The sequence below is a fragment of the Desmodus rotundus genome, chromosome 9 (assembly GCF_022682495.2).
Source record: "Desmodus rotundus isolate HL8 chromosome 9, HLdesRot8A.1, whole genome shotgun sequence".
NCBI lineage: Eukaryota > Metazoa > Chordata > Mammalia > Chiroptera > Phyllostomidae > Desmodus > Desmodus rotundus.
In genome coordinates, this window is record NC_071395.1 from 20,124,325 (window position 1) to 20,408,978 (window position 284,654).

The following is a 284,654-nucleotide window of genomic DNA, read 5'->3' on the forward strand; positions in this document are numbered from 1 at the left end:
CCATGCCCGTCTCCACGGGCAGCATCCCAGGCCGGGAGGCTTTGGTAAGGGTGGCCAACACTAGATTGTTCTGCTTGTTTGTGGGAGCAGAGGGCTTCATTAGAGGACTTCTTGGGGTTTCTTCTGGCCGAGTGCCTAGAAGCCCTTTCCTTCTCAGCAGTGAACAGAAGCTGATATAGACAACAGGCACCCTCGGTTTTGAGCAGAGCTGAAAAGCTTGATGGGAGAATTGAGTCTGGGAGAGGCCTGTTGCCGTTCCAGTGTGGCTGCTCCTATGTCAGGCTGTCCTGCTGTGTGGCCTCCCTGCTTCCACCCAAACCTGTCTTCATTCTCCACATTCAGATCGGCCAGGGCAGCGGAAACACCCGCTCGGGCCCCACCACACATGCACACATGGACACGTCCCCCGTCTCTGGGCGTCTTCTTTCTCCTCCTGTCTCCCCACTTCCCAGCCAACCCCGATTCAAGTTACCATCGCCAACATGTATGTGGCCCTTAGTCTGTACTAGGCACTGGGGGACCCTGGATGAAAGGTACACGGGGCCTGGGAAGCAGGAAACAGACCTGAGTCTAAGTAAGCACGCAACATAGAAGTACCAAAAGAATGTGGAGAATACCCGTTGGGTAAGCCATGTGCTACGTAACTTCTCAGGAAGGCAATTAATTCTGATTTGTGTGGGGGTAGGGCGGGGGGTGGGTGAGGTTTTACAATCAGAACTGGCAGCACTGACCAGTGGGCAATGAGCACATTCCTGAAGGGCCCTGATATGACTCCTTGGTACCTGGGCCATGGGAAAGTCCAGGGACCTCGCAATGAGAGGCCCAGGCAGCTGGGGACACGGCAAGGCTGGGGACAGCCGCTATTTACCACAGAGAACCAAAGTCTTGTGGTATTTTAATAACTGGTTCAGCCCTGCTACGGTGCACCAGCTGGCTCTCAGCCCTTGAGTGGTGTGAGGGATGGGCACATGGACGACACCTGGTCGCCTTTCCCTCTGGAAACACGTTTCCTTCCATTTCCAGAACAGCCTCTCACAGGTAGGCCTGCCTCTTCTCCCTCTGTGTTGCAACAGAACCACCTGCCTCCCGTGAAAGAAGGTATTGTTTCCCACCTGGGCCGCCCACAGCTGGGTGGGTAGAAGAGTGGGTGCCCGGTCCAGAGCACTGTCCCGGTCGGGGCCCTGTCATGCCTCCCGCTCACAGCAGTGAGGTGTGGGCCTTGCGTGTGGGGGATGGGGACAGGGGAGGGGGTTCCTGGACCCCAGTCCTCTTCGCTGCAGTTACACAGTGGGTGTGGCTACATAAACTCACCAACTCCCTGGGCCTTGCAACCTCAGACTCAGGGCCTCAGTTTTCTTGAAGGTGTAATTATAGTTGGGAAAGCTATTCTCCTTAGAGCTCCCCAACCCTCAGGGGATGAAATGTTTACAAAAGGGAAAAAGGTAAAGAGATTTTGTTTGGTTTGGTTTCTCCTTGAATACGTTAGCTACCCCCCATCACAGCCACGTAAAAGAAAATCCTCATCACTGTAGCCCACTCGAAAAGAGCAAAGGTGGGAGTCCTGAGGTGGCAGGGTCAGGCCCAGGCCTGTGCGGGCAGATTGGGGGGCACCAAGCCCCGCCTGCTGACACGCCAGCTGCACCTCGTTGCCTGGGGGTGTGGCCTTGTCTGCAAAAGGCCTGTTGGGAGATAAAGAGGCGTTGTGAAGGGACCTGGGCGCAGGGGGCACCCTCAGGTGGCTGCGCTGGCCCGTCACCCCCCTTGCTGTCTCAGCCCTGCCACAGAACACGTGTTCTGTCACCTCAACTTTGCCGCTCTGACGGCAGCCCACGGGCAGCGAGTCCTATGCTTCAGGTTGTTTTCCTGTGGAAATCCTAGAAAAGCAAACGAGTGTCTTCCCAGCCCACGACTGTCCTGTCCTCACAGTAGGTGTCTGCCACCCCCCACCACCACACCCCCCACTCCACCCCCACGGCGCCTCCTTGGGGCCCAGGGCCACTCCTGTGCTCACGGACGCTGGAATGGCACCTCCAGCGCTGGCAGGTGGCCCAGGCTGCTCTTGTCCCTTCCTTCTCTCACAGTCTCTACCCCCTTTCTCCTTCCTTGTCATTTTTAACCCTCTCGCTCTCCTCTCTACCTTCTCATGGTGTTGTTCTCAAGAAAGAAGCAAACTGCTGGCCAATGTGCGTAGCCGGCTACTCGCAGGGCAGTCTGAGTTCTGAGCACGGTGGGAATAGGTATTACCTCGAAGCCCCTTGAAGAGCAGCCCTGGGCAGAGCAGGAAGAGGCCTGGGAGGGGCAGGGAGCCGGGAAGCTGCCTGAACATCCCAAGTCAGGTCCCAGGGAATTCTCCACCCCACACTGTCCCCTTGGACACCTGCCCTGCAGCCGCCACTGGCCAGTGTTCTCCTGGCCCGCCAGGCCTCAGTAGTTAGGAGCCACCTCATCTACACCAGGGTCATCCCACCTCGTCGGCTGCCCTGACTCAGAGCATTTCATGACGGACTTTCTGCAAGCAACCATGTCGTCCTCAGAGGGCCATCGGAGGGACAGGAGGCCGCACAGCCAGGCCTGCGACGCTGTGTGCTGACCTGGTCACTCCCCCACCAACTCACCAGCCCAGGCGTTCTCAGCTGCTCAGAGTCCTCCACTCAGTTCCACTTTCCAACTCACTCATCGAGGTTTGTGTCATTCTTTTTATTGTTGTTAAATTGTGCGCCCTGGGAAACTAGACGGGGAGGAGGCATGCACCCGTCACGTACCTGTCAAGTGGAAACCTTCCCTTCGATGTCCGAGGGCACGAGAGTGGCAGACTGGGAGTCGCGTACATCTTGTTTCACGGGTGTGTGCACGTGTAAGGGACCCTCAGTGCGTGGAGAGCCGGCGGAGAAAGGAGCGCGCAGAGACTGCTCTGTGGCCGCATCTTCCTGTCTAGGACAGACCTCTGTACCCGCCCTGCCGATCTGCCCAGCCAGTGAAGAATTTCTGTGGCTTCAGAGAGCCCATGGTGTGCATGACACTGCGTCCCAGAGGGTGTGGGCTTGTATTAGGGTCCTTCGTCTCAAGAAGCGTGCGGTGTTTGGGCAGCAATAGAAACAGTACATGCATGAGTCATTATAGAGCCACACACCCCTCAAAACACCTCCTGCCAAGACGGACTCGGGCAGGTGCTGCAGGGAAGGTGAGTGAGGGCTGAGGTTCCAGGAGAAGGCTCTGCAGGTGGGTGTTCTTGGTCATTTGGGGGAATGGCAGGTGCCCAGGCTCCGACAGGGGCAGGAGAGACAAGCAGGGGTGTGTGGGGAGGCCTCGGAGGAGCTTCTGGTCAGCCCCACTGCTCGCACTGCGGGGCCTGCTTATTGGCTCAGGAAAGATCTGCGTCTTTGGACCCAGAAACCTTTGATGGGAGACTGTGAGCAGGTCACTTGTTCTTGGAGCCTCAGTGTCTCCTGAGGAAGACTAAGGTGTGGCAGTCACAGCATTTGGCACACTGGAGCGACTCACGCACCAGATCAGACACTAGCGCGGTCCCATCTCGGCCTAGTGTTAACCTCTTAGCTGTGGGATCGTTAGGACATGGAGGGCGGGGGCAGGGGGATGCTTGGGGGTTCAGGGCAGCAGCTTTTACAGAAGCGTGTTGTTATGTTAGCAGGCAGCACAACTGTGCTGCTGTGCGCACCCTCAGCCCTGGGGGCGGTAATGCTAGTTCTAGCGACCCTACGTGGTTGTTGTGAGGATGCAACGTCATAATGTCCACGAGCGTGCTCTGAGAACTGTCACGGGCTGCAAACACCAGTTGTCACCATCTCGGTCCCTGTGGTTAGTTACAGTGTGGTGTGGGGTCACGTGGGCGGCTGGGTGGGCAGCCGAAAAGCAAGCCTCTACGATGGTAACAAAAAACAGGAAGGGATGTGTTTTTTTTTACCATTTATAATTAGCATTAGCTTATTTTATTTGAAATATTTAGTTTAACATAAAGAGCTAAACAGGAAAAACTTCTAACTTGTCACCTTCACAAGAGCAAGGATCTGGTTGGCACCTTTTGTATCTTCCAGACCTCGGTTCTCAAACCCAGGACGCTTCATACTTGGGAATTACTGTGGAGACTTCTGCTCTAGAAGGTGATATACAGACTTTCCCACGTTCCTTGAGCTAAACACAAGTAAAAATGCTGAACATTATATGTAAAACAAACATAAGAAAGTGCTGAAATATAGAGAGAAGATAGCAGAATGGTTTGGGACCTCGGGACCCAAGGAGCAACACATGGGTGAGTCCCCTCAGTTTACTTCTTGTCTGTTAGTATCCCAGACTTGGAGCTGAAGAAGCATCAACCCCAAAATATCAAGGGTGCAGGCAAAACAAACTCCATCAAGTCTCCTGTCTCCAGCTAAAGGCCAGGAAATCAGCAGCTTAGCAAGACATAAAGGTTTTAGGCCATAACCAGTCTACGCTGGGCCAAACCCATGGCCCCACCGAAACCCACCTAGAAAAGGCCAAGGGAGGACCTCAGCTTCCACCCCCACAAGGCTGTAATGAGGCACCCCAGCACTCCCATGGGGTGGTGTCAGAGAAGGCCAAGCAGGGAGCCAGAATTTTCATCCCTGTCACCTGTGAGCCTCCCCGCACCCCACACAGACCCCACAGCATCTGTGGAGACCTTGTGGGCCACCTGGCTGTTTACCCATCTGGCAGTGAGGGGGAGCACCCCCTCCTGCTTCGTGAGTGGTGTCAGAGGAAGCGTCGTGGAGGGTCGGGACTTGCACCTCTCTCCGCAGAGGTAAGGAGGCCACCCTCACCGTGGTGTCAGTGGGACCACGTGACAATGAAAAGACAGGAATTGGTAGAGCAATTTAAAAAATGTGTGGGACACAGATACAGCAGGGCTGCAAAGGAGATTTATGGAACTAAATGCATACATTAGAAAAGAAGAAAAGTCTCAAAGCAATAATCTAAGCTCCTACTTCAAGAACTTAAACTCAAAGAAAAATTAATGCAGAAGAAAAAATAAGAACAAAAATTAATGAAATTGAATCAGAGAAACATCTGTTTTCAGATAAAGAAAATCAATGAAACAACATATATTATATATGCATCCCTCATGAATACGTCTGCAAAAGTCCTTTAAAATATTATCAAATAGATTTGTGAATATCTAAAAAAATTGTACACCCTGACTACCTTGGGTTTATTCCAGGGATACAAGGCTAGTTCAGTGTTTGAAACAGCCACTCTGGAAGAGTTTGGCAGTTTCTTTAAAAATGAAACATGCAACTAACATATGATCTAGCAATTATACTTTTGTGCATTTATCCCAGAGAAACAAAGACTTATGTGCACACAAAAACCGGGACCTCACTGTGGGTGTAGCTTTGTTTGTAATAGCCGAAGCCCGACAATGACCAGGTGTCCTGCAGTGAGCGAATGGCTAAACAAATGATGGGAGGTTCGGACAGAGGGAGACTACTCAGCAATGACAACAATCAACGGTTGATACATTGAAAAATCTGGGTTAATCTCCAGAGAATTATACTGACTTTAAAAAGCCAATTTCAAAGGTTGTCTATTGTATAATTCTATTTATATACCATCCTTGCAATGATACAGTTATAGAAAAGGGAGGCCAGAGTGGCAGGTGCCAGCAGCGAAGAAAGGTGTGGAGGTGGGTGGAAGGTGAGTGTGGCTATCACAGGGAAACAGGGGACCCTTGTGGTGGAAATTCCCTGTATCTTGGCTGTATCGATGTCAATATCCTGGTTGTGGTGTTGTACTATAGTTTAGCAAGATGTTACTGTCATTACTCAGGAAACTGAGTGAAAGGCACCTGATAGCTGTCTGCATTATTTCTTACAACTGCTTCTGAATCTACACTTGTCTCAATATAAGAAGCTTAACTTTAAAAATCGTTGAAGACAACAAATACTTGCTTATGTTGGCTGTATCTATTGATATATTTACAGTAGTAAAAGTAAAAACAGAGGCACTAACCATATTTACTTAATTCATTTGAAAATAATAATGTACCTAATACACGTGAACACAAAGAGCATGTTATCATGAAAAAATACATTTTAAAACAAAGGACAATTAGCGAGAAGGGTGGCGTTGTTTTCCATTTTCCAGATCTCTGTACGGTCTGGCTTCATGAAAGGAAGACAGCTGGACTCTCGCACATGTTTCTATCTTCTTTCCCTCGCAAAAAGTGTTGCTTTAGTTGAAGTATATGAAGACAATCCAGCCCCACTTTGATACGTAGTTGGAAAAGAGATAGATATTTCACTAGCCTTTTCAAATAAGTGTAGATGTTTTGACACTACACAGAAGTTTGACGAATGACAGTTTTTAAGAAGACTAGTTGCAATGCTGAATCTGAAACTGTATCGGTGAGCTTTTCATCCTCTTTGACATCAAAATCCATTTACCTATCTCCTCCCATGCTTGAATGCTGGCCTCGGGGAGCCCCTGAGGGGGTCTGGTACCTCCAGGGGTTCCTGGACCACAGTTTGAGAATCATTGTCCTAATGTCCTCAGTGCCCAATAAATGCATTAATTTTCTGATGGAACATTGAAACCCTTAGTTCAAAAGACTGCACAGAGACCTGACAAATGAAGTGATTGGAGGTAGAGCACGGCTTCCCGGGGGGAAATAAGGCAGCAAGTGTTTGATGGAACAAACAGCTGCTCTTTGGTGCCCCCCCAGGTTGGCCCATGCTGGTCTGACGGCTGGGGTGCTATGCTGTATCCTCAAAAAGGAAGGGGCTCCTCTGCAGCACCCCAGCCTAACAGGTTACATTTCAGATGTTTTTTAATGACACTTTATTCTCTTTTCATAGATGAAGATGTGGCATGATGGAGATGGCTGGTATGGGGGGGCAGACTGGGGAGTGGAATCCAGGACCTGTGACCCTCCTTCCCATCCACATCCCCAGCAGAGCAATGAATGGCCTCTTTTAGCTGCTATTAACCAGCTTATAATTTAGCTTTTCTCTTAACAGGAGTTTAATGTTTCCCACGTGAATCTAAACCAATGAAACAAAGAGCCCTTTCCACTTCACAGTGAATGGTAGCCCAGGAGAGCTCACTGCCACAAGTTATCATCACAGCAAATAACTAAGCAAGGGTAAGAACGAGATCAGACACTTGTGTGAATAGGGAAACACCAAGGCCAGCTTTTAAGTCCTTTTGCTTTGAAGCAGCAAATGGTCACCAGCTCAAATCCGGGAAGACATTTCAGTAAGAGATGATGAGGTGTGGTTTGGGGTTTTGTTCTGTTTTTTTAGGGAAAGGTTTTGCATGCTATTCTGAAATGGTCTGGGCAAACCTAAGGGATTAGCTGCATAGCTCTCACGAAGGCTCCAGTGGGTTTTCCCTTGCAACTACAGATGACAGGGACCCCTTTGTACTCTCCAGTGTGTCCCTGAGGGAGCCCAGTGCGGGAAGCTGTGACGGTCTGCTTCCCTCTGAGAAGTCCCGGGGGGACAGGGGCTGTGCCTCAGTCCCTGTGCCACCCCTACTGCAAACACAGTCACACAGAATGGCTCATTTGTTGCACTCACAAATCCCATTCAACCAGCTAGGTGTTGTTGAGTCACCATTGAGTAGTTAAATAGAAGTGTGTCCTGCCAGGCTGTTTTAAATTCTATGAAAAGCATCCTGGAATTCCATTCAGTGGGGAAAAGTAATTGTGTGTGATGTTGCTTTTTCTAAATTTCCTAAATTATTTTTAGTTAATTTAATTTAATTTGCCAAGCAATAGGACTTCTGGGGTCAGAAATCATATTTTAAAATGCCCCCTCTCTCTTCCCTCAGAAGCTGACTTCAGGCGCAAGCAGCAGGCGAGTCTGACACAGAGCCGGGAAGCACTTGCAAGGACAGGAATTGCCTTCTTGGTGTCGCGCCAGGTCAGAAGCCAGAGGGGCCAGTCCCTTGAGGCATCTTGGAAATGGCAGCATGTGCTGTAGTTCTTTTGGTAGAAAAATATGGACACAAAGTTATTGTCCTACACCGTTTCTTTAAATTCCCATGGGTTTTGTGAGTATACGCATGCCTCAGAAGAGCTCTTAGTTAAATTCAATTGCAATACATGTAAGTATAATAATGACAACAATACAAACTATACATGATAAAACATTTCTAAGCTCCAGCTGGTGGCCTCCTTACCACAGCAATTACAGGGTCACCCAGGGTTGCTAGAATGAGATCCGATTCCTGTTTGGGAATCCCTGAGCAATATACAAAGGGTTCCAGCATGGTGTGTGGCTGTTACCAGGAGGCATATATATCACAGTAACTTAGAACTGTAACTCCAGTGTACTTCATTCATTTGGGTTTTTTTCAGTCATTCAATAGTTAATGGCTACTATAAAGTAGACACTATCTTAGGCTACCAAAAATAACTTTTAAATAAGCATTTGTACCTGCCTTACTAGATGCCAGATACCTCACTATAGTACATCATGGAATCTCCTGACAGCCTCAGACCGGAGGCATTGTATCTGTCCCCGCCAAGAGTTAATAGTCCTTGCAGGGAAACAAACACGTAAATGGATAAATATAGAAGAGTATGGTGGATGCAGTGGCGGAGGTACCCCAAGGAAATTATGGGGATGCAAGAGAGACAGGTGACCCAATTTCCCTTAACACCCAGGTTGAGGGGAAGCTACGGAATATTGATCTAAGGCATTATCCCTTCTTTCATATGCAATTACTCAAACTCGCATGGCTTGGAAACATTTGTTAATATTATAACAATCTGACATACCCCTGTGTTCAGTATATTTCTAAATATTAAAGTATTAGGTTTCAAAACATATCTATTCCGAAAATGTGAACTAAATCTAGCTTCTGCTGTTTTGAGCTATCTGTTGGTTCCATTTTTATGCAGAGCCACAAGCTTTACTCCTTGAGAAATAAGAACTTGTGATGATTAGGTGAATTATTAAAAAGCAACTCTGGGTAACTTAGTGTGAAGCACCTTGACCAAATTTGCACAATGTCGCTCGCAGTCTGAATTCAGCATCCAGGTGTGCTTTGTTTGACTCCATTCAATGTTTGCACAAAACCGAGGCAATGTGAAAACACTGGGAAATGACACATAAAGGTTGGTGGATTTCTCATTAAAACTGAGATTTTTTAATTTCCCTTTGGAAAAAATGGAATGGCTTGGTAACAGGGCCAATATTTTGGCTTGGGCACCAATCCTCTGGCCCTGAGAAGCAGCTGTCTCCTCAGGAGATGATGAGCTGGTCTTAAAAGGCTGAGTAGCTGGGGTTTCGGGGCGGGGGGCACTGGAGACAGTGAGCGGCAGAAGAAGAGAGGATTTGTGTGTGTAAGGTGAACCACAAGTGGTTCCATGGCGTATATGTATAAAACTTGAGTTAAGAGGAGTAGAGATGAGGTTGGAGAGGCTAAAACAGACTAGATTTGGGCAGCTTTTGCATGTGATGTTAAGGAGCTTGAACTTGACCTTATAGGTGGTGAGCAGACATTCAGAGTTTAAGCATGTGAGTCCAATGGTCAGATTTTGGGGCCAGCCGGGTCACTGTGGTGGCAAGTGGCGGGAGAAGGGGAGGGCACCGACCTGAAGGCTGGGAGTCTAGGTAAGAAGCTGTAAAAGTTACTTAAGAAAGATTTAGAGAGGCCTGGACTCTGGTAATGATAGCGGGGGTGGGGGAAGTACACAAATGCTTAGAGGTATAAAGAAGCATAAACAAAGTTCCCGGGTTTATGGAATATACAGGGTCCGGCAGAAGTAACTAACCCCTGCGTGAGTGTGGTTGGTAGGGTAATAGTATGGGTGTAATAATTTATAGTTTTAATTTGAACTAAAAATGTCATATGGTGTATTGTTATGTTACACTGTGATATGGTAATATTACAGAATGTGATGTCGTTATGTTACAGAATTACATGCTTATGATTTTGTAATTAAAAGGGGCGTTATTTGTGCCAGACCCTGTAGAATGAGAGGGTGGGGAAGGAAGCGAGGGTAACTCCTGCAATTCTAACCCCTGGGTGGCTCTTAGTGCCCATCAGAGTAGGGGGAGGTCACAGAAGACAAAGAGCAATGTGAAAGGGGAGGTCATGCTCATTTCCAGGCCTGTTGAGTTCAGGGGTCCGTGTGTATGGCCAGGTAGAGATATCCAATAGGCAATGAGATATAGGAGCTGTCTCAGTTCGTTCAGGCTGCTATAGCAGAAACGCCATAGACTGGGTGGCTTGCATGCAACGAGCTTATTTCTCGCAGTTCTGGAGCCTGGGAAGTCCAGGACCAAGGTGCTGGGAGAGTCTGCTTGTGTGGGAGCCCACTTCCCCGTGCACAGACAGCGGTCTTTTTGCTGTGAACCTCTTTCATAAGGGCACTATTCTCATTTGTGAGGGCTCTGTTCTCACGACTCAATCACCTCCCAAAAGTCTGCCTCCAAACACCATCCCATGGGGGATTAGTTATGAACAAGTGAATTTTGGGGGGACATAAGCATTCTATCTATAGCAGGAACCTAGGGCTCAATGAAAGTGACTTAATCTGTAGAGGAAGAATTTTGGTCATCGGCACATCAGTGACTGTCAGACCGAGGCGAGGGCTTAAGTCCCCTAGAGTACAGAGTACAGAGTGGGAAGGACGGGGAGTGGAGGAGGCGCCCTGGGGAACGTTATCTGATGCACCAGCATGCCGCCTCTGACGACCGCTGGGTGTATTTTGCAGCTCAGACCAAAGTTTGATTGCTGCCTTTTCAGCATAATGGCTTTCTTCTCGTCACCGTTTCCTCTCCTACATTTATTTCTTCTCCTATTTCTTCCTTGTTTTTCTTACTACTTTATCATCTTCCCCTTTAGTTTTTTTATTATAAAGTGTATCACGTATAAGAAAAGGGCTTTTTAATGCATATCCATAATTTAAAGAAGAGTAATAAAATAAACATAGTACCAACTGAGGAAATAGAACATTCTAGATCGTAACCCTGCCTCATCGTTTCTCCCCTTGTCCTTCCTCCCAGAGGTAATAACCACTACCTTAAATTTTGTTGAGTTTTTTTAACGTAATTTTCTCATATGTGATTATCACTAAACAGTCTTTTGCTTTTTAGGGGGTGTTTGTATAAATGTATAAAACTGTCTTTTTTGTGACTGCCTTGTTGCTGCTTTTCAGTAGTGTGCTCATGAGAGCCACCTTTGCAAATGCTTGTAGCTGTAGTTCCTCTTTCACCACTTTTCCATCCACAGCTTATCAGTTCTCCCACCAGTGGGCCTCAGGGGTGTCTCAGGGTTGTGGCTGTAACGAACAGCGTCTTTACCAGCACTCTTGTCTGCGTGCTTGCAGACGTCACGCCCAGGGATGCACCTAAACTGGGAATTGCCGAATGTGCTGTGTGGGCAGCGATCCTCCTTTCCAAAGTCCTTGTATCCATTTATACTCCCCTCCCCGGAGTCATCATCCTTTTTTAAATTAAAAAGTTATTTTGTTGTAAAAAATCTATATTCGTTAAGTAATTTTTAAATAGAAAAAAATTACCATTGTTCTAATACTCCATGACCCCCCAAAAAGTTTTTCAGCATTTTACCTCACTCGTGTTTTAATGTTTCCATTCCACTTTATTTCCTTCTTCTAATTCATTTGTTCTCCATTTTTCCTTTCACAGATTCATTCCAAAGGCCAAAATGCCCTACTTTACACTTTTTAGTTCCTCCTCTCTTTTTCTACTCTTCTACTCATTTTCCCACCCTCTTGTCTGCCACAGGCCCTTGAGGAAGATCCGCCCACATTCCACAGCCTGAAATTCCCCGTGGATTCATGGGCAGGAGCAAAATTCCCACTGTCAGAAAAGCAGGGAGGAGGGCAGGGTGCTGGTGGCCTCTGGAAAATCCCACCCTGGGGCTCCCTGAGTGCAGCCTGCTTTGTTTTTTCTTTTCTATACATGTCATCGGTACACTTGGCCCTTGGGAGCCAGCGGATGTTGGGCCTGTTGACCTCCCTGGCTGTTTCCTGAGTGGAAAGGTAAACAGCACCCGGACCTGCTCAGTCTGCCCTGGAGGTTAGTTATGAATGCAACCTGATGGTCTGAAAATAGAAATATTGGCGCAGGGAGGTATGCCAAGGTGGTGAGGCAGGGCCTGCTGGCTCTTGACTAGACACAGCTATGGCTTCACAGAAAGAGCGAGCAGAGCCCTGTCCCTGCAGGGGCAGAAGGAAGCTGAGCCGCTTCCTCTTGTCCACAGATCATCAGAGGGAAGCAGAGGCCTCAGGCCTCCTGAAAGGGCTAGATCCCCTTCATAGCTGGAAAGGCTATGTTGTTGGCTTCCAGCCACCTGGCTTTGGGCATCTTATCTCTGGACTGTCTGATGCAGTTACCCTCTGGGGCATTCCTGGAGGTGAGGGGCTTCTCTCTGACTGTGCTGCAGCAAACCTGCCCTGGACGGGTTCCTTACTCAGCTGCATTTCCACACACTGGATCACCTGAGCAAATTTGCAAGTTGCTGATACCTGTGTCCTGCCCTCCGAGATGCTGATGTCAGGAGGCTGGAGTGAGGCCTGGCCAGCAGGGCCTTTGAAAGCTCCCCAGATGATTCTAACGTGCAGAAAAATACTGCCTAAGCTCAAAACTGAGCCCTTCAGGGATATCAAGGGACCTTCAGTTCTCGGTATTTGCTTTAATAACTACCATTCATGGAAACCCATTATGTGCCAAAGGTGCTAAACTCTATTCACTGGTAGCTCACAAACATTAGGCCTGGGTTACTGATAAGGGAACAAAGGCTTAAAGAGGTTAGGGGATTAGCCCAAGTTTGCACAGCAGAACTCGGATTTAAATTCTGACTTTCTGACTTCACTGTCTGCGCTGTAACCAGTTCATCACACCACCCCTCTTTTGGAAGACTATCAAGGAGGGCTTGGAGAATGAGAGAACCCTTTCATTCCGTGTAGCAACCGAGCATGATCTAAAACATGAATGAGGCAGAGACAGAAGAATGCAAGGGAGTGAGGAAAGAGGAGGGAGTTGCCCAATTTGAATTTGGTATCAAAATCCATTCTACAATGAACCTTTTCTTCAAGCGGTTCGGCGGAGCCCCTGCCTTCTGCTACTGTGTGGGGCCCAGCATGGCGTGGGGGGAGGCAGGCCTGGGCAGGGCTCTGACTCAGCCCTGATGGCAGATGCGGAGGTGCTCTCGTGCCCACGATATCCACTGGATGCCTTGGTTTGGGGCCTCTGGGACCTGTCCAGTGCACCCTACCAGTAACTGAAGACCCCCATGCCACCCCCTGACCAGGAGGTGGAGATGAGAAAGCTAAGGAACTGGCGATAGGATTTTATTTTTTTCTCGTTATCCATTTTCTTGTGTTTTAGTTTAATGATGACCAAAAAAAAAAAAAAAGGAAAATATTGACAATTGGGTGAGCACTAATTCCACAGTCAGTTGTTCTTGAATTTACAACCTCTCCAAAGGCACTTGCTATAGACTGAGAATCTATTTTAAAAATCGAAACTATAGTGCAGGCTATTTATTAGCATGCAGGTTATTTGGTCACTTAATCTGGGTGAAAACACAGTAAGAATACAGATTTTCTTCTTTTTGAGCTCAGAGTCTCCACTCCCATACCTGCTCCCCAAATTGCGGCATTTTTCTCCGCTTCCCATCACCAGAATTTAAAATAATGATGGAAACATAATGCTCGACAGGCGTTCCCCGCAACGGATGCAAAGTGGCCACGCTGTCCTCCCACACAACCGTTTCCTTGTGTGCTGGCTTCTGTCCGGCCACCTTTTAGGCTTAAGCTGGAGGGTCCCACTTCCCCATCTTGTGAGGCAGAAATGCACCTGGGCTCTCTTTCCTAGAGTCTGGAGCGTTACATGGAGCCACCTGCATGGAACCTTTCCCTTCCTGCCCATGAACTGGCTTTCTTGTCACTCTGTCACCTCCCTGGCTCTGAGGCTGTTACCCCAAGCACCAGGGTCGGACACAACTTGTCACACTCCTCCTTGTGGTGCATTTGTACCTTTGTGCTGGAGAACCAGGATGTCCCGAGGAGCTGACTTGCTGTTTCTCATTAAATATACTGAGTGCCTAGTGCCTAAATACATGGAAAGCCTACTCAGGTCTTTCTGACTATGTCAGAGATATTCAATGTTAATAGCACCCAAAACACTGCTTAGTTCATTGTAACAATTCTTTCAAGTACCTCAATTAGCTAGGCCATTGAAAAAAGATCTGGGAAAGATCTTGGAAAGACCTCATCTCATGAAGTCTGACTTAGAAAGTCTGCGCCTGGGCATGTACACATGCATGTGCACACCAGCACACAGTCACACAGAGGCGGGAGGACAGTTGTATGGACACCAACGGAATAGGCAGCCATGGGTACAGGGTCCGGCCAAGGCTTTTATGGAGTCACCACTGGGTTTCTCCAGACCGTGCTTTTCTCCCCTTTCTAACAATGGAGCGAGCAGACTGGCGGGATGACAAGTTCCAGGAAGTGTTCATGCCACGTGGGGTGAAGGGCTGCTTCTCTCCCACGTCTAACCAAGCCTCTGGTTCCATGATCCTTCTGCTGGAGGGCGGCGGGAGCTGCGTGCTAAGTATGCTGACCCTGAGCTCAGGAACCTGCATGGGCATAGGGAGAAGTGCCTTTTCCTATGCTTGGTTTTCCCTAGAGAGGCATGAAATTGGGAAATGCAGTGTCTTGGAGGAGATAAAATGGTTTTCATTACCACAAGTAAGACTCTTAAGCTTGGAGGTAAGACGAACTTAGCTCTACTCAGGTCCCTATAGCGATGTGAGTTTGGCTTGTTTTACTTCCTTGCGTGGAATTAGATGGGAGTTTTTGTTCCAGTCTGAGTGCTGTGGAAATTGTAGATGGGGGAAGGCATGAAGACAGTGCCCACGTGATGGGATGTTGCCACAGGAAGACCCTGACCCTGCCAAGAAGTTCAGGAGAGGGGGGTTGTCCCAGGGGGAGCCAGAGACCCCCAATGCCCAGCTCCTGGGGCAGCAGCCATGTTGTCTGTGTAAACCTAATGGGACCTTAAACACCAATGAGTGCGAGTGTAAAATCCCTAAAGCCAGTGGGATGTTAAAATGTGATCCAAATTGTAGTCCATAAACCCCTAGAAGTCTGCAAATATACGGTTAGGGATGCTCCAGTGCCACTCTGCCACTAACTGGCCGGGTGACCTCGCCGGGCCAGGCTGTCGACACCTGCAGTACCCAGCGTGACCTTGCCCTCACCCTCAGACCCCATTGCCGTTGTTGACGATAGAACCTACAGAAAAGTTTTCTAAGACTTTATCTGAGCCCACATTTTGAGGATATGCCTGGAAGCAAGATCTCAACAGATTGAGAAAATGCTCCAGAGAACGGCAGCTTTACAGTTCTTTTCATGCACTAAGAATCAAAGGAGAAAATGTAAGGAAGGTTACATGAAATCCACTGATGGTAGATTAAGGAGGCAGGAGGACGCAAAGCTGGAAATCTGTGGGACGGGGTAAAAAGCAAAACAGAGAAACACATCCTTCTACACCGGTGGCTACAGGATAGGTGCGAGCCAACCTTTACAGCACAGACAGATGGTGTTCTGGAAACAGGGCAACAACAGGGAGTTCTCTGGTCTCGTGCTCCGGTGCCCACAGTTGTGCCTTCAAGGAGTCTGGAAAAGAAAATTACTCTGACATTTCAAGGTATGTTGAAAGATACCCAAAGATAATAGACAGGGCTCGCTTAAGATAGAGATTGACCTTTTATCAAGGCAACTACAGGCCAGGACGTGACTATCCACGATGATCCATTTAGTCAGGAATTTTTCTGTTCAGAACATCCCGTGTGGTTATTTTCCATCAGCAAGTTTGTAAGGCCTGTCATGCAGCACCTCTGAGCTTGTCCAGGTTAGTATACAGCCCCTTTTTCATTCACACCTTCCTGCCTCGGTTCCAGGATCCTGACCTAGCAACAGACCCAGCATCCACATCTCCGCTGGGCTGGACCAAACCCTGCAAGTGGGGTGTGGTGAGAGGTCAGACAGGTATAACCAGGGGGTTGTTCTGGTGTTAACTAGCTGTGTTGACCTTGAGCAAGTTATATCACTCCTCTAAGCCTCAGTTTCCTTGTATGTAAAATAAGGATAATAATAGCCCTACTTTATATGTGTAGGACTATTGCAGATTAAATGAGAAGTGTGTGTAAAACACTTAGCACAATTAGCCATTGGTGATGATGATGATGGTGACGGTGATGGTGACTTCCAATCCCACCCACCCCTCAGGGTGTTTTGAGCACTTCAGCCAATGGCTACCGGGGGAGAGCCCTGTCCTGAGTCTAGGCTGGGTCCCCTTCCTCTTTCCTCTCTTGGGAATTTCATCCACACTGTCACAGATGCTATGAGTATGTCCGGGCATCCTGGGAGGCATGCTTTTTTGCAGAGTAATAAACCTCTTCTCCTGTGGACTCACAGAATTCAACACCTTGACCTTTTTTCCTCCCTCCCTCCCTTCCGTCCTCCCTTCCTTCCTTCTTTTTCTTTCTTTCTTTCTTTCTTTCTTTCTTTCTTTCTTTCTTTCTTTCTTTCTTTCTTTCTTTCTTTCTTTCTTTCTTTTGTTCATTCTTTCCTTCTTTCCTTCTTTTGTTCTTTCTTTCTGCATTAAAAAAATTTTTCAATTACAGTTGACATACAATATTATACTAGTTTCTGGTGTACAACATAGTGATTAAACATTTATATAACTTACTAAGGGGTCACCCTGGAAAGTCTAGTAGGCACCTGGCACCATACACAGTTATCACAGTATTATTGACTATATTCTCTGGGCTGTACGTTACATCTCCATGACTATTTTGTAACTGCCAATTCGTACTTCTTAATCCCTTCCCCTTTTTTACCTATCCTCGGGGTCCCCCTCCCCTCTGCCACCCATGACCTTATTCTCTGTATCTATGAGTTTGCTTCTGTTTGGTTTATGTACTTATTTATTTGATTCCACATATAAGTAAAATCATATGGTATTCATCTTTGTCTTATTTCACATAAGATAATACCTTGTAGGTCCATTCATGTTGACCTTGACTTTCCTTTTCCTGCCATTTGTTTCCTTATGTTTATAGCTCAAATGCTTATGTTACTCCAAGCTGAGGGACTCCCCGCCCACCCCGCCTCCACTCCCTAGGAGTGCCCATCTCTCTGTGCCCCCAGCCACAGCCTTGGCTCCCACAGAGCAGCTTGAGCTTTAGCAAGGATGGAGGGTGCCTGAAAGACATCCTTCTCCCCCACCACATAGTCCCACCCCCTGTGCGAAAACTGTGGGAATCTGGCCATTGTCTTTATTTCCCTACAAATTTCTCCCTGCAGAGGTTCATGTTCCTTTGAAACTAAGTTGACTTTCACTATCGAACTGATTTGTACTCAGCAGTGGGTTTCTTTTGACTGTATACCAGCAGTAGGATTGCTGGGTTTTAAGAAAAGCACGGATTGGCCGTAATAGAGATTGCCAGCTGGTTTCCCACCAGTGAAGCACGAGCGTACGCGTTGCTCAATATCCTTGTCAACACTTTGTCACGTTGGCCTTTTAATTTTAGTCATTCTGGTGGGCGTATAATAATATTTTATTGTGATTTTAATTGGCATCTCCTGATGCAGTACTGATGTTAAGTAACTTTTAGATGCTTGCTGGATATCCTTGTTGGCAGTATCTGTTTGAGTCTTTTGCTCACTTGAAAAATGGGATTATCCTTTCTGTTTGTAGAAGCTCTGGACACTAATAGCGTGTTAGATTATATATTGTGAGCACCTATTATTCTGTGGTTTGCCTCTTCACTCTCTTAATTGTATCTTTCCGCACAGAAAAGTTTCTGAATTTAAATGTAGTCCAATTGATCAAACCCATTTTTAATGAGGAGTGCCTTTTATGCCCTACTTAAGAAATCTTGGATTACCCCTAAAATCGTGAAAATGTTCTCTTATGTTTTCTTCCGCGAGCTTCTTGTCTCACCTCTCACACTGAGACCTATAATCTATGTTGAACGAATTTTTGCATGTAGTGTTAGGTAGGGGCCAAAGTTTGTTCTTCCCATATAGATACACAGTTGGTCGAGGACTAATGATTGAAAGGACCATTCTCTCCATCACTGGATTGCAGGAGCGCCTTTGTCAAAAGTAATTGTATGGGCATATCTGCTTGGGGCTCTCAGCTCTCTTCCATGGATCCATTGGAGTATCTTTGTGCCGATACCACACTGTCTTGACTACTTGTAGCTTTATAATAAATCTCGATATCTGCTAGTATAAATCTTCTAATGTTATCCTCCAAGGTTATCCTGAATACTCTAGATGTTTTTCCATCGCCATATAAATTTTAGAATCAGGTTGCCAACTCTCTCTCTCTCTCACACACACACACACACACACACACACACACACACACACACACACACACACTGGCATTCGATTGGGATTCCCTTTAATCTGTAGATCATTTGGGGACAGAACTGACATATTACAATATTGAGACTTGATATATGCCTCCACTGTTTAGGTCTTTAGTTTCTCCCAGCAATATTTTGTTATTTTTAATGTAGAAAACAATTTTTAAATGACGTGTATCTTTTTCACATGGCATAATTCTTTCCTCTTTTACTGGGGGAAAGGACTAGCAATGTAAAAACTGCTGAAAATCAAATGCTATGTCCAGTCTATTGATAATAGCCTTCAAAGCAGCCCAGAGGGCCCACTGTGGCTTTCGTCTGGCTCGGCAAGCCTCCTCAGTGTTCCTGCCCCTGAAGTTCCCCTAGACTCCTTCAGTCCTCCCCACTTTGCTTCCCTCCTGCTCTTTTCCTCTGTTACTTTCTCATCCATCAACACGGATTTCATCTTGTTACTCACCTACAGTGGTGTTTCAGACTAAGTGTTTGTTTGCAAGCTGGCTTAAGTAAAAGGATCCTTTACCAGGAGTATATCAGGGGCTTAGACTTGAATTTCTGAGAGCCTATGACACTGAAATGCCACAAGCCTCAGCAGATACACTCAGTCTAAAGGTGCCTTCTGCCCATTCCAAGCATTTCTTAGTCATTCTCCTTAAGTGTTGATATGCCTAGCTGTTGTATCCCTCATGCAAGCCTTCTCAAACAAAGCATGTCTGGTGTGGTTTGGGGAAGTGTGAGAGTGCCCTCATCTAAAAGGGATCCTTGGGGATTTGGCTGGAGTGGTTCAGTGGGCTGAGCGCTGGCCCGTGAACTGAAAGGCTGCCAGTTCAGTTTAGGGCATAGGACTGGGTTGCCGGTTTGGGCCCTAGTTGGGGGCATGGGAGAGGCAACTGATCGATGTTTCTCTCCCTCTTCTTTCCTCCCTTACCCTCTCTCTAAAAAATAAATTTAAAAAAATCTTTAAAAAAATAAAATAAAAATAAAAGGGATCCTCAGGGCCCCCTACCTGCTCTTCCCTTAATCGAGATGCCCTGGACTCCATCTCCTCCTTGACACTGATCTGTGGCAGGCTCACTCGTGAGCTTTTATTAGGTAGAGCTCCCCCAAGAATCTTATCATTGACCTCATTGCAGGCATTGCAGTTGGGCTGCAGGGTCCTCAGCGTGTGAATCGAGGGGCGAAGAGCAGGACTGTTGAGGTGGCTGTCGGAGGAAAAGGCTACAGAAGCCGACTGGGACAAGGCCTCTTTGAGCCAAGAACAGCTTTCGCGGCCAAGCCCTTGAGCAGAAGTGGTGTTGAAAGCCCAGCTGGTGGTCAAAATCCCTAGTTACAGCTGAGCTGCAGAAAATGGAAACCAGTAAACAACTGAGCAGCCCCCTCGGCCAGGGAGCTCAAAGGCAGCCTATTCAATGTTAAGATGAGAAAGAATCAATCTGAACGCTCTAGAGAACAGCCTCAGTAAAGCTCTTCATTAATTGAAGTTTGGATGGAAGTGCTAGAATCACTCTGGGAATCTCCCAAAATTAATTAACTGCTTGGCTGCAATGAATAAATAGAAAGCTTATGAAAGGGGATTTCACTTCTCTGTCCACTATGACTGGTAGGGTCCACTCAAGAGAGACTCAAGGAAAACCTGGGACCAGAACAGTGGGGTCAATAGAGCTGAGCCAGGGATGACGGCCCTCACTGGGTTGGCTTCTACTGTAGAGTCCCCTCTGCCAAAGCAGCGATGCCTTTGTTCAACTTGCCACTTGCTTTTTCAGACCTTGCCAGGAACCTCCTCCTTCGGGAAGCCTTCTTCGCTCACCTCTCCCAATCCCCCCATGCATGGGCTGGGTGGTAGCCTCCTCTGTGTTCTTACCCATCCCATGTCCACCTCCATCATTCCACTCTGTGCTGTGATTGGTGGTCCTGTCATCAATCTTTGCCACATGACCATGAGCATCTCCATAAGGAGGCCCGCTTTCATGTCCTCATACCCCAGCTTCTATCACATGGCCCAGCATGTGGCCATGCTCGGTGTGTTGAAGGCTGAATTGTCATTAGAAACCTATTGAGATGTTTTCATGGTTTATTTTGGTACAACTGTGATCAGTTGCAAGAAAAGTCTCTAAAGGTATAAATTGGTTGAATACATGGATTACTATGTGCAGTTTTTTTCAACTTTTAAAAAAAAGGCATGCACATTCACTTAATTAATTTTTGCTAATTGAAACTTAAAATCCACAGGATTGTACAAAAAAAAATATGGCACTTTGTAGGCCCAGTATATAATAACAGTTGAAAAGTTCACTGTGTGTATTTTAATGTTGCCTAACATGCTGTCTATAACCAACTCGAGGTGCATCTGAGTAGCCTGGAACCACATGGGGGGGCAGGTATTTCTGAAGCTAACCCGGACTCCTGGTGCTGCAACGAAGAGAAAGCTCTTCTCGTCCCTGTCCCCTTGCACCTCAGCGTAAGTGGTTTGCACCAAGTTAGGCTGGAGCTACCTATTCTCTAAAGATTTCTCATTTGGGGATTTTCTTTTGCTATCATACTCTGGGGGAGCACCAAGGGGAATTCGAACTTGTTGCTAAACGCAGAGTCCTTGGAGAGTTTCTCAGAAATAAGTCCTTCCTCTCCGATGAGCTGCGAGGTGAGGGGTCTTAGCAGAGGTGAGCAGGCGTGGGCTCCACAGCCAACACCTTTTTTTTTTTAATCATTTGAGGCCACTGGGGAAAGAAAATAAGTATGGCTGAAAGAAGGTCACGTTTGAAACATGTTGGCACCTAATGTTTATCAGTCAGTGCTTGACTGGCCTAAGTTAATGACCTGGAAGGGGACTGTCCAGGGAGGGGCAGGGGGACAAGGGGACACTAAAGAGAAATGGGAAGTGCCAAAGATACACTGTTCCTGATTGTGATTTTGTTCAGGGACCTGACAGCTCAAAACGACCTTTTCAGTGTTTAGTGAGAGTCCTAGGCTGGCAGCCTGTCACCTAGGAGGTCAAAGCAGGATGGCTTCGATTCCCTGAGGACCCTTTGTCTGTGCAGAGCCTGGAGCCAGTAGGAGCCAGTAGCAGAAACAAACAAGTAAACAAACGAACTAAGCCAGGACAAAGGGTGGTAGAGTTGCTAGATAGAATATACAATGCCCAGTTAAGTTTGAATTTCAATAAACAATGAATTATTTTTTTAGTGTAAGTATGTCCCAAATATTGCCTGGGACATACTTATATTAAAAAAATTACTTGTTATGTACATATGCTTTATGCTACTGAACTATAGTTATGCTACATTAAAAATAGGATGATTTTAAAAATTATTTGTTGTTATTTGAGAGTCTAGTTTAACTGGGTATCTTGTATTTTTTTATTTGCTACATCTGGCAACTCTATAACAGAGGCGAAGGACATCCCTTCCCTTTCTCCCTTTGCTCTAAGCCAGGGTAGAAAATGTGGTCATAAAAATTCTTTCAGGTTTGGCTATTCGGCTCCTGAGGTAGGCTGCCCCTGAAGTAGGGACAGGCACAGACGCTCTGAGATGAAGGATGGGGCTCCAAATCAGAACCACACTCCTTCCTGGGAATCTGCAGGCTCTGGGGGTGGGGGGTGGGGTGGGCCATCAGACACACCAAACAGAACCCCGGGCGTCATAGGCCCACTGCGGCCAGGCTGCAGAGGGGAAGAGACCACGTCCAGGGACCTACAGATCCTGCAGAACAGGCCTGGCAGAAGTCAGAAATCAATGGCCCAGATGTGCCTGTCATCCCTGCATCTTGCACTGACAGTCACACCCAAGTCTATAAACTGCAAAGTTATGCCTACGTGCCCTCTCATTTAAGCAAACCCAGTACCACATCTAAAAATCTGTATTTGCCCGAAATACAGTAGTGGGATTGACCACAGACTTTCTTTAGTTAGTAAAACTCCCCTCATGCATTGAAAATGGGATACCATCTAGAAAAGAACAAAGAGGGGGAAGGTTGGCACACCACCCTGATGAAGGCCAGGGATTGCAAAAGCAAGTTATTCCTGTAGAGGGACAGCCCTGGAAGACATCTCCAGGTGTCCAGGATGACCATGTGTGCGAGGCAGGTTCAGCGGTGGGTGAAGAGTGGCCGCCCAACAGCGAGACACCTGCCCGGGAGGCTCACAGGGGCAGCCACGGTGCACAGGTGTGGGGTCAGGCTGTGGATGGCTTCCATCGGTGAGGCCCCTCCTCTCCCTGGCTGTGGGGAGGCAGAAGGTGGCGAGATGACGGGGATATGGCAGAGAGGGGCAATGGGGAGAACGCACTGCAGCCGAAGCAGCGATGGAGAGAAGAGGGGTGGCTTGCTCTGGCAGGGGATTGGCATGGGAGGGATGGAGGAAGCCACTAACAGAGAACTGTGTTGGAATGCTTAGGAATCTGTCCGAGGCCAGCACTTGGTAACTGCCCTGAGCATACTGCCAGATTATTAGAACATGGCAGTAGAAACATGATGAAAATTATAATAACAACTGTCATTATTATAACAATAGTAAATGTATTTTTAAATAATACAAAATTTAAAAGTAACAGGAATGAACAAAATCCTATCCTTTGTGTCATGAGTCGAATTGGGTTCCTCCAAAATAGATGTGTTGAAGCCCCAAGCCCCAATACCTCGGAATGTGGTTTTGTTTGGAAATAGGGCCCTTGTGCATGTAACTAAGTTAAGATGAAGTTGCCCTGGAGTAGGGAGGGCCCCTAATCCAATGACCAGTGTCCTAAGAAGACGGACGTGTGACCACAGAGTCACACAGGGAGAGGACCATGTGATGGTGAAGGCAGAGGCTGATGCAGCGGCTGCCAGGCAACACTGGAGATTGCCAGCAAAGCACCAGAGCTAGGAGACCGGCATAGACCAGATTCTTGCTCACGGCCCTTGGAAGGAGCCAACCCTGCCAAGACCTTCATTTCGTACTTCTGGCCCCAGAACTGTGAGACAGTACGTTTCTGTTGTTTTAAGTCACCCAATTTGTAGCTCTTGTTTACAGCAGCCCTAGGAAACTAATACACACAATCATCATCATCACCACTGTTAAATTATTATTATGTGGCAGGCACTGTTTTAAGTGACTTGTTCAAATTATATCACATATTTTTCAACATAGCCCTGTGAGCAAGGAACTACTATTATTACATGTCACAACTGAGGAGAGGGAAGCTTAAAGAGGCCTGAAGTCAAGTCCTTTTAGGTAGAAACTTAGACAACAAAGAAAGAAGTGCTTTGGGCTGAGAAACCTTCAGATCACATGTTAGAAGCATAGCTTACTTCATTCTGGTGTTAGGTGAGCCCTACTCAGCACCCAAAGGGAAAGAAGTTTAAACTAGGCAGGCTGGGTGAGTCAGGATAGGCTAGGTTATGCTGCTGTAACAAAGGAGCCTGAAACCCAGTCCCTGGAAGTCTCTACCTCATTCATTTAATAGGTAGCATTCATGGAGTGGCCAATCTAGATAGAAACAAAAAGGAAGGAGAATGAGTGCAGCAGCGGTCCCTTCAATTTAAGGAGGATTTAGGTTCATGATTTATAAAATGATAATTTTGCTAAAAAATAAAAAACTAGGCTTCATGATCAAAGAGAAAATTTCTTGATGGTAGCCAACTGGTAAAGTGTTAGCATCCGAACCATAGTTAAGTCTCTCATGGATTAAATGTGTTGGGTAATAATAGGATACCCATTTAATACTTCTGTTTTATGTTGTTCATTTCTGAGGTAGTCAAAATCTTTCATCCCGTGAAGTGAACACCACATCTCGATAAGGTCTTTATCCGGGACATAGTAGATGCTTACTTAATGTCTGTTGATTGACTAAATGAAATGAATGTTAGGTGTTCATACTATGCAATAAGACACAGGCAGAATAATCACAGAAGAAAAGGGCCAAAAACCATGCCCTGGGCTGCTTTTGCCCTCTGAAGTCTGGGTTTTCATAGGCCACTAAAATCAAAAGGAAAAAAGTGGATGAGGTAGCCACTCAGGGCCTTAAGAACAGCCGCAAGGGCACCCAGTGGCTGCACCAGCGCGATGAATCAAAGAGGCAGCCAGACACAGAAGTAGAGTAAGAACAATGTTTACATTACCTACGTTTAGCACTTTGAAAATCTCACTGCATCGTCCCCATGTTTCTTACTGGGTTGAAGCAAAAGGCAGCAATGGGCACTGAGCTAAACCACCTGCCTTCCTCTCCAGAAGTCTCGTGGAGCCTGGCCGCAGGGCCATGTCAATGCCACTGGAGAGAGCTGCTGCCCGTTTTTGGAGGGGGCCAGTGTTCCCAGGCCCAGTGCCCCTCCTGCATCCTAGCTGTCTCCCACCGAGCAGGGCGGCGTAGGGTGGTAGAATTCTCTCTCTCACGGGATGGCACCCAGGGCCCTGACGCCTGGACTCCTGCCCAGCTCTCCCCACATGAACAGTTCCCACAGGGATTAGCCCAAGGCCGTCTGCCCTTCTCTCAGCAACAGGGGTGTATTTCCTTCACTTCTCTCTGCACCCACCTGGAAAAGCTGCTGCCCTGCAGCCACTTGACTGCCTTCTGCCCAACAACCCTGTCCCCCACCCCACCCCGCAGCGATGGGTGATGGAAGGCAGAAGCCCAGAACCCAAAGCTGGGGCCTGGGGCTGGGGCCTGGGGCTGGGCCCTGGGCCCTTCCCTCTCACTTTGCCCTTCACCTCACATCAGGCCATTCCCGGAGGCCCTTCTGTCACAGCCTCTGCTTTCAGACTCCTGCGGAGTGGAGGGAAAAGGGTGCCTATTCCGTGCCTCACAGGTGCACGGGCTCAGGAGAAAGCCATCCGCACTCCTAGGGGCTGGGTGATGTGGCCCTCTGTCTGGGTCGTGAGGAAGAAAGGCAAAGATGAATACAACAGGCATTTAAAGAATTTTCACTCGTATTTGTGCAGAGGGGGTGACATTTGAAGGGCCCTAAAAGGCAGCAAGGACTTTTAATTAGTTGGATGACATGGCCATTTGGGCAACCATGAAGATGGGGAGATGTAACAAGTGATACAATTAAGTTGCCTTTCAGGGCAGTAAAATAGGAAACAGGACCTAGTGCTGTGGTTTGCTCCTTTTCACCAGGCCCTTGTTTAGATGTACGTGTGTGTTTTCCCAAGTTTAAACTTTCAGAGTTACATAACAACTCCCCTTGGCTTATAGCCAGCCTCCCAGATTAGTGGGAGGTGCCCTGCATGAGTGGGGAGCTGGCATGGGGGCCCCACGTGACTCTGAGCTTCCTGGTCTGTGTTCTCTAAGGAAAAGCTTTGATTGCAGTTCGGGGAAGAGGTGCTTGTAGTTAGGTCCTTGTGCCCATGTTGGAGGCTTGGGGGCCAATACTCTGAGCATTTCCAGCGACCTCGAAAGGGAGGAATTCTCACAGGTGACCCCTTGCAAAGGATGTCGAGTGCCTTGAAATGCCTCTCCTGGCAGGAGCTACTGGAGAGAAAGTCAAAATTTCCAGTTCGTCAAGTTCTCATGTCAGTGGTGTGCTCAGCGTGCTTCCTGGGAGCCGTGCCTTGTGGGGCCCACATCCCAAGTGTCTCCTCTCCTCTTTCGCTCGCCTCCTCCTGATGAGTGGCCAGTCGCCCAGCTGCTGATGAAAATGCAAATTATGGCGATTTCTGTAAGATTTTCACACATGGTAGAAAAGAGATTATGGGCATGACTGAACATTTCAAACTTCTTTTAGTAGAACACCCTATCTGTCATTGCAGAATACTATACCTCCTCTAAAACGCAAACCAACCAGTCCCTTCCTGGCCACCCCCACCCCCCATGGGCCTCCAGCATTTGCAATGAGGTTCGATGGCTCCAAACTCTTAGATTCCTAGTGAGAGGCCTATAGAAATGCAAAGCACCCAACCTAGCTGAACCACTCCTAACAGGAAAAACAAGGCCTTGACTTCCTGCTCCTGAGGGGGTCAGAGAGGGGGGCCCAGTCCCAGATCCTGGGGGAAGGCAAACATTCAGTTCAAGGAAAGCAAGGCAATCTTTTGCGATATGCATGGTGCAGAGAGAGAGAAGACCTCTCAGGCGCTGTGGGGGGCGGTTGGAGTGTACCTCTGGGTGAGAATTGAAACCCCAGAGAGCCCCACCCGTCCGTTGCTTCCCAATCTGATTTGCAGTTTTAATGAGAGGTTAGGAGAATGAATGGAAAATATGAGAAGCAGCGTAGGAATGTGAAAGTGTTGCCAGTGACTAAAACAGACCAGATTATTCAGATTATTGTCCCATGACCTATTTTCCAAAAAAGAATAACATTGATTTTTCTTATCATATTACTCATGTGAAAATTCAAATATTAAAAAAGTATTAAAAAGAAAGCTGGACCTCTACCACTCAGAGATGACGACGTTAGGACCTGGTGCACATTGTCCCGGATGGGGGTGTGTGCATGAGTGTGTTTCATTGTGTGTGAGGGTGTCCAATTTGATATACATTTAGTTGTTTCCTAATATTTTACAATGTTAGATTATAATGCAATGGATATTTGGGGGATTTTTGGCTGATTATTTACTTAAAAACAAAACTCTAGAAATTAAATGATGGCCTCAAAAGGAAAGTGTGATTTAAATTTTGATACAGACTATTCTTCCTCCCCGCAGTTTATAGTCTCAACAGCCGAGTACAAAGACGTGATTTCCGCAGATGCCTGCAACACCAGGCTCTGAGATGCTGTTGCCGATCTGGAGAACCCCTACGTGATAGTTTTAATTTGCATTTCTTTGATTACTTGAGATAACCCCTGGACTGACTGTTGTCAAGCACCACCTTCGTTTTCCCTGTGTTCACTTTTAAAATTTTTAATTGTAGTAAAATACACATAATAATTTATTACATTAGTCATTTTAAGTGTACAGTTCAGTGGTGTTCAATACATTCATTTACTGTGCAACCAGTCTCCAGAACTCCTTCTGTCTTCAAAATTAGAACTCTGTGCCCAATAAACAATACGCATTCCCCTCCTCCCAGCCCCTGCAGCCGCCCCTCTACTTCCCGCCTCTACAAATTGGGCTAGGCATCTTTTCTAAGTGGAATTGCAGCATGTATATTTTGGTGACTGACTTATTTCACTTAGAGCAATGTCCTCAAGATTCACCCACGTTGTAGCAGGTGTGCGGGTTTCCCGCATTTATGTGGTCGAACGATACTCCATTGTTCAAACACACCACATTTCGGTCATCCATCTGTCAGTGGGTGGTTGCTTGTCTCCACTCTTTGGCTACTATCAACAATGCTTCAGTGAACATGGCTGTGCAAATATCTCTTCAACACCTTGCTTTCTGTTCTTCTGGGCACATACCCAGAAGTAGAATTGCTACGTCTATAGTAATTCTGTTCTTAAATTTTTGAGGAACCACTATATCATTTTCCATAGCAGATGCATCCTTTTTCATTCCCACCAACTGTGCAAAAGTGTTCAAATTTCCCCACATTCTTGCCACAATTTTGTTATTTTATTTATTTTTTTTAAATAGTTGCCATCCTAATGGGTGTGAGGTAGGTGCTAGTGTTTTTGAACCTTATAAACATTGAACCATTCAATATGTATTATTCTGTGTCTGATTTTTTTTGTTTAATATTATTTTTATGAGAATCATTTGTGTTATTGCATAGAACAGTATTTAATTAATCTTCAGTGCTTTATAACATTTACTAGGTAAATTTGTTATAACTATTTATTTACTGTAATGTTGAGGGACTTTAGGATGGTTTCTAGTTGTTTTATTATCATAGTTACTACTATAAGGCATATTTTAAATGTCTTTTTGTGATCACATGTAGGCACTTCTGTTGAATATATACCTAAGAATAGAATTGCTGGGTCATAATGTATGCATAGATTTAGTTTTGGTAGATATTATCAAACAGTTTTCCAGATTTTTGTACCAATTTGCACACCTATCAATAGCATATGAGATTTCCCGTTGTTCCACATCCTCACCAACACTTATTGTTTTACTATTAGCCATTCTGCTGGGTAAAGAGTGGTGTCTAATTGTGGTTTAAGTTTGCATTTCCCTGGTGAGTAATGAGGCTGCCCACCTTTTCAGATGTGTATTGGCCATTTGGATATTCTCTAGTGATCTGCCTGCTTAGGTCCTCACCCATTTTTTTTTTCTTGTATTTTTCCTTTTTTTTTTTTTTTTAAGTAATGTAAAGAATTTCTTTATTCACTCTGAATGAGTCCTTTGTTAGAAATATATATTGCATATCTTTTTTTGCTGTCTGTGGTTTGCCTTTTCATTCTCTTAAAATGGTACCCTCTGATGAACAGAAGTTCTTTCTTTTCATGCAGCCTAATTTATCAATGTTTTCTCTTATGACCAGTGACTTTCATGTCCTGTGTAAGAAATCTGTGCATATCTTGATAGCACAGAAATATTCTCCTGTGTTATCCTCTCAAAGTGTCTTTGTTTTACTTTTCACAAAATCCAGCTGGATTTTCCTTTGAATCATGTGAGTTAGAGATTGAGATGAGGTTTTCTCTGTACCGGCATCCACTGACCCAGAATCACTTATTAAGAAGACTGTGTTTTCCCCCACTGTGCTGCAGTATCATCTTTGTTAAAGTTCGTGACAGTTTGTTTCTGGTTTCTCTCTGCTGTTCCATCATCCTATTTTTCTCTCATGCCAATACCACCCTCTCTTAAGCACCTAGCGTCACATTCACCTGGGGTAGCTAGTGCAGGTCTCTCTGTTTGCTCTTCTTCCTGCTCACCCTGGCCATTCTTGGCCCTTGGTTCTCTGTATTTCCGTATATAATTAAAATGATGTGTCAAGTTCCACATTAAAAACACACAAACAAACCTGCCAGGATATTTTTGAGGTTTGCATTGAGTCTCTGGATTGATTGGGGGGAAATTGATATCTTTAAAATATTATGTGCTCTAGGCCACAAACATGGCATCTCCCTCCACTTATTCAGATTTCCTTTAAAGTCTTTAAATTATGTTTATAGTTTCTACACAGAGATCTTGCACCTCTTTTATTAGAGTTATTCCTAAATATTTGATTTTTAATACTGTTGTATATAGTTTCAAGTTTGGAATTTAATTTTCTAATTATTTCTTGTGTATTGACCTTGTTTCCAGCAGATTTCTTTACTAATTCTAATAATTTATACATAGATTAAGCTGAATAGATCATCAATTTTCAGTCTTCTTTATTATTCAAGTATTTTCTCCTAAACAATTCACTTTAAGACTATACATTTTCCTGGTGACCTTAGCTGCATCTCACATGTTTTGTTATACAATATTTTCGTTATCAGTAAGGTATTTTCTAATTCCACTGAGATTGTCTCCTTGACCCATGATTTTATTTGGTAGTGCATTACCTAATTGATAATATTTGGGCATTATCAACTCATTTTTTGTTATTGATTTCTTAATTTTATTTTGGTCATAGACATAATCTATGACTTCAATCCTTTGAAATTGTTGAATTTGTTGTGTGGCCCAGCATTTGTTCAATTTGGTAAAAGATCTGTGTGAACATGAACAATATCTATCCTGCGGTTGTTGGGTACTGTATTTAGAACATTTAAATTAGGTCAAATGTGTGAATTGTGTACATCAAATCTTCTGTGTCTTTGCTGGTTTGTTGTTTGCTTTAGACTACTTGTTGTTGTTGTTTTTTAAAGATTTATTTATCTTTAGAGAGAGGGGAAGGGAGGGAGAAAGAGAGGGAGAGAAACATCAATGTGTGGTTGTCTCTCACACACCCCCTACTGGGGACCTGGCCCGCAACCTAGGCATGTGCCCTGACTGGGAATCAAACCTACAACTTTGGTTCACAGGATGGCACTCAATCCACTGAGCCACACCAGCCAGGGCTGCTTTTGTGTACTTGTTCTGTCAGTTTCTGAGAAAGGTGTGTTAAAATCTCTCTCCCTGATTGTCGATTTATCTATTTTTTCTTTTGGATATACCAATTTTTGGATTTTGAAGAATAATTTTGCAGGACATAGAATTCTAGAGTGACATTTATTTACTTTTCCAGCACATGAAAGAGATTATTGAATTGTCTCCTGACTCCAGTTGTGTCTGATAAAACATTAACTGTCACTCCTTTTATAGCTTCTGGGAATAATATGTAGTTTTTAATATTTGTATTTCATTTTCAGCAGCTTTAGTATATTGTACCTAGGTGTGGTCTTCTTTGAATTTATTCTGCTTGACGTTTGCAAAGCATGGATCTGCAGCTTGCTGTCATTTGTGGATTTCAGAAAGTTCTCAGCTGTTACCTTCAAATATTACTTTTGGTCCATGTTCTTTTCTGCCCTCTGGGATGCCCATTACTCACTCATGAGAATTTTTTATGTTGTGTCCCATCTGTCTCTTACATTCTTCCCTATATTTTCTGATCTTTTTGATTCCCTTTCTTAGTTTTAATCCTTTCTTCTGAACTCTCTTTAAGTTCATGAATCCTCTCTTCAGCTGTATCTAATTTGCTTCTAAATTCATTAATTTAGTTCTTCATTTCAATTGTATTTCAGTTCAATCATTTTCATTTGGTTACTTCTTAAAAATTGAGATGTAATTGATATGTAACATTGTATTTGTTTTAGGTGTACAACATAATGATTTGATCTATGTATACACTGCAAAATGATAACCACAATTAGTTAACATGGTTACTTTTATAGATTCCAATTCTTTGGTAAAATTGTCCATTTTGTCATCTATTTTCTTGATCATATTGATCAGTTATTTTATATTTTTTAAGGATTTTATTTATTTTTGGAGAGAGGGGGAGGGAGGGAGAAAGAGGGAGAAAAACATCAATGTGCAAGAGACACATTGATTGGTTGCCTCTTGCATGCCCCAAACTGGGGACCTGGCCCAGTCGAATCAGTGACCTTTTGGTTCACAGTCTGGCGCTCAATCCACTGAGCCACACCAGCCGGGGCTGATCAGTTATTTTAAAGTCCCAGCTGATAACACCAATGTTTGGATCACCTGTAGATCTTGGGGGGGGGGGGCGGGGGGCGGGCACATTTTTCACTTTCTTTGTTTCTGAGAATACAAAAAAAACCCCAAAACACTAAAAGTCACCAAATTTTACTAGTTGGGTCGGCTTTAAGTCCATGAAGCAAATTCAAGGTCTCATTCTCACTCAGACAATCTTTTAGCCATCTTTTTTTTTAACTCTTTGTCTCTTCATAACTGCTATTTCCTACACTCTCAGGTGTCTGATCCCATTCCTGCCTCCCTCGTTGTCAGCTGATGGCCTAGATCTCTGAATTTATTAAGGTTTGAATTTATTGAGGCCTCCACCTCAACATTTCTCTATTTTCTTATCTATCTTCTCTCCCTTTACTGGATGCGGAGGAAGACTCAGAAGACATATTGCTCCCCTTTCGTCAAAGAATCTCTGACCTTGATCTCATCTAAGTTGACTCCTCCTAAGCCTTGCCCTGTTAATTATCATTCCTCTCCTCTGGTTCCTTAATTTTTGTCAGTAAACACGATCAAGTCTCCCCATCCCCAAATAAACAAACAAACAAACAAATCTTGTTTCAGTGCCTTTGATGACGACTACTTCTAAGCAGTCATGACAACAAACTTTCCAAAGGAGCAGTTTGTATTCACTTTCTGAACTTCCTTACCAACCACTCATTCCTTGACATTTGGTTTCTAGCCCCCTACTTTACAGAGACTCTGTTCAATAGCTGCCTTTGACCTCAGTCTGAAGCCCAGCGGCCTCTTCCAGTGTGCATCTTCTTTGACCCCTTTGTAACAGGGTCAATCGCTCCTTGACACTTCCTGCCCCTTCGGCTTCTTCAACATTTTTTTCTCAGATCTTCTACTTTTCTAACAGGCAATTCCAATTCTGCTCACTACATCACACTCCTCCTTCTGCTCTCTCAGAGCCGATATTTTCCAAGTCTCTGCTCTGAGCCATCTCCTCCTTTCTTGTCTCCCTTTTCTTTCCCCCATTAACTGCCACATTCACACTCACAACTTCTTTTATTATAGGACTTCCAAAAACTTATTCCCAGTTCCATTTTCACTCTTAACTCTTAATTCCAGCTACCTACTGGACATCTGTCTCTGGGTGTCCTACTAACCCCTCAGATGCAACATGTCCAAAATAAGACAGTTTCTCCTCAAATAAGCTTCTTTTCCTGACCATCCTCTCTCTGTTCAAGGTACCAAGAAGCTCCCAATAACTCAAGCCTAAAAAGTTTGTAGTCCTCACTGACTCCTTTATTTTCTTGTTCCAAGAAATCAGACACAATGTTCTGTCAATCTTGTCACCGTAAGAAACATTTAAATCTGTAGAGAATTTTTGTGAGTTTATCTGAGCCAAATTGACCATTGCTAGGAAGCAAAACCTCAATGAGTTGAGAGAATGCTCCAGAGAATCAAAGACCCTTACTGGCAGCTTAACCCCTTATTTTATACATCACAATCAAAGGAGGAGACATAAGGAGGTTACATGAAATCCATTGGTGATGCATCAGGGAGTCGGGAGAGAGCAAAGCAGGGGGATCTCTGAGATTGGACCGAAAGTAGAATGGAGAGACGCGACCTTCTTTCACATTGGCGGGTGCACCATAGTGGACAATGAGCATTTGCAGTACAGAGATGGTGTGTGTGTGCAGGGGGAACGAGATCACAATGAGGGGCTCCTTTGAGATGGTGCCCTTGAGACGGGGTCTGGAAAAAGGAAATTATCTTGACATTCCAGAGGTATGTTTTCTCAGATGCAAAAAGACAGCAGACAGGCTCAGTTAAGGTAAAGATGGACCTTTGTTAGGGAAAGATACCGGCCTAGGGCATGACTACCGGCCACAAACAGCTCTTGGTTAATAAGTTTTCACTTCAGACTGTCCTGTCTGGTTACTGTGGGTGCCTGCGTTTGTAAGGACGCCACGCAGGCCTCCGCCGAGCTTGTCCGGTTTAGTATGCGGCCCCTTTTCTTCGACAATCTCTAAAATGTTTTTCACATGTGCCTCGTTCTTTCATCATTACGACTCACTACTTTTTGCAATGCACTTTCGTTCCTGTTTCTCTATCTTCTGATCTATCTGGCTGGCTGCTACCAGATGAATATTGCTTAACACATGTTGAATGAATAACCAAAGCACAGTTTTATTATGTTACCTGCTGGCTACCTCCCTACTGTTGACTAAATGAAATTCGGATTTCTACGTGAAATTTAAACTAAGTAAAACTCAGCCCTCTGAATCTAGTTCTAGTATTTGTCCGTATTTTTCCATATATTTGGAATCTTCCATATATTCCGTGTCTCAGTCCAATAGACCATAATTTTTAAGTCGTGTGCTGCAATACAATAGGGCCCTTCAGGAGGGCAATACTTGGCCCTTGATTTTTTCTTTTTTAAAGGGTCTTTGATAATTAAATTTAACCAATGCCAACTAAATGTTCTGCATAATCTTTCAAAGCCTTTACTATTCTAATGTTCACTGTGAATTTTCAACTGAGGGAGAAAGTACGTGGTATTTCCCAATGCTGTGTAAGCATGAATCATATTTCAGGGACTATCACTTATCTCACTAGACGCTCGTGTTCCCAGGAACGCATTTTGAAATAGGCTGATACGGATGCTTTGTTATTCCCCAAACATACCCCCTTTCTAACATCATTCTCTTAAATTAGAACAGTGGTCCTTTTGAAGGTCAACTTTGCCCTCCAGGGGAAGTTTAGCAATGCCTGGAGAGATTTTGGCTGTCGGAACTGGAAGAGGTATCTAGTGGGTAGAAGCCAGAGATGCTGCTAAGTATCCTACAATACACAGGACAGGCCCCCACCACAAAGAATTATCTCAGCCTAAAATGTCAATATTGCCAAGGTTGGGAAACCTTGATCTAGATCAGCGATTTTCAACCGATGAGCAGCAAGAATTTTTAAAACATGCTTGACTATTCAGTCAGGGGCACTGACCTCTTCCCCCTTAGATTGACAAGGAAAAAGTGACAGCAGCCAACACAACAGCAGCAGTCTGGTGTGAGTGAATCAAAACAATACCTATTTTTTTTTGTCAGATTGGCAAGAAATATATTTTTTGGTGTGCTGCCGAATGTTAGTAATTGGTGAAAGTGTGCCACGAGATGAGAAAGGTTGAAAATCGCTGATCTGTATTTTCCTCCCCTCGCTTCCTCCCTCTGCCACTCAAAGCTGTCTCCTTTACTTGAAGTCCAGATCAAGTATGTTCCCTTCCTCGAATGCTTAGCTTTACCACGTACATTTCCCCCCTTCTGACTGTCTGCAGCACTTGGCCTGTTGCACCCGTATAGCATTTACCTAATTCTTCCTTCTATTACACATGTGCATGTACATTTGTAACCTCATAGGCAGGACCAAACTATCAAGTTTTTGAGTGCAGGGGCCATATTGTAATTTTTTTTTCCCTTTCTTCAAATGACTAGCACAGTAGTAGCAAGCAGTAAGTTCTTGCTTGCAGACCAAAATGAGCTTTATTTAACTTCCTTTCCAGTCACCAACTGAATGTAATGGTTCACCCAATCTGGTCAGTTCTTCCTTCTCGTTGACCCCACATCTCTGTTTTCCTTCCATGTTTGTTCTTCCACTGCCCCGGCTCGGGCCCTGCGGCTCCCTGTTCCTGCTCCACCTCGAAGGCTGGACAGGCCTCCATCTGACCTGCAGCTCTGTCCCTGCCTACGTGCTCCCAGGCAAAGCACTTGCCCTTCCCAGGAACTATAGTCCTTTGTGCCAATGTGGAGGTGAGCTTATCTGCCTTGCAGGGTTTTTTTGCAGATCAGAGATAAGTGTATGAAGAGCTTGAATCACAGTGGGCGCAAATAAACAGGCTCCAGGAGTCAGGAGCTTCTGAAGGGGGCTTCCCACCCCCAGCCCCGCTCCAAAGACTTTTGTTTGACTCTCTCCACCATCCACAAAGCCTGAACTTCAGTAAGCAAAGCTCTGGATCTTCATTTCCACTTTACTCAAAGAAACTTATCTCTAATTCTCCTTCCCAAACCCTCAACCACCAACAAACTGGTCCATTCACCATACTTCACACAGGCCTGAGCGATCCCATCTGCACGGTCTAGTTCATGGTGTCCTCCCCTTTTGGAATCCCCACTTCTGTACGCAGACCCGGTCCATCCTCCCTCTCCATCTGGCCTCTTCGTTCCACAAAGTGTCCTTCAGTGTCTTCGCCAACTGGGATCCTTTTCTTTTCTGAATATATGGAGTCCTTATAGTTTTCCATTAATGAGCCCATTAATTTTCATTGCCTGATGATATTTCTCATGTGGGGACCTATTAAAATACACCTTCTAGGGTGATCTAGCTTTTTGTGTGTTTTCTTGCTCTCTCATCGTAGACTGTAAGCTGCTTGAGGATAATGCCCGTATTTTCCTGAAGTTCCCTTGCATATACTAGAGGCTACAAAAATGTTCAGTCCGAAATGTCCAGCCTCCTCTTACTGTGGAGCATGTCTTCACATGTGTCTCCTCCTTAACCTCGTGCCCGCCTTTCAAGGGTTCCTCGGCCACAGGCCGAAAGGAAGAGGGGCAGCCAGGCCCTGGATTTAAGCTGGATTAAATAGGGCAGCCGGGAGAGGCGGCGCAGCATCCCCGGGATCCAAGGGAATTCTCATGAACAATAATAAAGTCAATTAGTCACTAACATTTTAATGAATAATTTTAATGATTTATCCAAAATAATCCTCTTGATTTGGAAGGATTAAATTCCACTGGACAAAACTACCAATCCATGTGGAAGCTACCTCATGGGAAGGGCCGTCCAGCAAAGTGCCCCGCGGGTAGGAGCCACTGTCCCCAGGCGAGGTGCCAGCATCTTAAAGCCAGCAACACCAATTTGGAAATACTTTCAAATCTACAGAGAAGTTATAAGAATAGGACATAGTACACCCCACAGAGACTTTAATCAGATTTACCTTTTCTGCCTATTTTATTATTTGTGCCCATTCTCATTCTCTCCCCCCCCCCCCCCCGCCCGTTCTGCTTGGCTTTATTCTGTGTTAGCTTTATTTTTGGTCAGCCTTTTCTCCCAAGTTGGCAAAGCTACCCTCTGGCCATGCTGGATTAATCCAACAGGTTTATCAACTCTAGCAGAAATAGAGACATCTATTTCCCAGTGATTGCGACAAAAATCCCAGGAGTGTCCCTCACTGGCTGACAACTGAACCCGTCACTGCCCGGGAGGGGCAGTGCTCTCACTGGCCAGTCTGGGGCTATGTGCTCCCCTCCAGGTCAGAAGTGGCAGTGAAATCTCCCCAACCGCATGGATTGAGAATGGAGGGAAGGAAGGTTCCCCAAAGAGACCTTGGAGGGACTCTTACCAAAGGAAGGGAGGGGATGTTGGGAAGGCTAGCACAAAACTTCTCAGTGTGGGGAGTGCGGGGCACTTGGTATCAGAATTTTGACCTCGAGATGCACAAATGACCCCCAGCCCCGCCTCTGTGTTGCACCAACTTCTCTCCCCTTCACGCAAAGCACCTTACAGGAGAGAGAACCTTTGGCTCTGTCCTCCTCAAGGAGAGGCCTCTCTCCCTGTGACCTTGCTTCTGGCTGGGGAAGTGCTGTGGATGCCTGGTGCTCCCAACAGGGAGGAGAGGAGGGGACCGCCCCAGGAGCACAGAGGAAGTGAACAAGCCCCTTGCACTTCTGGGGGACGGCTCTCTCCGTCTGTCCGGCCAGGGCTGTTTCATCATCTCCCCCATGTCCCGGCAGGCCCCACAGGGAAGTGTCAGTCACAGCGGTGAGTTACCTCACGTCAGGTGGCAACTGAATGTGCTGTGAGCATACGCTGACAGGAAAGCTCTAGCAATCTGCTTATCTGGATGCCACCCTTGCTGAGTAAAGGGTCATTATCAGAATTATTCACACGAAATTATAGCAGTTGGAAGTCTGCAGATTATTCATTACATCACCCTTGTTTTAGTCACTCAGCACACACTGAACTTCCCAGGAACCTGCCTTCCCCCTTTCCCCCTACCCCCCACCCTGCTTTCCCTGGCATCTCCGAGGCGTCCCCCTTCCTCTGCTTCTTCTGAAGTGAGAGTTACTGCAGGTCAGCCTCAGGCATGGTCTTTCCCGGGACCCCTCTCTGGTCACTGCTCGGGCCGCCATGAGCAGAGTTACACGCCAGCTGGCCTCTGGAGCGGGGGCCTGGGATTTGTCCCCCCTGAACCCATTCCTGCAACGAGCCAACCGCTGACTTTGGTATCAAATGTCAAAACGAGCGATTTAATCGAGCTGTTAAATGTCAAGTCTGGTTCCTACATGACTGCCCACTTAATTCACATCTTGTAAAGGAAAAGATACAAGTGTTCGGAGGAGGAGGCGACTTCAAGAACCTGTAGACCCACCGAAACGTTCCTGGGGTTGCTGGCATATGCCGACCTTGGCCTCCACCTTCGCCACACCCACCCCTCCTGCACCTCCTCATCCAACAAGCCTGCACCTGCAGTGCAAACACTCGCAGAGCTCACCCAGCACACATGAGTGCCCATGCAAAACCCAACCAAACCAGGGGTGGACGCTGTGGGAAAGAGGCGGGAAGGGAGAATGCGGTTAGCAAGGTGGGTTCAAAGGCGTGGGCTCCTCATTACCAGCATCCAATAACAACACTCTGAGAACGGTGCACCCTGAAAGCCAAGGCAAGATCAAGCCTTGTGGGGAAGGTAGAAATACCCCGTAGCTTCTTTGTTGATTTATTTTTTGAATGTGTTTCAAATTCCTAACATATATATAGAATTTTAAACAATGCTTTAGAATCAGACGATGTTTCTCTGCCTTATTCCCCCATCTCTGGGAGCAGCTTTCTAGACACACACATCTTTGGAACATGGCGCAAGAAAGCAGGGGCTCCGGCCATTAACTTTTTAAGGCTCTGAGTGGAACAGATGTTCTCTTTGCGCTTACAGGCCCAGAGGCCAGAGATTGGGGTGTCAGGCTGGGAAGGGTGCTGGAACATATTGGGCCACTCTTCTAATTACCCGGAGCAATGGAGGCACCCGCCCCGACAGCCGGCCAGAGAACGCCCAGGGCTGGAGGCTGTGTATTGCTTCCCCAGGACTCTAGTAATGAAGGACCACAGCCTGGGTGGCTTACACAGCAAAAATTTGTTATCTCGTAGTCTGGAGGATAGAAGTCAAAATTAGGATGCCAAGGGTCGCCCCTCCCGGGGTGGAGGCGCAGCCTGGCAGAGAAAGCCGGCCCAGGTCGGGGACCCCTGGCAGAGGCAGGGCTGAGGTGGAGGCATTGACGTTGCACACAGCACAGCTACTGACCCACTACCTGGGGCCCCCGCACTGCCACGTGGTAGCGCTGCCTGTGTGGCCGCCCAGGATCAGCAGTGTTCCCTGCTGGTCTGGTCCCCCTACTGCACAGGTCTGTGAAACCATAGGCAGTGCGGGGCTCCAATGGTGCAGAAGATAGTCCAAGACCATGGAGTCCCCAGTTGGGGCCTCGAGATGGCACTCATGACCTTCGGGGGGACCCTGCTAGAAAGGCCACACATGGGGACTAAAGGGCTGGGAGGCCTGAGTTGACCTGGACTGCCAGAGCCTGGTGGCCTTGCTGTATGAGTGGCCGCGGGGCAGCCCTGTGCCTGGCTGGAGACAAAGGCCTCAGGGATGGCTTTTGTCGCTTCTTCAAACCCGCACAGACTTCTTGGGGCAGACCGCTGGTCCAGGTTCTTCCCGCATGCTGTGCAGCGCAGTCTTAACCTATCTGTGGACAAAAATATCGTGCATTCCAAAATTTCTAACCCATGTCCAACTGCCAACTGTGACCAGCCAAGTGAGTTTGAGACGTTAAAGGAGAAAACAGAGTACAGCACCTTCTGACACATTTTTGCTGGCGTTCCTATGAGGAGTCGTGTCGATTCGGCCAGTGTTTTAATTCCTGACGGGTCCCCAAAGGTGTTAGGACCAAGCTCTTGAATGGCTCTTCTCTGACTGGAGAAAATGGGAATCGAAAGGCCTGTTGACCCCCCAAAATTGTAAAAGAAAGTGCATTTCATTACAGGGGAAACCTGGTGCTATTTGCTACATTTAGATAAATGTGAATATGAGCCCCTCATCCATCCACAGTTCCCGTGCTGTTGCTGACTTTCAAGGCGATGGGCTGGGGGTGCAAAGGTGGAGCATACCACAAGTGCTCCAGGTCCCAGTCTAACAAAGAATGTAACATTAACACTTGCATGAGGAATTCTTTCTAAGTCCTTTGCAGTGGACTTCCTGGGACTTCCTGGGTTTCTTCTGGGACTTCTTCTTAAAGTGAAAATCAGGAATTTACATTTCTGACTTCAATAAACTGTTAAATGTCTTCAAAGTTTTAATAAATTTATGCATCTTTAAAAAAGAAAGATGTCAGCAGCATTGGCTCCTTCTGAGGGCTATGAGGGAGAGTTTGTCGCAGGCCCCGCTCCTTGGTGTGCGGGTGGTCCCCGTCATGTCCAGGGGGCATTCGCCCTGTGGGTCGTGTGTGTTCTCAGTTTCCCTTCTGTGCAAGGGCGTCAGTCATCCTGAGTCAGGCCCCACCCTATCGACCTCATCCTAACTCGGTCACCTCTGTAAAGACCCTCCCTCGCAATGAGGCCATGTCCGAAGTACCTGGGACAACTGCGGAGGGGGCTAGGAAACCAACATGTATCTGTTTGAGGACTCAAGTCGACCCGTAACAACCCCAAACTGGTTTTCTTCATCTCTCGTTCAGTGCCTTGGCTCAAGCCCTCCTAATTTTTCCTTTTCTGTGGCTGAGTACTTTTGACAAACCCTTATGCCCATGGTTTTTGGGGAGCTCTTAAACTCTGAGGTTCTTGAGATCAGAAATGTGGGCTCCCCCCACCCCCAAGATTCAGAGCTATCAGACCTGAAAGGTTGTCCTGGCCTTCTGCCTTTGCGAAGGGGATGCAAGGTCTGGACTTCCGAGTGATGAAAGACAGCTGCCCTCCTTTCTGCCTTTTCTAATCTCAGACAAGAAAAAAACAAACCAATGTGTTCCCCGGGAAAACGTCTACCAGTTTGACTGCATCCCGTTCCTTCCTCCACACCCTGGCCTTCTGCCCCTCCTAACCTGTTACTCCTGATCCTGAGGTGAACAGCCCCTTCTGAGCTGGGTTCCTGTTTCATCTTCTTCCTGTTAATTAACATGAAGTACCCGTTTTTGAGAAAGTGCCCAACTGTTTACTTCAGAACAGGCAAGTCTGAACACAGCGCTGCCAACCACAGAAGGAGATAGAAGCGGTAAAGGTACTTGGCTCATCCAGACAAGAGCCATGGCAGTGGGGTTCAGACATTAGAGTGAAGGAAGGGTGCCTGTGCCTCGGGACGTGATGTTCAGGAGCTTAGAGACCCTCTCTGGGGGGTGGGGGGCAGCTGCACCAGTATGTAAAGCAGGGGCTCACTGAAGATGGAGGGGCTTCAAGTAGGGTTACTGCCTATAGTTACCTTCCCCCACTTTAACAACCGCTACGCCCAAATTTCACTATTAGAAATTCTATCCTTTGGCTAATGCATGTTTTGTGGAGCCCCTTTTAAAATAAAAATATCAGAGAATATTTTACTTCAGTAAGTGAGATTCCTCAAAATGGGGACACAAACATCCCACCTTGATGAGTGTGGGTTGCTGTGGCGTTAGAGAGAGAAGCGGTCAGTGGTCAAAGGGTGACCAGCTACTAGGTGGGGGTGAGGGACCCTGGAGAGGAATGTCACTTGCTTGGGGATTTTGCTCAGGGATAGTCTTGCTCTTGTGGTTACCCATCAATAAATGTCAAGTTAGAGTCACTCTAAGTCACTGCTATTTACAAAAGGGGACCAAGGCCAGTTTGTGGTCAAGGAGCCCAAGACAAGAGGTTGTGCTTGGGGGAGGCTGAGTTTGTGATACATTAGTCTTGTAAAAATGGTCCTTAGTCAGTGAAGAAAGTGTTCAGTGAGAGAGCCGGATGGACAGGCTATTTAGTTATTTACTTCTATTTTACTGGAGAACATTCGTGGGAAAAAAACCAGGATTCCCAGGGCATTGTTTTTCTTGTCAAGGACCCTCCCAACCAAGGGGTAAGGAAAACATGGCAACTCAAAGGGCTCTTTCTCTGTCCCTGCTGTGGGAGCCCTCAAAGAGCTTCCTGCCTGCCTGTGCGATCAGGGCGTTGTTATAAAACCTGGAGTCAAGTACTTTAAACTGGAGGGAAAAATTAAAAAGAGGCCTGCCCTCTGTGGATTCCCAGGCTTTCTCAGGTAGCACAGGCAGCTTCCCAGCAGCCTACAAATCAAATTGGGCTCCTTTGTGCAAGGAATTTGCATCTGAGGCAAAGATTTATGGTGAATGGCCACCAGATGGTGTCTTAGTTCTCCTCAAGTTAATCTTCTGCCTTGCTTTGTTCTGTTCGCTGACAAGAGCTGACATTTCATGGGAAGATCAGCCAAGGCCAGGGAAGATGGTGGGACCAAAGGCGCCCTGAGTGCGATCTTATTTGTTCAGCCTGACAAGACTCCAAGCCCATAAATGTGGGAGCCATGGCCATTGACCTAGAGCTAATAGAAGTGCATATTTCTTCACACAGTGGGATGAGATGATTAAAGTGGTATCAGCTCCCAACATGTACTTGGACCTGACTCAGTGTTAATTGCTCCCAGCAAGCATGTTGATGCTGGATTCAGAGCTAATTTCTAACTCTTAGGTTGTTTGGGTGACCTGGCTGTAGGGGGAGATAAACTCCATTCTTGGGGAACCATCACACTTTCTACATATATCATGCTACTTTTTAAAAATCATCTTTTAGAGAATGACTTTTTTTAAATTTGCCACTGAGAAAACAGGAATCTAAATTGGAAAAGTTGGCTTTAAATGAGCACAGCGACCTTCAGAATTCTCTTCTCTTCACGGACATTCGCAACACTTCTCCCAAAGATGTCACAGTGAGCCGGGTCACTTGTCTGAGTCCTCTTCTGAGTTACCAGATCGCTCCGCAGACGCTCCCAGCATCTGGAGACAGCTGTGAGCAGCCAGTGCAGAAGGGGTGGCAGTACCAACAATGACCTGGGCACTTGGGGTCCTCATACCTGCATGAAACAGCCCTGTCACCTCCCTGAACTGTGTCTCCTCTCCTTGGAGATGGTCGCTGTCCGGCATCACCGCCAGTTTTACTCATTAGTACATGGGCACACGCATGAACCTTGGGCGGAGCATCAAGAAGGAATAATCCTGTCTCCATGGTTTCCCTCCCACTTCCCAAGGCCCCAGGCACCAGTGCGGGTTCCATCCTCCAGGGCTTGTATCCAAGCAGAGATGAGGCAGGACAGGGCGGGGCCAGCCAGGATCTCATTTGCTCCAGTAGCAAGAAAGAATCGACATACCGAGAAGAATCCCTGGCATTTCTCAGTGCCTGAGGTTGTCAGAGCTGCCCAGGGTCATACCATCCATGCTTCTGGGACTTCCTCTCCCTGAAGATGGCATTTGTGTACCTGGAACCATTTCCACAGGAAGCAAACCCCTGGCGATGCTTCTATCACAAACCCATGTCTCCCTCTTCACGAGCCAAGTTCAGTTTATATATTTTTCACTCATTCAGTGGGGGCTCCTGGTCAGAGGCCTCGCAGGGATTTCAGAGAGAGGGTTTGGGTGTGCTGTGGGCAGCAAGTCTCTCTTTCATTGGTTAAAAACATCCACCTGGTATGGCACGCATGTACTGCTTTACCTTTATTTGTTTTGAAGGTTGATTCTAACACACCACTTGCAGGAAGCATAAAGGTGCCTCAAAAGAGCTAACAGGAAGTGGTGGCTGGAGACCCCAGGTTTCCTGTCTTACCAAGTCAACTAAGAGGGACCACAGTGCAGCTGATGGAAACGCCAGGCCCGAAGGAGTCAGGCCGGTCGGTTAAACTCTCACTCTGCCGTGCGGGAGCAGGTTGCTTTGTACCTATTACGCCTAGGAACAAGTTTCTACCCCATTCCCACGCCACAACAGAGAGAGCTTAATGGGGCAAGTAGGCCTTGCCCTAAAGCGCTGGCAAACAGATTGCTCGGTTGGCTGCGCGCCACCTAGTGGTTGATAGGGATAAAGCAGCCTCCCGAGCAAAACTGCATTGTTTTGGAGAAAGGGGAACTTTTTAAAATGATTTAATGGTGCCCCCTTATTTTCCGTGGAGGACGTTCAGGCTTAAAGACGATGGCAGGCTTGTCTGTGTTCTCACAGAGGCAGCGTGTGGCTGTTAAGAACAAGCATTCTGGCGTCTGTCTGTCTGAATCCGGCCTTGGCAGTCAGGAGCTAGTGTGACCTTGGACAAGTTTTGTAACTTCTCAGTAACCAGTTTTCTTATCTACGAAATGAAGGAAATAATGCTCACTACCTCAAAGGTTTTTAAGAAGATTAAATTAGGCAATTGGTGGTACTAAGCGCAGTGCCTGACCTCAATAAGAGACACCTCTCTAGAGCACGCTCTCTTACGGCTATTTATCTATATTTATAATTTCTCCTACAGTGGATAATACTCTAAATTTTTCGTTCTGACCTGAAAGGAGAAGAATGGAGAATCTCAAAGACCATGGAAGAAAGCAGCAATGGGTATTTGTCTTTGGTCATCGAGTAAAGGCAGAGTGGAAGTGGCGTTTGGGGGCCACCATGGCTCAAATTCATCACCACAGATTAAAGGCCTTGGGTGCTCCATCAATGTTTGTTAGATGCATGAAAGGGAAGGGGTCTCAGCACAGGGCTTATGAGTGGGGGCGGCTCTGTCTCTGAAATCAGCGGTATGAAGGGAAGTCAGGGAAAGTCTCATTGGGCACTGCTGGCTCGTGGCCCAGAGGACCAGCTGGGAAGCACTGTGACCGCACTTCCTCTGGCTCCCTCCGTTTAGAGCAGTGACATTTACAAGGCCTGCTTACTTAATGCCACGGATGCCATGTTCTTTAAACAAGTGTGGACACTTCCATCCTGTCTGTGACTGGTCTGGCAATTCTGCTGAAAATAAGACAAGTGAATCTTGCCAGGAGCCAGGGAGATAGAAAGGGAGAAAGGAAATGAATACGTCAACCTCTTTCTCCTCCTTCTCTCTAATGGTGCCTTCCAGGGGTCTGACCAGGTCAGAGCCAGGGGCAGGGGGGGCTGGGTGATGCAGCCCAGAGATGCCAGCCACCCAGGGGAAGGAGTAGGCCGGAAAAAGGGTTGTACGCATGCATAGGCTGTTAAAATTTTTTTATGTTATTTACATATTTATCTGTACCTTTCTCAGCTTGAAGAGGTTCTTTGTAACCTGGTCTCACGGCACTGGTACTCCCAAAGGAAACAGCAACAGACCGAGTTCTCAGGTCCAGGGTGTATGTGTGTCTCTGCCCGGACACTCTTTAGTGTGGGCACCAATGCAGAGCATGGCCTTGAGCGAGGCGAAGGGCACCTGGCTTTGTTTTTCTTTTTACCGCCTTGCATATTTAATTAAATGGCTTTCTTTTAAAATTCTTCCTGTGAGTTGGTGTGGAACAGGTAAAATTAAAGCATGCCCCACAAACCGCCTCAACAAGCTCACCAGGTTTATCATTGACTGGCTGCGCGTCAAACCTCTAAACTTATACCTGTGCCCGGAGGTTGGACATGGCCTCTGTTTCCGGAAAAGAACTATTTTGACTGAGGACTGCGGCTGCTGGCCATTTCCTTTGGGAATTTCTTCCCGAATATCATGAGGAATCTCGGGGAGGCAGGGGACTATCCACAGCCCACATTTGGGAGGGCTTCCTGCAACTGTACGCTGGGAGACTGAGCCTAGATTAGCTGGCCTTGGAAGCCGAAATGTTGGTTTTGGAAGCACTGTTTTAATTTCTGTTCCGGCTATAAATAGTAAGATGAAAGAGTATAGCTGAGGATTCTGACAGGACAAGTTTTTTAAAACCCATGTGACAGTGAAATAGCTGAATGCAATAATAAATTTCTTTGGAGGAAGTACAAACAGGATAAAATCATTGAGGGGAAACTATAAGATGGCATATAAAGGAAAGGGTGTTTAACAGCATCTGATGTTTTACTGCGATTCCAACCAGAGTTGTATAAGATGATCACAATACAAGGCAAGTATGATGCTGGGGCTTCTCAAATAACAATTTTTGCATTTTTAAAGAATGAAGTTATTTCCCTGGAGGAGCCAAGATAGGGAAAAGTAAAGGAACATGGAGCCTCTTGAAGCATTTGGCTGCTGGGTTAGAATCTGCAAGACAAACGTGTTTGCATGTAATTCTCAGAACAGAGAAGAAAGCCTTGAAAGATTACTTAGAGGAGGTCTTTAAAGATGGTTAGAAATTCCTTTGAATAAACTAAAAGAAGGGAAGAAAGTGACACCTGTGTGAATGTGCAGACGGTTGACATATCTAAAGCAGTTCTGACAAAGCCTTGCGTGCTTCGTCCCAGGAAGCACGCGGTGAGAGGCCGTCTGCCTGCCAGGCGTTAGACGTGGTCCCTGCACACCTACTGTGTGTCGGGGATGTAAGAGGCTTCAGCACAAGACAAGCATGCGCACACGTGTACACGCATCATTAACACCACGGAGCAGTCACTGAGTCTGATCTAAGTGCGTCCTTTTCCACTTTGGAACTGAAACTGCACAATGAGGCAGTTCGGGCAGCTCAACAAAGGGTCGACAGAACTGTGACTGACAAGGCTTTAAAGTTATTTAAAAACAGCTTTTGTATTTCAGCTTTCTTTTTGTCTAAAAACATTTCCTCCTTCATCTAGCCTCTCGTTTCTTTCTCTAACACTAAGTGGAAATAACAAAACTGGCTGACTTAGGTGGCTTCAGAGGCAAAGAGTCTCTTGTCCGGTGAGGTCATTGTAATGACTCAGATATGAATAAAGAGTGATTACGGTCTTGGAAAGAGGGATCTATCAGTTTAGGCTAAAAGCTCAAATGGCAGTGGTCTCATGTAAAAGATGACCCACAGTAGTCACTCTATGCCTGGGAGGATGCTGCGGGACCTAGGCTTCTCTCTTTCTCCCCCAGCACTCTCAACAGGGGGCCTCTGCCTCATTGCCTCACAGTGGCTGCAGGGGCTCCAGCCATTATGTCTGGATTTTAGCCAGTCATTAAGAGAAGGGAGAGAAGAAGGGCATACCCCACCCACCCTTTAGGGCTGCATCTTAAAAGTCTCACACAACATTTCCACCTGCATCCCATCACCCAGGACAAACACCATGTGAAGGTTAAAAAGTGTCTCCTTTTTGCCCCTCTCTGAGAAGGAGTGAGGGGTGGGGGTGGAGGATAGTCAACACTTATTCACTGCCTACCTCAGCCTGCTAGTTCGCCCTCCCCACCCTTCACTGCCTGGCAGCCCCTGACTGTGTATTTAGTCCTGGGAAGAAATCTGATAACTGGGTTTGTAGTTCTTGTTTGAAAGAAAGTCACAAAAAACAAAAACAAAAATACTAGCCCTGAGACTGGTAAGTAAAAGAGAGTTAAGTATGTCTGCCACCTCAAGCTGCTTGCAAATCAGGTCCCAATATTCTCCTTTCCCTCCGATTTGCAAAGGCCCATTTAAAGCAATTCTCACCTGAGCACCCAGGGCTTGGGGAAAGGGCTCCCACAGGTCTGTGTCTGATTTGGGTAAAGGGCCCTCCAAGGTGTGGGGCGGGGTCCTTGATTCCACTGATTCCATGTGTAGCCCAGCATGGCCTAGGTGGGATAAATAACGGTACAGCCCCAAGCAGGGGCCTGTGGGGTGTTCGCCGTTTTGGTTAGAAATTGCTGACTATAGAAGGGCAGATTTCAAGATCTAAGATTTTAAAGACAGACAGAAGGACCCGGAGCAGGATGGTGCAATAATGGAGGGCATGGGACCTCCAGCCTAAGCGGCACTTGCCAACTCAAGTGCGCGGAGCAAGCCAGGTGACAGGACAGGGCCGCTCCAAGTCATATGGCATCACTGTGACACTTAGGAAACGGGGGCCCTTCTGGGAGGTGCATCTCCGAGTCAGACACATCTGTGCTGAGCTTGGTGAGCAGAGCCGGGCTAGATCAGCACTCCCTTGCGCCCCGGCCAGGTGCCTCTGCCCGGGCACACCTGTCTTCCGTGGTGGCACTCCAGGTAAGGCAGTAGGGAGGGCTGTGGAGCTCACTGGGGCTGTCAGTCTGCTGAAATCGATGGCTGCCACGTGGTGACACAGGCTGAGTGTTGCCAGGTCTTATTCCAAGAGAAGCTACGGATCCAAACTTTAATATGAACTCTCCTGATTCATAAATGGAGGCAACTGTTTCAAATATTTTTAAACACCCTGTGGACTTGACAAAGCCATGAATGGCCCCTGAGGCTGAAGGTCAGGGAGCCAGGCTCGAGCAGCACACTAATGGTGGGCTTCCAGAGGGAGGGGCAGATAGAGACGGCAAAGGGAGGGCTAGGCCCTGAGGTGGGGATGGGCTATGAAGAAAACCGTTGGGACAGCGGGATGCTCTGCTTTTATTTTGTTTCTGTCTTCTGTTAAGGGGAGGGCTGGCAAGGGTGGGACAACAACACTGAGAGCAACAGGAAGCTTGGCAGAGAAGCAGCCTTCAGGTTCTTTAACAGTCCAGACTCCTGGCCTGACAAGTTCATTATCAGAACAAACACGTCCAGTGTTTGTCAGAATGTGTCCGACACAGTTCCCGGCATTTTAACTCAGTCCATCCTATCTACAACCCTGCTTGGTGAGTGTCATTATAATCCCCCTGTACAGAGGAGTAAACTCAGATGCAGAGAGGTTAGGTCACTTGCCCTGGGTCACACAGCCAGCAAACAGCAGAGCTGAGTCTTGAGCTCAGGCAGCCTGGCTCCAGAGTTCTCCCGATGACATCCCCTTGGCCTGAGAAAAACACGCAGCGTCTGTGGCAGTCCTGGAGAAAGGGAGGGAATCAGAAAGCTGGAGAGAGCCACGATGTGTCCTGATTTTTTAATAAAAAGTTTTAAATAACACATTTGACTTACACAAAAATGTAAATGATAATACAATGACATACCTGTGTGCCCACCACCCAGCTTAAGAAATAAAAGCTTCCAGGTATGTGGTGGAATGTGGCCTTTCTTACCCACTCCCTTTGCCCCCACGGCCCCGGTGTGTTCCTGTGATTCTGCCCCATCTGTGTGTATCCATACACAACTTACCTAATTGTTTGGCAGGTTTTTAGGTTTGGCCCAAATGGCACTATCCTTTCTGTAGCCTTCAGCTACCTGTTATTTCCACCCTGCGCTCCTGAGGTCGCTCTACCACGACTCGTGTGGCTCATGTCTGTTCATGTGGGCACACCTTGTTATTAAAGCGTAACGTCTGTTTGCTAAGATTCATAAATACTAAAGGTTCAGTTCGAGGAGTATTTTCCAAAGGGACTGCCCTGCGTAACCACCGCTTAGCTTGAAAAAAGATGTGCAGAACATCGACAGGACTCAGGAGCCTTCTTCACACCCCTCTTACGTTCATTCATTTTAACCGTGGATAGAATTCCATTGTATAAATGTACTGCAATGTGAAAATCCATTTCTCATTGAAGAACATATAAACTGCTTGCGCGTTTTCTCCCAATGAGCAGTGCTGCCGTGAAAACATTTGGGTCCACATCTCCAGGGGCACGTGGGCAAGAAGGGGTCTGGAGCGCTGTCTTGCTGGGTGTGCAGTCTGCAGGTCTCCATCTGAAGTGGATGTTGCCACTGGCTCCCCAGAGCTGCCCAGTCCCCCCCCCACTGCTCCCCACTCCCACTGCAGTGTGTGACCTCCCCGCTTCCCTCCGTGACCTCCCAGCTCTCGGAATTGCTGGACTTCTGTATTTCCTAGTCCAAAGGCTGCAAAATGCTTTTTCATCATGATTTTAATTTGCATGTCCCTGATTCTGAATGAGGTGGTGCATCTTTTGGTATTATTTGTATGGGCTGTTTGGGTTACCTCGTCTGTCAATTGCTCCTTCGGGTCCTTTGCCGGTTTTTTACTGCGTTGTTCCTCTTATTGATTTATCGGAGTTCTGTGCATAATCTGGCTGCCACTTCCATGTTGGTGACACACCAGGGTATGGTGGTTTCCTTCGACTTCCCAAAGAGGGAAAAGAATTCCTTTCATGAGCTACAGACCATGGTTTGATATAAACTTCTAGCAACATTTTAGAACAGATTTGTTCCACTGAACAGATCAGTGGATGATTTGTGAGTATTTAGAACGAGAAGTCGTGATCACTGGGAGGGACACAGCTCACCAAAAACAAGTCACACTGGACTCTCAGCCTTGCCTCGGTCGGGTTTCCACCGACAAGGGGGTGACACTTGTAAATTATGAGCCACCAAGCACTTTCACATACGTCATCTCACAACAGCCTGAGACCAACATTGCCACTGTCCTCATTGTATGGACTGGAAGAGAGCGGCCCTATGTGGATCAGGGGAGTGGTGAGTGAGGAAGAACCTGGCCTGGCAGGCCAGGGGACTGCTGAGGTTTTTCTGCTGGGGTTTCAGCAAGGCCTTTGACCTTGGCCTTGTCAACACATGGAGAAATGTCGGCTGAATCATCTATGTTAGATGTGCTGCAGGAGTCGGTCCTGTGGGGATTTTCTGGAGACCTGCAGGGGGCACTGTCCTGAGCTCATATTTGTAAATGGCTTGAAATGGAATTAGGATAAAAAAATTATTAACACGTGAGCCAATTTGAGCCAAATGCAAATTTTGGAGACACATAGAAAGAGGCCTGTTCACATCTTTCCTCTTCCCCCTCTCCCTGATTTCAAAGACCCAACCAAGGAGCAGGCAAGAGGGACAGCGGGGGGTGGGGGGAGTCTAAGAGAGGCCGGGCGTCCTGTGGGGGTGGGATGGAGCAGAGGAGCCAGAGGAGCCAGAGGCTAAGTCTAGGTCTAATTTAACAGAGTCCCAAGGGCAGGAGCAGTGTGAGAAAGGGCATCTGAGGTCGAGGTCCCAGAGGGAGCTGGGGGAGCTGGAGAGGAGTGGGGGCTGAGCTGGGGGGTCAGGGGGAAGGACCTGGGAGGGTTGCTGCCAGACTCAGAAGCAACCAGGGCTATTGTCAGAGGCACGAAGTCTGAGGGCCCTGGACTCCCTTATAGGTACCAGTTAAGGACAAGCAGGATGAGAAGAATAAAAAAAATACCCACACACAGGTGTGCACGTGCTCGGTGTCACGTCCAAACAGGAACAGGCCCTGTCCAGGAGGGACACTGTAGAAAAGATCCACAGATCCAGAACAGTGTGGGCATTCCAGCTCCAGGTCTTCTGACTCAGTGTTGGAGGGACAGTGAAGGATCAAGTTCAAGGAGCACCTGATTTGTGTAGGTGGACAGAGTGCAGGGGCGGGGAGGCCGGCCCTGTAACAGGAAGTGTCCCCTTGACTGTGAGCTAAAGGAAACCATGAAAGGTTTCTTAATTTTTTATTTTATTTTATTTGCACATACTTTTTCTTACTTGCAACAGTCTGTCCCTGAAATTTTCAGAAGTTTCTTTTAATATTCCTCCCAGAGAGAAACAGAGAGATAAAAAAACATTTGAGAATATATTAGTCAAGACTAATTTTCTTTCTTTTTTCCTCAGAACCCCCAAGTGGTAAACATTCACTGTCATTTTTGGAAAATACAGTGAAGTACTAAGAAAGTAAAATTTCCCATACTCCCATCCACTGTTAATATAGTTCTAGTGTATGATTATTTCCAGGCCCACATATGCCTGTAGATAAACTTGTGTTTGTTTATTTTGCCAAATTGGAATCATAATTGTGTGTTTGGTAACCTGCATTTGCACTTAATGATTTATTGTGAGCGTTTTCCCACATTCTCCAACCACACAATTTGTAATGGCCACCTAACATTCCATTGTACGAACGTCTCATAATTTATTTAGCAGACCCCTTACTGCTAGGCATGCATGAATATAAATCCCGAGATGCGATCTGGACATTAATCTAGACAAACAAGCTGGAACGCTCCAGCTCTGCCCTGAGCACCCTGAGCAGACGACTGCGAGAAGTTAAGAAGCCCGCTGCATGCCAGAGCGGTTCCCGCAGGCAGCCACACGCAGGGGTCCCCGTGCCAGTGCCTTAGCGCCGTCCACAGCGCCGTCCTCACGCTGCCAGGGGCAGCTGTCCCCCGAGGCTCCCAAATGATCACGCTGAGTGTTCTGAAGCATCGCCCGGACCCGCAGCCCTCTGCCCTTGCAAGGCTGAGGGACTCTATCCAACTCAGTCCCATGAGAAGCCAGCTCTGGGCATTTGTGGCCCAACTCTCGTTCCTGTTCCCTTTCCATGTCCCTACAGGTGCCTCTCACCACACCCACACCTCTGCTGTGGTCTGTACATTCTATATGTCCAACTCCATCTGTGAGCCTTCCCTCCCTCTCTGCGTGGACTGGAACCAGACTGCCCCACCCCCCACCACACACACAGGACCCTGCTTCCCCTGGAGCCCCTGCCCCCGCCCTTGCCACTTCTCTAGTCTGGAAAAACCATGGCTTATCTGAAGCTTGTGCCAGCCAGCTAAACCGCGTCTGTCTTTCCCCACGGCTGTCTGTATCAGCCTCTGCTCATCCCCTGTGTTCATTAACAACTTGCTCTGGCTCACGAGTTTCTCCTCAGCCTGCGCTTTTGGCACCCTTTACAGCACCCAGATACCCGTGTGAAGAGCCCACCAACACCATATCTGCTGAGGTCCTATATTAGTTTACAAACCAGGGGTAGGATAACAAAATTATTTTTCCACCGTTCTAGAGGCCAGAAGTCCCCAATCTCCTGGGTGTGTCTGTGTCTGCTCCTTTCTGTGTTGAGGACACTTGCTGGATTTAGGGCACACTCGGATAATTCAGGATCTGTAACTTAATTACATCTGCAAAGACTTTTCCAAAGAGGTCACGTCCACAGGTTCCAGGGCATGAACATACCTTTTGGGGGGCCGCCATTCACCCTTATCCTGTCTCCCACTCAACCACTCCAGCATCATGGCCACGCCATATACCTTGTCATAGAAGCATCTCCACCGCCTCTAAAGCGATGCTCTCAAACCTCCTCCTCTCCAGCTGCTCTCTCCCATCCTCCCGGGACCCCATCCCAAGAGTGCAGATAGAGTCCCTGATGTCCCTACCTGCCCTGCCTTCACCTTGTCCATCACCCCCTTGCTCATCACTGCCCTCTTTACCCACTTAGAACACAAGATTCGCCACTCTTACCTCTTCCTGGCAGACTTCCTCACTGTCACGCTCCTCTCCTCTCGAAGTCGTGCCCTTGTGGCAAAACTCCAACCTTGACGGATTGCAGCGTTGTCCTTCTACCTGCCCGTCCTTGAGTAGCTGAGGCTGACGGGGAATATAACCCCACGAGCAGGCTGGCTGGTTTCCCTATAAATTCAGGACCATGAACCTCCCATGGGCTCCCGTTAGCTGCCCCATCCCATCCATTTCCACAGGGAGCTTCCTTTCCCTACACAGTGATCTACTTCTCCTCTCTCCTCGCATCTCCCGGGTGACACCCCCCCCCCACCCACTGATGTTAGCTGGTGACCTGCCTCACACTTAGCTGAGAAAATAGATGCCACCAAAGGCAAACCCAGTTCCCTTTGCACCTCCGAACCTACCAATGTGCCCACATCCAAACCTGTCTTGCTTCTATCAGCAGCCAGTTCTGTGCCTGCACAGCCCCCAGGATGGACGCTTGCGGGAGTGGCAGCCTGGTCTGGGCCATCCTGCTCCAGGATGTGCCCCCAGAGCGGAGCCTGACACAGAGGAATCACCGGGTATTTGTCGAATGAAGGAGGACTTCCTCCCTCCAGTTTTCTCTCTCTCTCTTTCTGCTCTACTAGACCACACCCACTAGCGTACAAGTATGCGCTGGAATCACCCATCATTAAAAAATGGTCTTTCCTTGACTCCAGGGGCCTCGGTTTTTCCCCCCTTTTCCTCTGTTCCGCTTCAAAGCAAAGCTTCTCCAAGTTGTCTACACACGACAAAGTCTCTGCCTGGCGACCTACCATGATGGTGGCTACACGGCCTGAAAGATGAGGTCCTCATCCCTGACTCTTTGCTTCACTAATTCAAAGCCAGGAGTAGGTGGGTCTTTGCGGCTAAGCCTGGGTTGGTGTCTCTGCCTCAGTTTCCCAGGAGTGGGGAAAGGACATGTGGGCCATTTCAACAGCCTCCCCCAAGACTCCTCCAGTGTCACCTCTGGGCAGCCCCCCAGGTGACCGATGCCCAAGGCCTTGGTACTGAGGGCTTTCCCAGGTCTCGTTACCTTTCAGAAGAGATGACATGTTCACGGCAGCTGTGTCACAGAAGCTGTCTGGGACTTTGGAGAGGAAATGTGGTTTGGAGGGTGGGGGCGGGGGTGCAATATGAAGTGTAAAGTTTAGTTTATGCCATGCTGAAGTTCTGGCCACCAGTCTGTCCCTCCTGCTAGCAAGTTCTGCAGGTGGCATGTCAGTGGCTCTCTTCATATCCATGCTGGGCCTCTGCTTCAATGTCAATTAACAAACATGTTGCCAATGATTTGTCCCCCTTTGTTTAATCAGAGGGGCTGAGGACACTTTGCCAACATGAATACGGGGTAAGATGCCAGGATATGGTTGTGATGAAGCAGCAGGAATTTTCTCAACTGGATGCTTCCTTATTTCCTCCCTCTGCCCACCAAGAATGGGGCGAAGGGACCGGACTCCTCGTTCTTTCAAGCATTACCTTACCATCCTACCGCTTCCCTGGCACTTACAGTGGAAACTTGCCGCTTCCATTTCTAGCTCGATATATAATCTACTTGCATTTTGGCGACCAGCGCAGTATTTTTTTTCTCCACGAGGTTGGGCGGTGAGCTTTGCCCTGGTTTCCGAGGTCTCATATTCACCACGGTAAGCCAGGCCTCCTTTTTACCCCGTTGTTTTTTTTCTTCAAAGAAGAGCAAGCGAAAGCAGGTATCTAGCAAAGGTGCCCCAAATGCTAAAGCTGTTGTCCTCGGAGTGTGCCTGACCGTCACCCGCATCAGCAGCCTCTTGAAGGGCATGTTAAAAATAAAAGTCACAAACTCCCCACCACCCCTACCCTCATCAGTGTCTTTGGCAGCAAAGCCAAGGAAACCGCATTTTTTCTTACATTCCCAGGTGACAGGTGTGCTCAGTAATCTGAAAACCTCTGGCCCAGACAGGCTGGAGGAGTCAGGACAGCGACAGGGTTTGAAGGCTCCGTCCTCAGTCTTCTACCCCTCCCAGTAAGTGAGGGCAGTGCAGGCAAAGGGCAGCAGGCGAGCACTGTCTGACAGCATCTCCCGTTTATTCCACCAGCATTTGGTGATTGTCTGTTACGTGCGAAACCCATTCCAGAAAGTGTTCAGAACCTCCTCAATCTAAAAATTGCATCAGGACACATGGGTTTGGATTTGCGGCAGGCCTGTCCCGCTGGGTCTCTCATAGTGCCCCACACCAGGGCAAACCGTGGCCTTGAACTCTCATCTGGCCTCCATTCATAGGCCGCAGGCACTGAAGCAGGTTACACAGTGGAGAAAAATAAATAAAAATTGCATTAGGCCTACTGTTTTTTTTTTTTTTTTCTGTCATCTAAAATAAGGAAGCTGAATAAATAGAGTTGGAAGGTCTTCTAGTTCCAATTCCTATAATTTGTTAAGTGGGTGGATTTAGCCATGACTGCTTCTTAGACACTCTTTAAAAGAAAAAAGAAAAATATTCAAACACACACAAAAAGGCACACAAAGTAATTTAACAGATAACCGTGTGCAAACACTGGTACAGAACACACTTCCACATGTTATGGTATTTCCTCTATGCATCTTTTTAAAAACAAGAAATCTTTATAAACAGCACTGGAGTCCCCCCGCCACCATCCCTTTAACTCCTTCCCTTCCTCCCTCCCCAAAGTAATGCGGGTGAGCCTGGGATGTGTCCTTCACTGAGGTTTTATAATTTCAAAAAATATTCTGTTGTTTCTGTTCCTTTTTAGGGACAGAAAGCCCGTGGCACGTTTTTTGTCTCACCAAATGTATCTGTATTAATGCAGGCACAGTGTTTTATTCTGTCTGTCTGGTGCGTGGCATCCCCATGGAGGAATGCTACCACAAGTGCTTTAGCCGGGCCCCCTACTGGTTGACACTTCCCATGGCCATTCCTGCTCTTTGGAGGAAAACAAATTGCCCCCAGCCCCCCACCATGTTGTGGTGTCATTGACATTCCCATGGAACTTCTTTCCTATTTCGTAATCTAAAATTCCACAGTGTGCTCATTTTATGATAATCACAAAGGAAATCTTTCTCTATTTCCCTGTGGTTATCCAAGTTCAATTTTGAGGTGTTGGCCAGAAAAGGAGGGCAGGGGGATTCTTCACCGCCTTTGGATTTCCTAAGTTGGCAGTGCTTCCAGGGTCGGAATTCGCAGCCCGGTGGGGGCACACCTCCACAGCCCACTCTGCTGCCGAGGGCGTGGCTTCCATCTGCAGCGGCCCAGCGCCTCGCGATGCCCGGAGCTTTGACTGTGCCAGATTTAAAGATGAGGTCATGAAGAAGCATGCCATTTTGACCCGAAATGTACTATTTTTCCTTATGGCAAACTATCAAGTCAATGCGGCATTTCTTTATGGAGATGTAAGTGCAATCTTGAGCCCTAGGCCATGCATTTTTTTTGAGGTCTGGGACCAGGCTCCCAGCACACTGTCAGCACTTTAAAAAATGCTCTCAGGGGAAGGAAGGAGCAACAGACAAGCCCAGAGGACTGCGTGCGGAATCTTCCCCATCCAGACCCTCACTGTGACCCCCCACTCCTGAGGACGTGACTCACGGCTGCTGTCTGAAGGTGGAAGGGAAAAATATGCATTGCTGTTACACACTATGAGAGAAGTGCTGTTCACCACTGGGGCAGGGCCTGTGTTTTGATAAGTCCAGCGTTCAGCACAGACACGCAGCCGTTGGTCCTGTCACGTGCTGGGCTTGCTTGGCGTCCAGCTTTGTCAGGGAACTCGAATGCCTCTCTTCACTGGGGTGGAGGCTCCGATGGAATTCCAAAAGCAGAAACTTCATCCCTGAACAAACACTACTGAGTGCCCACGCAGGAGGTATAATGAAAGCTGGGCCCTCGGGGCACGAGGATGAGAGACACGGTGGAAAGAATAAGCACGGGGTCACAGCACAGGGACTGGGTCACAGGGCAGGCAGTGGGCGCTGGTTCCCCTGAGGATGGCACGTAACGCATGGCACAGGGTTGGCGAGCAGCTTTCCAGAGAAGGTGACACGTGAACTAAGAGTTGCAAGAAAAGGTTCAGATTTGCTAGGGTTTCAGACTTAAAAGTGTCCCCGTCCCTCCCAACTTCACGTGGCCTTACAGTCTTTGGTGAGTGCTGGAGTAAGCGTGTGATGGTTCACTTGGCTAGGCCATGGCACTGACCCTTCCCAGCTGTTTGGTCAAACTCCAGTCCAGGTGTTGCTGTGATGTTATATTTTTCTAGATGGGATTAACATTTAAATCAGGAGACTATGAGGAAAGCAGATTCTCCTCCATAGTGTGGATGGGCCTCGTCTGATCAGTTGAAGGCCTGGGGAGAGCCCTCTGAGGAGGATGAAATTCTGCCTCCAGATGGCAGCATAGAAAAATCTGCTTGTGTTTCCAGCCTTCAGACTCCAAACTGCAATGTAACTTCCATCTGAGCTTCCGGCCTGCCAGCCTGCCTTGCCAACTTCAGCCAGCTCCCACAGTGGCATGAGCCAATTTCTTTAAATAATTCTTGCTGTATATATGTATACCCTATTTAATGTATCCTGTATAACCCTAATACAGAGGGCTTTGTATTTAACCCAAAGCGTTGGTAGGCTCGGGTCCCTGGCTGTGTGCCTTCAAAAAGGGAACACAGAACACACAGCCTCCGTGAGGGAAATGCACCCCGACTCTGCATGTCTTGCCCCCAGAGCTGCTCTCTGTGTCTGGGCTCTTGTTGGCCCATTAACTCTGTGGCATAAGCAGATCCCAGAATATCCTGCCGCCCTTTCCCCATGCACTGCCCTCGTCCCAACTTCAATCCCCATCTGCACTTGGCAGCTGCCATTAGCCCCGTCCCTAGGGTGGCCAGAGCAGCCAAGGCTTGCATTGGCACACTGCTGACCCTCAGTCCCTCCAGGGGCCCTTGGCAGGTAGATCCGGAGGGCATACCATGGCTTTACCTGTGCAGGTTTGCATTTTGAGTCTCGGAAAATTCAAGACACAAGGTGTGTGTTAGTGCCCCTCCCAGTTACCAAGGGCATTGAGCCAACCACTATTGAGGCTCTTGTTGAAATATATTTTAATTAGCTGTGGTTTCTCCACACTCCATTCCCAGCTGAAGGGAGTAAATCGGGTCTCTTCGTATCTTTGCTGTTTCATACAAAGCGTTGAATATAATAGGTGCTTAACAAATGCTTGTTAAAATATCTATAATGGATGAGGATAAGCACTCAACATGTGTCAGCCCCCATTCTAAGCATTATATGTAATATGCATATCAGCGCATCTGCCTATGGAATTCTCACAGCAAAATCCTAAATGGCCTGTGTACTGCTGCTATCCCCACTTTCCAGATAAGAGGGCTGAGGCAACAGAGTGAGATAATTTTCCTAAATGCAATAGAAGAGGCTGAATCAAGATTCAAACTCATCTTCCAGAAGCCACACTCTGTCAATATGCTGCTTACATAAACCCTATAAAGCCTAGAAGGACTGGGATGATATTAGAGGTTGTCTCTCTCCAGCCACACCTGCACACAATTTCCAGGATCAGAACTGGAAGAACTTGACCGGCCTGGCCGGTGTTATGGAAAAAGCTCCGGACTGAGAGTTAGGAGACCTAGTTGCTAGCCTGACACAGGACCTGCAGGTTGGAGACTCAGATAAGATTCCTTATTTGTAGAATAAAGGCATTGGACTAGATGGCCTCTAAGGTCTCCGTGTCATCTACTTGCTGTGCAAGGCTCTGACAGCTCTTTCCGGCTCTTCTGCGAACCAGGTCTTGATGGGGTGGCCCATCACTGGGAGCTGCTTCTCTGGCTTCAGTTCATTCACTGTCCTTCTGGACAGCGCATGACATGCCCTTCAGTTCATTACATGCCCTTTGGGAGCTGGAAAGCCCTCTGGGAATCCAATGAAAGCTAAGGTTCATACACTCGGGGTGGGGGGAGGGAGATTTTTACAAGCGTACGTCTGACACATGATTTCGGGCATTCCAGACCCTAAAGCTGTCCACCCATAAAATCCCAGCATCAAATCGCCTGCACTAACCAGACAATGAGCAGGAAGGGACCGAAGCTGAAAACAGGTTTGATCAAGGATGTGATCGGAGGGAAGGGCGAACTTGGTCTGTGGGATGCAGGTAGCAGGGGCCTCACCCTAGTTTCCTAGTGCTTCCAGACAGGAAATCCAGCGGGGCTGGAGGGGGAGTGCGGCGGGGCCTCTCCTGGGTGCCTGTCACCCAATCCTTCTCCTGGGGACCCTCCTGGGAGCAGTGCCCTTTTTCAAACCACCACCAGCCCCCTTCCTGGCCAGCCTAGCCCATCAGGGAAAATTGCTGAAAGCAGCAACTCTCACCTCCTTAGCTGCACTCCCACCTGACACACCTGGCCTTTTCCAAATGCGTTCCAGCTTGTGCACTACAAGTGTGGCCGCTTTCTCTACACGGGGAAGCTGCTGCTTTTTAAGAGGAGACTCATTTAACTCAATACCTTAAGGTCCCTTAGGCCAAGAGATACCCATATAGATAAAACTCCAAGAAGCTCAAGCTTTTAACATAATTGCTTCTAAAAATACTTTTTGGAAAGGCATGCTGAAGTTCAGTGTCATACTTTCAAGCTGTAGCCGAATCCTTCTCAAGAACTGTAATGTTTCAATTGTCTCTAGTTCTGGTCCTTTCTCCTGAATTCTGCAATGCGTCGCCATAACTTATGCAAAGGAGCTTATTTTGTCAACCAAGACTTCTTGCCTGTTGCTCCCCCTCACACAGCCCGCTAGCTCTTCAGCACTGTGCACTCCTGGGAGGGACAATGAACCCATCTTTCTGGAGCGGCCAAACCTGCCTCTTTATAGATTAAAGGGCTGTTGTTTGCTATAGCAAAGAAAATGCCCCGGAGAGCTAAGAAACGAATGTCAATATTAGGAGCTTAAGGACCTGTAAGTAAACAAGGGAGCTGGGGTTTCCACCGGTGTGTTTGCTCTGAGTTGCTTGCTCTGAGGCTATTCCTATCTTTGTGTTTGCTGAGGAATATTTGCTGTTTTCTGCAAAACAGGCCATGAAAGTGGCTCTAAGTTTTTAAAAGCGTAATTATTTGAGTAAAGCGATTCCTACGGAGGAGATATGTTTTCAGTAGTAAACTAGAATAAACAGAGCGAGGGATAAGAATCTAGGGCGCGATGTGGGGGCCTATCTTACCCTTTTGTCCCACCAGATACAGGATTCGTGTTAAAATGTGTTGGTTTGGGGTTCAGCAATGCCTGCGAGCATCTCATCCTGGGAAAACGTAAGTCAGGTAGAATTGGCTATTGAATAAATAGGTATCACTAGGATGGAAGTACTACGTTAAGCAAACAATATGCTTTAAAAAAAACCCGGTGCTTTCCAGTATTTGTATATATTTTATATATTTATATTATATTTATATTTATATTATATTTTATATATATAGTAATATTCAACCTGTCTGTGACAAGTCGTGGCTCAGTTAGAAGCTGTTTGTGGAGATTATGGGAGGCAGCATTAATTGTAGAGTTTCTCTTGCTTTTTAAATTTTTACCTTTTTGTTCTCAGCTCTCTGGGTGGAATGTGTCTCTTTGCTACTAACCTTCCACAGTGTCAGGCAGCTCCCTCTAGTAGTCTGGTGAACCAGTGCCCTCTTCTGGACAATTCACTAATTGCAAATTCAGGAACCCTTGGTCTGGTTACCAAACGGGTCCTACCATTGAATTTTCTTGGTAGAGAACACAAAATAAATTATACTATGTTCCATGAGTTAAAGGCCTACTTTTATCTTTGAAGATAAAACAGCTTGCTTCAGAATTTTCAGAGTGATTTGGAGAGATGAGGGGAATCTATTATTTTCATATTGTTTCTTAAAGAAATATGGTCTTACCTTATAGCCCAAATTTTATTTTTTAATCTAATCTATTTTTTTGAAATAATTTTCAAATTATTTCAAAATATACTATTTAAAACTTCTTATTTTTAAAAGAGTAGGAACAGGATGAATAGCAAGAGCATGTAGGATATTTGTTTTCAGTAAAGATAACTGGAACTTTAAGTTCATTTTGAAAGAGAAAAGTTATAGTTGTAATTTTTTCTCTGGAGTTTTTATTTTCCTAGTGTGCTTACGATGTCTGTAGTAATGTTATTCTGAAATTTTACCTCCTTTTCCTTCTTAAGAACTTTCTATAGAATTTAACTTTCTTTTTCTCTTGCTCATTTTTAAGAAAATTAGTTTTCCTTAACTTTTAGAAGGTGACAGGGTAGTTTTTCTGTCTTCCCTCTTGTTTTTCGGTTGTGTGAGTGTGTGTGTGCGCGCGCACGACTTGCTGTCTGAGATTTCCCCGCCCTCCTCCCCTCCACCACTCCTATCTGGACCTTCTCTTTCCCGGTCCTCGTGGTGCGCCCCTGCTCCACTCCAGCGGCAGGGGTTCCCCTTGGCGTGGAGCTGTGTGCGGGAAGGAAGCCCTGGCTGGACTGCTTTGGGAGTTCAAGGGAGTTAAACTGAGCTCCCCTGGACCCCTTGCACATCTGCCCACTCTCGGACGGGACGGACCGCTCCCAGTTTCAGCGGGTCTTCTCAGACTGTCCCTGCGTGCTTTCCAGAGAGCGCCTCGTGGCGACTCTGGGATGCTCCTGTCAAACGCCCCCCCTCTTCCGCACGGACACCGATCGCCCTGCAGGCCTGTGGCTGTTGGTGGTTTGCGCTCACTTACTTGTAGTCTGGGGTTTGTGGGGATCGCTTAATCTCCAGCTGCGCTGCATAGGTCGTCCATGGGTGTTTGGTTTTGCTACTTAGTTGCTCTTTCTGTTTTTACCAGGGAATTTGGTGTGATCAAAAAACTATGGGGCCACCACTTCCAACTTTCCAGAGTCCCTCTCGACCATCTCACTGACAATGAAATTTAATTTGCCTTTCAGTTTGCAGTTTGCTTTGAACTTGGTTCATTCGTGTAGTGCAGATTCGGGCTGAGGTTGATAATCACATTGGGCTCATTAGTCACTTCCATCGAGTGTGTTCTCCTTCACTCTGGCGAATCACGGCTGAAGGCTCTGGGCACTCTGCGTTCTCTCAAATCACATTTGGCTGTCAGCAGTCCCCAAGGCCAGTGATTCAGCAGGTGCATCTAGGCTGCTGACTGAGAGCTGAGCTGCACCAGATCAGGCATGGTTCATCTTTCCCAGTCCCATTGCATTTCTACTCTGCGTCTTGCTGATAATTCCGTCTTACTGAAAACTTACTTCCAGCACACTTTTTGAAAACTTCAGGACCTCCACTCTAATCCAAGTGTTAATGTCTAGGATCCCATGGACTGTGGACTCTGTATAAACTGTAGGAATAACCTCAGTCTGGGCTGATCTGCTCTGATTGCTTTAGACTTGCAATCACTCGCTCAACAGGCCTTTCCCAGGTGCCAGCTGCATCACCAGGCCCGCAGCGCTGGATGTTAAGAATGTAAAGACAAGTATGATCTGATCTCCCCCCTCCAGGGACAGGGGAGAGTGATACACAAATATTCGTTGTGGTTCAGGGAAAGAATGGCTAGAATAGAAATACAGATTACACGTGTGCTGGGGGGAGGTGCAGAGAAAGAAGCAGCTGTCAGTCGCAATGTCTATGTCAGAAAATAAAACCGCCTGTGTTCCATAATCTAACATATAAAGTGGGAATGGAACACACAGTTACATAGTTTTTGCATTAGTGGAAGAAAAATGAGTGGTTTTATTTCTGCCAAAATTTATTTTATTTGTGCTTCTTTTCAACAATGATACTGTTTCATAAAGGTACACATATAAACACATACATACACAGGCACATATGGGACCCTAGCTGTTTTTTTTGATTCACGTTCACAAGGGTCGATGAGCGAAGCTCTTGGCCCCGATGGTAGACACCTAGGAGGGTTTGCATCCTCTTCCCTCCTCACCTGCACTAGTTGGAAACCACCTGGGATTTCCAATGTGTCTCCATCATTAAGAGAAAGGAGGTAGGAAAATGACTGGCATAAATCCTAGACAGCATCGTTTTGAAGCAGATACTACAGAAGGGGAATGACAAGCAGGTGTTTCCAGAATCATAGTGAGACTTTCAGCAAGCATGGCAGATGGCACCTTTGCTGACTGAGAGGTGAGGCGTGGTCCATGTGCAGAGCAGCAGCACTGGGGACTCACAGGCCCTTCCTGGTGGGGAGAGGGGGTGTATGTAACTACCCCAGGAGTCTGCCGAGGCCCCCTGGTTGTGCCAGGCTGGAGGTAGTGTGGGGAATTAAGCACCAGGGGAAGTAAAGTTGTGATTTAGAGAAAATGACCCTCGGACACTCCTCATGTAGATAGAAGAAGAGTTTAAGCTACGTACAAAAGAGAAAGACAGTCACTTAGTCTTGGGCTTAATTTTGGAAGATTTTGGCCAGGGCACCAGATGACACGTGTGCTTCTGCTCCTGGTAGCAACCCCAGAAGTTCCCTAGGGCCCAGCTCCTACCTGCAGCACCTAGTCGCACTTCCAGCTGTTTGGGGATGTGTAATCTGATGTCCGAGCTGTGTCAGGAGCTGCAGGACAATGGAGAGGCAACCCCTGTCCCTGTGAGTTGTGCTGTATCTCAAAGCTGTGAATGAAATTCCAGATGCCTGAGTCTGACACTCCAAACTCTGCTCCTCCTGGCGAACATCCCCAGCCCCTCCCCGGAACCCCAGGTCTCGGAATTGCAGGCAACTCATGGGATTTTCGGGCGACTGCTACACAGAGCATGGCATCAACTTGGCATCAGACTTGCCAAGTTACAGATAATGAATTCCTGTGCATCTGAAACACTGATGTTTTTCTAAATCAAGTTCTGTTTTGTAAGTCTTGGGGGAGTTCTATATTATTTTAAAATTGTTTCAACAAAAGAAATAAGGAAGGGAATGTTTCAAGGGGGAGGTTTTCTCCCATTGCTGCATTGAACTTTAGAGTTTTGGGCTTTTTGTTTTTATTTCATCGATTCAATGGCAGAGTGTAGACAGGTGCATGGCCCGGGTTTAAGCCAGAGTGATTGGGAGTGCACATGTCAGGAGTGAGGGAGGATGGATGTTGTGTGGGATGCTGAGGAGGAGGGCGAGCCCTGAACTGGCTGCCCGCTTGATGCAGCCCAGAGCCTCCCGAGGGAGGGAGCTGCTCCCCAGCCTATGGGGTCCAGCTCTGAACAACCCACAATCCTGTTCTGGCCAAGAAGCACCGACCGCAAACGTCATGGGAGCAAGTGTTCTTGGGAAAGAGTAGGGCTGCTGTTGGTTGAAAGGGATAAATCTCGGAACAATCTCATTAGCATCAGCATCTGTATCCGCACCCTGTGAACTGCTTGCTGGGTTTTATTTCATTTCCTGCTATTGTCCTGTGCAGCCCTCATCTGGGTAAGGACGCTCTCCCGCTCTGGCCTGCAGGTTCTGGTTGGTGGCTGGGCCTTATCTAAAATGACAGGCGCTTTCCTAACTCAGAGAGCTAAATGCCTTTTTTTCTTTTAAACAAAAGCCTTGGTAGCAGAAATACTCCTTTCTCATTTTCTGCAGAGCGTGATCAGTACGCACCTCTTCCAAGTCCTAAAGATTACCATGCTGTATGTTGCTTTGCCAATGAAATGTTAAATGTACCACAAAATGTCTTGGGTGAATGATAGAAAGTGTGTTACACCTAGAATCTGATAAACAAAAATCTGAACATACAGAATGGAAAGGATTATGGTACAAATATCTATCTCCAGAACTGAATCTTTCTCTCCTCCCTGAAAGGATTTGTCACACACCTTTTCCTGCAGGTCCCACTGTGCTTTTACGATAAGAAAGAGCAAGCAGCGGCTCCAGATATCCAGCCACCTGAGCTCAGGTCTGGCTTTGCGGTTTACATCCTCTGGGATGTGGGGTGAGCTAATCGCTTTGCGCCAAACTTCCTCATTGGTGCCAGGAGCCTGCTGCTTCAACTGCTGAGATGATTGCATGAGATAAAGTGTGGAAACACAATTAGCCCAGGGCTTGGTACAAAGCAGCACTGGGAAATGTTGGCTGTTATTAGCATATTTAACAACTGATTCTCTCCTCACTCTTTGGGGATATTATCTATTACACAAAATCATATCTACAGCATTCTGCCTGTTTTGAGACAGTTACTGAATTTACAAACCAGTGAATGCAAATAGAGGCCACAGAACAGGGACCTTTGGGTGAACAGGATGGTTCACTAACAGCTAAGAAAGAGCTTCGTGATCTCAGCCGTATCAAGGAAAGGTGATAATGAATGGCTGTTACTTGGAGGAAAATGCTGGAATGATATCAGCTGTGGTGGGCAGGCTTCACTTGAGAAAAATGTGGAGAACGGCTTAAGAACGAGGACTTAGGATGCAGGCGGAGATTTGGGTCTCAGCTCTGCCCCGTTTTCTGCTGAGCCTTCTGGGGCTTTTGCTTTAAGGATTTGCACACAATCCTGTCGAATAGCAGGAGAAAAGCCTGATGAAGGGCAGGTTGGTGGGAGTTACCAAGTGTCGGGACATTGAGCAAGAGTCAACTTGGTGTCCGGATGTTAGAAATCTGAAAGCTTGAAAAACCGGTTGTGGAACTTTTCTAAAAGGTCTATGAAAAAGCAGGTAAAATAGAACTTTAAGGGGATATCTAAATGACACTTTAGTTTTAATCTGATGATCTTTTAAAATAAATGCCACTTTTTCTCTGCAAATAACAGAGAGCTGAAACCAAGATTTCCTATAAGATCAAGGGAGTTTATTGATTCAATAGTAACTAAAAATCTTGAGGCACTCATTTCAGGTGAGGTTTGATCTAGCAGCTCAAAAGATGCTACCTAGGGCCAGTCTTCTCTCCTCCCCACATTGCCTTATATGGCAAGGACTTCATCCTCAGCCTCCCACAAGGTGGCCCCAAAGGCAGGTCTGAGATCCCCGCTAATGGAAAAATGGTTGCGGCAGCTCTGAAATTGACATCCTCATCTCACACTTTCCAGGGTAAAAGGAATGGTCTCTTCTCCCAGAACTACAAGAGAAAGAAGGCTCACATTCCCCCAAGCCCCAGCAAATATCTTCTCTCGGCTTGTAGGCTCTGATTGGGTCAGTGACAATCTGCAAGCCAATCCCGGTGACAGACACATGTGGCTGTGCCCATTGGTTTAAGCCCACCAAAGGCCACTCTTGGAACTGGGGGTAGGTTCAATCCCATCCAAGCCAGATTTCTCCTGGAAATTTGAGGTCCTGTTGCCCAGGAGGGGGAATAGATAGATGCTGGGTAGCAAATAACCAATGTTCACTACATCACATTTTTAAGAGGGACCGCCAAATTCATATAATTTGTGCTTACAAATTTGAATACTGGGAACAAAGGCAAGAGAAATGTGTCTGTCACATGACTTTTCCTGTTGACAAGTCACAATAATCAGAAAGGATTTTAGCACTGGGCACTTTTGCATCTTAGTTCTGACCTGGAAGGGTTGCGTTGAGGTCAGTGTGACAGTGACAAGTTAGTAACTGAAGGCCAAGGTGAAACGAACAGAGGGCTTAATCAGTTCCCTAAAAAGAGAAATGTCTGGTGCCTTCCTGGCCCTGGTGCCTTCTGAAGGTGCTGTTGCTCCAGCCCAAAGGGCTCTCTGCACAGTTTGGCTTCTGTTAATGTCTCACCTGATCCCAAATGACATTGTCCTCTGACTAATATATATATATTATATATATATATATTATATATATATTTCATGTGTGTCTTACAAGGAAAACCTTGAATTCAGGCCTCAAAGTGAGATAAGGTGTCTCATCTGCAGTGACAAAAGGGTACTGGAAATGGTGGGAAACCAGCGGGCCCAGCCTGAGCAGCCTGAGGACTCTGCCTTCGGCTGCCGTATCCCTCCCCTCCTAGTCCTGCGGGGACCCTCGCAGTGGGCCCTGGGCTTCCAGCCCAGGTAACGGCAGTCAGGATAAGCAGTTGCTGTAATGCAGTGGGGCTCAATGAAAGGTTCCTCACTCCAACTTTCAATTATAGTCTAGGAAAGGATGTAGTGATGGAATTGAAGGCAACCAGAGATCAGCTGGAGCAAAGATGTGCACTTACATTTTCCAGTGTTCCAATTGCTCTGAGGGAGGGGCTGATTCATTTATTCAGCACATACTTACCAAAGGCCCAAATGGGACAGGTACTGGGTACAGGGGTGAACAGAGACACCGCCCCGTCCACATGGAGCTCACGGTCGAGCACAGAGAGACAAACAATAACCGGGTGACTCAGCAATTCCACTTCGTGTAAGGGCTACAAATTAAAAACACAGGCACACATAGACACTGTTAAGAAAGTCTTTGATAATCTAGATTTTGTAAATTAAATATGTAGAGAAGCTCACAATATAGGACACCTTAAAATGCTGGGTAAACTATACAAATCATAATCTTTTTTTGTCAGTTCTGTTAAGGTATAATTTATGTCGGATGAAACTCATTGATTTTAATTTTGCCAGTCAGTGAATGTTGACAAATGTCACGTAACCAGGACCACAGTCATGATACAGCACATCTCTGCCGTCCCACCAAGCCGCCTCGTGCCCTTTTACAGTCTGTCCCTTCCCCTCACTCTCATTACCCTCCCTGGCAACCACCCATCTACTTCCTGTTAGCATAGTTTTGCATATTCTAGAATTTCATATAAGCTCAATCCTACACCATGCAGTCCTTTGTGTTTGATGGAGGAGGTCATCGAGAGGAAGTGACCGCTGAAAGGAGCTGGACCCAGGCTGTAGGAGGCTCCTCACCCCTGCCCTATCCTTGGAATGCACACCTGCTTCCCTTCCCAGCTAGAAGCTGCCGCAAGGACGCAGCCTGGGGACAGTCCTGTGTTGTTGAGACCGTCTGGGTGGTATACACGACTAAACCCAGTTAAGGCCTGTATATAAACTTTTAAGATTCTGGTGGACAGGTGCAGAGATTTTATCTCGTGGCCGCCCCAAGACAAGCCTCCTAAATAAGTTCTCTTGCTTCTTAAGTCCGCCACCTCTCTTTACCCTCTGTGTATGCGGTCCAGTTTCCGATTTCGCCTGGAATTCTCCGGAAGATTCAAACCAACAGTGTTGGAATTCTTTCACTTAGCGCCAGGCTTTTAAGATTTCTCCGTGTTTGTGAGCATGTCAGGCATCTGTCCTTTTTGTTGACAAGTGCTCCTCCACCAAATGTAAGCACCTACGCTGTTCTGTTAATTCACCAGTTGATGAACGTTGGAGTTCTTTCTGCTGTTTAGCTATTAGGGATAAAGTATAAACTAGTCACCTATAAGTCCCTGCATAGACATAACTTTCATTTCTCTGGGATAAGTACCTAGGGGTGGGATGGCCGAGCCATGTGGTGTGGTAAGCAGAATTCTAAAAATGCCCCCCAGTGATTCTCACCCTTGCACACTCCCTTCCCTGGGAGTGCATAAAGCAAAGCCACGCCCCTGGTTGTGATCATAGTGGCACAGGGAAATGATCTGCTTGGGCCTAAGCTAACAATGGGAGCCCCTTACGAGGCAGTAGAAAAAAAAAGAAATTCAAGGAGATGTGAAGCATGGGAGGTGTCTTTACTGCTTGAGGACGGGAGGGGGAGGGCCTTTAGAAGCTGAGAGATGCCCCCAGCTGACAACTAGCAAGAAAAGTCTCCACCCAGAGATTAACTATCATCATATTATAATGTATACAGTAAAATCTTAATTCAGGTAGGCCAGTGATTTTTAACTTTTAATAAGTCGAATATGAAATACACAATCTATAGTAAGATAAACCAGTACCGGGCAGGTACGTGCGTGAGGGCATGCGGTCCTTCGTGTCTCGTGTGAAGCTTGTCAACTTGTTTCATTTTACTTTTCAGTACCTACTTGTGGTTTGATGAATTTAAAATGTCCATACCCAAAGTAAGAAGATGGCATATGAACATGTAAATTTTTACCGTATGTGGATAGTCTCACCCACTCTTCCTTGTTCCCCACCCACACCTTCCCCTGAAATGACGAGTTTAATTTTGCAGCGGTGGCCGCATCACAGCCTGATGGCCAAGGCTGCGTTCAGGACGGTTCCGTGCATGCGATCATGCACAGTCACACACGGTTCCCCAGGCCCCCCCTTCGCTTCACGTGTCTTTACAGGCCTATGCTCACGTCTACCAGGAGCTAGCTAGTGCTCAGTCTGTGCAAAATGACTTTTAGATAGTATCTTAAACAGAAAGGGAAAAAGTGCCTATGTTGAAGGTAATGATGGAATTCATTCTAAAACCACACGTAAATTTTCTTGGGCAGAGGGAGGCGGGAGCGATGCGGTCCCCGCGGGTCTGTGTTGTCCACTTAAACGCACCCACTGACAGCCTTGCGGGGCTCCGCCTCCATTCCCAAATATCCCTGCCCTGCTCTTCCTGTCCTACCACCCTCATGAATGAATCTCTTTGAATCTGTGATTTTAAACAGGAATCCACTGACATCCTGCGCTGGACCGCCTAACGCTAGGTCGCAGTCGTCAGGGTAACAACGTTTGGGAAGCGAGCACTGGCTCACTGGGGTTTCCACGGAAACCACTCCTTGCCGAGGCAGGTGCTGCGGCCTCTGGGGCTGGGAGGGGCCCCGGGGAGGCCGTGGGGCGTGGCCGCCAGGCCGCCGTGGGCGCGGCCTCGGGTATAAGTACAGTATATTTTTTATAAAGCACTTTCACTTGCAAACCAGAACCACTGATTCCTTCCGGCTTGATAAAATCCAGTCGCTGTCCTGACTTTGGAGATGGTCCAGGCGGATCTGCCAAGGAGCACCCCCGCCGCCAGTCGCCCCCCCACCCGCTGCCAGACAATAAGGTTCTGTTGGCCAGAGCTCCCTGGAGAGGCGGAGCGTTGGGGGGCGCCACTGAAACGTGAGCGAAGCACAGTTCCATGAGCTCCCTGCGCTTTGCACGGTGCCAGGATATCCCACCAATGCCCAGCAATCAAGCAAAAATAGCGCCGAGGTTAGCGGCGTTCCTTTAAGTAAATCCCGTTTCCATCTGAGACGCGGGTTAGTTAGGTTAACTGGAAACGCACCCGCCTCTTGTTTTGTTTCATAAATACCGCTGGGAAGAGTATCAGATGCATGCTCGGAGCGAATAGGAAACATCTGAGGTTTCTGGAAAATTCCTAGGTCAATGCTGGCATTTGAACCTTGCCTGGTCGGTCCCTTCAAAGTCATTGCAGCTGCGGCATCGCCGGGCTGAGGTCGGGCGACTGCGCCTGAACGTGGGGACCGTCGTCCCTAGCCCTGTCATCTCTGTGTCTCTTTGTGGGGAGGAGGGGCTGGCTGACACAGTTATTAAACCTGGCAGCTGCGTTGGCGGCCCCGGGCAGCGTTTTGAGTGAGCCTGCAGAAAATGAGGGGCTTTCAGCTGACCGCCGGCTGGCCACTCCTCGCTGCCTGAAAGGCGGCTCTGGAGCACTTCTCCTTCTTGCTAATTACCAGGGGCGGCGCGGGGAGTGCGCGCACCTCAAGGAAACAATTGGAAACGTGAGTATCTGGCCCGGCGCCGCTGGCAGGCGGCTGGGCTCCCAAGGCGTCCAGCCCGGTAGCCCGGACGTAAAAGCGGCCAGAGGAGACGCCAGCGCGCGGGGGATCGGGCTGCGGGCGGCCTCGCCACGCAGGTCGCCTAGGCTAGAGGTGGTTCGCGCTGGCGCGACGAGGAGGCGACAACCCGGGCTGCTGCGGGAGGGGATGTGAGCGCCCGCTCTCTAGCGCATCGCTCTGGGTCGGGTCCTGTGCTTTAGGGACAGATGCACAAAGAACCTCGGGCCTAGGCAGCCGGTGTAGCCCTGCCCGGCCCCAGTCCCTCGGGTCCTTTTTGAGAAAGGGGAGAAGCTGCATTTTTTGGTTGGATCGAAACATTGAGATGAAGTCCGCATTGCCCCGCCCGGGGAGACCTTTGTGCGCTGCGGCCTGTCCTGCAGAGACCTGGGCGTGGCTGCGGGAGGGCGACGGGTCCGTCCGTGTTCCTTGGGCATCTCAGAGCCTTCGGGATTTCAGAGCCTGGAGCTCACTCCTTCTTTCCCCTCCTCACCTATCTGCCCTAACAGGGCAGACATTTTTATGGAGCCCAGGCATACAGTGAAAAGACCTCAGTTCTCCCCAAAGCATGAGTGTGAAGGGGTGTGGTTCTTTTCAATCGATCGCTAGAGGAGTCTTGAAGTTCAAATTCGTTTTTATACGCGCATTTTATTCGTGAAAAAGATTTTCAGCTTTACAGAGCTCGCATCACGCAGGGGTCTCTCCGTGGCTTATGTGTTTGTCAGCAAACCTTGGCTTTTTCCTCCGGCTCCCAAGGAGGGTTTAGCAGTGTCCGTTGGCTCCACAGTATCGTGCTCAGTGTTTCGCGTGCATTTCCATGTCCCTGTGGTTCAGGCCTCAGAGTGTGACACCGAGACGCAGTCTCTGAGGCTCAATTTTTTGATTGCCTAGCGCCCGACAGCCGGGGGCCGACGGCCACAGAAGGCTTCACCTTCCCCAAGGGGCGGCCAGAACCGGGACTCAGGGGATGGTGGGTGTGTTGCCAGTCAACCGTGGGCCAGCTCTTTAAGCTTCCCAGGCCTCCGTTTTGTGATCTGTAAAATGGGAATAATGAGGTGATGCTATCTTGTAGAGATGGGCTCAGATTCGTGCTGGTTTTCTAGTTCCATCTTCCACCAAGCAGCGTTTCTCCTATAACCTGACAGTTGGGGATTGGCTTAATGAGCGCAAGTAGGAAAGAAATGGAAAAAACCTGCAAAATGTGAACATTTTAAATAACAACCCTCAAAAAAAAAAAAACAAACCCTTACCAAATTAACTTGGAAATTGCCTAAAAACAGGCTAACCTATTGATTCTAAGTTAATTTATAAGGTAAAGAACTAAAGTTATTATGGATGGGCATATGACCCCATTGACTTTACATACCAGTTACGGCCCTGGGAAAAGGTTGATTGATGTCCATCTAACTGGAAAATGAGGCTTCATATTTGGTGCTTTAATTTTGCCCCACATCTTGGTTTTCCATCCTGGAGTGTGGTTTCTCGGGATTTTTGCAAATAAGTTCCTCATTAATTAAAACCAGGTGATGATTAGGTTAAAAGAAAAAGAAAAAAAAGGCATTGTGAAAAGAAATTAATATGATTCTGAGATATTAAGTATAACACTAAAGAACAAGAAATAAATATCTCCACTGAATTCGTCTCTAGTAAGCTAGTGGCTAGAGTATTGTTTCTAATTTTGTCCATCATACTTTTAGAAGAATGTGCAGAAACTGGGGGCGGGGTTCAGAATGGAGAGACCAAAATAACTTAATGAAACAGAAAGAAGAGACGCTAAAAAAAGAAAAAAAGAAAAAGCAAAAAACCCTGAGGCTGTCTGTGTGAGGTGCTGAGAAGAAGGAATAGGAGAAAACCAGATTCTGACAGGGTGTGATACAGAACTCCAAAAATGGTGAAAGAGTGACATGGGCCACGAGGAGCTTTAGGAAGAGAATAATTTATCATCTACCCTTCATGGTCTAGCCTTAGCCATTCTTAAATCTAATGTGTCTGAGCGCAGGTATGGATATTTTGTCGCAGCTCCCTAGGTGAAAGGTTAGAGAGAGAAACACTGGTCATGCCCAAGAGGCCAAGTCCATGGCTGCAGAGGCCAGCAGGGTGCACACGAGCCCCAGGAAGGCAGCTGTGACTCACACCTGGGTGTCAGCCTGCTTTGCTTGGTCTTCTGCTTTGTCAAGGGGTCCTGGAAATCTAGTTTTTTTATTTCTTAATATGAAATCTCCAGATCTGTAAAGGTTGGGAACTAATTAAGAGTAAAACATTTAAAAATGTCTTGTGCTTGCCAAGGAAAACGCACCTGCAGAGCGGCCCCCAGGCCCCGCAGCACCCACGGAACTGCTCCTTCTCCATGGGGGAGGGGCTGGGCTGGGCCAGCTGTTTCCTCATCTCCTCTTCTAGCTTGAGTTTTGTGCTTTGTTTTGTTTTTTATGCTTTGTGTTTAACTTAAAGAAACACTTCTTTGCCTCATTCTTTCTGAAGGCAAATATCTTTCTGGCTGCGTGTACACTCCTTGATAGATCTCCCTGGATTATCTGAATGAGAAAAATTCTCTGGTTCCCTAATCTTCTCCTGACTTGAGATAAGGAGGCTGGCCCCTGGAGATCGGGATAGTGACCACGGGCCCCTGACTGGGAGGCACCCACACCATCCCTCTCCGCTGTGTAGAGCATTCAGGGCTCTCTCTGCTGGTGTGGTGAAGGTGGGGTGAATGGGGATTGGGAGGCTCGATCCCTTCTATGGGATGCCTTGGAACTGTCCTGAAGATGCCTTCTGGTGTCTCTTGGAGTGGGGAAGAGGGGGACCCTGGATTGTCCATGCATGAAAGAAGTACTAATGTTGAAGTGTGATTTCAGAAGTTCCCAGTTCCCACATCTCTCAAATCTCCCTCTAGCCTTCCCTAAGCTACATGAGCAATGCAAGTTAGTAAGTCTCCATGAGCAAAGGGGAGACATTCAACACCACTTTCCACAGTTAACAACTTCTTTGCCAGAGGTAGAAAAAATTCAGGAGACCTAAAAATGTGATGGCTGGGTTCTCCCTGCCTCTCCCCTCTGGGTTAGGGCTGCTGTTATTCTCTTTGGATGCTGGGGACAGGCCAAGTTACAGGAAGGCAAAGCAGCCGCCTCTCTCTCTGGCTGCTCTCCTGACTGTGGAGCTAAGACCAGGGTGGTACCTCCCTCTTGCCAGTGATGAGGCACAGAGAGCCTTCCAGGCAGACATGGAGACCCGTGCGTGTAAGGTGGCAGGGACTCACACAGAGGAGAGCACTTACCTCAGAGCAGTGAGCAGAAGCCAGCTTTGTTCAATGCAGCTGTGTTAAGCAAGGTGGCACCGTCCACAAACGCAACCGGCATTCCATAGCAGCTGCCCGGTTCACTTCCCATTGGCTCTGGGTAAGCAAGCAAAACCAGAGTGAGTGAACAGGTGCCAGGCTCCCCTCCACGGTGATGAAAAACTTCCCAAAGCCATAGCCATGCTGTCTTCAATCCTTTTGTCAGCGCCTCAGTTCTCTGGAGTTGAAAATGCAGCACCCGTGATCCAATCATTGTATTATCAATGAGACGGGAAGGGGAGTTGGAAGTTAGAATGTGGAAAGAGCCCAGGGAAAAGGGAAGATAATGGGATTTGGGTATTTGGTTGGGTTTCTGGTTGCCAAAACCTGAAAATGGGTTTCTTAGAGAGGCAGAAGCCACACCAGCCCAAATGTGGAGCTGCCAAGTCCTTAGGCTGGGCAGAGATGCTCTCCCCTGCCCTAGTCTTCTCTGTCCCAGTGACCCGCATGGAAACAGTGGCAGGTTCTTTTACTGGAACCCTAGAGGAACATCTGCTACCCCGTCAGACTGTGCCATGAGCTGGGGGCCAGCTTTGGAGGACCGGGATGTAAGGTGGGCTGCTTTGAGGCCTGTCTGAGGGTCTGACTCACTCCAAACCACCATGCAGGCTATGGCCCCTGAATGGCTGAATGCGAGAATCCTTCCCTGTCCATCCTCCTGGTAGTCGTGAGACCAACCTGCAGAGTGTCCTCTGGAATCAGCCTTACCTGCTGTCTCTCCTTCTTCCTGCCGTAGCCCAGCTGACGGTTAAATATATCAATTGCCTTTCCCCATTGATCATGCCTGGAACATCAACTTCTGCCCGCTTCTGGCTTCATAATGACAGGTTGCCTGTGGCGAATCCTGGCCGATGGGCTGTCTTCCAGGGTTTACACAAGCAGCTTATATGTTTCCTTAAGGTAGCTTATCCAGTTGTCTCAGCACGCCACACCCTCCCAGTCGGCTCCTTCTGGCAAATTTACTCTTAAGAGAGCATCTACTTAACTGTGTCCAGGGACAGAGAGGGATGGTAAAACTCCAATCCATTCTTTTGAAATTCTTTGTGATGATGCTAGAAAAATTAAGGGGAAACCTGATACTGTTGGCTAAAATGCAGCTGCATATTTATGACGGTTCAATTCATCTTTGTCCTATATGATCAGAGATTCTTGTTATATAAGATTAATAAGAATATAAGTAAAGCAGCCCTGGCTGGTGTGGCTCAGAGGATTGAGTGCTGGCCCGAGAACCAAAGGGTTGCTGGCTCAATTCCATCAGGGCACATGCCTGGGTTGCAGGCAAGGTCTCCAGTAGGGGATGCATGAGAGGCAACCACAGATTGATGTTTCTCTCCCTCTCTCCCTCCTTTCTCCTCTCTTTAAGGAAAAGATAAATAAAATCTTTTTTAAAAGAATATTAGTAAAGCACAAATATGAAATACTATGAACCATAATGTTTTTTAAAACCCAGCAATTCTATTGGAAATTTTATTTTATTTTAAAGTAGATTGTTCTCATCATCAAACCAAAAAGGAAGTTATCCTTCTAATGTATTGTTGTATATAGTGGGCAACAAAAATGCAGGACATTTTAAATTAAATCTACTAAATGGTTACTGTTTCTCGGAAAGAAGGAAGTGTATGACAATGTAAAAGACCAGCTCTTGCCGTCTTGGTGAGAAGAAAGATTTACACACAACTCCCGCCCCCCCCCCACGCCCCCACCCCCCAATGATTATAACAAAGGAAGGGTTAGGTGGAGTGTCAGACTGACTAATCAGATGCTGGAACGAGTGGCACTGGTCTGTCCCGTGTCAAGGCTGCAAGGGGGACACTGGTGTTTGGAGGACACAAACAGGGTCCTCCACAGTGGCTCCAGGGCTTTGAGGAACAGTCTAGGACTGGAAGGGTAAGCAGAGAAGGTGGAGGTGTTTTTCAACTAAAGGCAAACAGCTTAAGCAGTGGCTCCGAAGCATGGATTTGGCAACTCCGCTTTGATGGTGGATGGAGAGAAAGAAGACAGGCCTTCTTTCCCAAGTCAGATGATTGAAATTTGTATCCCAAAGGTGTGTGAGCAATTTGCTCAACATGCAGCATCTCTGTTTCCTCATGTGTAACTGGGGACAGCTGTCGCATTATTTTAAGGAACATAGAGAATTGATGTAGAGGGTCTAGGGCGGCTCTCTGTGTTGAGGCCTTCAACCTACGATGAATATTGTTAGCAAGACAAAGACTGAGATGAGACTCTACCCAACTTCAACATTGGGATGAGGACGCAGAACTTGCTCCCTAGACAATGTGGAACCCTGTGGAATCTTTAGGAAATGAAAGCTTTCTTGTACCACTTATACAAAAAGCTCACTGAATTTTTACAAATTCTTGTGTGACCATTTGAATCTCTGCTTGGATGTCTCTCTCTCTCTCTCTTTTTTGTTTTTTGTTTTTTGGTGGAGAGAAGGGTCTGTAATTCAAACTTTAATACTTGAACAAGTTAATGAGAACTTCAATGCACTTTGTCAATAAGCTGTGTGGTCTGTGGTCAGAATCACACTGGGCTCCAGCCTTTCTGGAAAGCTAATAGTGGCTCCAAGTTTAATGAGGTAATAAGCTGTGACTTTCAGTTACTTCTGTGACAGATGAATTTGGTGAAAATTCAATACTCAAAAACTGTTATTAAATGTAGTATGGGATCCCCTAATTTCCACTAGCATATTATTCTTCCTGGACATATCCCAACAAACCTTTATTTTTTGCTATTTTAAGAGAAAGTTACAACTTTATTATGCTTTTGGTCTGGCAATGAATCATATGTTTCCATTGTTATACGTCTATGTTACAACTTTCCAGAACAGTTTAGTGCAATTTTTAGAATGTGAGTCAGTTGCAATCTTCACGCTGTGGCTCTGAACCGTCTTTTTTATGACCCTTCTGAGTGAAAATTTTCTCCCCACTCTCCTCTTCCCTCCTTCCCTTACTTTCTTTGTTAAACACAATCACTGAGCTGAGTAAGCTGTGTTATCTGACACTCCCTTGCCAAGGTTCCAGGAATAAACATCTTAAATAATCCAGTAAAAATCACTGAGCTCATTAGTGTCCCCAAAGAAAAACAAAATCAGTCTTGTATTAGGATTTTAGAATATGATTGTTTTCCAGGCTTTTTTTTTTAAGAGTGGATGGGGAGGGTTGGGGGCTAGCTTTCTGCCTTACAAACAATAAGGCCTCCCGTTTTCTGTTCTTTCATTCATATTTATGTCTCCAAAGGAGGGAGAGGGGGGACCAGGCACAATCTCGTGCCAATGTGAATTAACTCTTTACTGGCCAGATTCTCTGGCCATTTATGGCTCATTCTCTAGTATTCTGAGTAACAAAGATTTTGTTGTACTTTGAACTAAACTAGGTCCTTTGTTCTAAAAGCTCAATACAGAATTTTGAAATGAACAGAAACACTTTGCAGGCAAATGTTTACGACCAACTCCTATGCTTTTACAAGCATCGAGATGGATCAAAGATAGGCCAACACTCCGTGTTAAAAAGCAATCCCCAGTGACGGCGCACGTGTCATAGCAGCGGCACTGGCGTCGTCACTGCGCCCGCACGGGCTGAGGCCTTGTTGTCCTCACTTTCAGAGCTGAGAAAACCAAAGCTCAGAGAGGCTGAATAAATTCTCCAAGGTCACCAGCTACTGAGAAGCAGGCGCAGGAGGCTGACTGAGACCTGCCCGCCTTCAAAGCCCTTGCTCTTCCCCGTGTAGTCTACCTACGACGTGATGCATAGCAGACTCCCTTGGAATATTGTGTCCCCCATGTAAGTTGCATTAGAGTTCCCTAATGAGTCGATGGTTGACACTCAAACGAGGCTCCCAGACAGGCCAGTACGCGGCTGTGTTTTCCATGTGTTGTCGGGTTCTCACCAGCTGACCGCTACTGGGCAGAGCCGACAAATTTCCTGGATGACTGCACAGCGGGTAGCACTCCATGGTGGTAAGTTATGTCTAAGACCCACACAAAAGGGTAAGTAGGGTTACTCCCCGGACCACAAGCCAGTAAAGGCACTGTGTCCTCTGTAGATGCCATGATTAGGGAGTGGAAATATGTATTTCACTGGAACCTTCCATCCACTGGAAAAAACATAAAGCGAGACTGGAAAAACCAAGTGCTTGAACAAACTTGGTCAGGCTTTAATCATGACTAAGCCCAGGGAAGCCTCAGACTGCTAAATGAAATGCACGTGCACATTCCCTCTGTATGGGGCCAGCTTGCTCTCAGGAGTAGCTATTTGTTGTCCACATAATTGCCAAATGCCTAAGTCTTCAAGGGTATGGACTCTAATTTTAACTCTCTGTCTTGGAACTTAGCTTAGTCCTTGGCATATAGTTCATGTTAAAGAAATATTTGTTCGAGTGAGTGTATTAGTCAGTGTTCTCCAGAGAAACAGGACCAACGAGGTGTTGGTTGGTTGGTTGGTTGGTTTATTATAAAAAACTGGCTCACATGATTATGGAGGTTGGCAAGTTCAACATGCAGAAGGCTGGAGGCCCGGGGACAGCCAATGTCCTAGTTCAAAAGGTATCAGGCAGGAAGAGCCGATGTTGCAGATGAAGTGCAAAGGCAGTCTGCTGGGAGTTTTCTCTCACTCGGGAGGAGGTGCATCTTTTTGTTTTATGTAGTCCTTCAACCGCCTGGATGAGGCTCACCTAAACTACGGAGGGCGATCTGCTTCATTCCACCAATGAAAATGTTACTGCCCCCCAAAAATGTTGTTGCAGAAACATGAGAGTACCCTGGTCCCCAGCCTCCCTGATTCCCACTCCGGAGAATAATGTTTGATTGGATGTCAGGGCACCCTGGGGCCCAGTCAGGTGGACACATCAAGTTAACCATCACAGTGACAGAATGAGTGGATTGGAAATGGCAGTTTCTGAGCGGAGGCAGAGCAAGTGGGATGGCAGGTGTTGGTCTCTACTGTTTCAGGCTTCTGTTAAAATGACACCTGTGGATTAGAAGTACCTTTCTTCCCAGTGAGGCAGTTCCAACAGACCACAGGGTTTAAAACCAGGATGCTACTCTAGGTGAGTCTTCCTTTGGCCACTTGTACCGGGGTGATCATTTACCACTGGACCAAGGGAACTGAAGAAAGGAGTTGAGACATGCACCATGCCCTCCAGGGCTGGAGGGATAAAAAGCTGCCTTTCTTAAGGGTAATGTTATTTGGAGGTAGAATCTTAAAACATGCAAGAACCTAGTTTTTCCAAGAACTTATGGAGAAAATAATTTTTATGCTGCCCGAGTGCACGTAGACATATTTTAGATGACTTTGTTTAGTTGATTTAATGCAGTTAGGTGCTAAAGGTGAACAGTAAACACCCCATGAGGAAAAGAGCACATTTGGATTTTATTTTCCTTTAACCTGGGCTATATATTTGCTTTGTTCTGTAACACACCACCAAACCAATGAAAGCAGGGAGGAATACAATTGCACATGTGATCTTTCTGCAAAGATAGTATGGCATTTCCCGCTGAAGTAATTCATTGTTCACAGAATTTGGCAATGAGAAAAGGGGGAAAAGCCTCTAAACAAACAGGCCATTGAAAATATATGCCATGACCTAAGGATGATGCAATGGCAAATTGCAATTTGGAAAGAAGTCCTGAATGACAATTTTGTTACAAAAGGATCAAAGGCTATGCAACAAAATGATGAAGAAACAATGTTTATTTTGAAGTCTTATTCAGTTTTCATGTTTGACTCTACCCTTGGCGTTTTTAAGGAGTTATTTGTTTTCAGTTCTCTGACATACTTAGAATTAGCATGGGTATTTCTCAGCTCTTGAATTCCCTTTGCCTCTGGGGTAAGTAAAAGAGTGTGGGAGACAGAGAACCCCACATCTGCCATGATAAGAAAGGAAGGGGAGGAGCAACTCCTGGAGAAAAGTGCAGGAGAGGAGAGGTGCAGACCTGCCGTGGCCACACCTTCACAAACAACACAGTTTAAGGAGAAGGACACAGGCCTGAGGTTCTGTCCCCAAATGGGCCTCGATTTGGAGAGGTTGAAAATGGTCCTAAATCCCTTTACTCAGAATTTCTCTTCTGCAGATTTTCTAGCTCAGAAGCCTACAAAATGACAAAATAGGCAAGCGTTTGAATAATACAGAATGTTAAGTGGACTTTCTAAGGACCATTTGCCAATTTCTTTCTCATTCAGTTAAATTCTTGATTTATCTATTATGATTTAAGAAGTCCTGGCTGGCGTGGCTCAGTGGATTAAGTGCCAGCCTGCAAACCAAAGGGTCACAGTTTTGATTCCCAGATCAAGGCACATGCCTTGGTTGCAGGCCAGGTCCCCAGTAGGGGGCGTATGAGAGGCAACCATACATTGATGTTTCCTTCTCTCTTTCTCCCTCCCTTCCCCTCTGTCTAAAAATAAATAAAATCTTTAAAAAAGAAATGAAAAGAAAATCAGGGAAAATATAACCAGCTACATATATATAAAGAAAACATTTTAAATAGGAAAATTTGCAAAGGTGTACGTACAAGAATGGCTTTTTTCTTTTTGTATTTGTTTATAACATTAATTTACCTACATTAGGGTATTAGTTAAATAAAGTAAGCTACATGCTTAAAACAGCATGCTCTGTAACACACACCCCAAAATGGGCTTATAGTGTAGGACTAAATATTTCCATATGGAAAGTTATCCATGATACGTTATTGGTAGGCAGGTAAAATAAATTATACATTACCATGCATCATTTTGTTTTAATAAAAAACTGTGAGTAATATGTTTGTTTAGAAAATAATCTGGCATAATGCTAAATTGTTAAGTAATCATTTCTGCGTGGTAGGTAATAGATGATAATTGGATTTCTGCAGAGCGCTTGTTGCTTTTGAAACTAGAAACAAAAAGTGTATATAGCTACAAAGTGACTGAAGGCATGCAGTAGAAAGGCATGGAGTTAGAAGAAAATGACCTTAGTAATACACATATTGGATAATCATGATTGAGATTAAAACTGTAGAGACTTCCTTTGAAATAACTCAAAATGTTAATGTCCCATTTTTTCAAATGAAACCAGTTGAATAGCCTTAAAAATAGAAAATGTGTCTTAAATTAGCAAGTAGAAGTGATAAATAGAGGTTGATTTAATTGCATTGTTTAAAAGTCTTTAAAATACTTTCACAGGATGATTTTTTCAGCTCTATTCTAGCACTTATTTAAAAGTCTTTAAAAGATTTTCATTTGCTATGAATTCTGTAGTAGTGGAGGGACTTGTTCTCTTCGGAAGTCAGTCTACACGGAGGAGTAGAGAGGTTGGTGTTGATGGAACAGTTGGGCCGATGTATAAAGTAGATTCTGAAAGAAATGTGTCCTGTGATGGGAATGCCTCAGACAGCAGGGATCCACGCACTACGCTTTGCTGTATGGATATAACACGTCTCCTTTGCTTTATTTAATTACCCTGACGCCTGTTGTCGGGGAGGCAAGGGTCTTAGCTATCAGATTATTCAAAGAAAAACTGTGTACCATGCTCTACTTTGGTATATGAATTTTGGTTTAATTTTACTTGACTACTTGAGGTAGCGCTTTTTCCCCATCATTTTTCTGGTGTGATTCCAGTTTTATAAATGTGCACAAATTTACATGTGAGTGGATATGTAGTTAGAGGACATTTTCCTCGAAAAGCCAACCCTAAACCACAGCATTGGTAGCTGGCGAAGGCGCCTGTGATCCTCCGCCCTGGCTCTGACAAAAGGCACGAACTTCGTGAATATTTCTCCAGACTTTCTCCAGAGTCTGTCCATGGGTATGGATTTTTGGTTTCTGGCTGCCTGTGCGTGGCATCTACCCATACCCAGATATGGTGCACATGTGAACCGTGCACGTTAGTCCCTTCGGCACAGTACTCAGTGTGTCTCTCCACAACGGCCTCCGCACCATCGTCAGGCACGCTCTGGCTCCACCCCTCCACGGAACAGATGTGCACTTGTGTGGCTCGGTGTCCACGGAAGCGCCAGTGGGGCCTGCAGCTGGGATGAGGATGGTGCATTTCAGTCCACTGCACAGCAAAACACATGCGGGAGTGAATGGCCCAATTGTTGGGCTAACAGTGTCAGCCTTTTAATGACAGAAGAAGGAGGAGAAGGGGGAGGGGGAGGGGAGAAGAGAAGGAGACAAAACAAGACAAGGTGTAATCAAGTCTGGTGATAAAGTAACTTTTTTTTCTTTTTCTTTATTTTTTTAATGTTCAATGAACTCTGAACTTTTTATCAGCCTCCTGCCCTGCTAGGGATGCCCTACTTCTGCTGCCTTTACCACCTCAAAACTGGTGTCCTTGACCTCAGGCACCACTCTGCCATCCACAGTCCTGTGGGTGGTGGTCTTTTGGATGGCTTGTAAGGAGGGGCTCTTGTCCAGGGCGTCAACAAGTTTGAAGTCCTCCTCATCTTCCAGTAGGCCACGGTAGGTGGCAATCTCAGCCTCCAGCTTGACCTGGGTGTTCAGCAGGGCCTCATACTCCTGGGCCTGGTGCTGCCCCTCTGCCCGGGTCTGGGCCAGCTGTGACTCCAGGTGCAGCAGGATCCTGTTGAGCTGTTCCATCTGCATGGCCTAGAGCATCTCCACCTCCCTCAGGCTGTTCTCCAAACTGACCTTCAGAGTCCTCATCGAGTCCAGGTCAGTCTCCAATGACTGGACCGCACATCTCAGCTCCATGAGTGTCTTCTCAGCAGTGCCTGTCTCAGCAGTCTGCGAGATGACCACTGTGGTGCTCTCCTCCATCTGCTGGGACAAGTACTTGTCTAGCTCCTCTTGGTTTTTCTGAACCATCTCGTCAGACCGGGCCCGGATGTCCGCCATGATCTTGCCGAGGTCCTGAGATTTGGGGGCATCCAACTCCACGGTCAACCCAGAGTGGGCGATCTGGTTTTGTAGACCATTTACTTCCTTCTTGTGGTTCTTCTTCACGAAGAGCAGCTCTTCCTTGAGAGCCTCAATCTCTGTCTCTGACTGCAGCCGAGTGATACTGGTGTCATCAGTGACCTTTCGGAGCCCATTGATGTCATTCTCCACAGACTGGCGCATGGCCAGCTCCATCTCATACTTGACTCTGAAACATCAACAGCAAGATGGGCATTGTCAATCTGCAGAATGATGTGGGCATTGTCCACAGAATTTGCAAAGATCTGAGCCCTCAGGTCCCCAATGGTCTTGAAATAATGCCCCCAGTCTCTGACCTGGGGTCCCTTCTTCTCTAAGTGTTCCCAGACTTTGATACCCAGTCTCCGATTATCAGCCTCCTGGCTTCCCACCCTCTCCAGGTAGGAGGCCAGGCAGTCATTCAGGCATTGCATAGTCTCCTTCTCGCTCTTTATGTCCCCTTTGCCTATGAGATCCCCTGCTATCTCTGCAGCCAGGCCGCCCAGGTCCCCAGCTGCCCCGCACAGTGGTGGAGCGGGACACTGAGATCTGGGAGCCTGAGCCACTGGTGCCTGCATAGACACTGGCTGTGATGCTAGCTGGCCAGACCCAGTAGCTGGGCGACTGCATGGGGCTGAGGGTCCAGTAGCTTGTGCAGAAGCTGGAGTGTGTGCTAAAGCTCATGTTGTTCAGGGAGGAAGGTGAGAAGCAGAGACTCAGGTTGAAGCTGCCTAAAGTAAGTTTTATTTTAAGGGCAACGTTCAAATTAATTTACGTTAATACATTAGTAACCATCCCTGTTACCACCTTTTGGGAGAAAAGAGAATACAGACACTCCCCGATTTACAGTGGTTCAACTTAACAATTTTTCTACTTTCTGGTGGTGCAGAAGCAGTATGCATTCAGTGGAAACCCCACTTTGGATTTTGAACTTTGATCTTTTCCCAGCTGATAATAAGCGCTGTGATACTCTCTCATGATGCTGGGCAGTGGCAGCGAGCCATGGCTCCCAGTCAGCCACGTGATCACCAGGGTCAACACCCGATGAATACTCGGTGGTTGCCGGGGTTTTTTGGGTATTGTGTTCTGAGCACATTTGAGGTAGGCTAGGCTAAGCCATGATGTTTGGTAGGTTAGGGGTAGTAAATTCAGTCTTGACTTAGATAGTTTCAAACTATGATGGGTTTACCAGGACATAAGTAAGTCAAGGAGCACCTGTACCATTTTTAAATCCATCAGTAGGATTCCACAAGTGCCAGGAGCAGCATATTTAGCTCAGCCTCGGTCTGGTGGAGGAGCAGAGTGGACGAGAGGAGGGGAGGGTTGGGGGGAGCTGTCGCGAAACATAGACTGTGTAGATGCTTGTCTACGCGCCCTGCCATCCAGCTGCAGCAGTCACCACACAGCTTAGTTTGCACCACACATCCATCTGCTTTCTGAGTGTTGAGCACCTCTGCCCACAGCGAGATTGGAGGCAAGCTCTGGAGCTTCGATTCCTCTTGGGAAACTTGATGGGGGTTAGGGTAGGCCTGGGAAGCCTATTCAGAGGCCCAGCCTATGGTGTATGGATGGGGCCCCATACAAGGAGCCAGCCAGGAGTGCCGCCAGCCGTCCCTTTGCTCACCGAGCCCTTTCACTCACTCCAGCCCTGAGAAAGGACCGTCTCTTTCTAGCCACACAAAGGACCACGGCTGGGCTGCTCCTAGCCAGCAAATAATGTTAGCTAACATTATTGACTTGTTATCAAAAGCCTGGGACGGTTCTAGGCTGGGCCTATTATTATCTTACTTAATACTCACGACCAGCCCACAAAGGGAGTACTACCATTAGCTGTTGGTTTTTTTTTAATAAATGAGAAACTGAAGGCTTAGGAAAGGTAAGTAGCTCCCTAAGGTTGCCTGGTTAGTAAAGGGTGTAGCTGTAGCACCGAGGCTATCGGGCTACGGATCAGCATATCCAGTGTCTGGGAAGGGTCAGGGTTTTCCATGCCCAAGTGGTCAAATACAAACCACTTAAGATATTTATCCTGGACATATTTGATATTTGATCATATCTTCTGTAGCTCTGGACCCCTCGCAGTTCCTACCACAAGGCTTTCTACAATAACTATGTGAGGAGTTAACTGATGGAAAAAAAGATGGTACATTCTAGTTCAAGGGTTGGAGATTGTGGTTTTAGTTACTTTTAAAATATTTTTCTTTTGGAAGATGTCCAGGTTACAAAAACATAGAAAAAATAGATCCCGAACTTCATAAACCCACCCATTATCATCCATTACCAACATTTTCTGCCAACCTTGCCATCCTTCCCCAACTGTTTTGCTATGTCTTGTTTTTTTCCTGTTATTTTTGAAAGCAAATTCCAGCTGTGACATTTCCCTCTAAATACTTCAATATGGATAACATATATATAACCACAATGCAATTATCATGCCTAACAACATTAACAATAATTTTTTAATGTCATGTAACACCTAGTCCATATTCAAATTGATTGTCTCAAAAGTATCTTTTTATAGTCTGTGGAATCAGAATAGAAATTATGTGCGCATTGCATTTAGTTTATGTCTTATGTGTTTTTTTCTCTTATAGTCTCACCCTCTCTTCCCGCTTTTAAATGACATTGAGCTTTTTTTCTTTTTGGAAAACTGGGGCATTTGTCCATTGCAGTGATTTTAACTGACTCTGGAAGTGCTTTCTGGAGGAAGTTGATGATGCCCAATTTTCAGAAGATCTTCACCCCTGACATCCTCTAGAATGGTGTCTGTACTGGTGGGATTCTGGGTTGCATCATTGTTTCTTCGGTGATAAATGTGTATTGAATGCCTGCTGTGTGCCCACCCTGGGTCCAATGCAGGAGATAAGCAGCTTGGGTGTTGCTGTAAAAAGAGATAAGATGAAAATAAACTCTCTACGGTGAATAAATGATATCTCCTAAGTCCCCTTTATCAAATGCATTCAAGGTATTGGTTGGCCGTATCTGAACAGAACTTCAGAACCCTGTAATGGCTGGTTACATTCAGAAGGCTTAAATGATCCTTGTTCTCAGCTCTTCGTCAACTGCCCGTGCAATTTTTCCGCAGTGTATTGATTGATTCCTTGTGGCGACTATTGGAAATTATGGGCACAGCAGAGAGCTCTCCACTCTCGAGTGCTGTGTAGGGAAGAATTTCTAACAAGAATGATGGCCTCACTGCGACAGGTCAGACAGGCCTGGGAGAAATTCCGGGAGCTGGACTGGGAATAATTGGGAAAGAGGCTGGGTTGTGTGGTAGGAAAGTGTCCGGGAAGCTGCTGCATTCAGGGGCCCTGAACTGAGCTCCACTGAAGGAGAATTTGTGAAGTTTAAAGGGTAAAATGTAGGTGTGGCAGGAAGCTAGATATGCAAACAATATTTCTTCTTTTTAATTTGGACTTTTTTTTTTTTTTTTTTTAGAAATATTCCCTTTAAAATGGTTATCTGAGACATGACACCTGAGTGTTTAAGAGATGTTTAGAAAATCGATACCTTATTTGTGGCAGGATCACAGTGCGGCCAGATGCCGGGGCCTGTGGGAGGAAACCCCAGGACCTCCGCAGCCAGCAGCGCTCCCACCAGGGACCTGAATGCAGATGGCCAGCTGCTCTGTGCTTGGGATGCCTGTTTAGGGGCACGGTGACCTTTAATTGTAAGGCTTTTATTGCCAGGTCTATCGTGGTTAACAGGACAGGGATCAAAGCCCTGGAGTTCTCTTCCACCCACATCAAATTCTCAGGATGCTAAATTGAGCTTTATTAAGCTGGTGAGGAGACAAGGACAGGCATTTTCACTTTTCATTTGAAACCAGCAGTGAATAAAATAGATTTGCTTTCTCTTCAGACAGCCCACTGATAACACTGTAACCTGGCCTCTGTGAAATGAACTAATAAGCAAGAAGAACACTTTGTCTTCAGAAAATTAACAGCCCCATTAACTCCATGCTTTCTTGGTATATTCTAAATAATGTTGCTCGATAGGAATGTAAGGTTTTCTTTTGTGAAGCTCATGGCACATTTCACATGCGATCTCATTAATTTTTAGTATACCCCTAGGATGTGGGTATTGTTATTCTCACCAGGAAAATGAAGGTGTCCGACAGCCTCGGGTCATGCAGCTAATTGGGACATGGGCAGAAGCAGAGGCTCGGGCTCCTGGCCCCAAGTCTCAGCTGCGTGTCGGAGCTCACCGCCTCTGAAAGGCAAGTCTTCAGTGTTGCAATCTTACCCAGGAATATGAAAAAATAGTCCCTTGGGAAAGATACTAACCACTCCTGCTAGCTCCTTTAGGCATCTCACAATTTCATTCATTTGCTCATTCATTCATTCATTCAATATACATCAAGTGCCCACTCGTGCCAGACATTGTCCTGAGTGCTGGGGTGCCCTGCTCTCAAAGAGATGTGCCTGTGCACTTGTCTCAAGTGTCACCTAGCACCCTCTGGGGAGTGTACAAAAGTGGTAAGGGCTGAGGAAGAGGGCCTCAGGAGAATGGGCATTGATAATGGTAACAATCCTAACAAGGGCTAACTCGTACACAGCGCGCCTTGCACCATTCTGAGTACTAGCTTACGCATCCCCATAGCAGCTATCTGAGGTGGGTACCATTGTCAAATCCATCATATAGATGAGGAAATTGGGGCCCCCAGTGGTTTAGTGACTTGCCTAGGAAATATCAGGGATGTTTTAGTTTTCACCTCATTGGCCTTTTTATTCCAAGATGACTCAGTTTCAACCTTACCATGGAAAGAGAAAAAGAACATCAGGCCCTGGCTGGTGTGGCCCAGTGGATTGAGTACGGGCCTGTAAACCAAAAGGTCGCAGGGTGGATTCCCAGCCAGCGCACATGCCTGGGTTGCAGGCCATGCCTGGGGGCCACGTGAGGGGCAACCACACACTGATGTTTCTCTCCTTCTCTTTCTCCCTCCCTTCCTCTCTCTGAAAGTAAATAAATAAAATCTTTAAAGAGAAAGAAAAGAGCATCAGTCACGGAGGCTTGGCTCCCTGGCTTGATGGTAGCAGGACAGCCTACTGCATTCTCAGTCTAGCTGCACACCTCTTGAGCCACGGCGGGGCTGCGGGGCAGTGCTGTTCGGGGCTGTGCACCTTTCCAGCTTGTGTGGCCCCAGCAGCTGTGCCTTCTAGTTGGACAAAGCCAGGCCTCTCTGAGAAGTTGTTTAGCCAATAGCATTTATTGCTTTTTCTGCTGCGTCCCTACCGCTGGATGCCCTAGGGATGATTCTGGGATGAATTATGCCCGTTGGTGAAAACACCCCTCCGATCACGATCACGGGGAGCTCAGGAAGGAGGTGAGGAGACTGGGCATAGGTGCAGGAAATCCCATTGGGGGAACTGCGGAACGGGAGGCGGGTTTCATGAGTCCTGCTAATGGTGACCAGGGGTTCACTAAAAAGGAGTGTGATGAGAAAGATCGGGTTCCATCAGCAGCCCAGGCAGACTAGGAAGGTGCCCTTGTACAGACAAGGCTGCTGTTAAAACTGTCTGTTCCTCAGCCCCCTGTGGGCAGGATGGAGGAATTTGCTAGACCAGTGGTTCTCAACCAGAGCTGGTTTTGCCACCAGGGGAAAATCGGGGGACATTTGGCAAGGTCTGGAGGCCTTTTTGGCTGTCACAGTGGAGGAGGGAGCAGAGGTGATTCTGGCACCTAGTGGGAAGAGGCCTGGGACACGGATAAATGTCCTGCAATCACAGCCTGCTGGACAGAGAATTGTCCAGCCCCAAATTACCCAGCCCTGAGCAGTGCTGAGGCTGAGGACCCCGTGCCGGCCTGAGGGAGAGACTCTGGTCTGAGTGGTGAGAATTGTGTTGCTTCAGCTCCTCCCGACAGGGTTTACTTCCCTGGGACGTAATGACCTCTTCAGTTACACTGGCTCTCACAGTCTGTGGTTCGGGAACTAAACTGGAGACTAAAGACAGGCCCGGAATGTCCCAGAAAAGCAGAAGAAATGTGGAAGGCTTAGAAGAGGCTTTTTAGGAGATAGTGCTTAAACCTCAGGTGAACCTTTAAAAACCTGAACCATTTCATCTTCATAAAACCCTGTCAAAGGAGCGGGGAGGGCCACGTTCTCATGCTTTGTCGCTAAGGAAGGAATTCTTGTTGGGACTTGAGGGACAGCCCTGAGCAGAATCGTCTAGAGTTACACAGAACCGAAGATGCCAGCCGGCTGCAACTGAGGGCTGCTTTTCAAGTATTGTCCCAGCTGCCAAGTCCCTGAAAGGAGTCGCCCTGGTCTCCCAAGCCCTCACCGTTCTTCCACATCCCTGACTGAGTGACAGCCACACCCTGTCTGCTACCTGTCTCTCTTCACATCACAAAGAGTCTACTTTTCTACCTTAAGAAATGACCAGAAGGGAAAGCAGGAGAAGAAAACAAAACAAGCCTTGACTACTTGGGGAAGCTGGCCTAAGGAGAACCTAAATTGTCAGAGCTGCCCAAATTGATCGATGACCCCACATTTATTGGTACGTTCCAGAAAAAGCAGTGGATTCTAATCAAATCTCCTTCCCACAAATTAGTAAAGGCTGTTTTTTCAGTAGTGTAAAAAAAATCCAATGTTAAAAATTCAAAGCATTTCTTGTAAAGCATGCTGTTTATAAAGAGAACATTCTATATGAAGATAACTCTAATTATGGGTTATTGCCATGTCAAAACATGATAAATTTAAAATGTGGTATATTAGAGCAATATTTTCACAGGAGTATCAGAATTTATTTATAGGTATTTATAGTCACAAATTATATACAAGCATGTGGAATTAGAATGCTAAAACAATGCTTTCTATAGCTTTATAAACAGTGAACCTAAAGGTCAAGAAAAAAATTAGTAGATGGTCTATACTTACGATCTAAAGGAAGTCCACTGTGAAAAATTTACTAAGAAGGTGACCAGTGACTGGTGACACTAACCCCATCGTGCACCTTGAGGCTTCCAGTGGCTCTTTAGAGAGATTGTCAGAATGTGAGCACCTACCTCCCAGGGCTGGTCGGGAGGGTTAAATTAGGTAATCAGATAAACTCTCTTAGAGCCGTGCCTAGCACAGAACAGATGCTGAATGCCTATTATTACCATTATTACTCAGTTCTGCTCCCACTTCTGAAGGGGTGGCTCAGCTTGTGGCTTCCTCAAAATTAATGGTGCTTTCTCTTCCATCATTTGGGTTATTAGTGAAAACATTGCATTACTCTTGGATCTAGAATGACCCTTTATTATGGGTCCTGGAATTCATTCTGAGCTGTTTGAGGCCAATTTCCTCTTCACCAGCTACTTGGAAACCTTTGTGGTGCTGACGATTGTCGTGGTTTAGCTCAATGGGTTGGGTGATGGGCACTTGGGCCCACGACCATTGCTTGGCCCACCATGTAAGTCAATTTGCTGCTCTCTTTCACAGCTACAGCCTAACTTTAGGCATCATTTTATAAATGTGGGCCACTGGACATATGGGGACAGAGTAAAACACTGGATAGGAGGCTTGTAAAAATTCATGAGCATGGTTGGGAAAATGAAAACACTTTTATGCTGATGTGTAGTTAGCAGAGTTTTCCTCACAGCTCAGCTTCCTCTGACACCTGACTCTAAGCCTTACCTTCACTGTCTTTTTTCGAGAATTACAAAGCAGTCACATAGAATGATAAATATGGGACCTCCACACAATCAGTTATAACTTGCCTTATCTACAGAGAAAAAAGGCATTTGAGGATGAAGAAAGTTTAATGGAATGTGTTTAGAACTTTCAAGGTCTTTAACAGGTTATGGGCTGACCTAAGAGTGAATGATTTTTATCCATAATTTACAGTGCATTGAGGAACAGCCAAGCAGACAAAATCGAAAGCCTTGTCGATGTCAGGAAAGATCGTAGCTTTCAGTCCATCTATCTGCAAAGTTCTTCAGTGCCCCTGAGGGCTAAGTCTTCGGCTTCTTTTTATTAAGCCATGTTGCCAATGCATCCTTTTTACCTCCTTGAAAAAAAAGAAAGTAAAGGATTTTAAAAACAGATGGTTTAGACTTAAAAGTTTATAATTTCTAAAATCATCTGAGAAGAGTTAAGGGGCTGACCACTTATCCTTATATCATCCAAAGAGACTCTTGTGACTTCAACCAATTCAATTAACTATATTATTCCATGGTCTCTAAATGTGAGAACCTAATACAATGTGTATATCACTTTAAAAAAAATATGAGTGGACAACTTAGTATTTTCCTTCAGTGTTTTGTATGTTGGCAGATCAAGGGTTTGATAGTTGAGTGTACTCCGGGATGTTGAGCTAAGTCAGTTAAGTGTTGTTTCTGCCCCTTCGAAGGGCCGCAGGAAGCTCTGCTGATGGGTAATTGAAGCCTCAGGATGCCAAGGTGGATGATTAAGAGGTGACCATTTTGGATCAAGGGTAAAATTTTCATTGGATGATAACCACTCTCAATGGGCATATAGCAATTTTCTGAATTGTGTAATCTAATGGCTTGAAATTTAGAAAGTAGTGATGTCATCTCCCCATCTTTTACAAGAACATACATCTCCTTCTGTAATTATTTTGTGCATTATTTTAAATAACAGCAATACGCCAATGCCAGCGAACAGGGGGGGGCCAGGAAAGAAAGCGGCCTCTGGGATGTGAGCAACAGCTTTGTCGGAGAGTTGGTCTGACGTCGTTGGGCTTTCTTGATAAAATTCCTGGCGAAGTCTTCTTTGTATGTTTTCAAAGCCTCCTTTTTGTTCTCATTCATTTCCTATCCCAGCTTTCCGAGAGGGTTACCTGTGTTGAAATGAACTGAATTCAAATATAGTCCTTTCTAGATTACAATGTTGACTCTCTTCTTTACTGGTTTTTAACAAAATATCTGACAAAAGAAACAGTAAACTCACTGAAAACGTCCAACATTCTGTAGGTCATTACACTCCGAGTTTGTAGAGAGCAAGAGTAACATCTACTAACACTATGGGGAGGGAGAGAATTTGAGACCTACTCCGCGAAAGGTTAATCTGGAATTGGCGTCTTAATTTGTTGTGTGTGGCGTCACAGAAAGAACCCTGGACTGGAGGTTAAGAGACTTGAGCCCCATCCCTGGTTCTGCCACTATCTTACTATATAACTCTGGACGTGTCATTAATTTTGCAGGGCTTCAGATTTCCCATCTGAGAAATGAGGGTATATTGTCAGATTACTTAGAAAACCCCTCATTTTCTAAAGTTCTATGGTTGTTTTCTGAAAATGAAACTGAGTAAAAGTTTGACAGTTCGTTATGGTCTTTTCCTGGTTTGTTTCCTTATCCCACCAGAGAGAGAGTCACACTGCTGTCTTTGATATCTAAGGTGCTTCTTAATAAATCGATTTACTTTCCCTTTTGTGTTGGGAAACATCTTTTCCCCAATAGGCTCAATTCTTCACACGCCTCTGCTCAAGGAGCAGCGTGGTGGCGTAGAAAGACCCAGGCCTCATTGCCTTCGGGCTGGGTGACTTGGGGAAGTGAAACTCTCTGACCCTCAGTTTCTGTATCCATACAATGGGAGTAATAATTCCCATCATCACCACTCCAAGTGGCCTTGAACATAAATTGGATCAAGCGTGAGGTGAGCTGGCACATGGCCGCCAGGTACCAGATGTTAGTTCTCTCACCCTGCTTGCCACTGTCCTTCCGCCCTGAGAAGGTCCTGTCCTTTCCCACTTTGAGGGGGTACAAGTGGGTCTCCTGGCATCCAGCTGCCCCACAGTATCTGGCACTTAATAGGTATTGAACAATGCATACATGTCATGTGAAGGGATGAATTGAACAAATCTTTTAAAAAGTCTTCAGTAAATTCATGGGGTAACCTTGTAAGAAGGCTCCTGTCTAACATAGAAGGTATTGCAGCTTAAAACAAAACAAAACAAAACATAGAACTAACTATTTTTAAATGAACAACTCCATAGCATGTAGTACATTCTCCATGTTACAGGACCACCAGCTCTATCTCGTTCAAAAACAAAGCCCTGCATTCCTTAAGCGGCTTCTCCCATCCTTCCCCTTCCCTCCCGCCGGGGCGACCACCCGTCTACTGTCTGACTACGGATTTATCTGTTCTGGATATTTCATACAAGTGGAAAAATGCAACATGTGGCCTTCAGCGCCTGGCTTCTTTCACTTAGCGTAATGTTTTTGAGGTTCAACCGTGTTGTTGTTGTGTGTGTGTGTGTATGTGTGTGTATATACACACTTACTATACATTTACTATACATCAGTGCTTCATTCCTTTTTGTGAATGAACATTATTCCATTGTAGGTATATGCCACAATTTCTTTATCTAGTAACCTGTTTATCTATCAATCTGTTATTAATCTAGTAATCTGTTGGCTGTAGTGAATGAGGCTGCTATCAACATGAATGTACGTGTATTTGTCTGAGAGCCTGTTTTCACTTCCTCTGGGTTTATATCAGCAGTAGGATTACTGGGTTGCATGCTAATTCTACGTTGGACCTTTGGGAAGAAATGTAGAATGGTTTTCCACGGCAGCGGCCCCATTTTACCTTCCTGCTAGCAATGTAAAAGCGTTCCTGTTTCTTCTCATCATCCTCAACACTTTTTATTTCTGTCTTTTCCATTTTAATTTTAATTTTTGTATAGCCATGCTAGTGGTCATGAAGTGGTACCTCATTGTGTTTTGGTCCACGTCTCCCTGAATGACTAATAATATTGAGCACCTTTTCATGTTTTTGGTGACCGTCCATATATCATTTTTGGAGAAATGTCCATTCAAGTCTTTTGATCATTTTAAAATGGGGCTGTTTGTCTTGCTGTTGTTGAGTTGTAAGAGTTCTTTATATATTCTGGATACTGGAGCCTTATCAGATACATGACTTGCGAGTGTTTTCTCCCAGTTTGTAGGCTGTCTTTTCACTTTCTCGATAATGTCCTTTGATGCACAAAAGTTTTTAATTTTGATGAAGTCCAATTTACCTATTTTATTTGGTTGTTCATGCACTTTGTATCCTGATGCTTTTTAAAAAGTGACAGAATCTTAATGCTTTAGAGGAAGACAAAACCTTTTCCAGAAGGTAACCTGTGCTTTAAAATCAAGAGCCAGGCAAGTGCAGATGGGACCTTTGCAACCATCAGCAGAGAAGGGCCAGAAGCAGCCTCATTCCAAAGAGCTACCAGAGATTCTTACTTTAATATAAATGAAGCATCAGTGTCAAAGTCATAAATATTTCACTAACATGTATTAGAAAGGACAGTGTCTTTGGGTTATTATTTTTTATATTCAAAGTCAGAAAAGCTTGATATAGAGTTTGTGGAAAATAAATATATTTTAATTCTTTCTCTCTGCTGGTTAATTTCAATAGCTACTGTGCTTCTCTTTATAAATAATGAGGTCATTCCACATTGCAATGACCACACTTTTCTGAAAGTCTCTACACCCATCACTTATGCCATGCCACAAGTCAACCAAACAGCTCTTAACTTTATTTTTGCTTCAGTAGATTATTTGGGACTCATATGAAAAAAAAAAGCCACAGTTTATTTTCTGGTTCGTGGTTATTATCATGGGGCATTGGAAGGTTAAGCTGGCACAGCAGCTTTAAAAGCAGAAATTCCTTAAGTTTAGGAGAGAGAAAAAAGCGCCACGGCTATTGGCCTCCTTCTTCCAAATATCCTGAGCTAACTCCTGCTTAGTTTGTGTGTGTATGGTCACGTTAAGTGAGCATTTAAAAAACGAATGTGAGCCACTTATATTTAGGGAATAAGCTTCTTTGCCTGGGTTCCGAAGGTGTGCCAGTCCGACCAGGCGTCTTCTCTCTAGATGTGGTGAGTGCCTCTCCTCAGATATCACCGTCAACAAAAGAAGCGTGTCATCGAGGCAGCTTCCTTGGATTTTGTTCTTTGATTGAAAAACTCCTTTGTACCTCAGTGAATATTTCATTTATTAACCCCAGAGGACCAAAGATGGCTAATACAACACAAATGTCTATGGCTTTTAAAATGCATAGTGTTATGTGTAAGGCCTGCAGACTCCTTGAAACTGGTCTTCTGCAAGCAGTGATGAATGTTTTCCATGTGAGCCCCTTCCATGCTCTGCGCCATCCAGGTGAGGACCTGGCCCTTCCTTTTCAGTGTCCCCCAAGCTCAGTCTCCCCTGCTTCAGGATGAAATACAATATCTCAAGCTAATAGAGCCTAAAGAGGCTGATCATTGGTTCTCTTTGTCCCCTGAGACCATAGCCCCGCCCCGCTGGCTTGCGCTGACAGGCTGTTTATATTTTTGTAAGGGCTACTCTTTAACTAGGCAGCCGGATGACTATAATGGGCCCAGTTGTCTGCGGGCTGTACAGAGCTGGGGCTGCACACCCGAGGAGTCTAGAGTGGGCGCAGGAGTGGCCGTTATGGAACACGGGTAAGGACGCTCTGGAGTGAGGGATGATGCCGCTTCTGCGTGCTGAATTCCTCAGCACTGGTTGGGAGTTGTGGTTGAGTTGCTGGCTTTTTCCTGGTTTTAGGTGCTTTTTCCTGCTGAAGACAGAAGGAGCAGATCAATTTATGGGATTTACGGACAAAGCTCAGAGTGATCCCTGTCAGCCCAGGCAAGAAAGGAGCAGGGAGGCAAAAATTTAGGAGACAGACGCAAGTTGGTGGCATGTTTGAGACCAAAGCAACCTAACATGGAAGAGGCAGAGCTTACAGCTTGTTTGGTGCTGTAGTGAGAATCAAAGGCTGTTTTATTTTCTAACTTAACTGTGTGCAGTCGGGAGCCGAGCTCTGCCTCTGAGCCATTTCTCTAAGCCAACCGTTAGCCAATGTAGCCCAGTCAACCCCTTTGGAAAGAAAGGGTCTATCCCCACTGATATTTTCAAAAGGCAAACCCAAGCAGCCTTGTATGCTGTAAATCATTCTGTTCAGAAAGGTGGGAGCCCTTTAGAGCTGGCAGGCTGTAAAGTTTACTGCCCCATAAAAGCGCTCAAAGGGCGCTGTGGCAGCGGAGCCCAGGAAGGACGGGAGAGCCCCAGGCAATTAGGGTACAGGGTGAGCCAGAGGACACCCTGGGAGGTGGGGGGGGAACCCGAAATGCCCTTAGCCAGCCCACCTGGCGTTCTTTCTGGTCTCTGCGTGTAAACGAGTGAGGGCTGAAAACTGTTCAGGTCTTTGGGGCCTGATTCCATCACCTTGATGCCCCATTTGGTGGCAAGTAAGACACCTCTCCTAGTGCCAGGGACACACAAAGTGAGGGAGGGTGTGTGTGCTGTCCTTGGACCACGAGGGGGGTGAGGGGGGAGCGGTGAGGGGATGGGGCAGCCAGCTAAAGCCCTGGGAGTCGCTTTGGGAATTCCTGCCTCCTGCTGAACAGATCACCTAGGGCAGCTTTGATCAGAGAATTTTGTCCTTTCCTTTCTGATGAGCCTCATGGTGTAAAGTCTGTGTTTGATAAGGATGGAGCCCGAAAACAAAAGAGGTGTGGTTTAATTTTGAGATAAAGCTAAAAGTGAATCCTGGGACATTAATACTTCTAGTACCTTACAGATTTCCCCACTCCTACTAATCCGCAGATTTTGTTTGTATTACCTAGGACAGCATGTTTAAAGCCAATGCACTCTGGGGACTCCTGGAGGAATTAAGTCAGATGCAAAGTTATTTTTTAAATGAATTTGACCCAAAGCAACATGAATGTTTCAGTGCAGTGTATGAAAACATTAGGTGGTTCCTTCTGGGAGCCCAAGGTCTCCTTCCGTGGCCTAAGAGCCTGGGAAAGGGGCAGGAGTTGCTCATCAAGGGCAGTAGGGATGTGCACCACCCCCACCTTCCTCAGGTCTCCCAGATCCTGGCTTTTCTCATGTCGGTGCATTCACACATTCCCATGGACAGCCCCCCTCCCCCATGATGGCAAGATGAGGAGGAGGAAGCCTGGTGAAAGAGGATGGGTGAATTCCAGGAGACCCCACAAGACACAAAGACAACTCTTGCCTGCTTCTTATATGAGAACAGTGGGCATACCAGGCTCCTACAATTTCAGACACAGAATATTTTCAGAAAGATGTACAATCAAAGGTAATATTCTAGCTTTTTATTTTTTTGAAGATTTTATTATTTATTTTTAGAGAGAGGGGTAGGGAGGGAGAGAGAGAGAGAGAGAGAGAAACATCAATGGGTGGTTGCCTCTTGCATGCCCCCAAGTGGGGACCTGGCCTGCAACCCAGGCATGTGCCCTGACTAGGAATCGAACCAGCGACTCTTTGGTTCACAGGCAGGCAGGTACTCAATCCACTGAGCCACACCAGCCAGGGCCCTAGAGCTTTTAAATAGTGAGAACTGTTCTCATGGGCTTTTGAAACCAAAGAAACAAGCATGTATGGATGAAATGCTACGACAGTGACAATGGTTATAATACGACATACTAATGGTTATAATAGCTGTCATTTTTTGAGCACCTATCGTGGGCTATGTCTTTACCCATGTTATCCACTCAGTCCTCACTAATCCCGTTGAAGTAAGTACAATTATTGTCCCCATTGTACAGAGGAGGGAACTGGGGCCCAGAGAAGTTAAGGAACTTGCATAAAATCACATAGCTAGTCAGTGACCTGAAATGTGAATCATTAGGAAGGGACACAGTACCTAACCTTGTGTTATGAAATAAGGATTTCCTGTGGATTAAAATTAGCATTCATACTGATAGATTTTCAAGAATCCATCTAGACACTGCCACTCAAATGTGGCCTCCTGCAGAAAGCTAATTGGCAGCTCAGAAGGCAAGCCAAGAACCGCTTCCTTTAACTGGGTGAGAGTGCCAAAGGGTAGCAGCCTTGCCCCAGGGCGCACAGTGCCAGGAAGGGCCGACTGAGATGACACATTTGGGTCCTGGTCCTGCCACCCTGGTGGGCCTGTGCTATGTGGTGACCCCTCAAAAAAGATGGAAGGCGAATCAGAAACGTAGACTAGGACTGCAGACCCTGAGGATCCCCCTGGAGCCATTTAGATAAGCATCAGCTCACCTCAAGCCATACCTGCTGGGAAAGCCACACCTGCTGGGAACACTATCCCTTATCACACCTGCAGTCCTGTTCAGCTTTGCAAGGAGAGCTTTTCCAGGTATGTAGGTCTTTAACACTAGGTGCATTTGTCCACTCTCAGCCGCCTTCCACCTTCCGGGACCATACCTGACAAGCTGGCACTGAGGGAATGGCACAAGGCACATTTTGCAGCTGTTGTGCAAATAGAACTTCAGTGAAATTCTTCAACCCCTTGACTCTAGAAACCACAAGTTCCCAAAGGGCCAACCTCTGACTTTACAAATATCAGATATGCTTCAAGGAACTAACTTGGGAAATGATATCTATCCTTACAGGGGCATGTAGGGGGAAGATATTTAAACCTGTAGCACCCCAAAACCTAGTATGAACTCAGGGCAGGCAGCTCCCACTGTGTGTTCTTTGAGGTGTTAAGGAGCTAACTATGTCCTAACTGAGATCCCGCCAGGGACCCTCACGGGCAGAGTTCTCCCTGGGGGCCTGTCCTCCCTCACACGTCTCTGCTCCTCCCAGAAGGGCACAGCAGCGTTTACACTGAATTCTGGAGCTGTAATCTGACCTCAGAACTGTGGACCACAGAGAGCCCTTGTGTGCTTTCCAAGGTAGTTTCAAATCCACAGAGTTTTCCAAGACATTCTTGTGCAACTTTGGGTGATTTAGCTTTCAATGCAGCAGCTTTCAGCAAAATGTTGCTGAGGAGCCTCTGACTATGGCAGAAGTCCAGGGAACTCTGGGAGGCTGGCTCCTTCCACAGCCCAGTGCTTCCCAGTCAGTAACTGCATTTCCAGGAATGGCCAGAACTGAGTCCCTTTAGTAGATAGATCACTGGGGACCAAGCTTCTGCAGCGGAGGCTCTCAGGATGTAGGAACCTTGACTTGTGCCCCTCACTGGATAATTCTATTGAGAGTGCTTTTTAGCAAGAAAACAGTGACCATCAGTGATTTCTTAAAAGCGTGGCCCCTTTAAATCAACCCTCAGCGAGAGTAGGTATTGTGCCTCTCTGTGTTCTGGGCATACTGTGGGTACAACATAAATACTAATTAATGCCAGTTCATTACAAAAACACAATAGAAAGACTCCTACAAGGTAGCAGCGACCCTCCAAGCCTCAGGAGCCTCGTTGGAACTGTGACAAGGAAGGATGGTGACAAGGCCTGAAAATAGCAGCTCCCTTCCCACACTGCACACCTGCAGTGAACTGAAAGCGCCATTGTCTGAGCTGCAGGTGGGGCTGGGAGGGAGCAGGGCAGCCGCCCGCCTCCCCCACAGCGGTCCAGGGGTCTCAGGGAATGCTGGCCTCCAGAGTGAGGCTGCCTTTTCCTCACAGGCCATGCTGACCAGGGCTCTACAGCTGCCACCTGCACACAGCCTGGTGGTGGCTGAAGCTTTTCTGGGTGTGGCTTTTGAGGAGCAGGGTCTTGGGAGAGGCGTCTGCTGATAATGAAGGACCTGAAGTTGGGGTGGAATGGGGCTGGGTGGATGAAGGGCTTGATGACAGCTGATCCTTGTCCTTTCCAGGAACTGGGGTTGCTGGGTCAGAGAAACTTTCAATACCCCCCAGGTTTCCAAGGCTGGTTGTGAACTTGCTCCTTGAGAAGGAAAACCCTGTCTAGCCTGTGTCTGCATCCCCACCCAGAGCTTTAGGAGCAGGATGGGGGTCAGTCACAGCAGAGCTCCCAGACCCTTCTGAAGAAACTGTTATTGTACATCTCCTTCCCCAGATGGACATAAATCTATCTTCTCCATTTCCTGTCCTTTAGTCTCTGAAAGGCCCAAGGTCGGGGTGTAGGGAGGCCACAGGCAGGGAAACGGATGGCGAGTGGAGATCAGGAAAACCATTCTAGCTCTTTTCCCTCCCCAAGACGTGCTTGTCGCTGTGATGGGAGCTTATGTTCAGGGGCCTTTCACTGTCCCCTTTAAATCCAAGCAATCCGTTCTGCCCGTGGAACAACTCTTTCCAGACCCTTCACCGGGCAATGGTGCACGGAGCATGCAGGCCTAGGCTCGTGTCTGTGATTCCTTCTATTGACTCCGAGGGAAATTTCGGTTTTGTTCGGGCGCCTCCTCCCAGGACACGACGGACATTCTCAGCCATTGACTGGGAAGCTTCGTGTGATGGTATGTCATCAGGTCATCAGGCTGCAGCACCAACACTTCACATAGAGAGACTAACCCTGATTAAACACCAACTGGATGCCAGGAACTATTCTAAGTGCTTTATGTATATGAGCTGGCTGACTCTTTGAGATGGCTATTCTTAGTCTCTATTTTCAGATAAGGAAACTGATGCTCAGAGAGCTAAAACAATTGTCCAAGATGGCACAGCCGGTCAGGGTCTAGCTGGCATGCAGGCTCCGGAGCCTGCATTTCTGCCCACTCTGTGATACCCCCAGGGAAGCATCGTGTTCTTTTCTATGAATGTATTCATTCCCCCATTTCTGCTCATTTAACTCTTACGTCTTTCCTACTGTAAATAATGGTGATGAATGTTTTTTGTAAAACTAGCTAATAATTAACATTATTGAACTGCTAACTGTGTCCCAGGCACTGTTTCAGGTTCTTGATGCATTATAACCAATTTAGCCTTTGTACAACCATTCCGCAGATCAGGAGACCGAGGCACAGCGCAGCTGGTTAGACATACATCCCAGACTGCACAGGAAAGTAGTGGCAGAGCCACCTGAGGGCCACAGCTCCCTGACGTTGTCTAGAGGTACATGCGTGACCACGCCTCTGGATTGCTTTGGGAAAGATGTTTAAGCTGGAATTACCAAGGCATGAAATATAGACTTTTTAAGGATCTGGAAACACAGGACAAAATGACTTGCCAGGCCCCCTGGATGGCTGGGCTGGGTCGCGCCCCCATGAGCACTGTGTAGCTGACTAAGGAGTCCAAACGCTGGAGAAGCCCCGGGACGTGGCGATGTCCTCCAACCCCTGGGCACTGCATCCGCAAGCCTTTTAGCTTCTGTGGGCTGATCTGGCACTTACTACCCTTACTAATAGTTTTTTATGAAAAAATATATCGACTTCAAAACCACATTTGGGAGGGGCCTTCTGGGACGCTGGTAATGTTCTATTTTTTTAATCTAGATAGTGGTCTGTTGTGGTGTCTTTGGGACAATTCATTGAACTGTTGCCTTGGACTTGTGTACTTTTTGTAATTTATACTTATTAAATGTTACTTTAAAAAACCATATGACAGGCATATATACTTTGGAAGTTAAGCACAGGATATATGGAAATGTGTGGTATAGAATAAGAAAAATGACTCAGTTGCCACCGTATTTTCTCCACATGTTGGATGGAAGGAGATTTTGAAAGAAACATTTTCATGGTTCCTTTTTTTTTTCATCTCTAATTCAGGAATTGAAGACATTAAATCACAAGAGTCCTAAGAAACACAGTTCTGAAAATAATGTCCTTTTTCTGTTTTTATTGGGGTTTTTTCTTCTTGAAGTTTCAAGCAAACAAAAAAAACTTACTTGGGCCAAAGCATGACACATACTTAAAATATGCAGTTATGATGATGGAGTTTTGGCAGGGACTTGAGAACAAGAGAGTCGTTCTCTTTCTCTCTTAGCTCTCTAATGTGTTCCTCCGTACCATTTGGTTTTGAAGTCGTGTGTGGCTCTGTGATATTGCCTGATGCCTCTACTGAGTGATGTCCCTAGAGACTCAGGAGCATCTTTCCATGGCTAATGGGTCAGCCTAAGACGATCACAGAACATCATCTCAAAAACACAGAAGAAAGTCTGCTCTCAGTCTAATGGAAGCCAGCAGCAATTTCCTTGTCAACCTTCCAATTGTTTTGAAATATTATTTGGGTGCTTATTTGCCTCTCTATTTGATCTAAAATTAATTGTTTAGCCCCATTCAGTTTCTTAGTCCCTGGACTCCAGTTGTAATTTTTATCAGTTTTCATTCCTACACCACAGGGGTCTTAAATGGCTGTAGAATAAGGGAGCATCTTGTGCCTTTTATGATAAGACCAAAGGAGGCATGTTTCCTAATTCTTTTTTAGTTTCTACCCCCTAAAGTTCTTGACATGAGATTCTGTGAGCTTTTTGGTTGAGTTATTAATGTTCACTCATTTAGACTGACTTCCTTCCATTTCTAGCTAACATCTTACTGTTACCACTGTATTAGTCAGCGCATGCTGCCATAAAAATACCACGGACTTGGTGGCTTAAACGCCTGAAATGTATTTTCTCATGGTTTTGATGGCTGGAAGTCCAAGAGCAAGGTCCCTGCATGGTTGGGCTCTGATGAGTGCTCTCTTTCTTTCTGGTTTGCAGACAGTGCCTTCTCTCTAAGTCTTCACAGGGCCTCTTCACTGGGCGTGCAAATGAAGACAGAGAAAGCTCTCAGTCCCTTTCTCCTCTTATAGGGATACTGATCCTATTGGATCAGGTCCCCATCCTCACAACTTCTTTTAACCTTTATTACTTTTCTGAAGGCCTTATCTCCAAATACACCTAACATGGGAGTTAGGGTGTCAACATGTGAAACTGAGAGGAAGACTCACTTCATTCCATGACATTACCACATTCAGTGCAGTGGTCCCCCCTTATCTGTGGGGAGGTACGTTCCAGGACCCCAGTGGATGCCTGAAACTGCATAGTATCGAACCCTGCCTATACAGTGTTTTTTCTATACATCCGTACATGCCTATGATAAAGTTTAATTTATAATTTAGGCAGAGATTAACCACAATACATAAGAAAACAGAATAATTACAACAATACACTGTAATAAAATGTTTGTAAATGCACTGTCTCTCAAAATATTGTCCTGTGCTCACTCTTCTTGTGCTTGTGGTGATGTAGGGTGACACAATGCCTGTGTGGTGGGATGATGTCAGGTGACGTTTTCCATTCAGTGGTTTTGGATTGTGGTTGACTGCAGGTGATCGAAACCGTGGATAAGGGGGGCTACTGTATAATCAAAATTAAACATTTTTCCCCTTTCAAAGTAGCTCTCCCCCCAGTGTTTCTGTTACATGACATTTTATTTTCTTAATTTGTAAAACACTTTTGGATGTCTGCTAATGTATTATGGGAATCCAGACACCTTAAGGAGCTTACAGAGGAATGGAGATGAGTCGCACACACAGAGGGCCAGGATACTGGGAGAGGGGAAGTGCTGTTAGAGACCTACAGTGTGCCTTGGCGTTCGGAGGAAGAGGCTATTCTCACCTAAGGGCCCCCATCTGAGCTTTCTAATCAGACAGGCAGGATGTGGACTGAGGAAGACGTAGAAAAGGCCACACCAGGCTTGGAGGGAACAGATACCTCGAAAGCAGGAAGGTGCAGTTTCATTGAGATTTGGAGTCCATTGAGGAACACTGCAGCATAGGAGAAGGTGAGGTTCAACAATCAGCATTTACAGAGTCACAGTGACTAAATGGCCCTTGGCAGCCTGGAAATACTGTCCTTCAGTGACTCCAGTTCCACCCGTTCTCTCTCCAGTGTTGCACAGACCACAGTTTCTTTGAGCAGCAGATGAAGTAGGTGGCTGTGTTTAGGGGCCATTTTGTGGCAAAGAGAAAGAGAGAAGGAGAGGAGGGGAAGGGGAGAAAGGGAAGAGGAGAGAGAGGAAAAGGAATGATAGCACAACTTTAAGAAATGAGGTCACACTCACTGTGGCAGGGAGCTCACACAGTGACAGGCGAGCTAAGATTGGCGGAAAGAACTGCAGGGTCTCTCCATGTTCCCCAGAGATAAATGGACAAAGAACACGAACTAGCAACCTAATGGAAATATTCATGGAAATGATCATATTTAAAATGGTCCGTATGACTAGTGATCAAATAAATCCAAAATTGAAGACCAATGATTTACTATTTTCTCCTTATCAGATTAGTAAATACTTTAAAATAATACTTGGTGAGGGTATGTATTTCAATCTCATACGTTGTTAATGGGAATGTAAATTGATGCAATTTTTCTTGAAAATAACTGTGCAATGTTTTACTCTCTTGATAGCCCTAGAAATGTTCACACACCTTGACCTGATGATTTTGTTTACAGGAATCTATGCTGCGACTTTAGAGATGGGGACAAAGTTTTGTGTTTAGCAATTTCTTTTAAGTTTGATTTATAATAATTGGAAGTTTAGGAACAATATGAATGTAAGCACTATGGAAATTGGATGTGTAAATGATATATCAATTAATGGAATGTTCTTTAGCTGTTTAATATGTATTTTCAAATATTTTTCTGATAAGGGCACATGCCTGGGTTGCAGGCCAGGTCCCTGGTTGGGGGTGTGCAAGAGGCAACCGATCAATGTTTCTCTCTCTTTCTTCCTCCCTTCTCCCCCTGTAAAAATAAATAAATAAAATCTTAAAAAATATTTTACAGATTTAAAATGCATATTATATGACTTTTTAAAAGCAGTTTTCAAAATTATGTATATAATAAAAACATGACTCAGGGAAAAATAGAAATAGTAAACGGTAATGTCATTTATTCAAGTAGTCATATCGCAAATATTTATTAAATGTACATGTTTGGCAATGCTTTTATCTGTGGGCAGTGAGTCTATAGATGATTTCTGTTTTATTCCTTATGATTTACTGTGTTTTCCAGATTTTCTAGAGCATTTACTTGCTTTTTATCTAAAATATGCATTTTAATAAATCCTTTCCATCTTTTAGGGCCCAAGTCCACCCTCCCATACAGTCCTTCCTAGCTACTCTAATAGGAAATGGTCACTCACTTTTCTGTGACTCTTTCAACTCTGTCTTATCATCTACAGCCTTGAATTGCAGCTGCCTGCGTGTGCGACTTGCTTCCCAGCTAGTTCGGGCTATGAGAGACCAGAGACATGGTTTAGTTAGGTCCTCGGTTTCTAAGAAAAAGCCTAACTTTCCTGCCCTACCTTTTCCATGAAGTCTTTCCTACTACTTGAAAAAGTCGGCAATTTCTTCTTCTCTTGATCTTCAAAACAGTTTTTTACTGCTCCTTTTACTGGAAGTCCATTCCACTTCGGAGTATCGTTCATCGTGTTTGTCTTGACTGCCGCATTCATCCCCGAGCCCCTTAAGTCAGGAAAGAAACCTTGCTCCTCTTGGCGTCTGGAGTGGCGCCTTCCGCCAAGTGTGTGCTCAGTGCCCGCGCGGAGTGCTGTGACCGAAGGAGCGCAGGCTCTCTTCGGCTGTTTCCAGTGGGCGCCTTTGAGTGAGTTACTCATCCGGGGAGCTTAAGCTTCACAGGTACAGGAGCAAAGAGGTGGGATAAGAAAATGCACAAAACCAAGCAGACCCAAAGCACCGAGCACTGGCAGCCACCAAGCCTAATTCTCCAGAAAACTCTGCCAGGAAATGCTTGGCATCGGACTCATGATGCCCCAATAATACTGTTTATCTCCTCTCTGCATCTGGAGAACTTTCTCCATGAAGCTTTACCTTTTCCCACCACCGCACAGACTCCCAGAGATTTATTCCCCGAAGAATTCCATTCTTCCGGTCACAAACTGAACACCATAGATTTGCCCCGCAACCAGCTGTCAGGCCCTACTCCTCCAAACGTGGACATTAAGGGAAAAGTTTAAAATCAAGGACTGCATAAATGTTATTTTAGAATAAAAAATAAAGAAATAGGGCACAAGATCCAATTCAATTTAACATGTACTTACTGTGCTCCAGGTTTTTACAAAGCTTTTTCCTAGGCATTGAGGATGATACAAAGATTAAATAGGACGCTGATCTCATCCATAAGATTTCCTGGCACTATAACAGGAAAGGGAGGAGTGGAGTGGGAGGAGCCTAGAGAGAGGGAGGACACTGCACAGGAGGGTCGGGGCTGGACGGAGGTGGGAAATAGGTGGGAGGGCTGCTAGTAGCTAGGTCGTAATTGCATTAGTGGTGGCCATCGATACTTTGGGTCTGCACCCAGGAAATGTAAGCTGTGGGTGAATTCCAATAGAATAGGAAACACTTCAGGAAAAAATTTCTAAGGCAATGTTGGATAGAAGATGTGTCGTGAGACATGTTGCTATAGGAAAATAAAATGAAAAAGGCTCGTATTTAACAGGATCCAGTGTATCTCGACTGTTCCTAGCTATGACGACAGAAACTACTCTCCTTGGTTTGAGCAGAGAAGGAATTTATTAAAGATGGCCATGACACCATCAAGAGATTGGTAGAACCACCTACCGATGTGAGAAGGTATTTTCAAATCACATCTGATAAGGGACTTGTATCTAGAATGCAAAAGTTCGACAATAAAACATTAATTTCAAAGATAATTAGCCCTGGCTGATGTGGACTGAGCACTGGCCTATGAACCAAAATGTCACTGGTTCCATTCCCAGTCAGGGCACAAGCCTGGATTGAGGGCCAGGCTCCCTGTAGGGGGCGTGCAAGAGGCAACTGGTTGATGTTTCTCTCCCTCCCTTTCTCCCACCCTTCCCTTCTCTCTGAAAATAAATAAAATCTTTTTTAAAAAAGACAATTAAACATGGGCAAAGAATGATGGTTGCACAACAATGTGAATGTACTTAATACCACTAAACTATACACTTAAAATGGTGAAAATGGTAAACTTTGTGTTATGAATATTTAACCACAATTAAAAAAATATGTTTTTAAAAAATAAGTGAAGGATTTCAAGAGATATATCTTCAAAGAAAATACACAAATGGCCAAGACGCACATGAAATTTGTGCAGCATTGTTAGTCGTTAGGGAGATGCAAATCAAAACCACAATGAAATAGCACTTCACACCCCCTGGGAAGTTAGAGCCCTCAGGCCTTGCTGGTGGAAGTTCCAACTGACGTGACCACTTTGGAAAACGGCCGGCAGTTCCTCCAAGTGCTCGATATAGAATCACCGCATGAACCAGCTGGTCTCCTCCTACGTGTATGACAAAGAGAAATGAAAGTGTAACTGTACACAAGTGTTCAGAGCATTGTTCACACTAACCAGAAATGGAAACAGTCCACACTCCCGTCAGCTGAGGACAAACTGCGGCCTATCCACACAGTGGAATACTAGGCTGCAGTGAAAACAAGTGAAGTGCTGACACGTGCTCCAGCGCGGGCGAGCCGTAGAACAAGTGCTGAGTGAAAGAGACCAGACACAAAGCCCACACTGTGTGATCTTATTCATATGAAATGTCCCAAATAAGCAAACCCATGGAGACAGAAAGTGGGTCAGTGGTGGTTGCTGCAGGCTGAGGGGAGGAAGGAATTCGGAGTGACTGCTAGTGTGAATGAGTTTCTTTTTGGGGATGATGAGAATGTTCTGGAGCCCCGACTGGTGTGGCTCAGTGGGTTGCGTGTTATCCTGCAAACTGAAAGATCACCACTTTAATTCCCGGTCAGGGCACATGCCTGGGTTGTGGGCCAGGTCCCTGTTTGGGGGCACACAGGGGGCAGGCAATCAATGTTTCTTTCCCTCTCTTTCTCCCTCCTTTCTCTAAAAACTGAAAAATAAAAGAGGTTCTAGAATAAGATAGTGGTAATGGTTGTGCAACATTGTGAATATCCTAAAACCCACTGAATTGTACACTTTTTTTTACTTTTCTCACCTGTGAGGTCTTTTTAATTTTTTTATTGTTGTTCAATTACAGTTGTCCCCATTTTCCCCCCATTACTCTCCCCTGCCCTCCCCTCCCCCACACTCAATCCTGCCCCCCCCCATTATCCTTGTCTATGGGTCCTAATTTATTCATGTTCCTTGACGTGACCCTTCCCCTTCCTCCCACCTCTGTCCTCCTTCCCCCTCCTTTCTGGTCACTGTCAGTTTGTTCTTTATTTCCATGTCTCTGGTTCTATTTTGCTCACTGAATTGTACACTTTCAATGAATGGATTTTGTAGTATGTGAATTCTATCTCAATAAAGTTGTTACTTTTTTTTTTTTTTTAAAGAGTAGTAAGTGGCTCAGGGAATCTCTAAGAAATCCAGGGAATCAGGCTTGGTGGCTACTTGGCTGAGAACAATGCCTGTATTATACCACCAGGTGGGTCCAGGTTGAGCCCTAGTACTGCTCCTACAGACACAGGCAAACACACCTTTGGACAGCTGCTAGGACCTTTGCCCCTGCTAGCCCTGAGGGTTACCTCACTCCACCAGGTTCTACTTCCTCACAGGAAACAACTTCTCTAGAGTCTGCTTTCTCATCTTGTTTTACACAAACTGAAGTCTAGTGTCTCTCTACCTGATGCCAGAGGCCTAGGTCAGAGTTTCAAACTGCAGGGGAGGCCGAGAAAGCAGGTGGTGGCCTGGGAGGCAAGACCCAAACAAATGTCCACTATACCATATCTCTCTTGATGGGTTTGCCTGGACAGTGGTTTTAATTAAAATGTTCAAGTTAAGCAAGCCCTTTGAAATTCATCTACAAGTCCGACCATGTGGTCCGATGACTGTTACATTGCCAAAGGCAATGGGCAGTTCCTAGCTTTATCTTGCCTGACTTTTTGAAACATTGGCAAAGTTAATCACTCCTTTCTAACCAGTTTTCTCCCCGTTCCCATCTAGAGCTGTTCTCTCTGCCCACTGAAAGCTGGTATTTCTCCTCATCTCCATATGCAGTCCTGCTCTTAGTAACTGAGTCCACATGGTCTGAATGTTATGGGTTGAATTGTGTCCCTCCCCCTTCAAATGCATACGTTGAAGTCTTGAAGTCGCAAGCCCCACTACCTTACATGGAGATAGGGTAATTTCCAAAGAGGAGATGGAAATAAGGCAGATGTGATTAGTTAAAATGAGATTATACTAGAGTAGGGTGGGCCCCTAACTCAATGTGACTGGGGTCCTTATAGAAAGGGGACATTTGAACACAGATACACAGGGAGAAGGCCATGTGAAGATTGGGGTTATGTTGCCACAAGCCAAGGAGTGGCCAGAAGCTAGGAGAGTGTTCTGGAACAGAGCTCTTCCCAGCAGCAGTCAGAGGGAGAACATTCCTGTTGACACATTGAATTTGGATTCCCAGTCTCCAGAACTGTGAGCAAATAAATTCCTGTTGTTTAAGCTGCTTCACTTAAGCTGTGGCACTGTTTAGGACAGCTCTAGCAAACTAAGTGAATTTTTCTCTACTCCTGTATTTCCTTTCCACTTACAAGTGGACAACCGCCTAATTGTATAGCTAGCCCATAATGCTATACAATCCAAGCAGCTGTCTGGCCTGCTGGCACATTTGCATTTGGATAACCCGCAAAAAACACAGGCTCAACTTGTCTAAACTCAGGCCATCATATCTCTGGTCCTACCTGCTCTTCCTCCTCCTTTATTCTCTCTTGGTGAGTGGTACCCTCCATCCACGGTGTTGCCCCACATCAGCACCTGGGTGTTAGCTACAACTCTACTCTGTGGCTTGTTACCATCACGTGGCTTGTTACTAAAGGTTCTACCTCTCCCACATCTTTGGAGCCTTTCCTGTCCATCCCAGGGCAGGCTGTCTTCCTTCCATTTGCCTTCCACAGTCATCTTTCTACAACACAATCTAATCAAGTCACTCATCAGCTTAAAATCCTTCAGAGGGTCCCCACAGCTTCCAAACAAAGGTCAGAGCTTAGCAGATGAGACCTCTGTGGTCTGACTCCTTGCCACCTTCCATAAACTCATCTCTCACCTTTGCTCCTTGCTTTCTGCAGCCATTCAGAGGCTCAGATCTTCCCTCCGCCCACTTCTCTCTCTTCATCCAACCTGATGCCTGCTCAGGCTTCAGAACAAATGCAGCGTCTCCTGGGAAGCCTTTCTTGATTTCCAGCATGATTTAAAACCTGCTTCTATGTTCTTATAACCCTCTGGGCACACACTCTACCACAGCAATTTCACAATGCATTACAATTGTCGGTCCCTCCATCTTACCACCCTGCCCCAAAAGTAAGGCACTTGAGAGTAAATACTTTAGGCTCAGTCTAGTGCCTGGCACATAGGAGACACTCATAAGTGTGGAAGGAAGGAAGGAAGGAAGGAAGGGAGGGAGGAAGGGAGGGAGGGAGGAAGGGAGGGAGGGAGGCAGGCTCCCTACCCCAACCTATTTTAGAGTAAAAAATAAGACCCTGAGAGATAGTGATATGTCATCATTTTCAGTGATGGTTGTGTTGTAGTTGACTTATTTGTGAGAATGAGGTGAAGCAGAGATTTCGTCCTCTCTCACATCCAGGAGTTGTGATTGCTTTCAATAATGCACCGTCCTGTAATGAAGGCTGGCTCATTTCAGCTCTCTGGGCTCCTTCAAACTCCAGTCACTTCCCCTGAAGGGACAGAGTTTGCATGTGTGTTTACAGGCCAGGCCAGCAGGACACGTGCGGAGCAGACCTGCACGGTGAGCCAAGCCCCTTTTTTCCTGCTCCCTAGGGCTGCGATTGGCCCTTCCCGGAGGCTGGCCTCAGGAGCCTTTAGTCATCGCGCTGGGAAATCTTTGTGGGAATGGGCACCGGTTTGCGTGTTGTTTTCCTGCTTTGTGGGGGATTAGCTGCCGGCCTGCTCGGGAATGCTGCGAGGCAGAGCTGGGCAACACGTAATCCAGGATTTGCCTCTGCCGCTCGGCATATGGAAAACAGATGTCTCTGCTTGGGCCTGAGCGCAGAATGGGAATGAGGAGCCAGAGGGCGTTTTGGAACAGAGGACTCGGAGATAAGGCCCTGCGACTTCCAGCCTGGAGGCGGCGTTTCCTCCGTTGGTCTGGTGTCACTACTCCAGTTTAGCGCTCCGAACGGCTGGGGATAAAGCAGCGTCACCTACAGATACCACGGGACAGCACGATCACGGCGGCAGGGAGGAGCGGCGCCAGCGCCTCGGTCCTCTGCCCGGGTTGTGAGCCAGCACACCAGCCCTGGCGGGGGGGCACAGCGGCGCGGAGGCAGGGTCCCGGGTCGCCCCCTCGCGGGTCTCGCAGTAAGTCAGGGATTCTGCGGTGGTGCTGGCCGAGCTGGCGGCTGCCACCGGTAGGCCTGGTCTTGCCCCCTTAGAACCTCCCGTGGGGCAAGGTCTGGGGAGGGGGTGAGGTGTGCGGGAAGCTTGCAAGCCATCCACTTCCTGATCCCAGCTGGGGGTGGAGGCCAGTCCGGCCCGCGCCCGCAGGGACAGTGGCGGCTGCAGGCGCTGTCCTCCTGTCCGCTGGGGCAGGGGGGGGGGGGGGGGGGGGGGCGGGGCGCGGAACTGCTAAACCTCGACTTTGCCTCGCTCCCCGGCTGGGGCAGTGGAGGTCTCCTGGGGGGGTGGGAACCATTTGCCATTCCTTAAATAGTGTATGCGCAAAGCTTTGGAAGTAAAGCTTTTAATGTCATTTTGCACCAAGGGACAAAAAAGAAAAGGTATTCGGCAATCTTAAAGTCATAGCTTTAATAACTTTTGAGAACTGGGTTTCTTTATCCACTCCATCCCTCGAACCCCTTCTCTTAAATTTTGGCCATTTCCCCGAAACTACTCAAATAGATTTCCATCCTATTAGCCTCGGCTCTTACCCTTTGCCCGAGTTCATACAACTGTTCTGGCTTATGTGAGGGGGGAGTATTGATTTTTGAGGCTTCTCAGGGCTCTTTTTGACTGATATGTTCTGAAAAATACATGCCCCGTGTTGAAAACTTCGTGCTGCTAACAAATCAGGTAAAAGGCTGGGGGTGGGGAGGGAGGTTTGTTGTCTGACATGCCTGTCTGATTCCAAGCGTTTTGGGAACGCCCACTTTGTTCCCCTCTGTAATCTGACCCCAGACCCCAGAAAGCCACTGGTTCTTTTTTTACCCCTTCCCTCCCCCAAGAAATCATCAGCCCTAATTTGTGAAACAGAAACAGCTTTAGATTCAACTGGTTTTTAAATAGTTAATTTTAAAGCACTTCGAATTCCAGGCATCCAAAGATTAGGTTCGCCCTTAGAGTGGGTTAGGTCAGCTGGTGGTTCTGTGGCAGTATGCACACGGTTTGCAGCCTATGTCCTTCTAAAAATGGAGATTAAGTTTTACATCTGTGTTTTAAGAGTATAGTTATAGGTATTGTTGCGTGACAACTTGCATTTCTGGGTTTCTCTTCCAGGGTGCGTAGGAGGAGGTATTGTGTCAGGTTTGGCTTCCCAGTGGCACTTGACCTCTAGTCTCAGATTTCCACTTGACTTCACCCTTGGCAGACCTAGTACCTGCCCTTCAGCTGTAAGAAACAAAGGAGCAGGAAGGATTCAGAACACTTTGACTACCACAACCTTACCCAAAGACACCAAGCATTTAACTGAATTCTTTATGGCACACATTACGTTATGTTTCCTCCCTCTTCAAATTTAGGTACACCTAGCAATGAAGGGTCAACAAAAACCATAAAAACAGAAAGCTCCACCTCCCTCCTCCCTTAGGGTAAATATGGTTTTGGTAGAGTCGGGTTAGGCCACGTACTCTAATGAAGCATCTCCTCAGTGAGATAATTCTGGACTGGGTGCAGAAGGGTTAACAGCCGATCTCCTCACTCACCCACATATTTGCATATTTTTTTCCCTGTAGCCTCCCTGTTCTTTCTACCCTTTTCTATATTATCCCATGTAGGTACAAAACCATGACTTTATCCGGGATCGTGGAATCCAGGATACTACCTTTCAGTGTCAAGGTTTGTTTGGGTGACAGTGTCCCCCTTATCTAGTCTCAGAAACTTTTTTTCCAAACCCTGCTTTTATTTTCCTGGAAAAATCTTTGTTTATTAAATCCTCCATTGGAAAGTCCATTGTATCTTTCAGATTAAATGTGGCACCTACATCTTGAATTATTTTTCTTGCATCATCATTTGAATGTTGACTGGCATGGTTTCCTGATTGGTCAGCTTGTTATTTCTGCTTCGTATTGAAACATGAGTGGAAGGATCTTTTCATAAGATGTGAGTGTAAATGGGTTAGGGAGTCTCCTTGAAAATTAACAGCACATGCTCTGACCTTTTCTCTGGTCTGCCCTTGGGTCGAATTCTGTCCTGTGAATTTTTGTCCACTAACTAACTTGGAAAGAAACTGGATATTTACCTTGGGGCTCATGAGTGATCTATTTATTTGGCCTTTTCTGACCTGTAGTAACTCACCACTACTTCAAATGCTGCCTGGTTCAAATGTACTTGTTTACTGGAGATAACCCAGTTGGGTAATGCAGCAATGTGCTAGGAACCTTTGAAAATGACACCTGGAGCCCCGGCTGGTGTAGCTCAGTGAATTGAGCGCAGGCCTGTGAGGGTTGCAGGTTCAATTCCCCATTGGGGCACATGCCTGGGTTGCAGGCCAGGTCCCCGGGGTCAGGGCATGTGAGAGGCAACCACACACTGATGTTTCTCTCCTTCTCTTTCTCCCTCCCTTCCCTTCTCTCTAAAAATAAATAAATAAAATCTTAAAAGAAGAAAGAAAGAAAATACCACTTGGAAATCCTGAAATCTGGGGAGCAAACACTTTTCAGAATTTTCCTCCTCTCTTACCACTCCACTGCCTGGTTTACACCCATTCCATCATGGATTACTGATTCCCAAAAGGCAGTTTTAGCTTGATTTGTACAGGCTCTAAAGGTTTATGTTGGAAGATGCTTTTGATGCTGCTGCTAATGATGCAGATCTGAACAATGACAGTTTTCCATTTGGGTTTCATGTGAAAATATATTCCAGGGTGTCTGTTTGAGAAGCCTTTCTAAGATTATCTTAAAAGTCTTGAGTCAAGGCTGAATTATGATTATACTCTATCACCACCATTATTTTGTAGGCTCTTATGTGTTAGATCTTAAGTCTGACTTCCTAGTTGGCAGGTCTGCAAGAGTCCCTGCAAGTCATCTGTGAGTTTAGTTTAGTATTTTCTCTGGAAGAGAATGGTCTTTGATAGGGATAATATGTGGTCAGAACTAGAAGGATTGTCAAGTAGAAGCTTCGAGATAAATAGGTAAAGGGGAAGTGGAGGGAGGGAGTAAATCTAAGGGCACTGAGGCACTGTTTACTGGCCACTCAGCTTTTATACATATATTTTTAGAGTTTCGTAGAAATTCAATCTCAGAAACGGAGCTTCAGGTGGCGAATATTTTGTCTACTAATGCTGGTTCCTTTCTATTTTTTTTTGCATATCCTACCTTTGACTCTCATCTTAATCCTTGAACAGATATATCTTCACCCTGGAATTTCCAGGATGCTCTTCGTTTTCATAACATACTGGATGTCTAGATGAAATCATGTAGGCAGAAGGGCTGGCCAGGGAGATGCGGATGTGCCCTTGAGTCCAACAAAACCGGTGCCTGTCAGCATCTTTATTAATTTATGACGGTTTAAAGGTGCTCAAATAGGAGCTGTGGCTGCAGGTTCACTTCTGCCTTAACTGCAGGGAAATGAATGAAGCTAGGAGTGCAGGCTTTTGGAACCTGAGCCATTTGTGGAAGTATGCTGGAGGCAATTGCAGTTCTGGGAGGTGATTAGCCTTTTAAATCACCATCTCCTTATTGTACATATATTCCAGGTTTCAGAATGCCTGCTGGTGAAGGATGTCTTTTTTAGTTTCAATGTAGCCATTGCTTTCAACCAAAATATCCAGAGAGGTGTCAAGTCTTGCTGACCTGCTTATTTGCCGTTAGGACCAGGACTAGAATTTCGGGACTCCCATTGCTGATCCTCAGAGATGATAGTTTCAAGGACCAGGAAGCAAACAGAGTGAAGTCTCTCAGTGTAAGACTCCTGAAAAGAGAGATTTGGCATAAGACCCCAAATGTGAAAGATGAGGTAGACGCAGTTGTGTTTGACTGTGTCCAATCAGGTAGAAGAAAGGAAAGATGTATATCAAGCTGAGTCTGCCAGCCAACAGGATTTATTGAACAAATATTATGTGTCAACCCCCTGCTTTATGACTGAAAATACAACAGTGTAAAAGGCAGAGCATAAGCCTTGAAGGCATTTTCGAGCCTGGGTGGTACCTTCAGACATTAGTGAGCATCCTTCATCCACCTGTTCACTGTCAAGGGCCATGGTAGGACCCTCTTCCCTAGTCCAGCTACACCTGCTTCCCAAGGAAATCGAGATGGTCCATTGACCTGAGCTTTCCTTCTATTGGTAGCGGAAGGTGTGTTCTTGGCTCTTTCAATATGACCTGGGCAAAGTTGTATTTCTACCTAAACCCAAAACCCCTATTTGGTAATTGGCTTTATTCCTATAATGCTGCTCAACACTAAGTGGACCAGCATCAAACTGACTGGAGGGTAAATGATAGATATCCTTGAGCTTCGCCTTAATTAAGAGGATGAGATCAGGTCTCCTTAATCATGAAAATAGCCTCTTAGACTAAACAAAGGACTCTCTTTTGCTGACTACATGCAATTTATTTAAATTAGTGTTGCACATTCAACAATGGTGTCAACGCTATGGTATAAAAGCTCCAAACAGGGAGAGTTTCCTTGTCTTTCAGTTAGGGATAAAAAAGGCATTAGCCACGTTGAATGGGATTTGCATCTTCTTAGCTTGCCTGTATCTCTTCAACTAGATACAATGGGAGTGGGCCCATCTATCTTATTTGCTGGGAAACCTGCCTTAGTTATGATTCTGCTGGGAATTAAAATAGTGAACTAGAAGCAAAGGAGGGGGAAGGGAAAGGGAGGAACTTGCAGGATACTCAAAAGGAGGGAAGCTTGGAGTCAGTTCTGACACCCCCACTTTTTTTTTTGTAATTCAAGATTAACTGTACAGTTTGCCTTAGCTGCACACAGGCTATCTCAGTGGGTAGTAATCTCCTTGGTGTTGGTGAGTGAATCATCTCCTTGCAGATTTGGGACAGCTGGCTCCTGTTTATTGTTCAGCATATATCCAGGGCTGCTTCTACTAACCCCATGCATTGGATTCTGCTTATTTAAAAGGCAAAATAATGGCCATATTAGTGAAAGGAGGAGATTATAAAAATGAACCTCTCATGAAATGTAAGCCCATATTGTGGATTCCCCCCTTATTTAGCGTGGCCAATCAGAAGTCGCCCAAGCAAAGTGGATAAAAAATTACTCACAGGGGCTGAATGTTTGCTTCTTGATTGCTGCAGAAAACAAATGGCCAAGACTTGATGTCTTTCTCTTCTAAATCTGAGCCAATATGAAGCCACTGATCAAACTAAAATGTAACAACTAGTTAGAGAATGTGGTCTCCAGTTCCTACTACCAGTAAAAAGAATTCTTTTTTACAAAGTCATTTGCATTTTAGAGAAGCAGTGTCTCATCCCTCTGTTGTGCCACCCACTCTACAACATAAGCCCTAAATGATAGATGCTCTCCTTTGCTCCAGGTCACATGGAAGCCACACAGTCCTGTTGTACAAAGAAGTGATGTGACAGGGTGTCATTGCTTAGAGGAAGGATGAGCAGAAGCTGACTACAATCTTTTTGTCTTTTCCTCTATTTTCAGCCATTAAGTAGTAATTACCCTTTGAGGGTCCTTTATCCCCTTCCTCCTCAAATGTCTCAGTTGAGAAACTTGAGGTACAAAGAAATTAATACCTGAAGGCTAAACTGCACTCAAAGCTGCCAAAACAACATCCACCAAGACAACAGGAAAAGATCTAGGAGCTTGAAAAGGAAAGGTGTGGGGGTGAAGGGTTTGGGGGGGCCTGTGCAAAGTGCTCCTTTTTCTCATGAGATTTGCTCTAATAGCTCCACTTCAGCTATAGATCCCACAGAAGAAGGTGTGTTTTATTCATTTTTAACACAATTTCATTAAAAGAAAGCATATTGGATTTCTCTGGGATTTCCTCTACAAGGATTTTACTTGTCCACCTACATTGTTAAGCAAAGTTTCTGAATCTTTTTTGTTCATTTTGTTCCTGAATCTTCAATAAGCATCTCTTACAGATCAAATTCATACTACTTTCTAAAAAGCCTTTACAATATCAACAATGGGAAATAATTAAGAATTTGCTTTGAAGAGTTAAAGCAGTTTCTGTAATGAAAGGAAGACAGATTTGTTGGGTTATGAAATTCTGAATTCCATCTGCATGGGAGCTGGTTTTTATTTATAATGTGGCACAAAATATTCTTGGCATGTTGGGCTTATGGCGCACAGGATGCTCCATGCTAGAGCTAAATCTCGATTGAACTAACTAGATTTCTTTTCCTGGATTTTTTCCCCTAAACCATCACCTCCTCATCCAGTCCTTTGGATAAATGCATTCACCGAAGTGCTGCCAGATCTCTCTCTATGAGTAGTTTGGTCTTCTGTCTTCATTATTCAGCACTTCCCTCCAGCTGGTATCTGCGGATGGTGGTCAAGGGAAACTGGAGCTTAACCTGAAGACCAGAGGGACCGGGTCATTCCGGGTGGAGAAGCCCAGGACTCCTGCTTGTGTCTTAGATCTGTTTTTCCGTTCCGAGAAATTCAGGGCCTAGCTTTCTAAATTTTATACATACTGACTGCTACAATAATTACACTCAACATGCATGCTGTATTTGGTGTCTGCAGCCTTAAAACAATCACTTGATTCACTCAAAATCATTGGCCAGGGTATAAAGTTTGTGAAACAAATACCAAAGGTGAGGTAAAAGAAAAAAGTTAATGTAATTCCTTAATTTTTAAAAAAATATTTTAGTATTTATTTTTAGAGGATGGGAAGGGAGGGAGAAAGAGAGGGAGAGAAACATTGAAGAGTGAGATATATTGACTAATTACCTCTTGCACGCCCCCAACTGGGGACCTGGCCTGCAACCCAGACATGTGCCCTGACCCAGAATTGAACCTACAACTCTTCAGTTCACAGGCAAGTACTCAATCCACTGAGCCACACCAGCCAGGGCTAATTGAACCCCTTTAAAGTAAAAACATTTAAATTAAGATGAAAAGTCTAAATTCATATGGCTGGTTTTGCAGGGGAAATTTGGTGGTTTGTAGATGTGAGTGTTGACTCTGTACCACTCAAGCTCGTCCTCATTGGAAATGGGAGTGAGGGTTTGGCTCTTTCTTAATTCAGTATGCTCAAGGGATGAACCACACTGAGATTCTAAAGTGACAGAGGCTGACTTGCCTTTTGTATCGCAGGCATATTGGATCAATTCTCGGTTAGCTTTCAGTCTTAAACCCAGTAGAACTCAATTACGGAAGAAAACCTAAAATAAACTCTTGACTTAGTCAAAACCTTGTGGATTTTTTGCACCAGAGCTGATTATGTCGGGGACTATCAGTCATTTCTTCCGAGAATCTGGGATACTGCATGCCTTAAGGTAGATTGAGGTGACTGTATGCTGTCCCTCTTTTATTGATGAGATAACCCTGCCGACCCCCCAGGATGTGCTGTGCCATTTTCCCCATTCTTCCTCTCACCCTTTATTAGTCATGAAATGTATTGGCCCCTGTGGCATGAATCCAGATGCACCAGCTCACTGGTTCGAGCCCATAATTTCATCAGCTTAGCAGGTAACTTTGAGCTGAGCTAACTTGGCACTGAGATGACAGTGATGATTTAATCTCACATTTGAGCAAGTCTTTACCTTTAAAAAATCACTTTCAGAAATTATTCCATCGTATCTTCATAATGGCTCTGAGAGGTAAGATGTGAGAGGTAAGACGTGAGGCTCAGAGAAGACCGGTGGCTTCCAGTAACCCAAGAGTTAGAACCCATACCTGGGACATCCTTCTGTCGAAACCAAAATGCTCAATAATACTCGATTTTATGACAAGTGATAAAGTCATGCAAGAATTGTGGGAAGCTCTAGATTTCATTTTAGAGCTTCATGTTTTACTGAGAAAAGAAATCTAGGAAGGTGTCTGGGAAAGTAATTTGCAATAGAGATTAATTATTAAAATTTAACTCTAACCTATGTGGATACCCCGGGAGGTCACTCTCCCCAGGCTCCGTCCAGGTGGCGTAGGGGAGCACAGGGCTCTGCCCTGTGGTGCACAGTCCCGTTCCACAACGTCGGAGAGAAAGCCGGGCCTTGAGTCTGCACCTGCATGTTCCTACATCTTCCCAGAGTCCTTTGGACAGTGACTGAGGAGACAAACCATGCAGGAAACATCTAGAAAAAAAATAATGAAATTTAACCCATGAGGGAACTATGTGAATAAGGCATAATCTAGTGTCATCTAACATGATACAAATGCTAAGTACAAAGATGGTTCAGAGGAGAGGGAGGTGACCACAGGCCAAAAAGTCAGGGGCAGCGTAATTGAGGAAGAGGGGCTACAGTTAGCCCTTAGAGAACGTGCAAGTTTAGATGGAAGAGGGAAGTGAATTGGACGTAATAGGCTGTTGGGAACATCCCGAGAAAAGCTGGAGAGCCATCTTCCAGATGCGGATTAGTGGGGAAACCTACCTGGAAGAGGTCTAGGTAGGGAAGTTGTGGGAATTAAAGTTCAATAGGGAGGATGGGGCCAAATAGGAGAGGACCTTCAGTGCCAGGCAGAGAGACGTGGACTGACACTGAGGAGCTGTAAGGTGTGTAGGCAGCGTTGGTTCCTTCTGAGGGCTGTGAGGGAGAATCTGTTCTGTGCCTCTCCTTGCTTCAGGCATTCCTTGGCTTCTCTATGGGGTTCTCCTTGTGTCTTCCTTCTAGGCATGCCTCTGTGTCCAAATTTCCCCTTTTAATAAGGACCCCCATCATATTGTGTTAAGGCCCACCCTAATGACCTCGTTTTCACTTGATGACCTCTGCGAAGGCCTGTTTCCAGATCAGATCACAGTATGAAGTGCTGGCGCCTCTCAGAAGAGTGAATTCAGGAGAAGCAGCAGAAGTGCCTGTGGGCCCAGGGACAGGAAGTGGTGGTAGGAGGGGCGAGGACTGGAGAGAGAAGGTGGTGATGCAGTGAATTCAAGTTGGGACATGTTGAGCTGAAGACGCTGTGAAACAGCCACGTGGAGATGTCAAGCAGACTGTTGAGTTCACAGTTCTGGGCTCAGAGAAAGGTCTGGGAAGGAAACAAAGATTTGGGCCATAGACCTAGGGAGGAAAAGAAACTATAATAATAAGCATTGACTATTAATGAGACACCGTAATGCTCTCCATGAATTTTCTCTTTAATCCTTCCACCAACCATGTATAACACATGCTGTTATTCCCCCATTTTACAGACTATGGATCTACCTGAGCCACAAGGACATTCAGCAGTAACCCGCCCAGGGTCCCACTGTTAGTAGAGAATCCACACACTTCTACACCCACATCTCCCCACGTGACCATGGCTGTGGCCCACGGCAGAAACACATTTTACGTTGCAGTCCTCTATAGACATATATTTCAAGGAAACAAAAGTTTCATGAGATCACACTTAGCCCTCTATTCTATTCTATTGCCCTCTATTCTGTTCTCTATTCTATTTCATTGTTAAACAGGCTGGTTGCAACCCACAACTTGATGCCCAACCCACTGTTGACACCCACAGTTTTAGAATTACGGTTTAGCACCCTTCTGCCTCCCACACCCGAATTGGGTGGCAGTCGTGGGACTACCAAGACGAGGAGAGATGGAAGTGACATCACAGGCCTTAGGAAGGGACTTTACTGAATCATGCCCCGAGGACTTGTCTGTGGAAACCGTGTAGCTCTTTGTCAGTGAGTCATTTACGGCTGTCACATGAATTTAGGAGGATTGAAGCCATTTCTGTTGCCAAGTTTTTCCTCTGGATGGTACAGGAAAAGATGCAGATGCACTGAACTTTGGAGAATTCTGAAGTTTGTCAGTTCTAAAATAGCTGCGGGATTGCATGGCTGCAGAATTTGGGCACACAGCCCAAGGAATCCAGCCCTGTGCCTGCACTCCACTGTGGTGCGATTCCTGCAGGCGGGAATTGCAATGGGAAGGAATACCTCCAAGGGGGAAGTGATGGGATGCAACATTTCACATCTTACTGAGCAGGAAAGGGTTTTGCTGGTGAGACAACTAGGAATCTACTCCTAACATACATCACAGACCCTGAATGCCCTCATCCTTCCTTCCGCTCATAGGAAGCTGGAAAATGTTCCTTTTCACTTGAATTAACCCATTCTGAGTAGCCCTCTGCCTCCTCGCCATCTCCAGGGTCTCACTGCCTCAGCTAACCCTTCCTTTCCTGTTTGGAGCCATCGTTTCCTCCTTTTCCAGGGCTTCCTTCCTTCCTACTTCTAATACACCTTGGTTTCTTCCCCCAAAGCCCCTCAGCAGGAGTGTGGGGGTGAGGTATCCGTTCTCTGCCTTGGTAGTGGCGGTGGTTACGAGACAGCGCACTTGTCAAAACTCACAGAATTGAACACCAGGAGGAGCGAATACACAAACTATACATAAACTATATATTTTTAAAAACATGACTTTAAAATAAAGGCCCCCACCCTTTTTTTAATCCTATCACCCTGTGGTCATCATCCTCTTCCCTTTCTCCCTCTTTCCCTGACACTTTCTTTTCCCACTGTCTTCATATTGGCTAAAATCACGGCATGGACAGGGTGGTGGGGGGAGGGGGCAGCTCTAGCCAAGCAAGCAAATAGATAAGTCGTTACAAATGGTGACGACTGCAGCTGGACCCGTGGGAACAAAGATCTCTGTGAGGAGCTGACCCCTCTCTCATGAAGACCCAGTGATTTGGCCACTTACCAGGGAGAGGCCACCTCTTTCTCTGGACTTCAGATCTCAGAATGCAGTAATGGCTTGACTGATTCTTGAAAAATCCAGAACTGGCAGAGACAGAATGAATGATGGTGGGAAGAACAGAAGCTGGAGGCCATAGGAAGGCTGGGTAAAGGTCCCAGAATGCTGCTAGGAGAGCACTGGCTGGTGGCATCAGTGGGAAAACAGGAATATAAAATGTTCTTACAATGAATATGCTTCATGGGCAAGTCTAAATTAAGACCAGGTTCTTCCCCTTCTGGGGGCAAACTGACCTGTGTTAATAGCTGTGGAGAAGCAGGATGGCAATTCCACTAGGGCCCATGAGGGAGCACGAAAAAGAAGGGCCCTACATGGCCGCCATCCATGCCAACGATGCAGGTCTTGAGTAAGGCAGGATACTTCCACCCCTTCAGCCTGCTGTCAAATTTGACTAGGTTAAAAGGCTTCACACGCAGTCTGGACAACTGTGAGTGACTTAATGCCCGCTCTTCTGTGTTTGTTTTAGTGTCAGATATTCGTGGTCAAGGTCACCCTGAAGATACACAGCTGCTTCACTGTGCTGAGTTGGTACAGTCTTCAGCCTCCATCTATTATGTCTCATATCTCTTTTTTCTTTCCAGTCCCAGGAGTCTGCCTTCTCTGTGAATCCCCCTCCAACAGGATGTTGTGGTTTATTTTTTCCCTGCCCTTGGCCATGAGGATGGGCCAAGTTTTAACCTTTTACTATCCTCTTCCTTTGGGGTGGGTTCCGGTTCCTCAGCTGTCTTGGGAACTCCTGCTGTTTGCGGATTTGCATGTTTATAAACTCTAAGCCATTAACTCCTTCAGCAGACCAGCTGTGCTATGGGAGCTGTTTGTTACTCCTCAATATAGTATTTTTATTCTCCCTTCGTTCTCACAGGCCAAACCTGTGCCTGTTGTATTCCCAGTCGTTTCTGCTGGGGAGGAGTCTCTGCAGAACTTCTGTCCCCGTCATGTAACGGGCAGCCTGCACAGACCTGGGCTCCCGGGGCTGTGTGTACAGTGAGGGTGGTGGGGCAGACCAGAGGCATGCGTCCAGGCCCGATTCTGCCTCGGCCTTTGCCACTTGCTAGTTGTGTGGCGTGGGGGTGTGGGGAGGAGTCACGTCACCTCCCCAGACCTGTTTCTTTGTCTGTATGATGGGGATCAGACTGGGTGTGGCCACGGAGCTCCAGGTATTCTGGAGAGATGCCTCTGGGACCCTGCAAAAGTGAGAGGTAACCATGTGGACAGGCCCCGCCCCTGGACTAGGACCCGTGCTTTAGAGAAAGTATTATCTCTACAGCTCTTTCCAACTTTAAATGCCTCTGATTCTGTGAAAAAATGAGAGCGTCTTGTGCCTCCCTTCTTCCTGTGACTGGTGGGGAGGCCCTGCCAGGGCAGAGAGCAGGGCGGGGTAGGAGCCTGGCCTGGGGCTGGGGGAGAGAAATAAGCCCCATGGTGGGACTGGGAAGTGATGGAGTTTGTGCCCCTGACTGAGGTCATTTGGTCTGAGACTTGAGATCCACTTGCCAGGGAGGGTGGCTCTTACCCCTTTAGAGATTCAATGCCACAGCATGTGGTGGGGTAAAGATGAAAGAAAACGCCCAGTTCTTTGACCTTGGGCTTGTGCTTCTAGACAGGTAGGGAAGGAGCATCAGGTACAGTTGGGGACATCCTGGCCACGGTTCCCTGCCAGATTCCAGCTCCTCACTTTTTCCTTTCTAAAGAGGTCTCGCTTGCTTTCTTCATCAGACTGCAGTTAAAACAAGGAGGCGATTCTGAAGGGACCCAGCAGGTTATCTATGACTTACCTATGGACACACATCTGTGCCCCGACCATGTTCTTCCCAGAGGAGAGCCCTCCCCCCCCAATTCAGATGGCATTACTGTGACATCCGGCCTGGAGGACCGTTCAACCCTTCAGTCGAGTAGATTCCTCATCCAGTCATGACAGGGGGACATGGGTGGGTGGCACATGAGTTTTTTTAAAGATGTGGCAGAGCAGGTCTGACTCTTGGAGTGGCTTTATAAGAAAGGCTTGGCATTTCCTTTGAGTCTAGGGAAACAAGTTTAATTATTAATTGTTATGTGTCTGGAATATGGCCTTTTAAATAGCATTAGAGAAAGAATTTCTGGCCTTCGAGGAATTTGATATGAACTAGACAGTAAAACTCTTCATAGGTGGCAGTGGAAAGGCGAGCACAAGGCCCTAGATCCACTCACAGATGCTCGAGAAGGTAGGGGGGACGGCAAGGAAGGAAGGGAATTAGGGATTACATGGCATTTCCTGGGGATCTGACTGTTTTATAACAAAATCATTTGCAGTCTGATTTCTATGGCGGTGAGACTCGGCCTGTTTTCTGGCAGGTTTCTCCTGCCTGCTCTCATTTTCTCAGCCTTCTTCGCCCACCACACCTTCTGTCTGCCCTCAGCGTCTGTGTGTAACCCAGGGGTGTGGTGGCCCTGCACGGCGTGGCCTACAGCTGGGCTTCTCTGGGCACAGCACAGAGGAGCGAAGTACACACACAATTCATCCGTGCGCCAGTGGGGACAGACAGTGAGCTTTTGTCCACAAAGTACTGGTGACGTGCATCTAAGGAGCTGACTGCCTTTTCCATTTCTTAACTTGTGCACATGTAAATTGTCGGCATTGTTTACTTACCCTTGCTTGTGCACGAATACATCACAGGCATTGTTTTTCTTGTAGGAAACTTTTATTGTCCTTGGATTAGTGGTTTATAGCCTTGTTAAAGTTAGTGGGGCTTTTGAGTTAATATTCAGACACTGCATTCGGGTATCATGGACCCACCAAGTAGGTTTTTCTTTGAAGCCAAATCCATGAAAGGAAGTGCCAGCCATTTCATTAGGCTTGATCAGGGGTGGGCCGACTACAGCCTGCAGGCCCGATCCCGCCCACTGACCGCTTTGTACAGCCTGTGAGCTAAGAACGGTTTTATGTCTTTTATTTTTATCCTCACCTGAGGACAAGTTTTCATTGCTTTGAGGGGGAGAGAGAGATAGGGAGAGGGAAACATTGATGTGAGAAAGATACACTGATCAGTCACCTCCCGTACAAGCCCTGACCAGGAATCGAACCCAAGACCCTTCTGTTTACAGGATGATGCTCCAACTGAGCCACACCGGCCAGGGCAGTTTTACTTTTTCTAATGCTTGAGAAAAAATTATAATATTCTGTGACATGTGAAATTTCCATAAAATTTCACATTTTAATGTTTATAAGTGCAGTTTTCTGGAGCACAGCTGAAGGGCACTTCCCGGGACACGGGAGGAGGGAGTAGTTCAAACATACGGTGTGGCCAAAAGTCTACACTGTTTCCTCTTGGGCCCCTTACGGAGCAAGTTGCCCCGACCCTAGTCAACAACAGTTGACGTCTTCTGAGTCTCCGTCTGTGCCAGGCACGGTGCTAAGCGCCTGTGAGGCACTATCTTACTTACTCTACACAGTGATCCTATGAAGTGCACTCTTTCATTGCCATTTTACAGATGAGGAAGAGGAGGGTCAGAGAGGGGGTATAATTTCCCCCCAATCACACCGCTGGTCAGCGTCGAAGCTGGGTTTTCCCCATGTTGTCTGATTCCAGGGTCTGGATCATCACCAGCCTCTGAACGCTGTCCCAGTCGGTGGGAGAATATCCATGAGCACCCTGGCGGGGCTGAGGTGGAGGCCACAGATAGAAATTGTTTGTTCGAGTTTTACGTTTGTCTCTCTCATGAGAGTGCACAAGTTCCTTAAGGACGGTGACCAAGGTGGGCCCCAGGGCAATGCCCCGCACACAGGAGAAGCTTGCTGACAGAAGGAAAGAGATGGGGAGTGGTGATAGGCAAGGGAAGAGGGGAAGAAGAGAGATGGGACAAAGGAATAATTATTGAGGAAGAGCTGGGTACCCTCAGCATTATCCCCCAGGCCATGGATGGCTCCACCTGGCACTGAGGTGGCTTACCTCATACCAGGATGTGCCAGTGTGGGCACGGCACGCTGGGCCTGGCAGGTCTCACCTGACCGGTGCACACGCCCCCTCTGCTGTGGCCCAGCTGCTCCTATTCGCCTGTTCCTGTTCCCCTAACATGTGGTGGCACTGTGGCTTCCCTGGCACCCAGCCTGGACACATTGCCAACCCTCGAGGCAGGGAGCTAGGCAAGTCAGTATGTCCTTTGGAGCATGTCCATTCTGGGGAGGATGCGAAAGCGAGGCCTCCTATTCTCACGTCCAGAAACAACGAGTTCCATCACAGGGGAATCTTTGACTCTGGAAGGGTGCCAAAAGAAATCGTTTCTCTTACCTTTCCAAGAAGCCCGCTGATTCTAAAGGTGAGACATTGGCTAGAGAGACTCATTTCCACTGGTTGTTGACCAGCGTGAGGCACAGGCCTCTTACGTCAATGGAAGAAATGTCCAAACATGTAGAGCATTTTTACAACAGTTTATCTGAGCCAAGCTGACAACATATGCCAGGGAGCAAGGTCTCAAATGCCCCCAAGAATGAGTTTTGCAGCTCCTTTTATGCATTTAAAGTTAGAGAGGGGCTGTGAGGAAGACTGGAGAGAGCAAGGCTGGAAGGGATTACAGGATAGTTCGCCACATCATGTGCTCTCCTGAGGGTTAATATCCCCTTGGAGGGACATTGCTCTGGCATTTCAAAGGTGTGTTAACTGAGATGCGCAAGAACAATGGACAGGGCTGACTTAAGACTTTTCACTAAAGAAGTTATAGGCTTGGGGAATGACTACCCACCCTAACCTACCCAATTAGGGATTTATGATCAGATCACCCTGGGAGGTTACTTTCCATAGAACCCCCGTTTTTGGTCCATACTCATAAGAGCAAGGGGCAGATGGGCTTGAACAGCGACCCTCTTCCTTTCTGGAGCTGGCGGGGGACTGGGAGTTGATGTGAGGAAGCACCAAGAGCAACAAAGTAACGCTCCAGCCTCCTACTCTGCTGTGTCAAAGGCAGCTGGGAGATGCCAGCGCTAAGTGGGCAACAAGGCCAAGGGGGAGGCTGGGTCCAGGAGAGTATGATAAAAAGTGTGTAGATGTATCTCTCCTGATTTCTCATGATTCTGCCCACTTTCATTTATTGATTTTATTTGGCATAAGAAAAGAATTAATAGGGAGTAGTGTTTTATTAGTCCATTCATCAAAAAAAGAAAATGTTTATTGAACCCCTGCATGAGCCAGGCTCTGGGAATACAGAAGTGAATCATTAGGCATTCCTAAGGGAACTCATAGATCTTGTGTCGGCAATACTACTAGAAATACTGCTGCTCAGTACATTAGTGACGGTGTGCTCTGTGTCAGTTGCGGAGGTAGGTCCTTTTCATAGACGAAGTCATTTAATTCTCACAATTATCTATGAAGTAGGTATTATCCCCTTTACTCGAAAGATGAGATTGAGGCAGAGAGGTTACCTTACTCACTCGAAGTCATCAGTGGCTGAACCAGGATTCAGACCCGCGCATCCTCTCCACCACTGCTGGCGCAGCTTCTGATTACCCGAACTGGAGACTTGCCGGCATTCGGGCCTCTGGTGCTGAGGCCCTTACACGCTGTGCCGTTTAGTCAGCAGCGCAGCCTTATGAGGCGATATTTTATAAATGCACTTCCAGAGGCAACGAGCAGGCTGAGCACAGAGCACATACAGATGTGTCTCCAGAGCCCATGCCTCGGTTACAGCTGCATGCTGACGTTCACAGTGGGATTGTAACACTGGGTGTGAGAGCCCAGTGTGGCACAGCGCCTTATGTGCTGCTTAGGAAAGTCCTCCCTCCTGATTAGGTGTGTGGGGGGCGGGGGCAGCCTCCTGCAGGTGAGGTCAAGTTCAGCTATTCTCAGATACCCAGGGTATTGCGAGGGAGGGAAAAAAAATTTTCTTTCTACCCTTCTAAGTTCTTCTCGATGGTGTAATAATCAAATTGACAGGACACAGATTAATAGGAGAAAATAACCAAATTTATGATGTATATGTACCTATGAGTGTTCCATAAGATTATGGGACAAGGGCACGTCAGGAACTTAAGGCCTGTGTATGCCTGGTGAGCTAAGGAGAAGGGGGTGGGGGGTGTTTCGGTTTGGGACCTCAAAGTGGAGGAAGTCAGTTCACATGGAAATGGAAAGCAAAGGTTTGGTAAATAAATGTTTTCTCGGTCGTCTTTAACAATAGGACACAGAGAGGACTTTGACCCAAAGGGCCTTGCTAGTTCCTCCCTATCTACCACACACTAAAGATTAAACTCTCCTTTTCTAAGTTGTTCGCTCCTTTCCTGGAGCCAGTCTTCTATCTAAATTCTTTTAGGCAGTTAGGGGGAAGGTCAAAGGTTTTTCCCCAGTCTCTTGTTTCTTAAAAATAACCAATTTAAAATAATCAATATCCCAACAAGGCATATTTTGGGGTGGCAAACTCTGCTACCCCCCTCCCCCCAGCCCTCTACCAAAGTGTCGGGACCCCAACGTTAGTACCATCCTGTAGTACTAGGTTAAAGCCCTGAGCTCAAGTCCTCGGTAGAGTCAGGCACGCAGAGAGAGAAGGTCCCACCTTAGCTCCGGGGCACCGTGGTCAGGTCAGCTCGGAGGTGGAAGGCAGGAGAGCCGCGGTCCCAGGAGAAGAGAACGGGCCACAGTGGGAGCACCCGCGCTGGCGGACTGCCAGGCCAGGACGCTCTCCCCTCCCTCCCTTGGCACTCCCATCGCCACCATTTGAATCAGGTATTTTACAGAGTGGTCGCGTTTCGCGGTGGGAAATCAGGGTAGAAAAGGAAACATGGGGTGGGGAGTGTGGGGCAGAGGGGAAGGGTTTCATGATATTGTATAAACCGAGCATCGCACGCACATCTCCTGTCCATGAGGCGCCAGCTTTTCTTTAGCAGGAGGAGACCTTGGCTCCCTGGGGGAGGAGCCTGTTGCCATAGAAACCACCGCCCTGCCCGCGGAGCTGGGGAATGCTCTCGCACTCTGCAGGGCCTGGGAAGCAGGGCTCTCTGAGATTGGCCCGTATCTATGCTGTTGGAGTCCAGGCCCAGAAGTGGGATTATTTGGTCAACAGATACAAACGTTTGTAAGGTTCTCCCTGAACTGCATGTTGGTTGAAAAATAATCCATTTCACGGGGACAGAAAGGAAGGAACATAGGGGAGAGGATGTCAGCGTCTAGCAGGGCACTGTCAGCGATGCACCCGTATCAGCCAACTCCTGGTTCCTAGTGGCCGTCAGTCCGGGCTCGGCCCTAGCTGCTCAGATCTGGTTTCCGCGTGCACCAGGTCAGACACCGCGGGTAAATTTGCTTATAGAATCCCTAACTCACTCCCAAGCTGGTAGTCAGAACCGCTGCACTGACGACTTAGAGTAAACCGCTGAAGCAAGCAGTCACCTGGCACCGCCTCGCATGTAATTGCCAAAATGAGAAGTGCGATCGTGAAACTGCGGAGAGAAACTTGATACCTGCGTTTTCCTCAGGGTGGACGCCAGTGCACTGGGAGTCCGGAGTTTGGACTGGGAGGCTACCTTCAAGCATACTCAGGACAAACAGAGACAGCTTTGAATTAGTTGGATCAAACCAAACGAGCATTTTTTTGACTTGCTTTTGCTTTTTATTTTTCATCAGAGCCAGAAAAGAATTAAAAAGGGGTAGCATGCTGTATCAGCAGATGGCAGGGCCTTGTATTTTTGCTTCAGTCTTCTCTGTGAAGGACATCCTCCGACTGAGAAAGGGCTTCTGAGGGCTAATGAGAAGGAGTCACACCAGGGCTGGCCAGCAGCACAGGGTTTGAGCTGCCGGTCAGACACAGGCAGCTTCGATCTAATAAGACAGTTAGTAAGTATTGGCAAAGGAGACAAAGCAGGAGATACAGTACCTTCATCTCGTCAGGAGGCCCAGAAGCTTCCTTTGCTCCTCTCCTGCTTGGGGTATGTACCAGGGATGAGAGCCAAGGAGCGTGAAGGTCACCTTGACACACAGAACGCTTAGCCCCTCTCTCCTGCCAGTCACCTCACGGCTCCACTAATGCACACTGTAAGTGAAGCAGACATAGCATTCCCCATTTATCTTAACTGCTGTTTTCAAGGGGACAGTGCTGTGGGAAAACCAGGTCATTCTCATGTGAGCCTACCTCAGCCCAGGCCTCATGTTGACCTTTCTCCCACGGTAGGTGTTGTGGGTTGAATCGTGTTTCCTAAAATCATGTCGAAGTCCCAAATCCCAGCACCTATGAATGAGACCTTATTTGGAGATAGGGTCTTGTAGATGTAGTCAAGTTCAGGTGAGGTCATACTCTATGAGAGTGGGCCCTAATCCAACATGACAGGTGTCCTTACAAGAGGAAAAAACAGACACAGGGAGAGGAGTGCCAGGTAGAGACACACAGGGAGAAGAGAGCCGTGTACCCATGGAGGTAGATGTACCTACTAGTCAAGCAATGCCTGGGGTGACCAGAGACTAGAAGAGGCAAGGAAGGGTCTTCCCCTGGAGACTTAAGAGGGAGCTCGCCACCTTGATTTTTGTATTACTAGCCTCCAGGAGTGTAAGAGAATAAATTTCTGGAGCTATAAGCCACCCCACTCTGCAGTACTTTGTTACAGCAACCCTAGGAAACAAATATGGGAGGTAAAAATAGAAAAAACATTTGCTCTAAATAAATTTTAAGCCTCCTGGCTTCAACAAGTGACATTGCAGGTTTTTGAAAGAGCATATAATTGCCAAATCACAGACCCTGATTTTTATGAGATCTTAGGGAAAAGGTAAAATTTCTTAAAGACTGGAGCTAGGGAAAGACACTTTGCATTTACAAAGATCAAATTGTAAGCTAAGGAACTCTATCAAGCATAATTTTATAGAAGAATATGAATGGGATGGTTTACAAGTACCTAGGAAAGAAAGCGTTCTGGGTTTCATAGGAATAAATTATACTAGGCCTACTGTGAATTCCCTTTTTGATAGAGTTATTAGACATGAGTTTTAGTTACCTGTCAGTATGCTTCAATGTGACGAAAGTGCCAAGAAAGGGAAAGTGAACTCAGAAGTCATTAGTGAAAGTAGACGGCCTAGATCAAGGAAAGTGATCACCTTGCTTTACTCTGTGCTGAGCAGATCCCACCTGGGTTTTGTTGACAGGTTTTTGGGCAGAGCCCTGTAGGAAATACACAGGCAACCTAGAGGGGATGCTAAGAGACTGAGCAGAAGGAGTCAGGGGTGCTTGATCTGAGTCGCTTCTACTGCGAACACTGTGCCTGTCTGGGAAGGGCTATCCTGACACCTGAGACCCAACCAGTGTGGCTGTGACTGGTAGGCAGGGAACTCTGGCCCCATGAGTGATTTTGAGAGGTTCTGTTTGTTTCTTATTTTAGTATCATCAGTGCCTAGAACATCATCTGACACATAATCATTTGTGAAATGTAGAATATTAAATGGTAATCCTAGGCTCAGGCCAGCTCTGGTGTGAGTTCTTGGGTTGCAACTGGGCCAGCTGGTTTCCTGGTTAATCCATTTCTGTCCACGTCACCCCACTAGGTTAAGGCCAGCTCAGACCTTCTCTTTTCCCGAGGAAAAGATGACAGGGAAGATTCTTTCTGCTTCATCACCGTTATTTTCAAATAATCCTCTTTGGTGTAGGATCTTGATGCAGACACCGGCCAACAGTGTCCGTGGCACTATGGATGAGATGAGACATTCACGCAGACTACAGAAATCCTGTGGAGGAAAAGGGGTGACACGGCTGCTCTCTCAGTGAAAGAGAGGGCCGGCCCTGTCCCTTGCCTGGACAGGCTTTTATTGCTTTTCTGGGCACATTACATTGAGGATGGTCCTCACTTACTATGCACAGGTTCGCTTTAGTGGTTACCTTTTACAGAAAACAAAGGAGAGGATGTTGCTAATTACATGAAAAAAGAAGGATATTTGCAAATGAAAAGGGAAAAGTGGTTGAACTGGTTACACTTGTCCTTCGAAAGTTTAGTATAGATTTTAGGAAGTTACTTTAAAGATAATGCAGTAAACGTTTGCTGCCTCAATTCAGGGTGAGGGAGTTTTAGCAAAAGCGAGCCTCAGAGCAGCCTAGGTACAATGCAGGCCCGATTCCCCATGGCAATACCTATCTGTGGGCGTGGGTTCTGTGTTCCGGACCTTACTTTCCACTGGCCTTTCAGAGTGGGAGCTGGGCTACATTTCCCATGCCACACAGAACAGTCTCCTATAGGATCTCCCCATAGCCACCAAAGAATGGCCGCTAACCCCCAATGTGAGGGACCTCCAAGGACTACTGGCAATAGCGAGGAAGGAGCCTCTTGGGGTCCAAGCCAAGCCTCTCACCCCAACTGCCTATAAAAGTCTGGAGTGGCTGGAAGGAGCCTGGTTTTGAGGGGCCACATCTGGAGAGCTGTGAGATCCATCGTAATAATATCTCTTCTCCAGTTGCTCAGGCCCCGAACGAAGGCTGGAATAATTGTTCATTACTCTCCTCTTTCAGAAGACCATCTGGCAATAGTTTTCATAAAGGTTTCTGAAAGCAAAGATAGGAAAACTCAATAATGATTACATTAGGCAGAGTTTCTAGGCTCCTGATTTCAGGTTGTCTCCTTCTAATTGTTTATATTTGCCTGTCACTGAACCACCTCTCTAATCAGCTGGCTTTGTTCCACTGCAGAATTGCCTGATAACTGTGCCAGCTTTAGCCCATCCTCGCAGGGCACTGTGGCCCTGAAAGAGGACTCGTGCCAGCCAACGGCCTGAACTCTAATTCACCTCTGCTGCACAATGGCTACTCCACGTGGGCTGGTCCTGTAACCTTTCTGAACCCCGATTTCCACTAAAATAATAATTGTGCCTGCTCTATCTGTTTCTGGGTTTGCTTTGCTTTGGATTATGAAAGCTTTCTAAATTATAAACCACCAATCTGATATGAAGAATTGCATCCCCCTAGTGGTCTCTGATCTGACTCTTTTCCGATTCTGAAATGAACGTTTACCTTTACATCATGTTATGTCACTCATTTGTTTGTAGAAGGATTTTTGCCATTCTGCACCTGTGTGCCAGCTACTGCGCCAGGGCCTGGGGACTTATGGGTAAAAGATGGAGCTGTCAATAATTTCCAGCAAAGAATGCCACGGAGTACACGAGAGTGGCACCCAGTCCAGACTGGGGTGGGAGGGTCTGGAACTGGAGGAATTGCCAGGGGGCCCTTCCTAAAGTGGGTGATGTCCTTGCTGAGTTCTGAAGGGTTGGAAGGACTTAACCAAAGGAAACAGTGAGTCAGGAATGAGAGCATTCCAGGCAGAACATGAGGCATGTGAGCCTAGAGAGTGGTGTTTCTCAAAGGGGGTGCTGTTGGCAGGTTGAGAGGACAAACATACGTGTATGTGACTTTCCCATGCACTGGAGGGCATTTGACATCCCTGCCACTAGGCACTAAATAAGTATCAGCAGTACTTCCCACCCCAAGTACACAGTCAACATGGTACCCCGCAGTGCCCCGTCACATTTCCAAATGCATGCCCCACCACTCCATCAGGGGCTTTGGCGCCACTTCCTGGGTGAGAACTACTACTAAATACAGAGAGATACAGATGCAGATATAGACATATAGATATAGATACAGATACAGATATAGATAGATATATCGTGGCATATTTAGGAACTAGAGTGTGACTGGGGAGGACAGGACAGAAGGTGGAAAAAAGACGAAGGAGACACAGGTCAGGTGACAAATGGTCTGAGTGCTGTCTTCTTCCAGAGCTTGCTTTCTAGGAGCCACTTCTTTGATCGGGGAGAGAGAGGCTGTATGTAAAGGGCTTTGGCACGTAACAGATGCCCAATAGACTGAAGATCTCTGTTTCCCAGGGTCCTGCCAAACCCAGTTTAGTTAGCGCATGTCCTGTTCTCGGGCACGTGCACTGTCTGTGTACCTCCTGATGCCTGTGTACATCACAGTCAAACCTGCCAATGACAGTTAACTCTTTATGTCTATTCAACTGTGGGGAAAGAGTGGGTGGGCAAGACAGCCCCAAGATGTCAGTAAGGTGTGTAGCGGGCTCAGTCCTAAGGATCTTGGGCTCTTCTCTGCTCTTGTGGCCCCACCGTCTGGCTGCTTGAGGTCTCGAAACAAACAAACTCCAACTCAGAAAGAAACTGCACTGTTATATACCAATAGCCACTACTACTACCACCACCACCACCTGTTGCCAGGGAGTGTCACGGGGAAGATGCTGTGGCCTGTAACGCATCCCGTGGTAGGTCAGGCCCAAATTATAAACAGTTGGTTCATTTGCCAAGACATGTTAAAAATAAGGCTGCGCTTGCCTGTAATAAACATTGTTATGTGTGTTAGGTTCCTGGCTGAGCCCTCCGAACCCACTTACTCAGATAGTAAGGGGTAACCATTGTGATGAGAGTATTTGGGATCCAAGTATCCTGTGTAACACTGTTTCCCAGGAAGAGCTAGTCCAATTACAGGAAAAGATCAGAAGCACATACAACCCCCACTTGTTCTGTTGCGCCCCAGGCTACAGCACACTGAAGTTACCACTCTCTGTTCCTGGGAGTCATCTCTTGTCTCCAAGGCTTTGCCTGTTCTGTGCTTCATGCCTGAAATGCTCCTTGCCCCGCATGTCCCTCTGGTGGGCTCCAGAGCCTCCACTTCCTCTTGCAACCAAAGCACTTACCACACTGAGTTGCAATTGCCTGCTTACTCATCCATTTCCCATACTAGATTGTGACCTCCCTGAGGGCTAAGAAACTATGTTTTTCTCTGTATCCTCGATGCCGACTCAGTGCCTGGCACACAGTAGACATTTCACAGGTATTCATTGGAATAAATGATCGAATCAGTGGGTGAGCCTTCTCTGACTACAAATCCAGCAAGAAGACCAAGGATCTCTCCCACTTCTCTACCACCTTCTGAGCACAGAGACTCACTCCAGTTGTGTGCCCAGAGTCTGGGATGCATGGGAAGAGGAAGAGAGAGGAAGGAAAGAGGCTGTGCTTGGGGAAGAGTCAGCATTTGATGAATTTGGCTACCGGATGGGCTCAGCAGCACAAGTGAGAAGAAGAGGGAACTCCCATTGTAGCGAGTCAGGCACCTCTGTGATGGTCTGTCTTAGGAAGGAGACGTTGTGAAATAAAGTGGGGGTAGCTGGTCCATAGCTTCAGGTGTTGTTTTAACTAGATTGTAAACCGAAGCAGAACGTGCACCCACACAAAGGCCTGTGTACGAATGTTTACAGCAGTGTTATTCTTCGTCGCCAAAACCGTGCAGGCCACTCAAATGCCCATCCACTGACAGATGTATAAACACAATATGCTATTCCATACAATGGGATAGTTTTCACAACCGTAAAAAGGAATGAAATACTGATACATGCTACAACATGGGTGAGCCTTGAAAACATTATGCTGTGTGACAAAAGCCAGACACCTAAGACCCCATGTTACACTAACCCATGCATGTGAGCAGCCAGAACAGAGACAGAAAGTAGGTTAACGGTTGCTTAGGACTGTGGGGGATGACACGGTAGGGAGTGATAGCTAATGGGTACAGGATTGCTTTTTGAGGTGATGAAAATGTTTTGAAATTGATTGTGAGTATACTAAAAGCCATTGAATTGTACACTTTAAATGGAGGAAGTGTATAATATATGAATTATGTCACAATAAAGCTGTTGAAAAAAACACAAAAATTCTAAAACAGAGTGTTAACCTGGGCTTAATTTTTAAAAAGATTTTATTTATTTATTTTTAGAGAGAGGGGAAGGGAGGGAGAGAGAGACATCAAAGTGTGGTTGCCTCTAGTGCTCCCCCTGCTGGGGACCTGGCCTATAACCCAGGCATGTGCTCTGACTGGGAATGGAACTGGTGACTCTGGTTTGCAGGCCAGCACTCAATCCACTGAGCTACACTGGCCAGAGCAAGATTTTTATTTATTTATTTAGTGGTTTGAGAGGGGGTGGGAGGAAGAGAGAGAGAGAGACATCAATTTGTTGTTCCACTTATTTATTCATTCATTGGTTGATTTTTGTATGTGCCCTGACTGGGGATTGAACCTGCAACCTTGGTATATTGGGATGATGCTCTAACCAGCTGAGCTACCTGTCCAGGGCAACTAGGCTTTTGAGAACTACGTACCACCTGGAATAGCATGCTACAACTGGCATGTCTGTGCATTTTCCTGGGCCTGTCGATGTCACTGGATTCTCTATGACCCCTCTTGCCTCCCACTAACAAAGGCAACCAGTGCTCCGCTGCCCTCACAGGGCTCAGTGCAAAGCCTGACTGCAAGAAAAGAATGTGCTGAATATTGATGTGATCAAGTATGCAAATTCACAGTTTTATTTAAATATAAAGGATTAGTGTCCACTCTTCAACTAGTAATTAACCAAGGAATAAAATGCAGTATGATTCTGGAACTGCCTTCATTGCTGAAGAAAATGGAATGATTGTGAATTCCATCCTGAAATGTATGATTTTTTAACTCTAAAGTATTATATACAATGTGAGCATCTAATAGTTTTTATATGGCTACGTGCTGATCAATTTTAAGTTAGCAGACCCTTTAAAAGTAAGTTTAATGACTTGGTAGGAAATCAAGTTGTGTGTATATGTAAAGTTTGTCAAATTTCTGAACCTTTAACTAGAAACTTTTGCATCATCAGAAAAAAGCAGTGAGTTCTGTTCATCCCCTGGAACAAATAAATACTGTATGATTTTTTTTTTCTCTGAATGGTTAGAACCACTAAAAGCAGAGAAATGTCATTTGCACTATTTGACTTTGAGGAATTGTATTTTATTTTCTGGGCAAATACCAAGAGTGGAAAAGATAGTAGAGGCTTGTTGAACTGAGCTGTTTTGCATTTTTAAAATTTGCATTTGTGTTTCAAATTACTTGAAACGTTTAAGGAAAGAGTTCATCTTTTTTTCCTAAAGAAAGTGCTCTCACCCTTTAAATTCGAACTTTTCATATTGAGTTACTGTAGGTCTAGTTTTCTTTGAAGAACCCATTCTCCCTGCGGCTCCTATTTGCTCATCAGCACGCCCTCTTTCCGATTTGTAGCGCTCACGGGGCCGGTCCAGGCTGCGCCGCGCGGGGAGACCTGTGCGCTGGTCGCCTCTCCCTGGGTGGATCATACAGTCACACAGTGGTGATGGACCTCAGCGGCCCAGCGGAGAGCCTGGAAACAGCTGACTGCTGACTCAGAGGGGGCGAGCAAGCCACCCACGAATCTCATTGCAGCTCGCTGCTGCATCCCTATCCCATAATCCCTTGCTTGGTTTGCTGCAGTCTTTTCAACAGACCCTGAGTGAGAAAAAGATGTCCTGTAAGATAAGGATTGATTGGTTTGAATGCCGAGAGGGGTCTCCCACTTGTTAAGGACCCAGAAACATTCCTGCGGACTTTGCTGAGCTTCCTCTTCTCTCATTTCCTCCATTTTTCTCTTCCTCTGTTCTGTTCATGATCTGGCACATCCCTCCACAGAGCAGAAGATATGCTGGGCTTCTGATGATGGCTGCACCGCATGGTAGGGGATTTTAACCAGTCTCTTTGCATGGTGCTTCCAAACTTGAGATGTTAGCAGAAATGTGCATTGTTCTTTTGGATTCCCGCCGGGCTGCAGCTTGGGAGGGTTTAATGCTTTGCTTCGTTGGTTAGTTTGTCTGCAGAAATGAGTAGGTCTTAAACGTTCCGATTGCTTAGTATTATGCCAGGTGGATAACTGATTTCTCCTGCTCTCTGTTCTGCTCCCACCCCGCCTTTCCTCTCTCGGTAATACTGCATGGTCTGTAACTATAAGATAGAGAAAGACTTGCTCTTTGCTTAAACAAAGGCACTGAATTCACAAGAATAGGGAGAAAGTCATGCAAGATTTTCTTATCAAGTTCCTAATGTGATCTGACTAGCTTTTTTTGTTTGTTTTTACTTGTCTTTATTTTAACGTGTATCTCGGCTTATTTTAAATAGATTTTTTTCCTCCTGCATATGTTGGGTACGAAGGTGGGGATGCAACATTTCATTTGCAGGATTCCTTCCTGGGTACCCCAGGGTGGAGGAGAATGTGTGGTTCCACCCTTCCCCCACCCAGTCCTCTATGAGAGAACCCTGGGGTTGAGTGCCACCGTTCCCAGTTACCATTGGAAACCCATTCATTCATAATGCATGACTCGACCTTCTGAATTCCAAATCCCGTTGATGGCCAGCGAAGATGCAGGAGATGATTTGAGTTTTTTCCCTGACACTTTTCCCCTTGTCTTTGCAGTAGACTCGAATCTGGGTGGAGTTCAATGGTAGCATTACAGGGAAAAAAAAAAAAAATCTTTGGGTTGGACCTTAGGTTTGCTTCCTGAAACACTGAGCATTATCATTGTATTCCAGAAATTTTTCTACAAGTATGCCCCACCCTGTCATTATTCCTGGTTTTGGAGGGATAGGAGAGCAAGTGAGAAAGCTATTCATTTTCAACTAAAAATTAGGTGGATTTCTGAACCAAAAGATAAGATGACATTTCTGTCTTAGAAAAAGAGGGGTTTTAAGCTTTAAGGAACAGATCTAGATTTAGAATGAGGCATTTAAAAAATTATTGGTTCTTCTCTGGCTTAAATCCTATTGTGGCAGTTTTATTCCTCATGCTTATCAATGGTTAGAGGTTCTTTTTTTCTTTAAAAGAAATTAGAATATGTAAGGAGAGCCATTTGTTTGCCCAGATTCTTAAATTGATTTCTTATGTATTAGGATTCCAGTCTGCTTAGTGTGAACCTATTTCCTGGTGCCTTTCTTTTCTAGCAGATGCCTTAGCAGCACCCGTCCTAACCCACTGTGATGTTAAATCATGCACGCCCTCCCGAGCAGGCACACAAAGCAAAGTTTCCTGTGTGCTGTGGTATGAGAAAGCAGCTTTCTGTTGCCGAGATGTCAGCTGTGGCCTTTCCTAAACCTCTAAATACTCCTTTCCAATATTCTCCTAGAAAGACACAAGTGATTTTCACTGGAAAGGTTGAAACATGGCCTAATGTAAAAAGGTTCTCTGTGCTGCTTCCAGAAATATGAATGCAGCATGTACAAGGCACACATTTTTAAAACAGAGAATAAAACCTATATACATTTTCACTGTAGTTATTATTATAATCCTGAGATGACTTTTTAAATACAATAACAAAAGCTTAAGTGGGTTTTCTTGCATGTGAAATAGAGTAAAAATACGTATTCTTTGTGTTAAAAAGAAATGAAAATATCCTTCATTTGGATGTCTTTAGACATTAATTTCTTCAAACTTAGTTTCTTCTATTAAGTAGGAAAAAACCCCTAAATACCAATTTTCAAAAATTTAACTAATCTTAATTTTTAAGTTTCCCTTGTGCCTTTTTTCATTATCTCTTTCATCGAACCAAGACCTTAGCCAAACATTAGTATATATTATTGAAATGTATAGAAGAAAGATCCTTTCAAACTTCAAAAAATTTGCTGCCAAATTATTTACTATTATAGTTTTTATCTTTAAAAAATGTGACTGAATTACTTCTAATTGTGGCACAGTTATAGTTTGCACACAACTGTAATTGCTTAAAAATGCCATCTGTGCTCCTTTATTACTTACATAAGGGTTTTAATATCAGAGTGGAATTTGTTCTGTAATGGGACTGGCCGTTAGGGTTCTCTGAGTATTATGGTGTGGGTTGCCTGAATTTAACAAAACCACCTACATTTTGGAGATTTAGATTAGACCAGATACTGAGGAATAAATGAGCCCAGTATAATTATTCAAATCAACTCACTGAAGGAAATATTCACGACTGCTTTCTGCATGTCAGTCTTTCTGCCCACTCTACTTTACCTTCTCTGCCTTTCTAGTCTCAATAGCCTTCATAAGTGCTATTTATTACTCTTCTGGAAAATATATTTATTAAAGTGAATATTTATTCTGATCAACATCAGCATTAAATAATATGCTTCCTATTAACCAGGGGCAAAAGAGGTTTACTGTGAGCAGGCCTGTCTTTTGAAGTTCCGATGTAGAATAAATTTCTCCTCCCCCTACTTGCTAACCGCACCCAACCCCCAGAGCTTAGGGGCCTGGCTGTGCTCTGCCATTTTTGTGCTCCCAGAATATTCAGCCTCTTTGTGGAGTCCCCAAGGAAAGCAAGGGAGGAGACTTGGAAAGCAAGGTGACGGATGTGGGGAGAGGAGACCCCACTCATCTCGATGGTCCCAGGGTACTGCAAGATGAATGTCGATTAGCCTGACCACTTAACACTCCATCGTGCAGACTCAGCCTTCTGGAAATTAGAATCCCCAGAGCAAATCTTAAGAACTGACTGCAAAGGGTGAGGGCTTTTATGAAGAAAGCAATGGCAAACAGTTATCCATACTAAGGAACAAGGTAGAGGAAATAGGCAAAAAACCAAGTTGGGGACTTGGCTTTTAAATCAACTGATGCCCAGGCTGGTGTGGCTCAGTGGATTGAGTGCCAGCCTGTGAACCAAAGGGTCGTCCATTCAAATCCCAGTCAGGGCACATGCCTGGGTTGCTGACCAGGTCCCCAGTAGGGGGTGCATGAGAGGCAACCACACATTGATGTTTCTCTCCTCTCTTTCTCCCTTCCCCTCACTAAAAATAAATTAAAAAAAAAATCTTTAAAAAATAAAAATAAAAATAAATCAGCTTCCACATAAGCAAAACCCAGCAGTCTAGGGAAGCTGTCACGCATCTGACCGTGCAAATAAGGACCTTTGGAAAGCTTGAGCATGTCCTTGTCTGGAGACAGAAGTTCAAGTACAATAGATACCCTCCCCCTAGAACGTCCCCCCACCAAAACACACACTCACACATATACACAGTTGCATACATACTGTCAGGAAGGATACTGCATCTGGCCTTCTAATTTACAAAACGGCCCTTTTGGGATAGCAGCTTGATTTAACTGGAAGTAGGTCACCCTGTTTTAATTCTACTGAAGATTGTCCTCTTTTCTTCTAGTTGGGTTCTCAGCTCCAATGCCAATTCCATTGCACATGAATGCTCACACATTTTAAAAATTAAAAATACCTGGTTTCTTTAGTCATGTTTCAACCTGTGGCTTGAGCTCGAGGTACCACCTGTCCTGGCAGGTAAAAGGTGGCATATTGTGAGCTATAGATAATCCTAATGGTTCAAGATTTCCTTTCTCGAACTGCACCAGAAGATTTTTAACGCCCTGAGCAGCTGATTTTAGCACACCCGCACCACCATCGTTGGCCCAAGAGCAGTACAAAATGCAGCCATATTAATAAATTCAGCTAAGTGGCAACAAAGAGGAGGAGCAACCCAGGAATGCCATAACGTTAAGCAACAGGCATGGAATCTAGTGCCTGGAGGGTGATGTATAATCACATATGCTTGCTGCCTCCTACCCACAATCACATGCTAAAGTTTTATTCTCCAAAGGAATCTCGACCTGTTTCCCAACCGTGTTTCATAGACCAGCCGGACGAGTTTTCACCAACTCTCTCCCCTTCTCATGAAGAGGCATTTTCAGTGTGGCGGTTCTCTTCCATCCGCCCTGCGTGCTCTTCCTCACTGTGGTGTCAGCAATAGGGGTTTGGATGGTTTTCTCATCTAAGTGGTATAATTTCGGGTGGGAAATATGGTCTCAGCCATAGAATTGTGGACACAGGCATTTTTCTTTCATTTCATCTCCTCCTATCAAGTTCTACTTTTCCATTTGGTTGTAATTCTCACGAAGCTGTAGATCTGAGAAAGTGAGCCAAGAAAAATACCAGAGATGACGAGAGGAAAGAAGCTTTGGGACAGGATTTTTCTCTGCCCAAGACTTGGTGATGTGATTGTTGCATTGTTTTTACCCGCAACAAGCTGCGCTTAGGCGGCAAGCCCCTGTTATAAGGAATTTATGTGGCATCCTTCTTGGGCTTTTACTTGCCATGAGTATTTGTTTTCTACAGTTCTCAATGTCTTTTCTTGCATTTGTGAGTATGTTAACATATGTTGCTAACTATTTACCTTCTGGATAATAGCTTGTGTTGCTAAGCATTGGATTATCACATGGGAGACAGGTACTGTCTGATGTCAAGTAAAAACTTTCCCATGACTGGTAATGACCTTGCTCTTCATCATGTCATTCAGCAAGTGCCCCTCTTTTCTGCTGCGGGGACTGAGTTCATTCTCATGTTAGACTTTATGTGTTCAGTTCATTCAAAAAAATAGTATGTGTCTATTATTTACCAGGCACAGTTCTAGGAGCTGGGACTACTGCTGTGAGTAATCAGACAAGAATCCCTTGAGAGTTCTACATCCTAGTGGGGTGTGGGAGGAGATAATATGCAAAATAAATACATTACACAGTCATATTAGAAAGTGAGGTATGGAGGAAAACAGCAAGGATGGGGGTAAGCAAGTCCTAGGGGCTTGGGGCAGGTTTCCATTTTAAATAATAGTCCGTTGGAGAAAGATACTGAGCAGAGCTGGAGAGGGGAGTGAGCCCCTCTGTAAGCGGTGTTGGCCTTGGTTTGCCACGGAAAAGGAGTCGGTTAGTCTCCCCACACGAAAGCTCTCACAGCCTGTTGAAGTCAGTCTCATATTCGTGCTGGCTACTTCTGCAGCTTTAAAATGGCTCTTCCTGCCTTCACTTCTCTCCCGTTTCCTTTCATCAGAGTGCCTGGTGCTTGTTTCTGTACCCAAAACATCCCGGCTCCTTCAGAGCAGAGTCCACCCCAGGTGTGTTTTCACGTGCGTCTCTTCAGAAACTGGTTTTGCTGATCTCCAGCAGAACTGTTCTAGGTCCTCATCTCCTTGCTGATCATTCACTGTTCCTGCTGCTTATGTGTGTAAAGAAGGATCTTTGACACTTCAGAAACCAAGATGGGGAAAGAATGTCAGCTGAGGATCTAGATAAGAATATACTGCTTTTCTAATCAAGGAGATCAGAAACTGTGGTCATGCCCAAACACTTTGATTAAAGGCTGTCATGTATTTTGTGTATTTTCCTCAAGGCATATTCAGACTGATGGAAGGCTTCCCACGGTGCTTATTGGTACACTCTGTGCTTCCAATTTTCTGAGCACATTATGCCTTTAGGAGCAGTCAAATTGCCTTCCTCTTGTGGGTATGCAGTCATATTCAGACAATGATAGTTCCTGGCAAAGCCTCTGTTTTGGGGGTTTGGAAACCTTTTGTGTTGATCCTGGGAGTCCTAAAAACCCAGATGTCTTCAACAGGTCACTTGTGACAGATCTGTAACATTGTTGTGATTTTAAATTAGTGTGAGCGCTAACAAAAATTCTCACCCACTACAATAATGATCATGAAATTAAAATAAATGTTTCTATTTCGGCTTTAGAGAATAAAACTGTTGGCTCAGGAAATTTCATTTAGTCAACATATATCATTAAAACAAATGTTTTTTTCCCTTTGCCCCAAATCCAAACTTCTAAGGATAAAAAAAAAGTAAAATCCAATGATATTTTCTCCCTGCTCTCTTTAATACTCAGCATGACTGATTATTTCAAATGGCAATATGAAAATTTTCAAAAGTTATGCAAAATAAAATGGTGAATGTGTGATTTCCACTGACAAGTTCGATATGTGTATGTTTAAAATATGGAACGTACCCTTGCTCCAGAGCCGTGCTAATCTGCATCATTTCAATTGTAGTGCTGCTGAAGTGAGCACTCTGTAATTTTTATGTCCCTCTCTCTCTCTCTCTCTCTCACACACACACAGTCAAGTGCTACACGTGTTTAAGTATCGTGACTTATCAGATAAGGCAGCAAACTTGAAATCTGAGCTTTCTGATTCACTGATTTTGCTGGATGACCTTGGGCAAGTCATTTAACTCCTCGGCTTTGGTTTCCTGATCTCACAGACCTGCAAACCCATTCCCTCCCCAGTCTGATGTCATAGGGATGTGGCTGAAGAAAAGGAGATGATGTGCCAACACTCTGAGCTCCTGAGAAATGAGCTCCATGTAATTCAATTCATTTCATTCTCCACTGCTTCTTTAGGGAGACATTCAATGAAAGTCTAGCAGATAATGTTGGCTAATTAGGTATGTCACACCCACACTGTTTAACTAACACAGTGAGTCGTTTGAATGTGACACTCCTGTGTGGCAGGTGCTTTCACAAGGTTCTATCAGTTTGTTAATCATGCTCTTTAATAAACTTATCGAGAAGGTACAGCATTGCAAAATGGGTGTGTCCTGTTTGTAACTATACTCAGATACGGGTAAATAGAATTTTCTGAATACAAGTTGACAACTTTTAAAAAATTTGATGATTTGGCAGGGAGAAAGAGCTATCATTTATATTTGGAAAAGAATGTTTCCTTTAGAAAGTATAGAATTGTTGATTCCGTAAGTATAGTTTATTCTCCAGCTTCAAATGCAGGTCCCAGGCCCCATTAGCATGTCAGACATGAACCAACCTTCCCTAGTACAGCCTTCTTAAAACACGAGTCGGTGGGGGGGGTGGTGATTTAAGGAGTGAAAGACCATGGGTTTTAGAGACCTACATACCCCAGTTTGCATTCTGGCACATTTCTGAACCAAGCCTCACTTTTAAAAATCTTATACAGTGAGAAGAATACCCTGCCTGCCCAGGGTCCTGAAGATTAATGACTTTTTTTTTTTTTTTTTTTTGGCAAAAAGCATTTCTATTGGGAATTGAAGGCTGTGGATGGATACTTACCCAAACATTTAGAAAATTAGGAAGTGAATTTTAGCTCAGCCTTGGTTTGGGATAGGAGCCAGCAGACCTTTAAGGCGGTAAATGGAGCTGTGTTTTATGCCGTAACTTCTCCCCTTGTTCTCTCACGGACCCTCTGCCTGCTCTGTGCTGCCTTCTACTAAGTCTCCATTTCTGGCTAATCCCTCACTAACTGAAACCTTCTCTGAGTGAGTTCCCTTCACCAAGGCCCTTGAATGCCTACACACGAATACCCACAGACATTGCTTAAAATAATAAGGACTAACTCTAACCATCGTCCCTGATCCATGACAAACACGTTTTAGTATGAAATCCACAGACCTTTAGTTCAGAAGAAAACACTCTGAACCACATACAAAGTTTTAAATTAAAAGTTCTAATTATTCCTATCCTACATAGTAGCAGTACATAGCGGGGGGGAAAGCTTTTTCTCTACACTCTTATGTTCTGTGTCTGGGGCCTGTGAATGAGCCTGACAAAAGACAGATTATCAGGAGAAAAAAATGTACAAATTTATGGCTATTTTATTTTCCCCAAATAAAATGTGTGAAATTTTATTGAATTGTATTGACTTAGTACTTTTAATTCTGCATGCATGGGGCTTCACATGCATTTGGGCTTCACAGAAAAGACGTGACAACCCAGAGATGGTTTAGGCCCGGAAGCTTATATGCTATTCTGACAAAGGGCAACAAATTATGGAGAAGTAACTAGACAGGGAAGAAGGCTGTTTGCATTCTTAAGGGCAGTAAGTGGTGGGAAAGTGACCAGGAGATGTACGGTAGGTGAGGTTGTTGAGTGAGGTTTGCTATGCAGATTCCTCTCTGTGCCAACTCTGAGTCTTCTCCTCTTCCTGGAATGGGGGAGTGGGGCGCCTTTACAGATGGGAAATACTAGGCAGGTGGGAGAGGGCCCAAAGCCCCTCCCATGTCTGCTGCTGCTCAATTGCCTTCAGGTCCAAATACTTATTCTTATGTCAAAGTGGCATATTTTGGTCCCCTTCAAGTACTGTATAATAGTTGGGAAAACATATTCTATTTTTATTAGATTATTCTATTTAATGTAGGCTATAAGACTATTTTAATAAGACAGTAAAGATATATTCAACTGTAGTCATGGCTGAAGGCATGGACAGGCACAGCTATATAAGTATGTAACCCCTCAGTGGCCACTGCGTTAGAAGTCAGCAAGCATACCTCTGTGTACAACGCACCTTCTTTTAATCTGCTTTGTGTGCATGGTGAACCCGTGATCATTTTGTTGATTTGCAAAATAGGCAGCTCAGCGTACTTCCTCCATAGCACGAGGGTTGGCTATGGTCATTTTGAGGTCGCTAACATGGAATTCTACCTGTATTCCTAACACAATGCCCATAGTGAATGAGCCAATGATTGATGTGCACTTATAGATTATTAAATATGTTTCCATTTTGGTTTTTTGTCTGACAGCAGCAGTGTGCAGGGTCAAAGACAGCCGGCCCCCCATGTCAGTGGTCTAGGATGGCCAGTGAAGCCACCAACATCCCAAGTCCTGTGGTGCGCCAGATTGACAAGCAGTTTCTGATTTGCAGTATATGCCTGGAACGGTACAAAAACCCCAAGGTTCTCCCCTGTCTGCACACTTTCTGCGAGAGGTAAGCCTCCTTTGTGCGCGGAGAAGGGAGTCGCACAGACTGACCTCCTACCAAGGCTTCTTTCCAGAGCTCTCCAGTTACTGATGGGAGACAATGAGTCTTTTGTGCTTCTGATAGACAGCAAGAAACATAATCATGACTTGCCAATAATTCACTTTCTTTCAAGTAATTACAAATGGGGCAAAAAAAAAATCTAGTAGCTGTGCATTCATTTCTACAGAAGGTGGAGCTTTAGACATTTGAAGATTTAAAGTTAAAAAAAAATTTTGCCCCTTATTCTTTGTGGAAAAATTTTTGCCAACCATAGTTACCTCACAAAGGATCTTTGGTGAAGGACAATTAAAAATCTATTATTTCTTCCCATATAATAATCAGGAAAAAATACCTGCATATGTGAGGCATTCAAAGGCTAGAGCTTCCCTTCCACAGATACTTCGGAAGACACTAATGACCCATTGGAACATTATGATATTTCAGATGAAGAAAAACTGTATGTGTAATAATTATAAATTATGTATAAGGCAATTTGCTATAGATAAGAATATACTTCCTTATTTATTTTCGTAAATGGTTTTTTCCAGGGGGTACTCATTTATCAGAATATACATTTATCACCTTGTTCAATTTTCCACATAAGCAGTTAAGCATAAAGATATTGTTAGTAATTAGTTTATCTGTGGCCTAATTTAAGTATTTCCCTAGTAAGATTATATACTTTTCTTAAAAAAATATGGTAATTATGTTTTATAGTATTTTGTTAAATACATTGGATACTATTATTTAATATACATAATTAGAATACTTTGCTTTCTGGTATAGAACAGGAAATTGGTATTTCCAAAGGCTTCAAATCAATGCTAATTACATCTGCCATCCAATTTAACATAGATTTGTTAACTGATTGAGCATGCTTTGAGCTGATTTACTTTGGAAGGTCTCAATTGCAACAGAATAATCACATCCTTGGTGGTGATGGATGGTGGGAGAGGTTTATTATTGGTAGTTATGGGGTTTTGTTTGTTTGCTTTGCTTTCTTTGTGGCGAGTTGTGTTTTGTGGTTTTGTGTATATGTGTGGATATAGGGTTTTTGTTTGTTTTAGTGGTGGTATGTAGAGCACCAATACTTTTTACATTAATCATGTTATAGCTGGGCTTATGTACTTTGCAATTCATATTCCAGAATGGCTAAATGGAGAGTGATTCCCCCCTCACTCAATAGGCGTGGCTAAAACATGAACACCAGCTACTTGTCTGTATATCTCTGGGCTCCCACGGTGAGAGCCTCATTAGATTGGCAGCAGTTGCCGCTGTCTGGGGCCCTTTATATACAGGGCTGAGAGCCATGAGCCACTCAGTCTGGACTCGGCAGAGCTGCCCCGTTCCTGGTGTTCAGTGCCCAGTTGTCTGCTGTCTGGGTCCCATTTCCTTGTTCTGACGGGTGAGAGGCAACATTCCCGCCTGCCCTGAGTCTGCCCCCTACCCTCTCGCTTCGGTCTAGCCCAATCCATCTATGTGAGATACAGGTGCTTTTCGTGGAGATAGGAAGAAGACACAGCTTGGGGGACAATCATGGGTTTGATTGGGGACATGCTGAGTTTTAGAACCTGTGTGGCATCTAAGAGGAAATGTTAAGAAGGGAGATGGTGTACAGACTTGGGGCTCAGAGGAGCCATCTGTGGGGAAAAATGTAAACGTAGCAGTGTTATGCTTTAGGCAGGCACTTGGATATAATATCCTGGGGACAGAAGAGCGCTTACAGTGGAGCCTGGATTAACTCCAGACTGTACTGACCCAGTAGAAAAAACAGAGCAGACAGGAGAACCAGCCGAGTGTGGTGTCAAACGCCAAGGGAAGATGAAGTTTCAGAGAAAGGGAGGGCGAAGCATAGTGGTCAAGTTTGATGAATGCTGCTGAGAAGTCTAGTGAGGTAGGGTTGAACAATTGTTATTGGATTTAGATGTCATTAGCTACTTCTGTGACGTAAGGAAGGTCAATTAACTTGTTGTTGGTTTCCTCATCTGCAAAATAAAGGATATGGGCAAAATCATTGGTTTTTGAATTCTGTTTGGCCGAGAAATGAGAAAACATTGTATAATGTAGTTATTCAGAGTTTAGATTCTGGCACCAAATTGCCTTGGTTCGAATTCCTACTCTTCCCCACCACCTACTTCCTGTGGGCAAGTAACTTAGCCTGTCTCTGCCCGCATTCTGTCATATGTGTAAAGGTGATTATAACAGTACCTACTTCACTGGGTTGTTGGAAGTACTTTGAATGTAGTGGTCAGTACGTTCAATATGTTGGTCATTAGTAGCGATACATGTCATTAATTAAATGAATGAAGTTGATGCCTGTTGAGGAGAGGCAAGAAGAGATCATGTTAGTGTGACTCGGGATATCCCCTTCCTGCGTCAAACAAAACACTTCCTCCTGGGTGTATTTTTCACAGCAGAGATCTGCTTGTGACTTTGTATGTAGAAAGAGTTTCTGAACTAAGTGTGACATGTTTCTCCCCTCTGTAAAAGGCCACAAGTTCATGAACACCAGACTAGATATTCTAGACCAACGCTTCTCAACCTTAACGTGATTACAAATTGCCTGGGATCTGATGCATTAGGCCTGGAGAGAGACCTCAGAGTTTGCATTTCCGCCAAGCTTCCTGGTGAGGCCAAGGCTGCCTGTCCACAGACTGCATGTGTGTGTGTGTGTGCGCGCGCGCGCGTGCGTGTGTGAGACAAGGCTCTAGAAGACACTACCAAAGTCAATGGCATCTCTTTCCTTCAACAAGGCCAATGCGAATACAGGTCACCTCCTGGTTCTTTTCCTAGTAAAGGAAGGTGCAAAGGCAGTTTCTGCAAAGTTGCCTGGGTAGTTGCTGAGAGCATGTGGGGTACCTGTGAGAAGTGGTGGTTCTGTTGCCTGAGCCCCCCTGTGCTGACAGTCCCCTGGCTTCTGCTTCTGCCTCTGCCACAGGTGCCTGCAGAACTATATTCCTGCCCACAGTTTAACCCTGTCCTGCCCAGTGTGCCGCCAGACCTCCATCCTGCCCGAGAAGGGGGTGGCCGCGCTCCAGAACAACTTCTTCATCACGAACCTGATGGATGTGCTGCAGCGAACGCCAGGCAGCAACGTTGAGGAGTCCTCCATCCTGGAGACAGTCACCGCGGTGGCTGCAGGAAAGCCCCTCTCTTGCCCAAACCACGATGGGAATGTAAGTCACTGCCTGGCAGTGCGACTGCTTGACTGGGGTCGGCTTCGGGCACTCAGGGGCTCTATGTGCAGACAGAACTCTGCCTGGAAAAGGTGGAATTAAAAGAGGTTTTCCCAGCCCTCAGACTATTTTGCCTGCTTACTTTCTCTGACCCAATTTATTTAAGTAAGAAAATCCATCTTCATTGTGTCTACTGAGCACAGGTTGTTGGTTTCCCCAGGAGAGCAAGCCTGTAACTATTTGCACGCTCAGCAAACATTGACCCACATAAATATCTGTGTAATAAATTATGGATAAAGATTTAATAATAGATTAGTTCTGCAAACTGAGGCTGTTCACAAAAATGTGAATTACAGTTCTTTATTTTTCTTGTGAGGAAGATTTTTCTCATGCTCCCTTAGACCCTATTTTTAACAATAAATAGAATTTGAAGATGCGTGAGTCCCTGATAATAGATTATGAATTTCAAACATATTTTGTACTACTAGAAAGCACAACAGTGTTGCAAACTCAAGGGAAGCAGCATGTATCACCAAACAACTGACTCACAATAGCTATGCAACTTGAAGAGGCAGCATCGCGTGGTCGCTCAGAGCACGGACTTTGGAGCCACACTGCCCGATTCAGACCCTGCTCTTCAACTTGTCCTCTGTCAGCTTTGGCTAGTTGGCCAGGCTCTCTGTGCCTCAATTCCTTGTTTATAAAAGGGAAGTAATACCAGTATTTACCATATAGGGTAATTTGGGAGAATTAAATATTTAAGTTATACAAAGTATATAGTAAGCTCTTGACAAATGTTAGCCATTAAAATTACTTCTAATGAATAACTTTAGTCCCCTTTTTTAATGTGATGACCACTTCAGAAGTGTTTGAAACTGCTTATAATAGAAGGCTCAAGTATAGTAAAACCACTCAAGCAACAAGAGATTGTTTTGGCAAAGCAATTACAATACTCTTAGGTGTAATCGGTGTTTACTTATCTTACTGCAGACCACTGTCTCTGCCTACTATGCTACAGCCTCACTAGCCTAGAACTTACCAAGTGGCTTCCCCCCTCAGGCCTCACTGGTCTCCGTTCCTTATGCCTGGAATGCTCTTTGCTCTGTCTCGATGTGGCTACAGCTCATCCCCATCCTTCAAGCATCAGCTCAGGTTTCTCCTACACAGCGCAGTCTTCTCTAACTGCTCTGAGATGCCACTTCCACCACGTAGGGACGCTCATCACATCACTTGCTGGTTTCCTTCGCGGTATTCATCTCCAGCCTGCATTCCTTCATCTGTGTAGTTGCTGACTCACTGACCTTCTAGACTTCCTTTTGGAAAGGGAGCTCCAGGAGGGCAGGGACCATGTTCATATTATACCTCTAGCTCTAAGCACAGTGCCTCATACATAGACAAATGGAAAGCATTGGAGACCAATCAGATGAAAACAAGCAAAGGCTATGCATTCCAAACTTGTTATAACAAGGAGTCAGCCACCATTACTTGTATTTTGGCAGAGACTGCAAGGCAGGCAAGGAATGAGCATGCTCAATAGTGGGGAAAAGGGAAGGCTTCAGGTGTGCCCTGATGTGAGGCTATTGACACAGGGAAGCTGGAGGTGGAATAAGTAGAAGGGGGCAGCTACGTGATTGGTTAGAGGTACATATTTGGCTTCCTCTGATTGATCCTAAGTTGGGAGCAGTGGCAAAAATTAGGGAACCTATCAGTAATCCAGTGCTAGCCATTCAGACCAGTTGCTACCCAAGTTATTGTTTAGCTTTTTGGACTGTTACTAGAGACAGCAATCTGACTCTCTTCAAATCTGACTTACAGCAGGCTGACTTCTGGACGGTATATTATAGACATGGAGCCAGTTTCCCAGGCAGGTTGTGGGTCAGAGTTCTATTTTTATATACGGCCTGGCTGTGGTCCATTTGTAGAGCTAGTCTCTCGGAAGTCCATCAGTACACTTTTGTACTGATTGAATGTGCCAGACACCATGCTTGGTTTCTTCCACACCGCTTTGCAAAGAAGGTGTTAGTCACCTTCATTGTATAGTTGAAGACACAGACCGGAACAGTTTAAGTCACAAATCTAAGTGACACGTCATAAACACTAGACCCAGAGGAAAGAGTGCCCTGCACTTTTGGGGAACCAAAATAAGGGAGACATCACGGATTACCTAGGTTTATTTAAATGAAAGCACGTCAGGCTATCAATAACCATAGGTCTTCTGCACATTATACTCCAAGGGAGAGTTACTATGCCATTTGTGTCAAAGGAACTTTAAGTGGTGCCTTCAAAAGCAGTTCCAGTATTCTCCTTATGACCACTTCTCACACTGCTGCTTAGTGAAAGCTGAGGCTGTCTCCTCCGGAGCTCACATGCTAAATACTAGTCCGGGAGGGCATTTCTCTCGAGTACGAGTCCCCTTAATGTGTCATGCAGGTGCACAGCTCTCTGGAGGGTAGACTTGATAGGGGAGTAAAGTTTTAGAGACATTAGGGGACCTACTGTAGACACTAGTCTACATTGGGGGTGTAAAGGGCAATCTAGAATGAGAAATAATGACAAGTGGAAAGATTACATCAGTAAGTAAAGGCAAGAGTGTTGTGGAATTCAGGGAAGAGCCTGTAGCTCAGTGCAGCTAGAGATTGGAGGTGGGGCCGTGGGGTGGGACCACAGGGAGTTGGAGAACACTGGATGAGCCTGGGGAGAAAGATGGGGGAAACGGTGACAAGTTATGAATGTCATTGAGAAAATGTTTGACCTGAATTTCATTAGCAATGGGGAAGCATTAAAGCCTTTAAACAGGACATGAGTATTTTAGTGGCGTCATGGAGGGATGGAGTAGCAGAGACTGGAGGCTGTGACACCAGTTCTGAATTTACTGAATTGTTCAAAGGAGAGGTGATAAGAGGTAGAACAAGAATAACATCAATGGACGTGGAAAAGAAAAGATGACTTTCAGAGAAAAGACTACTCTTTCAATTGAGAATCTGCCTCCCCAAAATACAAAGGCATATGCTAAAGTCTGTTCAACTAAGCTGTTAAGATTGAGAGAATTTAAGCAGTTAAAATTGGTCGTATACTAAAAATATCACTATATTTTCTGATTGTGTAAGACAAGATCCTGCACCATCGTGCACTCAGGTGACATTAGTGACATGTTATAGAAGAGATCCAAACCCTTTAAAAAAGCTTACAATTATTTAATCAAAGAAAAAAAAGGGAAAATTAGACAACAAAATATTGAAAGTGGGAGCCTTATCCATTAAATATATAAGGAAGTCAAATCTGTACTCAGGAAATTTTATAGGTTAGGTATTTTCCTTTATTGAAAAAGAGTTCATTCAGAAAGTTAGGGAAAATAAAGTAAATATATGGGACACAAAAGAAAGAAAATAATAAACATACAGTTTGAAAATGCTGAAACAATTGAGTAGAATAAATCTAAAAGCTGAATGTTTTAAACAAATTAATGAAATAATTTGACATCTGGTAAGGCAGTAAAAGAAAAATATAGATAAATCAAATTAGGGCTAATAAAGACATATCAGTGCAGATAAAAAGATTTTAAAAGGAGTAAATCCATTCTGTATGCTAATGGTGTATAGATTGAAAGTCTTGAATGAAGGGGATGATCAAGGAAATCTGAGTAGACTGATAATCTTGAAAGAAACTGGTAAAAGTTAATTTAATATCCTTCAAACCTGTATAAAACAGATAGGATTCATAGTGTGTATACTTCTGGGTCATAAGAAAAGATGGAAAACTCCCCAATTCAGTTAAGATATACTCATAACCCTGACACCAAAATCTAGTAAGGCAAAACAAGAAAAGAAGTATTAATCATTCAGTTTATCAAAGTAGCTGTAAAATTCTTAATTAGAATACCCCATCAAATTTTTACAGTATAAGAACACTTAAAAATTAAGAAAAATATGAACATTACAAAGGAAAATAGGCAAAGAACTCAGAAGATTCACAGGGGATCTGTAAAATGGTAAAAACGCTGAGCTTCACAAATAGGCAAATCTTTTCAAGTTCGCCACAAGTTTTTAAAAAGGTAACAAGCACACTGATCAGGGTAAGGTGAGACATTCTCCCATCCTGTGGGCCAGAGGGTAAGGTGCTCCCCAGAAGTTTATGTCAGCTTGACAAGATACACTGACAGTTTTACACAACTTCTTATCCTTTACTCCAGGAATTCCACAAATAGGAAAGTTCTAAGGAAATAGCTAGAGATGACAATAAAGATTTGATATAAGCCTGTTAATCGAACATTTTATATTGCAGTAGAAATTGGAAATGATCTAAATATGCAATTTTAGGGAGATGGTTAATTTTGGTAAGTCCATATAACTGATTGTTGAGAGGTCATTAAAACTGGTGTTTTGGTAACAATGACCTTAGTGCCAATATGCGAGTGTGCTTGTATGTTTTTCTGATCAGTGGGACCGCAGTACACGTGCAGTCCAGACGGAGAGGGGGCTCTGGGCAGAAGGGACCAAGTGTCAGAGAGAATGGAGACAGGAAGAGCCTGTTCTCTACATGATCTCAGAACTCCAGGAACCAGGAAGCGCTGGGTGACTGGCGAGAGGGCGAGAGAAGTAAAAGGTCTTGGGGGGGCCCTGGATGCCCCGTTAGGGAACTTGAGTGTGTCAGAAGTCATAGGGAGCTATTAAACGGTGTTAGGCATGGAAACGCTCAGGTAAGATTTACATTTAGCTCATTTCAAAATTGCTAGAGATGTGATGGGGGAGGGGAGAGTAGAATCAAGGGGATGAGCCAGAGGCCAGGGGAAAGCACTTGCAAGCCTGCTGGGGTGATCCACAGCGGGGGCCTGACCCAGAGGGCCACAGCAAGGCTGGAGAAGTGGGCTGTGTAAGAGGTGACCGGCTGGGAGGACTGGAGGGGTCAGCATGCCTCCCAGGTGTCTAGCTCAGGTACCTATATCAACAGTGGTACAGCCAACTGAAACGGAGGTTGACTCTTTAAAATCACTATGAATTTTTATAAAATGGCACTGTCGATCTGAGAGAAACTCTGGAAAGAGAAGTATGTCATTAGTGCCTGAAGGACACATAGAAAAGAATTCCTAAAGATGTATTTCCTGGTTGCCACAGGCTGCTAGGCAGAAACTCTCAGAGATGCTAATTTCAGCAAAATTAAAGGATCCTTTAGGTCAAAGCTTTATTTTCTACCAAATGCATCAGATCAGATCACTCTAAAAATGAAATCTGTCTAAAGAGTTGGATCCTCCTCAGGGTGAATGAAGCTACTGAGAGTGTGTTTTGAGCACTTTCTCAATGCTGGGTCATTGTGATTCTTTGGATTCATAAAATTTATAAGCCAGCAAGAGACCTTGGAAAATTAGCGGCGTGTCTCGAATCATTCTATTGTTTCATCCCAGACTGTAGGAGTTCACGGCTGCTGCTTTGAAGCAAGGGTCCTCATTGCATATTCAAGCCAAATGCATGTGATATTACAAATAAATTGCTGCAGTTAATTGTCGTGGGTAAATCTTTAAAACCATTTCAAGCGTCTGAAGGTTAATAAAATCCAGTAATTAACAATAAAGCAGGATGTTGCTGTCATAAGCTGCCTGGTGCTGATTAGCACATGTGGATGAAAGCCTGTCATTTACTCTAAGTGCTGTGACACAATCTGTCCTCTAATTAAACTGCCATGGCTGCATTGTCCAAATACAAAGAAAATGGGAATAGCGGTCAGTGATTGAAGAGGTTCTTTACACTTAAAGCAGACACTCGAGCTCATGCCTTGCAGTCCCACAACAGGAATGATTGTTAAACTCTACTTTTGCTTGCTTAGGCCTTGCTAACAAGAATGTTAAGAGGTGCAAAGGAGAGATCCTCTGCAAGAATGCCATGCCAGGAACGAGTCCCCACTTCCAGAAGTCTCGGGGTTGGTTGCAAGGCCCTGACTATACATTTCAGCAGTTAGTAATGCACATGGTCCTGGTCATCTTCTCTCCTACTGAACACAAATAAATGGTGATGACCTGTCACCAGCAATAAGCTCATCCAGGCCTCTGCCCCCCCACCTCCCCAAGCACCAGTATCATCTCACTCAAGATGGATGAGCTCAGCTCAGTCTCACACCTCACACGATTAACTCTCAGCTTGGGTCAAAGCTGTCAGAACCCAAGCACAGGCAATTGAGAATGACTAGTTGTTGATACTTCCCCAACATGTTTCCTGAAACCATCCCTGAAATCATTCCCCCAAATGAATTCAGGGCCTTTGCCTCCCAAGAAGCAATTAGAATACTGAATCAGGGACAATAACCCAGGTCTGCTGCTGTCTCTTCAAAGCAATCAGACTTTTAATGGAGGTAAAATTCACATAACACAGACTTCACATTTTAACCGTTTTAAAGTGTACAATTCAGTGGCTTTTAGTATATTCAGAAGGTTGTGCAAACATCACTGCTATCTAATTCCAGAACTTTTTCATTATCCCAAAAAGAATCTCTATACCCATGAAGCAGCCACTCATTTTCCCCCCACCCCCACCCCAGCCCCTGGCAAACATCAGTCTGCATTCTGTCTCTGGATTTGTCCATATGGACACTTGAAATAAGTGGAATCTTACATACAATGTATAGCTTTTTGTGTCTGGCTTCTGGCACTTGTAATAATGTTTCAAGTTTCATCTATATTGTAGCATGTATTAGAACTTCATTCTTTTTATTTAAAAAATTTACTTATTTTTAGAGAGAGGGAAAGGGAGGGAGAGCAAGAAGGAGAGAAACATCAGTGTGAGAGAGAGACATCAGTGGGTTGTGCCCCGTCCAGGTACTGAACCTGCAACCCAGGCTTGCGCTCTGACTGGGAATCAAACCGGCAAACTTTTGCTTTGCAGGATGACATCCAGCCAACTGAGCCATACCAGTCAGGGCAGAACTCCATCTGTTTTTATGGCTAGGTAATATTCCACTGTCTGGATATAGTAAAACTTGTTTGTCCCTTCATCAGTTGATGGACATTTGTGGCGGTGTCACTTTTTGGCTACTGTGAATAATGCTGCTAAGAACACTGGTGAAGAAGTTTGTGTGTGGACGTGCTTTCGGTTCTCTTTGGCGTATACCTAGGAGTGGAATTGCTGGGTCCTATGGTAATCACGTTTAACTTTTGAGGAACCACCAGCTGTTTTTACAGCAGCTGCACCATTTTACATTCTCACCAACAAAATAAGAGAGTTCAAATTTTTCCACATTCTTACCCACACTTGTTATTATCCGACTTTCTAAGTGCAGCCGTCCTAGTTGCTGTGAAGCCAACCTTGTTTCCTACAGGTTTGCTGAATTCGTTTGTTTGTTCTAATTGTGGGTACGTGTTTAGAATTTTCTATATATAAAATCATCTCATCCATGAACAGAGAATTTTTTACTTCTTCTGTTCCAATTTGCATGCATTTTATTTATTTTTCTTGCTTAAATGCCCTGGCTAGAACTTCCATTACATTGTTGGGTAGAAGTGGCAAGAGACACCCTTGTCTTGTTCCTGATCTTAAGTATGTATGGCATTAACATATTTGTTAATGGATATTTGTTAGTGGATATTTGTACATGCTCTTTATTAAATTGAGGCAGTTTCCTTACATTTCTAGTTTGATTTTTTTTTAATCATGAAAGGGTGTTGGATATTGTCAGATGCTTCTTCTGCATCAATTGAGCGGATCCTGTGGATTTTTTCCCCTTCATTATATTAGTGTGATATATTACATATATTGATTTTTATATGTGAACCACCCTTGCATTCCTGGGATAAATCTCATTTGGTCATGGTATAATTCCTTTAATATACTGCTGGATTCAGTTTACTAGTATTTTATTAGTTTTTGCATCTATATACATGAGGGATGCTAGTCTATAATTTTCTTTTCTTGTGATGTATTTGGCTTTGGTGTCAGGGTATTACTGGCCTAATAGAATGAGTTAGGAAATGTTACCTCCTCATCACACTTTTGTGAAGAATTTGGAAGGACTGGTGTTAATTCTTTGGTAGAAATCACCAGTGAAGCCATCTGGTCCTGGGTTTTTCTTTGTTGAAAGTTTTTTGAAGATTGATTCATCTCTTTACTTATGATAGGTCTATTCACATTTTTTATCCTTCTTTAGTCACTTTTGGTAGTTTTGTGTTTCTAACAATTTGTCCACTGTATCTAGGTCAGTTCCTTGGTATACAGCTGTCCGTATTACTCTGTGCTCAGTTTTGTTGATCTTTACAAAGAACCAACTTTTGGCTTCATTGTTTATTCTATTGTTTTCCTAGTGTCAATTTTATTTATCTCCACTCTAATCTTTATTTCCTTTCCTCTGGTTTCTTTAAATTTAGTTTGTTCTTTTTTCTAGTTCCCTAAGGTAGAAGCTGAGGTTATGGCTTTGAGATCTTTCTTCTTTTTAATGTAGGCATTTACAGTTACAAATGTTGGTCTGAGTGCTGTCTCTCATAAGCTTTGGTGTGTTGTGTTTTCATTTTTGTTTATATCATATATTTTTATATTTCCCTTGTGATATCTTCTTTGATTCATTATTTGTCTGGGTGGGGGGCTTAACACAACACAAGTGCATTCTTGTACAGTTCAGGAGTTCAGAAGTCTAAGAGCAAAATGTAGGAGGGGCTGCGTCCTCCTGGAGGCTACAGTAGAGAACCCATTTCTCTGCGTGGTTTAGCTTCTAGAGGCTGCCGCATCCCCTCAGCTTGTGACCTGTCCCTCCGAGCACTCCAGTCTCTTGTTTCTGTTGTCTCACTTCCTACACTGTCTTTGACCCTCCCGCCTGCTTCCTACAAGGGCTCCTGTGATTACATGGGGCCCAGCTGGATAACCCAGCATTACCGTCCCATCTCAAGATCCTTAACTTACTCAGACACTTGCAAGTCCATTTTGCCATATAAGGTAAACACATTAACAGGTTTCTGGGATTAGGATGTGGACATCTCTGTGGCACCATTATTCCGGCCACCATACCTGCTTTGCTATGTATTCTTTCAACAAGTCTGCATCCCTGATGGTAATCATTTATACAATTCTGTACTATTTGGGCTTCAATATCTGCCCTGCTCACATGCCCTGAAGAGACAGTGTGAGTAGCACATGACTCCACTGTCCTTGGCATGGCAATAGTTGATGAATTGCTGATCTATTTTGTGGTGAATGACCTATTGTCCCATTGATTTGCCTTTTACTAGCCAGTGATTCAGTTCTAACGAATTTGGATGAAATAGCACAGGCACTATAGCCAGCTGATGAAAGTTTCTTTATTTTATTTTTTCCCTTTATATATAGGGACAGGCTTTATATATACTTATTTAATTATGTTTAATTGAACTTATTGGGATGACATTGGCCAATAAACTTATATAGGTTTCAGGTGAATGCCATTCTTCTCATAACTTTTTGTTTGGCAGAATAGTTATTTTTATATTTTGGAGTCCGATCCGGCCCTGATTGAGACCTGGCACAGAAACGTTTATCCTTCCTTTTCTCCCGTGAAAAGGAAGGATAAGCGTTTGGACACACTACTGCCGACATCCTGGGGAGGCTGTGAGGAGTAGATGGCAGATGTGCGTAAGCCCTCACTCAGTGGCGCGGCCCTGGCATGGTTCTTGTGTCTCCCACAGGTGATGGACTTTTACTGCCAGTCTTGTGAGACCGCCATGTGTCGGGAGTGCACCGAGGGGGAGCATGCGGAGCACCCCACAGTGCCGCTCAAGGACGTGGTCGAGCAGCACAAAGCCTCGCTCCAGGTCCAGCTGGACGCCGTCAACAAAAGGTGCGCACATCTCCCCCTGGCTCCCAACTGGTCGCCTGCGTGTCAGGCGTGGCCTCAGGGGCTCTTGTCTCAGTGGGATGGTAGGTTCATGTCACCTAAATAAACTCTTTGATTGTGGGTCTGTAATCACAAACTAGTGAGTGGAGGGTCGTCCCCTGCCCCTTGGTAAAATTCTCCCTTATGTTAGGAGTGGTGGCATTTTTGTTTTACTACCTTAGTATGATTATGAATAAAATATCCTTGAGGAAAATGCTCTCAGGTGACCTCTGAAATGTGTGCATGAAACCAGGCTTTCTGAGGAGCCTTTCTTGCTATTCTTGACATCCCTAGAGGCCCATTGGGGTTCCTCTCTGCTTCAGGGCAGCAAAATGATACCGGGCAGTGATTGCTCTGTTTTCCTTAGGTCTCACTATGGCTGGGCTCTTTTTCTGGCATGGCATTGAAGGAACAGAGTAGCTGTGTGGTGCATGAGAAAGGCCAAAGAGAGGAAATAAGTAGGCAGCTGAAAATCAGTCTCTTCAACAGTTGTAATGAGAAAAGTGTGGTTATTCTGTATGAATGAAGAGAACGTGGAAACTTGCAAGAACTTCCCAGGGAACTCTGAGTTTGGATAAGTTTTTCATGTGATTGAGAAAAAAGATGTATGTATGCATCTGTATGTTTAGAATAGTGGTTCTCAGCCACGGGTAATTATACACCCCTCCCCCCTCCCCACCCCAGGGACATTTATCAATGCCTGGAGACAATTCAGTGTCTCGTGTGTGTGTGTGTGTGTGTGTGTGTGTGTGTGTGTGTGTGTGTGTAGGGGCACTAATGGCATCTGGTGGAGGATAGGATGCTGTTGAACATCCGTAAGGCACAGCAGAGTCCCCTGCAACACAGAATTCTCCAGCCCAAAACATCAACAGTATCAAGACTGAGAAAGCAAGCCTGGTTTAGAGAATGAGGGAAAGACGGGGGTTCGGAGAGCTTCAAGGCTTTGTCCTGTTATTCAAAGTAGATGCCTGAGGTAGATTGAAATAGACAAGGACCCTCACAGCCTCTTCTCTCAAAGGCTGAAATTATGCCTTATGCCTTTTGTTCTCCAGTTATTACTTCTTAAAGATGATGAGAGGCACATACAATGTTTTTTTCAGAGAATACGGTGTTTAGATAGATTTTTCTTTTTCTTTCTTTCTTTCTTTTTTTTTTTTTTTTTTACTATTTCTAGGTTGATGTTAAATAATAATGATCTTTAACAACTGTCCTCAGGCTCCCAGAAATAGATTCTGCTCTTCAGTTCATCTCAGAAATCATTCATCAGTTAACCAACCAGAAGGCCAGCATCGTGGACGACATCCATTCTACCTTTGACGAGCTCCAGAAGACTTTAAACGTGCGCAAGAGCGTGTTGCTCATGGAACTGGAGGTCAACTATGGCCTCAAACACAAAGTGAGTCTCCAGCTGTTCTTACAGATATCCTGGAAGAGACTCGATGTCTGGGGCACATCATGGTCCTTGCTTACTGTGTTCCAATAGCAGCAAAGGGGACTCAAAGGGGTCCTAAGTGTCACCGTTGCACAGTAAACGGTAGTTTTCATTTAGTGGCATATCCAGCTATTTTTTCCCTTCCTGTTTTCAGCAAAACGCTCATTCTGTGACCGTAAGTCCCCATTTATACTCTAACACAAGGCAAGGGTGAATATAAAGGAATGCTTTCAGGATTTGGGGTTAAACCTGATTGTTTTCCTTCCTTAATTATAATGTCTAATAGTTTGTTAATTGCTCTCTCACCCACACCAACCTGTTAGTCAGCTTCTAAGTGAGCCATGACCGAAGCCTTTGTTTGGCTTTGCATGTCTGGTCTCAGAACCAGGGATGAAAAGCTTCTGAGATTCAAGTATGGAAGAGTTTTCATTCCTCTGGTTTCTGTTCCTTTAAGAGGTGACAGGGGAGCTTTGGACATTAAGGAAAGATACTGAACAATGAATATTTCAGATGTCAAGCATGCAAACTGGTTGCCAAGTTCTCGGTGGGGACGTTTCTGTTCCATTCTATCAAAAACACATGACCCAAGAAGTATGTGTGTGGGAGAAACAGGGCGAGGCGGAAGGGAAGGAAGGTAGTGAGAATGCAGTGTGGGATGATGCATTAGAACTGGGTTCACTAGTGAAATTAAACATCCTTTGCTGAGAGCCACTGGCGTGGGCAGGTGCAGAACCGGTTCCGGCCCACCCACGGAGGGCACCGCCTCTGTGCGGCTCTCGGTTCCAGTGCTGCAGGAGGCACTCACCCGGGTGCTTTTTTTCCTGCAGGTCCTCCAGTCGCAGCTGGATACTTTGCTCGAGGGGCAGGAGAATATTAAGAGCTGCAGCAACTTCACCGCGCAAGCCCTTAACCATGGCACGGAAACGGAGGTGCTGCTGGTGAAGAAGCAGATGAGCGAGAAGCTGAACGAACTGGCGGACCAGGACTTCCCTCTGCACCCGCGGGAGAATGACCAGCTGGATTTCATCGTAGAGACTGAAGGGCTCAAGAAGTCCATCCACAACCTCGGGACGATCTTAACCACCAACGCTGTCGCCTCTGAGACGGTGGCCACGGGCGAGGGGTTGCGGCAGACCATAATTGGGCAGCCCATGTCCGTTACCATAACAACCAAGGACAAAGACGGGGAGCTCTGCAAAACTGGCAATGCCTACATCACTGCGGAGCTGAGCACGCCCGACGGCAGCGTGGCAGACGGAGAAATCCTCGACAACAAAAACGGCACGTACGAGTTTTTGTACACGGTGCAGAAGGAAGGGGACTTCACACTCTCTCTGAGACTCTACGACCAGCACATCCGAGGCAGCCCGTTTAAGCTGAAAGTGATCAGGTCGGCTGACGTGTCGCCCACTACCGAGGGCGTGAAGAGGCGTGTGAAGTCCCCGGGGAGCGGTCACGTCAAACAAAAAGCTGTGAAAAGACCCGCCAGCATGTACAGCACTGGAAAAAGAAAAGAGAATCCCATCGAGGATGATCTGATCTTTCGAGTGGGTAAGGAGGCGGCGCTGTGCCTGCAGGCTGAGGGATGCTTTGGTTGAGGGCTAACCGGGAGAGCTGTTGCGAACAGGAGCATTGTGGGTCCGAACTTCTGCCTGATGGTGTCGGGAGATACTAGTATATTTTATTAGGTGAGCTTAGGTGGTTTTGCTCTCTGGGTATATTTATTCCCCCCCTCCTTTTTCCTCCTCGTCACCCCTCCTTCCCTCCCTTCCTCTTTCTCTTTTTTTTTTTAAATTTATTTACTGACCTCTTTCTCCTTTTTAACACAAGGCTGCACGTTCACGGTAGAAAATTAGCAACTGAAAATAAGCAGGAAGAGAATTAGAACTATCACAGGGCTCATAATCTGGAAATTTTCAAGGAATGTTGGCAACCCTTTGCCTCCCTGTGGGAATGAATGCCTTTGGAGTAGTACCGACTAATCCGAAGGCGGAGAGATCATTCTGTCAGATAACCTTCGGTTTCTGGGAGGTCTGCCAGCTACCCCCCTGGTGTGAGCAGAGGGTCCGATGCCCCCTTGTCACTGCGTCCGTCCACACTGCCGTAAGGGCTGGGGGTGGGGCAGGTGCACTGCAAATTGGGCTCACCTCCAATGTGTTGGCCGCAGAGCAGCCCCCAATGGGAGGGAGGGTGGAAACCTGGAGATGGAACAGGGTTGGGGTGGAGGCAGAAGGCTCTGAGTGAGCCAAGAGGTTGGGGTATGCAAACAGCCCATCCCTTCTCTGACTTAGTGCCTGTGGGGTTTTTTTTTGTTGTTGTTGTTTGAATAGCAAAACTAACACTTATTGAGACTAATGTTTTTTTAATACAAAACAAAAATTTATTGAGTCTAATGTAATTTTTAGCTGTTTATTTTCTCAGTAAAAAGCAAGCTACATGTAAACAAATGATTTGATAATTGTTAAGAAAAAAAGAGCCTTTAGTTACTGTTTCCAAAAGCAAATGCAGCCTGCTTCTCTTTTTGCCTCTTCAGTCCCTTATCGCAGAACCTCTAAAAGGCCGCTGCCCCGTGTATTAACTGACACATGCAGGAAAACAATTCTATGGTTCAAGTATATCAGGGAAAGCTTGGCTTAAGGGAAGGAAATAGATTTTATTTTAACTGCAGAACCTTTAGAATTTGCTGATGGGCACTTTAAGTTTTCAAGGCAGGGGAAGGATAACAGGCAGCACTTCCAAAGTTTTCTGATCATAGAACTTCCCCCATGGAACATCTTGGGGAGATAACTCCTTGGAACATTCCTGGGCAAAGCTGCTGTGTATTAACGTGAGCCTGAATCTTGGTAAAGACCGTGATGTGACATGTCTGTTGTCCGCTCAGAGCATGGAGGCCTCGTATAGTCACTGGCCATTTGTGCAGTGTGGGTGCAGAAATTGTTGAGCCATCCACCAAAGCAGAGTGGGCAGCTGGGGTGGGCGAAGGATTGGGAGTCTCCCAGGTCTGCCACTCCGGTTCTGCCACTTACTTGAAACTTAGGCAGGTCTCTCAGCTTCCCTGGGCTTCAGTTTCCATGTCCATCAAATAAAAAGACAAATAATCTGCTTCTAAGAACTGTTCTAAGAGTAATGCCCAGCATGTAGGAGGAGCTGAATAAGTGAAAAATATTGTTTTTGCACATGTAATTAAGATTGTTAGATTTTTGCCTACTATGTTCTTAAACAGTTTAACTCGCTGCTGCCCACTGATGTCCTGCATTAAGAACAAACTCAGTCTCCAATTCAGAAACCCCCACCCCAAGCCAAGCACCCCGGTCTACTTGCCCAGGCAGTGTGCACAGTAGAGAAAGGCTCAGACCTGAGTCTCATCGTCGCCCTGATTCTCTTTGCCAGCTGGGCAACTGACTTACCCTTTCCTAACATGGTTTCTTCCTCTGTAAAGCAAAGGGACAAAGTATTACCAACTCCTAAGGTTGTTGTGGGGTTGAAAGAGACAATTTTTGTGATGTGGCCGGCACTTGCCTGTGTATAGCAGTGCTCAGTTCCTGGTAGCTGCTGTTTTACTATTGTTACTGTCAATCATCATATCGCCTTCTGTGATTCTCACCTGAGTGAAGAGACATTTCTATTAGGGGTATTTTCCCTCCAACTATATTGACTTTGGATTCCCAGCTCCCACCCTGGGAGGCAGGGGATGTGCTCTGTCCCCTCCTACCCGGTGAGAAATGCAGCATTAGTGACTCGCTGACTCTGGTGGGCAGGCGTTTAAATGTTCAAACATTGTGAAGTTCTTCGACAAGTGCCTGGCAAGCAGCATAATGTCTGCATTTATTAGAGAAGTAAAGTTCTGTCTCGGTTTGTTCAGGCTGCCGCAGACTAGGTAGCTTAAACAACAAAATGCATTGTCTCACATTTCTGGAGGATGAAAGCCCAAGATCAAGGTGACGGCAAGGTTGGTTTCCTCTGAGGCCTCTCTCCCTGGCTTGCAGGTGGCAGCCTTCTTGCTGCCTTGCGCTCCCATGGCTGCCCTCCTGTGCCATGGTGATGGCCACCCCTGGCGCTTCCTATTCTTCTTACAATAGGGACACCAATCACATTAGATTAGGGCCTCACCCTCATGGCCTCATTTTCAGTTAATCCATTCTCTAAAGATCTTATCTCCAAGTACAGTTATCTTATGAGGTGTAACTGGAATTTCAACATATGAATTTTACACAGGACACAGTTCAGCCCACAGCAGGTGCTAAGCACCCCAGGTATGTAGGGGCAGAAAGGAAAGCAGGTTCTACTGACCTATTCCTCTCTAACATTATGTTCTAATCCAGAGTCTAGCTGAAAGAGGCCAATCACTATGCAATAATATAACTCGAAAACATTTCTAGAGCCCTAGTGCCTACTGGGTACTATGTTAGGTGATGGGAATATAGAGATGAAAGAAATGAGGTCTCCTCCTCAAGGAGCTTACAGTTTGGGGTGACATATGTATGGCCTACTAACTCTAAGATCGTGGATTAGGTGATGGAAAGCTATAGAAATGAGGAGGAACTTAAATGGGACATGAATGATGACTATGACTTCAGGTGGAAATGGCATCCCAGGTAGAGGGACTAGTGTGAAGGGCAAAGACAAGGTAAAGAGGCATGAACATGGTTGATGTTTTAGGGGAACACATCCATGAGAAGATGTAGGTGGGGCGAAGGTCAGAGTAGTGGAACGTGATGGGGGTGCTGGCAGGACATGAGGCCGGACATTGCTGGAGCCCCTGCTCCCGGAGTGCCTCTGAGCTTTCACAAGGGATGCCTTCATCCACGAAGCCCTTTCCCAGTTGTATTCTCCCCTCAGTACCAACTCCTCTTGTATAAGACACTGTAATTATTGTTATTTATGCCTGGGGCTTATTTCCCAACAAGATTATAAATTGCTTCAGGGCAGGGATGATGTCTTTAATCATTTATAATCTCCAACAATACCCAGAAGACCATTTTGCATAAGTACATGGCCATTTGAAATAGGGCCAAGTCATGACCTACTGCATGATTTCACTCCTCGCTTACCTCGCTCACCACGCTCACCCCGCTCACCACGCTCATCCAGTTTCGAGGCCCAGGGGCACCCAGACCAGGCAACGATGTGCTAAGTGCAAGGGCAGCCATTCACATGTCTGTAGCTCTGCTAGGCACCGTCAGACAGTGCTGGTCTTTTAAGAATTTGTCTTCTCGGGGAGAACCAAAATGGCGGCGTAGGTAGACACACTGCGCCTCCTCGCACAACCAGAACTGACAGAGAATCGAACGGCAAGGGGGACCAACACCAAGGAAACAGAAAATAATCATTCATCCAGACTGGTAGGAGGGGCGGAGACGGCACTGGGGTGGAGAGGACTCGCGTGGCTGTGGCGGGACTGAGACTGGCGGAGTGTGGGACAAATGGCGCAGGCAGTCCGAGCACTAGCAGAACCTGCAGTCCCACATTTGCACAGATAAACCCAGAGGGCCGGACTCAGAGTGGCGGAGAGTGGGGCAGGCAGAGTGGCAGGTAGCACCTTGCGGCACCACATTCGCCCACAGATAAACCGGACGAACGGCGGGCAGAGAAGCAGACCACTGCGCAACCAAGGGCTCCAGCTCGGGGAAATAAAGCCTCAAACCTCTGATTGAAAGCGCCCCTGGGGGTTGGGGCGGCAGGAGAGACTCCCAGCCTCACAGGAGAGGTTGTTGGAGAGACCCACAGGGGCCTAGAGTGTGCACAGGCCCACTTACTCGGGAACCAGCACCAGAGGGGCCCAGTTTGATTGTGGGTAGCGGAGTGAAAGACTGAAATCCGGAGGAGAGTAAAGCGGGTGCCATTGCTCCCTCTCGGCCCCGCCCCCACGTACAGCGTCACAGCGCTGTGACCAGCATTACCCCACCCCGGTGAACACCTAAGGCTCCGCCCCTTAAAGTAACAGAGGCGCCAAGACAAACAAACAAAAAAAAAAAATGGCCCAAATGACAGAACACTTCAAAGCTCCAGAAAAAATACAACTAAGCGACGAAGAGATAGCCAACCTATCGGATGCACAGTTCAAAGCACTGGTTATCAATATGCTCACAGACTTGGTTGAATCTATTCGAAAAACAGATGAAAAAATGAAGCCTATGCTAAGAGAAACAAAGGAAAATGTACAGGGAACCAATAGTGATGAGAAGGAAACTGGGACTCAAATCAATGGTATGGACCAGAAGGAAGAAACAAACATCCAACGAGAAAAGAATGAAGAAACAAGAACTTGGAAAAATGAGGAGAGGCTTAGGAACCTCCAGGACACCTTGAAACGTTCCAACATCCGAATTACAGGGGTGCCAGAAGGAGAAGAGGAAGAACAAAAAATTGAAAACTTATTTGAACAAATAATGGAGAACTTCCCCGATCTGGCAAAGGAAATAGACTTCCGGGAAGTCCAGGAAGCTCAGGGAGTCCCAAAGAAGCTGGACCCAAGGAGGAACACAACAAGGCACATCATAATTACATTACCCAAGATTAAACGCAAGGACCTACATCCAAGATTACTGTATCCAGCAAAGCTATCATTTAGAATGGAAGGGAGGATAAAGTGCTTCTCAGATACGGTCAAGTTGAAGAGGCTCATCATCACCAAGCCCTTATTATATGAAATGTTAAAGGGAGTTACCTAAGAAAAAGAAGATCAAAAATAGGAACAGTAAAAATGACAGCAAACTCACAGTTATTAACGACCACACATAAAACAAAAACGAGAGCAAACTAGGCAAACAACTAGAACATGAGGGTTGTCAATAAGGGAGTGGGAGGGGGAGAGGGGGGTAAAGGTACAGAGAATAAGTAGCATAGATGATAGGTGGAAAATAGACAGGGGGAGGGTAAAAATAGTGTAGGAAATGTAGAAGCCAAAGAACTTATAAGTATGACCCATGGACATGAACTATGGGGGGGGAACGTGGGAGGGAGGGGGGTGGGCAGGATGGAGTGGAGTGGGGGGGGGAATGGGACAACTGTAATAGCATAATCAATAAATATATTAAAAAAAAAAAAAAAAAAAAAAAAAAAAAAAAAGAATTTGTCTTCTCAACATATATAACATTGGCGACAAGTGGATAGAGTTTATATCAATAATTAGAAGAGTTCAGCTTTCTTTGTCAGTTATTTGGGTTTAGAACTTCGTTTCTTTGTACAGTCAGGCTATTAGGTGCACGATGATAGAACATTCATGATTCCAACAGTCCTCTGTGCGTGAGTGAATGCCTGCCACGTGTAATCCACAATTCACTGAAACTCAGCTACCTGCCCGAGGTGGCAACCGTGATTCTGCTGGTGTGACACTGATTTTGTGCTTAAAGATACATAGTTTTCATAACATGTGGGTTAGGAGTTCATTCAACAGCCCTAAATAAATAACATGTGTTAATGTCGTGTATTCATGAAAGTGAACCGTCACTTTTTCAGTGATATAGAAGACTCTCAGGGGTAAATTGGACTCAAATTTTCACCTTCCTCACCAGTTATCCTGCCCCCAGGTGAGATGTGACTTTGCAATTTGAGCACCAACTCTATGCCAGACCCTTTGCTGGGTTAGGGTATAAAGAGAGGAAGGAGATTCTAAACTTGACCTAGAGGAGGCCATAGTCTAGGAGGAGACAGACATGGGGAAAAATGTCCCTTCAGTATGAATCAAGGCACAGGAGCTGGGGTGAGGTGGAGGAGGAGCCAGGCAGGCAGTGGGGAGTTAAGGAATGTTCCTGGTGACCAGCGACATCTAAACCTAAGCTGGCTTTGAAAGTGAGTCCATCTGGTGTAGGGAAGAAAAAGTCGGTGTTAGATGAAAGGTAAGCAGGTACAAAGACATGAAGGTGAGAAACAGAGCTGTTCAAGGAACTGCAAATGATTCTACCATCCTGGAGCATCAAACGAAGTGAGACCAGAGAGGAGGCTGCATGTCCTTGGTTAGGAGCTGAGACTGTGTTCTGTATACCTGTCTTTCTCATAGTCGATAAGCCACTTGAATTCCTTGGGCTGCCTGGTAAAAATGATGTGTTTACAGAATCAAGATCCCTGGCGGAAGGGTGGGGAATCTGCATTCTGTAAGCTCCAGTGAAGCTCGTACACACTGAGGTTTGAGAACCATCGCTATGCAGGTGACAGGAAAGCATTGAACAGTGTAATGTAGTGACTTACTGGGATAGTATTTATCCCTGGAGAGCCTGGGGGCATTATAGAGAGTCTGTCGGAAAGGTCTCTGGGGAGCAGGGAACTGCTTTCTACTGCAGCAGTCACATGAGCCAGAATTAAGGGTGATGCTATGGCATGGAGAGGAAGTAGCAGATTTATAAGATGCTTAGGAGCAAGAGGGCAAGGCTTGGTGACCGAATCCAGCTTCCAGCTGTTTGACTTGAGTGCCATAGGGATGTGAGGCAGTAGAGTGAATGATGGCTGAGGACGCTGAGCTAGACCTCCCTGAGCCCCAGCCCCAACGCTGCCACTTTCTTACCTGTGCAGTCTCAGGTAAGTTACTTAACCTCTCAGAGCCTCAGTTCCCTCCATAAAAAATGGATTAAAAAAAAAAAGCCTACCTCTTAGGGGTTTGAGGATTATATGAATTAATACACAAAGGAGCTTAGAATAGTGCCTGGCATTTGAATAATATTCAATACATTTTAGGGAAGCAACGTAGGTAATACTAGTTAACATATTCCTAGTGGTAGTGTAGAAGTAACAGTTAACCTAAGTAGTTAAGAACATGCTAAGAAAAGAGCACAAAATCCTGATTGCCTGATTTGAATCCCAGCCTGCTAATCATTAGCTGTATAGTAAAAATTAACCTCTCTGTGTTCATTTGTAAGGTGGGGGTGATCTTAATACACACGTCACTTGGTGGGGATTAAAATAACACATGTCGAGCCTTAGAGCAGTGCGGACACATAATAAGGACTCCAGAATGTGACTGTCGTTGTCATTATCAACCAAGACAGGGAAAGTAAGAGGAAGAAAGGTGTGTTTCAGTTTTCGTCGTCCATGATGAAGTGTACCGCAGGCAGTTTGAGTATGGGTTTGGGGCTCAGTGAAGAAGTCAGGGCTAGACATCAATTTGGAATTGAAACGTACAGAGAAGTTACTTTAAAGCATGAGTTTCAGTGAGCTGTCAAAGATAGGATTCCTTGTTTGGGAAAAAGCGGCTGGGGGCTGGAAGCAGGAGGCAGGAACAGGCCTTCTCTGGGCCAGACATTGTGTAGTCCACTTCCACATGTCCTCTTACTTAAAATCTTTAGCAAGTACACTCTACTTTCTGTTTCTGATGTCCCTCCGGTGTCATATACCCACTATAGCATAATTTGTGATGTGCTGGAGTCAGCTTATACTGGCTCTCAAACCACCTCCCAACTCTGCTCAGTGACTTCATGTTGGAAGCCTGAAATCAGCCAAGAGGGGAGCATTTACATCTACAAACGGGCAAATGTTGCAAATCGGAGCTCCTCTCTCAGCCCCTGCCCCTCAACAACCAAGTTTCCAGGACAATGTATAATTGATTCTTACTGTGGAAGGAACGAAGGCTCAGAGAGCTGGAGCAGGAGCCGGAGCCATGTGGGACTCTCACGCCTGCGTCTTTTTAATTGCACCGTGATTCCTCTTCACCGAAAATGTCCTTTAACTACTGTGGTTTTCCAAAGCTGAGGTATCTGATACCTCCCGCCTCTGGAAACTTAATGATGTGCCCACCATGAATGAGTCATCGTGTTTCTCTAATGTTGTATTGCAAAACAGTCCTGAATGAGTTGAGGGAAGTAGCTTAGAGCATCTGTTGACAGTGATTCCTTGAAACCCAGGGATTAGTTTTCCCTACCCGAGCTGGTTCTGTCAGCTGCTAAAGAGTCACTGAGCAAAAGGGAAGCCAGAAGACGTGGGAGGGAGTGAAAGAATTACAGTTGAATTGTTTCAAAATATGTAATTAATACACCATACGTTAGTGAGGCCATAAGAAGTGTGGAAAGAACCACTCATTTGCACTGTAGAGCAGTGTGTGTTCTTTTAATATTAAATGGATGTGTAAAGTCACTGAGCATGAGTTCAGAGGCTTTACAGGAAGATAGGATCTTTTATGCCCTTCTCCCCTGCCTCACCTCTGCAACCCACCACCTTCCCTTCCTAGAATCTCAGAGGAAGGAGATCATACCCATTTGGCATCTGAGGTCATTACAGGCACCCTGCCCTCACCCACCTTGACCATTCACCTTTGGGATCTGTTCGTGCATGTCAAGTGGAAAAAGATGCCACCGATACTTACTGAGCGCTAGGTGGGCACCGTGCTGTGTGAGAGGGGGCGGAGGGTACCCCCGCCCTTGTGGGAGCTCACAGGTCAGTGAGGGAGACAGGAGTGTTCCACAGTTGAAATACTGTGTGATACGGGATGGAATGTTCTAAAGGACTTTATGGAGAAAGCATGATCCGTGTGAGCCCCAAGGGTAATTATCTCAGAAACCTGGTGTCCTCAAGTCCAATTAGAAAGGAACGTGGTGTGTATCAGAAAAAAAGGGTTATGTAAATCTCCTAGTCTCCTGGTCAGGAGAACCTGGGTTGCAGCCTTCCGTCTGTCTCTGCGACCTTTGTGATGCGTCTAGCTTCCGTGTTGCCTCCATAAAGTGGACCAATAGGTAATATTTATCGTGTTAACTCATGGGGTAGTTGTAAGGCGTGCATGAGAGAAAACAAATGAAAGTGCTGTAGATACTAAGAAACCTTTAATTTTCCCATGATGCAATGTGGGTCATAATTTACTCAGACATTAATAATTCGTTCCGGCACTCACTCACTCACTCAGCAAACGTGGTTAGCACCTACTTGATGACCGTGTGTTAGACCTTCCATTTGGCTCACTTTCGTCCTCTTGCATTATCCCATTCTAAGTATCTAGAGTTCCTTAACATTAATCTCATTAAACTGAGCAGGAAGGGGGGGTGGAATTTACAGTTATTAATCCCCTATTTTGGCCCAGGGCGTTCTTACCTACCACCCTACTCTGTAATTTTCCTGGAGGCGTGGGTGGAAGTGACCAGGAGGGACACAGATGAGAGAAACTGTTGGCTTAAAAATTCATTTTGTGCCTCGTCAGCTCGTTAAACATCTGGGAAAAACAAGTTTAATTATCTTTTGGAATTGTTGCCCAGTTGTTTATAATTACTTTTAAAACTCGTGTTACTTGCTTTACTGGCCCAATGTTAAGCCATCAAATGAAATCTTTTCCGTCAAAGTGGCAGGAAAAGATTTTGTAAGTACTCTCTGTGTTTTGTGTTACATGTATGTTTGTTATGAAAGAACTACTCTTCTTGATATATTTAGAATACTTTGGGGGCACTTTTCTACAGACTAAATAAAGTTTACTAAAGATCTGAAAGAGTAAAGCATGATCCCAAATTATTTCTAACTTCTGGAATTTCTGTTTATTTTATTTGGGTCTCAAGACCTTCTGTCAAATGCAGGCCGTGGATGTTTCAGTATAACGATAACGTGCTGTAGTTCTGCGTCACTGCTCAACATCGAGGTTTTCCTAGTTTAACTGCTGGTGAAAATTAGTACTCGTTGTCCCTCTAGTTAGAGTATGTGGGCGGTTTCCTTTGATCCTCAGGGGAAACACTGAGATCCTGCTGTGCTTAAAAAACACGCATAGAGTTTAAAAAAAAGATGATCAATAACTCTGACAAAAGATGTTCATTAGAATCGGGATGCTATGCCAGCTACTTGTAAACCAAGCCATGTGGCTTAAGGAAACATTTTTTAAAAACAAATATTGTAAAATTAAAATGGCAATGCCTGTTCCATTTAGCTCTTTTTAAAACGTATAAGCAATCATGGACTAACAGATGTGCCTCCATCTCTGTGATTTCATTTACATGTGGGGCAACAGACTCCAGCTCTAGTTAACTTGAGACCGAGAATAAGAGCTGGACCAGCATATCGCCCTGGAGCTCGGTAGAGGTTGGAGGACCCCCTTCTAGCAGTGTGGCCTTTTGCAGCAGAGTTCCGTTGCTCTCCTGACCCAGTACTGGCAGGTACTGAGCAGCACAAGTTCGGGCAGCATCTTTCTTTCCCTTGTTCTGAATGATTCTGCTATGGAGTCCAACTAAGCACCTTTGCCTACTCTTTCCTAAGGCCCTGCACTGCTGCCTTAAGGCTAAATATCAAATTGCTCTTTTGAATAGAAATGAAATGATAAAACGGAGGCACAGACTTCTCTCTCTAGGAAAACTTTAACCTCCCCAATCATTTCGGAGCAAAATTTATTCTATTCCCATCCATTATTATTTACATGATCCTACTGAAATAAGTTGTAAACACTTCTTTTGAAACAAAAACAGGCATCTGTTAACCCATAGATTCCTTTACTATTTTTTTCTCCTGCCTCATCTCATTAAAGGAAAAGTCAGTAAAGATGAAAACGTTACTTGGTTAAATTCATTTTCTTTTGCTTTTCTTCTTTATTTAATCCGGAAAGTGCTCTGTCGGGATATCTTTTACATTTTCATATAGCCTGTGAACACAGTCTGTGAGATACTGAGTCTGTGAAACTAATGCAGAAGTAAACCCAGTGTGTGAAACTCAGCCGGCTGGTTTGTAACAGCTTGGCCTTCAGAGTTGTTAGGTGTACTGGGAGTCAAATGGCCGGGTTTCCTCTAAGAGCTGCTGGGTGAGAGGGTGGGATTCTGGCAAAACTCTAAGGCTCTCTCCTATTGCAAAATCTCAATTATAAAGTTAGTTTTTATTATTGTGGGAATCTAATTCTATTTTAATCATGTTAATATGCAGCTACAACTTAGTGAGAAAAGATTGGCATTTGCCTAAAAGAGTGATTTGTTGAAGACTTGATTATTCTGGAAGAGAGAAGTTTAGTAGCAGATAAGTCAGGTCATGGGAAGGGGGTTCTCTTGCTTTTTGTTCCTCTTTTTTACAGTATAATTTTAAAACAATGCATTCTCAGTTTACCTTTGGAAACCTGAATAATTCCCTTGCTGAGACTGAGAAATTTGATACTCTATTGCTTAATTTCTGTGGTTTTATAATTTACTTTTAGGTACCAAAGGAAGAAATAAAGGAGAATTCACGAATCTTCAAGGGGTAGCTGCATCTACAAGTGGGAAGATACTAATTGCAGACAGTAACAACCAGTGTGTGCAGGTATGGCCCCTAACTGTACACCTCCAACCACCAATGGTGATAAAATAGGTACAGTTGCCTCTTTTCCTACTTAAGACTTGAGGTGCATGGTACAAGGGAAGCTCAGAACGTGTGCCTAGACCTCTCTTCAAACAGGACGGGCAAGTTCTGTCCTGTGGTACAGATGACGGAGTTTCTGGCCTGTTTCTTCTGTGTGACTTCTCATTCCAACGAATGTAATTTGTTTTACAGATATTTTCCAACGACGGCCAGTTCAAAAGTCGTTTTGGCATACGAGGACGCTCTCCCGGGCAGCTGCAGCGGCCCACGGGCGTAGCTGTGCATCCCAGTGGGGACATAATTATTGCAGATTACGATAACAAATGGGTTAGCATTTTCTCTTCAGATGGGAAGTTTAAGGTAAGATTAACTACTGAGTAACCACTAAACAGTAGAGAGAAGGAATTTCCTTGTCTTTTTCCTTTTTGAGATCCAATAAAATATTCAACAATTCTTCATATACAAAGACATCTAGACTGTGTTACATCTAAGTTTTGTGAAGTGAGAGTAACAATAATATTTCCATCAATCTACTCCTATATATCCTAAATATGGCTTCATTCTATAAAGCAATTAAGTTACCCAGTCAATTTTTTAAAAGGTTTTATTTTTTTATTTTTAGAGAGAGGAAGGGAGGGAGAAAGAAAGGGAGAGAAACATCAATGTGTGGTTGCTTCTTGTGCACCCCCAACTGGGGACGTGGCCTGGCCCACAGCCTAGGCATGTGCCCTGACTGGGAATTGAACTGGCGACCCCTTGGCTTGCAGGCTGGCACTCAATCCACTGAGCCACACCAGCCAGGGCCCTAGTCAATTTTTTACATCATGATAGGTAAGGGTTATTAAGAGGCAATTTATATTTTCTACATTAACCTAAAGGTTGTCATTTATGAAGTGGCTTCTACTTTCTCAGACCCATGACAGGTACATGGGGAGAAACAAAATTGTAAGACATGGTCCCCTCCCTTTAAAAATATACAAGCCCCTTGAGAAAAAGAGATGAAAACACCGAAAACAATGCATGTCAGCCTTTATTCCGTCATACGTTGTTTGGTGTAATCTCAAAGCAGAGTGTTAAAGAATACAGTATAGGAATTGGAAGGAAAATGGGGACTGGCTTCACAGAGAAAATGCAAATTGAGCTACACTTTGAGGGGTCCCATCATTTGACATATTTGCTGTCACTCCTGGTGTCATCTTCTGTTTCTTCAGCAAGTCACCCAAGTGTAGAGAGCTCTCTGGTGATAACAAATGTCTCTCCTAAGGTGTCATCAAAGAACATTATCATCCAGCCCATTTCCAACACTGTTCACAGGAAGATTATGAGCCCCTGTGTCAAAGGTGTTTTCGAAAGCCACATGCACTATGCCTTCTCTGTCCCCCCGTCCACCATTCTAGAGGCTTCTTTTCAGTTGACAACATGGACTATAACTCAGATCAACCCATTAGAATCCGTTTGGCGAATTATGTAACTCTCTCAAGCCTTGATAGGCTCATATTTCAATTTGGAACTTGGGTAAGGATTAAATGTGGTTTTATTTCTGGATTTTGTACGTGTCCAATATGAAATAGGCATCAAAAATGTTCTTTTCCAATGCCGGTAGTAAGTTTGTTCAAAAAATGAAGTCTGTTCGGTTAGCTGTGTTTTGGGCTTTGTGACCTCAAATGCCAGCTGCCAGTGTTCATTGCTCCCTGTCTGAGAATGGATGGTGCTCTTCATACTCCATTCTGGAGTCCTGACGACTGCGTGAAGTTCGCCTGTTAGTCTGCATGGGAGCACTTATGTTTTCCTTTTTCAGGTTGTGAGATCACTACAGTCACAGCATTTTTATTATTAAAATAGTTACCTACACAATTGTTCATCTTCAGACTGGAGCCCCTGTGTTGTGTGAGGCAGCATCTTTTCAAACTAGGAAAATGAAAAGCTACTGTCTTTAATTCTGCCATAGTGCACGCAGTTCTTCAATTGCCCTGGATTTTTTTCGCCCCACTCGTAACGTGATGCCTTCATACGAAGGCCACGCACACAGGAAGATCTCTTACCTTTCTTTAACTTCCTTCCCTTCTTTTGTGTTTTCATAATCATTTGCGTGATATGCCATAACCAAATATGGCCACTTTACCATCAATAGAGTAAAAACTATACAAGGACCTCTTGAAAATATCTATCTAGTTAGGAGACACCCATTGTTCCTATTTCATACTCTAGCGTAATCATAACCTATTTTTTTAAAATTCAGAAATGCTTATTAAGACAGGTATTGAAACAGGAGTTTTATATCTATATATTATATTGAAATATTGTATGTCCAGTACATTAAAACATTGAAACAGAAGAGAGAAGGGTTTCCTGAATTAAGCCTTTTTCATTCAGTGGTTTATCAAAACCCTAACGGTTGAAAGATAGCAAATGAAAACACTCTAGTATTATAAAGGGATTCATCCAAATGTGATTTCCATGACCGTATACTGAGAGATGCTCATTTTCTTTGATGGGATTCAGTAAAATAAAACAGGTGCTCACAAGGACAAACCTTTACCAGAAATGTGGATTCTTTGTATTTATCCCTAATAGTTTTAGGGATATAGCATCTTATCTCCTTTTCTTTCTTTTACTCCCTAACTTCTTAGCCCTAATACTCATTCCTATCTGCCTCTATTTTTGTTTCTTTCCATCTTCCCTCCTGACTTACATCTTCTGGTCCATCTAGGAACCTTCTGTGACTCCGGAACAGATACAGAAGTGCCTGTCATAAAGAAGTAGGAAATCAGGAGGTGCCAGTTTGGGTTTTCTTTTCTTTTCTTTTTTTTTTAAATGGTAGAAATAGAGACCCTGGCCACTATATTAGAAAATATCTCATCTTTTTCCTTTTCCACTTAAGGACCTGTTTGTTGAGCTAAATACTTTCATTTAACAGTTCCAGAGCCAGGATCTAAAATATCTTTGCTTACTATTCTATTTAAGATGGGAGACATATTATTGTGCCAAATGTTATTAATTCTCATTTTATGTGGTAGAATCTAATGCAGCTAAACTGGGACTGAAGGGAAGTGGAAAGAAAAGAGGTTTTGGTTCAACATTTAAGTTTTTTCTTTTAGACCCGCCCAAACTAGTTCTTAACTACCTGATAGAATGGGAGTAATCCTTTATTTTCTGTTTTTAAGCTACATAATTATCATCCACTTGGCATTATTATATGGCTGAGTCATTCTAAGTAACAACTAGTGTTCATAATGTTAGATACTAATAATATTCTTGTTTTAATAATCAGAGTCTTCTCTCTTTTGATCCCTACTGACATATCTTGTATTCAGACATGAAAGAGAGTATACAATTTCTTTGTAAGTTATTATGTTACAGTGTCTTTGATCTTGGGGCTAGATTGCAGAATCAGAATCAAGTTTATACAACAGATTCCCTTGCCAGGACGCCATTGTTTCCTTCCTAAGTAAATGTGTGTCTTTGTTCTAAAGAGGTTGAATCTGAATCTCAGTCATTTATAAACTTCCAAGAATAAAAGACTGTAGAAGGTCTGAACTTCTGCTATAGGAAAGCCCCCACCCTTCTCTTCATGCTTTCTTTTTGTGCATCTCTTCACGTCTCTGTTGGGAAAGGAGATAACCCTCTGGGGCAGGTGTGATACCAGCTGAGTAGGGTGAAAGAGAGGAGATTATCTATGTGTCATACGTTGTGGTTGACATTTTCCTTTATCCTTTGGAACCTGCGAGACCCAGGAGGTAAATCGCATAGTTGCCATTTTACAGATGAGAAAACTGAGGTTCAGACTGATGAAAGAATGAATGAGTTTTGCTCTGAAATTTTGATCCTGGTTCACTGCGTGAACTGTGGTATCATAAAAGGAACTAGGAAATAAGGAGGTGCTAGTTTGGCTTTTCTTTTCATTTTTTTAAAAGACTTTATTTATATATTTTTAGAGAGAGGGGAAGGGAGGGAGACAGAGAGGGTGAGAAACATCAATTGGTTGCTTCTCGCATGCCCTTAACCGGGGATCTGGCCTGCAACCCAGGCATGTGCCCTGACTGGGAGTTGAACTGGCAAACTTTTGGTTCGCAGGCTAGCACTCAATCTACTGAGCCACACCGGCCCGGCATTTTCCTTTTGTTTTTTTAATGGTGGAAATGAAGAAGATAAATTTGGTTTGACATTTGCTGAGTTTAAGGTGAAACTTCTAAAGTAGGCCATGACTAAAGATATGGATTTGAGAGTCTTCCACACAGAGGTGAAAGTTGATGCTTTAGCGTAAATGAGATATCAGAAGAAGTGTAGAGTTGCATTGTCCAATGCGGGAATCACTAGCCACATGTGGCCACTGAGTTCTTGAAATGGGGCTGGTCTGAATTGAGACGTGCTGTGAGTGTAAAATACATTCTGGATTTTGAGGACTTCGTCCCCCAAAAAGAATGTAAAATATCTCATTAATAATTTTTATATTGATTTCATGTTGAAATGATCACTTGTAGATATATTGGGTGAAATGAAATATATAGTTTAAATAAATTTTCCCTTTTTCTTTTTCTTTTTTTGATTTGGCTGATAGAAGACTTTAAGTTACAGGTGTAGCGCATGTTATATTGCCATCACACAGCACTAATGTGGAGAGAAAACCCGAGAGGACTAAGCAGAAGCTTTGAGAATGTAGCTTTTCTGGAGTTATTCTTTCTGGAGTTAACATTTTTAATTTATAAAGCAATGTTTGCAAATTGATTTTTCAAATAAGCCTGTAGAGAGCATAAAATGAAAAGCTGGTGTTTCTCTTACCACTACTAGTATCTCTTTCCAAGATACAAATTCTATTTGGTTTTTTAACTTTGTCCTCCAGGAATATGTTTCCACATATAAACACATTTAACACAAGTGGGCTCAGATTATACCAACTGTTCTATATGTTGCTTTTTAATGTATCTGAGAAATCTTTTGTAAAATCACATAGAGATCTACTTTGTTCGGACACTTTAAGCCTTGGTGCCAAGGACAACTGTGCTTCTTGCTGTCCCCTCATGTACCAGGCGTGCCTTCTGGCTGCTCTGTCACCTTGGGGGCTCTTTCTCCTTCCCCGTCTACAGTGACCTGTGCCATCGAGTTGTTCCACCTGCCATCTGAGATGGCTCATGGGAGTGCCCCCAAATCCACCACATGGAACACTCACGACCAGGCACTTTAAAACGGGCACAGCAGACATGTTTGTCTGGGCAGTGACACCAAGACAGCTTCGAGAGCCACATAGAGGGTGCCCAATCAGCGTCTGTAGAATTAGTAAATAAATAGGGAAAGGAGTAAACACCTTAGAAGCACCCTGGAAAACGGAGCTATAAAGTAAAGGTGGAAGGCATGGCAGCTGACTCAGCAAAATGAATACGATTTAACATGCGTGTGGTGTGTTTGATAGAAACCTAATGCTTTCCTCCCATTTTAAAGTCCTGTGCAAACTGGAACCATTTAGTCATCATTTGACCCTAGAACACTGCTAGAGTTTTAAATTGATGTATCAAGGAGGTATTTGTTGAGTACCTATCTGACACCAAGAAGTACGCGAGGCCCTGAGTAAGTATGTGGTGCTGGATAAAACAGGCATGACTCCTGCCTGTGTGGGACTTGATTCCACTGAAGTTCAGTGGCAGATGCCTGGCAACTTCGATGTGAATTATGATATAAAATAATGACAATGATAGCTTCTCTTTTATGATGGCTAAATATAGGCTATACTCTATACTAAACACTGTCTTACTTTAATACATATTCTGAAAATACCATTGGAAATTATTGAGGTTATTTTTTTGGCATTTTTGAATATATGTGGAATCTGAAGCCTAAAGAAATTGCATGCATTTGTGCTACACCAGCTGTGTCCAAAGCAAGTGGAAGACAGAGGTCAGACTCCCTATTCCTAGTCCAGGGGTCTTTTGCTATATACCAGACTGACCCCAGTTAAGGGGATTCCAGAATATTTTTGGTGGTGATTCCTTTAAAAAATAAGAATTTCATATAAATATCAATAGCAGATAATAGATGGGACAGAGACAGCTTTCCAAGACAGAGACTACTGTGTAGGCCTGTTTGAACATTGAAGGAGGTGGTGACTAAGAAAAATGTCTGTCTGCACGTTCTGCGTTGCGTTTTCAGCCTCACTGCTGTACTTGTCTCCCGCAGACAAAAATCGGGTCAGGAAAGCTGATGGGGCCCAAAGGAGTTTCCGTGGACCGCAACGGGCACATCATTGTGGTGGATAACAAGGCGTGCTGCGTGTTTATCTTCCAGCCAAATGGGAAAATCGTCACCAGGTTTGGTAGCCGAGGAAACGGGGACAGGCAGTTTGCAGGTACACTTGATGGTAATACGTAAACCCCCTTTTTATGCCTCTTCTGCTCACATTTGCATGATGTTGGAGCATGTTGAAGGCGCCTACCCCCCATTATGTTTGCTGGCTTTGGGAAGGATGCTGGGGATGAAATCTAAGCAAAAAGCGTGGTTAGGTGCATCTCAATGATGCCCCGCCGCCCCCCTGCAGTAAGTTAAACTGCCATCCACGTGTGGCTTTTATTGGTGGCACTTCACAACTTCGAAGTCTAATCTTCAAATAGTAATAGTAAATAACATATAAATTTTAAGATCACATACTTTTAAAGAAGAATGTTTGAGAAACAATGGAGTAACTCCTGTTTCCACCTAGCTGGAGCTTTGTTTAAAGAGCCTCTGAATGAGAAATTTTTCACCTTCCCAGGTGACTGTAGGAGAGCAGGCATTCAGAGTATGTGCCGACTAGAGGAAGGGCAGACCTTTCATTTCTCTTTTTGCTGAACCACTTTGCAGTCACAAGCTTGCTTAGTTTTTCACATCTGCAAGAAGCTGAAAACAGTTTATTAAATTTCCTTCTTAAAAGGGTGTTTTTGCCATTTAACCTTAATTTGCATAATCTTTCTTTGTGCTTTGTCTCCAGTTCTACCACATTCTGAATGTCACCCAAAATCATAGAGTCTAGGTTTCCTGCCCTACTTTTTAAAATATCTTATATATTGGGTTTTTTTTTTCTCAATGCTGAACGTTACCATGTCTTTCCTCAGTGGGACCTAAGGACCCTAAAATAACTAACTCGTACTCAGGCAAGCTGGCAGATGTGACATTCAGATGCTGGTTGGGAGAATGAGTTCTGATGCTTATGGCTCATCCCTCTTCATTAGGGCTGCTGGGACTCTTAGCTTGACCTGGATGAGGTCAGAGTAGACAGTCACAAGTGTAGAGTGACAGACATTCTGTGTTATCTGGAGCCAGAGGTCTGGCTGAATGGTCTCTCAAGTTCTGAGGCTCACCTTATTTGGTTTTTCTTAAATAACTCAGTACTGTATTATGTTTTATACCTGTTATGTTGTAATTATTTTTGTTATGGTCATCTCATATTTTTTTCCCATCTTTATTGCAGGTCCCCATTTTGCAGCTGTAAATAGCAATAATGAAATTATCGTTACAGATTTCCATAATCATTCTGTCAAGGTACTGAGAACACATCAATTGTCGTTAACTTTTAACTGCTTTTATTGAGAAATTGGTCTGGGAGGAAATAATGTAACGGTCCCATATACACAGGGGGCCTTAAGGAGTTAACGTGAAAGAGCAGATTTTGTTTCTCCTTAAAGATGCAGGTTTCCATTTGGACGTACACACTTTGGAGAGTCAGTAAACTGAATAAAATATGGTGGCAATGAGGTTCTTAATTAGAAACCGTGTAAATGGAGACGACTTGAAAATTAAATTTGAAAAAGCAATTGCTTGAACTTGGAGAGACAGAACTTTCTGAAACTTAACATTTTGTTGCTATTCAATAATAAAAACAAGATCACTTTTTAAAATTTTCCACATCATAAGGACATTCATACAAAATTAGATATTTAACTCTGCTACAACAAAACATTTGGGGAGGAAAATAGCCATCACATACGTTCATATAGCATATCTCATACTTTGTCAATGCCTTCACACAATCAGTGTTCCTAAGAGAACAGTGCCCATCCCCTGTCCCCCGATAGTAGAGTACATGGTTCTCACTGGGTATGGGGGGAAGAAAGATTTGATCTTCGTTCTGAACAGATCAGGAAATAAAAAAGTAGTTCAAAGTAAATTTCTCACTTACGGAAATGAGAGAATGTTCAGTAGCATTCAAGACCAGGCTTCTCCAGGTGGGATGCACGTTCCCTTGCAAGTATGCCAGGTGGTCAGGGACAGTGTACTGGCGATGCTTTTAAGAGTCATATATTTACTTTAAGGGTTACCTTCTGATTATATCAACTGATACTGGTTTGCACGTATCGAAGTGATATAAAATTTTCCTTGTAAGTAAGTATATTTAAATTTTTTAAGTTAGGACTTTAAATTAAGGATAATAAGGAAACAGCATAGGTGCTGTGCCAGGGACTAAGGTTTGCACTGAGAGACAACCATGGAGCAGGCAACGTTAAAACGATTTGTCAGTGTTGGTAACTGGAATGGATGGAAAGGACTTTAACACCCAAAGGTACTTCCTCTTCTGTGTCCTTCACGGCTTCATTTCCCCAGCCCATTCCGGAAGGTTTTTTTAACCTGAGTAAGTGGAAAAGCCTTGGGCTTTTTTGATGGTTATGCCAAGTCCCTGTGCAAGGAGCAGATAGAGCACAGTGGGCTGTGGAGATGGGTGGGACGAAGGAAGAGGGTGCCCATCACGGCTGACTTCCAAGGCTGCCTTCTGCCACACTGTCTCCCCAGAGTTGCTGCCAAAGTGGTAGAACTCCACCCCTACTGCCCCCACCTCCCTCAATGCCAGTAAGCTGCATATTCTCACCTGCTTGGGACATGTCTTGAAAAGGGAAGAGCACAGTGAGAAAAATCAATGGCAGGGGAGGAAGGAAACTGATGGCAGAGAGGCCGCAGAGACTGGGCTTGTGTCCCTCCTCCTGGGGAGCTCTCACCTCCCGTGCAATGAGCATAACTATGAAAGGATGACACAGGCTGTTACCACATGCTACCCTTCACTCAATTTATAGAGGCATCATTCATTAACTGGCCCTTCACCGGAAGAAGACCCATGCACATCCTAACAGTATGAAGGCCAGCAGATGCCTGGCCACAGATGCTCTTCCCTGTCCCCCACCGGAAGGCAGTGATATTAGTCAGGTTGCACTTTTCTACTAAGTGCACCTGTAGCCCCAGAGCCTTTCCTGTCCCCGGGGTTCCAGGCAGCCTCTATGAATCCCCTGGCATTGGTGTGTGGGACGCCCCCTATTTATCAGCCCTGCTGACACTGTAGGAGGAAATAGGACACATAAGTAACCAAAATGCAGGGCAGATAGCAATAAATAATTTCTCACAAATAGGTACATATAAAGTTCTGTAAAGGTCTTAGAGATGTCTAAGACCACCTGGGAGGACTTCCAAGTGGAGTGGTATTTGAGGTGAGCAGGATTTGGAAATCGGAAAAGGGTTATCATCAGTGTTACAAAAACATGCCATAAACACTTACTCTAAGAAGCAAAGCTATAAAAGATGATTTCAGATCATACTTCTGCCACTTAATATGTTTTCATCTGAATAATTTACAACCAATTAAATGACATTTTAGATGGGGGATATAGGAAATGTGAGAAATTTATAATTATTGATTCTGAAAACTTCAAGTTTTCAGTACAGTAGAGGTAGATTATTTTAGTTAAACTCAATTTTCCTCTTACTTAAAATCAGTCTCTTTTTTTGTTTTGTTTTTGTTTTTTTTTTGTCTTCTCTTTGATAACCATTGCCATATAGCTCTTACGGCTAATTGGAATTTTTTGGCTGTTTGTTTAATTTCCATATAACACAGAGCAGTTAGCAGTAGTTCTGGATTTAAGTCACTTCTTTTGATAAATGTAAACACTATACCTTTAGGTCAGGGCTAACAAGGGTCTGGTTAATTCTTTAGCTACCTTCATTATGTATTTTCTTTTTGTGGCAAAACAAGTAAGACTACATGTGGCATCATCCATCATTCCAAAATGACGCAGAAGCACCCAAGCATTGGGATTATGCCAAGGGAAACCTACGGACTCAGAGAGATAGATACAAACAAGTCAACAAAAAGATTATTTGTAGGCCTTAAGGGAAGGATCAGAGAATGATAAATTGGATCCTTGCCTGCATACAGATACTCCTATTGCTCTTTAAAATTAGAGTGTTTTATGTGAAAGGAGATAAAAATAGTCAAGAGAGATTTTTGAAACGTGGTATCTTAGTATTGAGTTGGCCAAAGTTTGTTTAGTTTTTTCTGTGCAATGGCTCTGGTAGCGCTTAGGTGTCATTAGCTTTATTTGACAGTTTTGTTAGGTTGTGTTGTGACAGCTGTCATATCAGCATGCATTTTAAAAAATCATCAAAATTGGTGAATTTTTGTGCAGCCATGTTAATACTGAAGATGGGAGAAAACACACAACATTTTTGGCATATTATACTTTATTATTTAAAGAAAAGTAAAAATGCAACTGAAACGCAAAAAAGGATTTGTGCAGCATGTGGAGAAGGTGCTGTGACTGATAGAATGTGTCAAAAGTGGTTTGCGAAGTTTCTTGGTACTGTGGACTTTTTGGCCAAATAATTCTTTGCTGTGGGCTGTCTTATGCATTGGAAGATGTTTAGCAGCATCCCTGGCCTCTACCCACTAGAAGCCAATAGCAGGAGATAGCTGACATACTCAAAATATCCAAAATCAATAAAGTTATTGGTGAAAATGAAAAATGTGTCTTTTTTAATGGAAAAAATGTAACAGGCTTTTTGGCCAACTCATAAAAGCATGTTCTTGCCTTTGTCCCTTGCAAAGAACCAAAGAGGCAACTTGCTGACTTGGCAAGTAAGTATATTAGTTCAGGAGGTGGTCACTTCAGGAAGTGGTCATGACTCTTTCTCTTTATCTTAAAGTAAGTTTAGCCTTTTAGGGATTGAAGTGTCTCACTTACCCAGTATAGGTGACTGAAAGAGAGTCACTTTAATCCTTGCTGACCACAGAGGTGGCAGTGGGAGAATCGCTGAAAGGTCCCGAGATCATCCTCACATTCGATTTGCGCTCCGATGTGGTGCCCTCCCTCCGTTTCACCCTTGAGCAACCCTTCCTGTCCGGGTGCCGTGCCTGTAATACTTGCCGACTGCTAATGAGTATTTCCATATGTGGAGGCTGCATAATAATGTGAGCTTAAAATAATATACTGGGGACATTTCAGAACCATTGAGTATCATCTGAATCATCAAGATAAAATTATGCTTATCATTAAACACATTGACTCTCAAAATCAGTAATCTGTACTTGATGCATATACAGTAACGTTCTAGTAATAGTAGTGATAAGAATATTTAATTAACTGCAACACTCCACTGCTTGCCTATATCAGATTAAGCAAGAGAACTTGCTTAAGAGTTCTGTTTGCCTCCCTATTCTGTCCACCTCCCCTCTCTCAGTAGCCTTAGGGTCATAGAAACTCTATTTTAACTAAAATATATTCTGAAAATATATGTATAAGCCCTTTTTTATCCCTCACCCACCGCCACTTCTCTCTGCCTCTGTGTGTGTGTCTCTCTTTCACACACATTCGATTTCCCGTTACGATTCGTTAAGTCCTGCCAACTCTTTCTGGTTGTATTGACTTAGTAAAGTGGTAGTAAATTCTGGGCATCTGGCTTAACAACAACCTCCTACTTTCTGACCCAACTCTGAATCATCATCCATCCTGTTAGAAATACAATGCTGCTTCGTGAAATTTAGCTATTTATTTAAAAGGCAGAAAGAATAATATGTTGGAAATTATAGCTCTACTTTCTCACACTATGCTACATTTGTATATATTGATAATTTATAATGGCAGTATTTTTCATATAAGTATTCACTAACCAGATATAAGCTAGAAAAATTGAGTTAATAAATACTAAATCAGATTTATATGGTAAGTTGGGAAACCACAATGATATGGTGTCTAGTTTGTAGATCTTTTAAAAGAATGTCTTACATCATAGGTCTTGTTATAAATAACCTTCTCGGATATTTTTAAATCCATAATGTTGCTTCAACTATTTTCATTTACGATAAAGTAATTTGAGGACATTTTACACAGGTGTTTAATCAGGAGGGAGAATTCATGCTGAAGTTCGGCTCGAACGGAGAAGGGAACGGGCAGTTCAACGCTCCGACGGGCGTCGCAGTGGACTCCACCGGGAACATCATCGTGGCCGACTGGGGGAACAGCAGGATCCAGGTAGGTGCGCGTGCCAACGTGCTTAGGTGGAGTGATTGGTGCTTCTTAAAAGGGGAGAATTAGCGGTCCCCACATCTTAATGGTGTTTTACATTTGCTTAGGTCATAAGACCATAGGTAATCTCACAAGAAGTGCCAAACTAAGGAAGGTGGAGCAGAGAGAATGTTGGGAGTCAGGGCGGTGAGAGGTGGAGAGGGGCCTAACAGGAGATGATGATTTGACTTCGGGTGGTGGGCACACATGTAATGGACAGATCATGTGTCATAGAAATGTGCACTTGAAACCTGTATGACCCTATTAACCAGTGTCACCCCAATAGACTTAATAAGTTTTTTTCAAAAACGGTTAATACATTACCAGAATGAAACCTTCTAAACCAAGCATTTTTAACATGGATCCCACAGACCCCCAAAGGGGTTGTGGACAGAATTCATGAGTTCCATTGAACAGAAATTTATATTATTTTGTTACTAACTTCTTATTAAAAATTATCATTTACTTTAATTATGAATATAGGCAATAATTACAGTACTTTTTGTAATATTTATAACTTTGTCATCCAGAAAAATCATATTATAGTTGCAAACATCTCAAATTATCATTTATGCTCATCACTACTTCAAAACAAAAAGTTCTTATTAGACCCATCACTGTTTCTTGTTTAATGTGTTGGTGCCAAAAGCACACATTCTACTCTACTCAAAATTTTGTATAGTCTTGCCCCGGCCGGTGTGGCTAAGTGGATTGAGCGCCAGTCTTCGAGCTGGAAGGTCGAAGGTCATAGGTCCGATTTCTAGTCAGGGCACAAGACCAGGTTGCAGGCCGGGTCCCCAGTTGGGGGTGTGTGAGACGCAACAGATTGATCTTGCCCATGTTCCTCTCCCTCTCTTTCTCCCACCCTTCCCCTCTCTCTAAAAATAAATAAATAAAGTCTTTAAAAGATCGTTTGTCTTTGGCAGGCTGCCAATGGGGTCTGTGATACAAAAAAGTTAATTTTTTTCTAAAGTAAGAATAAAACTGTTGAATCCTCAAACTGAAGAAGATTATTCTTTTCTACCATTTGTCTGTGTAGACACCTGCATGAATCTAAACATTGTTTACTGGTGGGGCTATTCGTCCTTGCTGACGGGGCCCTGTGCAGTGCACGTGAGAACCCAGGGTGCACTGGCCACATCTAGTAGCATTCAGATGCCTTTGTGAGGACAGGGATTGCTAGCAATTTGAACCTGATATAGGTATTGACTTCTCAGAAGAAAGGTTGGCACTATAAATGCAATAATATTAAGTGCTTTTATTTCTGAAATACATTTGTCTTACTTAATTATCCCAGTGGACATCTATATTTGAAAGAGGCATTATGTCTGATGGGAAGCCAGGGCCAGACAGGGAACCAAGTTCACCAAGCAGTTCTGTGTAGGACCACCGATTCTGAGCTGTGCTGTGACCCTCAGTTGCCTGGTTACACTGCCTTCTGGGACACCTGATGGGCTAAACAAAATGGTCAGAAGAAACCAGCCTGAATCTTCTGAAGGAGAAGTGTTCCTGACCCTTTTATTTCATTGTATAATAGCCAGAGCTTACAGAACAAAAGAGAACCACTTCATATCCAGCTGTGCATGCTGAACCATTGACTTCTTATAATGTACTCTTTTCTGAAAAGGAAAAAAAAATCTCTATTTCTCATTGCACATTATGACTGAGGACCATTCCTTGTGATCTAGTTGCTGATTTTTCTCCTTGTGATTGGGGATAAAAGAGGGATAGGAGGCTAGAAGGACAAAAGTGAAGTCTTAGAGTGAGAAATAAGGGTCATTCATTTTTCAAGCTCCATCCAGGGCATTCCCCTCGAATGTGACCACTATGAATATAAGTACGGTCTGGTGGTCAATGGCATGTTCTTTATCAGTGACTCCTGGAGAGTGAGAAGAGAAGAAGGTAACTGGAGGGAGGGATTATGTATGCGACACTGGCCTAAAGCAAACCTAGGGGATTAAGCACATGCTTCTATTCTAAAAACATCGGCATCAAGCGTTTTCTAACTCCTATGTCATCATATTCCTGTTACTTTTCCTATAACACTCCGTATATGTTGACAGGTTTTTGACGGAAGTGGATCATTCTTGTCCTACATTAACACATCCGCTGACCCCCTCTACGGCCCCCAAGGCCTGGCCCTGACTTCGGACGGCCACGTTGTGGTTGCAGACTCTGGGAACCACTGTTTCAAGGTCTATCGGTACTTACAGTGATGGTGGGCAGCTGGACCGCCCCTTCCGAAGGTCTTGCACTATAAACTGGAATGGATTTCTCGCCGCGGGACCAGATTATACTAGACGTTTCATGCTAGAAGGAATCATTGGTGGACTTTCCAAGGTTATTTCTGAATGTAATAATTTCCTTAAAAACTGCATATCTTGATTTCTGTAATTGACTGTTAGGGTTTAAAAAAAAAACGAGAGAGCGATCTCTTCTACTGAATCTATAAAAACTGCAAAGTTTCACACCTGTGATCTATGGCTTATAGGACAGGGATTTATGTAGTTAAACTAATTTTGCAAATCAAACAAGCATTAAAAGAAAACCTAGAAGATTGAAAGGTATTTGTTTATCCGGTGAATGGTAGCCTTTGCACAGAGCTTCCAAAAACAAAACAAAAACAAAATCTGTTGTAGTTATATACTTTAACCCCTGTCGCCAGACCTGGGGGATCTTCTAACCTCACTTTTACACTAGGTGTGACTCTTGTGACATTTTTCTGGTTATCAACAGCTACATATAAATTCCTTTAGGAAAACAAATAAGACTGTCTTACAAAATCCTCTCATCTGTGTTTAGCAGGCCTCTAAGTTTAGCACTTAAAAATAAAGGATGCAAATTTTCCATCCTTCCCGGGTTAGATCAAAGATCCTTTTTTTGTGTGTGTTCTTTTCACCTTCTCTCTTCTGCTCACCTTGTATCAAAAAAACAAAGTACAGTTTCAGGGAAACCTGAAATTCCTAATGCTTTGAAAAGCATATTACAATAGGAATGGTACCTGTTGGTAAACAAACAGCCCAACTCCAGGTCAATGTACTGGAATGTAATCAAGAAAAAGTCAGTCATGTTTTATGTGCCATGTTCTCACATGTGTCTCTCCTCTTCCACTTCATGAAAGCGAAAGGTTTACCTCCTGCAAAATGTCAGCACATGTAATAGGACACCAGTATCCTAGGACAGAGAGCCATAAGTAGCCCTTTGGAGGACGGATGGTGTCAACCAAAGGCATGTGGTTGAGTAACGGTTTCCCCTTAGAAAGCAAGTGTTACCAAAGTTGTGAAAGCATTACAGGTAAGGGCATGTTATGGTTATTTATCGTTGTCTAATGAATAGTAGAGGCATTAAAGGACTATGTATACATGATTAGGGTAAGGTAGAATGTATCATATATATCTCTCTATATAGCTGAATCTTTGGTGTATTGAAATAGGCAGCACTCGGAAAGGCAGGAGCACCATGCAGCCTTCCTGCAGCACATTCCTTTATGGAGCAGCTTCCGGCCGTCCTAGTAGAACAAGCCCTACAGCAGATTTAATTTTTGCCATTTTCCAGGCATGACGGTATCAGCGGACTTTGTATCAGAAAATGGCCTTCTGGTCTTTCAAAAATAAACACAAAAGACAAAAACAGGTCAAAAAAGAACAGTTGAATTTGAGTTACTTTTAAATGAAATATAAATGCATTTCGAGAAATGTTCAGAATAATTTAGCCAATCATTAATCTGTCATTGATACTGTAAAATAAGATGTGGTTTATTTTCACTGTTTAATTTTCTACTCAGTTCTACCAAATAGGATGTCATGTTTGGCATTTTCAGTAATGACTTTGGGATCTTTTTCACTGAAAGCACCTTAGAACTGTACTGTAAGAAAACATTGCCCATATGTATAATTATATCAATGTGATGTTTACTGCTTATTAATTTATCATTCAGTCATTCTCTTCTACAGGAACTTTTAAATTTAAAAAGGGTATCTAGTTACTTCCCACTGTCTATCAAATGTATGCCCAAATCAACTCTGAAAAAAATTTTCAGAAAGATTTACATTTAGATTTAGTACTTTTTTAGTTAGGTAGAGTCTTCAAAATATTTAAGATTGTGATAAAGTTATAAAATTCAATACCATTTTTAGAGCACTAAGACACTGTTTCCTAGCATTAGTGAAATAAGTCTTTGACTATAGATGCTCATATGTAACAAGTGCCTGCCAGGCGCTGGGAGCTCTTCCAGGCACTGGGGACATAGTGATGGAGGAAACAGACAAAGTCCTGCCCTCTTGGAGCTTACCCTCTAGGGAGGGAATTTCGCCTTGCCCTTTATTAACATTCTGCCCTTTATTAATATTCTGCATCTTGCCCTTTATTAATATTCTGCATATTCCAATAAGCTAGGCTTTTGATAACTCCTAGACTATTTAAAAGAACACTTTTTAAATTGGTTAAATTAATTTTAGCTTATTTTCACAAGTAAAAATGGCTTCCTATTCAGATTCGTCACAGGCTATTGATCTTAAGACTAGTTTACTTAAAGGGGTTTTTTTTTGCACATTTTAATTATACGTGTAAATTTAGAAATTAACCAGCCATCATACCGTATCATGCTGAGTATCTCAACCAGTAGATTGAAGACAAAGCTGATTTTTGTACATGTCAATATTGGCACAAACTGGAATGAAAGAATAGGTACTTTGATTCAGACCTGTTTATCTGTTCCTAAAACACATGCTAAGGGCACTCCAGGAAACACTATATTTTCCCCCAGATATGTAATCATATATGTTAAAATATATCTAACATTTCATATTTGGATACATATGTGCATTTACTGTATTTCCTGGTAAGCATATTTTAGGGGGAAAGTGCTGCTAAGATACAAATAGGCAAGATTTAAGTGAAATTTTGTCACGTTCTATGGAAAATGGTTTCTGGTAAACTGAGAAGGATATTAAAGTAAGTGACTTTTTTTCCGGGCTCCCATTATTGCTTGATTTCTCTTTGTCAAATGTACAGAACCCGTCACACACTCATGATAAGTAGCACTGAAAAGTTACCCATTCAAATTTCCCCTGGGCACTAGGGTAAAATATTGCCACTTAGAATGTAAAGGTCAATGGCTTTGCGTTCTCTCCCGATACAGACCTCCCCTGCTGGACACGGGGTGGTAGAGAGTCACTTGACCGTTCAGAAACACACGAATACAAAGCCTTTATGACTGTTCGCCATTTTTAAATGGTACTTACTTAGTATCTTGATCAAACTTTTGTCTCCAATAACTAAACAAGCCCCCAAGTTCCTTATTTTTATTTGTTCTTTGACTAGATTTGAGGCAAATAAATACTACAGGTCCATGAAACTAGAACACACTTGCTCTTAATACTAAATACACAGGGTATGTCCTAACACGGAGTGAACTGGAACAGCAGTACGCTCGCTAGCAAGTGACGAGGGATCCTTAGCATTAAAGGGTTCGCATAAATGCTTTGGTAATGCCTACGGAGTTCATTGGAAGGAATGCCAAATAAACATCAGGTCCTCTGCAGACTGCTTCAAATGGGAAAAGTCTTTGTACGTTTGGACTCTATAGTATCCTCTCTATTCACCAGCTTCTGGAAAGGGAGGAGTATTTTTAGTTTCATAATTTTTAAAAAGACATTTCCAGGTAGGACAAAATTAGAGCTATTTGCTGCAAACATTATCTAATTTTGCTTAGACCCGAAAGTTGTAATACTGTTGATTCTGTCAATGTTGCAGGGTTTTAAATTTTACAATTATTTTAATATTTTTGATAACTAGGAATCTAGTATTGCCATAAAGGAACTAAGTGCCCATTAAAGATTTGTTTGGTATAAATAAATAATTTTTTTTGTTTTAAATGACAGTAAGCTACAAATCATGGTGTTAATAAACTTTCTGAAGATGAATTGTGTGGCAGTGATTGTGAGGTTTGTTTGTGGAGAACGTATGAAAGCTATTAATATTCTAAAGCCGATGAATTAATTGGCTATGTTGTTCCAATGAATGTACAGCACTTTCATGGACCTTTGAAAGCAGCACAGCCTTAAACTCGCTTTTGCTTTATGACATGGAATGTTCTGTCATCAACGAGAGTGTGTTCTTGTAACAGGATTCTTTACATCATTCTCAGTTCTACAGCCTTTCAACCCTATGTATGAGTATAAAGGCTTTTGGCTTCCTTTATTTCCTTTTTAAATTTTGTACATTCCATCTTTATAGGTCTGTTTCATACGTTTTGTGTATAGAACACTACACCTTGCGCTCATTGATACTGACGGATACATTCTCATTTGTTCTTTTATGAATCAAAATGCTGACTGCCTGTTTAAAGAAAAGAATAAACGCTGTGCATCGAAGTGTTTGTATGTTCGTAGCTACATACGTACCACAGTATTTTGGATGCTTTAGTCTACAATAAAACTTTAATTCTGTCTTGAAACATAGGAGAAACAAGATTCATGTGTATTATCTTTATCATGCACAAAAAAAATCTCAAATCATTATAATAAAGCTTGTTTTCTCCGTTTCTGGAGTGAATGTTTATTTCATATACTCTGTTTTGCTAGTGGAGGGAAATGAAAGAATGTTCTAGAATTTGTGGAAGCTAGCAATGCCTCGAGGAAACTTTGTACTCAGGTCCCACCACCCCAGCCGGCCTCTCTGCGGGGCCACCAGGGGTCGCTGCGCGCCTTCGGAGCGAGGATCAGTCTTTCTCCCACACCCACCCTTCCGTTGCCCCGCCCCCGCGGCGGGGTTGGCGCCAAAATTAAACCCTCGGCGAGCCCCGCCCCTCGTCCCCCGCGCAGGCCTGGCCACGGAGAAACGCGCTGTTTACGCCATGGTAAGGGCCAAGGCCACGCTCCCGGGTCCCCCTCCTCCCCAGTCTCCGGGCTGCAGGGATCCGGGTCCTGGCGGGCCTCGGGGGCTGGTGCTCGGTCCCTGGGCCTCACTCGGAGGGTCCGCTAAGACGACGCCCCGGCCATCCCGCACTTTCCGAGCGCGGCGGGGCGGCCCCGAGCGCGTGCCGGCCCACCTGCCCCCGCGGTGCGACCCGGAGGCCGAACGTCAGCGCTGGGACGCGCGCGCCCGCTGCGCGCCCCTGGGCCGGACTGGGAGCCGCGGGGACGCCCGCCCTTCTGCCCCCCGGAGGCTCTCTCCCGCGAGTTAGCTTAAACAGGGTAGCGGCCGCGAGCGTGGCTCGAATATCTCCCAAACTCTGCGATCTGTCCGGAAGACAACGAGTCACTTCCAAACCTGGGACCCTGCTCCCTGGTTTCGGCCACCAAGAAAGTGCAGCCCCTAATGAAGACCCAGGAAAGAAAAGTGTCAGCGAGATGGGGCGGGACGCCCTAGGTCCCACATGGCTCTCTTGGTTTTTGACAATCGAGTGGCTGTGTGCGTCTCAGCGTGTAGAGCACGTTTCTGAATGACTCGGTTTCAGAAGTACGCCAGTGAATCTTCATTTTATGCCAGTTAGATGATTTCTGTGAAATCCGGCCCCGGGCTGCAGGTCCGTAGGGAGTTGGTCGTTTGATCCGGGCAGCACCAGTTAGTTTGTCCTTGCGCGCCGTGATGGGTTAAGTGCTGGTAAGGTTCCAAATCGTCTTTGAAGTTAATGTCTTTGTGGTCATCATATCATTTGCATAACCTTCAGAGTTTCATGCTGTTTTTTCTGCTTCTGTTGGCAGAGAATCAACATCTAATTAAATGGATCAAGACTTTAATATCTTAATTTAGTTCAGTAGCCGTTATTTTGCCGAGCTAATGGTAGACGTGGATGTGCGGTGTTTATTTGAAGATACTTGTCCAGATGCAATTAGAACTGATAACGGCTTCTTTGTGGTTAAACTACCATCTCAGCCACCTGGGCATGAAATTATGTAAGAAGCCAAACAGGACCACCCTTGAATCTGTTACCAGTGCACTGTGATACCGTATTTCTCTGGTAGAGTTACTGGCCTAATGGAACTGACTACTGATAACTATGCAGCACAAATGCATGAACTTTGTCCTTTTACCTAATCTCGCTACTCCTAAACCACCTTCTAAGGTTTCATATGCTCTTAACTATTCAGATTCTTACCTCCAATAATGGAGAAATAGGAAACAAATTAGAAAACTTTTTGTAAGCTACATACTTCCTATTTTTATTAAAGATTAAGAAACAAGGTTAGTGTTTTGTTGATCAAAGATAACTTTTAGTTCTCTGTCCTGATTGTGAATTAATAGCTGTTTTGATTTGGTTGGGCTCGCAGAGTAAACAGTTATTATAAGTCCAGGCATATTTTTGGAAGTGGAGGAATGCGATGTAGTCTGCCACCTCTGAGGGCTGCAAATATCGTCTACTTTTAATTTTGCAAAATGTTATTGTAATTGATCCACAGGGCTGACTTCAGGAATTCTGTGACTCCTAATTGGCGAAAGTTCCTTTGTTGTCCCTCAAGTCAAGTTTTGAGTCCCCATACTTACTAATTTGAATGCATCTCTAATTTACGCTATCGGGAGATTTTCTTTAATCTTAAGTGTTAAATGAGCTTTTCTTTTTTAGAGACATTTCTAAATATGGGTTAATATGGCATCCTTTCACATTAGTTATTTTAATTCCAGCCACGATACTCTGCTACCGTGGTTAATAGTAAAAAGTGTTTGTAGTCATAAAAAGAGACGGACGAATAAATGAACCTGAAAGCAATGTACTTGGATGATACAGCTCATCCACAGACCTTGAGTAACTTTCAGGGCTGTGAGCTGAGTGTTAAGAGCGTTCCTAAAACTCCCCAGCACACTAGATTTCCCTCACTGCCGGGCCCTGGGTGGCAGATTCTTGTGGAGTCCGTAGGTCTTTCCGAGAAACTGCTTATAATGCTAAGACTTTAGGATTAGGAGCCTTTCCTGAAGCTTCAAATCTGTTTTTCGCTGATACAGCCACAGACTAAAATCCTAAAGGGATTCTCACTGCTCCACAAGTGCACCCGATATGGCCTCTAGATTCTGGGGAGAGAAAAGCAGTGTTCTCAATCCTAGGGCACAATTGAAGCACCTGGAAAAGATTTTTTAAATTAGCATGCCCAGGCTGAGGCTCCTTCTCAGAGATTCCGATTCCGTTCTTGCAGGATGTGCCTGGGCATCCGTGTTCTTAAAAAGCCTCTGGCACGATTCTACTGGCAGTTCGAGGCCCCGTGGACTAGCAGCATGACCTGAGGGAGCCTTCGGCCTGAGTGTGCATTTTGTGCTTGGTTTATTGGGTACTGCAGAGGCCGCTGTGAAAGGCCTCTGATACAGCCGATAAAGCTGTACTGAACGCTAGCTCTCGACCTTACGTTTAGTGAGGGGGTGGGTCTGCCTGAGATTTTTCTGCTTTACCTCTCTAAGCCAGGCCACAAACGGTTATCACAGAATTTCTTCTTCTTATTTCACCCTGTATCATATTTATGGGAGTGCAGTGGGTGTTGTGGGTTTTGGGGACTGAACAGCCTCAACTTTTAGGGTTAGGGTTTTAGATACGTGGTCCTGATACTAAGGCTTGGCCTTTATGTCGGCTCTGCCTAACCTGGCACTAAACTCTGAGCAGGCAAAGTCAGTTCACGTTCTGAAGATTTTCATTCTGCTAAGAGAGACAGGCAAACACATCTTTTTCACTGTAGTAAGTGGCTTGATGAAGGTGTCTCCTAGGAACACAGAATGGCACTCAACCCAGCCGGTGAGCTCAGGGAAGTTCTCTTAGAGGATGCCTGAAGAAAGCCTTGGGAGACTTTTTGGAGTTTTCAGTAGGTGACAGGAGAAGGTGTTTAGGTAGAACAACATTTTTAAAGGCACAGAAATGGGGAAGAGCATTCTACAAGTGGAGAATTGCTAGTAGTTTTTGTATTACAGCTCAAATTGCTTAGCTCTCCATGTTTTCATGGTAAAATTTGAGGTGGGGAGTGGTACCTGTGAGAGTGGATTGGGGTCAGGCGATACAGGGCCCTTGTAGGTCACTCCTAGGGTACTGGATGCTTCCGGGTGGTGGGGAGCCATCGAAGGCATTTGACAGCGTGAACGTGGACTTAGAAGTTGAGATGAAGTGTGCTCGGGGCACTGCAGGTTAGTTTCAGGAGACAGATGCGGAAGGCCTGAGTTGACGTAGAGGTGGTGGGAATGGAGCGGACCATGATGAGGGAACCTGGGATGACCATCGGACCTCTGCTCTGGCTCGGGTAACACGGTGGTATCCAACTGAACTCAGGCTCTAGGACAGCAGGTTTGGGGCGTAGATGTGGGAGAGGGGGAGTTCCGTTTAGGCCTGCTGAGTTTGAAGTGTGGCCAGCAGGCAGGTAGGTACAGGAGATCAAAGCTCAGGAGCACACTCAGGGACTCATCTGGAAAGATTCCAGGACTCTGTGTGTTAGTAAAAACCATGAAGGCCGATGACATCAAAGGGAAGGTGTGAGGAGGAGAGGGCATCCACGAAGAACCCTGGGAACTGCAGTGTTGAGAGTAAACAGAGGAAAAGGGGGAAGTGTAAACTTGAAGGCTACTTGTTTTACTGGCACGACTCATCAGGGAACACCGGGTAACTTGCTGTGAAGGTGAGCTGGGGGGTTTCTAGGCTCTGCAAGTAGGAGAAAGACTCGAACTCTGGTGTAGATTCAGAATGGCAATCCCCAGTGCCTCTCTCCCTGTGTCATGGGCTCTCATTCTCTGGTGGAGGTCTTGGTTGGACGGGGTCAGTCTTTAACTGTTGTTTTATTTATGTTTGCTTTTTAAGTGGTTTTCAAATTTTTTTATGTGCGATTTCCGAGAAAAATGCAGATCTTAAGAAACATTAGCGCAGAGTCCTCTATTAGAGCGCAAGAGATGATGGTTCTCGTCCTCTTCTGTCATTTTCTGTGAGTCTTCGGGTTGAGGAAATCTGGCTTTTCTTTTACTCTTTTTATTTTGGACTATATATACAATATATAGTAAAGTTTATTAACATACATTTTAGTTACATAGTATCTTATTTCAAGTTGGCTAAAAGAATGATAGTAACCTGGAGTAGGCTCCATTGTCTACTTGGACAGGTTTTCCTTTCTCCAGCCCACCCTCCACAATGCTAGACGACTATTTTACTAAAATGCAATTCTAGCACGGTCACTCCCTGCTTTAGAAAGTGTGCAGTAGCTGTTCATTGCCTAGAATAAAGTCCACTCTCTTCTGCTGGACAGTCAGCCTTCCATCATCTGAGCCCAGACTACCTTTCTCACCTCACCTGCCACTCCCTCTTCTTTCTGGGCCGTACAAGAGTCATCCATGGTCTTTCTGGAGCATTCCATACCATAACATTGTGCCTGTGCGTGGTCTGCCCAGGACACCTTTCTCACCATTTCTCAGCTCACCAGAATCCTTCTCATGCCCACCTTTCCTAGCGAACGCTCCTTCCTCCTCAGGGTGGAATCAACTCATTCTGGCCTGAGTAGTAATTCATTCTGTATGTGAAACAGTTTGTGCATTTACGTGTTCATCAGTTATACGTAGTTATGGCTATTCGTTTTCTTTGAGAGGTTGTAAGTCTTTTGAAGGTAAACACAGTGATTTGTCATTGGATCATTTGATAAATAATGAGTTTCTACAAAATGCCAGGTTCTGTCTCAATCAGTTTTTATTGTGCTGGCTGCACCTACCAGAAGGCTTGGTATAGTAGTAAAATAGTTAGAATCAGTCTGGAAGCCTGGCTCTGAACGTTGTCAAACCTGTTGGTATCAGACAAAGTCATGAGTACAATTTCTGATGTCTCAGACCAAGTTCTTTTAAACTGCAGGGTTTAAAAAATACAGTTTGATTTTTGTTTTTGTGCTTTAGTCAAAGAAGAAAGGACTGAGCGCAGAGGAAAAGAGAGCCCGCATGATGGAGATTTTTTTTGAGACGGTAAGTCGTTTTCCCTAAGATTTTTGGTACTTTGCATAATTTTTCCTTACACATTTGTTATCCAGTGTTAACTGCATCTTTTTTTATTAGAGATCAATACTCACCAATTTCCTGAAGAATGAATAAAATTCTGTAAACATTTTTGGCGCTAGTGAGCTGTGGGGCATGAAAGGACCTTACCCCTGTGTTCACAGGGTGTCTCCTACCCCGACTCTCCCGCACGGCGCACCCAGAACCGACTGAAGCACATTGGATTGCGTCCTCTTTCTGCCTGCAAATGATGAGAATAGCTCACATCTACCGAGTGTCTCCCAAGTGCCAGTCGCTTGGCGTAGTTTATCTGATTGCATTCTTTTTAACTCTATGAGAACAGTGCTATTGTTATCATTCTCATTCTACAGATCTGGACATTGAGACACAGCTTGAAATACTAGCCCTGGATCTCAAAAAATAGAAGTGTGTTGATAGTACAAGGATTTGAACCCAGGGAGCGTCATCTGATTTGAAAGGCAGGGCTGATTACTGCCTCTTTGCATTTATAAATCAGTCTATGGTGTAACACATATATGATGGTACATAGACCTCCTTAATTTTTCTGCTTATTTGTGCCTGCCAGAAACAGGAAATATGTTTGAAGTTTCCTCTCCTAAGTGGCAGAGCCAAGATTCAAGTTCAGCCACTTGGCTCTGAAGCCCGTTTTCTTTACCAGGCTGCTATATAGTGGCTGTTCTTAGCTTCCAGGGTAAAGTCCATGCCTTTGACCTACGAAGAACATTAACTTGGGTCTTAGCCTACTACCTGCCTGGACCTTCAAAGTCTAGTCTGGCCCCAACCTACTGGCTATTTTCATTGTATATTAATGTGAAAAAGATGGGGGAAATGGCAAAATAGAGTATGAAATTAATAAGTAATGCTAATCCTTGGCATTTTCATTTTAATAATGGAGATTTTCAGTAAAACAAGTGAAATATTCTGGGGACCTTTTCTTTTTTAATAAAGATTTTATTTACCTTTGGAGAGAAGGGAAGGGAGGGAGGAGAGGGAGAGAAACAGCAATGTGTGAGAGACATATCCATCAGTTGCCTCTTGCACATCCCCACCTGGAACCTGGTCTGCAACCCAGGCATGTGCCCTGACTGGGAATCGAACTGGCAACCTTTTGGAATGCAGGCCTGCACTCAATCTACTGAGCCACACCAGCCAGGGCGACCTCTTCTTTTTAAACTGTTTGCCCTCTAAGTGTGATCTTACTGATCTCACATATGATGACTGACATAAAGTCCTTGGCCGTTTAAAACAGACAATCGTATTAATGAGGATATGATTAGAAAGATAAGTTGATGAAGTTTATACATGAGGATTATGATTATTTGTTCGGCTGCGTTGAAATACTTTCCTTATGGTCTCAGATCAAGAAAAGTAGATTTAAGTCCTACCAGGCAGTGGTAAATTGGGGAGAATGGTGAGGAAATTATTTTGTCCTTTCTGATATTGTTAGAGTTTTCTCAAATACCAAACTTGGCTATTTCCGGTTGCAAAATTTTTCAGTTCTGCTCTCAATTACAGTCACGCACAGCTTAATGATGGTCTGCGTTCCGAGAAATGCCTTGTTAGGTGATTGTGTGTTACACGGGCCTAGACAGCAGAGCCCGCTACACACCCAGGCTCTGTGGCGTAGCCCCTCGCTCCTAAGCTGCACGCCTCTGCAGGATGTTTCTGTAGAAAACAACGGGATTAAATCAAGCACAGAGAGAATGATGCAACAGACGCAGTGAACACGAGATGTGTGAGGCTGCTGCCAGCACAGCGCAGCACAGCACAGCATAGCATACTGTTTTACAGTAAAATTTTTTATGAACAGGAAGAGTACACTCTAAAATAATGGTAAAATGTTCAGTAGAGTAAACACATAAACCACTAACAGTCCTTACTCTCATTATCAAGTATTATGTATGGGACAGAATTGTACGGGCTCCACTTACATACAGCTGGCAGTGCGGTAGGTGTTACCCTAGCCTGTCCTCAAGCGTGTGAGTAACGTGGCACTACCAGGATAGCTAGCGACAACGTCACTAGGCGACAGGAATTTTTCAGCTCCATTATAATCTTATGGGACATTGGCTGAAGTGTCATTATGCAGTGCATGACTGTAATTGTATTAATCGATAGATTGATTGGTTTCAGTTGATATATTCCTATATATGTTCATTTATATGATATATATATCATATGAATTTGATATCATATGAATATGTCATTTGAATTTGCAATCGTACTGGAGAAAGAATTCTTTGCCTGTTACATTGAAGAAGAACATGGGGGCAGTATAACTCAATGATAAAGAACTTGTCCCTGCAGTCTGTTTCACCTAATAGCTTTGTGATTTTAAGGAAATAATTTGACCTAAGTATCAGTTTCCTCATCTATTAAGGAGGATGAAAATCATGGTTCCCAGCTCACAGTGTTGTTATATGAATTAGTTGAGATAATCTGTGTAAAACATTGCAATGCCTAGGTCATAAGAGCTTAATTAAAAGTTACCTAGTGGTATCTTACACATAGGTGTTTTTTTTTGGGTAAGGGCTAGAACCATTGTGTTCATCTCTCGTTTATTATGTTACTTTAATGCTGGGGAGAAATAATATATACTTGTCCATTTTCTGTGTCCATTTAAATGACCGCATTTTAGTTCTTCAGCCAGTTCTTTGCAAGCTCCTTTACGAACACAGTGACCCCAGTGGGGCAGCCGGTACGTCTGGGTCTCTTCCTCGGTGACCACGTATAGGCAGATGTCTCCATGAGGACATGACCTTTTTCCAGGAAATCTACAGTATTGGCAGATAGGTTTGATTAATTGATTTTTTAATGCATTGGAGGCCTGAATCCGGTAATTCATTGCATGTTCTCTGAAACCCTAATGTGTTGTTTTTAGACAGTTTGTTCCCAATGTGCAAAAATTGGTTTCACATCCTAAGACCAACGACTTAATATTTTCCTTAATTTACTAAATCTTAAGTTTAGTGAGATGAAGTTACTTTTTCTACCATTTTATTATGAAAGATGAAAGAATTTTACAGTGATGACTATGTGTTCCACACCTAAATTCTACCATTAACGTTTTACTCTACTTGCTTCATCACACGTGTATTCACCTATCCACTCCCTTCTCCATCCGTTTGTCTTGGGCGGGGTGTGGAATGTGTACCCAGGTACCAGTCTTCTGTGAATACTGTCTCCTCATCAGTATTTTTCTTTTCAGTTTCTTAATAGTACCTTGGGTGAGCAGGAGTTTTAAATTTTTATGAAGTCTAATTTTCATCCTATTGAAGTTGCCTTTTCAAGTTTATTTTGGAAGAAATAGACCTGAGATTTTCATAACAATAATCACAATAATTCTCTTTTAATTACTGAATATTTCTGTCTTAAATATTTCACTTTGTTTATCCAAGCCTTTTTTACCACTTTAACCAAAGCTTATTATAAAAAGAAAGGCGCAATCATAGGTTAACATCCTACATGTACGGATTCCCGTCATTTTTGCTTTGGTGGACATGCAACATGTGAAGATGGATGATAGGCAGCCATGAATTATCTAATTTTCCTGTTGTCTGGGTGTAGCTCTTCCACGAGACTCAATGTAAACAAGTCCTGACAGTTGCCTGTTGTGCTTTCAGTTAGAACTGCTGAATGTAGAACATATGATATAGGGTAAGCAAAGTACTGTTAGTGTTTTTTTTAGTTTATGCAAAACTCTCTTACTTGCTTTGGGTTGTGGTTCAACTTCATGTTTACAGTCCTCAGTGTTCAGATTTTTGGTGGGGCTAGAACAGAAATCATGTACTTACAAATACGCATACTAGGTTTATATATTATTACATAGAAAATCTTATGACTTTGAAATTACAGTATTTTTATCTTCCTTATTTTCCATAAACACCTCTAACTCTTAGGTGTCTTATATTTTTGTCTCATCTCAAATTTGTCTTATCAGTTTTAGCCATCCTCTGATAAAGGATCATATTTTCAAGGATATGGCCCAGAAATGGGTTTTAAGATTATTTTTACTTATTCACTTACTTATTTTTTTTTTTTTGTTTTCTTTCTTTTTCTTTTTCTTTTTTTATTGTTGTTCAAGTACAGTTGTCTCTATTTTCTCCCCACCAAACTCCCCCGCCCCACCCTCAATCCTACCCCCCTTTGGCTTTTGTCCATGTGTCCTTTACACATGTTCCTTGATGACCCTTCCCCTTTCCCCCCTATAGTCCCCCCTCCTCTTATTTTTATTGTATTTTTTCCATTACCATTTATCCCCCTTAAGCCCCTCTCTTCTCCCAGCAATGGCCACATGTTGTCCATGTCCATGAGCCCTTATTCCTTTCTGCATGATCCCTCCGTCCCCATCCCCCACCCCATAGCTATCATCCTGCTCTCTGTCTATGAGTCCGTCTCTGTTTTGCATGTTAGTTCAGTTTGTTCTTAGATTCCACATATAATTGAAGTTATATGGTATTTGTCTTTCTCTGACTGGCTTATTTCACTCAGCATAATGTTCACCAGGTTCATCCATGCTGTTGCAAAGGGTAAAATTTCCTTTTTTATGGCCCAGTAGAATTCCATTGTGTAAATGTCCCATAGTTGTTTTTTCCACTCATCTACTGGTGAACACCTGGGCTGCTTCCATTTCTTAGCGATTATAAATAACGCCGCAATGAACACAGGGGTGCTTATGTTCTTTCAAATTAGTGTTTTGAGTTTCTTTGGGTATAATTCCAGAAGTGAGATCACTGGGTTGAAAGGCAGATCCATTTTTTAATTTTTTGAGGTATCCCCATACTGCTTTCCATGGTGTTTGCACCAGTCTGCATTCCCACCAATGGTGCAAAAGTGCTCCCCTTTCTATCCTCACAGCACTTGTTTGTTGATTTATTGATGACAGCCATTCTGACAGGTGTGAGGTGATGTCTCATTGTGGTTTTAATTTGCATTTCTCTGATGATTAGTGATGTCGAGCATCTTTTCGTGTGTCTAATGGCCATCTGTGTGTCCTCTTTGGAGAAATGTCTGTTCAGGTCCTTTGCCCATTTTCAAATTGAATTGTTTGGTGTTTTGGGGTTTTTTTTTTTTTTGGCGTTGAGTTTTATAAGTTCTTTACAAATTTTGGATATTAACCCCTTATCAGATATATTGGTAAGTATATCCTCTCATTCCCATTCTGACACTTAAAATCAGTGTCAGAAAAGCTGGATTGTCTCGTGTTAACAAATGGTTCATCTTAACTAGTTGTCACACTTCAGTGGGAAGGTGTTCTCCAGGGACTTTAAGAATTGTGTGTTCATGCAAAACCTGTCCATTTTAATGTCGGCTGAAGATACTTGCAGTTTCTTCTGGCTCCTGAATGCTTGATTCTATTGCCCTGTTCATCTCCAGGCATAGGTTTTTAATATATTGTTTTATGAACATAGTTATGATAAATATATAGTATAAAAGTATGTTTTTCATCTCTAAATTTTTTTTTTAAACAGAAAGATGTATTTCAATTAAAAGACATGGAGAAGATTGCTCCCAAAGAAAAAGGCATTAGTAAGTATCAAAGGCATTTGGGGACATTAAGGGAAATGTCAGGCATCTTTCCTGCTATGGTCTTTCAGTTTACAGAAACATAAATTCTAGAGACGAGTGTTTGTAAAGCCCTTACGTGAGGTCCTGGGGCTACGGCCACAATTCCCCAAGTATCTGCTGTTTGGAGTGTCTGCTGTAGGGAAATTAAAATGGAATATGCACGCATGCCTGTGGACACACAGACACATATATGTACATGCACAAATACCACATTTATCTATTTATGGGTATAATGTACTTCAAAAGAAGTAAAAACTGTTCACATATGTTTTAATATTTGTTAAATGTGACTTTTTGTCTTTACATGGCGTATTAGTTTTCTATAGCTGTATTAGTTTTCTGTAGCAGCAAATTATCACAAACTTTGTAGCTTAACACAGCAGAAATTTACTCTGTCATAGTTCTGGAGGCCGGAAGTCAAAAATCCAGGTGTCCGCAGGGTGGGCTCCTCCAGGAGGCTCTGAGGCAGAATCAGATTCACAGTTCTCTCCCTGCTCCGTGGCTGTCTGCAGTGCTGGGCACGCAGATGCGTCGCCCCAATCCCTGCCTGTCTTCACACGGCCTTCCTCTCTGTCTTCTCCCCTTCCGACTCCAATAAGGACCCGTGTCACTGGAGTCGGGGCCCATCCTAATCCAGGATGATCTCACCTTGAGATCCTTAATTATATCTGTGCAGGTGCTTTTAACACACAAGGTCCCATTCACAGGCTCTGGGGGTTGTCCTTTGAGGGGTCACTGTCGAACCCACTCTGTATTACACATTTTTAAAAAAACTTTTCTGATTACAGAAACTACATGCTTATTTTAATAGATTTGGAAATCATAAAGAATGTAATGAAAATAAAACTTGTTCATAATCTTTCTATTCTGAGATCACCACCTTTAACACTTTGGTGTATTTTGATGTCTTTTTCTTAGGGTCTGTTTGTCTATGTATGTATGTATTTGTCCATTTCACTGAGAAGCAGCTCTGCTGCATATACCGTTTTGTTTTCGTGTATTTTTTCATATAACATTTTACCATCTACATGCACCTATGTCATTTGCTTTAGAAAATGGCGTACAACAGCTGCATCTCCTAATGTTTGATTCTGTGACTACCTACTGTGCCATAATTTGCTGAGCCCGTTTCCGAGTGTTGAACATCTAGATTGTTCCCAAATTTTTGCTGCTAAAATGAATGGGTAATTAACATGCTATGCATACATTTTTTTCTAAAAGAGTATTTTTGTAGAGCAGTTTCAGGTTCACAGAAAATTTGGGAGGAACGTACAGAGATTTCTCATATAATTCCTATCTCCTGCCCCCAACATGCATAGCTCCTATTATCAACATCGCTCACCAGTGGTACATTTGTTACAATTGATGAACCTGCAGTGACACATCGCAATCACCCGAAGTCCACAGGTTACACTAGGGTTCACTCCCGGTGGTACACATCCTATGGGTTTGGACAAATGATAACAACGCAATGCACGTCCATTGTATGGCACTATACAGAGTGTTCTTGCTGCCCGGAAATCCTCTGTGCTCTGCCTGTCCATCCCTTCCTCTCCCCCACATCAGTTGTTTCCACATCTCATGTTACTTCAGAAGGAAACAATGAAAAATAGAGACTTGTGTAGTCTTAGGCTTTTTATGTGTATTCTCGAATTACCTCAGGAAAGCCAAATCAAACTCATTCATTTCCCAGAACTGAGTTTTCACTGTAGAATTCTTTGACATTTTATTTTAGTTTGTACTTCTTTACAGTGAGGTTGAATGTTTTATGTATTTGGTGTCAATTTTATTAAATCTTTAATTTTCTAATAGATTTTATTATATTTGGTGATCTTCTCTAGAAAAAATTAAAATGGACATTAAAATATGGATAATTTCTTGGTACAGTTTTATTTAATAGAAAGTAAAAAAAATAGAAAGCAAGAATTTTTCACGAATTTCAAACATTTGTGAAACATGACTTTGTATTTTAATATGCTACTTTTAAAAACTCTTTTGATTTTTAAAGTTACCTCTAACCATAATATCCAGTTTATTTCTTTATATATTGTTTAATTTTTCATAATAGTTTTATTTTAGTCTTCTTAGCAAAAAAAGGCAATACATGTTTATTGTTGGAAAAAATAAGAAAATAAGCAAAATGAAGGAAATAAAAATTGCTTCTTAATTTATCATTCAAAGATAATCACTTTCACATTAGTGTGTACTCTTTTAACTTTATTTTTTGATATAATACATTCTACATAATACCTTTTGAATGTATGTATAGCACGCCATTAAACAGTTTATAACATAAATTTGATAATTGCATAGTATCCCATCACAAACAAATATTTTTAAAAGTCCAGTTATTGGACTGGTCTCCAACTTTTTGCTGTTCAAAACAGTGCTTTGACGAGAATCCTACGCGTATCCATCATTATTTTCATTGGCCGCATGTATGAAAGTGGCATGTCTACGTAACAGGCATGCGTAAAGCCAAACCTTGCGTTCCGTGCTGCCGTGGGTTTTCCGCCCGTGTTGAGAGTACCCGTTTCCCTGAATCCTTTATCATGTCTTTTAGTGTGTTTAATTTGGTAGTCAACATATCATATCTCATTGCTATTTTACAGTTCTTTAATTATTAATGGGGTTGAACATTTTTCCTGTTCGCCGACCATGCACATTTTGTAGATGCCCATTGATATACTTTTATTCTACTATTGGAGAATTTGGCTTTTTTGTCACTGTTTCTAAAAGCTCCGTATTTATTAACTCCTTTTAAAAAATATTTTATTGTTTATGCTGTTGCACTTGATTAACTTACTAACTCGATCTATAATGTTTGTTGTATTTCCCCAGTTATTAGCCTTTTAACTTTACTTATAATAAATGTGTAAAAATTGTCTCTTTCAGCTGCAATGTCAGTGAAAGAAGTTCTCCAAAGCTTAGTCGATGATGGCATGGTTGACTGTGAACGGATCGGGACGTCCAATTACTATTGGGCCTTTCCGAGCAAAGCTCTTCATGCGAGGAAACGTAAGTTGGAGGTTCTGGAGTCTCAGGTAAGCCACCACAGTTAAAAATAATAGATTTGCTTCGTAGGGAATTTGTTCCACTTAATCTTTTTATTTAATGGTTTCTGTTAAATTGTTCACATACATTATTTGACTCAACGTCTAAAGATATCAACATTGCTTTCTCCCAAACGATAAGGACCTTAGGCCCTGACCCACATGGCTCAGTTTGCTGGGCGTTGTTCTGCAAATGAAAAGGTTGCTGGTTCGATTCCTGTTCAGGGCACATGCCTGGGTTGTAGGTTCGGTCCCTGGTCGAGTCACATACAAGAGGCAGCTGATCCATGTTTCTTTCACACATCAGTGTTTTTCTCCCTCCCTTCTTCCCTTCCCCTCACTCTAAAAATAAATAAATAAAATCTTAAAAAATATATATATATCTTAGAATGTTTTAACCTTAGTCTTCCCTTGTGCTATGATACTGTGTTCTAGTATTTTAGTTCCTTTTTAGGTTTATAAAAGAATTGATGGCAAGGTACAGAGAGTTCCCTGAAACCCACCCCCTCCTCCCTACCAAATACACAGTTTCCCCCATTATCCTGTTTTGTGTTAGTGTTTGTGTAGACATATGCTTTCATTCATCTTGGGAATTGCTGAGTCAAATGATAATAAGTTTCGTTGTTTGAAGGACTTCCAGACTGTTTGCTGAAGCAGCTGCACTATTCTGCATTCCTATCAGCAGTGTCTGAAGCTTTCACCACTTTCTCGCCAAAACTTGTCATTACCTGACTCTTTGATTGGTGGGTGTGAAGCGGCACCTCATTGTTTTGATTTCCACTTCCCTGACGACTAAGGATGTCGAACATCTTTTCATGTGTGTACTGACCATTCGTATATCTTTCTTAGAGACCTGTCTGTTCAGATCTTTTGCCATGTTTTATCTCTTAAACATGATGCTGCATTTTTTTCCTGTGAGGAAACGACATATGTATTTATCACTTAGCAATTTTTTAAAAACGGTTATGCAATTAAAAACTTTATGCAGGGCAATTTACTTTTTTTATTTTATTTTTTTATTTTTATTTTTTTTTAATTTTAATTTTTTATTGTTATTCAATTACTTTTACGCCTTTTTGCATTTGCCTGTCTTCATGAGTTTTTGTTCTGGCTTCTTTCCTCTTTGTAAATTCCCTTGTCCTGCATTTCTACTTGGCCATTTCTAAACATCTCTCCTCAGAATCCTTGAACTCCCATAGCTTGAGGGTACATACCACAGATTTTTCTCTTCTTTTAACTTTTCACATGTATACATCTTCTCTTCGATTAGTTTTTAAAATAACTTTATTGAGGAATCACTGACATACAAAATCCACTTGTATTTAAAGTTTATAAACTGATAAGTTTTGACATATGTATATATTCATGAAACTATCACCCCAGTCAAGATAATGACTTACCCATCACCCCAGAAAGTTTTTTTATTCTCTTTTTCAACTTTTCTCTCCTGCCCTTCCCTGCACTGTTCCCTTGCCCCCATCCCCAGGCAACTACTGATTTGCTTTCTGTCACTATGCATTAGTTTATCTTTCCTAGAATTTTCTATAAATGGAATCATACAGTCTGTACTCTTTTTCCTGGCTTCTTTTACTCAGCATAATTATTTTAAGGTGTATCTATGTTGCTTATGTATTAATCATTCGTGTTTATTGCTGAGTGGTACTCCGTTTTATGGATGTACAATAGTTTGTTTACCTGTTGATGGACATTTGGATTTTGTGTTTGTTTTCGTTTTGGGTTATTAGAAATAAAGCTGCTATGAATATTCATATACAAGTCTTTGTATGAATGTTTGTTTTCATTTATAGTTGGAAAATAACCTTGGAATGAAATAGTTGGATCATATGGTAGGCATATGTTTAACTTTTTAAGAGATTGTCAAACTGTTTTCCATAGTGTTATGCGATTTTATATTCCCACTAGCAGTGTGTGAGAGTTCCAGTCCCTCCACGTCCTGATTCATACTTGGTATGATACCCATTCTAGAAAGTGTACCGTGATATCTCGTGGTTTTAATTTCCGTTTCCCGTTGACTGGTAATGTCGAGCATCCTTGCATGTGTTCACTTGTCACCCATATACCTTCACCGATGAAGTGTCTGTACAGATCTTTCTGTCTTTTAAAAAACTGAGTTGTTTGTTTTTATTTCTGAGTTTACACAGTTCTCTGTACTTAATGGATATACATCCTATCTTGGATAAATGCTTTCCAAATGTTCTTCTCCCAGTCTGTGGTTCATCTTTTTACTCTCTTAACTGTTTTGAAGAGCAGAAGTACTTAATTTTGATGAAGTCTGTTTAATCAATTTGTTTCTTTCTTGGTTGATGTTTCCGGTATTATAACTTACTTTCTTCCAGGCAATTATTCATGCCTGAAATTGGGCGTAACAGGTGCTCATTAAGCGTTTCTTGGTTGACTTAACAAGACCGAGAAACTCTGACTTTGAGAAAAAAGGCCAAATGTACACTTTTCATTTCCTTGCCTCTGGATTTAGCATAATCTCTACTAAACAAAGAGGAGCTTGGCAAACATTACTAGAAATAAGCAAGAGACTCTTGCTAGTGTGCTGGTATAGTGAATGTATTTTTACAAAGTAAGCACAATATCATGTTTATTTACACTGAACGATTGAGGAATGGGATGTTCTAATTAGTTACTGTCAATATACTCCTCCCTACTGGTCTGAGAGTTGGCATCCAATGTGTTTTGTGACACATCCTCTCTCCCCACCCTTGTTTGCAAACTGGAGGTCAAAGCTTAACCTCACACACCTATTCAGAAGTCAGAGGTCAAGTCAGGGGCTAACCATAGGCAGTATGTTTAATATCTGCTGTTTTAAGCACTCCAGAAGTAGATGAGTGAGATTCTGATACGTCATTTGTAAAAGCTAATAGCTGTTGGCATTCGTTATCAAACAAACACACACTCAGTGCCATTTCACTGATCCAAACCGACTCCATTCTTTCCCCAAACTTTGAGAAGTCACGTCGATGCATACTCTGCCCCCTCAATCATGGCTCTGAAGATCGCTTACTGTTTTAGAGAAGCGATATGGGTTAATGGAAAGATAGTTAGAAATCAGGCATGAATTTAAGTCACGTTTCGCTTGTTACTAATTGTAGGATCTTGGAAAAATTTCTTAAGCTCTTTAAAGTCTCAGTTTTGCAATTTGTAAGAGAGACTATACTAATTTTAGAGGGCGTGATGCAGCTTTAAGTGACACGTGTAAAGTGCCTGGTGGACGTAGGCACTTAGCATATGGCGGCCACAGATTCAGTCACATTATTGTATTGTAAGTTTATGTGTTCAGTCAGAACAGATATTTGAGGGTCTGCTATGTACAAAACATTTTACCAGATATGAGAAAAAGTAGAATTCAGAATCCATGCTTGATAACCTGTGCTCAAACTAATACACCTACACACGAAAGAGTTGGAAGTGTTCTATGGCTAACTGCTGGAATGAGCTGTAGAGATTAAAAATGCTGCAAGAGATGGTGGGATTTCTATAAAGATGGAAGGCACTCAGTTAGTGTTGAATTGACCCAGATTCCAAATTCAAGGTTTCACTGAAGGATCCGTTTATTCAACACATTGCCAAAGTAAAACGTGAACTTCCTTAGAGTTTCTTGTTAATTACTTCCAGATTAGAGAGAGAGAGAGGGAACTCTTAATTCCCCCCGCCCCCATCAATCTCTTGTTCTTTGGTTCGGTCAGTGATTTCAATTATGTGCAGGCATGTATTTGTCTCTTGAGAATAGACATTTTTGTAGTAGATCTGAAAACTAAATCAGGAAACACGTTTTTTTCCTCCCTTCCCTTTAGGTTGTATGTATTGACCATTATTAAAGACAGTCTAAAAAAGCCTCATGACTATAGTTTAGGTTTCTCTCTAACGTTTTCTAAGCTAGCAAACAAGCCATTAGCTGTGCGGGGGGAGGATTAACTATTAATACCTGTACAGATATTTACTACGCGCCTGTTCTCTGCATGCGCGGTGCCAAGTTCTTGGGGCAATATAAAATAATGGAGTATGTAGTTCGTGTTGACATGATTTGTACTTTATTTGGTAATGTAACGTAAATAGTTTATGTAGTTAACTTTTTATGAAAAGACATAGTTAATTTTTATGAAAAGTTAATTAATTGTGTAAAATTTAGTTATATGAGATCAATGCCAAAGACTGTTGTTGCTACAGGTCCTAGTTGTTCTAACCCTACGAGTTTAGAGGATGGTAAGATTTTTCTAAATCCCTATAGTTAAGGGAAAGTTTTTGGAAACAATTACTTTGAGCAGAAATTGTAATAGATTTAGATGGATGGAAGAAATCACGAGGGGGGCAGAGGGGCCACTGATGCTTATGTTACAATGACATCCAGAATGTGTCGAGCACATAGCGGGTACTGTTCTAAGAGCTTGTCTTCATTATTTTGGACTGCGGTAACAAAATACCACAGGCTGGGCAGCTTATAAACAGCAGAAACTTACTTCTCACAGTTTTGTAGGCTGGTCAGGTAGGAGCCCTCTCCGGGTCGCTGACTTCTCGGTTTGCCCTCACGTGGTGGAAGGGGCTCCGCATCTCTCTGGGTGCTCTTTTATAAAGGCACTAATCTCACTCACGAGGACTGCACCCTCAGACTTAAGCACCTCCCAAAGGCCCCTCCTACTAATACCATTACCGTTAGGGGTTAGGACTTCAATATATGAATTTGAGGAGGACACCAACATCCAGATCATACCTGAGCTTTTATATGTTTTATGTCATTTGACTCTTAGAACTGCATGAGGTATGCATTAACTCCATTTTACACATGAGAAGACTGAGGCACCAAGAGGTTAAATAACTTCCCAAGGTGACAGCATTAGTAGATGGTGAAGCAGGATGCAAATCCAGGCATCCCAACTCCATAGTCCTTGCTCCAGACAATAGATAAACAAAACTTTAAAGCAAATTGCATTCAGCTAATTGTTGGTGACCCGCGCGCAAAGAATGTGCAACTTTTTTGTTGTATAGTAATGGGAAAATAAGATTAGAGATTAGTTTGAGCGCCTATTTTGGGATGTTTTAATGGTTGGTTTGATTTTTATCATACACACAAAGGGGGGGAAGTTGAAAATTTTCTTGCCAGATTATTTTTATGTTTTTTTTCCTGACCTAATTATAAGCTTAGAAAATAATGCCGTGACATAATATTAAGCACAAAAAATTTCCCCCTCTCTGTATGTAATATAGTATTATTAATGTTGCTGAAAATATATGATGTATTTTATTTCTGCAAAGCTGAAATAAATATTTGGGTTGGGTAGAAAAAAGTTGTTAAGCTAGATTCTCTAAATAGCTGTTACAGAGATGCATTCCTGAAGCTCATTTACATAAATTAATAACTTTAATGGGCAAGAAAAGCTTTATGTGGAGATGATCAAAGTGGTAGCGTATGTTTAAATCTGTTAGTTCTTCTTACATATATGTAAATATGTTTCAATATTTGGGTGATTGTAGAAATAGCCGTTTGGCTTAACAGAAAGTATAAACCATCAGATCGTTTCCTCATGTCATTGTTGTGATTTTGTTGTGAATTTTTACGTGGCTTTAAATTTAATTCTCATGTGGAACTCCCAAGCAAAATGGTATTGCTCGCTATCCTGAAGAATGTATGGAACTTGTTAAAGGTCAAGAAATGATTTTTTTCTTCTTGATAACTATTTAAGAGTTTTGGCCGAAACTTGCTGATTATTTCAGTGTGATAATGATTTTTAGTTACTCTGTGTGTATGTGTGTGTGTGTGGTTTTCTGAACATTTTCCATCTGGAAAAACAATACAGAATGTGTTAGAATAAATAATTCTTCCCATGATGCTCTGATTTTCTCCTTCTCTTTGCCCCTTTCAAATAGCTTTTAACAATGAAGGAATGGTCCTAACTTCAAGGGAATGACCAAGAGCAGTGTTACTGCTATTGTGTTGGGCGTGCTGTTGAAGTTACTGGCAGTATGGGAAATAACTGACCACTGCTGATTAGAAATGCCCTTTTTTAAGCCTTTTGCAAAAGGAACAGACTTTGCCCAAAAGAAAGAGCCTTTCAGTATGCTCTTGCTTTTGTGTTCTTGTCCCTGCCCTTTCTTCCCGACCGGCATGTTCCTTTTCCTTTGCTGCGGCAGCGCCCTGAGCCGGCTCCAGTCTACCACAGCCTGCTACTTGTTGTTTGCCCAGCCCCATCTCTGGGTCCCTTTGTGTCCCCAGTACCCAGCACAGTCCTTGCGGACGGCGGATACTTGAGAAGTGAATGAGAATGAAAGGAAACAAAGGCTGTGACGACCGTCTGCCAATAACCATCCACTGATTCAGAGGATTTCATCAGTGCTGCAAACTAGTCTGTGTAGCAGTTTTTACCTGACTTTTTATTTTAAGGGTCAAAGTGATAGAAATCATACTCTTTCTTTCGTTTTCCTGCTCTGCTAAGATCGTCCGTAGTTCTTCATCCAAGTTCTGGTTTCAAACCCATCTGTTACCAGTGGAAGGTAGCAACGGGGCAGATGTTCTAGGAGTTGGTTTACATTTTGATATCAACACTAAGCTGGATTTCAGATATAGTGTATTGGTTTCGGAAGACACTAATAGATTCTTAGGATAATTAAAAAATGTTTTTGCCAGTGTTTAGAAATGAGTATAGAGAAATTTTATTGCTAAAATTAAATGACTAAAGAATAGGTTTGCTGTTGGACTGTGTGGATGGACAACTTGAAATGGTTTTGAAGAAAAATAGGCATTACCTCTGCCGAAATTCTTTGAGGTCAGTAATTCTTTAGTGAATGCCTGCCCTGGTGACACTGTGACCGGTGAGAGGGACATAAAAGTAAGTTAGTAGTTCCTGTCCTCCAGGACCTCCCAGTCTTTGAGACACATGTGTCAACACGTCACCGCGGTATGGTGTGATGTGCGCAGGAGGGGGGTCCAAGGGCGATAGTCCTGCTGAGGAAAGGCTGGACAGTTAAGGAAGGAGACGTGTAAGTTGGTTCTGGAAACACGTATGGGAGACCATAAGGTAGTTAGGGTGCGGGGCTTTCTGGGTACAGAGGCCAGTATGGCAAGGCCGGATCACACACTGGTTTAAGAGTGGGCTCTAGACCCAGACTCCAAACTCAAATCCAACTTCTTGTGTTTACTAGAAGCCTGTTGTACCTCTGTTTTCTCATCTGTCAAACGTTGCTGATTTTTTACTTCCTAAGGTAGTTGCGATCATTAAATGTTCTATGCAACTGATTACAACAATGACTGATGCGTGAAAGTGCTTTAGCTTTTGTTATTGCATGCGAAGGTCTACACGGCAGTGCGGGTAGCACTCCATGACGTGTGGGGGCCTTGAGCCTCTTTTGCACCGCTCCATTGAGTGTGCGGGATGAGTGAACTGTGCCTAGACTGGTGACCGATGCTGGTGATGAAGGGCTCTGTGTGTCTCAGGTGAAGACTTCTGAGTAGGGGAGTGAGATAGTGAGAGCCTTCTTTGAGAAAGATGGAGTGGAGGAGTGTGCGCTGTGAAGTCGTCCAGCTAGGAGATGATGAAGTCTTAAACTAAGACGCTGGACCTCGGGCTGGGGATAATGGACAGACGGGGCGGGGGGAGTTTAGGAGGTGGAATCTGCAGTCATTAGTAGTCTACACTTTGGGTCTATAAGGTTCAGATTTTAAAATGAGCAGATGAATTTTTATCTAAACACAGATTTCCCCTTTGTTGCCAGTGTGTGGATAGGGAACACATGCTGTCTGTCTGTCTGTCTGTCTCTGTTCTCTGAAAGTCGGGTTAAGGTAGCAGAGATTATGACAATAATTAAAATTCATGCTTAATTCTCTATATAGAAAGGCTGAATTTAAAAAAATCGAGGTTACTGTAATCATTACTAGTTAGTGAAGATCACCTGTACTGTTGTATGTTGTGGACGGGAAGGAAGAGAAAAGCTGGCCCAGAGATGTTCTCCCAGACCAAGTACGCAGTAGTTGGGGCGGAAACTGGACAGCGCCGACCTGATTTACGCACATTCGTCAGCGTTTATTAGGTCTCCACGTGTCTCAGTAACTGCGTTCTGTGCTGGAGATGAACGTGATCGAGACATGCCTGCCCTCAAAGAATGTTTGCCGTGGAAATAAGGCACTCTGTAAAAGAAATACAGCACAGAGAAGTACTAGGCTCTGCTGAGGAGGAGGTGATAAAAAGATTTCCCAGAAGAAAAGGTTTTTGAGGTGGAGATTATATATATATATCACTGGTTAGTGGACAGGTTGGACTTTGTTAGAGGAATAAGAAGATCCATCCAGGATAGCATGTTAAAACACAAAGATATAAAATGAAAGGCATGCAGAAAGCTGTGAACAGTTTGGTGTGACTAGTGTGTGGGGTTGCAGGAGGGGTAACAGCAGGTCATTAGGCTGGCCGGTGGCAGGAGCAGGATTACAGAGAGCCCTAAAGCCAGGCTGAGGAATCTGGACTTCATTATTCAGGACTGGGGAACCATCCAGTGGGCGGGCATTGAAGATAAGTACTGTAGCAGATGGGAGAAAGTGAGGACTGGAGACAGGCTGATCAGTGAAGACGCCAGTTCAGAATTCTGGACCAGAGGTGTCCAAGATTGTGGCAGTGGGGTTGGGAGAAAGGGAGAGACTTGAGAGGTATCAGTATGTAGCATCAACAGAGGTTTGAAACCAACTGGATGTGGAGAAAAGGGAGAGGAAAAAATATGTAACTACCAGGCGGTTTGGGTGACTAAGTGCATAGTAGTTTCAGAGTCTAGAAGACAAAGAAGCAGGTTTGGGTGATGAGCTGAATTTTGAACACACTGAATATGAGTTGCTCGTCTCTCTACATTTTTGCAGAGATGTTCAGTAGGGAGCTGAATGGATGGACGTGGATCTCAGTGCACAGGTGTAGGCAGGAGATAAAAACTGGGAAGTCAAAGGTACCGAAGTGGCCGTGGAAGCTGTAGGAGTAGATGAGATGTCCCAGGAAGCATGCGCAGAGCAAGAAGGGAAAGGGACTGAGGACAGATGCTGGGGACCCGTAGTATGACAAGGGAAGTTGCCTAGATTTGAGTTACTTTCCCCTATTTTAGTAATCTTAACAGAAAACATGTGTTACCTTAACATGGGGCTGCATAGGGTAGCTAAAATCTCATGAATGGTCGTTCTTCTAAATGGTAGTTCTTCAAAAATGAGATTCGCACGGAAAGCATAAACTAACCCCTCTTTACAGTTAGGGAGACTGGAGTGTTATTTGCTTAGATTTACATCAGCTCAGTGTGTTAGCACTAGTTACTTCACACCAGTTGTCAGAAGTCCTGATCGGTGCCCTCTAGACCATGGATTGTGAGTCTTACTTGACCCACTCTCGTGAGCTGAGAGACGAATGCTCCAGGAACACACTTTGGAAACGCCTCCCCACTTTACGGGTGTGTTTCAGCAGATACGACGTTTCCTGCCTTAGCCTACTTTCTTCTCCGGAGAGCTGATGATGTACGTTCTGTGTTGCTGCCTGCAGTGGCCTTGCCAGTTGGCAAACCACATCCCAACATGTTCCAGGCTGTATTGATTAAATATTCCTTTGTGGAGTCTCTCAAAGAGCCCAACCCATAATCCTTTTCCCTTCACAGCTCCCTCATTCCAAGGCATTCAAGTGTGGGGGTCAGCTTTCTATTAGTGTGTATGCACAGTGTCCACTTCAGGGATTCCCCATCTGTTCTCTACCCGTTTAGCATACCTTAGATTTGTATCTCTAACATGACATTAGCAAGTGAGAACTCAAGCCACGAAAACTATGTATTGTACTATTTTTAAATATTTACATTGGCATTTTTCTAGAATAAATGTAAAATGTATTCACTGTAGAAAAAGAATAAAGGAAAAACGTAAATTTCTTGGCAATCCTATCATTTAAAACTAATTACTGTTGGTATTTTGATATATATTCTTTCATTTTGTATGCATGAATCAGGATATTTTCAGCCACAAATAACAGAAAAGTAGATCCCTACTGACTTAAATAATAAGGTTTTTCTTTTTTTCTTACATAAGAAATTTGGAGGAGTGGGCTCTTTCAGGATTGGTTAATCTTGCCACACATTGGTATCAGAGGTCTGGACTGGCTTCTCTGACATTTTTGGCTTTCTGTTTTTGGATGCAGGTAGCTAGTACACCTGCTCTATCTTCCCTTGACAATGCCTAAAGCAGGAAGAAAGATGGACTTTCTTGTCCATCTCTCTCTTTTTTGTCCAGGGGGAAAATCTCAGAAGGCCCCTTCCCCAAGCAGGCTGCCCTTTGTGTCTCATCGGCCAGGTCTGAGGCGCATGCTCCCGGTGGAAGGGTAAGCTGTCCCAGTTCCCCCTTGAGAGCGGGAGGCACCGTTCTCTCTGAGCACGAAGCCATTCCAGTCTGAACAGAGTTGGAGTTTTGTGTGTGAAGGCTTTAGAGAGGCAACTACCAGGGTCTGCAGAATTTCGTAGATATGAATTTACAAGTCATATCTTTTAAAGTAAATGTTTTTATTACTTCTCTCCATCATCTTGGATAATCAAGAGTTAAATATATGTTTGTTGAGATCAAGTGACTCAAAAATTGGGGGTGGGTAGTAGATAGAGGAAGTATATAAACTGAGTATTTTTATTAGTAAATAATAAAAAATAACACAAAATTATAACATTATAGCTGTGAAACATGAATTTTTATGATAGAACTTAAGAGACTTATTTTTCATATTTATTTGTTTGGCTTTTGTAGTAGGTAGCTTTAGGCCAAGCTTCTGAACCTTCTCCTAGGAATTATCCTCCTCTGCTCTTGGAGCACCTTGCTGGATGAGTTTAAAAAGCGGACTCCCGAACTACGGAATTGTCACCAAAACACTCTTCGGTGCTTTTCGCAGGAGTTGCAGGTTTATGAGAGCCATTCTCCCGTCACAACTGTTTTCTCCCCAGATCAACCACCCCGGAAAAGGTTTACTCCACAAATCACTGGACCTACAATTTTGATGTCCTGCCACCAGGTGGTGGCAGCCTCAAAGTCATGTGTATCCTTAGTCTCGGAATAGCCCTCATTTCAGTTTGTTTGGCCTGTTTTTCCTCAGAAAGCGTATCAGTATTTTATACAGTTTCATATTTCAATATTTCTAATCTCTCTGGTTGACTTATGTATTTAGAAGTTTTACAGAAATAGCAGTTAGTTAAGTGCTTTTTTTGTTTAAATATGCTTTTTTACTTGACCAAAGGTCATTCTTCAGACTTCCAGGCCTGCATTTCATCCGGTTCAAATGTAGGGTTTTGTTTAGGTTCCCTAGTATTTATATTTATTTATAACCATAAGTTTCCTACACTATAAATTTTTTTGAAAAATAGCTTTTGATTAGATGCAAAACAACCTCAATTTCAAATTTTGTTAATTATTTTCTTTTTAAAATCTATATGCATTTCACCTTTTCAATAATTTTTAACACTTAAAAGTGCCTCAAATTGCCCTGGCTGGTGTGGCTCAGTGGATTGAGCACCGACCTGTGAACCAAAAGGTCACAGGTTTGATTCCCAGTCAGGGCACGTGCCTAGGTTGTGGGCCAGCTCCCCAACTGGGGGCGTGTGAGAGGCAGTCAATCGATGTATCTCTCACACATTGATGTTTCTCTACCTCTCTCCCTCTTTTCCCTTCTGTCTAAAAAGTAAGTAAATAAAATCTTTTTTTAAAGAAAGTACTTCAAATCTTAGCTTGTTTGGCTGCTTTCCACTCTTGAGTTAGTTTACCATCCACACATGTTAGCTTGCTCTCTTTACTCTGCTCAAGCTATTTAGGCTATGAAAGAGAAGGCATTAGTTTGCCTTTGTAATCCTCTGAAATCCAAGTTTTACTGAACCTTTCAGCTTTATGAGGCAGAAATAGAAAAAGAAGAAAGATGTTGTTCTGCCACGAGCAAGGAAACATCCCTGCCTGTTTGTGTTTTTCCACAATGCCAGGTCTGTTAGGGGAGACCCCCCCCCAAGCCTGTAGAGTCACATGTGGGTTACACAGAGAGGGGGAGCTTATGCTATAGCAACGAGCAAAGCAAGCAGCTGCCGTGAGGTCTCGATCATCGGCGGGTCCCCAGGTGGAGAGGTGGCTGCAGTAGCGGCATGGTCCAGCGGAGCACGACCTGGAGTACAGCCAAGCTCAAGCACTGGGTGGTTGAAGCTCTGAGTTCTTACAGTCCACAAGGGGCTGCATCCCCCTCATTTCAGTGTCCACGTGGAGTCCTTTTCCAAGTGTCCAGACTTGTGGTTTGGGTGTTCTGGGCCCCACCGAAGGGCACTCCTGTTACACCCCATCACCTCAGTCTTAGGCATATTGCCGCTTGACTTAATGGTCACGGCTGACAGCAACTCCATATTTGATTGTCAAAGGTGTCCATAAAGACCGCTCTGCTCTTGCTCTATATACTCTCTTAAAAAGATTTTTTTAATAAAAAGCCTTTATGGGCAGGTATTCTAATCACTGTTTCTCAGCACTATTATCTCTTTATGACTTTTTCTTTGGCTTTATAAATTTAATGTAGAGTTTCTTATAATCTGGCCTATTTAAATTAAATTTGAGATAAGCACTTTAATGCTTTTTACAACAAGTATTTTGTTGTATTTTAGATTGGTGGCTTCTAATGAAACTAAATTACTTAAAGAAATTGAATAACTTATTAGATCAAAACATTTTAAATTATACTCGAGCAACGTTTTCGTTAGAAATTTCAGTAGTGGACAATCTTAATTCTCCTAAGAAGTTTGGGGAAATTTTAGAGTAAAACATGAGCGTATTATTTCCCACTGCTCTAGAAAGATAGTAGGAACATAAGCAATACCTTATGTAAAGATGATTTTAACATTATGTAGATCTACAGGTAGATTCTCGTCGATTATTATAATCTATAAAAGTAAGGAGCTGGATAGCAGCCCTGGAGTTCACTGGGTATGCGGGTGTCCCTGTGGACCACAAGTGAGCCCCAGTCAACAGCGAGAGAATATTCTGTCCCTGAGGACACTGAAACCTAACTGAGAGTCTGTGTGGAACGAACCTCTGAAAAACCAGGCTGGAAGGGAGTGGGGCTGTGAGGGGTGGCGTGTCGTGTAGCCCCCAGAGGAACAAACATGTCTTCTGTATCGTGGGGATCATGGGTAGGGGGACCCGACAGGAAAGCCTACCGAGCACCCAGAGGCTTGGCCACGCAAAGATTCAGTGTACACATCTGTCAGGCCCAGAGAGCACTGCGGCATCTTAACAGCAGTACAGAATGTTCTACCCCCTTGACCTGTTTTTTCTCCCCTTCTCCAAGCCTGGGTGGGGGTGGGGTGGGGGCCAGGAAGGAGAAACAGCAGTCGGGGGACTGGAGGGAGAACAAAAAACTCTAGACCAGGAAAGAGAAGGACAATGTGTCCTCTCCAGCAAAAGAGCCCTTGCAGCCGGTTGCTGTGGAAAAGGGGAGAAGTCTTACTTTTAAATCAAGATGTAAGTGTAAACTTTTGTGTTAGACATTCTAATTTCTGAATCAAGGCTCTGATTGACAAATGAAAATAATTGTAGATCTTGATTAAGAGTAATCCAAGGAGTCAGTGCATTTTTTTTTGTCAGAGATAGGCTCTCAAATGTATCAACAGTTTTGTTGCCACTTTAAAAAAACTCTTTTCTCTGAGTATTTTACAGTGTCCTTAAAAATTCTTTGAAAACATTTCCTTTGGCTATATAATTGTGACACCTCCAATACCATGAAATACTGATTGAATCTCTAATGTTAAGACAATTACATGGCTCCTGTCTTTATATATAAATATATCTTTATAGTGTTTATTGTTTCATTAAATTGATCCCTAAATTGAATATTGCCTTAAAAGATACATTTTAATGCTTTAATTACTTTTCTTAATTTTTAAAAATGTTTACTGATTTTAGGGAGAGAGGGAGTGGGGAGAGAGAGAGATACATCAATGTGAGAGAGGAACATTGATTGGTGGCCTCCCATACACACCCCAACCGGGATCGAACCCAAAACCTACGTATGTGCCCTGACCAGGAATTGAACCCCAACCTTTTGGTGTATGGGGATGATGCTTCAACCAACTGAACCACATTGGCCAGGGATGTTTTAAATACTCTTTATAAGACTTTTTAAGTATATAAAATTTTAATGTGAAAGATACTGACTGTATTTTTAAGGAAAAATAAAAAACATAGAACCCATTTTTCTCATGACATTGCACATGGATTTTGATAAAGCTGAGCCTGCTCCGGATTCGCTTGCTATTTCCTCTTTCCCCCATTTTCTGCTTTGACATTCTTTCCCACCTATGGAAACGTCCATCTTCCTTTTCTTTGCTTTGGATTTTTTTTTTTTTTAATTTCTAAAAAGGAGCAAATAAAAATTCCAAAGCAGCCAGCTTGAATCAGTCTTTCTGTTCCTCTTATGAATAGGCAGTTCCTCCAGGCAGTGAACTAGCCCTTTAGAAAACATTGGCGTTATGTTTCTCAGCCCTGAGTGTCTGTTTAGGTGGCTTGGAATGCATTAAAGAGACGCATTGTGTCGGATCCTCAAATCTAAAGGTGAAATCCTGTTCTTACTGATTATAAGTAGTTTTTGTTGTTGCTGCAGCTGGTGTTTTGTTCTGAGTTACTGGATTTTTAAAAATTATTATTTGCTTTAGTGAAAGTTGGAAAAGGATTTACTACAGTATACAGTTCGTTCTTGCTTCATGTTGTAGAAACGGGTCAGGAGAGTTTGCTCTTTAAAGGAACCCTATGCTGAATACCTTCTTTGAATAGAGAGTATATAAATGTGGGCTTGTCTGTTTCTTCCTGTGACACAAATAATTTGTCTAAGTTCAGGCCATAATATTTAGCAGTAATTAATTACTTTTTGCTGATAAACTAGATAATATTCTCTCATATATTAGTATCTTGTGTGTTTTTTTGTTGGGTTTGTTGCTGCAAGAATAGATGTTGTTTAGATCAGTTCTCAAGTGTGGGGCCCCCTCCCAGAAGCATCAGAATCACCCTCACCTGGGAGCCCATTAGAAACGCAAGCTATTAGGCTCCATCCCAGGCCTCCTGTTCAGAAACCGGGAGGTGGAGCCCACAAACCCGTGTTTTAACAAGCCCTTTCGATGAGTCTGGTACATGCTAAAGTTTGGGAACTCCTGCTTTAGATAATATCTGCACAGCTCTTATCACTTGAGGCCGGGGTTTGGTTTCATTCCAAGATATGCATTAGGAACTATGGCAATAAGCTTTTGGAGGGATGTGTAGATGGAACACTGATAGCAAAGGCTGCCTCACATGAGTTGCTCTCATTGTTTCCAGTAGCTGAGATTTTAAAAACTAAACAGAGCCAAGAATCCTTCACTGTTGAGCTGAACCAAAGTGTTTCAGTACTTAGGATAATTAGCAGAAGCTTCTCATTTGTTTACATCCTTTAGATTGTGTCTCCCTTCATTACCAAGACACTAAAACTGACAAATCATGAAAACGTGTTTCAAATACATAAGGTTATTTTCAGAGTTAAGGAATTTTTTAATTAGTTCTTGTTCAAATGCTTTTCAGGTGTAATAATTACAAGCAGACATACAATACCTGTGGCACTTCATTAGTATAATACATGTATTTGTTAATTATTAACATCTTTATATAGGTGTTAACTTACTTCTAAATGTTTATAACATCTACCTATCTGGTTGTTTTTAAAACATTTTTAGGTCTGTCTGGTGTGGCTCAGTGGATTGAGTGCTGGCTTGTGAACTGAAAGGTCGCCAGTTCGATCCCCAGTCAGGGCATGTGCCTGGGTTGCGGGCCAGGTGCCCAGTTAGGGGCTTGCAAGAGACAACAGATCCATGTGTCTCTCATATGTTGGTATTTCTCTCCCTCTCCTTCTCCCTTCCTTACCCTTCCTCTAAAAATAAATAAATACAATCTTAAAAAAAAATTTTTAATGGAAAAATGTTATGGTAGTACGTATGTCCATATATGTGTACATTTTTTTACTGGAAAATTCTCTTTTCCTGAACTTAAATATTACATGCATTTATTAATTATTTCAAGTGGATCCTTCAGGGTGGAATATTAACTTTTTAAACATGGTGTTGTTATTTTGTAAATGGAAACACCTTTTTTTTTTTAAAGAACTAGAAGTCCTTGCTAAATTTAGGGCTTTAGAGCTTTTCTGGATCTTGAATCCACAGCAGATTCTAATTTTTTTGACCTAGGAAGATAATTACTCTGAAGAAGAGGTATAACTGGTTTGGTGGGGGTGTCGTCTTGGCAGCACAGGTGGATCTTGTCCAGGCCAGGATCGGAGTCAGTGATGAGGAGACTGTTAGAGAAAGCTGACAACGTCCCTTTGTGTGTATTGAGAAGTGGAGGATTTCCTAAAGCTAGGGTAAAGCTACCAACTTTTTGAGGACACTATTTGTGATTTTTAAGCAAAAAGGGTATCTAAGTATTGTCCACCCTCTCCATATAACTGTATCGTATTGTGAAAGGTCAGTTTCGTATAATCAGCCAAACGAAATCACTCATTCAATCCTTATTTTCTAAATGATTTTGACTCAAGAATGAGGGAGGATTGGAACATATTTTAAGAAGGTCCTTACCCAATCAAATAAGTCTGTAATTTCTGACTAGTTTATAGCAAAAGATGTGGTGGAGAATTTAGTATTGGGAATTTCCTGTGATTATTTATTTATTTATGGGCTCAACTGAGATTTAAAAAATTGAGAAGGGGAAGCAATGTTCTGAAATTAATTAGTCTTTTTGTGCATGGCCCAGCCGCAGCTAATGAATATCCTGTATCTATGGTCTTTTTATGCTGGTGCTACTTAGTCCATTTTCAGGTGTAATTTACTGCTTTCTAAGCTTAGTACAACACTTAAACCATTCACTTTTATGGTATGGCTATGGTATGGCCACAGGCTAATTGATTTTTTTATTTTCTGAGAACTTAGAATATAAAGTATCAATTCCTCAGAAATTACCTTATTCAAGAAGAATAAGTGATGCATTAATTTTTGTCTTTGTTAGTGAAATAGGTCACATACAAGTCTACAAGAAACAATTTAAGTGGGGCTGGGTGGGGGAAAAGGGGAGGAAAGTGGGAGACATCTGTAATAATGTCAAAAACAACAAAAAAAGACAGCGAAATGAAATTTGAAGAGAATTTATATAGAACAGGTTTTGAATTTTCAAATTCAATTTTTATTTTTTAATTTTTTTAACTTTTTAAAAGATTTCATTTATTTTTAGAGAGGGGGAAGGAAAGGAGAAAGAGAGGGAGAGAAGTATCACCCCCCTACTAGGCACCCCCTACTGGGGACTTGGCCCTCAACCCAGGCATGTGCCCTCACTGGGAATAGAACCAGCGACCCTCTGGTTTGCAGCCTGCACTCATTCCTCTGAGCTACACCAGCCAGGGCTCAAGTTCAATTTTTAAATAATATGCCTCAAGTTATTTGAGATCGTGGTGGGGAACCTGATAAATGAAAACTAGAAAAGATTTAAAGCATGTTATTCATTTTCTGGGTAGGTTAGGAAGAAATATTTTTAAACTTATTTTTCAGTTTGTCCTAATGGTTCATGGTACTTTGTTCTCTTTGAATTAGCGTAATTCTCAATGTAGTCTGACCTTTTCGTTGTATATGGGCGGAAGGCAAATCTCAGTTAGGCTTGTTGACTCATAAAGCTTCATGTTTAGCAAGTTTACCCTAACAAACCGTTTTGTTTGTTTTACTTCTCTAGTTATCTGAGGGAAACCAAAAGCACGGAAACCTACAGAAAAGCATTGAGAAAGCTCAAGTCGGCCGCCATGAAACGGTGCGTTTGTGTTGGGGACTCTTTAACCGTTCAGTTCTCAGTAGCAGAATAAAGACAGACGGGCTCCAGGGAGGGGTGTGCCGCTCTGCCAGCGGGGGAGTGGCTCGCGGCAAAGGACAGGAACATTGGCCCATAGGGTTCGCTAATGGTGAATCTAAGTTCATTATTATTTTGTGGTACCGTATAGGGCAGCATAGCACAGAAGCTGGAGCCAGACTGCCTGGGTTCGAAAGTCTCCTGAGCTCTCTGCTCTTGATTTTCTCAGTTGTAACATGGGGAATAATAAAATCTACCTTGTTAGGTGATTGTGTGGATTAAATTAATATTGGCAAAGCCCTTAGAAGAGAACCTGGCATAAGGTAAGCATTATATAAATGTTTCTATATGTTTTTAAGAGTCCTGTTCTTTAAATCTTGCCCCAGAACAAATTGAAAACTACCAATATAATATCCTTGTGACCTTTAGTATTTCTCAATCATTTAAATGAATATTGACTCACTCTTATTTTTTGAAGTGCAGTGTTCTCTAAAGTGTTGCGTTGGGCTTTTGAAAAGTTACTTTCTCATTTCGCCATCATCTCAGTACGGGTTCCTGACTTGAGAGAATATTGGGGATCGACACAAACCATTACGCATTCTATCTAGCTCCTGTTTGTGCCGCTTGATTGTGAAGGAGACTTGAAAACTTGTCAGACTGTAGATGAGAATACATCTCGGGTTTCTTATTTTATTACATAAAACCACTGCTCTATGCCTTTCAAAGTTAGTTTACGTGCCTCCTTTCGTGGGAATAGTCAGCATCTTCACAGCGGGGAGCCACAGAATGGTGATTTCTAAAGAATATTCAAGGGAGGGGATGTTCTGGGCATAACCTGAAGCTGACAGTAGCGATTACCACTTCTTTATTTGATCCTTTTTTTCTTTAACGTTGGCAATAACTTATAGAAACACCTTCAACTAATGGTGCCCTACCCATGCCCCCAAGTTGTCGGCCAGTCTGCTGAGCTTTACCCAGGCCCCTGGCACCATTGCAACAGGTGAAGAAGCAGCAGCACACCTCATTGGTGCCTGCAGCTATCGGGAGAGTGTGGTAGGTCAGAGAGGCTCCTGAGAAAGATGCATTCTTATGACCAGCCTGCGCTCACCAGTCAGGATTTTCCAGAAATATGTAGCTCCTGTCGACTAGATATTATGTATGGTGATGATGCTGACGATGATAATGAAGAAGAAATAGCTAACATAAAAGCTCTGCTTCTATGAGCCAGGCAGGTACTGTTCCAAATGCATTTTTTATATTTATTCAGTTCTGCCACCAGTTCGAGGAGGTAGCCATAATTACTATCTCCGTTTGGTGGAAGCACAAAGAGGTTAAGTAATTTGTCAAAGATCTTTGCGCTAGTAGCAGTCCGAGGTGGCTTCCAGCTCACTGTGTCTGGGGAGCTATCATTGCATCCACACAGATGTTTATCATCCTGCTTCTCCTGTCTTCATTAATTAGCTTTTTTCCTCTCGTTTTTTCATTGGGAAGCATATGTCATTTGGGTGTGGTTGGCAGATAATGACCATCTTCTATCGTAGTTACTTAAAAATCGCTCCTGAGCTGTGCTGATATAGTATACACTGATCACGTGTGGCTGTTTACACTGAAATTGAAATTAAATACAATTAAATTCAGTCTCGCGGGACCAATAGCCACAGTTCTTGTACTCAGTAGCCACACGTGGCTAACGTTTTCTGCATTGGAGGACACAGCTCGAGAACGCTTCTGTCACTGCAGAGCCCCGTCGGACTGTGCCGCCCCAGAGCTGCTCTGGACAGGCCAGCAAAGGGCTTTCTTCACTGGGGAGCCACAGAGAGCAGACAGAGGCAAAAGTAGGAAAAGACAAGCACAAAAACACAAGCTAGCAAGGAACCTTCAACATGTCTTTTTAGTCAACACGAACTCCTTGGTTTTGCCTCAGACTTAGCCTATAATTCTGCACCATAACCTTTGCCAGTATTTGATTTTTGTTTGGACTTATTTTTCAGGTTTCACACATACGAATTGAATACTGATAGCACCTGACTTCTACCTGTTAGTGAGAACTGTGGCTAGAAATTTCAGGTGGTGCTTATGGGATCACATTAAGTTTAAAGTTTTATTCTGGTGTAACTTTAAAGGAACAGTGATGGGAGACCGCAAGCTACAATTCTGTTATTTCTGATTTCCTTGAATATTTTTAAAGGTTGAAAAATTGTCTAGAACACGTTTAAGAAAAATCCTGTAATAACTGATGCTGCCCTGAATATTACTTACATGTACAGACACAATGTGGAAGCTACCCAGGCAGCAGTACGCTTTTTCTACCCAACATGAGATGGCATGGCCTTCGAGTGCACGCGTAATTGCTCGTCTCTTGCCTGTCAGGAGCCTCTCACTCTACCTGTTCTCCGCATTCGGTGTCAGTGCGTGTTCATGCGTACAGGGTGCCTGGGCTGTCAGAGAAAAATGATGATCCAGTTTGTCCGTACGCGATGAATATATGTAGGTATATTTATAATAATGTCAAAGCCTCATGCTCATCGGTTATGAGGAATCAAATGAAAATGTCTATAAGGTATATAAGCTTATAATCTATGGCATTTTATTTGCCTTAGTTGTACATAAAACTGTGTTTTTATAAATGCAGGAAGAGCGAAACAGGCTAGCAAAAGAGCTTTCTTCACTTCGAGAACAAAGGGACCGGCTCAAGGCAGAACTAGAGAAATACAAAGAATGTGACCCACAGGTTGTGGAAGAAATACGTAAGTTTGTGTCACATATTGAGGATTTTAACTTTGCTAATGAAAGAGACTTTGTACCTCTGGTTGCCTGGTAACCATTCTCCAAGTATATGAGCAAATAAAGCCATTAATAGTATTCATAGTGCATGAAAATTTCCTTTGAGGAGACTTAATGTTAAAACATTGAACAGTGGTAGCTTTAAAATGAAAAGCATATCAACAGTAAGAAGTTTGGTGAGGTAGAAGGGTAAAGACATAAAATATAAGCTCAGGAAACTAAGGAGTCGGAGAAGGAGCTAAGTTGGCCCCAAGTACCTTGACGCTAGAAAGAAATCCACCATCATCTTCCAGGGAAAGTGATATCAAACTAGAAGTGTTTGCAAGTCGCAGAAAATCAGCCTGTGCGTTGACTTGCCTTTTGAATGTGTAATGATGTCTTGCCCTACTTTTAAAGCAGAGTCTCCAAAGCTTCATTTTGAATAATTCGTATGTATTTATGTAAACATAGAAATTTGAATATTTAAAGAAATGAAAGGGTATATTTTAAAGATGCTGCATTTAATTGCTAAGGAAAATATAGCTTTCTTCACATTTTTCTGTCTTAGCCTGTTTTTTCATTTATGGAACTTTATAATTGAAACTTTTAGTAAAAACTGATGTTATACTATGTGATTGAAAGATTTGAGAGAAAATACATTTGGCACTTGAAAGTTAGCTGATTAATTTGATTATAATTAAGTTATCCTTGATGGTATTCTTCACAACTGAAAGAACTGTGAACCATTTAGCTAGTGTAATCTTAAAGTTAAACTTTATTTTAGAGACAGGTCCCCGTCCGCACAGCTCCCGGGGGCTCATCCCGCACATGTGGTACACCACCTGGGGGTGGCGTGTATCTGTGGCTCCGTTGATTGTCCAGGGGGACTTTCAAAGAGAGGTGGAGGCAGAAGAACCCGCTGAGCTAGTCACTTTCTGTAATTAAGATTTTGGGGAGACAGGGTAGCTCTTTCACGCCACCCACAGATTCGTTTATCCTGCAGAAGAAAAGTGCTAAGCAAATCTGTTGCTACAAAATTAACCACTTTAATCTGTTTTAAAGTTTTAACTAATATCAAATGAGATGCTCATTGAGTACAAGGACATCACAGTGGCAGGAGAAAGGTAGGAGGTTACTGCCAGGAAGTTTCGCCTGCTCACGCTTCATGCTTCATCTTTAAAACAAAACCCGGACTGTTTGGTAAAGAGGACATCAAATATTGTGTCTTGTCTACAGCAGTTTTTTTTTAAGTCCTAACGCAAGGATGTGTTTATCAGTTTGAGAAAGAGAGAGAAATTGATGTGAGAGAGAAGCTTCGATTAATTGCCTTCCATACATGCCCCTACCGAGGATCAAACCTGCAACCTTTCGGTGTTCGGGACAACACTCCAACCAACTGACCCACCTGGCACAGACTAAGAACAGTTTTATTACCCAGATTTAGTGCCTTCAGCTGGTTCATTTGCAGGATCAGTATAGCTGTACCCTCCAGCAGTTCATCATGAAAGTTCTGCTTTCACACAGTAAAACAGTAACCAGATCTGATCTGTCATTTGTTACTCTTACTTGGTTCTACCTTGCTTCCTGATTTCAGTTTTGTGTGATTCTTGGATGTTTTCCTTGAAGTACCAACTCTTGCTTACCTGTTTCATTCTCTTTCCTGTCGAGCACCGACAACTCTTAGCCATAACCAATCAAGGCTGCTGCCTTTCCACTCTGTGGTCCCCATCGTGTTGCCTCAGCTGGTGAGGTGACCCTGACCGATATCACTTCCACTTACGGCCTCCCCTTTTTACAGTATTTGTCATAATTTTGACTTCGTCGGTCCTCCCAGAAATGGCTAAAACTCTTCTTTAGGCTTAGAGAACTAATCTGTCATATACTGATGTTGACCCTAAGGCAGTGGGTCACCTCGAGGTACAGAAAATCAGCAGGGATAGAGAACTGTGCCAGACTGATTCTTGAAGTGGGAAAACTTTCATTGCAGATGTTACCATTCCATGTACCTCTGAGTCATGCAGCAGTTTCGGCAAGTGCATCACCTCTAAAAAAGAAAAATAAAACTTGAAGTTTCAGGGTGTATAGAGGGTGATGGATTTTCTGGAGAGTAGGAAGCATGGCTGAGGGGAAGTTGTAACTAATTTTGTACTGGTTGCTGGAGTTCTGCTCTTCATCATAACCCTTGAATTTTAAAGCTTCGTGAATTGTTTCTCAACCCAAGGCAATCATGCCGGTGTCAGTTACGGGTGTGAGGTCTGTTTGAGTGACAAGAAGTTTTCTGGTTTAGAATGAATTAAGAGACTTTATCGGTCTTCCTCAACATCAGACCTAGATTATCTTTTAGTATTTATTTGTACAGCCACATAAGATGGATCTACGTTTTGATCCTACAGAATCTGTAACGACGAATTTATCACAGATGTAATTTTTGACATTTTCACATTGTACATTTCTGATCAGAATAGGGAATGAGCGAAAGTTCTTCCTTCCTGGCTTTGTGCTATTTGTTACCTCCATTAAAAAATACTATTTTTATTATACATTAATTATAGAAAATTAGAACATCTTTAATAGGCAGTAGATATGCAGGATAATCGCATTATTTCATAAATATATTTTAGATGTCGAGGTAAGACATCTTTTTCTATGAAAAGCTACTGAACTATAATCCGAAGGTGGGGTGGTGGGGACTGTCAAAGCCTACATTTCTGTAAACAGAATTTTTAGTCTAATTTCAGTTTATACTTGTTTAGAGAAATGTATACTCTCTCTGCTTTTAAAGTTCAGCTAACAAAATTTTATTCAGATGTGGCACTTCCACGTCTAGCACAGATAGCAATGCACTAGATTTATCCTCCCACCTGAACCAAAAGTATATGAAATAATGGTTTTCAAGATGCTTCATGTCAGACGACACAGGACAGCAGTCATTAACGCAGACAGAGTGAGCCTTATCACTGTTCCTCCTTACTTGGTGGGGTTGCCTGGCTTTGGCACCAGGAAGGAGAACCTAGGCAGGGTTCTGCGGACTCCCTTAATTGAGGAGAAGGCATGGCGGATCAGGGAGAGCGGCATGGCTGGAGCTGGCCAAGGGCAGCACACTGGAGAGGAGAGAGGCACATGGAAATTTGAGAACCCTGGGTATTTATAAAGGGTTCCTCTCAGGTATTCAGTTCATGAATATGAGGAGACTGCCCAACGCTGGGAAAAGAACAGTCTCAAGGAATGAGAAGGAACAGTGCCAGGTACTCACATAGGACCAGGAACAGTGCTTTCTCTTACCAGCCAGCTTGGAAAAATGTACAATTCACAAGGCATTGGGTAGAGTACTCTGGAAGGTCTTACCTCTTCTTGGCCCACCTAACAAACCATAAAAGCAAGTCTTGAAAGCATCAAAGTGTTTCAAAGTAACTTTTGGCATCCCAGAACAAGTTCAGGAACATTTATAGGAGTACAAAAGTATCTAGCACCCAACAAAATAAAATTCATAATGTCTGGCATACAATGAAAGATTATCAGGCATTCAAGGAAGTCGGAAAACATGATCCTTACAAGAAGAATAAACCGTCAGTCAAAACTGACCTAGAACTGACACAGATAGTTAAATTAGAAGATTATAACATTAAAAGTTATTGTAAATGTATTCTATATATTCAAAAAGTTAAGTAGAAACACGGAAGATATAAAAAAGACCCAAGCCAAATTTGTAGAGATGAATATTTCTGAATTGGAATAACAGCACATTAAACTATGCAAAGGAAAGGATTTGAAAGGAAAAGAAAGCATTTGAAGACATAGCAACAGAAATGATCCAAAATGAAACTCAAGACTTTCTGATGACAACAGCATCTGTGACCTAGTCCTTTCGTAAGCAGAGGCCAGAGGAGTGCATCTTGGGGCAGCAGGGGCTTCCAGGCCAGAAAAATATCTGAAGAAATTTCTATCAGAAATAAAGGCTCAGTGGTTTTCAAATTTGATGAAGATTATAACCCACAGATTCAAGAAATTTAAATATGTCATTAGTAAATGGCAATGATCTCCTTGTCACTAAATCTAAAGAACTTTTTTAGACTTTAACCTCTACTCACCCCAAATCCCCTTTCTCCAACGAGACTACTGTTTTTGAATGTGCTTTTTGATAATGAAGTGTTACGTAGTATTGGCTGTCGTGTTATTGTGGAACAGAGTATACTGGATTAAAGTTTTATGAGTTTCACGAATTGATTTTGATAGGACTTTTTTTGTTTGTTTTTTTTAAAGATTTTATTTCTTTCTAGAGAGGAGAAGGGAGGGAGAGAGGAAGAGAAACATCAACGTGTAGTTGCCTCTTGCTCATCCCCTGCTGGGGACCTGGCCCACAACACACACATGTGCCCCGCCTGGGAATCAAACCGGCGACCCTTTGGTTTGCAGGCTGGCACTCAGTCCCCTGAGCCACACCAGCCAGGGCAAGGATTTGGTTCTTAATGGCATGACTATAGCACCCATATTACAACAATTAGAATTATCTTTAAATCTGTCATGATTTATTTTGAAACAATTTTTCTGCTGATAATAGCTATAACCCTTATGTTCTTTTACACATGTCTATGTGTTATCTCTTACTTACTTCTCAATAATTCCTGCAGGAAATTTTTATGTTTCATTATGCCAGTAGAATTACTGATATCATTAAATAGGTATTGGCAACATTAGTTGCAAATATTCAAGAATTAAGTAAAAGGAATAATTTATAAAAAATAAAATTTAATTTTAGCTGCTGTGACTATTACTTAAGAACAAATGAAATAAGTTGTAAGAATTGAATTCCCACAAAAATACTTGAAAGTAAATCTTAGAAGTACTTAAGAACTTTTCTTAGAAATAAATGTCAGGATGACAGTAAAAATGGTGGAGTAATGACTTCTGAAAATGTTTATCCTTCCATGAAAGCTGGCAAAAATTGTCACAACTTTGTCAGAATTCTAAAAAAACCCCAAAGATTTGCCTAGTGGAGGAAAATGGCTAAATCTCAGCAAGAATGGGTGTATTGTGGTGTTTTAACTTGCCCTGCGTTCAACTTCTCCTCTCCCGCTTTAAAAAATAACAGCTCTGCATCCTGGTATCAGAGGAAGCAGAAAGAAGCTGGATCTCTTTAAAACCCTCCTTCCCAAACAGTTGTCATGATTTGATGTCTCTAGGGGTTCCCTGAAAGCCACCAGTAGAAAGGATTGTCTTTATTTGACCTGAATTAGAGTATGCTCAATGCTAACAGCCTCTCTCTGGGGAGTGTTTGTCTAAAACAGTTATAGGCAAGAATTTTAAGTTTGTGTCTGTCTTAGGTGATGAACAGCAATTCAAACAGACTAACCAAAAAGCTTCAAAAGGGAGGCTGAGACCCTGGCCCAGTAGCTCAGTTAGGGCATTGTCTCAATACGTGAAGGTTGCAGGTTCAGTCCCTGGTCAGGGCACAAACAAGAAACTAACCAATGAATGCATAAATAAGTGGAACAACGAATCAATGTTTCTTTCTCTCTCTCTAAAATCAATGAATAACAATTTTTTTTTAAAGGAGAGACTGAAGGACATGTTTGTTGGTGCCTTGAAAATCACCATGTTCCTGGAAATCTAGAAGGCCACATGCATTGCCTACGTCTTGCACATTCTCAGGAAAGACCTGAGAAGTTCCTAATTTCCCACCTCCAGCTGACCTTCCTTACATTCCTCAAGCAGGAAGTGAAAGCTAACGCAGAGTTGTAAATTGCCTAACTGAGTGTTTAGACATGCCCCAACATACACTTATAAAAAAAATCTTAAAAAAAAAAAAAAAAGAAACAGGAGAAAGCCCCGGCCATATGGCTCAATTGGGTGGGCATTGTGCCACAGAGCAAAAGGTCGCTGGTTCAATTCCAGGTCAGGGTGCATGCCTGGGTTGTGGGTTTAGTCCCCAGTCAGGGCGTACACAGGAGGCAGCCAATCGATGTTTCTCTCTCACATCAATATTTCTCTCCCTTTTTTACTTCCGCCCTTCTCCTCTGTCTAAAAATAAATAAATTAAATATCTTTAAAAAAAAAAAGAAACTGGAAAAAGAAGAGCAAACTAAACCTAAAGCAAGCAGAAGAAAGGAAATACAATGAATAGAGCAGAAGTAAGAGTAATAGAGACTTGAAAAATGAAAAAATCAACAAAACCAGAAGTTGGTTCTTAAAGCAGATCAACAAAATTGATAAACCTTTAGCTAGACTGACCAAGGAAAAGGAGGATTCAAATAACTAAAATCAGGAATGAAAGAAGGAATATTATTGTTGACCTTACAGAAATAAAAAGAAGTATAAGGGAATGCTATGAGCAGTTGTAGGTCAATAAATCTGATAAGCTACGTGAAATTAGGAAATTCCTCAAAAGATACAAACTACCAAAACTGTCTGAAGTAGAAATAGACTATCTAAATAGATGTTTAACATGTAAAGAGATTGAATTAGAAATGAAAATAAAACTTCTTGCAACGAATAGCCTAATCTATGCTTCAGAATTCTACCAGTTTAGAGAGGAATGAACTTTTCAAAAAAAAAAATTAGAAAAGGAGAGAACATTTCCTAACTCATTCTTTGAGGTCAGTATTAGCTTGATACCGAAACCAAACAAAGACATTATAAGAAAAGAAAACTAGATGAATATTGCTTATGAATATAAATGTGAGAATTCTCAACAAAATACTAGCAAATCAGATCCAGCAGTATATAAAAAGGATTATGCAACCTGATTAACTGACATTTATCCCAGGCACGCAAAGTTGGTTCAACATACAAAAATCAGTCACATACGACATACTTATAGAATAAAGTTGGTAGAACCCCACATGATTGTCTCAATAGGCAAAAAAAAGTGTTCGAAAAAATCCAACACCCTTTCACAATAAAAAACATTCAATAAACTAGGAATAGAAGCCACTTTCTTAATCTAATAAAAGGACATCTACCAAAAAATGCATAGCTAACATCATGTTGAATGGTAAAAGGCTGTGTGCTTTCCCCAGGAATGTCTACTTTCACTACTTCTGCTCAACATTATACTGGAAGTTCAAGCCCGGACAATTAGGCAAGGAAGAAATAGTTGGCATCACGTTGAAAAGGGAAAAATAAAAGTGTCACTGGTTGCACTATAGCCCTAAACAACCCACCAAAACCAACCAACCAACAAAAAGCTATTAGTGGTAATAAGCGAGGTCAGCCAGTTGTAGCACAAAATCAATATAAAAGAATTGCTTGTATTTTATATACTAAAAATGAGCACCCTGAAATGAAATTAAGAAAAAAAATCCCATTACAACAGCAGCAAAATGAGTAAAATTCCAAGGAACAAAATTAAAGAAGTGCATGACATGCTGAAAACTACAACGTTGAATGAAATTAAAGACGTATATGAATAGAAAGACATCATATGTTCATGGATTGAAGACTTAAGGTTGTTAAGGTGGAAATACTCCCCCATTTGATCTATAGATTCAATGTAAAACCTAACAAAAATCCAATTGCTTTTTTCAGAATATGACGAGTTGATCCTAAAATCCATATGAAATGCAGGGGACCCAGAATTGCCCAAAAAATCTTAAAAAAAAAAAAAAAAAGGGGGGGGCAGACTAAAATTCCCAGTTGCAAAGCTGCATAATCAGGAGAGTGTGCTACTGATATAAGAATATACCAGACGTGGAGGCTGACAGAATAGAATCGAGAATTCAGAAGTAGACCGAATTGATTTTCAGCAAGTGTGCCAAGACCATTCAATCAGGAGTGAATCGTGTTTTCAACAAGTGGTGCTGGGCACGAGTGGTTGTCCATGTGCAAATAAATCCATGAGGACTGTCACCTCGCATCACATTTAAAAATTAGCTCAACCAGATCAAAGACCTATGAGCTAAAACTGTAAAACGCTTAGAAGAAAACATAGGCTCATCCTTGGATTAGAAACCAGTTTCTTGGATATGACACCAAAAGCTCAAGCAATCAAAATATGTAGATAAATATGACTTCATCAAAATTTACTACTTTTTGGGTATCAGTACATTATCAAGAAAGTGAAAAAACATGCACAGAATGGGAGAAAATATTTGCAAACTTTGTATTTGACAAGTGTCCAATATCATATATACTTATATGATAATATATAATATATATTATATAATATATAAATCTTACAATTCAACAATTAAAAAACAACCCAATTTAAACATGGGCAAAGGATTTGCATGGATGTTTTCCTGAGAAAAATATACGGTTGTCCAATAAGCACATGAAAAGAGGCTCGGCATCGTTAGACAGCAGGGAACTGCAGATCAAAACCACAACGAGATACCACTTCACGCCCATTAGATGGACGTCATAAAAAGAACGGAGAATAATTGTTGGTGAGGATGTGAAGAAATTGGAACTCTTAGATTTCCGGGGGGGGTGGGGGATTGGGTGAAGCAGCCACTTCTAAAAACAATTTATTGTTCCCAGAAATGTTATGCATAGAGTTACCCTTTGAGCCAACGATTCCATTCCTAGGTATATACTCAAATTGAAAACACGTTCACCCTAAAATTGTTAAACTATTCATGTTAGCAATAATAACCCAAATATTTATCACTTGATGAATGGGTAAGCAAAAGTGGTTTATCCACACAACGGGGTATTATTTGCTGATAAAAAGGAATGAAGTAGTGATACATGTTACCACGTGGATGAAACTGGAAAGCATGTGCCAGGTCGAAGAGGCCAGACACACGCTGGCATCTCACTGACATGAAGTGTCCAGGACAGGCAACCCTGTAAGGATTGAAAGGAGATGCATGGTCTCTGTGGGGCTACTCCTAATGTGTAGGGGCTTCCTTTTGGGTGATGAGAATGTTCTAGAGTTAGGTAGTTCTGGTTGTACAGCCATGCGAATGACCTAAAAGCCACTGAATTACACACTTTCATATAGTGAATCCTGTGGTATATAAATCTCCTTCCAATAAGTAAGTTCTGTCACTTAATATTTATTCCCAGTTCATCATGGTGTTGCTATGTGCCGTGCAGATTAGCTTGAAAGACATAGTATAGACAGAGCCACATTTAACAGCAGGATGTATAGTTCAATGTAAGTAAATATTTCCCCCTGTAGGGCTGCTGTATGACCACTGAAATGTTTTAGGTCAGGTTTAGTGTGATCTGGTATATATGTGTGTGTGTGTGTACGCACACACGGTGCACTAAAATTCTCACCATTAACCTTACATGATTTTATCTCATTTCGGGGTTGTAAATTGTGAGCAGTTTATATCTCAGACTGACACGTTGTCTTTAAAGGAGCAAGTACGGCAATATGGACATTTAGGGAGGGGCATGGTTTTCCCTTGGACTTTCTATTCATGACTGATGTAACTACAGCTTCTAAAATCTGGTGGGGGGAGGCTAAGCAGGTTTGTGAGATAAGATATAGCACAATTCACAACAATAAAATTAGAAAAAAAATATATATAAACAATTTGAGCTTCTTTCCATAGCCATTTTATTTGTATAAACTTGTTCACAAAAGAAAAAGAATCTCTAGATAGATGAAGATGATTGTGTGTGTGTGTGTGTGTACTTATGTATTCCTTTTTTTTTTTTCAGGTCAAGCAAATAAAGTAGCCAAGGAAGCTGCTAACAGATGGACTGGTATGTATTTTAATGGCACTGCTAAAATATAAACTTCACACTTACTCTGATGTGAAATGCAGAAGCCATTGTGCCTAGTTTTGTTCAAGGAAAGACATTTTTAATCTTATTATGAGTCATTTTGTAAAGTTCAAGATTTTTTTGAAAAAGCAATGATTGCTTCCAGTTTAACTTTTGTGTAACTTTTCCCAGAGAAGTCACTTAGGCTAACCACTTAACTTTCATGCAACTTTAAGAGTTTCATGGAATCCTTAAGATTTGTCTTCTTACTAATAATAACAGCTAACATGTGGTGAGGGCTAACTATATATAAGTTCATGTATCTCTACAACAATTTTGTGAGGTAGATAGGATTATTATCTCTAATTTTAGAGATGAAACAGAGACCCTCGGCAGCCTATGGCCACACAGGTGCCCGGCAGCGGAACAGGAACCAGAATCCAGCTTTTCTGACTTCTGAGAGCAAGCTCTGACCCACTGCCTGTTACTGTCTTCTCTGTCTACCTGCCTTCCCGAAACGCCTCATTAGTTCATTTGCCAATGAATATACATCTGGTCTACACCAGAGATATTCTAAGAAATGGTAACTGATAAGGCATTATCTATGTGTATTAAAATTTAGAAGAAAGTTAATGAATAATAATTGCTGAGAATTATATACGAGTATGATTATTTTTGTTAAAACCTGTCTGCAAATTACACTGATGATTTTTCAGTATTTAATTATAAAACAGTGGTAATTGAACTGTTCCGCCCTGGGAAGAGTTTATCATGCTGTCACATGTATTACTCCCTCGTTCTGTGTCTCTGGGGGAGGATGGGCACGCTGCGTTGATGCGGAGGTCAGGAAGCTCCCAGTGACCGCCATCAGTCAAGGTGATTAGATCAGGCGCTGGAAGATGGATCTGAGCCAGGCTTCCCTGCCTACGCTCAGGCCTCTGTGTTTCTGAAAAAGTTTTAAAACCCTTTTTCGTTGTCTATTTTAGTAGATTGATAAAATCAGTGTAATTGGCTTTTGGTTCCTACAAAGTCACAATTTTATTTATTATGCAGTTATTTCCTAAATAATGTAATGCTTTAGTGGTAAGAACAGAGAAGGGTAAAAGAGCAAACTAACATAAAAGACAAGAGAATAATGAATTATGTGTCCAATAAAGTCTAAATAATGAATACATTCAATCACATGGGTTTGAAAAAATATCAAGTGAATTTTCAGGCTAAAATAGGTAGTCACAGAGTGATTTTCCCCAGTAGCTCTCAGCAAAGCAGCTCAGCGACCAGAAGGAGCAGGCAGCCTGTGTGCACGATGAGGAGAACTTACTGCAGAAGGAATCCAGGCTGTGTTCCTTGTTTGCTCCGCTGTGACTTACAGAACCTTTCGGAGCCGGCCTCCTTATCTGTTCGGTGTGGGTAATATCTCCCTCCCTCCCATCTGGGGAGGGTTAAATAAGACGGGGAGCCATTTGGCACAATGTTAGACACGTAGGTAAATGCTCCCCTTTTCCCTTTCTCCTCATAAAAAATGCTCATGTTTTCCAGTTGTCATAAACTTCCAAAATTATAATTTAAAGGGAACTTTTGAACAACTCCCCCTCCCCATGTTATTAGCTGAAAAAGAACCTGGAACTTTTAAAACCATGAAGGAAGGAAGATATTTTTAGAACAGTGGGAACAGCTGTGAAGAACTGTGTTTCCATGTGAGGTTTAACCTGCTCCTCCCAGCAGAGAAGTGTCATGAAAAGATCGTGGAGTCAACACAGAGTACCCTCCGAAAACCTCTCCGTCTTCAAAACACGGAGAGGAAAATGCCAGTAGCACAACTAAAGATTATTACGTAATTATTAGTTAAGGTTTCACTTCCTTTTACTTAAAAATTCCCAAACATGTGGGGAGGTGGCAAAAGTAGGTTTACAGTTGGAAGTACATGAAATGCAGAGTTTATTGTATTATTTATTAATCATTGCATTATTTTTCATACAAACAACTGTAAACCTATGTTTGCCCCACTGTATATATAGAATTGAGAATATTTACTCTATAGTAATTATTTCAGTTTTGTAGAATGAGGGATTACCTTAGGGTACAAATGTAACTAGAAATATTGCATTTAAATGTTTTGTGACAGCAAATACACTTTAAATGCGATTTAACAAATTACATCATCTAACACCTTGCTTCGTCATTAAGAGAGTGGGTTTTTATGACTTTGTGTGAGAGGCACCTGAGTGAGTGGGGGGCCCAGGGGTGGCGGGGCTCTGAGACGGACTCGCACACACGATACCACCCATCCCGTTCCCGTGTCTCTCTTGGGCACGCCACCAGATTAACAGCAGCTCTCCCAGTCTTCGTGAGGCTGTTTCTCTATTTTTTTAAATACTCTTTTTTATCCATTTATAAAAACTTGCACCAAATGGAAATTTAACAGGGAATGCACTAGCGAGATTGTGGGTGACATTGTCTTGAAGGCAGACACGCAGGGGCTCGGGGATGTGTTTGATTGAGTCTTTTCGAACTGGTCCATTAAGCAGTGTTGCGGAGAGTATTTTATTTTTATTTTGTTTGTTTTTAATCTCAGAAGGTGTGTGATAAAACGGTGTCTTGTCCTCCTGTGGATCGGAGCTCCTTCCTGCCAAGGCCATGGCCTTACTGTCTTGTCTCACTTCTTCTCTCCTGACCGGGTTTGAAGTCCATTGCTCCAAACTGCCCACTTCCATACGTGCGTCTTTTCTTTCCCTGGATTCCCCGGAAATCACTCTGTGCTCTTGGAGCCTTGTCCCAAAAGCTGCCCACTTAACGCTCGACCTTTTCTTTCTAACAGACTCTGAAGGTGTTTAGTAGTACAGTGACTCTTCTGTCTCTTCTTGTGTCAGCTTGACAGTGTAGCTTCTGCATGTTCCGGAACACCTACAATACACTTAATACCCCTCTTATGTAGCTCTCGGTAAGTATTTGGTACACAGACCCTAGGGAACCTACACATCGTTCTGGAGTAACTCATGCTATCAATGTGTAGTGTTTTCTCTAAGGTCCTTGTAAAAAGTAAAATTTGTTTTAGGTTATTTTTAAAAACTAAAGATTTATTTTAATATCTGTTGATATTCTATAACACTTTAACTGAAAGAAATGAGGATATTTTTTTAACATTGTTCCATTTGATGTGTTAGTTACCTTAGAAATGAACTTCATTTCAAACACTTAACCATTATTTGATGCCTGGAGTTAAACTTTTTTGTTTCATAATTGTTTATTTTACTAAACGTGCCCAGATATTCCAAGCACAGTAAGTAACGTGCTGTAAACAGATCAAGCGGCATTTCTGGTAGGGGAAGCACCCTTGTGCCTAGCATGATGTAATGGTGATATGGAGACTGCCGTCTGTCTTGTCACTAGAGAAATAAAATGGTTAGCATAGAATTTTCATGAGCCAGATGTTGTGCTAGATTTTGCGTGTTTGTTTTTCTGTTCTTTCTTAGTCAAAGTTACACACACACCATTTTAGAGAGACAAATGAATCTACAATTTTTTTCTAGAAACACCCTACCTTGACCTCTTCCCATTTCCTGTCTTGAGAGCAAGCTCTTTCAACTCTTTCAGTTGATTTTGGTTTTTTGCTATTTTAACCATATTTCCAAATAACATTCATATATTACTTTTGCTTGATTTCTAAATTTTAAGCAGTTCTTTAATTTTTAAAATAAAGCTTTGCTATTCTGCTTCCCAGCCATTACATATGTCCTTTATTGCTCCTTTTCCCCATCATCATCATTACTATAATTCATTGCCGACATTACTGACTGTGATGAGGAATGTTTACATTATTAAGATTGTGTAATGCTCCGCACTCTGAATGTAGTATTCTCACCCTATACCGCACACATTTCCATGTACTTACTGCTAATTCAACCAAAACTCCACTAGCTGTATGAATATCTTCGTCCTATGTTCAGGCACACCAGCTGTTCGTCATTCTCCTCCATCTTCTTGAAGAAATTGCTCCTGCTTTGTCCCGTCTGGTCTTCGTGCCTCCCGTGGCTGGTACACAGCTGTCATCCTAGAATTTCCTTTCACTGTCATCCTGGGACTGCTCTCCTCTCCCCTGTGTCAGAGTCCCTGACTTCCCACTTCCTCTATCTCATGTCTTTGTTTCTTTTTTTTAAAGTATATTTTATTGATTATGCTATTACAGTTGTCCTGGTTTCCCCCCCCCTTTGCCCCCCTCTGCCTGGTACCCCCCTTCCCTCCAGCAATCCCCCCTTAGTTCATGTCCAAGGGTCATGCATATAAGTTCTCTGGCTTCTCCATTTCCTATGCTATTATTAGCCATCCCCCTGTCTATTTTGTTCCTACCAGTTATGCTTCTTAATCCCTGAACCTTTTCCCCTTCTCCCTCCCCACTGATAACGTTCCATGTGATCCCCACACCTATGATTCTGTCCCTTTTCTGCTTGTTTGCTTTGTTTTGTTTTGTTTTAGATTCAGTTGTTGATAGTTATGAATTTGTTGCCTTTTTAATGTTCATGGTTTTGATCTTCTTTTTGTTAAATAAGTCCCTTTAACATTTCGTGTAATAATGGCTTGGTGATCATGAACTCCTTTAGCTTTACCTTGTCTGGGAAGCACTTGTTTTTATGTGCCCTTCCATTCTAAATGACAGCTTTGCGGGATAGGGCAGTCTACATTGTAGGTCTTTCTTAGATTTACTCCTCATTTATGTGGGTCATATCCTGAAGAGGCTTCCCTCTCCATGCTGTGCAGTGGTGTGGAAGTAACTGTGGTTCTGCGTCAGGGCGGCTAACAGAGCCCTCTCCTGCAGTAGGGACCTCCCGGTGCAGGGACCACCTCTCCCTGCCATATCTTCATAGCAGTAGAAACAGCTTGCTCTTGCTTAGCCCAGCCTGCTTCACCATCTCTCGAGGGTCTCTTTATTGTTACCTGTCCTCTTCCTTACTCCTCCTCTTGGGTGTGCCGTCTGTCTGCCACTGCAGTCCTCCATCTGGGTGGCTTAAACAGCAGAAACTTACTTTCTCCAGTCCTGGAGGCTGGAAGTCAAGATCAAGGTACCATCAGGCTTGGTTCCTTGTGAGGCCTCTCCTGGCTTGTAGATGACCCCCTCTCACTGTGTTCTCACGTGGTCTTCCCTCTGTGTGCTGGTGTCCTTGGACATAAACTTCTTAAAGCAATATTTTTAAAAGTGATCAAAGTCCAAATATAAATTTGTTAAGGATACCATAACAAAATACTTCAGACTGGCTGTGGCCTAAACAAAAGATATTTATTTTTCTCACAATTCTGGAGGCTGGAAGTTCAAAATCCAGGTGTCAGCAAGTTTGGTTTCTTTTGTTTTTTTATCCTCACCTGAGGACTTTTTTTTCATTGCTTTTAGAGAGAGAGGAAGGGAGGTGGGGAGAGAGGGGAGGGGAAGACATTGAAGTGAGCGGAAACATCGACTTGCTTGCCTGCTCATACAGACCCTGACTGGGGATCACTCTCGCAACCCCTTGGTCTATGGGACGGGGTCCAACCAACTGAACCGCACCGGGTGGGGCAGGTGTGGTTTCTTTTAAGGCCTCTCTCCCCTTCTCTTGTAGATGGCCACCTTCTCGTGTGTCCTCACGTGGTCATTCTTATTCATGCCCCAAAGGCAGAGCTCCTTGCCCCTAGTTAAGGAGTAGTTACATTTATACAGTCCTAAAACTACATTTGGCCCTTCGATGGCAACTGCCAGGCTGATGTGGCCCCCGGTGAAAGTGAGTTTGACAGCCCTGCCCTGGTGTCTCAGTGTCTCCACATTTCCTTGTCAGGAAGGACACCAGTCAGCTTGGACGAGGGCCTCCCCTAACATGCTTGTTTTAACTTAATCACTTCTTTAAAGATCAGCTCACAGATCATTGGACCCTCTTCACCAAAATGTCTGTCACTCCAGGATTACAAATAAAATGAGGAACAATAAAAATTAAAATAAAGGTCAAGTTTCCAAATATGGTCACACTCTGCGGTACTGAGAGGTAGAACTACGACATGAATTTAGGGGAGGTGACACGCTCCAGGAGAACCTATTTTAACCCTTTGACTTCATTGTCACTACAATGTTTATAGAATACACTGAGCCAGAACATTTTATACCATTATTTTTTATATTTACAATACCTGTTCATGATACAGGTGGTATGTGTTACCATTAAAGAAAACATGTAAAACGAAAAAGAAGAAAACTCGCCATCATTCTGACTCCCCATGTGCTGAGCGCCTTAGCATCGCCTGTGTAGGTTCCCCCCCAGGTGCTGAGACAGTGAGACTGCTGTTATTTTTTCTTTTATTACATGTGGATGACGATTTGACCATGCATCTTTGTACATAATTTGTTGTATTTCCTTGGGGCAAATTCCTCGAAGTAGATAGAACAGTTTTTCAGTGGTAAAGTGCATTTTAAATTTGCCTGAGAGGATACACATCTGTTCCCCTCTTACAGCCTGTAGAGAGGGAACCGCTTTCTCTCCTCCTGACCCCCATCCCCACACTGGCCCGATTGTCTGGAAGCCATTCCTCTCTGTCGGGAGAGAGGAGGGTCTGGAGGGAACGTGCTCCCTCTGGGCAGAGGAGCAACTCTGCTCCCTGGGTGAGGAGCCCTGACCTCGCTGTGGCTCTGTGGGAGGCAGCATTAGCTCTTCCCTGTCTTTGGATTGTTCATAATATTCTTCAGTGACACCTAATTGGCTGGGATTTTAAATACGAGATCTGTTTATTCAAAGTACTCATGAAATACTTTCTTTTGAAATTAATTGTCATTATGCCATTACTCTTGAAAACACAGAAACCTCCTTATTTTGATGCTTCTGAAAGTAAAAACACTGAGTATAATTACATTTGAAATGTTTGATAATGGTGTTTTGAATTCTCAAAAGTATTTCTTATTTTCTTTATAGACAACATATTTGCAATAAAATCTTGGGCCAAAAGAAAATTTGGGCTTGAAGAAAATAAAATCGATAAGAATTTTGGAATTCCAGAAGACTTTGACTACGTAGACTGAAGCGTTCAGTGCTGGTGACAGATCTATGTGCTTGCGGATATGTGATTTTTTTATATGACTTAACCAAACAGACAGAATTGCCATTTACCTGTGACTGTGATCATCATTTTGTTCACTGTAAATAAAGTGCAAGGTATAGATGGTTTCCGCACTTTTTATTTGATGGAAAGCAGGATGATGGCCGTGTTCCCACAGCACTTACGACACGCAGGTGAAGCCAGCTGCCGCAGTTAGGGTTATAGGTAATTTTTTACAGATCAAAGCCATCATGACTTAATTCTACTTTTCAGTTTCATTCAGATGTTAAATACTAAGAACACAGGGTACCTTCGAAGGCTCTATTATACATACCCATGAACTCACACATAAATACTTGGAAATAACCTTTGAAACTCTAGTAGCTGCTTTAGTATGTCTCAGTACTTAGTGGAAAATGTGTGTGATTAATTCCCAGTATACTGCATCATATTTGCAAACTTCCCACAGAGACAAAAAATACAGAAAGTTGCTGTTCCTCACAATTAGAGTTAGGTAGCAATTCCTCAGACATGAAAACTACTCTCTTTTGAACTTTTGATGCCTTTCTATTGTGAAGAACAAGCAAGTGGCCCGCTGTCCTGACATGTGCCCTTTTATACGATGCTACAGTGGTGTTCGTACGCCACACATCACCAACGAGAGTGTGGGGATTTTCTTTTTCAGCTACCTGAAAGGCAGATTAAAAATAACATGTCCTGGGTATCTTCTCCCAGTTCATCTTAGGCATTTAGACTATTCGCAGGCACTCCAAGACAAACAAAAAAAATCAAAACTCATATGTAATGCGTTTTACACACATGCCTTAATTTTTTTACACTGTCCGATTTTGATGTTCTTTTAAGTAACTTGAGTGAGATACTCCATATGTCTGAAATGACCCAAATGGAATCCAACCATTTGTTAGTGAATCCGGCCTTTGTATTCCTAGGAGTTGCTCAGGGAGGGCCTGCTTAATCACTTCCTGGAGGTGAGGGAGCCAACTGGTCCATCTTTGTTTGTTCCTGTGGCCAGTTTATGTTGCCTCTAGGGCAACAGCTCTGCTCACAGGAGAGAGTATTTGATGTAAGAGACAAAGGACAAGAAATAAAGATAACCCATCATAAGCCTTTCCGTAAGACATTAATTGTGGGAATTCCAAAATTTCTCAGAGCCAGTTTGCTATTTATTAGAAAAGATGCTTTCTTGTTTAGAGAGAAGGTATGTATGTTCAAAAAGGAAATCATTTGTAATGATTCCTAAAAGATTCCATTTTCTAAATATTTAGGCATTTTTTAGATTGAGTCTATTGTATGGAGCTGGCCTGAGAATGATTGAGATGGGACCTGCAGATGAGCTCACCGGGGTTGTGGTGCCTCCGAAGCCAGTAGTGTTCTGGGAAACGTTTAACTAAACCGACTCTTTAAAAAGTAGGCATGTTGGCGCGGCTCAGTTGGTTAGACCGTAATCCTGATACGCCAAGGCTGCCAGTTCCATTCCCAGTCAGGGCACATACAAGAATCAACCAATGAATGCATAAATGAGTGAAACAACCAATTCTCTCCGCGCCCCCATCTCTCTCTCCACAACTCCCTCTTTCCCTCCCTCCCTCCCTCTTCCTCTCTCTCTAAATCAATCATTTTTAAAAAGTGGAGACAGGGCCTTATTTAGAGTAGCACCTGCCTATTTGTATGGTGTAAATACTCCCAGTATGGCCGACTTCAGGTTATCAGTGTGATGACAATTCGGAGTGGGTAAGAGATGCTCAGTAGCTCCCCATTATGTATTTTTCCTACCATACTGATGCATTAGATGTAAATAATCTCAAGAGCAAAGGTAAAGGTAAGATGTAAAATAGAGAGTGGCTAAGTTTTTAGTTTTAGTACCATTGTTTTTAATATAATATAGTTCCACTTAGTTTGTGTAATTTAATCTGTATTGATGGCTGTGTTTAACAGCTGGCTCACTCTGTTACTTCACAATTAATTGTCTTGACTACTCGAGCACATACATCACTGTTCTTATTCTTGAAGAGTTGCTTTAGAGTTTGCTCTTCCCTGAAATTGGAGATAGTGATCAAGAAGTGCAGGGGCATTAGACCAGCCAAGCACTAGGTTATCCTTAGTCCCGGGTTGGTTTTGTTATTGATCTGAAGATTTAGTACAGTTTGGGCCGACCCAGAGGCACATTACTAGTGACCCAGCCCTGGCTGCTGTGGCTCAGTGGTTGAGCATCAGCCTGCGAACTGAAAGGTCACTCATCCGACTCTCCGAGTCCAGGTCAGGGCAAATGCCTGGGTTTCGGGCCAGGCCCCTAGTTGGGGCTGTGCAAGAGGCAACCAATTGAGGTTTCTCTGCTGCCTCCCTCCCTTCCCCTCTAAAAAATACAGAAAATCTTTAAAAAAAATTACTAATGATCCAAGATCAAATTTGATTCAGTAAATAATATTATGATGGACTTCCTTTGTATCTTTTCAATGAATTGTGTACTTTAAAGGGTATTTGAGAGCAGAGATCCATCTTATCAACCTTCACATGTAGTTATTTTTAAAATCTCGCAATGCTGTTTTTAAATGATTCTGGGAGAGATTTCACAGTCTCGTCGCCAGTTTTACCATTGTTCAAGCCCAGATCAAATCACCGAAGTGTCCCTTCCGAGGCTGGGCCAGGACCAAAGCGATCAGTGAGGATGAGTTACAGTGACTTTCCCTCTGCTGCTTGCCACATCCTTAGTCTAATGGGATTACCAGGTTCTTGGCCCGTCTCAGAAATAGATGCTGTTACCCGCAACATTATCAAACACGATTCTCTTCTAGGGATTAGACAAGGAAGCCAGTGTATCTGGCAGCCAAGAACCCAGAAACACCATAATCTTGAGTAGACAGGTCAACATTGTAAAGCTGATAATACTTTCTTTTGAAAACATGATTGGAGAAAAACAGAAAACGGTTTTCAGTGAACATGGCATTATTTGGTAAGAGCAGTTACAGATAGGGGGAGGTATTTTAAAAGTATACATAAACTCCTTTTCAGGATATGCTTCCTGAATATGTAACAAGAGGAAAACTTATAGCTTTATGAAATGGCCAATTGCTAGTGAATTTATATATATTATACTTACCCCAGCTTGATTTTTTAAAAAATTTATTTGTGAGAGATAGAGGTCAGGTAACATGACTGTCTTTCGAAGTACACATTGAATCTCAAAGCTAATTTCTTTTTTTTTTTTCCTGAACATTTTTCCTTTCCACGTATTAGAAGAGCTGTAATGGGATGATTTTACATCTTAATTTCATAAGCTTATTTACCAAGATTATCAAGCTTCCACCTTAACAGCTAAATTCAAGGCCTGATTTTACAGCCCTTGAGCTAAGAATGTCTTTTTACTTTTTTTTAATGATGTAAAAATAGGCAGGAATATTGCAACATAGGCTATATGTGGCCTGCAAAGCCTAAAACATTACTGACCCTTCACAGAAGAAGTTTGTTAGACCCCAAAATTTCAAAGCCTGACAGCTTGTGGGCCAGACATGACCTGCAAGGCATATTTTTCTTCTGCCTAAACTATTTTATTTTTAATTTAGTTGCAACATATCCACATGTAAAATGTCACATGTAAATTGAGATTTTCAGCTTCTTGTGGAAACTGGATGATTTAGGGAGCCGAAGTCCACATTCCACATGCAGCAGATTAGCTCGAGGTGAGCAGGGCTGGCTCAGTGGTAGGAGGTTCATTTCCTACAGAAATGCCAGCATATAGCTGTCAGTCCCAGTTCTGTTCCAAGTGGACAAACTGACTTGAGATCAAGCCTTAAGTTCAAGTTTGCATCTTCCAGAAAAAACATCCTGGTGCTATTCATGTAACTGAGATTGTTCTACACGTCTTAGTTAACATGGGGAGAACCGACAGCTTAATGATGAAATGGCGCAGCCAAGAACAGGCGCCGCCTTTCCATTTGCTCAGGCCTACTTCGGGGTTTCCCAGGAGTTTTACAGTTTTCTTCACACAAACTTTGCCTTCCTTAAGTATTTTATCTCTTTTGTTGCCATTGTAAATGGATTTTTCTCTCCCATCTTATTTTCTAAATGGTTATTATTTGTCTTTTATAATTATTTTGTTTAGAGTTCTATAATTTATTCTCTGAGAATTTTCAGATATCCTATCATCTTCAAATAGACATAGTTTTAATTCTTTTTTTCTAATTCCTATGTTCATAATTGTTTCTCATCCAATTGCATTGGCTAATAATGCCACTCATAAAATTGTATTAGAGATAGAGAACATTGTTGTCTTGTTCTGACCTAAGTGGGAATGCCTTTAGTGTTACTGCATTAAGTAATATCCTGGCTTTTTATAATACAGGGTCCAGCAGAAATAACGCCATTGAGTGCGGTTGGTAGGGGACGTGAATGTCTCACACAAGATGGGCAGCAATTTGAACATTTCACCTAAAATGTCATGTGGTGTGCTTGAGTGTGATACTGTAATGTTACAGAATTACATGCTTATGATTTTGTAATAAAAGATTTGGTATAGATTACCAGCTTATAAAAGAGGGACATTATTTGTGCCAGATCCTTTATATAACTTACAATGTTAAGTATTCATCTTGTTCGATTTTCTCAAGTATTTGTATAAGGAAAGGTTGAATTTGTCAAAGACTTTTTTCAGCCATCTGTGGAGATAAGCATATGATCTTCCTCCTTAAATCTATTAATAAGGTGAGTGTTATTAATGTATCTTCTCACAGTCAGACATCCTTACATTTCTGGCATAAAGCCTCCTTAGTCATGGTGAATTATTTTCTTAATGTGATGTTAGAGTTTATTTGCTGACATTTTATTTATAATTTTTCCATCAATATTCCTAAGTGTTGCTGGCCTATAATTTTTTTCTTTTTGTGTTATCTTTACAGACTTGGGTATCAATCAATATTATATTTTCTTCTTTAAGAAGATATGAAAGTTTTCTATTCTTTGCTCTGAAACAATTTATGTAAGGCTGGAACTCTGCTCTCTAAATACACTCAAATAAAATTTCAAACAATAGCAAGACAAAGTAGATCATTTTGTGCATATGGATCAGTGCTATTTTGTTTTTAATTTAACAGTTAGAAAAGTTTGTTCTGTTGAAAAAGATTGTTTGACTTGCCATGTACTATTTCTTTTTATTTATAAGCATATTTTTAAAGATTTTATTCATTTTTAGAGAGAAGGGAAAGAAAGGAGAAAGAGAGGGAGAGAAACTTCAATGTGCAAGAGACACATCGATCAGCTGCCTCTCGTACACCCCCAACAGGGGACCTGACCTGTAACCCAGGCATGTGCCCTGGCTGGGAATCGAACCGGCAATCTTTCAGTTCACAGGCTGGCACTCAGTCCCTGAGCCACACCAGCCAGGGCGTATTTCTTCATAAAGATGTACAAAGATGATGGACATTTAGTTTGTTTGCAGATTCATGCTATTTCAGACAATATATATATATTTTTAATGACAATTACATTTGATTATTTTTTATTATGGTAAAAATACACATAACATAAAATTTACCATTTTATAGTGTACAATGCAATGGCATTATTACATTCACAACGTTGTGCAGCCATCACTACTATTCAACCCCAGAACATGTACATCATCCCCAAGCAGAAACCCGTACTCATTAAGCAGTCACTCCCTAATCCCTTCTGTTCCCATCTCGTGGAAACCACAAATCTGTTTTCTGTTCCTGTGGATTTGTCTGTTCCAGATATTCATATATGTAAATAAATTCATTTAATATATGGCATTTTGTATCTTTGAGTCCCCTCTGCCATTGCTGTAAGTTACCTGATCCCATCGTTAATATTTCCTGCCTTCATCCTAACATCAGGTCTGGTCTATAAGAGGTGTGATAGTTCATTTTACGCATCAACTTGGTTAGGCTGTAGGCCCGTTATTCAGTCAAACACCAATCTATGTGTTGCCACGCAGGTATTCTATGGATGTGATTAAAGTCCATAATTAGTTCGAAGGTGTTAAAAGGAAAACTGAGGCTTCCCTGAAGATGAAGAAGTGTCACCTATGATCAGCTGCTTCAGCTCATACCCAGGAGTTCCAACCTGCCCCTCCTGACAGCCTGACCCACAGATTTCAGACTTGCCCAGACAGTCCCCATATTGTGTAAGGCAATTTCTTGGAGTAAATCTCTGAATATATATCTCTTACTGGTTTTATTTCTCTGGGTGAATGCTGATAGATATAGGAAGGGGGGGGAAATCTTAAATACATCGTATTCTGCTTTTTTCAGACAATATTTTCAAAGAACATTTCCAAACATATTTGTTTGCCCATTTGGGGGAGTTCTGAGGATGAATTCCTTGATGCCACCCCCAAAAACAAGTTCCTATTTATGAAGAACTGACCCTCTAAAAAAATAAGAGAAGTATGACAGTTGAATTTTATAAAAAAGCAGATGAAGGGCAATAGCTTTGAGGACTTTTGGAATTGCTTTTTCCATGGGTTTTTCGAAAGAACTCTTAAGTAATTTTTTTATTAAAAAGAGTTGTAAAAAATGAGCCGGGAAACTATTATCAAAAACATTTCTAAAACTGCCTTTTACCTGGAATTTATTAATGAAAAAGAAAATTTATAATTAATATACAGTTGTTGTTAGGTTAAAGATTGGCTTTTAAAAGTTAAAATCTAGCCCTGGCTGGTGTGGCTCAGTGGATTGGGTGCTGGCCTGCCAACCAAAGGGTCACTGGTTGATTCCCAGTCAGGGCACATGCCTGGGTTTTGGGCTAGGTCCCCAGTAGGGGGGCGTGTAAGAAGCAACCACACATTGATGTTTCTCTCCCTCTCTCTTTAAAAATAAGTAAATAAAATCTTTTGTAAAAAAAGAATAAGAACACTATCTTATTTTTAAAAAGGTTAAAATCCAAATGCTTTCCAAGAAACTTCTCTAAAATATACCTTACCAGTGTGGAGATTGGATCTGTGGCAGAAAAGGTGGGTTACACGTATTTTGCAAGCCTGAACTTGGAGGCATAATATTTCTCATAACATTTTGAAAAGTAACTACCAGTTACTTTTTACACATTTCAACTGAACAGATGTGTGACTTTTTTTCTGTCCAGTTGTGGGGGTTACTGTGTTTAAGTAAACGTACTTCTTGCTTACATGTGTTTTCTGTGCTATATGAGCCTGGGGACCCACACCTGACTGAATTTAACGTGCCTAGTAAGTTTCCATCCGAGCAGATTTCGTTTGATTCTTAGGGTAGCTGGAACAAATATTTTGCCTTTAGGTACCCTAATAAAATCAATTTATGTCTACAGGAATTGAAATGGCCTGTTTGTTGGTTATTTAGCAGGTAAAAATATACTTACAGCAATAACAACAGTTCCCTTAATGGATCCTGAAAGATAACTTCCTTTCTGGGATGGTGTCAACATTTGATGTAGCTCAGCCTTAGGGAATAAAGTACCTAGATATCAAAAGTACTTTGCATGACCATAACTGAAAGTATCTAAGAAGTTGCTTAACTTTTCTCGTATGTGAACAGAACATTTAGAATCAGTGACAGCCACATTATATTGCAGTGTTAACTGTGGTGCCATGAGACCATTTTAAGAGTAAGAGGTTAATATCAATCAATATATTTTGAAAGGTTGGATGACTTTCTTCCTACTAGACAAAAGCTCCTTGTGGGGCCATGTTGCTTTTTCATCTCTGTGGGCCCAGAGCACCTCACGTAGTGTTTGACACAGAAGAATTACAACTTCCTAATCTCTTGCCTCAAATAGACTCTCAGCATTGCTTATCAAGGCTTTTACTTAAAGTTATATATAATTGGCCTTTGTCCAGAAAGGCTATAAGGCAGCTGTTACTTTCCATCAGTTTTTCCTCCCAGTCTCTACAAGTATGTCGAAGATTTGCCACCTAGGCCCCTATATTCACCTCCACTTTTCTCACCTTTCTGTTTAAAACAGTTTTTGTGTGTATAAATTTGAGCCCTTCAAGCATGACCTTAACTCCCTAACCCCTACCACAATGGTTTTCATTCCCGCACTTCCAGGTTAGCCAGCCTCTCCATGTTGCCCGTGGTCCACCTCCCTCCTGGCTGCTCCAGGACCTTTGCTCCGTTTTCTCCTCTTTCCCTTCCCCCAGTATCTTCACTCTTCCTCTTTATTCCCTGATCTTAACACATCCTTACAGCATTTCATCAAACTATTTTTACCAGATAATAAAACAGCATTCCTTTTTAAAAAATATTCTGATGGCCTAGGGTTCATCTCAGTCGTTCAAGTCATTCCTTAGAACCTGCTATTTACATTCATGCAACATACTTCGTCCTCCGTTCATTAAATCGTTTGAACTTTCATTGCATAACCTCATATTTGCCGGGCATTATATCAGACAAATGAGTTCCATAGTCCTTGCCTGAAAGAATTTCAGTCATGCCAGTGAGGCAGCCACACCAACCGGTGAGTATAAAGCTGTGAAGAGAGCCAGGGCAGGAGTGTGCGTGGTGCGGTAACACTGCAGGGGAGCAGGCGCCTCGTCAACCTGCGCTCACACTTCATAGTGTTTAAACGCATAGGTGATGCTGGGTGAGTTCACCTCCGGAAATTACCGTTTCTATTTTGGATTCCAATTCTTGATATTTGTTTAATAAATCCATGCTGGGAAATACCATTATATTTTAGTAAGTAAACAATTATTTTAAATAGTAAAAAATATATATACACATATATGAATTATTACTATTCAAAACTTCTGTTGTTATATGCTATCTTTCAATGAAGGGGAAAATAAGAATATATACATTTATGATTGTATATGCACACAAAAAACTGAAAAAAATGCATAGGAAACTTAGTGTGGTTACTGATGTGAGAGGGAGAGTATTTTCCGTTCCTTCTTACAAATTTTATTTTTGAACTATTATTAACGTTAAAGAAGTTAAATTGTAACAGAAATCGTAGAGGCCTCTGCACCATCTGGCCCTAACTTTTCTAATCTTATTTTCCATTTCTCTGTAACATGAAACAAATCAAGCTAGCCTTGTCTCTTAATTAGAGAATCATCAGTACGCAAAGTTTGCTCATCTGCGTCTTCCATCAGACATGTTCTTTAGCTAAACCCATTTCTTCCACGTCCAGCTCAAGTCCAGCCTCCTGCACGAGGCCCTGGGTGACAATGCCAGCTCACCGTGACCTGCTGTAAGCGGATGCTCTACGCAACAGGGTATGTTAGATCACAAGGCACTGGCCACCTCCTGCTCTGTCAAGTTACCTAAATGTCCGTGTTTGGATGTCTTGTGTCCACTAGATTTCCAGCCCATACCTCCTTATATCATCTAATAGAAAGCACTTAGTAGTTCGTGAATCAGCTAATCCAGTCCGTTCACCAAGGGGGAGAAAGACTGCCTTGACTGAAACTCTTAAATGGAAGACTAAACAATAAGCCGCTGGAAGTTTTCCCTACATCCCTGGGAAACAGTATGGAACAGGGTTTGGAGTCAAAGGAGCTTGAGTTCAATTGCCAGCTCTAACCGTGAGTTTAGGCAAGCTGCTAACATCCCTAAGCTTTCATGCCCTCTTAAATGGCACCCAACGAGTGTTGGGTGTGTCGGGAGAATGAGGTGAAATAATGTAGACACAGTGATTAGCACTGTGCTGTAGCTCAGAGCTCCACAGAAGGTAGTTCTATCATGCCGAACATTTAGCAAGGTCTTGCCAGGAGAAAATGAAGGACTCTTCAGGTCAGATACAGTGACAGAGGCCACTGCCACGAGTGCTCTGCCTCCCAGGCCGGGACTCTGCCCGCCCTCGCTCTCACCTTGGGGTCTTTGCTGTTGCTGCCTCTTGAGGCGCCTACTTTCCCCTGTATCCTTCCCTTCACCCCTCTGCTTCCCAACAGCAGCATCTGTACTCGGGACTTTGCTCTTTCCAAGATGAGCGAAGGTGGGTTACAGGAATCCCAGCTTAGAAGAGGGGACACATTTTCTTCCAGGAAAGTATTGTTGCCTATGGTGGGTGGGGTCTTCAGTAAAACTGCTTACGTGTACATGGGCTTCTTTAGCCATATCTGGAAGTCTGAACCAGTACCTCTAAGACTGCTTCTCTGGGAAACTGTGTTCCAAGTGCCTAACAACTGACTTAGCAATGAACTATTGGAATGCAGCTTGTTCGGGGGCTGCCTGTAGGTCAGCCTTCGTAACTCATGGTCAGTGAAAAAGGAAGTGACGCTTATTTTGTTATGACTGAAACCTATGGCACATTTCTGCAACTGTTCTTGAGGACGCCAACTCTCTAGAGTTATTGAAAACAGCAGTCACGTAAACCCAGCAGATTGAACTGATATTCTGGGTCTAATTATATTTGAGCTAGTAACTCCAGCAATTCCGATGTGCTTGTTAGGTGTTTTTTAGACATTTTTAGAACATGGTATTTCTAAAGCAGGCAGAAAGCCTCTCCTTCTGCAGCCCCCCCTGTGGTTATATAACTGCTATGCTGAAGCAAGGCGCTCCCTCCCCTCCCCTCCTTGCAGGCTTCTCTGCCCATGTATGGTAACTGTTCCACAGCAGTTCTTGGTACTGAAGTGAGCAAGTCGGACCCTTATTAGGATCCAAGCTTGAAAGTTCAACAGCTCAGGGGCTGAAGAATCTCCTATTTGTAGAATCTGGTAGATACCGTATGGATCAGCTAAACTGGGTTTGGGACAGTTATTCAGGGAGAAAGAGGTATGAATACAAATGACCTATATGAGGTTGGTATCCTCACGAAAAAACAGTTAATTGCCCTGTTTTAAATTCATCCTGATAGGAGTCCCAAGAAAGCATGATTAAATTCTTCTATGTTTCCATTTTATATAATTACCACAAAGAGTATCAGGTATGTCTTTTCTTTCCTTTCTCTCCTCTTTTTTATGTCTTTGTGTGTATGTGGACAAAAGCAATTTCCATTGTACTCTCTGTTATTTATTACATGTTTACACTCAGTCCCGGAGTTACTCACCCTCTCTTTTAAAATAGTTTCTCTAAGACAGAGAAGAACAAAGCAGAACTAGGCAGACTGTTAATTCTCTTTCCACCCCCTTGACAAAGCCAGTTCTCAAAGAGAATGGGATATCAGCATTTAATCTCAGTAAGGCTTATGAAGATACGTCACCCAGAGTGTTTGCCTTATTCAAAGGGAGAGTTGTAACTTTTTTAAAATAATGAAAGTTAAGCAAGCTGAAACGTTTTTTTCCATCAAAAAAAAAAGTCTTGGGACACCAGAGATCTGCAGTCACTTATGAAATGGCTGCTTTACACCATTCCCAAAGATGAATAACAAGCTCCACGGCCCGAAGATAAAGAATCTCGGTGCACAAACAGAAGTGGAAATACATACTTACTTATCAGTAAGTGCTGTAACAAAGTTGCTCAGAGGGTGCTAGGCGTCCAAGTGAGCAACTGTCCGGGGGTGGGTGGGAAGACTGCACAGAGAAATAGCTGGTTAATTGGGGCTGAGCCTTAAGGGTAAGGTGCTCTGAAGCAGGGCGGATGAGCACAAGAAAGGCCAGCGATTCCGTGAGGTGATCATCTGAGGGTCCTCCCAAGCTCCCCAACTCTCAGCAAGCAACTGAGGGGGTGAATGTTGGTGCCTTAATTCACTCTTGAATTGGACAAATATTTATTGGGCACTTATTGGGTGCAAAGGGTTACAGCGATAGTCAAGTTCTTAGGAAGATCAGGGCTTAGTGTGGAGGAGACGGAACAAAATACTGTCTAACGGCAGTCGTACCGGGTATGACGACACCGAAGGCAGGGCGCTAAAGGAGAACACCCAGGGGCCTTTGGGGTCGGAGTGGGACGGTGTGCCGGTGGGATGGCGTGCAGGGGTCAGAAGACCTCGCCCTGCCCGGTGTGGCTCGGTTGGAGCGTCATCCTATAACCAAAAGTTGCCTGTTTGATTCCCAGTCAGGGCACACACCTGGGTTGCAGGTTCAATCCCTGGCCTGGGTGTGTGCAGCCCCCCTTCTGGATGCCTATGGTCCCTGGTCTGGGCACATATGGGAGGCAACCCATTGAGGCTTCTCGCATCGATGTTCTTTCTCTCTAAAGGCAACGAAAAAACAATGTCCTCGGGTGAGGGGAAAAAATTAAAAAAGTAAGTAAGACGTAAAGCTTTGTGGAGGCAGAGGGAAGCACGTGTGAAGATTTCTCGTGGGAGAACACAGGGCTTTGAAGGATGAGGGGAGCGTCAGTGAGACAGAGCCGCACGCCCAGGAAACGGACGGGTTGTAGGGGACCAGAGAAGTCGACAGAGCCGTCAGGGTTCGTAGGGACTGCCACAGATTTGGGACTCTGTGGGCAGTGGGAAGCCATTGGGTGGTGTAAGCGAAAGAAATAACATGATCAGATCTGCGTTTTAAAAACCTGACCACTGTGCCGAGTAGTGACCACAAGACTTTAAAACTTGTGTACGTCTCCCAGGAAAACATTTTAAACCTTCATGCCAATGTTTGTTATTAACTGATACTATGTATATTATATAGAATACGGAGAAATGATCATTTTAAAGGATGAGATAAATAGAACTCCTGACATTTTTCTTCCCACACCCATCAGCTTGTGCTGGGCACTTGTGGGTGCAGGTCCCATTCGGGGGGCTACTGGTGTGGGGTGTGGAGGAACAGCAAGACGGCAGTGGGGAGTCGGCTGTGTTTATGGTAACAATACGGGAAAGACGGGCGGGAGGCTGGATTAGGGCAGGGAAGGCGAGAGGTAGACAGATTTTAAGCATTTTCCAGGTTGAGTAGAGAAGATCTGATGGTTGGTTGCATGGAATGGAGGTGGGGGCAGAGGCTGAGGAAGGAAGACAATTCTGGTGTAACTTCTGAAATGATGGTGTCAACCTGCCCTTTAAATGCAGTTGAATAAAGACGTCTGCGATTTAAATTTTGGAGGAAAAAAAAGGAAGAGCGTGCATGCGTGCATGCGTGTTTTATGCACATGTAAACTACGAGTCTTCCTTTTTCCCACTGACCCATTTCACGACAGCACATTTTCAGAACCACCCGCGTCTGTTTCTCAGCACACAGTACACTGAACGTAATGCTCTTCACAGATTCCCACGAAAGTGTAAAGAATGCAGGAGGCCTTCCCTCCTGGGAGCACATCCACGCCTTTCTTCCCCCACAGGCTAGTGTCTCCTAAACCCCAAGGGTCCCCACGAGACTTGCAACCAGGGGAACAGGGGGCGGCAGCAGCTCTCACCAGGCTAGCCCCCTGATCCTGTCCCCAAGGCCCCTTTTCTCTGACTTCCCAGTGAGCCAAAGCAGCCCCACCTAGGCTCCCTCCTGTTGCTTCTTCTATCTGAGCTTTTCCTTGTATCACTGTCCTCAGCTTTGATAAAGGAACTCTCAAAATAAAATTAAATTAAAAATGGAGGCATTGTGGTTAATCTCACGTGTGGATGGCAGGCAGCTCTCGCACTGCTCCAGAGAACGGGCAGGAAACCCCCTCGGCAAGGAAGCCCTTGGGTCAGCACTTACCTGCAGACAAATGTTGGCTGCGGCTACTAGTAAAAACCACAGCTACTTATGGTGATTATAGGAACCAAAAAGATAACAGATAGAGATCATTCAGTAAACTGTAAGTTCCTATATGAGTGCTCACTAATACCTTTAAAACCAAATAAAGTGCTCCTGAAGTAGCAACTCCTTTAGAAAGGGAATAAATCAATAAACGACCTGTGAGAAGCTGCCCCAGCCCCAGCCCTCTGCCGTAATGCAAAGTCTGCTTGAATGGCGTTGAGTTTGGAGCGATATGCAGGGTGGGCGCACAATGACTCTCTTAGAGGCATGCTGCGTAAACATAGGTTTTCTACAGTATGCAGGCTGCTCAGAACGTTAAAAATGGAACTGCCGTATGACCCAGTGATACCACTTCTAGGTGTACATCTAAAGAAACCCAAAACACTAATTCGAAAAATGTTCATTGCAGCATTATTTACAATAGTCAAGATATGGAGGGAACCCATGTGCCCATTAATAGATGACTAGATAAAAAAGTTGTACAAAACTGGCAGCTTAAAATAATAATGGGGATGTAAAGTACAGCACGGGGAATACAGTCAATATTGTAATGATTACGTACGGGTACTGGAAATGTCGGGGGAATACTTTGTGTATCACAGTCTAACCACTATGTTGTGCACCTGAAAATAATCCAAAATAATATTAAATACAAACAGTAATTGAAAAAAGATTTTAAAAAACGTAAATGTTTGGGGCATATATATGATGGAATATTACTTATGCATAAAAAGAATGGAATCTTACCATTTGTGACAGTGTGGATGGACCTAGAGGGTATTATGCTAAATGAAATAAGTCAGAGGAAGAATACCATCTAGTTCATTAGATTTCACTTGTATGTAGACTCTAATGAACAAAATAAACAAACAAACGAAGCTGAAACAAACTCAGAGGTGGAGAGCGGACTGGCGGATGTCAAAGCGGGGGAGGTGGAGGGACTGGGTGAAAAGGAGAGGGGATTAAGAAGTACTGTTGGTCGTTACAGGATAGTCCCGGGGACGCGGAGCACAGCACAGGCAGCGTGGCCGACGACACTGTGATAACTGGGTGGGGCGGGCGGGCACTGGAAATACCGGGACGCTGCTGCGTAAAGCGAACGCCTGTCTGGCCACCGCGCTGCGTATCTGAAACCCGCACAGAATAGTGCTGAATGCAAATGGTGATTTCAAAATAAAAGTTTAAACATGGAGTGTTTTAGATGTTTGTAATTACTTTGCTGCACTTTCTTAGTTGTAAAAATTAGTGGGCAAGCCACAGATAGGGGCCTGCCCGGTGTTCCTAAGGTATGGAAGGGATATTATCTGTAAACTTGGAATGGCCTTGCTAGGTTTCTCCAGAGAAGAGTTTGAATAACTCTGGAACTAATTCCAAACTTTATAGAGACTTGCCAGCCGCTTTGGAGAGAAGGGTTTTCTTTAATCAGGTATCTGAAAAGCGTGGCCAACTGTCACGTTCATTGTTCGTGAGCCCCTGCTGCTGAGGGCGTGGCCTGACGTCCCAGCTGGGGTCCTTACAGCTGGGGTCCTCCGCATCTTCCTTTCCAGGTGTGCCCTGTGCTCGCTGCTGGAGTCACAATCCGGAAAGTGGAGATCCCAGCCTTTTCTTTTTTCTTCCCCCCCAACAGCCTCACACTTGGAAAGGGAAGTCAGATCCTGGCTGCAGGTAAACTGGGTTTAAAGACAGATACAGGGAGGGTCAGTGGGCATGGTTGAAATGTCTCGGCCACAAACATGAACGGAAGATTTCCCTTCTATTCAAAAGAAATTCCTCCCTGCTGGGAGGAAGAGGAAATAGAGGGAAAGTTAGGGGCCCTGAGAGTTGAGGGGGCCTGTCCACTGCTTCTTAGCTGTAAGGCTAAGGGAAAAGCAACACCCCAGAAGGAAATGGCTATGAAGTGTACAGCTGGGCAAGGACCCCCCTGCCCCAAACACGGCCGGGAAGCGGCCAAAGAGTGCCAGACCTGAGTAGACACCTTTGCGGCAGGTAACTTCCATGAACAGAGGAGCAGACGCACACGTCCTTGAAACGATGTGAGACCTCAGAGCTTTGGTACCATCATAGAAAACCGGGAGGGGAGAGCCTCAGAAAGGGCTGTGGTTACACCTCCCATCCTATAGGATGGGGCTGGAAATGGAAAATACATTGGTGTAGAAAATGAAATTCTGTTTCTTGCAAAAATGAGTTTGGGAGCTGAGATTTATAACCACTACAAAGGGCAAACTCTTTTTTTTGTGTGTCAAGTACAGAAATGGACTTCCGTTCAGCATGTCCAGGCAATTGTGTACATTCTGGAACAGTGGGATACGAATGAAGGAGGGGTGGCCTCGCCAGCACTCTACAAGCAGTGAAAAGGCAGAGCAAGGCTTCTCCGTGCCAAGTCCCAGTCATTTCCACAGCCAGCTGAGATGGGGTTTAAAAGCATGACAGGGTTGGAATTTTTGACAGGTAGCAAAGGGCCTGATGAGATTTGAGGCTTCAGTGGCAGCTTATGCAGCAAAACTCAATTTTATTTCTATTTTTCAAAAAACCTTTCCTCTGCAATTCCTCTTTGATCGGCCACAGAGCACCAGGAAGGCTGCTTTCCCCCAGGTATCGGTGGCAGCTACCGAAGGAAAGCAGCCGGAAGGCCGGCCTGACTCCCCTACCTGATATCTGACCGGGATTGCAAATAGGAAGGGTATTCTTGAAACTCTCGAAAGTATCAAGTTGAGTTTGGTTATAGAAACAGCCTGCCAACACCGTGGAACTGAAGATGTGAAGACAGAGCAAGTATCAGGAGCAGGAAGATGGGGACAAGCCCAGAGGAAATGTCAGGGGGGAAATGAAACGGAAATAACAGGGAAGGGAGAGGAGAAAGCTTTGCCGCCACACGGGGATTTCTGATGCGAGAGGAAGTGAAAATGACAGAAATAGAAAGAGGAACTTGGGGACCAGCCGGCTTTATTTCCTAGGTGCTCCCCCACACCTCTCCCCCATAGAAGCAACCTTGTTAGGGGAATAGATGCTGGAAAAGTCCCTTTGCACCTTAGTCCCCGATGTCGTGGCTGGAGAAGACGCCAGCTCTGTTACAGGCGGCTGCCTGGGTTGGAATGCGATGAGGAGAGTGTTCCCAGGGTGGAATGTGGCCTGTTTGCGTTTGGAAGAGGAATGAAGCTCCCATCCAACTCTGATGCTAATGCTTAAAAAAGAAGAAATTACAAACTGTCACTTTTTATGTGGTGTTGATGGGGGAGGGAAAGAGGGTGGGAAAGCAGGGGAAAGTACTGTGTTCCAAGCTGTTATTTTATCAAGCGTTTAATCAACCCTTGCTCAGGGCTAATTGTCAAAAGACACCGTGTATTTCTACCCGCAGCAGGCAGCTTGCAAACTGCAGGTGCGCTCCAGAAAGTCACTGTCAGGCTCCCAGTTGAGATCCAAAAGATATTTACTATGAGCTAAGCCAAATTTATGTCTTACCCTATGTTTTAGGAGCTAGACATAGATTGCACCATGGGAAACATCTAGAAAAGAGCCAACATGGAGGACTGCCACCGGATGAGGGCCTACACTTTAAAAGAAACGTTTTAAATGGTGGTGAAGTTGCATAACATCAAATTTACCATTTTGACCATTTGTCACTGTAAGGAGACACAGATAGCATTAAGTGCATGCAGTTGTGGTGTGGCCGTCACTGCCTTCCATTTCCAGGACTTTAGACAGACTCTGTGTCCATCAAACACCAGCTCCTGTCTTCCCCTCCCCGAGCCCCTGGCAACTTCACCATTCTCCTCTCTGTGTCTATGAGGGGACTATTCTGGGTACCCCACGTAAGTGTCCTTTTGTGACTGCGTTATTTAATTGAGTATAATGCTCATCTAGTAGCAGGTGTGAGAATGTCCTTTTTGAAAAAGCTGAATGGGTTTTATGCTTTTTAAGTGGGAGGCATGATCCAAAGAATCTTCTTATTCTAAAAACAAAATGTGTATATTCATATCACTTTTTAAAAACTGCCACAGAAGTGAGTAAGTTTTTTTTTTTTAGCATTCATTAAGTTGCAGAAGGAGGCTGGACCTGGACTTCTAGGTAGCTTTGTTCAAGGTCCTCTTAGTTTCTGGGCGGGGTTCTTTTTAATCTCACAGATAAGAGACCAAATCCAGACATTTCTCTCTGGGAATGGATGAGACTGACATTAGCTCATCCTTAGTCCATTTCATTTCTGTCTCCCCTCCCCTTCTCCCTGACCCACACCCTGGGGAATGGTTTTCCGGGTAGAATGCTCGGGAGCAAAGTTAGGGGGAGGCATGCTTCTGCTCTTTCAAGTCAAATTCCTTGTTCAGGAATACCTTTCCTGGACCCAAATTTCGGATACTTTTAATCTGAGTGTGGAGCTGGGTTCTGGTCTTTCGATAAAGTGACTTGAAGAAAACAACTTTTCTTCTCTCAGCTCTTACCATAATTCCAAAAGTCTATGCCTTTTACTGAAATAAGATTCTCTTTATCAGATCTAAAATTGCCGTAAGGGTGGGTTGACCTTATTTCTCCAAAAGGAAAGTGTCCTTTAAAAAAAAAAAATCCACTGCAGGGGGTCTGCTGTAACGGCAGATGGGAGGGTGAGGTCGGTTTCACGTATTGAAGTGACCAGCTGGCCCGGAAAACAATCTCTGAAACTCACTCGGCTCTGAGATTTCTGTTGTTGAACACAGTGCCTAGGCTGCGCCAGGCATTATCAGTCACCCACTGGCCCACCTAGTCACGCCCTGAGCAGAAGCCAAAGAAAACACAAGCGTTTACTTACAGCCAATACGCAGATGATTCCCATGGAAATAACTCCAAAAAGGAAGTGGGAGACACTAGGTTTTAAGCCTTTTTAGTTTCTTATGGATTTTTTTTCCTATATTTTCTTTTGAGGGAATCCTTTCCTGGTTTTTACAAGTCATCGTGAGTTGTTTTAATAAAAAAAAAAAATTCCAGATGATTGAAACTAGTAAAGACCTCTGTTTTCAAGCAAGGCAAGGAAAGTCAGTATTTCTTCTACTCTTCCAGATCGCGGAAGGAAAGTGTATCGTGCCCTGTAGTTTCAGTTTGCAAATGAGTTGCCCACTGATGGTTTCAGGAGTGAAGCCGGAAGGAGACCTAACTCTGGGAATTAGGGTAGGAAAGGGGATCTGGAAGGGGAACGCTCGAATATGAATTCATGTTCTTAGGGACGCGTTTGCCTGATGTGAGAAACATTGTCCCTCCCAGCCGATTTCAGTGGCGTACTGCTCCCCGGCCTTGATAGAAATTCTACATAGAGGCAAGATGACAATGGTCAGCCACTACATCCTGTCACTCTGCGTCTGGGTTCAAGTCCGAAGTCAATCTTTTGACAGTTTCCCTTTCTCCTTTTAAGAGCCCTTTGCTTTAAGGATATTACCAGAGTGTTAGAAAAATAGGTGAGTTCTTTGCGGTGCTGTGAAATAGGAATTTCCCTAAAAGTGACACTATTTAGCAATTGGAAGCATGTTCGTTCTAGCATTATTTCATGGATTTGTGTGTGTGTGTGTGTGTTTAGAATATAAATTTCAACAAATTACCATTTTGACCATTTTTAGGTATACAGTTCAGTGGTGTTAAGTACATTTTATGTGTAAATTTTAAAGTCCTTACCATTCTCAATACAGAGGTTCCTTCCTGCCTTTTGTATAAATCACTGTGGATAGTATTTAGAAACCTTTCATTTCTCTTTATTTTAAATTTTTAAAGATGAGTAATTCTATCACCACTTTTAAAAATAGAGATTCTAAAATGGAGTGGCTCAAAGACTATGTCTTTTTTTCTACTGGTCCATTGCTCTCCCGTGACCTTGTATGCAGGAAGGATCGCTATTAGGTCCTACACTTTCTCTCCCATAAGCTAAGTGATTTCAGTTTCTCTGTCTATTAATAGATGCCTTTGCCCACACTTTAGTCATAGTGGGTCTCACAGTGGTTCTTGTCTGAACCCTGTCCAAAGTTATTTATATCACTTTAGTTTTGAAGTCTTGTAGTAGAGTGTCTGTAAACTCAACTTAAAGTAAAAGCAAGAGGCACCAAGAGTTTGCAGACCGTGTTTCTGGACTAGAACCCCCTAGTGTGAGAAGGAATTACTGCGCTGGTAGAGCTGTTGAGTTTTATCCTTTCTGTCCTGGTAACTGTCTCACTCTCAGCCCGAGTTCCTCAGCCACCGCAGGTCCAGTCCTATCTTAACACCCCCAGACTAAGGAAAGCACTCGTTAGTCCCTTACTCTTGAAACGGCAGGACAGTATGGCACGAGAGTGGGGATGTCGAGCAGCATTTTCCAGAGCAGGCCAACTTCCGATATCCTGAGACATGGTTGTATCTCACGTCAGGTGGTTGGTTTGCTTTTTTTTCCAGCAAGTGTTGGTCAGACTATTAATGAAGGCTTAATGGAGGAAGAGGCACCCAGACAAGAATAAGGTTAGTGTCAAGGCCATTTCGGTGCCCACTGGTACTTGTGCCCCATCCTGGCCTCCTGTGAACGTGGGTCTTTACTGAGCCATTGTTGACTGGATAAATGGGTGAGAGATGAGTAGGTTTTAGAGAGGTGACATTCTAGCTCCTAGTGAGCAGAGTACAAGGGGGCACCCCCCCAAAAAATGGAATTATCTTCTGGAGGGCAGACCCCTTGTAGTGTAGGCTTCCCCCACCAGGTGAGTGTTCTAGGAACCCATCTGTATCAGTGGGCCAGCTGGCGTTGTTGTGAGAGGCTGTGTTTGGCTTCAGTGAATTTTTCTGAAGACTCTTTCAATGTGTTTGCCCATTTCATGATGGGTGATTTATGAGTGTACCAGCCCACACCATGCTGAGTGTTCAGCAGTTTTTGACCAAAAAAAAGGTATGACTCTCATATTTACCCAATCTTGCCCTGAGTAATGTTTTTTGTTTGTTTATTTCCCCAGGTGAAAAAAGTCCTCAAAGGGAAAGAGATGAAACAAAAAACAGCAGAAGCACTAAAAGGTATCATCATCGAAGAGTTCAAAAACTGTTTTGAGCAGTGGAAAAAGCATCTAGATAAGTATATTGCATCAAATGGAGAGTACTTTAAAGGTGACTGAAGTTGAAACATGTAAGAATAAATACACAATGTCTTATAAATACATTCTGGTTTGTTCTGGGGTTCCCCCTCCAAATGCAAGAGTAGAAGCAGGAAGGTACGGTACGTTAGACCGAGAGTAACTTTTGACCTAAGGTGAGGGTGTGGACCAAGCAGGGAAGACGCAGGCCTGTTTGGTTTTGAATGTGACCATATTATCTAGGATGTGACAACCTCAGATGGTTAGCAGATGGCTTGTAAAGAGGAAATGTCATCAGAATCCTAGACAAAAATTAAGTAAAAGGAAAAAAAAAGGAAAACAGTCTTTTTTTGTCTGCTCCTACCTGCATTTCCACATGCTTGTGACCCCACATGGACATGACCCTAGTTGCTCAGTGCTCTCCTAATGCCCCCGGCCAGGCTGTGCTCGGATTCAGCCGCACCCAGAACACGTCCATCTTCCTTCGAAGTACACTTTGTCCTGACAGTATCCCTTTTAGCAATGCGCTGGAAGTAAAGTTTCCAATTCCTCAGAACTGGAAAACCCTCAGATTACTTTGTCATGTGCATATTTAAGCCATAGGCACAGGGTACTTCCTAGTCAGTGCATGTTGTAAATTACTTGGTTACAATACTGTATTCCAAGTGTGAATGACCGCTAGGCATCATTCTCCCAGGGAACATTTGTGTTTCAGGAGAGAGTCTCATTAATTTAAGTGAATCTAATCGATGCACAGAGTTGGGACTCTTCTGGATTCTGGTCAATGTTCTTCTTGCCCCACCCTCAGGCTGGAAGTAGAGAAAGCAGCAACTTGGCTTCCCACTTGTACTCCTGATACCATGTATAGGAAGCCACAGGAAATTCTGTAAGGGCAAAAGACATGATAGAAATGTTCTAGAAAGTTTATTAGAGAAGTGATGTTTATTATAGAGTTATATGAGGACCCTAGGAGGGACTCTGCCCTTCCTGGTGCTCATTGCCATGTAGGCTGAGCCCAGGGGGACACAGGTCAGCTCTGAGCTCAGGATTCCTGAGGAGTGCCACCTGGTTCTGAGACATGTGCCAAGTACTTAGGATGTACCAGGTGCTAAGGATATAAAAACCGGTAAGATGGAAAAGGGGATGATGACATCCACTTGAGGGTAACGCAGGTGAGGCAGGGACCAACTCTGACTGGGGGAATATAGACAAGAAGGTCACCAACTCTACCCGAGAGCGCTGGGGAAGGCCATGCTCATGAACAGTGACTGCATCTCACAGCACTGGTCATCTGGTTGGTGTAATTATAAAAGCTACTGTGTATCCATCTGGTTTTCCCACTCTAATGCTCGAGGGTGGGGATTGCCTGTTGCGTATTTTAGGGTAGCTTCCTATACTACTTGGCATAGAGTGACCATTACTATAATTATTTTTGAGAGAATAAATTTACTTTTTTTTTTGTCTTATAATATGCGTAGAAATGCAAAGATCTGGGTGAGGTACTACACATGAAGAGAGAGCAGCATGGCAAAAACACGGAATTGGGAAATTGAGTAGGATTTTCAGGGAATACAGTTAGTTCATTCATGGAGTTTGGGGTGACTTGGGGCAAAGGATGGTGATAAAAGAATGCTGGAGGTGTGGCCAAGGATCAGAATGTGGAGGGCCTTGTATACGCTCTGCAGAGATTTTGGACTTAATTCCGTAGGCACTGGGAACCCATTCAAAGTTTTAAAGGAGGGAAATAAGTCAAATGTAGAGGGACCACTGGCAGCAACATGGACATCAACGGGAGTAAAGGGAGGTTAGAGATACCCATCAGTCCTTTTGTGAGTGGAGCATGGAGGGACAGACACTGAAGAGAAAATTCAGAGTCACTGTTATTAAGAGAATAGAGTTGAGGATGACATGAAGGTTCTTGTTTGGTTTGAGCCCTGTGCAAGAAACCAAGATAGGAAATCCCAGAAGAGAAACGGGGAAGGAGAGATGATTAATTCTATTTTTAATATTTGGAGCCTGAGGAGCCTGCACATTTCCAGGGTGAGCCCTTTTGTGCTCAGTCAGTAATATGGAGCCTGGGAGAGAAGTCGGGGCCAGAGGTATGGTGTGGGGTGTGGCAGGTGGAGTCACTTAATTGGGTGAGAAACCCAGTTCACATGGAGAGAGAAGAGATACAATGAGACCCAGGGGATATGAAGGTTCCCTCCCCCTTTTTGAAAGTGTGATGACTTTCTCCTTGTTATAAAAATGTCTAAAAACCAACAACAGGCCTAAGTAAGTGGAAATGACACTAAACTTTTTCCCCCAAAAGTTCTTGAATTTCCAGGGTGAGCTGGCACTTCCAGATTCAGAAGCGCTGCCCTGGGACTTGACGGCTGTGCCCTTTGAGGTCAGGCAAGTGCTGTGCACGGAGTCAGCTCACCCAGGGGTTTACCAATTGCTCTTGAAGTGTCTGTACATGAAAGCCAGGTGCAGGAGCAAGCCCAACACACAGGGAACAGCTTGAGTCAGAGAGTCAGAACAATGGAGCTTTCAGAATCCTTTCACTGTGAACTGTCTTGAAATGTCTGAAGACTTTGTGATGAGGAGAAGTCTAAGCAGTTTCCGGGGGTGACTGAAGGAGGGGAACCCCGGCAGGGAGAAGGAGGTAGGGTCCGAAGGCCCAGGAGAGGCCTGGAACATGACAGCCCTCGTTCAGGTTGGGTGTCATTTTTGAGTGAATTCTTGACGAAGAAGGTGGTAACAAGAATTAGAAGTTGAAGAATGTATAGGGAACAGACTGGTAGTTGGCCAGAGCCAGGAGGTGGACGGTGGGTGACATGGGCGATGGTTACAACCTTCCGGTTGTAAGATAAGTACCTCCTGGGGCTGCCATGCACGGGATGGTGACTATGGTAAATAGCATTGCACTGCATATTTGAAAGTTGCTAAGAGCGTAGCTCTTAAAAGTTCTCATCCCAAGAAAAGAAACTGTAACTACATGAGACAGTGGATGTTGACTAGACTTACAGTGGCGATCATTTGACAGGATACACAAATGCTGAATTATGATGGTGTATACCCGAGGTTAATGTTTTACGTCGATGACGTCTCAGTAACACTAGAGAAGGATTGAACAGCAATAAAATAATTATTAAAAATAAAAAAGTTAAAAAAATATTTTATGCACACAAAAAAAACCTAGAGAAGGAAGTTGAACAATGTAAGAATTTTAGGAGAAATAGTTATTCAGGGAACACAGTCAACAGTGGTCCCATGAATAAGAGCATTTGATTAACATAAATCATTACCGATAGCACATTGAAGACACAGCAGCAGTGTGTTGCTGGGGATGCGATTGGGTGGACTTTCTGGAGGATATAAAATGTGAACTAGCCCTTTAGTGATGGGCAGAGAGGGAAGGAAAGAGGTGGACTGTTACCAGCAGGAAGAACAATGTGAGCACAAAAGAACGAGCTTATGTAAAAACTGGAATGACAACTGAATGACACAGTGGCTATTTTTGCAAGTTCGTCATTTTTTGAAAACGAGGAAAAACAGATTTGTGCACAAGTCGGCAATTTCATTTTATGATCATCTCAGTTGTCGTCAACTCCACGCTTCTGGTGGCACAGGCCCAAAACCTTGGAATCGTTCTTGGCTCCTTTGCCTAATTTGTTTCACATCCCACATCTGATCTATGTCAAGAAGACATATCTTAGTCCCTCCACTGCTGACGTCTGCCCTAAGTTGCTATGATTCTGGGCTACATTAATTACCGCATCTGCCTCCAAACCCGTTTGGTTCATCCTTGCCCTCGTGCAGTCTGCTGTCAACACCACGGCCAAAGGTCTGCCCCGAAATGCACTCTGCTTAAAGGCCCTCGTGACTCCCCATCTTTCTGTGAAGTACAAGTACCTTTCAAAGCTGGGCCACTGCCCAGGCGGCGAGGTGCAATCTGCCTCACACGCACTTCGCTTCGTCTCCGTCTCACCGTCCACACACTCCCTCTGGCACTACTGCGGCCGCTCTGGAATGGAGTGTGCTGTGGGCACACTCTTGCCATGGGGCTTTGGCTGTACTCTGCCTGGAATGCTCTCCCCCCGAAGAGCTGCGAGGTTGATTCCTGTCATCTCTCCAGTGAGGCCTACATTCACTTCGCCATTTAAAATTGCGTCTGCTCCCATCCGCCACTTGCATGGCCCTTCCCCTCCTCTAAGTTAGGCAGGGGAAACTTCTCCAGCCTGTCTGCCAGTGGTTCTTAAATACTCTCATCTCACAACAAAGTAGAGTAGACCTGCTTCCTGCCAGTAGAGAGTTCCAATTTCTGGCCTGGGACTTAGGTCAATGAATCCAAGCGCTTGGAGTCAGTGGCTTTTACAGCAAAGTACAGACCTTGATACCTGTAGTAATAGAACAAGTAGAAACAAACGTGGGAGAACATTACTCAAGAGCGATTTCGAACACTAAGCTCTGGATATTTAAGAAGAATCCACCATTATTGTTATAAAATTTAAATCTAGTTTTAAAGCCATTGTTCCTAGTTTGGCTTTTCAGGAAATGAAAACACCTATTAAACTTGAAGTCTTCCTACCTGTTGTAATCCTATATATTGCCTCTCCCAAATAGACATAATTACACCTTTTAAAAATTATATAAAGGTTAGAGTTCCTTTATTTTGATAACATACTTTCCTCCTTCACGCATTTCTTTTCCTCAAAGGTTTTTAATTAGCTAGATCAAGCAAATCAACTTAAAAATGTATAGTAAAATCTTTCAGCTCAGACAAGAAAGGACCAACAAGGAAATGAGTTCCAGGACTGGAGACCTCGGGGAGGTCTTCAGGGCGCAGCACCAGCCCAGCTCCTCCCTTTGCTGTCGCAGGACCAGAGCCCCCAGAGGGTGTTAGTCGCTTAGCTGATGGACCGTGAGCTGGTTCTGGAAGCCAGGCCTCTGGAAGGCTACTGGAATAAGGCCTTCATTACCCCAGACCAACTTGAAAATAACTGGAGTCATAATGCAATTTTATTTATTAGTTCGCGCTAGCTAATACACTTGAGGAAAACCAGGCCACACCACCATTTCATTTTGCTAGCACTCTTCCATATAGACTGAGATTTAATTAGAAAATATACAGAACTCTCTTCTATAAAACTTGAGTACTTGCTCTGGCAATTTACCTTCTGGCATTCACTCATTTGTCACAAAGCAGGAACTCCCTGTTCCTGTGTGTGCATATGTGGCTATTTCTTAGGATCTAATGAGGAAGTGTTGGACCAAAGACATGTGGGCTAGGCTAATATTCAAGAGTGAGGAGACAATAGAGACCTTGTCAGATGTAATTATTGGAATGAAATGGTATCACCATGGTAACCAAGATGGGGCTCTTCAGATACTTTGGGGCTGGGGACTTCTGAGGAGATTCAACCAACCTCCCTGCTTTTCGCCACAGTGTGCCCAGTGCCCAATTGCTAATGACACTCTTTTCTCCCCACTCTCACTCCCAGTCCTTAATAGTCACAAAAATGAACACCAGTTCGCTGCTCTACACACTTGTTTCAAATGAGGAATCAATCGATTATGACTTGGGTCCTCAACATGTGATGGCACAGAACTGAAAATGCGTGCCTGTTGCTTACATCGCCGCCTGTGCTAGGGGTTAATTTCTGGAGTAACTGCAGAGACCTTGCAACTGTTCTGACAGCATTTGAAATCCTAGACTTCTACCCCCATGAGATTATCATAGTCGGACTGTTTGTGTCTCTCATCAGTTGAATGAGAGACACTTTATTATCTTAAAAGTGAGTTCCCTTCCATCTTACTCTATTTCCTGTTAACCAGCCTTCAACAAGAGATTGGCAGTGACATTCACAACCGAGGGGACTGGGGACCTTCAAGATAAGTCTACTGTCACCAAGGTATTGAGATTTTGTAGACGGTTCTATGTTTTCAGAACAAAACACTAAGAAACAAAAATGTTTAGCAAGCGTATTCACACTTACACCAAATTAAAGGGGGAAGCGTGGCATATTTCTTTTTTACAACCAAGGTCCCAGGCCTTGGGTATTTGGAATGCAGCCTGTGCCCTCTTGGCAGGGGGCTGGAGTCAATTTACAGCGTGCGATATGATAACACATGTTCTGGATCCGCGGCAGGGGAATGTTTGGAGCCGTAATTCTGTCTGTCTCCCCATTAGCAGGAAGCCTTGCTAAACTCACAGCTGGAGAAATGCCTAAAAAGAACCAGGCGCTCTGGGAGTGTGTGTGTGTGTGTGTGTGTGTGTAAAGGCAACCCAAAACCCAGCCCCAGGGACAAATGCCAAATGAAGTACATGAAGGCCATCGGAAATGAACTCTTATCACACAGGCCCACTGGTATCTAGTCAAGATGATGCCCTCTCTCGGCTAGAAGTGCTGCTGTCCACCTTCACCTGGGGCTGTGGATACAGGTGATATTTAACAATAGTGGGGAGAGAAAACAATGCTGGACTCTGTGGTGGGGAGAAGAAAATCAAATGGAGCGGGATCATTTTAATAAGGCACGAGGTGGGCTGTATAAGACTCACACAACAGGAGTTGAAACCTGATATCCCTGAGGCATGAGGGAGAAGCTGACTCTTGGCCGGGTGAGCTGAGCATTGAGGAGACGTGTGAGTGCATGTAAGTGCAAGCATGTAGCTAGCGTCATTCTGCAGGCTTCATGAAGCCAAAGACTACGCTTAGGCAAGAAAGATCAAATGCTCCTCTTTGAAAAGATGTAAATCATTTGCTCATTGAGCTCAGCGGAAAGCACAATTTATATAATGCAGCCCCACTTTTCTACTTCTCTTGTCTTAGAGTCCATGGTGCTCTGTACCTTTCTCCTTCCATCCTATTGGACAGACACAGTACTGGCGCGTAAAACGAATGAATGAATGGTCGCGTGATTTAAAATATTCAGACTACTAAAATCACTGAGCCAGTTGATTTGCTGCGGTTGTTCTGGTGTTTTTGGACTGTTGCACTAGTTCACAGCATGATCATTTAATCATGGCCGGCTTATAGATCGCCACATGTCTACTGAAAAAGGCTGACATGGTTACGTGGTCCAGGCAAAATCACAGCTTCAAACAGAAAGAGATTATGATTTTACCACCATTTGCTCCGAATTAGAACTATAAGAACTTGTAAAACCATTTCTTGATTTAGGGTTATAGTTAGAGAACACACTGGCTAACTTTGCTTTTCAGAGCGAAGCTCTAGTCTCCCAGGCAAGTATTTATAAAGCATTTCTCAACTGGCAGGGTGCTTCTACACATATTATTTTATCTAATCCTCTCGACCTCTCACCTTTTTGTTTGAAGATACCATCTGGGCTTCTTCAGAGGTGAGCTGAAACTTTTGGTCTGAATAATTGAGCAACATTTTCCCAAAGTCTTGTCTTACTTCAACTTCCTCTGGCAATGAGAAAGACTGTCTTAGCCATTTCCTGCCCAGGGCCCTGCTTGGTTTGCGCCCCTGGCCTGTGCACCCGCTTCCTGCTTCAGAGATGTCTTTACTTATCTGCTCGCTTGAAAAGCACAGCGGGAAGTCCAATCATCGACGCCTTTCCCATTTAGCTAGCCAGCTCTGCTCCCGCTCACCTTCTCTCTGATGGCCCGCTCTACAATCTTCTAGTGAGTGTCCCATTAAAGTTAAACTACGTACAGTTTTCCCCATGCGATTGAAAATTTTAAGTCAAAATTTTTCTATTTGATAGAAAAATTGTTAATGACTATGCCTTCCCAAGTGTCTTGGGTCTTGGTTCAACACACGTGTTCCATGTTCATCCTGGCGCTCACACCCGTCTCTTTCATGAACTCCGTGGTCCTCCCAAGGGAAAAACATTCTCCTCCACCCTTTCCCAACTGTATTGCCTACCAATCCCTTCTGCTCCAACCCATGCATGCACTTTTTTCCTCTTTGTAGGACTTTAAAACCCTTTATATATATCCTTGTCATTGCACTGAGTAGTTCTTCACTGAACCTATCATCGTTATCTTTGCCATTTCCACGTTAGCGGATTTACTTGGGGTGTATCCAGTTGAGCCACTATAGATGACATTGCTATAAATATGCATATCTTGTTAAATATATCTTTTAATTAAAATTACTTTCTGAAAATAAATGTCCAAGACTACTAATGTGTCACAGGTTCTGGTCATTTTGATGGCTCTTATTCGGTATGCGGGTTGCCCTCAGGAAAAAGTACTGGCTCGCTCTGTCCTTGGCACTGTGCAAGTGGGCTTCCTTGAATCTTTCCCAATGCTGGGTTTTATAATGATTCTGTTGTTGCCGTTAATCACTATAAATGGGTGCTGTTGGATTATCTTGATTTGCACTTCTAAGTGGGCTGATCTACCAACATGAAATTTCAGGACTGAGATACTCTTTAACACACAGCCAAAGTAATTTCCAAGGGGAATAGGATGGGTAGTTTCTTCAACTCTACAGGGCTGATACAGAAGAATGTGCCTGCCTGTGGTGGTTGGGGGGTGTGGGGGGGTGTCTTCATTGCTCTCCAGCAAAGTTGCTGCCACTGCTCTCGTCTAGATACTTCTTTCCTCACACACAGGTGGTTACCAGAGTCTCCAACCAATTTACCAAACTTCCGCTCTCCAAGTCATTTACCCACAACTTCCATTTTAATGTGCTCACAGAGGAAATGGGGCCCCAGGGAGGTGGCCGAGGCCACACAGCCAGCTAAGAGGCACCCAGGACTCCCGAGTATCACACAGTGCTCTTTCTCCTGCATCTTGCACCTTTCACTACTTGCTGGGAATCCAGATGTCTCAGAAGAGCTCTGTTGGATGTTGGAGGCTTTCCTTACAGCTCCCTGGCTGCAGTAGCAGTGTCCTCTGTGAAGGGTCACACACCCGCTATGATTCTGTGATTCTGCCCCTTTGCACCCCGCCTAACGGCATGGAGTCCTCGAGCCTCACAGCCCTGCTTCAGTTTGGGATGCTCCTGCGGTTATCTCCCTGCTGTTGTTGGCAGCTGCCTCGCCTCAGGTTGTGTTCCATGCCTCCCGCCTGGTTTCTGTTCCTGAGCAATAGGACCGGCTGCCCTGAGCGGCTGCCATGGCCAGGGGAGCAGGACCCTTGTAAGTTCCATGTAACTAATGGACTGCTGGTGGGGGCCCCCCTTGATCACGTGCCTGCAGCTTCCTTCCTGAGAGAGGTGTATAGCAGGCCGATGTTTTTTAGCGTGACATGGAGTCAGATGTCATGTATACTCACACACACATACACACACACACATACGCTGCAGCCTGTGTTGCAGCAAAACGTCCTGGTCACCCACCCACAATGCACACTGTGGAGCCACTGCCTGGGGCTGAATTCTGGCTCCACCTCGGAGCTCTGTGGCCTTGGGAAATTACTTAGCCTCCCTCTATAAAGTGTTTGCTCCTTGTGGTTCCTCCTAGAAATGGGAGGGTGAGGAGGAGAAAGAGATCAGATCTCACCCGAGACAGGGCTTTCTCAATCGGTGGTCTGCTTTATTTTGCAGTTGGAGGGAAAGTAAGGAAGGCCTACATGGCCCCAGGAGCCTGGAGTTTGAATGTGTCTAAATGGCAGAACTGAAATGGAGGCATTTTCACAAGCTGGGGACATCAGTCTCCCTTTGGCCTGGCATGAATCGACAGGGTAGAAGCATTGCATGGGCCCTCCCGTGTGCTGCCTTCCCGCAGTGCTCCTACAAACTCAGAGTTACCTTCTTCAGCTCCTTATTTTGTTTTTCCTAATAGAGGAAACAACAACCATGACAAACACCATTATGAAGCATTTACTATGTGCCAGGCAGCATTTCCTATCTGCCACAACTTAGGAGAGAGACTACTATTACCTCCACTTTGCAGGTGAGAAACTTTGGCACAGAGAGGTTGAGTAACTTGCCTGAGGCCCCGCAGACTGGACACAAGATTCTACCAACCTTGCACTTGGCCAAGGGGCCCCAGGCTGGCAGCCCAGGTCTCACCTGAGGAAAGAACACATCCCCCATTATCACTTCTTCTCCATAACATCTGGTTCCCTGCTGCTGACTGGGCAGTTTTTTATTTGAACTTCAAGTGCCAAACTTAACACAGCTGTAATCTGAAAGCACGCCGGTTCAGGAAGCTGCAAAGTTGCTTTACTCAGTGGATTCTGAAGTAGTAAGAAATGAACAAAAAAAAAGTTCAGGCTTCCTGCCTTCAAGCTATCAGGTCTGGACAGCAAATCATTCAATGTTAGACACGGAAAGGACCTTAGCGGTCATATCACTTTATGGTTTCATTTTATAGGCAAGAACAAAGGCTCAGGGAGGCAAAGTGCTTTGTTCGAGTCCATGAAACATACTTTCCAAAACCAGCATTTAGAGTGTTTAGATGGTTAAGTCAGATACGTGTCATCGAAATGCTAGTATTAGGATCCTAATTATGGAAATTGACATACAGTATTTGGTGACTTAATTCATACCATATAACACAGTTACCTGACTTAGACAAACCCATTTCTACTACTGGGCATGCCGTTGTTTCTGGAACCATGACACATTCAGGGACCAGGCACTGCTTAGGCAGTAGTGACACCCTCTTAAAAACAGCTAGCTCTCATGGTGCCATGACGGCTTTTATCCCAGTGTTTCCAGTTTCGGGGTGCTGTGCATACTTTTCTCACGATCGCCGTCACAACGGGGTCAGCATTCCTCTTCCATTCATTTGAGGGTAGAAGGGCGGTATTTCCCTGGCGGTCAAAGCCTGTGTTTGAATTCCAGTTCTGTGCCTTACTGGTTTTTGACCTCGAGAAGTTATAGCTTAGCTATCTGTGCCTCAACTTTTCCATCTGTAAAATAGGGATAAAAATAGTACCCATAGGTTTATTGGAAGGATTAAATGACTTACTATACGCAGAGCCCTTAGCACAGGGCTTGGCGTGTCCTAAGCACTAGCATGAAGGTTATCTGTCACTGTTTCTTGAAGAGGAAGCTGAATTACAGTGGAATCACCTCAGACTGTTCATGGAGCTGAAAAAGTACTTACGATTTCTGCTTCCCAGACTAAGGCTAGTCCTTGCTTTATAGCTTGAGTGGGACCTTAAAAAAACAGGTTTTCCAAGATCATTTACCAAGAAATTGACTTAATTTACAGAACTGCAATCCTTGCCAACCTTCTGAAGTCCACTTCTGTACCTTTTCCAAAACCAAGTAAGAAAGCAAGCCAGCGAGGAAGAGAAAAATAAATTCTACTCCTTAGTCTGCATTTTGCATTCCCAAGTAGGAAAGTTTACTAAGTACAAACCAGTAAGTTAATGCAGTCACTACCTTGGAGGTTTGCACAGACAGCTTTCCCAGGCAGACTATAAGCCAGGATGTGCAATGGTCAGTACAGGCTCAAGGCCTGCAGGTCCGAAAGTGTGGAGACTCAAAAAAATGAGACTGTACTAGATGTCACACTGACCTTAATTTGTCACCTGGGAGCGTGTACAGGTAAGGTCTGTTTTGCAGCTCCATATAACAATAGTAACTCATTCTTCTAGCTGAAGCTTCAGCTTTCATAGACTTTTTCCTAACCTTCCTGTGAGCATCCTAAAATAAATAGAATTCTTGCTGCTTCTTCTTCAGAGATGGTATGGGACAGTAGAATTGCCACCCCGTTTTAACTCAGGATTAACAACGTATCCCTCTCAATCTCAGTTTCCAACCTGTGAAATAAGGATGACAAGACTAATCCCACTGTGTTTTTACAGAAGTGGTGCATGGAAAGTGGGTGCTCAGTGACCATTGGTTTCCCCTTCTCCTTACACAACAGAAATAGCAAAAGGTGCCTCCTCTGGGAGGACACAGCGCCTGGGCATGTGGTTTGGCCACTGGGCAGTGCGGGATCAACAGGAGGCTCTTCTTGTTCCAGGCATCCTTGAGCTGGGGCCAGCTTAGTGGGTCAGCTGGACTACAGTCTCTACTCTTGGGAGCTTCTTGCACAGCCACATGGGGCAGTCCTGTGTAAGTGATGAGGAGGAGCCAGAGGTGACAGTCAGACAAAGAGCTTTCCAGGTAGAGAAAACAATAAGGGCAAAGGCCCCGAGATGGGGTCACGCCTGGTGGGCTTGGGGAACGTGAAGGCCTGTAGGTTGAAGAACAGTTATCAAAGGGGAAGATTGCTAGAAGGGGTGTTTGGAGAGATTGGATTGTGTCCTAATTTTATAGAAATCCACAGAAGAGTTTTATACATAATCTGAGTTCTATTGTTAAAAGGTCATTCTGGGCATTATTCAAGCAGGATGTGAGGGGTGAGAGTGGGAGCAGGGAGACCAGGGAAAGGTAGTTGTAGGCGGCTATGTCAGGGATGAGGTGCTTTCCCCGGGGCCATGAGGGGGAAAGGACAGGTCCGGGGAATGTTCTGGAGGCGAGCGCCACAGAACTTCTCGATAGATTTAAAGGTTGCAAAGAGAAGAGGGATTAAACGTGACTCCTTGGTTTTTGGCTTGGGTAGATGGTACTGCCACAGACTGGAAGTTAGGGATGTGCAGGTTTGGATAGGTGGAGTCAAGAGTTTTAGATATGCTAGGTTGGAGATTCTTAGTAGATATTCAAGTGGAGATGGCAAATAGGCAGTTGGACCTAGGAGTGTGGTCAAGGATAAAATTTTCACTTGGAACTCCTCGGCTTATAGATACTATTGCTGTTTGAAGCCATGGGGTCTGGATGAGTTCATTCAGAGAGAGAAAGTGTGGAGTGGCCAGGACCAAGTCCTGTGGTGCTCCTATCTTTTCGAGGTTGGGTGTAGGAGGAAGAGACCACAAAGCAAATTGAGAAGATGGGGGCAAGCCCACAGATGGTACCCAGAGCTGCACGCCACCTATGCCAGGAGTGCTGCTGCACAGCCTGAAGGTGATGGCCCTGGTAACAGCGCTGTCCTTTGAAGAATTAACTGATTTGCTAAGTGATAAGCACTGTTTCTCTGCAGTTGTCTCTTCAGTATTTACTTTTGTTGCTTTTACTTATTTTGCTAGTTTTATATAACGTTGTGCACAATAGTTGTTATTTGCACTTGTAAATAAACCGGGCACTAGTTTGCCACTTTTCCCTTGTTACATGTGTATTCTGTTAATATCTTTGAGGCCGGTTATTGTTAAGGATGATTGTTTCATTTCATTGTTGTTTTGGTTGACTTTTTTCTTACTTCCACTTGGGATTGATTTGGCTACATGGAACAGAAAACCTGACTGCGGGAAGGAGGGCTGGCTTTTGCTGACAAAACAAGATATCTAAAGTCAGATAATCTGGCAGTTCTGTAATTCCATCAGGAATCCAGACTTATTCCGCCTTTTTAATCCCCTCAATGTAGAGCCCTTCCCCTCAGACCTGCCTGGGGGCTGCAAATCTCTGGGCATGCATCTGTATTCCAGCAGGAAGAAGGACGCAGAGAAGATCTACCCTAGCCAAATCTATTCTTTTTCAGTAGGAAAACAATAGCTTTCTTTGAAGTCATGTTAGTCAAAGTCTGCTTATATCTCTTTGACCAGAACTAGGCCAAACAGCCATGCCAAGTTGCAAGGGAAAACGAGGAGGTGACTGTTCGTTTTTTCCTTCATGTGTCATTCATTTACTCACGTTTGGACATTTAGCAGGACTCAGGTATCCTGTATATGTCACACTCTAGCCTCCCTTTAAAAAATCTTGTCTTTAACTTTTAAAAAAGTTATTTCTTAAAAAAATGTAGTTTAAACAACTTAATTTTAATTGATACATGGTAACATTAACTCTTTTCAATGCACAGTTTTTTGAGTTTTGAAAAAAATAGTTAACTATAACTGTGAATACTGATGGTCTCCATTGTTGCTCGATGTTTCCATAATGGAAAAGGACAATTGGGTTTTTTTAATGATTTATTTATTTATTTATTTTTAGGCAGAGGGGAGAGGAGGGAGAAAGAGAAGGAGAGAAACATCATTGTGTGGTTGCCTCTCACACGCCTCCTACTGGGGACCTGACCCGCAACCCAGGCATGTGCCCTGACTGGGAATTGGACTGGCGTCCCTTTGGTTCACAGTGCGACACTCAATCCACTGAGCCACACCAGCCAGGGCAGAAAAGGATAATGGTTTCACGCAATAGACTGGTTTCAGAAAGAAGAGAGTCATTACTGAATGCACCTAATCAAGGCTTCCTGAGATGAGATGAAATGGAATAAAGTTTGAGGATGGGTCCCCTGAATCAAGAGGGCAGTTTGCGTCTCAAGAGTACCTGAGCTTAATCATTAGGTTTCTACTGGGCTCAAAAACCATCCCCTCTGGGCATTTCCTTCTAGGCAAGGATAAGACTTGGATCCCAGCACCGTGGTGGGGTGGTTTGGCAAAATACAAGGTTTTGTTGTCATGATTGGGGTGAGGCTCAAAATGGGGGGATAGATAAGCCCGCAAACAGCTGTGACATGTACATGTTCATAGCCATTTCCATTTCCAGCCTGAGTGATAAATGACATGATAATGAATGAAAATATGGAAATTCAAGTAATAATTATCAGCACCAAATTTACCATATTAATGCAAAGTCTGACATGGCCCCACAATGTGAATATGTGGTAATTTCATTACTGGCATTTATTGAGCACCTACTATACATTATCTCATTTAATCACCCACTTGTGACCTGGTATGTTGAATCTTCTCTGGGTTAGAGATAGGTGATTTAGGCTTGACACTTCACTGTCAATTTTATGCAGGATGTGTTAAGATGTAACTCACATTTACAGACTTGCTTGGTTTTCATCTATACTCATTAAGAAAAAAAGAATAGCCCTGGTTGGTGTGGCTCAGTGGAATGAGTGCTGGCCTCTGAACCAAAGGGTGGCTGGTTCAATTTCCAGTCAGGGCACACGCTTGGGTTTCCGGCCAGGTCCCCGGTAGGGGGCGTGTGAGAGGCAACCACACATTGATGTTTTTCTCTTCCTCCCTTCCCCTCTCTAAAAATAAAATCAATAAAATCTTTAAAGAAAAAAGAACAAATGTAAAGTAAGTCACAAGCATGGTCAACATCTTTTATATTTCAAAATAAGTGTACACAGTTAATTTTAGGTGTTTTTTTTAAACATTTAAACTTACATGGACCTACTTTAAAATTGATATACTCTAGTGCCTCTTCCTTGCTTTACTCTTGTGTATATAATTTAAATATACAGTTCCTTCATATTTACATTAATTTTTTCCCGGTACCATTATTTCACATATACTGTTCCATAACTCTGCCACTATAACTTGGTATTTCTCATCTTTTCTGGGCTTTACTTTCTTCTGTAAAGTGAGGAATTGGGATCATTATTTCATAGCCAAAATTTTTCCAGCTCTAATATCTCGACAACAAAATATCGACTCTCTACAGGGGGATAATAGAAATATAGAACAAATGGCACGGGAGTCTTTGGAGAACAAGTTTACTTTAAAACAGGGATGCTCCTTAATGGGCCATAACTTTCCTGTTGTTCGTGAGTCAGCATGAATAATACCTCCAGAGAAGGCTCAGTAGGTCAGATTTATCTAAGAAGACAGCTGTCTAATCCTGTATCCCTCTCCAACCCCTTGGCACTGCAGATACAGTGCCAAGGGACTAGAGATGGTTCTGGCTTTTTGAACATCAGTCAAATAGCATTACCCACTTTGTAAAGTCCACAAGACCACAACTTGGAAAAGTCAAGCTGGCTTTCTTAAAGGCTTCGGTAGAACAAAATAGAGCTGTATTTATACATGGTCTACAGCTATCTTTCTCTGTCTCTAAGTCATTTCCATTGATTCTGTGATACTGGTTGGTGTGGGAAAGACTTGTACTAAAAAATTTAAATTGTTTAAAAGGTAGTAAAAAAAAGTTTTGTGTCACGACTTTTTATACCTATTAGGCTATCAATTTTTTGCTTGCTCTTCTTTCTAAGTAGTATAGTCATAAGAGGACTTCAAAATACATAATGTAAATAATGAGGCCAATGAGAACTTTCATTTAAAAACAAATTTTGAAGGTGCAGTTACTGCCTTATTGGGCTGTGCAAGTATTCTTGTCATAAAGGGCCCCCCTAACACCATGGAGAACCTTCAGAGCCCAAGGGGAAATACAAACGTAGAGAAGGGACAGGAAGAGAAGAAAGGGACTGGAGATCCTTGCTAGGAAAATAAACAGGCTGGCGGGGAACATAGGAAAAAGGCAAGAAACAGAGAGAATACCGAAAGTGTGCAGGTTGGATAATGCAGTGACTTTTTTTTTTTTTTTCACACTGAAGGCTTATATTTCTGCTAATCTTCTTAAACATTAAGTTCTGGCCAAGCAATTAGGCGATTTAACCTTATTTAGAGTTCTGTTCAGACGCCGCGTGAGACTGGGCTTGTAGTACTGTGTTATATCCTTAGGAGAAGATTCGTAATTGATTTAGTCCTCCGGCATCTGTCCTGCTATTCGACCACCGCTTTTCCATTGTCTAGACTGTAAGGCACCAGAAGCAATTAAGTAGAGGATCAATGTGAGCAGACAGGTGTGCCCCAGTCACTTCCCCTCTTCACACTGCTCATAGTCTCTGAATTTCATACAAGCTACTCTGGAAACAGCAAATTAATGGAAAACAAAACAAAACTGAAGATTGCCAGTACTTCCAGGTGATGCAAATCGATTGCTGAATATACCCTTGCATGATATTAACTTTAAAGAGATCTCAGATCTGAGACGTACTTTTAGGTTCTAAGCATCAAAAATGGGGCTAGGAAATATATTTCCAAGTATTGCTTCTATTATTCTGTTAATGTTACAAACAATACACTTACCCCGTCCTCGACCCCCACCATATTTCAGAAGAGGCTGGCTGAATTTTGCAACAGGAATCCGAAGGGGAGAACTGGCAAGATCTTTGAAGCTAGAAATCCCCTAGGAAGAAGTTTCCCCACCTGTCACAACCTGGACCGTCTCCACGGAGGGCGCCGGGGGCACCGCCGCCACGCGGCGCTGAGGTCAGCCTCTCCGGTCTTGGGAGAGCTCTTTTTATTCTAAATTACAGACTTTGCAGCCACCGGATATCCTCGCTGCAGAACTGGCAGTAGCCATGTGGCTGCACTCGCGTTTCCTGACAACCACTGCATTATTTCCACTAATATCCTGTCTCAGGCCTCTCGCTGGGCGACTCCTCACTCCCACCACCCATCGCCGCTCCCCTGCGGATGGGTAACAACCCAACTGTGGCCCCTGTGGCCCCTGTGTCCAAACAAAGCGGACCTCCATCCCCCCCTCCGAAAGTTGTTGAAATCACACTTGGCGACAGTGGCTTGGTAGTCCCTCCCGACAGCTCTAAGTCACAGCCGCATAAATTGCTTGCAGCCGGTAGATTTGGGCAGACTCGCAGCCCTGCGCTCCGTGCAGGGGTGGGGCGCCGGCAGCCGAGGCGTTCTCATTGTCCACGTTCCCCGCACCCCGCGGCGTTCCGTCCCCCACCCCCCAGCCCCCCCTATCTGTGGCACACACGCGCGCAGGGCGAGCGGCGCGCCCGGGGCAGGAGCTGCTGCAGCAGCTGCTGCGGCGGGGGCGGGGCGGGGGCAGCGGGGCGGGCCCCGGCGGGCGGCGGGGGCGGGCCCCGGGCGAGGCAGCCCAGGCGCCAGCGAGCGAGCGGCGAGCGCGGCGAGCACCGAGAGGAGAGCGAGCAGCAGCATGGCGGGGCTCCGACGCCCGCAGCCCGGCTGCTACAGCCGCACCGCCGCGGCCGTGAACCTCCTGCTAGGCGTCTTCCAGGTCCTCCTGCCCTGCTGTCGCCCGGGAGGGGCGCAGGGACAAGGTCAGCCTTGCGCCGCTCCGCTGGCTTTCCCTCTTCACCCTGCCCCCCCCCCCCTTTCTTTTAGGGAACTGCTGAAATCTATTACAGGGCAAGGGGAGGAAAGGGAAAGGGACAGGAGGAGGAAGGAAAGCGATTGCAGTTCTCGGCTGATAACATTTTCTAACCGCAGCGTTCCCTCCCGCGCCCCCCGCCCCCAAGCAAACAGAAAGCTGGGACGTCGCGGGGCTCAGGGACCCCGGCGCGGACCGCTAGCCGTGCGCGCCCCGGAGTCTTTGTGAGCTGCCCCCCTGGCACCCCCGGCGCAGCCCCCGCTTTGTGTGGCGCGCGCTAGGGCCCCGCCGCGGCCCGGCTTCCTGCAGCTTTGTTCCCCGAGTCTGGCTGCCCAGGACCCATCCTGCAGATGCCCGCCCCAGATGCTGCGGGATCCGAGCGCAGAGCGGCCCACGAAGTGGGCTCTTCGGATCAGTCCCCCAGCACGAGACTCCCCGACCCTGCATGCTCTCGCCTCTCTGTCACCGGGGCCGCGGGCATACACCCGTCCATTGTGTTCGTATCCTCGGCTGGCTTTTTGGGTGGCTTCGCTTCTAGAAGGAAAGGGGGACTTGTTTTGGTGAGGCGGGTGCAAAGGGGACGATAGGGAAACAGGAAGCGTTTCTTTTCCGTGCATTAAAAACGCGGTGTATATTTTGGTGTTCGTACAGCGATTGAGCCCTTGCCCAACGTGGTGGAGCTGTGGCAGGCTGAAGAAGGGGAACTCCTCTTGCCCACTCAGGTGAGGACGACCAGGTGACAGAGCGGGGATGGGCGTGCGAACGGGGATGGGGAGCAGGAGGCCAGGAGGCCGCCAGCCCCCCAGTGGCACAGGCACTCGGGCCACTTTGCAAGGCAAATAAACGGTCGGGCCAAGCCCGAACACCTGGCAACGGTGGCCTTCTCAGCCTCCTCCTGCGCCATGTGACAGGGCGTGAGTCACGCCTGCCCCAAGTTCAGGAGGTGGGACCTAGGCCACCTCAGCAGAGCCTTGGCCAGAGACTGCTGTGTGGAGGGGAAGGGCGGGCCCCTAGGCCAGCTGTGGTCTTGGGTGGGCGAGGGCCGCGTGCCCTGTTCCGTTAGTGAGCCTGCGCTGTGTGCCTGAGGACAGCAAGGATGTTGATTTCAGAAGTGTGAGTGAGCGGTACTTGCCATTAGCATCAAGTTGCTTTGGGTTGAAGATGTGACTTTAAAGAATTGTCATTTTGGATTTTTTCCAAGTGTCTTAAATTAGAGTTAGAATACACCCTCTAAAGAACTTCAATTTCCTGTTTGGGCTCCCACCCCCCAATATGATACAATGATTACATTTGGAGAAATAATTACTAGCATTTTATTGGAATCTGTGCCATCATATAGGGTTTACTGCTGCTATAGACCCAGCACTGCAAAGCGCTTGTGTTTAAGGGTTGACTTTTAGGAGAAATCCTCATTGACTGCAGTTGTACACATTTAAATAAAATATTGTTGACTGTTTTTCAGCATTGACAGCAGTGACTCCAAATGCATTTCTTCCCCTGGGGGAGAAGCGGTTTGAATTCTAAGGGAATATTCAGCTTGTGGGCCGTAATTTTTGAGATGTTCATTACTGCCACATCGGTGACAGCACTTAATTCTATGCTGTCTCTCGTGGCTGTTTAGAAAAACAGGATGTCTAGCTATAACTTCACTGGAGAGGCTGTGCAGTGTTACATTTCAGTTTTCTCCTTCCTATGTGAAGCAGTTGGAGTGCTGGTTTTGAGATATTTGGAATATTCATTTTAACCAGGGCTAATGAATAACAGCTTCAAGGCGGAGAGGTGATTTTTTAGAGGAAAAATTTCCTGGACCTTCTCTGAGGCCAGCAGGCTGAATAAGACCAGTCCTTTGAGAAAAAGCCCCAGCAGGATGGGAAGCAAATAGTCTGCCCTTCTCTTAAAAGTTTATTCCCAAATGGAGTCGTTCCCTGATTATAAGTAACAGATGTGTGTTGTTGAAGGTTTAGAACATACAGAAAGATAAAATGAACAGAATAGACATGGTTTATAATCCTACCGAGAGAACCACACCTAACCCTTCAAGTATTTACTATTAAGAAATCCAGTTCTAATTGTCTATATCAGAGTTGTTCAGGAGCAGCATTTGTGACTTTTGGGGCTGGAGAATTCTTTGCTGGTGGGGGGGGGGCTGTCCTGGGCCCTGTACAATGTCAATCAGCCAGAGCATCTCTGCCTCTTTCCGCCAGATGCCAGTGGCACTCACTTCTCCCTCTCTTCCCCTCAGTTGTGACAGCTAAAACACGTCTCCAGACAGTGCCAAATGCCCCTGGGCAGCAAAGTTGCCCTGGTGGAGAAGCCCTGGTGTGCATCTCTGTGTGTGTGCATTTACACTCCTTGTAGCCTCTATCTCTTACTGGTTAGAGCTGGCAGCCAACCCGAGCTGAAGGAAAGTGAATTACAGACTGATTTATTACAGCATTAGTTGAAGATGTATTCACTCTGCTCAGAGATGGAAATGTCAGGCCTATGAAACGCTTTTATTACAGGCTTAGACATTATTTTATGAAATTCTTAATTTCTAGTTCTGTTTATATGTATAATATGGTTTGTTTTGGTAAAAATGTTGGACTTTGAATCTGTCTTTCTGTAATGTTCACTACAGAAGCATTTATAACTAAGCTGTTTTAATCAAAGCTGTAATGAAAGTGAAACTGGTATTCAAAGTAATTTCCTAAATACTTTATCTCTGCCTATATGAGTATCTTTTAGAGACGCTCACTCTGCCTGTACCTGGGGCGGGGGTGAGGATAGGTATAGATCTGCCTATAGCCATCTGTCCTAACTGCATACCATCATATGCATTGTATCTACCTACCTATGCACACACAGTGTGCACATATGTTACCTGTGTGTAAAAACTGCGGAGAGTTCTGAAGAAAGTTCTTTTTAGCGAATTCTTTTTAAAGTACTTTGACTGTCTTTCAGAAAAGTTCTCCTCATGTGTGTCATGGAGTCTGGCGGAAAGAGAATATTTATAAGTGTTATTTAAGTTTGAGGGTTTTCTGCTTAATTAGCTTGTAGGTTGGGTTCCTTTCATTTGGGAAGACTTACAGATGGCTTCCGAAGCTAAGATTTTCCAATTAGAGTTGAAATAGGAGCATTAGAAGATGTGGCATTGAAAAATCGAATACTAACATTTGACAACACTAATTATTTATTTTGGAAATGTTTCCTGTTGATTGGACGCCCTCCCCGCCC

At 44.1% G+C, this 284,654-nt stretch overlaps 3 protein-coding genes, 2 non-coding genes and 1 pseudogene across 15 annotated transcripts in view; 5 read left to right on the forward strand and 1 right to left on the reverse strand.

Moving 5' to 3' along the window:
• The first annotated feature begins 54,695 nt into the window (after positions 1 to 54,695).
• Positions 54,696 to 54,826, forward strand: LOC112312739 (small nucleolar RNA SNORA42/SNORA80 family). Its single transcript, XR_002975627.1, has one exon. It is a non-coding gene; the product is annotated as a small nucleolar RNA SNORA42/SNORA80 family (small nucleolar RNA).
• A 14,525-nt stretch (positions 54,827 to 69,351) lies between these two features.
• Positions 69,352 to 191,635, forward strand: TRIM2 (tripartite motif containing 2). 10 transcript variants are annotated; one of them, XM_053912036.2, is made up of 12 exons: positions 69,352 to 69,494; positions 144,948 to 145,129; positions 148,101 to 148,338; positions 157,970 to 158,121; positions 159,373 to 159,553; positions 160,417 to 161,140; positions 172,662 to 172,765; positions 172,997 to 173,164; positions 178,973 to 179,141; positions 180,240 to 180,310; positions 184,918 to 185,058; positions 187,155 to 191,635. In XM_053912036.2, the coding sequence occupies exons 2-12, from the start codon at positions 144,996 to 144,998 to the stop codon at positions 187,305 to 187,307; spliced, it is 2,235 nt and encodes a 744-aa protein (XP_053768011.1). In that variant the 5' UTR covers positions 69,352 to 69,494; positions 144,948 to 144,995; the 3' UTR covers positions 187,308 to 191,635. The 10 variants fall into 10 exon arrangements, with proteins under 10 accessions (XP_053768011.1, XP_045058599.1, XP_045058598.1 ...); XM_045202664.3 differs by lacking the exon at positions 69,352 to 69,494 and adding an exon at positions 69,775 to 70,024 and having other exon boundaries at positions 144,945 to 145,129; XM_045202663.2 differs by lacking the exon at positions 69,352 to 69,494 and adding an exon at positions 69,872 to 70,024.
• Positions 81,668 to 82,984, reverse strand: LOC112312342 (keratin, type I cytoskeletal 18 pseudogene; annotated as a pseudogene).
• On the forward strand, positions 118,045 to 118,248 carry LOC112312727 (small nucleolar RNA SNORA73 family). Its single transcript, XR_002975616.2, has one exon. It is a non-coding gene; the product is annotated as a small nucleolar RNA SNORA73 family (small nucleolar RNA).
• Positions 191,636 to 191,891: 256 nt separating the features above from the next.
• MND1 (meiotic nuclear divisions 1) lies at positions 191,892 to 243,138 on the forward strand. The gene is made up of 8 exons (XM_024569277.3): positions 191,892 to 191,950; positions 196,930 to 196,995; positions 202,518 to 202,575; positions 205,510 to 205,658; positions 223,432 to 223,506; positions 226,175 to 226,289; positions 235,921 to 235,965; positions 242,889 to 243,138. The coding sequence occupies exons 1-8, from the start codon at positions 191,948 to 191,950 to the stop codon at positions 242,993 to 242,995; spliced, it is 618 nt and encodes a 205-aa protein (XP_024425045.2). The 5' UTR covers positions 191,892 to 191,947; the 3' UTR covers positions 242,996 to 243,138.
• Positions 243,139 to 281,209: 38,071 nt separating this feature from the next.
• TMEM131L (transmembrane 131 like) overlaps positions 281,210 to 284,654 on the forward strand; it is a 138,654-nt gene continuing 135,209 nt past the window's right edge. For both annotated transcript variants that reach the window (XM_053910879.1, XM_053910880.1), the window contains exons 1-2: positions 281,210 to 281,388; positions 282,090 to 282,160. In XM_053910879.1, coding sequence (XP_053766854.1) covers positions 281,265 to 281,388; positions 282,090 to 282,160 — 195 coding nt within the window. In that variant the 5' untranslated portion in view covers positions 281,210 to 281,264. The remainder of the gene's footprint in view (positions 281,389 to 282,089; positions 282,161 to 284,654) is intronic.

What these genes read in the sequence shown, in the direction of transcription:
- TRIM2 (XM_045202660.3), top strand. Translation starts at nt 141,401, where the DNA reads ATGGCTCTTCCTGCCTTCACTTCTCTCCCGTTTCCTTTCATCAGAGTG. An exon ending in CTGGACGCCGTCAACAAAAG is followed by an intron (nt 158,122 to 159,372) that starts GTGCGCACATCT and finishes AACTGTCCTCAG; the next exon opens with GCTCCCAGAAATAGATTCTG. An exon ending in TGATCTGATCTTTCGAGTGG is followed by an intron (nt 161,141 to 172,661) that starts GTAAGGAGGCGG and finishes ATTTACTTTTAG; the next exon opens with GTACCAAAGGAAGAAATAAA.
- MND1 (XM_024569277.3), top strand. An exon ending in TCCCAAAGAAAAAGGCATTA is followed by an intron (nt 202,576 to 205,509) that starts GTAAGTATCAAA and finishes TGTCTCTTTCAG; the next exon opens with CTGCAATGTCAGTGAAAGAA. An exon ending in AGCTGCTAACAGATGGACTG is followed by an intron (nt 235,966 to 242,888) that starts GTATGTATTTTA and finishes TTTTCTTTATAG; the next exon opens with ACAACATATTTGCAATAAAA.